The 288,358-nt window shown below is 42.6% G+C and overlaps 5 protein-coding genes across 9 annotated transcripts; 3 read left to right on the forward strand and 2 right to left on the reverse strand.

The window, feature by feature from the left end:
* Positions 1 to 7,975: 7,975 nt before the first annotated feature.
* On the forward strand, positions 7,976 to 22,511 carry CHST1 (carbohydrate sulfotransferase 1). 3 transcript variants are annotated; one of them, XM_041396480.1, is made up of 2 exons: positions 7,976 to 8,057; positions 20,521 to 22,511. In XM_041396480.1, exon 2 carries the CDS (start codon positions 20,565 to 20,567, stop codon positions 21,822 to 21,824), a length of 1,260 nt encoding a protein of 419 aa, XP_041252414.1. In that variant the 5' UTR covers positions 7,976 to 8,057; positions 20,521 to 20,564; the 3' UTR covers positions 21,825 to 22,511. The 3 variants fall into 3 exon arrangements, with proteins under 3 accessions (XP_041252414.1, XP_041252404.1, XP_041252395.1); XM_041396470.1 differs by lacking the exon at positions 7,976 to 8,057 and adding an exon at positions 12,882 to 13,015; XM_041396461.1 differs by lacking the exon at positions 7,976 to 8,057 and adding an exon at positions 13,263 to 13,458 and having other exon boundaries at positions 20,518 to 22,511.
* A 2,540-nt stretch (positions 22,512 to 25,051) lies between these two features.
* Positions 25,052 to 227,310, reverse strand: LOC121334284 (transmembrane protein 263-like). Of its 2 annotated transcripts, XR_005952423.1 has the most exons (4): positions 227,179 to 227,310; positions 213,833 to 213,923; positions 29,333 to 29,893; positions 25,052 to 26,777 (listed from the first exon to the last, which is right to left on the reverse strand). XR_005952423.1 is itself a non-coding variant. In XM_041401261.1 (3 exons), exons 1-3 carry the CDS (start codon positions 227,182 to 227,184, stop codon positions 29,607 to 29,609), a joined length of 384 nt encoding a protein of 127 aa, XP_041257195.1. In that variant the 5' UTR covers positions 227,185 to 227,310; the 3' UTR covers positions 25,052 to 29,606. The 2 variants fall into 2 exon arrangements, 1 of the variants encoding a protein (XP_041257195.1); XM_041401261.1 differs by having other exon boundaries at positions 25,052 to 29,893.
* Positions 227,311 to 241,886: 14,576 nt separating this feature from the next.
* Positions 241,887 to 254,654, forward strand: LOC121333505 (embryonic protein UVS.2-like). The gene is made up of 12 exons (XM_041399900.1): positions 241,887 to 241,955; positions 242,115 to 242,151; positions 242,263 to 242,277; positions 243,036 to 243,176; positions 244,459 to 244,576; positions 245,136 to 245,314; positions 248,893 to 248,974; positions 249,891 to 250,018; positions 251,718 to 251,833; positions 252,237 to 252,462; positions 253,559 to 253,677; positions 254,424 to 254,654. The coding sequence occupies exons 1-12, from the start codon at positions 241,887 to 241,889 to the stop codon at positions 254,652 to 254,654; spliced, it is 1,461 nt and encodes a 486-aa protein (XP_041255834.1).
* A 4,278-nt stretch (positions 254,655 to 258,932) lies between these two features.
* Positions 258,933 to 270,922, forward strand: ZFYVE19 (zinc finger FYVE-type containing 19). Of its 2 annotated transcripts, none has more exons than XM_041399501.1 (11): positions 258,933 to 259,135; positions 259,661 to 259,782; positions 262,215 to 262,268; positions 262,769 to 262,929; positions 264,143 to 264,288; positions 265,183 to 265,297; positions 265,876 to 266,085; positions 266,575 to 266,654; positions 267,354 to 267,464; positions 268,843 to 268,985; positions 270,394 to 270,922. In XM_041399501.1, exons 1-11 carry the CDS (start codon positions 259,082 to 259,084, stop codon positions 270,464 to 270,466), a joined length of 1,269 nt encoding a protein of 422 aa, XP_041255435.1. In that variant the 5' UTR covers positions 258,933 to 259,081; the 3' UTR covers positions 270,467 to 270,922. The 2 variants fall into 2 exon arrangements, with proteins under 2 accessions (XP_041255435.1, XP_041255446.1); XM_041399512.1 differs by having other exon boundaries at positions 258,954 to 259,135; positions 259,661 to 259,750.
* A 4,964-nt stretch (positions 270,923 to 275,886) lies between these two features.
* On the reverse strand, positions 275,887 to 282,562 carry PPP1R14D (protein phosphatase 1 regulatory inhibitor subunit 14D). The gene is made up of 4 exons (XM_041399525.1): positions 282,380 to 282,562; positions 278,181 to 278,276; positions 277,969 to 278,001; positions 275,887 to 275,955 (listed from the first exon to the last, which is right to left on the reverse strand). Exons 1-4 carry the CDS (start codon positions 282,560 to 282,562, stop codon positions 275,887 to 275,889), a joined length of 381 nt encoding a protein of 126 aa, XP_041255459.1.
* Positions 282,563 to 288,358: the final 5,796 nt, after the last annotated feature.

Here is a 288,358-nt window from a genome sequence, read left to right on the forward strand (position 1 = left end):
CTGCTCCCAATTGTTCCTGTAGCCTTTCTCCCATACCTCCAGCCTTCGGGGACCTTGCTGCAACACCGAAGGGCCATAACTCCCACATCAGCATCTCTGCCCAGCTCCAGGGAATGCGCTGCCCCTGCCCTTCAGCCTCCCTCCCGCTCCTCCAGCAAGCAGTGCAATCCATCTCCTCATCTCAGGACTTGCCCTGCCATCCATCACTGACTGCCTGAGCACATTATCCTTCACTTCTCCAGACAGCGGTCAAGGCAGGCAGCTGGGACCAAGCAGTTCCTCTGTTGAATCCCAGACACGCTCACACCTTGGCTCTCTGGGGCTGTGCTGCAGGAGCTCTGCTGGCTCAAACTCTCAAAAGACCAACAAAGTCCATGGAGCTGCCTGGCACTGTGGGCACCACCTGTGATCCTTGGAGATGGAAACTGTGGCAGATGGGATGTTCTGATACCACCACTGTGGACCATAGACAGCTCAACCCATCCTTGTTGCCATGTCCCAGCCTGTCCCCTCAGGGCTGCAGCATGGGTTATGCACTGCCAGGAGGGAGCTCGGTGCCCTCTCTTGAGGAAGGGCACCAGGGAGGCTGGGAGTGCCCAGCAGCCCAGGGCACAGACAGGGACACAGGCATGTGAGAGGACGGGGCCAGTTTTTGCCCAGCACTTGAATGATTTTGCCCAAGACCATAAAATTTCAGAGGCAGAAGCCTATTCCTTACTCTGGTATTTTTCCCTGATGCCACTTCTATTGAGTTGCTCTCCAATTCTTTGACTTTTCCACTCCTCGATGCAGAGGCTTTTGCCTGCAGCACCCCTGCATTCCAGTGCCTGCACTCCACTGTGGCTCTCTTGCAAACCCTCCCGACGATGCAGAGGCTTTTGCCTGCAGCACCCCTGCATTCCAGTGCCTGCACTCCTTGTGCTGCTCCCCTGCAAACCCTCCCGACAGGAGGTTGTACCGAGCCAGGTACAGCCTTCCTACATATGCCACAGCTGCCCTCCTGAGCCCCCACTCACCATCCCTCCTTCCCTCCCTGCCAGGCTCCCCAGAGCAGTTCTAGCCCCTCCGTGTGCTCTGGGGGCAGCAGTGGGCAAACACGTGCTGTCCTGCCACATGACTATGGCAGAGAAACACAACAGCATTTGCCCTGACTGATCCAGCAGAAAAATGACAGCAGGGAAATCCCAGTGCTTCCACCTCTGAGATTTCCACAATAGCACCTCCTGTGGCAGGGATGTCTCCATGGGGGCATTGCTGTTCCAGGGATTTGACCCAATCTGAGCTGGTATCACAGACATGGTAACCAGAGGAGAAAACAATTTGGAAGGCTAAAAAGAATCACAGCTTCTGGTGGTATATTACAGACATCAAAACACCAATTCAGATAAATATGTGGTTTAATGTGAGGCAGTAGTAATAGGTGCTACAAATTTAAACCTCACTGCACACTCAGTACATGAAGCACTTTGGATTAATATGCATTTAGTAGAACGCACCAGTATATAGTTTGTATTGAATTGCTGCACTTCTGTGTGCATGCTAATGTGAAATGGGCAACATTCAAATGCCAGTGCTAATCTAGAGCTTTCAAAGACCCTAATGCAATATTTTGGAGAAGCACCCAATGACCAGAGGTCTAAGTGGAGGTCAGGCCCTGCTGGCTCCTGTTTGTGGGTCCTTCAAGTTTGGAAGAGCAGGAAAGGACAGTATTGGCTCTCAGATAATGGTTTTTGGGGTGACTTGACATGGACACATCCCAAGGGATAGGCTCACCCATGCCCTCTCTGAGCAGCTGCCTCCTGGGACAGCTGTCTCAGCTCCTGCTGCTCAGCCACTGGGCCCTGGCTGCCACTTAGCTCCACGGTGCCAGTGAGTCACAGCGTGACGTGGAGAGTGGAGTCCTCCAGGGATGTCACATTGTCCTTGCTGCCACTCTGCCCCCAGCAGCCTGGGGAGAGGCAGTGCCATGGGCAACCCCCACAGCCTGCAGCTCTCTGGCTGGTGCTTGATTCCCTGAGGACTTCTGTCCAGCCTGTGACAGATTTACACTTCTTTCCCAGGGACCATTCTGCAGCCTTGGACCTGGGAATACCAGGCAGCTTCCCACCCACTTTCACTTCTTTCTCTCTATCTTCATCCCTCTTCTTCCTCCTCCCTTGAGTATTTGCTACCCTGGCTCCATCTCTTAAGCAGATATGAGGCTCCTTTGCTCTCTACATTCCAGCTTTCCAGCCTGTTCTCCTGTATTTAAACAAACTGTCCCAGTCTGTTTAAGCCTCTGGCAGCCACCCTGTGCTGGACATGGTACCCCAGGATGCTGTTGGGGCTCTCTAGAGGCACAAACTGTCCATTGATTGCCTCAGCCATGCCAAAGACATGGCCAACCTCAGATGCTACTCTCAGATTCAACCTGCATTCTGTAGGGGTCAATCATTCTTCCATCCCTGCTCCCTAGCAAGACAATGAAACATGACCATCAAGCTTTCCCTTCTCATGCCTCACCCTACCCTTCCCCTGGCAGGTGGATGCCCAGGTCCCTCACACACTTCACAGTCCTGGAAACTGGGTCTGGTGCCACTATTTAAAGAGGAAAATCCCACAAATATAATGGCATCCTCCATCCTTGGAGTTTTGCAAGGCCTGACAGGATAATGCCATGAGCAGCTCAGTCTGGCCCCATAGCTGATCCTGATTTGAGGAGGAGGTAGGACTTGAAATCCCTGAAGTACCTGTGAGTTTTCCTGTGGCCCTAAGCTCCTGCTGACACAAACTTGAGAGGTGGTCCCAGACCTTTCCCAAGCTGCAAGGGGCTAAACTTTGCTCAGGTTGGTGGCAGCATATTCTTTGAAGCTCTTCCCTCACAGCCAGAAGCTCCCTCCTCCAGGGTTCCCCTGCTTCACAGGCCCCTTCCAACCTTCCCCTGTACTGACTCCCTCTCTTTCTGAGCCCCTCTCTCCCTGGCAGTGCAAGGCTCCCACCATGGTGCTGAGGGAGAGCTGGCTCATCTGACATGGGAGGCACACATTGCCTGCTGGGGGAGCTGAATAAAATGAGCAGAAAATGTGCTGAAGCCTTTTCCACTTTTTTATGGCTGACAAATTAGCTTTACATAAAGTTTTTAATGTGCTTGGCTTGTTGGCTCTGCTTGGAGCATGGTGGGAGCAGGCAGCGCAGGGGAGAGGGGGCAGCAGTGGGGGCAGCAGGGACAGGTGGCATTGTGCTGCAGCAGATGGTGCCTGTGCATGTTGGATGCAGCCCCACTGTCAGCTGGCTCAGGCTGCCCCAGCTCCGGGAGAAAGCAATGAGCCCTCTCACCTGTCCTCCCAGGGCCTTGGGGACTACTGCCTTGGGCCAGGAGGATTCCAGGGGGGACTGGGCAATACACAAACCCACCTAGGTCCACTCAGACACCTGGTTCTGTCCCTTCTCCTGGGAGCCAGGCATGACCCTTTGCAGAGCAGGGCATTGTCCCAGTTCCACCTCTTCCTCTGGCAAAGACGGTGGGTACAGTCCATCCCCAGTGAGTGCCTGAAATCCCTGCTTAGCTCTCCTCTGCCTCTCCAAAGGCTACAGGAAGTCAGAAGAAACCTTGACTCTGCAAGCACCAGGATGGTCTCTGATTCCATCCTCAGGAAGTCACAGGAGGGTTCCCTTGGTCCTGGAATAGCAGCAGGCAGGTGAAAGCCACAATGAAATGAGATGGCATCCAATAAATTCTTGGGAAAGGGCAGTTTCATCAAACCCAAAATATCACCCCTCGGTTTCCATCAAATTGCTGCCAGTTCTGGACCAGTTCCATAGTGGTGGCTCATAGATGAGGCATAGCCAGCTCAGAGGAAGCTGTTTAAACTACAGCAGACCCTGAGCTGCTGTTTACACTGAGGAATAAACCCAAGCCTTTCATCTATGCATCCTCAGGGGTTTTAAGTGTCTCCTTGCTTGCAGGGGTTAGCAAAGTGAGTGTTTTCAAAGGGAAGTGAAGGGATGGCAAAAAACAGCATCCACAGCTGGGAGCAAAGAGCAGCTTTTGTGGAAGTCACGTAAAGAGAGAAATCAATACAGCTCTAAAATAGGCATGACAAAAGAACAAGTGGAAAAATCAAGTGGCCCACCAAATCAAAATGGAAGGTGCAAGCAAGGAGCTTCACAGCTGCCTGGGACAGCAGGAGAAGCCACTGAGGAAGACAAAGATAAAGTAAGAGCTCAAAATATGTGGGGCAACAAAATGTCTCAAGACATCACACTTCCAGTATCAAGCCTCCACGAGTCCTGCTGTGGAGTCCAAGGCACTGCTCTCTGCAGAGATTTCCTGCAAGAAAAGCCAGCAAGGCCCCGTGCCTCAGCTGACCTGTGCTGGTGCCTTCTGCTCCATGTGTGACCCTTCTTTCTGACTTCACTGCATGCTATCTAACCTGATCCTTCCTCAGGGAAGGATCAGGTCCTGAGACAGTCCTGAGATGTGTTGCTGGCTGCTGTGAGAACAGAGCACAAACACAATGTACCCTGTCATTCACTTTTGCAGCCAAGAACCTTTTCCATGAGCATCTCCTGAAGGAGCCAGGCTGCCCCTGTTTAGAGTGGAGGTGTCCCAGCCCAAAGACTCTGCTCATTGCTTTGGCCTGAGAGAACCCAAGACATCTTCTTGCCCTCCTCTGGGGCACCAGGCAGTGTGCCTGTCCTAGACAGTGTCCTTGCCTGCTCCTGTCACTGTGCTGGGTCAGCAGCCTGGGAATTGGTTCCAGAGTTATGCCTGGAGGACAAGCAGCACCAAGATGCAGGCTCAGCAGAAGAGGTGTCCTGTGGGGGAAAAGGCTGCTTCCCTGTCCCCCCTCCAGCACAGCCCAAAGCAAGGGCAAGCCCTGAGCGAGGGCAGGGGAAGCAGGAAGCAGCAGGAGGTCTGAGGGAGCTGGGTGAACTTGGTGAACTCCTGAATTTGTAACAGAGCTAATCCAGGATTTTGATGCTCAGACACAGACAGCAGTAGCCACAGGTACACAAGTCTGAAGTGGAAACTCCTGTGGACCCCAGCCAGCCTGTGCCCCATGCCGTGGTGCTGTGGCCTCTTTGGCTGCCAGGTGCCCAACCTAAGCTCCCACGTGGCCTTCATGGTCCCACGGGACCATCTAGAACTCCCTATTGGCATCTTGACCAAAGCCCTGACCTTCCACCCTCTTCCCCAGCCTGGCTTGCAGGGGAAGCCCAATTATCAAGCAGCCTGCACTGCCAGGAACCAGGAATGGAGAGAACTGACACCAGGCCTGCAGCCCGCTGGCCCCTGGAGCCCCGCTCGCAGCCAGGGCCGCTGCGGCTCCCTGAAAGGGCTCCTTGTGGGCAGGGGCGGAGCAGGGACACGGGCGGCATTGAGGGGTGGGTGCCAGAGCTCTCAGGACTTGCCCTGCCATCCATCACAGCTCTCACAGAGCTCCTGGAGCCGGCCGGCCCGTAACGCTGCCCGCGGCCAGGGGCTGCCACAGCATGAGGCGCCTGGCGTGCGCTTCTGCAGCTCCCGAACGAGAGCAGCCCCGGCTCTGCCCGTCCCACCACCCTGGCACAGCATCAGGTCTCTCTGAGCTCCCCAGACATGACTGTGTTGCCCGTCCCCAGCCCTCCATGTGAAGCTGCAGCGCTGCTAAGCAAGGCACCAGCACTCCAGTGCTCCTCAGGCAGCTGATGGGCTCTCCCCACTCTGTGCTCCCGCTCTCCTTGGGACACGGCTGGGTGGGTCCAGCCTGGCTGGGGAGGGAGCAGTGGCAGCACGCCAGCTCTCCCTGGCCCTTGGAGCTCCTGCAGCCACCAGTACATGCACAAATCAGAGGAAGGAAGGATGCCTGCTTGGGGAAGCTGGCCCCAAGGCTTCCGGCACCTGCAGCCAAGGGAGGCCAGGCTGGGACGTACCTTGCAAGGGGTGGCAGGGTGCCAGAGACACAGCCCCCCAGCCTCTGCCACCTTACTCTCATGAGAGGTGTGCCAAAGGAAAAATTGCTTCCACAGTGACCTGGCTGCATGACCTGTCAGATGTTAAACAGCATTTTCTCTCCGAGCCCTGGAGGCAGGTCCTGTGCCAGGACACGTGGGCAGTGTTTCAGGGATTGGGGTTTCAGGACAGGGTGAAGCAGCAGCTCCCCACCGTTGCCAGCACAGACTCAGTGGAAAGCAGGTTCATCCCCTTCCCTCCCAGGGCAGCCCTGCACACTTAGCAAGGCTGCCAGTGAGGATGACTTTCAGGTTCGTGGATGCTATGGTGTTTTGGGGAGGGGGCATGGGGCTGGTACCCAACACTGCATAGGGATTCAGAGCACAGCCTTCTGCACCCTCTGAGCAGCAGCTGAAGGAGGCAGGGTCTCCTTGGGGACCCATCTGTCCTTAGAGAGACAGGCAGCAGCTTGGGCTAGCCTTGCAGTAGCAATGTCACCGACTCATATGCATCCCAGTTATATGCAGGCTCCCGCAGAGGCTTTGTGAACTTCAGGCAGTTTAGGATGAAATGAGAGACTCCACTGATGCCAAGCTAATTTAAGGTTCTGCAGAAGTGTGACAACCATATGAAAAGACTGGGGAGGCGGAGCAGATGCTGTGCATGCTGGTGGGGTGGGTCACACCCGGCTCTCTAGCAGAGACACAGCTCTGGGATGCTCGAGTACCACTGCCCTGGGCACTCTGCCAGAGACAGTGCTTACCTCTTGGGGTCAGGGCTGGGGGCACAGTGGGTCACATCACCTCCTGCTGCTGCATGGCCAGGCCAGCAGCCCTTCCTGGGCAAGCATCCTGACCCCTTATGGCAGACATGCTCTCACCAGTGCAATTCCTGAGCTGGAATAGAGGCAAAACTATCTCAGGACAGAACTATAGCCTTCCAGTCAGACTCTTCTCTAGTCTCAAGTGCTACAGACAGGATGCAGCAGCCTCCACACCTTCCCTGGGGACTGGCCAGTTCCTCTCAAGATGCCTCTGCTCTGTGGGGATCCCTATCAAATGTGGTAGCCATGGTCATATCAACCTCACAGCAACTAAAAAACCCCCAAAGCATTGTGAGTAACAAACAGCACCACATACAGTCTAAGACCTTGCATACTTTTTTTCCAAAATGGGAAAACAATCTGACCCCAAATGCCTGAGTACTGAGACAGACCTGCTCTAAGATCCAGCAAAGCCTAAACCTTCCTCTCAGGCCAGCATCCCGGCCTTGGCAGTTTGCAAGGAGGGGCTCTCATTTCCCCCTGCGCACAGGACACAGCATCCTGGCCTAGCAGGTGGCAGGCTGTTCCCTGCCTTAGTCCTTGCAGAGTCTTTTAGTGGAAATACTAAGGCTGGTATGGATGCTAGACAAATGCAAGCTCGTGTGTATGAACTGGGGGAAAAGCAGAATGGGGGCTAAAAGAAGGGCTGTATTCATAAGCAAGGATGCATTTCCAGTTAGTGAAGCAGAGCACCAAGCTCTGATAAGCCTCAGGACAAACGCTGTGTTAGCAGAAGACAGCAGCATGTTATTACTTCCTGAGAACCCAGTAGGAACATAGTTGCAAAAGACAACTGTGAACTGACAGACAATATCGGTCCTAAAATCTCGTTCAGGATTTTCTTAGCAAGAGGAATGCAGGAATCACAGGGAGGACCCAGCAACAGCATCCCCTGTCCTCTGGGTCACAGAGATCCTGGAGAAACCTTGGGGACACACGTCTTGGTGTTTGTACATAAGAGAATGTGAATGGGGAAACACATTAGAGATTTTGTATAATAAAGTCACCTTCCCCTCTGTAAGACCTTGCTGTTTTGTACCATGATTGAATGACCCCCACTCTTCAATCCCTGACAGGAATTTTCAGGACATGTGAGTGTGTGAACGTGGAGCACCTTACCCTGGCATGGCATGAGGGCAGCACTCGTGGCTGGCTTTGACAGCTCTGTCATTGGTTCTGGGATCAAAGCAACCCGTGTACCTGATGCCACTAAGGATTACTGAGAGATGGTTTCTGAGGGTTTTTCTACCTGTGTGAGGCAGCTGGGAAGGCTCTGTGGGGCTGGCAGGGAGGCAGCAGCCCAGGACTGGTTAGGAAGAGGTGAGGTTGTCAAAAAGACAAACTGCTCTTTAACCAGGCTTTCAATCTCCAGTCTTCACTGACACTTTCATGAATCCTCCTTTTTCAGTCCAGTGAAATATGGAGTGTCTTAGTAAATTCACACCCAACCCCTCTGCAGATTCATAATATGTGAATGATTTTTATTAAAAACACCAGAAGGAGTGTTAAAGTTACTACTGTATTTCTAACTCCCAAGGAAATGGGACTACAAAAGATACAGGCTGAGTAAAAGTGTTGACTTGGATACAGCATGATTTATGGGGCATATTTAACACCATGAAGGCTGAAGTACACCTTTAAAGAGAAGAAAACAAAAAATACAAAGATATGTGTAAGTCCAATATGGCTTTTGGTACTGGCTTGGGGTCTCCATCAGTAGATGATTTTCCCCTTGACCTCACCTCAAGGGAGGTGGGAACAGGCCTGGGGGTGGAGCAAAGCTGGGGGAGAGCTGCACTGTGTCCCATTTATGTTATTTTCTGTGCTAGGAGTAAGGCAGACCCCAGGAGCCTATAAGGTCTGACCTTTTCCTGGGAGGTTTCTCAGGAGTCAGATGGGATGCTAGGGGGATGAGCAGCCCAGGCTGCTCTGGGTCACGGTGTGCTAAGTGGGTATGCTGAGCCAAGGCAGGATCCTTAGCTGTGCTTGCTCTCACGGTCAGTCCTCAGAGGCTCTCTGTGCTTGTGGGGTGTGTGCTTTTGAACAGACATCAGGCAGGCTGGGGAGACCAGCAAGAATCATTAAAAGCCCAGAAAACTCTGCTTCCGTTTGAGAGATAAAGAAGTTTAGTCTATTTAACTTCTCAGAGAGAAGGTTAAGAGGTGCCTTGATCATGATCTATTAATACCTACACAGGATAAATAGTTCAGATAGTAGAGAGCTCTTTAATCTAATAGGCAAAGGCATAATGTGATCCAGTGGCTGGAAGCCAAAACGCAAGTCTGCGCCTAGAAATAAGGGGAATGTTTCACCATCAGGCACATCAAGCTCTGGAACAACTCACTCACAGCAGCAAAGGCATCTCTCCTGAGACAAAGGTGTGCCCATGCTGACAGCTCTGGTGCAGGAATTACTGGGTACAAGGCTGTAGCCTGTCACCCATGGGGCAGCGCTGAGCAGCCTCAATGACTATTTGGCACCAAAAATCTGGGATTTTACAAATGGGTGGTTAATTGAGTTTATTTTTGTATGGAGGAGGAGAATCTCTCCCACCACGCCTGCCCAGCAATTTAAAACTGATCTGTAGCTACGATTCTGAGTATGTCAAAGTGACTGCATAACATTGAGGCAGTTACTTTTGTCCTCATCCATTTCCTTTACCTTATGTGTTATATTGACTCCTTGTAGCTCTTGGGAGGGCAAACCAAAAAGGAAAGGGGAGTGAAAGGCAGGGGTAAATAAATACATCCTTGGGACATTGCCACTCCTGCACACACAGAATTTATAAGCTACTCAAGAGAAGGGATTGTAGCATGAGCTGTTTATCTCCCCTTCTGAACTACAGAAGCATGATAAGTGTCAAGTATTTTGTTAAAGCTTCTACACGAAGACCAGTGAGAAAGAACATTTTCTGAAAGTCAGGCGCCCCCAAAATATTCCATTCTTTGTCCCTTAAGAGCAAGGTATCAAAAAATCACTCTGCGAGAAATCTCGGCTGGCGCTCCTGCGGGGCTTGGGAACGATTTCGGTAACCCCACGGGGCTCTGGCAGACTTTGGAAGCTCCTCGGCGGGAGGCTTGCACCCTCCAGCCCTTCAAAGGCAGCCCCAGGGCGGGGAGCAGGCGGCGGCAGCCCCGCTGCTCGCAGCCCTCCCTCCCAGCCCGCCGCAGCGCTCTGCCGAGCGGCCGCCAGCGAGCCAACAGCGGCTCTCCCTGGGAGACACACCTCCCCATCCTCCGGGGACGGCAGCAAAGTTTTTACCTTCTCGGCCCTTCCGGAGAGGCGCTTCCTTCCAGCATGGGAAGCCTGATCCAGGCGGGAGGGTTCCCGCATCGCTGCCGGAGCGGTGCCGGCACTGCAGCCCAGGGACAGCCTCCCCTCCTCCGGCAGAAAAAACACGTACACGCAGGTGGGCTTACAAACACTACACTGCCATCTGACACAGACTTGCAAAATGCCGTGCTTAAGCGCACAAATAATGTTTTCTATTAGTTTGCCTTTAAATTTCCATGCCCTAATGAATTGCTCTTTATGTTACCGACGTTTTGCAGGATATACGGGGTATGTAACGTGGCCAGGTTACTGACAGAATCATAACTTTGCTCCTGACTGCATTTGGAGTGATTAGAACAGTAACCTTCATATCACCTTAACAGCCACGTTGATATTTTATTACGTATATTCCCAAACATGTTGTTAAGGTAGGATGTTTAGAGAAGAAAATACAAACCCTTTGCAGAAATCTGTTGCTGAAAAGCATGGAAATTGGACATTATCAAATTGTATTTTGGCTCAGATGAAAATTTACAAGGTGAGTTCACTTGACTCACCAAGTCACCAGCAGACTCTCTGCTCTCCTGCCTGCAGCTGCACAGGGGAAAAATGATGCCTTTTGAACAGAACCAAATTTTCTTGATGAGGGTGAGATACAGCCACAGTAGTCCTTGCCTCTGAAAACAAACTGACCACAAACACACACCACAGAGCCTAATTAATATTTTAATACTCGACAGTCAGAGATAGAGAGCCGTAATATGTACTAACAAACAGCATCTCTCTAGATTAACACTTAAAATACCAGGGCAGCATCAGAAAACATGATCATGCCCAGCTGAAATAATCAGAAGCATCTGTTTCTCCTTCAACCCTGGTTTTATTATTCTTTTTTTTCCCCCCACCATTCTCTCAAATTGCTTTCTTTTGTAGGAGACAGGCTCTACAAAACCTATGGGTATGAGTTCAAGTATCTCTGGGACTGTTCCAATTGTGGGACACCCTGGATTTCTGCAAATGGACTTTAGAGCAGTATCAGTGATGTGTAAAGAGAGGAGCAAACCCTGATTCCTTGGAAAGACTGGGAAGCACCTAGGTCTTGTATTCTTACTGTGAGGCCCTTGATTTCTTCCTGGCACTGGTCCCTGGATTGGTTTATGCCCCCTTTGGCCAAACTCCTTGAAATCCTGCCATTCCTGCACTTCCATTGCCTTGGCCCCCAGTGGGAGTGGAGCACAGCCATGGCTGTGGGCCAGCTGGATGCCTGCTCACAGTTGCTCCCACCACTTGCTGGAGGTGCCAGCTAAGTGGGAGCACAGGTCAGATGCATGCCATGGGCACCTGGGGCTGTCAAAGGCCTGTAAGCCACACAGGGGTGGCACTCAGGGCCATTGCACGGGTACAAGGTGGGCTACACCATGGCAAATGAGTCAGCAGGAAGGGGATGGCCTGAGCCAGCACATCACCTGAGAAGCACCAGCAACAGAAACCCCAGGGCCACCAGCTTGTTTCCAGCAGCAGCTGGTGGCATGGCTCTCTCCCAGCTCCAGGAAGAGGCAGACAGGCAGGAGCCTCAGTCCTTGTCCTTTGCAAGGTGTAGGAAAACAAGCAAGAGAGAGAGTGGCTTCAGGGCTTTCTCATTCAAAGCAGGGATACACCAATGCAACAGCACTGTATAGCGAATGCTACAATGGGGAGCTGTTGCTATGGTGAGGGAAATAATATTTAAGCACCAACTGTTTATAAATATAAAATCCTTACAAAGTTTTCTAAAATTAGATTAAGAGGGCTAGGGCTGTCAGGATATTGTAAAACACTTGAGAAATACCAGTATTTTTGGACACACAAGATCTGATTACTCCTAAAACAGCAAATGTAAGTCCAAAATGCTAAACAACGAACGTGACAATCTGCTGTTGTGCTTCCCAAGTTTTAAAGGCAATCTCATATCTCTGAACTCACTGTTGCAGCCTGGCAGGTCTCTGAGAGTGGAAGGCAAGCCCAGTGTTCCCAGGGATTTATTCTTCTCTTGACAAAAGTGCAGTGCAGAGACCTGAGCCCCACTGCTACTCGTAGCCTGCTCTCTGCCAAGTGTAGTTCCGAGTGGCTGCTGAACATGCTGGTATTGTGATCCCACAATCCTAGAGTCTGAGGTAAAGATTTGGAAATCCCTTGCAGAGCTCAAGATTTTTCAGGAGATGGATGTTGCTCACGTGGATGTAAGAAGAAAACTGCTGTGCCCAGTGCCCAGGCAGCTCCAAACACGCCCCAAATAAAACAGGGATATAAAAAATGAATATCCATTGTTGCATCTCCAGAATCATAACCTATCGTTTGCTGGCAGCTGCCATTTCAGCAGAGCTGCAGTTGTTAAACTGCTAAAAATGCAGTTTAGTTGGCAAGCGCTAGATAAGAGGGAAACATTCAAAAGTTGCCAAAAGTAAATGTCTGACCTGTTTCTAGGGGTCGAAGAGAAGCAGAAGGAGGAATGTGACTGTTAGAGCACAGCCACTTCAGCTGCTCTGACACATTCCCATGCTTCTTTTCCTCTGTCCTATCCCACCTTCCAAGGTGGGATGGATGGTGGGAAGGTGCCATCACCTGCCAGTACTTTTGCACTGGCACTACTGAGGATGGTTTTGGACCCTGCCCGTGGCGGCGAGCCCTGATTTAGGCAGCACAGGGAGGATTCCTGGCACTGGAGAACCAGTCCCCATGACAATATTGTTTTTGATGAGCAAAGGCCACCGGAAAACGAGGGGATGAATGTGCACCATCATCACTACCAAGTCCGGCAGGGCCCGAGGGGCCGCTGGTGCCCCAGCAGCGGGGCGAGAGGAGCGTGTGAGGGACCCGCTGCCCTGCGTGCAGGCGGTCCGCAGGGATCCCCTGTCCCTATGAGCACCCAGCCTGGGGGACACATCTCACGGGGGGAGCCTCACCGGGCCCCCTCCCGCCCCCGCGACGGGAGGGGCTCTGGCCGCTCCGGCCGGGCGCCTCAGGAGGTAAGTAAGGAACGGGGAGTTTCCTGCTCGGCAAAGCCGGGGAGCCCGGCGGCCGGGCAGGGTGAGCGGGCGGCGCGGCGCGGAGGCTCCCCGGAGCCGATGCCGGTGCCTGGCGCTGTGCTGCGTGCTCCCGTGCGCGCTGCCGGGCGGAGGGAGGAAGGGAGGGAAGGAGGGAGGGAGGGAGGGAAGCGGCGCAGCCCCTCGCCGCCCGCCCCTCGGCCGGCGCGGCGCGGAGGGCGTGGAGAGGCGGCCCCGCTCGGCGGGTGCCCGCGCGGGCAGGGCAGGGCAGGGCAGCGCGGGCAGGGATGAGCCCCCGCAGCGCCGCCCGCTGAGCTCCGCCGGCTGCCGCCCCCGGGCCGGGCCGGGCTGGGCCGGGCTCGGCGTCCCCCGCCCCAGGATCCGCGGCCGGGGATGCGGGGGGCAGCCCGTCGGGGCGTTCCNGCGGGGGTGCCCGGGGGTGGCGGGCTGGGGCTCTCTCGTAACCCTTTCCGCGCCACCAACTTTCCGAGGCAGCGAGACGTCGCCCGCAGCGGCGGGAAGGACTTTTCCCGCTGGTGCCCAGCCTGGCTGCGGCGGGACCCCGGCCCGGGCTGCGGGCGCCCAGGGGGAGCCGCCGCCCGGGGCTGCCTTACCGGCGGGGGCACAGCAGCCCTGGCCCCAGACCCCCGGGGGAACGAGCTGCCGCGAAACTTGGGCTGCTGTTGGGCAGGAGCTGCGCCTGGAGCAAATGAGTAAGTCCCCGGTGGCACAGGGAGGCCGGATGCCCTGCCCGGCCACGGAGCCGCGCCAGCCGGCGCAGCAAATGCCCCGGCGTTTGCTGTCAGAGCTCCAGGCGGTCTGGCAAACCTGCCGTGAGGGCGCAGGCTGACGAGGAGACCTCGCAGAGTAGGGTGCAAGCACGCCATGGCATGGAGCAATCCTACGGGAAAGCTGTGCGGTTCGAGATTTGGGCTATTGACGCGGCCGTAGGTTAGGGATGTTACAAAAAGAGTGCTTTGAGGCAGTGAATGAGCGCGTTCATCCCAAAAGAGCCTTCCCAGCTCCTGCCAGGGAGTGCTCTGGGAGTGAGCAGACACCAGCAGGCTGGTGGATGGCTCAGGGGAAGGTGGAGAGCACAAAACCGCCTGTGTTTGGTTTACCGAGGCGTTCACCTCCTCGGGAAGAGGCAGATGCAGTTCAACGGATGAGGGATAAACAGGCACAGGTGGATGTTGCGATAAGAAAACTCTGGGACTGGCTGAGGTTGGCATTGCTTAATAGTGATGAATTAACTGAAAATGTGCATGCTGTGTGCCAGTAGGAAAGAGACTGATTCCCTGTTTAAGTGCTGGTCAAAGTGGGCAGTAGTTTTCTGGTGTTAAAGGATCTGTTGGTGCCTCTGAAATGCAGAGGGAAAGAACAGAGATAGGGTAACAGGGGACATGCCAGGGTGGCTTTGAGCACAAGAGTCCTATGCCTTATCATAAGACAAGTGCTCCAGGAGGTGAGGAATGCAAGAGCAGAATGAGTCTGGGGGCACGAAGCCCCTCCGCTTGGCACACGGTGAGGCACCCAAAGGTGGCGGGCACAAGTCCCGGCTGGCATTTGGAGCTGTGACTGTAGGGAAGCTCTAATCCTGTACGGCTGAAGAGGAGGCAAGGCTGAAAATTCATTTCCACCACGTCAGGATCTCATGTTGGTGGGGCTTGCTGAGGGGGAGGCTTGGGGCCAGAGACCAGCCCTGCTCACGTGTCTGTGGTGGTGCCCAGAGTCAAGCAGGGGATCGGGGACAGCCCAGCGCTGCTTTTTCTCAGTGGTCTCTCTTTCCTCTGGGGAGTGGTGGGGTGCAGCCAGCCAGTGCCCAGGCTGGGTGGCCCACAGACGTGTTTGGTATCTGCCGCCTTTGCAGAGCCAACAGCATGACTAAGCCACTGCGACCAAGTGGGTGCTTGCACCCCACCAGAAGCCTGTCTTCCCTGCCTCAGTGGCCACAACGTTGTTGTACAGGATAAACTCTCTGCTCAGTGGGAGAACGCTGAGATCTGCTAGGGCCTTTGCCAGTGGGTCACTGGCTGAGAGTTGCTTTGCAAACCTGCGACTTAACTTTTGTGCCTGGGTGGTGAGGTGGGGAGGAGTGGGGCTGCAGGAGGCAGCTGCTGGCTGGGCAGGGAGGCACTGCAGGGTGCTGGCTGCCACTTGTCCCCTCCAGCAGCCCTCAACAAGCCGTACTGCCCTGGGCACTGCATGCAGGGGTGCTACATGCTGAGCAGGGGACAGAGGCGCAGGTGCAGGGCTGAGCAGGCGCTGAAGTTGGTGCTATGAATTCTCTGGGTGACTATGCATGCATGAGTCTCTGGGTGGGGGAAGGGAAAGGGGGAAGAGGGGTTGTCTGCCATGAGTCACATTTTGGGATGCGTCCCCTGGTGAGCCTGCTGCAGTCTCACTTGTGTCAGGAGAGGGGTTTTGCCTTACAACTCGCAGCCTTGTGCAGCCTTGTGCCTGTGCCCAGCGTGCGGGCAGGTGGGCAGGCAGCCCTGCCCACTCCCGCAGTCATCCACCCCTCTCCCTGGCAGCGAGACCCCGGCCCGGCGCTTCTCAGGCGATCACTGCTCACAGTTGTGTTTTCCAGCTGGTCCCAAAGTCCTGAGTCACTCTGCCGTTTCCATGGAAACAGCCTTGCTGGCGGGAATCGGTTTTGGGGGTAGAGGGTGCCGGTAGCTGGACTGGCACCAGGCAGGCCTGCGGGAAGAACTGGCAAGGCTCAGGCACTCCTCCAGTGTGCCAGGGCTTTTACAAAAGCTGGAGCAGGCACCTCTGTTGCACAGACTCTCACACCTTCTTCAGCTCCCTTTTCCCTTCCTTCCTTCCATGGGGAAGCGGAGAGGTTTCCCTGACAGTGGAAAGGGAGCTCAGGATGAGCCCAGACAGGCTGAGGGTACAGCTTCTGGGGAGCTGTTGAGAGAGGGTGACAGCCTGGAAGGCAACCAAAAAGAGCAGGGTTTTTTTTGACTGCCCTGTGAGAGAGGCTCCAGAACAGCAGTAATAGTATCAGTAACTACAAGGGCTCCTGCCCAAAGCTGCCATCACCCCTGAGTAGACTGAACACAGCCACCTCCGGGGAGAAAGGGAGCCTGCAGGGAAGGCTTGGGGCAGGAGTCAAGGTAGCAGCCCATGTGGAGATGCTGTGGGAGCCCCCTACGAGGATGAGAGTGCCACAATGCCGTGAGGCACTGCCCTGCATAACACCTAGCTGCTTTTGGGGCGGAGGAGACCTATGAGTGGTACTGACCCCTGCAACTGCCCCATGGACTCCAGCCTGCCTGGCAGTGCCTGAACTCAGCTGCCAGTGCAGCCTTCAGTGCCACAGCCTGGCTGCATGGCTCCAAAAGCAGGTAATTCCCATCAAACCTAGGAAGACCACGCCAGAACAGGAGCCCTCGGTCCCTGCCGCACGATGGCCGGCCGGCTGCATTTACTGCTCCCCACACTGCACCGGTGACTCACAGATGCCATTCAGCTTAATTCATCACCTCCGATCTCCCCAGCAGTCCGGGGCTGTCTTGCTGGCTTCTTGCCTGCTCATCTCCCTCAGAGCAGTGCTGGAGTCAGTGGAGGAGGAGGAGGAGGAAGAGGAAGGCAGGTGATTACGCATCCGCTGCTGTTGGCAGGTGCACAGGGTGGGGGAGGTTGCGCTGCCTGCGCCCATCCTTTCCCTTCCTTTAGGATCAAGGCTGCGGGAAGTGGGGCAGGGGAGAGGAAAGGCTCAGCACCTTCCTCTTCTCACAGACAATGCTCCTGTCCCTGTGCCAGGCACTGGCTGGCCTCCTGCTGCACTCAGAGCCGCTCGCCGGATGCTGTGTATCCCTTGCGGACAGCCTGGTCCCAGTGCGACTGCAGGCAGCTGCACAGAAATGCAGGCAAGGCAGCAGAGTGCACTCTGTCACGCTGCCACCACAAGGGGGTTAGGGCTGGGAAAGGGGCACTGGTGGTCCCAGCACAGTCCCAAAAGAGCCCATGTGCCTTCTGGCAAGCCCCTTGCAGTACCAGCAGTGCCAGGGGCTGGAAGGTGTGAGTGATGTACCCCCACCCCATGCTCCATCTCATAGTCCCAACTGCCTGGAGGGACACATGAACTCAGCTCCCACCCTTGGGCTGCATTTCCTCATCATCTTTGGTGGAGCTGAGCTGGAGGCAGAGCAGAGGGTGACTTCGACTGAGAACACTTCTAGCACAGAAACATCTAGGAGGCCAGTGTATTGGATGACTCCCATGGTCTGGGGCTGAGGAGCCAAAACAATCCATGCCTCACACAGGACTCTCAGATGCAGCTCCACATGGGCATGGCCCTCTCTGAGCTGCTGTCTGAACTGCTGGCCCTGGCTATCAGGGCAATTTAAGAACAAGGTTCCTCGGGTCAGGAATGGGAGTGTGACTGTCCTGCTGTGCCTGTGTGCAGGACACATCCTCCTGGGGCATGTCGGCTGCAGCCACTGCTCAGCCTGCCCACTCTGAGCCATGAGGAGCCCGGCACAGCTCCTCCTTGGCAGGTGCTCCCACCAGCCTGGCTCTGTCTGACAGATGAACAAGGGGCAGTGGGAGTAAAAGTGATCCTCAGTTGTCCTGGCAGCTCCCAGGTGCCACATGCTTTTGCTGCCTCGGGAGCTCCTCTAGAGCACCCAGCTGCCAGTCGCCACTGTCCCTGGAGCCCAGGGCTGGACTGAGCAGGAACTGCAGCCCCTCAGGGACAGGCAGTGATGGGAGGAGGCAGGAGAGCCAGCTGGGAGGTGAGAGGATGCTCTGGCTAGCTTTAAAGGCCACAGATGAGACATCAGGGAGGGAAACCTTCTCCCAAAACCTTCCCCTCCCTGGTTGCAGCTCAGCAGATGGGCAGGTCACATGTCAAGGGGCAGCAAAGACTGAAGCTGGGCTGTGGTTTAGCACTTGCTCAGTGAAGGAGGTGAATCAATGCCCCGTTTTTTCCCCTCTGCCACTTGGGACATTGCCAAGGGGAACGGGTCAGTGTGGGTGGAGAACCTGAAATGCTCACAGCCAGTGAGTGATCTGGTGGGAATTGGGACCAAGAAGGCATCTGGTCTCTGGTTTGCCTTTTTTTGGGGAGCCAGCAGCAGGTTTCTGCTCTAACCAGTCTAATCTGAGTCTCATCTGCTCCAGCATCCATCAGCAATGAAGCAAAGAGTAGGAGTTGAGGTTGTGTGTGAAGGATGCAGTGTGGTTGGCTATCACTAGAGAGCAGGAAAGCATTCCCACTGCAGCTTCCACCTAGGCAGCATGCAGAAGACACTGGAGCCAGGAGATGCCAGCAGGGACTCTCCTGTCCTGTTCTGCCTTAACAGACCTGGAAAAACACTGTCCAAGGGATAGAATATCCCATGTGGACACTGGGACCAGGTTTCCCCTTTTCAGGGTGGGTAACTCCAATCCAGCAGCAGCAATAGCCAAGCATCTCTGACTTTGATCCTTCAGCCATGTGCAACAATCCTTGGCAGGCAGCAGTCCAGGTGAAAGCAACCTGTATTCAAAGCATCATGTGGGTCTAAAGCACAGCTCTTAGTGCATAGACACGGGGAGCGCTGGTGGGGGGCTGCATGCAACAGCAGTGCCAGCCCCCCTGTCCTGGGGTCCTGCTCTAAACCCCTGCTCCTAGTGAGAGGTCTCTGGAGTTGGTAGTTCCTGAAGCTTCCTGCCTCTACAAATCAGCTGGGGCAATCAGTAAACAATAAAAATATTAATTAAAAAAAAAGCAAGGCTTTTTTACTCACCTGCAGGTCTGAGCTGCCCTCCTGGTGTCACTTGCTGCGTGACAGGGTCTCCCCAGGGTGTGGAACATATCGAAGACATGGGAACAACACACCGTGGCAGCTGCTATGGGCTCTGCAGGGACCACACACCAGGAACATTGCACTGTCCCAAGCCCATCAGGGATTTCAATGTGCTCTGGGTTAGAACAGCCCTCACATGCTGAAGTCCATCGCTGGCCCACTGGTCTCCCTCAGGGACCTCATACAAGGAGCAATAGCACTGGCTCTGACAGTCCCACCCACAGTGACCTGGTGCTGGGGCTGAGCAGGGACCAGGCACTCACCAAGAGCTTGGGGCCAGCACATTGTTCTCCCTGGGGACCCACAGAGAGCAGAGAAGAGGAAGCAATGGCAGTGACGATACAGTGGGCTCTGCTGGGTGAGGAGCAGAGATACTTGGGTCTTGTCCCCTTGGTTTGCCTGAGGTGGATGGACAGGTGAATACCACACTGTGAGAGGGGAGACATGGAAGGAAGATGGGCAAGGGAAAATGGGTGCAGGGGAGCTTCAAAACCATTGCTTTGAAAATAAATAAGTTTGAAAATAACACCAAACACAGGTGTTTTAGCTTGTTTGGAGTTTCTGGCATGCGTCCTCTACGTTCTGTCTCCCAGCCCCACTGATCCCCCAAGAGCAATAGTATATGGATGTGAAATGCCTGTGCTTTGGAGAGCAGCAGGCAGTCCTTGAACATTATTTCGTTAGTGAACAGGGGGAATACTGAAGCACCACCACAGTTACACGCCCTCCCAGCAATGTGGCAGCTCTGCAGGCATGACAGGTACTCCCTCCCCCCTGTCATGGTCCCTAAACATCCTATCCAAAGGTCCTCCTCAGTTTCCCCTAGTCTTGCTCATGTGTGGGCAGCAGCAAGGCAAGGCTAGCACCACTGAAGTTGTTCTTTGCAACTACAGCCCCACTCTTCCCTGCACCCATCCCTGGTGCCAAGGGCTACTTCCCTGCTTGGCAATAGAGTATGGAAGATATGCAGTTTCGCATGCTTCCTCCTTTGCAGTATTTTTTTTCCCCTCTGGTGCTCAGGATAGGAGAGCCCTGAATCCCAGAGTGGAGCAGGATCTTACCAGCCCCATGAGCTCATTGCTGAAGGCACAGCTCTGGCTGCACTCGTCCCCAGAGGCTGACAGACCGAGCTGGCTGTTGAACCTCTGTGCAAAGAGGTCTGCAGCTCCAGGAAAGACATTGCCACTCTCCCAGGCAGGAGGTTCCTGGCCTGGATGGGCCATGCCTTATCCTGGCAGCTGGACAGAATGGATGGAGATAAGATAGCACCATCCCCTGACCTTTCCCTGCCACAGCTCCTGCACTGGGGTTCCAAGTGACAAGTGACTCACAAGGCAGCTGGGGAAGAGAGTTTGCAGCAGCTGGATGGAGCCAGACAGTGTCACCTCCAGGTTCTAACATCCCCTGCCTGGGTTGCAGTGCATGGGGTGAGCTATGGGCTACAAGATTTATGTACACTCCCAGCCTGGAAGGAACAGGGCTGAAGTCTTGGCAGGACATGTTTCTCCAGACTTGCCAGCTTCTGCCTGTTATTTTTCTTGTCTGAAATGGGACTCTGCCGTGTGTGACTGGGATTCATATGGTTATGACTGACGGACGTACATTAGGAGGGCGTTTGTTGGTACCTGCATCAGTTGGATGCTTGGCAGTCCATGTTCAATCTGTGAATTCTCTGTTGGGTTGCAGACACCAAGACGACCTGTGAAGAAGATCCATGAAGGTGACCAGCCATGCAATGTTCCTGGAAGGCTGTACTCCTCCTAGCCTTGGCATCCATTGCAATCCAGTACACAGCAATCCGGACCTTCACTGCCAAGTCCTTCCACAGCTGCCCCATCCCTAATCCTGTGAACTGCAGCCTGAGCCAGGACACTGATGTGGCTGACAGGCTGTGCGATGAGAATCCCACTTTCCCGTATAATCTCTCCAGGAAGACTCACGTTCTCATCCTTGCCACCACCCGCAGCGGCTCCTCATTTGTCGGGCAGCTGTTCAACCAGCACTTCGATGTCTTCTATTTATTTGAGCCCCTCTACCACGTCCAGTACACCCTGATCCCAAAGCTGACCCAGAGCAAGAGTACAACAGACAGGCGGGTCATGCTGGGGGCCAGCCGAGACCTGCTGAGGAGCCTGTATGACTGCGACCTCTACTTCCTGGAGAACTACATCAAGCCCCAGCCTGTCAACCACACCACCGACCGCCTCTTCCGCAGGGGAGCCAGCAAGGCCCTGTGCTCGCCACCTGTATGTGAGTCCCTGGGAGCTGTGGATCTCCACTTGGAGGAAGGAGACTGCGTGAAGAAGTGCGGGACCTTGAACCTGACGCTGGCCACTGAGTCCTGCAGAGAGCACGGCCACGTGGCCATCAAAACCGTACGGGTGCCCGAGGTCAGTGACCTCCGGGCCCTGGTGGAGGACCCACGGCTGAACCTGAAGGTCATCCAGCTGGTGAGGGACCCCCGGGGCATCCTGGCATCCCGGAGTGAGACCTTCCGAGACACCTACAGGCTGTGGAGGATCTGGGACGGCACTGGCAGGAAGCCATACAACCTGGACGTGACCCAGCTCACCACAGTGTGTGAGGACTTCTGGAATTCTGTGTCCACTGGCCTCAACCGGCCACCATGGCTCAAGGGCAAGTACATGCTGGTGCGGTACGAAGACCTGGCCAGGAACCCTATGAAAAAGACTGAGGAGATCTACGATTTCCTGGGCATCCCCATGGACAGCAACGTCGAGCGCTGGATACAGAACAACACCCGAGGAGACAGGTCCTCCTCCAAACACAAGTACGGGACGGTGCGCAACTCAGCGGCGACAGCGGAGAAGTGGCGCTTCCGTCTGTCCTACGAGATCGTGGCGTTCACCCAGCACGCCTGCCAACAGGTGCTGGCACAGCTCGGCTACAAAACTGCCGGCTCCGAGGAGGAGCTGAAGAACCTCTCCATCAGCCTGGTGGAGGAGAGAGACTTCCTGCCCTTCTCCTAAGGCAGCGCCAACGGGCCTGGTTTTGATGCGTACTGTTTGTAACTGATGCCTTATTTTATTTTCTTTCCTTTTGTTTCCCCCTTTCTCTCTCTTGTCTTTTTCTCTCCAAAATTTGCACTAAACCTTGAGCGGGAATCTCAAAGGCTGAGTCCAGGGGAAGGGACTGCTGCCCCTCAATACATTTTGGATGCCAGGAGGAGTTGGGTCTCTCCAATCAAGAGCTAGAACTCTGGATGGGTAACAATGTTTACAAAACACACAAAATGTATAAAGCAACCTTCAAGCTTTCCAAACCGAAGGGTATCTGGGGTACTGTACTTTTGCACTGTTTACTTTTACAATGTAAGAGGTAAATATAAATATAATTTATGAATGGTGTCATCCCCTCCAGAATAACTCCCCCTGCCCCCAATGAACACGTTAGACTGGAAGCTGAAAGTGGAACAACCTCCTCATTTTTGATCTCAGTGTGACATGTCTGTCTGTTTAAGTCCTGTTATTGGGCTGGGCAGTTGGTCTGCTGCTCCTACATGGTTGTTTGGTAACACCTGTGATATTTCTTTGTGCCAAAAACCCACTAAAAGGAAAAAAAAGAAGATAAAAAGCGATTGGGTCATTTGGTAAAAGCCCAAAACATTCAATGCTTTATTTCTGTGTTTTCTGTAAATAAAAGTGCAATAAAACTGATCTGGGGGTGAACTTCAACTGAAAGACCTCAGCAAGTATACTAGTGTGGATGCATCACCAGGCAAAAAGCAGCATCTCCTGGTTTGCCCGACTCCTGTGAGGTTTGGAGCGGGTAGGACAAGGCTGGGGGAGGACACACCACAGCCCCCAGGATGGCAGGGAGCTGCAGCCACCTCCAGGCGTGTGCATGTTTGCTTCTAAAGTGTGTCAAAATGCAAGCAGTTAACCCAAAAGCAAGGACCCGTGGTTATTTACTGACCTGAAAACTTGTTGGTATGCATGGGGGCATGGGACTTGCTGGAGTCCCTGACTCCAGAGTGCTAATGGCACCAGCACAGTGAACCCATTCTCATCAGGCTGCCCCCCACCATGTCTGACAGTGCTGATGCCAGTGCTGGCATGGCCTGCCCTGGAGGACGGGGAAGGTGCTCTGGTGCAGGTCATGAAACTGCCAAAATGAAAATGAATGAACAAGATGATCCTGGCAATACACAAGTATTCCTTTATGAGCTGCCTGCTGCCTGCAAGACACCTGGGCCTGTGGGCTGGGCAAGTGTCACGGCTGTAGCTGGCATGCAGCTGCCAGATAAATATGGCCATGTTCTAGGCTGGTCGAGTTTGGAGGTCTGATATGGCCAAATTTATGTGGCAGCTGCATGCCAGCTACAACCGTGACGGGCAGGTCAGAAAGCTGCTGAATGGGGGAGCCAGGCATGCAGGGCAGGAACACTGAAAGCCTTACACAAGACATTGCTGGTCTACTTGAGCCCTGTCTGATGAAACGGCTGGCCAGCTCCTCCAACCCAGCTGGCACAGTCCCAACAGCCGAGCCCTCGAGACACATCCTGCAGACCACAAGCAGCTGCAGATGGGAAACCACTGAGGCCAGTCCCCAGGGTACAGAGGACAGCAGTGGCCCAGCAGTTTTCCAGTTGCTCCTGGAGCCAGGCAGGGCAGCGACCCACAGAGGGATGAGACCACAACTTGTGACATCTACTCCCAGCTGCACACTCCCAGCTTTGGGCCTGCTCCTGGCCCAGAGGTGTCTGAGCCACCCACAGCCCACTTACCTGGGCAGGTCTTCTCTCCCAAGGTCTCTTCCGAGCTCTGCTGCCCACCAGCTTTTGCCCCACTCTTTCCTGAGAGAAGACTGGGTGCTGCAGTTGCATGCAGGGGGATTGGACATGCTGCCTGAGTGAGACACGACAAATCTGTGACTACAGGTGATTTTGCACCATCCTTTCACTCCTTAAAAGACTTCTGGAGGAGCAGCTTGTTAGTGGTGTTTTGCGACTTGGCTTAATGTTGCAAACCAGCTGGGCTGCAGGAAAGGTGAGAAGCTGTGAAGTACCTGAGAGCTTCTCAGGGCTCACAGCTCCAGCACCTGTACTTCACCTCTGCTGTCTGCAAAGCTACATGGATGGTTCCAGCTCTGGGAGGAGGAATGGGGGGACAGCGTGCACTTGCTGCAGGATAGGCACTTTCCTCATCTCCCTCCCCACAGTGGGCATAAGGGCAGCCCCTGGAAGAGACCACATCCCCAGGTGTCTTCACCTACCTGTCATTGCCAAATCTGCTCCTGCCACCAGCTTGGTGCCTCCCAAGCCACACTTGCCTGGCTGAGTCTGCAAGTGAGGACAGAGGAATGGGGCAGGTGGCAGAGGTGGCTGCAGACAGCCTTATTGGTGCACTGTGTGCTGCTCTTCCCAAGCAGCTGGCAGCAAAATGCCAACCAAATAAATGGCTTGATTGCCCTGTTATTAGTTACTAAATTAATCCTTTTGTCAGCACTTAACAAATGCTGAGCTGTTGGCTCCTGGCCTCGACCCAGTAAAAGGAACACCCTGTCTTGTGGCTGATCCAGCACTGCCCAGCCACTGGCCTGCAATCCTCCCTCAGGGCTGTGCAATCCTGGGAGCACTGCGTGGCTCTGCCCTGGGTTAAGTGCCTGTGGAGCAGATGAGGTGCCTGGAGTTGCTGGCTGTGCCCCCCAGCACCAGCACTGCCAGCCAGCCAGCAGAGGGTCAGGCTGCTCCATGGGGGCTCGCTGCAGCCCTGGGGAGCCATGTCAAACTGCCACCTCCTGCAGAAGGAGCAGGCTGCTGTGAGGAGAATTTGCTTCCTCAGCTGGGAAAAGTGGCTATGCAAACCTGCCTGAAGGAACAGCGGCTGTAGAGGCAAAATTTCCCATCTTCAGCTGCTGAGATCCTACTTTCAGGGCTAGGCCAGCTGTCCCCAGCCTGAAAGCCCTCTTATGCACTGGTCTTTAAACCAACACAAAAAATTGAGTTTAGAAGTCTTATCCAAACTGTTCTTACCATTCCAGTCAGGAAAGGCGCCTGCAGCAAAATGGCTTTTGAACCACGCTTGAAAGCTATGTCCTAGTTTAAGCAGGGACAGAGATTCTGCTTTGCTTGGTGCCTCATCTAGAGCCCTTAGGGGAGAGATCTAATTTCCCAAGGAATCTCTAACATCTTCCTTCAATTGTGCTTCCTCTCCTCATTTCCCCCCACTAGGAACAAGAGCCAGCATAATCACGGTTTTTATCCTCAAATTTTACTGTAATTAAAATACAGAGATGCAGAATATTCCCAGAAACACACTGCAAAACAAACCAAGCAAACAAATTCAGTAGGAAACCAATTACAGACAATGAAATGATAAAGAACAAAAGTGTTCTCTGGAGCCCAGCACTGTGCACAGGACTGCGTGGCCGCAGTTTTCGGTTGCCAAAGGCCTCCTCAGCTCCTACAGAAGCAGAGTTGGGCCCTGGCTCTGAGGCTCTCTCTAACCATCTCCATATTCCCAGTCATGCTGTTGTTTTTACAAGGATGACTTTGCAATGGAGACATGGAAATGACCCACCCACAGGGATAAAAGCCAACAAGGGAACCCAGAGAAAAAGAAGTGGGTTAAGATTTTCCACACACAAAACACAAGGGGACAGAGAGGGGTGGAAGACATGCACTTCTTTCCCAGCCAGGGGAGCTGCGGGGGCAATCACCCTCTGCCCTCCCAGACACTGAGTGTGGATGGTTAATGAAGGTCTCAGCAAAAGCTTTGGGGAGCTCTATCCATGGGCAAGACTGAAAGGGAGGGATAAAAAAGTAAAGGATAATGAGACTGAAGTCAGGGAAAAGGGAGGAGAGGATGCACCTATGAGTCTCCTTTCAGCCAGGACATATTTGTCAGGCACAGGGAATGGCCAGGCAAGGTGGGATACAGGGCTGCAAACAGGGTCACATCCCACCTCCACCATGGGGGAGACCCAGCCCCATCATGGGGAGATCATGACAAAAGCCTGAAGGAGATTTGGGAAGGGTGGGTTATAACAAGGGAGCTGATCTGATGCTTCAACCATCCACTGATCTATCTAAATGGAAATTGCTAGCAATCATCATTACTATGGAAGCAGGGCACAAGCCAGGCATGTACCACCACCACACACCAAAACCCACATTGACCCACTCCCCTTTCTGTGCTCTTCCCTAGGACAAACTCCATTGCACTCATCTTCTGATTCAAAGCCTGTCCTAAGAAACAAATTCTTTCCATGCTCCCTGTTTTCTTGTTCCCTCACTTCTCAACTCCTCCTGTCACACCACTCTCTCCTCATCTTCTGTGTATCAACTCCCTTTAATCCTTCCCTCTACCCTGATGCCACCCCCTCCTATTTTGTACCAAGCTACCTCATCCAGTAGCCATGGGATTTATGCACAACAGTTTTTGCCCTTCGTACCATGAATGGGCAGTGAGAGAAGGGCTGCACCGGTGGCCTGGGGGGCTGGAGGAGGAAAGATAGGGCATCTGACAAGAGCCAACAGCTTCCCCATCCAATCCAGATCCCACTGTCCTGCAACTAAAGCTGCCAGAAGGCATCTTTACTTTTAGACTGGGAAGGCTGACCCTGTTTTCCCTCTGCTCTGGCACTGTAAATGCCCAGAAAAGCAGGCTGGGACTGGGTCACCATGGTGAACTGAGCAGGCCTAGCACAGACTTTCTTAAAGCCTTTGAGTCCTGGAGATTTACTTATTCCTGAATGCCTGTTTAGCAGTGTGAGGCCTTGTTTTTGGAGTAGATTTAATCTTCTACCCCTGCCTGCTAATTTGATCTCTTGCTACTCATGGTCCCTGAGCTGTCCTTTACCTGGGCTGTAAGAACAGCGATTTAGACTGTGAGTTCTCCTCTCCAGCTCATCTCTTCTTCTCCAGGCCATCCTGCAAGGAAATGGCAGCTCCAGACAAATGACAGGCTTTACTCTATTTCCTGCAAGGATGCACAGAAGAGAAGAAATAAAAAGATGGGAAACCCTCAGGGTCCCAGTGGCCTTCTTTACATCACCTTTATCCCATTTGCCACACCTGCTGGGTACACATAGCCTGCAGACAACAGCCTGGGCAGGAGGTATTGCCTGCCCCAGCAAGAGCCTGTGTGAGACACTATTTAGCCAAAAGCACAATCAGCCTCCCACCACCCACCCAGGGCTGGCTGCTGAAGGCTCTTAGATTCTATCTTCTCCTGTCCAAGACCTAGGAGAGACATTGAGGAAGAAGACTCTTCTGTCCCAATTGGCCAGAAGCTATCTTTATCAGAGGGTTGGTGACAACACAGCTAGTTACACACAAGCAGCTTTCAGCTTTGGGGCTAGAGCTTGCTTCAGAGGCAGTCTGTGATCTGGAATAAGAGATGAGTTATGCTCAGGGAGAGCAGTGAGCAGAGATCCATGCAGTGCAAACTGTCGTCCAGCTTTACAGGGTGTTTGAGACAAAGGGAGAACAGACAAGACTTCTTCTGGCCTTGACAACTGCCACGAGCATCCCAGCAAAGTACAGGAACACATCAAGGCCTGATCTTTCTGTGAAGCCGCTGCCTTCAGAGACAAAACCGGCATGTCAGGGTCAACTTGGCCTTCACCAGAACAAAGGACACAAAGTGAGGAAATGCACACACCTACCAAATGCTGCTTCCTCTTTAGAAACAAAAATGTAAGTCAAACCTTTCTCATGCTATCAAGAGTAGGAAACTGTGGAGATCAGCAGCTTCTTACCCCTGCAAGCAGCTGGGGCTACCTGGCAAAGGGTATGGAGAGTGATTAACACCAGCATGATTATCAGGGGGACACAGCAACATACATCCCAAAATGTGGATTTAATAAAGGTCAGAACGAAAACTGCATCACAAGCTCAAGAACATTCAGCAAAAATGATGGCGGGGGTGTGTGTGTTGTACTTAAATATTCCCTGATGTCTAAGTCCTAAGCACAAGAGAGCAGTCAGGAAGTGCAACGACCTCCAAGGGGAAATGAAGATCAAGAAAGTTGTCTTCAATGTCCAAAAGATAGGGCTGAGAGAAAACAAACAGCACAGACAGGAGAAAGGGGATTTTTCACATTCCTTTGGTTTCAATAAACTATGCTCTTGGGCAACAGAGGGCAAAACATCCTCTAAAACATGATTTTTCTTTTGACCAGGACCCTATATAAAAACTATACACTGAAAGTGCCAAAGATGACTGTGTGAGCTCCTCTGTGGCAGTGGCACAGGTTTTTTTTCCTGGCTGAAGACATGCCTGTGGACTTACACGTACACACGCACGCTAACACAGATGCATGTTTATAAAATACAGCACAAGCACTGCTTCCCTTGCCTGTGCATCCAACACCTACAGACCAAGGCAAATCACCTGCCAAAGCCAGGAGCAGCAGAGTTAATGGTGGAGCCTGTAGTTTTCCTCATCCCAAGAATTACAGGGGACCTTGAGGGAGTGAGTTTGTGCATGTTTGTGTTTGTATGTGTGGGTACAATGCCACATAGCCCCTGGAGCATCACGGGCCAGGCTGAGGATGGCTGTGACTCCCAGATGGATGCAGGTGTCTGGGTTTCTGCGGCACTACGACTATGGGTGGGCTATTTAGTGCAACATAGTCCTTTACAGGAGCCGGGCTGGGGCCGCAGGAGCAGCGTGCAGAAGAGGAGTTGCTGGTGCCCTGTGCAGGCTAACTGCTGTTGGAGCATGCTCAGCCCCTTGGGAAGTGTTCTCCAACATGGTGCAGCCCACTCACACCTAGGCCCCCACTCCCAGGGTGCTGAGTCGTGGGGAGAGCAAGACTCTCAGCTTCCCCACCATCCCTGCAGCAGAATTTGGATGGCATTTGGGAACACACTTGCTCCTGGTTACTAGTGATGCTTTTGGAGTGTGAGTGTGGCCAAGAGACAAAATGCCCCTGTTACAGTGTGGGATAGTGGACCAGGACTTCAAAAGGCCTGGTCTCTCTGTGGAACATCATTGCCTGTACTGCAATATCACAGAGGCCCGGCAAGTGCTACTGTCAGCTCCTTCCCCAAATGGGAACATACAGCAGCTTTCATATTCCTCCTTCTCACCAAGAAAATCTGTGCAGAAGTTGATGGTCTGGGATGTGTCACGCTCTGGTGTGGCATCACCCCAGAGCTGCTCTGCTGAGCTTGAGGGTTCCCTCTCTGAAGGGTTCAATTCAGCCAGGGAGTAATTGACTGGGAGCAGCTTGTGGGGATGGGCCCTGCAAAGAAAAGGTAAGAGGTGCAGGGCAGGAGGGAGGCTTCCCCCTCTTCACAGTATCTCTCCTTTGTGTCGATGGGACTTCTGTAGTTCTCTGCCAGGCACACCTCCCAAACACACCTTCCAGAGGGAAGGGGTGTTTCAGAGGCTGTCTTCCCAGCTGAAGTTGAATTTGACTACACAACCCACACTTCAAGCCAGGCATAGTTCCCCCCATCCCCTGTTGCTCCCTTCACCTCCAGGCAGATAGATCCTGATGCCTTCTCCCATCCCTCCATGCTTACAAGAACAAGAAGGGAGGACGGAAACTACAAGACAGAGACAGCTGCGCCTTTAAAGTCCTCAGAATAAAGATGGTTTCCAGTAGGTGATGGGAGTGAAAGGCATTGACAGTGGCTCTGTGAGCTCTGAGCTAGGCAGGCGGTGCTGAGCAGTCTGCAGCCAGAGTCTGCTCGGGTGCTCGACCCTTCCTGAAGCAGCTGGTTCCAAATCAAAGAGGTGCTGGGTAGGAGGACAGTATGGGCAGGTTGATCTTTTGGAAGGGAGCTGTGACAGGGATTAGTCAGCCTTGTCCTTCTTCTTTGCAGTGAAAGGGACTTTGCTGGCAACCGCACTGCCCACAGCTCCGACGCCGCCGGTCACTGCTGAGACGCTGCCCTTCACCAGTCCAACGCCAGCAGCGGGGACACTGGTCACAGCTGTTTTGGTGAGCTCCAGACTCTTGCTGCCCACCCAGGCAACTCCTCCCAGTGTGGCCCCCACAGCTCCTCGGGTGATACTGAAAAGACCGCCTGTCACTCTCCAGATGACTCCTGCCTGCTGCTGTGGGTGGTCCTTGCTGGCATCTGTGGGGAGAGAGAGAAAGGGAATGTCAGAAGTGGTCATGCTGGAGACCTCCCTGGGCACCCCTTCCAGCCGAGGATGGTTGTCCTGGCATGCTTTCGTGTGCATAATGCCTTGCCTTGCAGCCCTAGACCTCTTGTGCCTGAAGGAGAAACCAAGGCAAGGCCAGGCCTATGGCATAGCAGGAAAGGACTTTGAGAGGGTAGGAGTGGGAACAGAATTGCCTGTGTGACAGAGAAGGGAGGAAGGCAGGTCAGTTACAGCCCCAAACTTGCAAGTCTTTGTGCTGCAGTGCAAAGCAAATCCCACTTTACAAGAGATGTAATTCCCCTCCCATGCATGTTGGCTAATGCCAGTAAATCACAAAGACTAATGCCAGCACAGGAGGCATGAACTACAGACAGCAACAGCGGATGTTTGTGTGGCCTGCAGGTCCTCAGAAGCATCTGTTTGGAAGCAGGTCTGGGCTCGTGTCAGACGTAAAACTGAGGCACAGCACAGACTTATCTGCGAGAGCTGTAATTGAGTGAGCAGAGATAGCAAACTGCAGTAAAGATACAGTGACAGAAACGTCACCTCGGGTTGTACAAGCCCTCCAGAGATCTCAGCTACGTATTTAATAGTGTTAAGACAGTGCTTAAGTTACTACACTGTGTCACTGCTGGTTTACCTGTGCCAGCTGGATCAAGGCCAGCATGATATACCCACCCAAGCTGCCATCACACCTGCCCACAACACTGCAGATATAATGTTCACAGCTCACCACTTCTTGGGAAAGGGTTGACTCTGAACCGCTTCTCACGGGATTCAAACCTGACAACTCTCCTGCTGGCCTGCACACAACCCTCTCCCTCTGCATCAGCTAACAAAGTGGTGTGCAGGCAGCAAAGCAAAAGCAGCTCTTTTCAAGGGGCAAGGTATTTTGGATACTCTGACTTCTGATTCACTGCCAGTTCTGTCCATGAGATGAGTTACTAATAATTGAAAAACACGATAAAGCAATCCCAGCAGGAAAAAAAAGGAGTGCGTTCACCCTGAAGTCCACGGGGAGCTGGTATGGAAGGTTGGCAGGTCCAGCTATGAGAATTCATTTTCTGCTTTTATTATTCCACTGTAGCTTGTGCTGTGTTCAAACACAAGTGACAACACCCACAAAAGTGGAGGTGGTGGGCAGGTGATATCAAATCCATTGAAGTTTCCATTCTGGGAGGGTGATTCAGTTCAGAAAGTGGCCAGTCCACCCTACCTGTTAATCTTCCTAATTCTCCAGCATGAAATAATGCCTTCTGACCTCAAAGTGTAAGAAAATAGCTTCAGCTGGGGTAAAGAATATTGTATTTCCAGCTCTGTTACAAAGACAGCAAAGTGGTGAATATTTGTGCTTCTGCAACTGCAGACGGCGCTAAGTGGGAATAATTTTTAGATGGACAACAAGTTGTGTCAGAGGATCAGAAAACCTAAATGTTTATAGGCTGTGTTTCCACACCCCCCCACCCCCCCAAATGAATCACAAAGTGAGTATCAGCAAAAAAATGCAGACAAAAAAGGTTAAAAAAAAAGGCAGAACATGAGTTAGGTCTGTAAAGAGCTAAATAGCAGTTACTTGAGAATGATGCTGGCATATATTTGGTTATCCAACAGTTTTGTTAGATCTTTTCCTGAAGGACGGAAGCTCCCATGGCTTTATTCATTACAGCATCTTGTTAGGTGGAGAGGAATACAGAAGGATATTGCTGGCTGTTCAATCACTGCAGTTTAGTTGTATTTGGTAAAGCGAAATCAGACTCCAATTTTTTTTGTGAAAGCATTCAGATCCTGCTTATCACAGCCCAGCAGAAGGGGCTGAAATATTCCCCATTAGCCTAAGAGGAATCCTAATACAATACCAAGGGTCTCCATACCAGAAAAATGTGGGAGTAGCAATGCTGGGGCCCTACTGCAATCACCATGGCAGTGGTGCCAAGCATTTTCAAGCCCCAGTGCTCCTGGAGCTGCAGGCTCTTTGACTCTCTCAACCCTAACCCTTATCCAAATCCAGAATCAGATGGTATGATGATCCTTCCCTAGGTATTTTTGTCCTGGATTCCTCAAAAATTCTTCAGTTTGGAGTTTTTTTGGATTCATACATTTTCCCCCAAGCTACTTCCAGTCTGAACAGAGGTCTCCCTTGGGCAGGGACTCTGATGTTCACTATCTCCGATGAGTTGGAATAAGCCTTACACTGCACATCTATCTGATAACGTGGACTGAAATATGGAGTTGGAGAAGGGTGAGTGCAGAGTTTCCAGTGTACAGTTCTACCCAGTATACAACTTATTCCTTACCTATTCCTCAGCAGTTTCTCAAGGGGTTTTCTTTTTCTCCTCTCCCTCAATGTTACTGAGACCCATTGGCTCCATGTCCAGTTTAGCTGCTAGTCCTCAACTGCTCCACAGTGCTTATCCAGTACAGCCATTTCTGTGTTTTGTCTGCAGTCCAAGGGCAGGAAGAACTGACGGGTCCAGAAATCCATGCAACTGTAAAGCAGGACTAGGTAAAAGCCAGAGTGGTCCTCCAAACAAGGATGGCAGGTCTCATGTTCCTGCTCCCCTGTGTGAGGAAACAGATCCTTTGTGTCCCAGAGGACTGCAATGCAGAAGCTTTGGGCATTAAACACCTACTGGCATGCTCAGCTGCAGAACCAAGACCTATATCAAAGTAGCAATAATCTTTCTGGCTCTCCCCCAGTAAAACTGCATCTCAGGCTACCTGGAACCTATCTGTAGGAAGATTTATGCCTCTGGAGCTGCCCAGCTATCTGAACTACACTAGTGTAAGAATCTCTTACATGGTATGTGAATGCCTGCAGGTGGACAGCCTAGGGACCAGAGAGAAGGTGGCAACAGCAGATGAGACTGAGGGAGGATGTTACTCTGCCAGTAGAGAGTAGAACATACTGGACAAGTTGTCAGGAAACACTAATGAAGACAAGAGAAGGACAAAGGTTCTTTCTGCTTAAGCTTGGCAGAGACAACAAAGCTGCAGTGCACTGGAGCACTAATGCTTGCACACTGCCTGCACCTGGTCTGCAACCATTCTCACAGTCCTTAAAACTCCTCAGGCAGAAGAGATGGGAGATCTGGCCCTGGGAGGTGGGAGGCTATTGCAGAAGCACTCTAACAGCTCCAACACAAAGCAGAAGATGTACCACACCAAAAAAACCCCAAACCTATCAACCAAATGTATGAAAAACCAAACCAAAACCCAAAGATGCTCAAGTTTGAATAGATTTGAACAGAAAAAGATAAATCCCCAGTGACCCCAACCACAAGGGACTACATCCTAACCTGGTGGCAAGCTGAAATGGGTCATATTTGTTCTATATTCCAGATGATGCGTTGAAAGCTTTCAAGCTATCCCTGGTTAGTTTGTCTTCAGGATTGCAATAAACCCCACAGTAAGCTGTCATGTAAGATAAGCATCAGATTTACAGTGCAAATTAGTCTCTCAGACAATGGAGCGAGCTAAGCATTTTGTTGGCACAGAGGGGTCCAGATTAAGAGCGAGACAGACAGCAGAGATGAAATACACAAAATAATCAGAGAGACAGACACACCGCCTAAGCAGGGGAACAGTTCTCTTCCCTGGAGCTGGCTGCAGCCCCTGCTGCTCATGAAAGATCTTCACAATCTGCAGAGCCCTTTTTCCTCTCCATCAATGACCTGCCCTTTTCAAGGGTCCCTTCAGCTTTCCTTCACCCCATGGCAGCTTAGAACAGAAGAGTAAGTAGCAGAAAAGAGTTGATTAAAAGGCTCTCCTGTATCAGCGCCTGCATTCTGGGCTGGGGCTGGCACCCCACACAACAGAGGTGTCTCCTCACACTCTCCTCCTTGGCCACTGCCACCTGCACTCCCCGCTGGCTTCTCTTCCAGAGCAGGGGTCCTGCCCACCGGGGCGGTTCTTCTCACCTGATCCTAACAGCATCTATGAATTGGGCAGAACTGAGATTGTTAATAACATATACAACTTTCTGTGCTGCCATGACACTTTCCAGGGCTTTGCACTGCAGTCATTTGGAGAGACAAAATGTGAGCCTGTGCTGGTGCCCAGTACAAATTGCACAGGCACTACTCTTGCCCTCAGCCCCTGCCAGCAGGTGATATGACAGGCAGGGTGAACTCTTTACTTTAAGAAGGACTTGTGCAAGTTGCTCTTTCCTACTAACTTATAAAAACAGCCCCAAGCCAGGAAAGCAATGTCAGAGAGAGCAGCACTAGTTTTGCATCTTTCCATTCCTGCTGGGCCCCACACAAAGCAGCCAGGCTGCTCAGAGGCCTAATGAAAACAGTCAGTGTCATCAGTCTGTCCCTCAGCAGATGTGAGAGGAAGGGGTGAGGTCACTAGTTCAAACCTGAATTACTCCTCTGACAGCTATTAAGTGGCCACTGGTTGATTTAGGCAGGTTCCCTCACCTAGAAAAATGTTTGGTCTGGAGGAACAAGCAGGGGGTGGAGGGTCAACTACTCACACAGTTTAGTTCCATCTTTTCCCAGCTCTTTTTTAAGCAACACTGAGGAAGTCATTCTGACCTTTACAGCCTCTGCCCCACTGTGACTGAAAATGTGTGATTTTCTGAAAGCCTTGGTTGTTGAGTCATAAACAAGCATATATGGGAGAGAAATTTCCAGTCCTGATGTTTCTTGGAGAAAAAACTGAAAGTTTGATTCAAGTGCACTCTTAATGCTCTGAGAACCCCAAGTGGATTATTGTTATTTTTAACCTTGTGACTTTTTCAAGCCTACCTCAATTTGAAATGCATGGGGCTGGCACTGATGTTTCTCTTCCCTTTCTGTAAAGCAAAACTGAAGTTAATGATCCCTATTTCCTTGTATTGCTGTGCTGTCGTGAAGGTTAATTAGGTACAGTTGGTGCAGTACTTTAAACAAGGAAATTGTACTTGTATCGTCATGACTGGCACTGATATGATTCCTGTTCCCATTCTCAGTGAACACACCAATGACAACTTCCAGTTTATCTCTGGAAAGGTTTACAATTTCCAGACAAATCACAAAGATGAGAAGAAAACTTGTCCCATCCCCATGCATCCAGCCTGCTATAGTGGGGCTACACAAGTTTATCCTGCAGCCGAGACCTTCCTTTGGGGTGATGCACTCCAGGGCTGGCACAAGCAGCTGAAGCAGGCAGAGACCACTCTGACTGCTGGGCACAAATGAAATCTCACTGTCCATCACCTAGCAGGACCCTTCTCCAGGAAATGACCAACGCTGCCTTCTTCCAAGCCCTGTCTGCTGCTGGAGAAAGCTTAGCTGAATCTTGCAGGTCACATCTGTAACAAGCATTTATGTCTGAGAGGAAGGAACTGATGTTCATGTCCTTTTGGTCATTTTTGGATCAAAGATGTAGATCCTGCAGTGTCACAGGCAAAACGTTAAAGGGAGCGCTACAAAGTGTTTGTTCTTCCAACACTCGTGCTTCTCTCCTGCCATCGGTCCCATGCTGCAGCTGTTGGAAAAGGCGTTGCAGGCTCAGCAGCTGGGCTCTACCCAGCCCTGCTCTGCCCAGGACCAAATGCTACAAACCACCACGGCTGCCACCAGCAAAAACCTCGAAATGCCACACGGAGTTCAGTCCTGGAGTTTTAAACTTTAACGCTGCAATCAGCAAGATGTACTCGTCTCTCTGCAACAGGACTGTTCAGGAAGCTGCTGCACACAGCAAAATGGGGCAGCTGTCTCCGCAGCCCAGCTCACCCCAGGGCTCTTCACTGGCACAATGAGCTTTAATTGTTCCTTGCACATGCCTCAGGAGCAGTATGAACTGCTGAAGCATCTACCTTGAAGCACCGAGAGACAGGGTTCAGGAGGGTAAATGAACAGTGATATGGAGTGGCTTGTTTTCCTCAGCTGAGCCCTGGGGGAGAAGCAGCCAAAGCTCTGACTCTGGAAGTGTGAATCTTAGTTGGTTGGGAGCTTCCTGACTGTCTTTGTTGGGAAGCTTCGTGTCACCAAAACAGAAACTCTTTGTAAAAACACGATGATATTCTTCAAACTTTCACTGAAGAAAGAATTCAGGGAGATTGGCCTCAGAGCAGGTAATAACCCAGTGGCCAAGGGATTTGACCAGGCTTGAGTCAGCGCAGGGACACTGCCAGCCACATGCACACACACAAACAGACTAAAGGGCCCAAGCAGCAGCTATTTGCACTTCTTTTCTTTAGCTGATTCACTTTGCAGGAAGAGATCCTAACTGGGGGAAAAACATAGACTTATCCTCTCACTTCTTAAGTGCTTTCAAATACCAGAGCCAAGATCTCCTCTGATATGGGTTTCTGTTTCTTGAAAAATAGTTGTTCCTTTGCTTTGCCATTCCTTTGCAGGAGGTAACTGGGTTTTTTGATCCAGAAATATCTCTTTTATACAGGTATAACATTTTGTCTGGATCAGCCAGAGTCTCCTTCAACCAGGATTTCCTGGGACCCTTTGATTCTTACAAGACTTCAGCTACTCTGGTGCATAAAGGTGGTCTCTAATGAAGCTGAAGACAGGATGTCCCACAGTCCAGAGGTAATGGTCCATGTGCTCCAGAAAAACTCAAGTGAATTGCCAGACAGGTAGTATAATCTACTAGAAAGGACATGGATGAGGCAGGAGCTGGAGACCCAGCTCTGTTCTCAGCATTATTGCTGACAATTATGTCTCTTCTGCTTCCTCTCCACGTTCCTGGCTTGTTTCAGCCATGGACGGTGTGACTGCCCAGACAACATGCTGGAGATCCTGTATGGCCTGCAGTGGAGTGGGCTGGCAGGCAGGAGTTAATCCCAGCTCTTTGAAGTCCAGCAAGTCGGGAAAGGAAGAAGACCACCCTTTGCAGAGAGAAAACTAATGAACACTAACTGGTTGCCCTTGTGGTACTTCTTAGAAAAAAATCTCCCAGCTCCCACTGACAGCCTCTCATCTCAGAAACAAATGCACACCAGGACAAAGTTCTCTGAAGCTTGCCATCCTTCTGATGCAGCTCACAAGGGCCTAAGGATCAGGATTTACCCTTTCCATAGGCAGCTGGTTTAAGACTCCTGTCTCATTTGATGTAAATATAATCTCTTACTATGGTGTATAGGCTCTAAGAAAGATGAGCCAACAGGAGAGAACTAGAGCAAAACTACCAGTGGTGTTGGCCCTTCAGGAAGAAAGAAATCTGGACATTCCCCCCTCTATCTCCATTGCAATATCTCTCTCCATGTGGAATAGATACAGAAATAGGCTTTTGCTGCTGGCCATACAGGTCACTAAAGAGCCTATGGGATGTCACAAGCTGCTGACAGAGTGAAAAGGTAATCTCGAAAGGCAAGAGATTCCAGCTTGCCACAAAGAACTGTGCACAGTGACTGCTTCCTCCCTACCCTTGCCACCCTCTGGGCCCTGTGCTAGAAAATGCACTGGTGCATTATGGCAACTATGATCAGCAAGGGACAGCTATCAGCTTGGGCTCTGCCTCTCCTGTACTTGTGTTAAAAGCATCAAAAGCGGCCAGCAGATTTGACTTGTTTGAACTTTATGTTCCTACCTGTCTTCAATTTCTACTTTTTGCTCCACCTACAAGCACTTGCAGCAGTTAAATGGCTTGCTTAAAAGCTTGGCAAGAAGGAACACATAAAGCTTCACCAATGGCTCCTTTTCCTTTTGGAATCTCATCACTGCTACACTGAGATTTTGGATCACAAGGACAGGAATCACCTCTTGCCATGAATATGGACTCTTGAGCCCACTTGGGGATCTGTGGGTGGAACAGGAGTAATCCAGCAGATTCAACGATTTTCAGTGGCCTCAAGCTTAAAGGCTTGAGGAGAGCTTTCCAACGGAAAAATTTATTCCTTACAAATAACTCTTCCTAGCATTTGTGCCCAGGCTGAAGAGACCATCTTTTTAAGCTTGCTCTTTGACCCATGCTAGCTCAGCTCTTGTCAGGGCACATCACCTCCTCTGTCAGTTCTGTAGCAGTGGTTGCACTGAGCTGCTTTCAGCTGCTTGTGATAGCACCTGGCACAAAAAGACCACAAATGAATCAGAGGATCTTGTTAAACAGTCTTGCTAATTCAGCTCTGATAAAGACACAGGAGAAAAAAAAAATCAATATTTGTAAAGTGAAAAAGGACAAAATCCATAGAGAAATAAAGGTAATTTTCACGGTGCTATGAGGCCCTTACAAACAATGGAGAGCAAATAACATAATCCAAGCTTATGTAAGAAATAACTTTTCTTCCATGCTCCAGTGCTACCCAGTGGATTTTAAACAAAGGCAGACTCTGTTAAGCCTCCTCTGACCAGTGAGGCTAAAAGTCCTTCCCATGACAGTATTGCTAACTCACAATTTATCAAAAAAGCACATGAATTTAGGTCCCAGCAGCAGTTTGGGAGAAGCATAGGAGTGAGACTAACTAACTAGGAACGTGCTCTAGGCTGCCAAGATCAAAAGTCCCCTCTATTTGTTCACTAACTGCCATGAATATTTTGTGTACTGTGCCATTATATTATCAAAGGCTTATTCTCTTAATCTCTGGAAACAAATGATTGTGATTGTAACTTGAGCATTTTACAGCTGAGATATCCAAGAATTTGTTCAAAAATATTCCTAGTAAAGTTGGGAACATATCCTGCCTTGGTAGTAGGGAAGGACCCAGGTCCAGACATTTCCTCTTTCCATTCGTGGAGCAGTTGAGCAATGGATACTGATGCTTTTCAGCGGGATGGCTGGCACCAGTGAAATATTCAGAAATTCTGCATTTATTCTGATTACGTGTTCCCTACTGCTCTCCAAGGCACATGCAGGAATTGAAGAAAAAATGAATGGCAGCTCAAAAAGCAAAGGCACAAACTTTAAAGTGACCTTTGACTGAAAGAAATGACCCGTTCATCCCAGAGGCTATCCAGGGGTCTTTCTGTCAATCCAAAGGATAACAAGGCAGTTAAGCTAAAAGCTGTGTCCTACAGAAGCAGCTGAGTGGGGGATTTACTGGGGAGGTACAGATATGCTTGCCTGCTCATGCTCCAGTATGGCAGGAACAGGCAGGATGGGCCTTTATTATTCTGCTAGAGGAAGGTATTTGATGGCCTAGTCTCAAAATCTCAGTTTCACATCTAGCTGACAAGGGGAGAGCACTGCAGTCATGAGTGGGCAGGTATGCTGCCTCTGGGAGCAAACAGACAGAGCATCCCTCCCCCACAGCCAGGCTGAACAGAGAAGGACGAGACCCATCCGTGTCTCAGACTATTAGATCTATTCTAGTGCAAAAACCATCCTCTAGCTCTGCACCCACACCTCTCAGTGTCCCCTCACCCTGACACTTCAGAGAGAGCCAGCTGGTCCTACCTGTAGTTTCCTCAGTGAGCCCATCACCCAGAAATCTCAGCCTGGAATGCATAAATTAGAGCTAGCACTAACACTGCCCAAAGAGACATCAAACCTCGCCTCTGCACTGCACAGACAAAGAGCTGCTGCTTAGGAACATGAACCTGCAGGTGTGACAGTTCCCTTTGCTTCCCTCCATATTCATGTCCTTTCTCTTTCCAAGGCAGATTTCAATACAGCAGAGCAGGGATGCTATGCACACTTGGTTTTTGGGTGGTTACTGAAGGGCTCTCCCTGGTGCTGCAGGTAAATTGGACTCCTTTGACATTGTGGCAGGACTGCCATGGAGCCCGGGTCCAGTCTGGCTCTCAGAAATGCTAGGATATCTAGGTCTCCCATTATTCATATAGTTGGAGGAATATCTGGAATAAGAGAGACTCCTGCTTGTTGCCACAAATCAGTCCCTACACTCTCAGTCTCTCGTGGGAGGGCCTGATAAACAGGATGTGCTTTACCTGAAAGGGTAGAGCCCCTATTGCTTCTTGGCTTTCTCCTGAGCCAGTCTTGACTCTAGCTTGGGATATCCCCTGTCACTGCCTGGAGAAGACAGTTGACCATAAAGCAGTAGAATTACAGTATGTGAAGTGAGAGAGCCCAATTCCCTCTCTATTCCAGTTTTAGCTCCCCTGAAGAGTTTCTATTCTGCAGTGCATCTCTGTTGCACTGGGAGGGGGAATATCAAACAATCTCCTACCCATTTCAGCAAGACCTTCCCTAACTCAAAGATGTCCCTTCAGCCTGGTGAACCCAGTTCGCAGCAGGAATTTAATGTATGATCAGTTTCAAAAACATTACTAAGACTTCTGCTCTCATTTGCTTTAACAATTGCTGAAAATCTTCCCATATGCCTGACTGTGACAGTGATATGCTGCAGAAGGCTGAAAGGCTGGAGAATCCAAGACCCCTCTGGATCACTGCCCTTTCTCTGGTATCTTCCTGTTGTCAAGCAAAGCCAACTTGGCTGTCAGAACAGGGTTCTGTGAAAAAACAATCAGCAGCACACCTACAGCAGCCTTTCAGGCCTTCAAGTTAAGACATTTACTGTCTTGAGTCTGTGATGCAGCTCAGCCTGGCAATGCTGTCACGCTTCTACTATTGGGAAATTAAGAGCAACATTACCCTCCTCTACTGATTCCCCTAAATTTTCTTCTGCAGTTCTGTACACACAGGGGAGCAACAGGGCAGAACAATTGATTCCTTTAAAAATAAGGGAGCATCCAAGGATGTTTTCAAGTACCACACTGCAGAGCTGCAGGATCTATGTGTCAGGCTCTTCCCATATTTCACATAAGGATTTCCAGCTCAGCTTGTGGTCCACATGCATGCACATGGTACCTTCCTTCTCAACAGAATAAACCTTTTGGAACTCCAGATCCCACCATGGCACACTCTAGCTTGGCTAGTGCAATCATTACAGAAACTCATTTGCACCTTTATTTTCTTCCCTTTGTTTCCAATCAGATGCATACAGGGAGCGACTGGAGTGACATGAACCTAATCAGAGGCTGATGCCACATCAGAAATCCCATCAAGCTATCTTCCAGTCCCAACAAGCTTTCCCCTGAAACAAACCTTCTTGTCATGGCTTGGAGAACCCCTGTGTATATTGTGTTCCCAGCAGGGTTTCTTAATGGGCTCAGTAGTCAGAAACTGAGTTTTATTTTACAAACTACAGACAAAAATCTTCTCTATTTAAATACCCACCTAGCTCTTATTGCTATTTTTCTGGAGCTTTTCCCTACCAAAACCAACTCTGTATTGAGGGATTCCAGGCAAAAGAATCTTAATTTTCCAGCAACACAGAGCCTAAATGGCCTAGAAGCCCCTGCACTAAGCATTTCATGCCTGCTGTGCACAAGCAGGGCTCAGCAGGTGTTGGCTGGAGGGAGCCAGGCAGCCTCTGCAAATCCCCTGCTCTCCTGTCAGCAATACAAGTGGAAACACCTCCTGAGCTGCACCTGAATGATGCCACCAGCAAAAAGAAGGAAGCGTTGGAGGGGCTGGAAGCCTCTGGCCCCAGTGAGCAGCGGGGAGGGGCAGCAGGGTGGGCAAGCCTGCCAGTGCCAGAGAACCAGCCAGCCCTGCCCGGTGCTCCGGAGAAAGAGGCACGCTGCACACCCTTGCACCTCTGGCACAAGAGGAGGCAAATTTGGCCCCTCTCTGTGTGTCAAGCAGGCAACCCAGAGACTCTGGCACAAGAGGAAAATGCAGCCACTCCTCAAGCTGTTGACCAGGAGACACTGACAGAGACCCCAGCACAAGAGGAAATTTCTGCTGCTCCTCAATTTATCGAGCAGGAGTCACAGACCGAGGCCCTGGCACCAGGTGCTGCAGTGAAGCCCTTCTGCAAGTGGTCTCTGAGGAGAGGACTGGGAGGGGCAGTGTACTGGAAGGGCACTGGGTCACAGAGTGGCCACCAGGTGACACATCCCACAGGAGCTCTGACCCATCTGGAGGAGGCAGAGAGAGCCCAGGAGAGCTCCCTGGGCCCATATCAAACATTCCACCACATTCTGGATGGTGTTAGCACAGACAAGGTGCCACTGTTCTGCTGCCCAGGTTGCAGCAGGGGTCTCCACATTCTCCCCATGAGGTAAAAGGCACCCTAGAGCAGGCCAAGAGAGACCTTCAACTTGGAAAATCCAGCTGCCACCACCAAAACTAGCCCAGGCTGCAAAACTTACTACTCCTAAATGCTGACTCCTGTTTCTGGAATGGACTAAAAGACACCATGGCCTCCAACCCCTAACTTCCAGACTGATGTTTAAGAAGTTTTATCAAGCCTCCTGAGGCTGCATTCAAGTATCTTTCCAGCTTGGGGCCATCCTGTGCACGCATAGCTGCATTCTGCCAAGCACTAAAGGCCTCTCTTCCCCTACAGCAACAACCTGGCTGCCCGCTCCCTAGCTGGCTGATGGCAGCACCTGGATGCCATCCAAAGGCAGTAAGTTTCTTGCAGCTGAATATGTTTAGTCCCTCTCCTAGGGCATGCTCTCCATTACATAGCTATTGTTTATGACCCCAATTATCTCCCAGAAACTGGTCCTTGCCTGCAGTTAATAACCAAGGCTAAATGATCAAGTGTTAGGGCTCAGGCAAACTGGTTGTTAACTTCTCTGTCAACCAAGTTCAGAGTCTTTTACTGCTATTAGAAACTCAGATTAATGATGCATAACAGAAATGAACTCTCCAGTGACACAGCTAGGTGAGGTTAGGAGAAGGGGGGAAAATAATCACTCCTTTTACCTGAAGTTTCAGCAGAGAAAGGAGGAGATGAGCCACCCTTTAACTCTCTTTTCATTCCCCCTGATGTCTGGGAGACAAATATCAAAGAGTATCTTATTTTGCAGAGATAAGATACAAAAAGTATGTTAATTTTTTAACTTTCATAGGGTCTGGATCATGTGGGCAGATCTGGAAGTGAAATGGGCTCACTGACCAGAAACTGCTTTCAGAAATGTATTAGATTTGCATGGCAAGCTTTTGGTAGCAGGGGTGCTACAGGGGTGGCTTCTGTAAGAGGCTGCCAGAAGTATCCCTCATGTCTGACAGAGCCAATGCCAGTCCACTACAAGATGGATACACCATTGGACAAGGCTAAGCCCATCAGCAATGGTGGTAATTCCTCCATGATAACACACTTAAGAAGGGAAAAAAATGATTGCTCAGAAGTACTTGTGGCCAGAGAAGTGAGAATATGTGAGGGAAAGAACTGCACAGGGCGAGTGCAGAAGGAGGGGCAGGAGGTGCTCCAGGAAGCAAAGCTCAGATTCCCCTGCAGCCCGTGGTGCAGACCACGGTGGGATAGCTGTGTCCCTGCAGCCCATGGAGGTCAGTGGGTGCAGAGATCCTCCTGCAGCCCCAGAGGACCCCAAGCTGGAGCAGGTGGATGCCCAAAGGAAGCTGTGACCTCCTGGAAGCCCAGGCTGAGACAGGCTCCTGGCAGAACTTGAGGACCCATGGAGTGAGGAGCCCATGCTGGAGCAGGTTTGCTGGTTGGACCTGTGACCCTGTGGCACATCCAGGTTGGACACTGTTCATGAGGACTGCGACTCATGGAAAGGGACCCACACTGGAGCACTTTGTGAAGAACTGTGGTTTGTGGGAAGGACTCATGTTGAAGAAGTTTGTGGAGGACTCTCTCCTGTGGGTGAGGCCTCACACTGGAGCAGGGGAAGGAGTCTTTCCCCTGAGGAGGAAACAGCAGCAGGAACCATGTGATGAACTGACCATAATCCCCATTCCTGTCTCCCTATATCTCTGAGGGGGAGGAGGTAGAAAACTGGGAATAAAGTTAAGCATGGGAAGGAGGGAGGGGTGGGGGGAAGAGTGTTTTAAAGAATTGTTTTACTTCTCATTATCCTACTTTGAGTTTGTTTTGCTTGTGATGGTAATCAGTGAGTGATCTCTCCCCATCCTTATCTAGCTCATGAGTTTTCACTGTATTTTCTCTCCCCTGTCCTGCTGAGAAGGGGAGTGAAAGAGTGGCTTTGGTGGGCACCTGGCATCCAGCAGGGTCAAACCATACAAGGGACCTCTTCCAAACTGTAATCCCTACCCTAATATTTCAGATTTCCAACAGCTAACAAGAGCTGGTGAATTCTGCAAGCCCCTGAAGGGCAGGAAAGAAAGATCTCACTTCAGAAAGAAAAGCTATGTAGAACAAACATGCATAGAAATGAATCTCAGGTTTCAAAGGGAGATCTACACCCAATAACAGATGTATTGTTAGCCTTTCCCAGCCTACTTCTCACTGGTTCATCTGTAAAACAGCCCTCCAACAACTCCTCAGAAAATAGTAGTTTCAGTCCAGAAAATGCTGATGCTGAATCCCTTTCACAGATCTTTCTGAACAGTAATGGGACACCATCACCCTTGTGCTTACAGAGGCCACTAGGTGTCTTACAGGACATAATTTTCTCAAGAGATTCACCAACTTCTACCCATAAAGTGCAAAAGCCTGACTTTGGGGAATTACCACTATGGCCTTGACAGTCAGTTTGACCCAATCCACACAGAGACACTCTGAAAGTACCAGAAAAATAAACCCAGGCAGTGCAGCTGTGCAACCCTGGGGTCTGGGACAAAGGGACAATGACATAGGAAGAGGAAGAGTAGCTAGAACAAGCAGAAGGATTTATGGCTGTATATACATAACAGTAGGACTTGGTGCCTACAAATGACTTTGGGTGTGATGAGCTCACTGCCTGAATCTTGGAGTATGACTATCTCCTCCTGCCACCACACATATGCAGGGAATGGGAAAAGAAAGGCGTTGAAAGGTCTTCTTCAGCCAACCTCTCCTGCTCAGATACCTGCCCCTTCAGCTCTCTTCTGGGACAGATGACACTCTAGACTCCTTCTTTTCAAAATCTGCTGGATACTGTCCAAAAGACATTTATTCTTCTACCACTCCATGCATAAGCTTGGAAAAGGCAGACAAGGAAGGAAGATGGGGAACAGAAGAGGGCACTTTTCCCTGTCTGATAACTGCTGGCTGATAGAAGGCCACAGATGTGTCACCGTGTGTGCCAGCCACGTAAAGATGGATGTGCCTTCTATCAGTAGATGGTGAAGGAAACACACAGGAAGATACAGGAAGAAACAGATTTTCTGGTGGTGTGAGGAGGATGCAAGGATCATCCTGCACGTACAGAGCAGCACTGAAAGCATGCAACTTTTCTTGCAGAAGTTTGTTAGTACTTTTTCTTTCCTGCCCAATCCATTGCCAGCCACAACCTTTATACCCGCGTGAGCACAGTGACACTTACTAATGAAAATGGAGTGCTATTTATTGTGTATGGGCTGCCATCAAGGGAGAGGCTCTGTCAGTAGGCACACCAGCACTCAGCTGCACCACAGAGACATCTGAAGTGCAACTGGATGAAGCACAAACATTTGTTTTGGTGTGAGGCCATGCCTGTAAGACAACAGCCATCAGCTAGGGAGCCTGTGGGCTGGCATGGTCCTGAGGGAAGCTGAGTCCTCAGCTGCCATCCTCCACCAGGGCCTGGCAAAAGCGACCTGGCCACCACTTCTTGAGACAGCTCAGGCAGCTTTAAAAACAGACTCTTTCATCCGGATTTACTTATTCATGTATTCTCAACAGAAGCACCAACAGCCATAATTGGATGCATTACTGGGTTATTAGAGCTCTCAGTCACTGCCTCTGCAGCTTCACATGGTGCTGGGGGAATGCACAGGAAGAACAAACAGGGCAGAGGCATGGCCAGTGGCAGGGGCTTTAAAAATCCATTAAGTTGTTGCTGTGGCAACTAAAACAAAATTTCTGGCAGGAGCTACTCTATGTGGAGAACTGTAAATTTCTCCATTTGTGGAAAACATTGGTCATGTCTCTGAAAGGGAGGTGGAGGAGAGACAGAAAGAATGGCTCTTTTCAGAGATTGCTACAGCAAGAGCCAAAACTGGTCTGCTTACAAATTTATTCTTATGGCAAGCCCTGAGGATGGTTGGATTCTACATACCAGAGCTTCCCAGGAGGCAGTGCACCAAGACAGAGCTGGCATGTTTGGAGGAGCATTTCTAAGTATTCAGTCCAGCTGGTCTTGAATGCCAGGAAAACCACTGAACTACAGCACAGACACAGCACTGCAATCCACTCACTTCTACCTTTACCTGCCTCCTCTGCCCCACAACCTGTCCAGGCTCTCCATGGAAAATTGAAGCTTTTCTGGGAATTAGCTTTCACTAAGATGATAGATTTTGGAACACCAAAGTTTCCATCCATAAACAGTGGGAAATGAAAAGGCAGTTGTTAGGTCTGGAAAAACTAAGATCTGTCTAGAAAGCCTGTTCCTGGTCTCAGAAAACACCACAAGTTTTCAAGAGTGGTCAGCAGGGCAGTAACCACCTGGATGAAATATCATGTATCCCATGTTTGGAAGGTGTCTGCTACTTTAGCATCACAACAGGGGTTGCAAACTTTCAGGCATCTCAAGTTCATGTTTAATTTTAATGTAAGACCTGCAAACACAGAATCAGTGTTGATTTAATGTTGATTGATTTACACTAAACAAGCTGTGCTGTGCCACCTGTTTAATTTCTGGGAGATCTCCCAGATGATGTCTGAGCCTCCTTAGCTAACAGACCAACAGCCCCACAGCCAACCTTTCCTGTTCAGGATCACGGTTCATCAGTTTGTTACTTATGCAGTAACTCAGTTAGGAAATTCAGAACAGCACAGATTCCTGATGTGTAACTCTGAATTCTCTCAAGTTTAGTGTATATAGGTTGGAGCTACCTAATGGGCACTTTGCAGGAAGATTCAAGAGTGGATGCTGCCAGCAGAAAATTTGCCTACTGAGAGATATTGTATAGGCAAAATGACTGATGACAATATCCAGCTTTTCTCTGGAGTCAGCAACTTAAGTACAAAGACTTTATTGCAAGTTAGACTCACTTGTGGGATTGATTTCCACTGTGACAGGAGGAGCAGAGGGAACAGGAGGACAAAGACATGGGGATGGGTGTTGGTCAGCACAGGGGAGTGGCATCCAAGCTGCCCCATTATAATGCTACCAGTCTCCTCTCCTCTGTCCCCTGGTGACATAGAGGCTCACAGCTTCCTGACCCTGGCTCTCATGGCTCACATGACTTCACTGCATTAATGATCTCAGTGAGAATTTTTTAAGCTGATTGACAGAAACCTGGAAAAAAACCACCTAGGAGCTATGGAATTGCACCATTGCCAAAGGGAGCTTAACACAGGGCAGAAAAGAGGCACTGGCTAAAGGCACTGGAGGTCTTTAAATAGACACCCTAGGTCTGGCCTGTACAGCATTAAGGATTGTGGTGAGTCTCTGAGGTCAAGCTGAGAAATTAATACTTACATATCTCAGTGAGGCTTATGCTTACAATAGAGCATTAATTATCCTGTTAATCAAAGCAAAAATCCTTCAGTTTTGCAAATCCAGCCAGCAAAAAGCTGCAGATCCACAGCTCAGACATTTAACCCCCAACTACCCTATATCCTAGAAAGCAAATGTATAGGAAGGTTTGAAAGGCTTCAAAATTTTACTCCACTCTACCTCCTTAAAACCTTCTGCCTTAATTTCTACCTTACACCACTTGGATAAGAAACTGTTAACACGGAGGTTTAGAGAAAAAATATAGGATGCTACCTGCCTGTAGCTTTTAAAATCTTAAATCTATAGTATATGAATGTTGTTTGTCTAGACAAAAATCTTTTGTTGGCATAAACATCCCCCTCAATCCATACTTCTGTCATGCACTGAAGTGTATATCATATATCAAAACCTTACATATTTTATTCTGGTCAATGCAGTTCACTGTGTGGTTACTTCTAGTGAATAACAGAATTTTCTTCACTGAAAACTACTCCTTTTAAAGTAGCTTGCTGCTTTGAGACATACAGACTTTGGTTTAAATTTTACGGTAAGGAAGAAAAAAAATCAGTCTATCAAACAAGAGAAAGGTAGACCACACACATATCACTTCTCAATTTTCAGAGTCACTGATGCAGTAAGGATATATGTTGCTTGAGAACAGGCTTGGCACTGGCTTTGGGTGGTGAAAGATCAGCAGCAGTTAAGGTTGGCTGGGAAATTTTCACTGTGCAAAAATGACAATTTGAGTCTTGATATTATAGCTGTTAACACCTGCATCTAAGCATTTCCCAACATAGAAGCAGTCCTAGGCCTTGGAAAAAAGAGCCCACTCTCATAAATTAGGACCCTATCATAGCTAATTAGGTAAGTACAAGTTTTACTTTAAATTCATAATTTTGAGGACAGACCCTCATTTGTTTAGAACTTCTTTTTAATTATGAAGAATTAAACAGTAGAGGTAGTGGAGGTGCCACAGCTAAGCACATTTTTTTTTTTTTGTTATTATAAAAGTAACCTGATCTTATTTTAGAAACAGTTAGGTTATTTACCCTAGTATTTGTACCTGGATATCTAAATATCATACTGCTTAGAAACTTAATTTGCAGCCTAAATTTATTCATGGGCCATTTATACCCATTTCCTCTTGTGGCAATGTTGTCTTTCAGTTTAAATTGCAGTTCTCCCTCCCTGGTGTTCATAGAGAGCATTCCTATCTCCTCTCAGCCTCTGTTTTGCTGGATTAAACAAGCCAAACACTTCTAGTTCCCATGTATACAATGGATTCTGCACTGTCCCCCTAGAGCCTTTCCCTCTCTCTATATGGCAGTCTAATCTTGATTTCCTTGCATGGGGTGTTTGGTAGTGTTCAGAGAACTGACAAAGCCATGACATTACATTCTCCCTCAAGTGACAGCTTGCCTCATACAATCTAGAATTGCTTTTGGTTTTCAGTATACTGATAGGGTATAGGAATTTCTTTCATTAACTAACATACTCTAACCTCTAACCCTTCTCTTCCCTCAACCCCCTAATGAGCTCTCAGTTTATACCACACTTCTTGTTACCAGTAGTTAGGTTACAGTCTTTTTCTTTCCTGTTACTGTTAACAAATGTTACATTTCTATCACATTTGCCATTAGTCATCAGTTTTTGCTGTCTGACATCCAAGCGTTACTCTTGGTAATGGCAATATTCTAATTGCTTTGTATCAGGCTTTTTCATATATCCATATCCAACTAAAAATCTGTGCTGGAATCTAGAAACTATGCCAGTCATCCCAGGCAAGTACCTGCTCTAGACTAGGAAGAGGATTGGTTTTCCTCCAGCTCCAGCCTCCACCAGCTGAGAAAACCACCATTTTATCAGCGTGTGATCTCCTCCTGGTGTGGGCACAAACTGCATTTTGCTACTCCCTGAGACTCCAAAACCTCTTACAAACATACTGAATCCTGGCTGTATGCTTTGGGAAGAAGCCCAGGTGATGTTTTTGCATCAGTCTGGTTGCAGAGGCAGAAGAGGGAACTGTCCTGTCCCGACAGAGTTTTCTGAGTACCAGCCAACCTTCCTGCTCCAAATCCATGGGTAGAGAGACCTACTCAAAGAAGATCAAGCATAGCTTTCTTGGTTCTCCAAGCTCTTGCAGCTTTTCATTTTGTGAACCTATTGAGCTCTAGGCTTTTCACAATTTTCTCTTCACAGTATCTGTTGTTTGCTTTTTGATGGTGGGAAGAGAAGCTGCTTTCTTCAGGAGCTACCATATCTGAGGCATTTGCAGCCCTTGTGCTACAAAATTACTTTCCTCCCCTAATTACCTCTCATTTCTCCACTTCTACTTGTTTTGTTGAGTTGAAATTCTTGAGGGCAGCATGGCATAGAGACTGCAGGATGCAACTCTAAAAATACAGAAAAGGTAGTAATACTTCTCTCAGATCACTCACAGCCTTGCTACCATAACAAAAGGCATGTGGAAATGCTTATCAATAACATTGATTACAACCCAGATGCTTAGGCTGGCTAAGTATTCTCTAGTGCTCAAGAAAGCTGCATGAGAGTGATAGTCTTGCTCTAGCAGGACTCAAGTTGTTTTAGATGACTTTGGCCCAAAAGCAAATTAGTTTAATTAATACCCTATCCATATGGGCCTGTAAGCTGAAGAGCAGATGAAGCTCTTGTGAGAAAGGAAGAGAACAGAAAAGCCTGGTCCTGAGATGGCTGTTTCCAAACCTGTTTACTTAACTATTAGCGAGGGTGGCTTCTCTTTAATTTATTTACATAGAATGTTTCTGTAACCATCTGCTCTTAAGCTAAACGAAAAATTATCATCTTTCTCCTGCTGCTGTGGAGACTCCCTTGGATGTTCTTAATAATACAAAAAAATCTATCATTTTAATGCAGACAGCTTGGCTAATAAAAATGTACCATTAGTAATTATGCCACAAATACAATGCAAACAAGCAGCCTTTCCCCGAAGAGGCCAAGCATAAAACACCTCTCTCACCACCAGGGGCCAGAGATGATGGTACAGGCACAGGATTTGGCTTCTCAATTCTCCAGCACCAAAGAGCAGAGGGCAGTTTAATGAAGCTACCATTACTGACTTCTTTAAAAAGCTTTAGGTGCTTCAGTCAAACCTGCCCAGGCCCCATTCTCCTAGGGAGTTCTTCTGTTAATACAAAGCCAGATTACTGAAGAGGGCTGTCTTGGTGTCCCAGCTTCTACAGTCCTCACAGTGTCAGAACCCTTTATGGCTCTGATGCATCCACCTTTGCAGTCAAGCAAGCTGATGCAGCTGGTCCCAGTTAACAGATGGGAAACTGAGGCAGAAAGCAACTTAAAGGACAAGCAAAGATGATGAAAGAAAGCAGTTAAGCAAGAAAGTCAATGCAAGCTGTGAAACCATTAACAAGCAATTGAAAGCATCACTCTAAGTGGGGCCTTCTTTAAAAAGCCTCCCCCCCACCACGGGCAGTTTACTAATAAATGGAAGGCCAGCACTATTGGCCCATCTGTTGCCTGATACCCCTTCAGTGTGGCCAGTGCCAGCGTAGCAGGCGTGATACTCAGATGCTGTTTCTCATTGACTGCTGCTTGCTTCTACAAATGGCAGCAAATTATTTAACCTCCACAAGTCAGTTTCGCCCCTCAAAAGAAGAATTAAAATGTTTAGAGATTCAGGGACGAATGAAAGAAAAACAAACCAAAGCAACAGAGTATGAAATACTGTTTTCTTTAAACAAGTGCTAAGGGAAAAGGAGCGAGGTTACACCTCAAATTATATCAATAAAATATGAACATACCTCTTTACTAAATAATTCAATTGATAAAGAAATGTGTTTAAAGAAATATAATCAATGTCTTGGGGATTTCAGACACTCCTGCAGAGAGAGGAACATTCTAAGAACTAAAATGTGAACAAATTGGAAGGCCAGTGCATGCCTTGAATTCTTTAGCCCAGAGGTCTGGCATCTCCCAGGTGCTGCATGAAGACATAGGAGTGGCACTGGTGGCTGGGCAGGGGACTCCTGAAGGGTTGCTCATGGGAGCACACTCAAAGCAAAAGATTTACTCATAACCGTGATCCTAATTTCCTTTGCTTCTGTGTCTCAGTCCATAAAATGGGACTAGGGAAGGTCTGCTGTCGGATTTTGGGATCTGCATTTCATTTCAAAAGCTAAAGATGCACAAAGAAGGGCACTTCTTTGCTAGGCTGGCAGGAAAAGTGAGCTACAATAGATGATACCAGGCAAGCATTAATTGATTCCTCTGTGAAAGTACTATAGAAAAGCATCAAAGCTGGTGCACCACAGGACAGATCCTGCAAAAACATAACCAGCAATTTCCTGAGCTACAGCTGAGGAAGCAATCCATGCAGAGGGAGATGGAGCCGTGGCTGTGAGCCAGTCCAAGAAATGCAGGGAAATATAGGAGCTTTACCCACCAATGTTTTATACTGAGGTTAGAGATGCAGAGACATCATTGACATGGATGGCATCTCACCCATGAAGGGGATCAGAAAGAATAAGCCAAGCTCCTTTTAAAAACAATGCTTTGGATAGCTGAAGAGAGACCTTGGCTTGGTTAGGGCTGCTAGGGAAGATTGACAACTGGTGCATAGGGATCAGTTACTTTAGTTGCACTCATACCTACGCAGAGACTGCAAGCTGCAGAGCTGAAATGGGTTCAGGGAAGCTATCAAATTCCCTAGCCCCATCCCCAAATCTGTCAGGGTTTGTGAGTGATGAGCTGCAAGCAGAAGTAAGGTGAAAGGGAGGCTGTTGTGCTACAACAGATAGCAGTTGCTCAACCCCCACCTCATCACCATTTTTGCCTTGTATTGTTTCAAGGCCTATTAATATTCATAAGAGCAGTTTTATTGTGTTTGCACTTTTCTATCATGCTCACAGGCCTGATCCCTTCTTGCCTTAATAGGATGCAAACCTCATGAAATCAGATCTTATTAGCCAAACTCCATCAGACGCCCTCAGCAGCCCAAGTACCTCAGTCCCCTCTCCTGCTAAAGTGAAAGGGAAGCCTTTCATGGTGTTGACATGTGTAGAACTCTTAATCTAATACGACATTTCAATCTTAAGAGCAGAAATGAATAGGAGTAAAACACAGTGCAGGGAAAGCCACTGAATGCTGCTGAGTCAAGCCCCACAGCATTGCAGCCAAGAGATGCAGAAGCCCTTAGAAAAAAACTTTCTAATTCTGGCTTGCAATAAACTTGATCGAACAAAGGTGCTGGTTCATTAACATCTTTATCTCACTGACAGAAGACTGCTGACTTACCCCCAAATTACCCAAATTAGTTCCTCCAAACTATCTTAGACCACAAATTTCTTGGCTTTCTCCCACATGACAGTGATTCTATTGTGGTATACAGCCTCACTTCTGGGGGCTTTGCACCAAGAAAACTGAATAGAATTAGCAAGAAAAGGCAGCGCTGAGAAGTGGTGATCTTATCCATCATCTCTGCTCCCTGCCCCTCCTAAGCTTTAAACCTACTGACTTGACCAACATGCATAAATTTTCAACTCCTGGTCTTGCAGAGCTGAGAGAGGAGGAGGAGATTGGAACCTGCAGTGCAGCACCAGTGAGGATGCTCTGCACTTCCAGGACATGTGCCTTGAGTCCTGCCTTATGTCTGCTCCACTGTGACAACAATACCATAGATTGATTTTTCCAGATCCCAGGTGAAGTCTGTGCCTCTGGCAGGAAGAAAAATCATTGCTGGAGATGGAAAGTGAACAGATTTTGTAAGTCAGTGAGTGAAAACAAACACAAAATGTAGAGTGTCACACTGCTGCTCAGTCATTTTCCTAAGTAGAACAGCACATTAACAGAATAATTTCAAATGTATTTCCAGCTGCAGTAGCTAACAAGGACTTTGAATAGGAAGCTCTTACTCACTGAATAAGAGCTGCTCAGATCTTGACCCCCAACTGCCCAAATCCTTTCTGCTTAATTCATGACCTTCACACTGGATCAACAATAACTGATAGCAATTTGATGGAAAATTGCTGACCTAATACTCTGGACACTTTGCCATTCAGGTTTGATACAGAATGGTTCTGTGGTGTATATCTCCCACTCACAATACAAGCAAGAATGAGGTCTTGTCCAAGATCAGATCTTATTCAATAGATGTTTAAGAAAATGAGACTAGGCCCATATGGATCCAAATTGCTGACAGCAGAGCTGGGACTCAGTCATAGCCTTTCTTACTGTGGAGGGGTAAAAAGCTCTCTCAAATAACCCACATTATCAAAAGGTCCCAAGTGCAAGAGCTCAGGAGTATCTTTAATAATTTCTAGTTACAGGCTTTAAAACATAATTTTTAAAAATCTGTTATGTGAACATCAAAGGAAGGGAGAAATCTGTTGCCATTATTATCTAATCAAACTTAGAGCAAGGAAATTCAGCCATACTGTACAACCATTATCTCTAACTACAAGCATTCTTCTGAATGAAAGGATTACGGGGAACTGGTACTGTGACCAAAGGACAGCTGTGAAGTTTCGAAAAAACACTCAGATATTTAGATCTTCAACTTATTGTAACAGGTATGTGCTGTAATTTATAGCCAGTTGAAGCTGCAAAAGTTAGCTGGACAAGAGTGGATTATTGTATTAACTAAGGCTTTGTAGAGGGGTACCACCCCAATTCAGCATCCCGATGTATACAGTTGGGAGGGACTGGGAATTCTGATACATAAGACAGTTTAAGGAACACTGTTCATCTCAGCTTAATTGCCACTCTCTCTGAATCAAGATATCTCTGATTAATTTACAGACGTCACAAAAGGTTCCTCTAAAACACGGGAATAGATTCTCCATAGGAATAGGTTCTTGGAGCAGAATTACAGGGTACTGCAGCAGCTGCTACCTCAAGGTTGTACGTGCAGCACACTGAACTCATCCCAGCAGAGTATGATAAAGGATGCCTTCTGGATCCCAGATATCTTAAACAAATGCAAGCTTTCCCAAGCCTTTCAATCAGTGTCACAGATACACAAAACCACCCCTCAATACCGTGTGGCTGTTGTTACTTGTGTAGTGCCTGGAGAAAAAGATGCGTTGTGCTTTCCCTGTTGCATTCAACTAAAACTTCAAGAAACCTGTTCCTCAAGCTGTGCCAACATCATTTAGGCTGTTGGTGTGCAAACAAGGAGGTAAATAACAACAACCACCAAAAAATCGTGTTAATTTCAAGCTCCATTAGAAATGTAGCGGTTTGCAGCAAGAAAAATCAATGTTTGTCCACTGGAAAAAAAATAAACCACCAGCACTGATAGGGACAAAGGGCTGTTTTTAAGAGGATGTAAAAATCTTGGTACTCAATATCCTCTGAGCTGAGGAAAAAATATTTTCTTATCATAGAAATTATTTGATTCTGACACAAGGAGTATTTTCATGTGAATTATCCAGTCCCAGATACTGCTGGCAATGTTTTCCTTCTTTATACATCTGATCATCCTCCCTGGCCTCATTTAGGGAAGCAGCATTTTAATTTCTGAGAAATAGTAGGTCTCTATTAGACCCACAGTTTGTTCATCTTTAGGAAAAATCACAGTCATTTGCTGCCATGACTATGTTAATTTGTTTAAATGCAGCAAAACTCTAAAGCTCTGGGCCCTCCCAAAGCACCAGTGTGCATTAGGCTAAACTGCAGTCTACCTCATGTTGAATTCACCAAACATCAGGGCTGCTGTCTGATGGGAAAATCCCAAGACTTGCACTCCCCAGCAGCCTACTTGTGTGCTTGGGGCCAGACCCTGCCCTTGGCTATGCAAACACAGGAAGCTTCTCCCCCTTTTAATGGGCTCTGCATGACCAGGAGCCTGCCCCTATGGCAGAACTCAGCTCTGCTGAGTCGGAGCATGGTGACCAGTTCACCCCCTGCAGTTGCCATCTTGAGCACTTATTTTTCTTTATAGAAGCACTAAAATAACCTCCTGGGGAAAAAAAAAAAAAAAAAATCTGTTCAAAATAAAACAGATATCATCATTTTTGTACCCTTTGCTGAACATTATTAGTTCCCTGCTGACACAGTCCAGCATGGACAAAGTGACAACTATGTATTATTACATGAGGAGGCTGCAGCTAGAGAAAGTATATGATATCAGCTGTGTTCTCCTGTCACTGGCTGGAAGTTAAACACTCCTTGCCTGCAGGTATTCCCTACAGGAGTGTGAAGACTAAAGTTCATCCAGAGATGAAATCTAGCTGTTCTGTTCAGCAGTCCTAAACCAAAGAGAGACTTCACTGCCAAAAACCAAGAAATAATTCCCCTTTGTTTTCAACAGATTGTCTGTCCTCACTGTCAAGAATGAAAAATATCCCAGAGAAGATGCATTTAACAGAGATGCCACATTAAATGACCCATGCCAGGGAGGGCTGATATCATCCTCTGGCAAGTGCACCTTAATTTTCTATGAGAAGTATCACATCACGTGTCAGCTCTCAACAACTCAAGAACCTCAGAGTAAAGTGGAACTTGTGGAAATCAGAGAACCAAGATCAAAATGAAATGCACCCAACACTTAAAGCCTGTCTCTAAGTGTTGGAGGGTTTCTCACCTCATATCTCAGTTAAGAGGAGGAATCCTGCTACTACTGAAAAGACCAGCACCTGACAGTGAAATGTGTAACCCAAATCAGAAGCAGATTTAATGTACAGCACTGGCACGTGTAAGCTTCCCCCTCCTCTTGCAAAGTTAACTAGCTGCTTTGCAGTTTGACTTCCTGCATGTTTTTAAATGAGCTATAGCAAAAGTGAAGATGCTTAGTCTCCAGTGTAGACAAATCCTACTGGGATATCAAGGAGAAAGCATATGCTAACATGTGCCAGGGATCCACTGAAGTCTCAGATTGTATCAGGAAGTAAACAGACAGTTTTGCAACTTTTACCAGCAGATAAGAATGATGTACACTTCAACAGCAATGCAGCATCTGTTATGCACTATCAACTAAAGAAAAGGCTAGGCAGCTCTGGTGAGGGAGGGTAAGGTCAGTAGCTGAAGAGATTCAACAGCTCTTGCTTCAGAGAACAAGCACAGCCATGTGTCAATTCATTCACGAATTCAGACACCAATTTAGGCTAAGTCTGTCTTTAATTTATAACTTTCTGCATTTTGACAGCCCTCTGGGACTGTTAATTCATTTGGTTTCTGTAGAGTATGTATCAAAGGATGGAAAAAAACCCAGCCCAAATGTATTATCCAGGCAGCAAGGCGGAGGGAAGACACCTCTGGTAGGAAGGCTTTTTTTCTCAATGAAAGGACTTACTTCTTTTTAACCCAAAATACTTAGATGTAAGGTTCAAAGGTGATTTTTCATTATAAAGCTCTATTTCTAACCCAACAATTCCTCAAAAGATTAACCTCTCATATTCAAATTTCACAGTCCTGCACCCTTTTCAAAGACACTCATTTCTTGGCACACTTGATCAAATTCCTTCTGACCTTTTCCAGTATGCTGAGAAAAAGTGAGGAAAGCAAGAAGGAGAAGGATGGTAGGGAGGGATATGGAGAACAGGAAAAATTCTCATAGAAGAAGAATTCTTGTTAGCCTATTCTTGAACAGCTCCACAATCAAAAGGTTTTGAAGTATAAATTGGCATGGAAATATTTCTGCCTGAAGGATTTCAAAGAATAATCCTGGAAGGGTTCCTTGGGCATGGCTGGACTCCAGTGGGAATTAGTTTTCATTTGACCCAATTATACATGTTTAAAAAGCACATGCTGAGTATGCCTATGGGGTTTTCTGCTAAGCTCATTAAAGAGTTGATTTTGTCCTGCACCAAGTGTTCTACCTCAGTCCTGAAAAATGCTTCCTAAAACCATGAGAGACTCATAAAAGTCCATAGGACATTGCATATCACTTAAAATTAAGCAGGTGTCTTTGTGCCTTGCTGAACTAGGGACTAGACTTGACCCGTGATTTTCCATGAATTCAACCTTTGGTCCCAGAATGGCTTTCTAACAGAGATCCTGATCTCTTTGAAATTTTGCAAATGTGGCATTTTGCAAATGTTTGCAAATATTAAGTTATCTAAACAAACTTTGCAGACCCATTCAAAATAATCCATAGCTGGTCCCAAGCTATATACTACTACTAATGATGATGATGATGATAACAATAATACCACTCCAAGTATGCTGAAACAGACATATTATGAAAAAAAAAATAAATGAGAGAAAGATCTGCTTCAACTCAAGTTCAGTACAAAATCCTTCAGCATAGAGAAGACAGAACCAGAAACCATTGCCTTGCTCAACAGGAAACACTCTAGTTTATCCAGAAAACAACATGCCCTTTATAGTGCTTTTTAGAAGGCAAAAAAATATGAAAATGAATGGCTGGATTCACAAAACTGGCAGTGCATTAAATTTTATGTAACAGCTCCGAGGTGAGAGCATTCACCAAAGATAGAAGAAAACTGGGCTTAATGACTCTAAAGATTCAAATTTTTATCTCCAAACTGCTTGTAGAGTACTATATACTTAGATTACTCTGTTTTTTTTAATGGACTTCTTTTAGCATTTTTTCTAGGCAGAAACAATTAAAAATGCAATGGAGGAATAAGTGGAATTAAAGCATTCTCCCTGCCAACTCAGGATTCTCACCACCAGTACCTCCACAAGACTGCAAGAAGCATGACTAAGGGCAGTGGCCTCAAAACACTCTCTAACTTGCTAGGAAAGAAACTTTCTTAAAGAATGGAAAGCCCTCTGACCCGAAAGGATGGACTTGCTTCTGCCTCTCCTGTTTTGTGCATGAGCACTTAAACTAGAAGTCTTCCACAGGCAAGACAGGATTCAGATAGTTATTTCTTGCCTCCCCTTTGCTGTTTCCTCATCCAACATTACTAGAAAATAGAGGTTTACATGAGAAAATGGTTAAGTAATTACCTCCCATCCCTTTCCTCAAACATACTTATGTTATAAATAATGTTGCCAAGCTCAACTAAATATGAAAAATAATTGCAGTTAAAATAATGTAATTTAAATTTTAGTATAAGCAGACTGATCTTAACAGACCAGAGATGGACTTTATTTCCCTGGGGGAAAAAGGAAGTTGAATCACGTGTAGGGTTAATGCAAGACTGCAGATAATTTAGATCCCTATTTATTTACCTTATTCCCTAAATTACAGCTGAGGAGTACTGCCTTCAGTGTATGTATGAATAGTCAAATCAGGTACATCATTAGCTGCCTCAGCTTCAGGAAAGAACATGTCTAATAAGGTTACTAGCAAAATTATTAGTGCAAATTATTTACTGAGAATGTCTGTAAGAGGTCCAATTCAGACACCCCATGACAATGAAAACAGGGAAACATAGCACAAGAAAATTAAAATCCTACAAATGTTTCTAAACTTGCATACAAATTACCATATTCCATTATAATGTTTTATTTGAGAACTATTGTAATAGTATTATTAGATATTATATTGTAATGCAAATGCAGCAAAATGCAGAGACAGGATTTCTATGCAAAAACTGATGATATGTAATTTCAGAATTTTGTATAGTTTCTCTTGCCTCCTTAGTGTTCTCCTGCTTTCTCCAGAATCCTGTACTCTCTATTGAGCCATAGTAGGGCACAGACTATGGAGTTCAGGCTCAGTATAAACTGCTCACACTGGAACCCTACAACTCTTGGAATCCACAATGAATACAGAAACTGCTACTGCACCCCAAACTGCTGCAACAGTAAGAGTTTACAAGCCATCTACTGAGGATAGTTTCTAATGTATTTTCACATTTTCATCTGGAGATGAGGGAGGCAGGGGGAGAAAGCCATGGCTGCATGAATGAAGAACTAGTGGCCACACAAACTACTCCTCTGCTGGCAACAGCTGCCACTAAAGGAGAAGCTGGAGGAAGAACAGACCCATTGGGTAAATCCACTTACTGCAAGCACCAAAAAGTCCAAATCTTCTGTGAACCATGAAACAAATGTTTGATAGCAATATAATTCGAGAAAATAAAAGCTCCGCTCAGCTTAGCAATGAAATATACTGGTTATTTGACCTGTTGGAGGAATAAATCTGCAGCATGCACCAATTACATCCAGACTGTGATGTGAAAAATCTCCCAAAATGGTTCCTGAGGAAGGAGCATAACCTTTAACATGAAAAAATTTACTGTATACTGGGACATTGCATTTCAGGGGTCACTGTTGTTGCAGTTTAATTGCTTGCCCTGTACGTACTGCCCAGACATTGTCTTACACTGATGTACTATTCTACTCCATGAACTGAGGTCCTGCCAAGCTTACAGCAATCTTTTAGAAGTCAGCCATTAGATTTCTTTGTCAGGATGCCTTTGAAAGGAATGATGTAAGACCAAACACAAAAACTGGGCATTAAGGAGTGGGAGCACTCTGGAAAATGCACTGCAACATGAATCCACTCATACAGAATTTTAGATAGACTTTTGTAAAAAATGGGATTTTGTCTGGTTATTTCTTTGTAAAGGAGTAGAAGAAAGTGCATGAAATGTGAATGAAAAATGAAGGTTCTTTAATGACATTTGGAAATCAGTGGACAGCAGGCAAACATTCTACCTCTCACATCAGCTAAATGGCCCATCAAGGTCTGCAAAGTCCTGCCATTATTCTCTAGTTGTGTGAGCTCAGGGAAATGATGGAGATCTGGGAAGCAAACAAACAAACCCACATACTGAAGCCTTGCTAATGCCATTACAATCTTCAGCATTTTTCTAGTGGTCACTCTGAAGTTTTTCTCTCTCTTTGCTCTACCTCCTGCTTCATTTCACCTGTTCCCACTCCAGGAAGACCTGCTTCCATGGGTACCATGAGCAAATCCTTCCCAATACATCAGCTAAAGGCAGGCAAACAAGAAGCCCTCTAGCCAGTGCAACCATGCAATGCATCACCTTGCACAGCATTTCTCTTCCTCTGGACTTGTGTAAACTTTCTGGAGAAGAGATCTTCATTTATTTGTCATGTCCAATAGTGAAAGAGAGAATGACATGATCTGAAGAGGCGACTTCCATCCAGCTTCCTGACAGTCACAGAAATAGTGAACAGTAGTAAAGCTGATTCATGGCAGGAGATGCAGAGCAGAGGCTCATACAATTATTGTGTAAGCCTAAGTCTGAAGACAAAAATGCAGAACTGTGTCTGCAAAGCACAGGAGGAACCCTGAGATGAAACTGTTCACTGTTCTGAAACATGTCCACAGAGGTATTGTTTTGCTCTCAGAAGTTATAAAGGAGAAGGAAGCAGGGAAGAAACAGAAACCACATAAAGAAAATTCCCCATAGATGTTTCCTCAGGATTTTTGCAGCTATCATCTGGTTTGGCATGAAGGGTTTAATTCCATAAGTTCACAAGTACAACACATTTTATAAGTAGGAACAGGAAGGGGAGGTGGTTCGGCATCAGGGTAAGAATTTAGGCAAGTATGCTGTTAGTCTGTGATCCAGACAGAATTAACATCTCATGAATGAATCATGCCATACAGACTGACAATCTGACAAAGCTAACCTGAGCTACACCAAGAAATCAAACCTCTAGAACTCCCAAGTCCTTTGCCTTAATCTGTGTCTGGCACTTCACCCCTGACACAGTTTGTTTGTGCAGTTATGGTCTCCAGGCCCACACTGGTGTAGCACAGGTGACACTCATTTTGAAACGAGCAAAAATCCTGCAGAGCATGGGCTGTCTGAACACATTTGGTTGGTGTCTGTGTCAGAGATGGTTCTGCTCTGATAGGAAAGATCTAAAAAGGCACTGGAGAGTGAAGTATCTGAGTAAGAGACAGAGCCAGACAGACGAGCAAAGTCCTTGCATTAATGTTTGTCCCTGAATTAAGCCTAGCCAGAGAAGAGGAGTTGTGTACTAGGGATTAGATTCACTAGAAATAAGAACCATTACAGTTTGTGCATTAAAGGGATCAGGCAGCACCTGTGACCAGCACTCGGAGCATATCAATTCTGCATTTCCACGCCTGTGGCACCAGAGGAAAAACAACGTTATGGCTACAACTGAATCATACTCTTTTGATGATTCATTCACAACAACCCTAGGGCACAATAAAATATTGTGGCTTCCACAGTCTGCTGTCTCTCATAAGGGCTGAATTTTCAGACAGCCATGACTTGAGTTCAGATGCATTGCTAATGCATCACTTGTGCATTGCTGTCAGCATGGAGAGGGGAGGGAGGGAGGGAGGGAGGAAGGAAGGAAGGAAGGAAGGAAGGAAGGAAGGAAGGAAGAAGGTTTTCACATTTGGGCTTTGTGAGGTGAAGGCAGAGGAGATATTCTAATGTGCATCACAGAGCTACACTAAATGACAGCACATACAGGTCCTTGGGAAAAACACTTCCCCAAACACCTGGAAAAAATGTTGCTCTAAGAACCTTAGCAGAGATGAAGGCTCAGAGGGGAAGAGAGCTAGGATAAGCACAATATTCAGGTGTATCTTTACACAGCCAGAGAGGTTTTCTTTCATCACTGCAAGTGACATTACACCACTGGGGACAAAGCCACCCTGCAGATTCACTGTTGTGATCCCCAGTCAGGCATCAAGCTTTTGCACTGGACAACAATAAATCTTAAGCAGACCTATACAAGGAACTTTCAGCCCATAATGTGATGTGGTTTTCCTGCTTTTTTTTCTCCAAGCAGAACTTGTCAGGAGGTTGGCTGCAAAAATCTTGATCTACTTTAAAGCAGTTGTAAATGCTTTCCACAGCCTGTTGTTCTATATGCAAGCACTGTGCTAACGTGGTGGGTTTCAAACTACACCCTATAAAGGGGTGGGTCATTTGTATTGTGACTGTCCATCTTCAGAGTCACTGGCAGCAAAAGGGTGATACTGAAGAGAAAAAGGAATTTGTGGCTTCCAAGAGTAGTAGAGCTGGGCCACAACTTCCTGCAAGAGTTCCAGGACAAGACTCAGTCGTAATAACAATTGTCTAAGATACAGCACCTTGCTTTTACTCTTCTGGAAAGCTTTACTTTCTTTTTGCTGAGTTCACCTTTCTGTTAGCTGGAGTTTCTTAGGCAGATTCAACTGTGTAGTCCTTGAGCTGCCCATGACACAGCCACTTCCTCCCAACCACATCTCTCCCACTTCTCCTGCACTTCTACAGCAGGTTCCCAAAAACTTCTTCTTGAGAAGATATTTCCCAAGATCATGTTTTCGTAAGTTCAGAACAGTAGCACAAGAGATTATCAAGCAGTTTAGTAGGATGTAGAGTTTAGAGTGGGGGAATGAAGTGACAGACGAAAGAAAAGGTTTGGGATGTGGATGCAATTTCCAGTATGAAAACAAGTTACAATCTGAACTTAGCAATTCATCCTCCCTTGAACATTCAACTCAAAGATTACCTTTTGTGGGTAAGGGCTAGCAAAGCTTAAGCACAGTGAAACCCACCAAATGCCAATGGGAATGACAAAATCACTCTTAAATTAATATCTGCACTCATGCAATGTGGCTCATGTCACAAAATAACTGAGGAATATAATTGTTCTCATACTCCCTGATTGGTACCTCTTAAAATATGAGGAAAGTGGTCTTTGCTGAAGAGATGGGGGTTGCACTAAGTTCATACAATAAAACAAATTTTAGGCACTCAGCCTTCTGTGTTAGAGCAACTTGCTATTATTAAGCAATAACTAGAGCGCCTTGGTATTATTAAGCAATAACTCCTTCAAAATACAGCATCCAAAGTGAAAACAAATAGCTCAGAAATGCAAGGCATCCAGGAGTTAATTTTTCTAAGTAACAGAGAAGCAGAATCCACCTACATTCCTGACATCTTCCATTAGTAAGTTTTCTAGATGAGCAATTCATGACACTGAAGAAACGAGATCATTAGAATGTGAAATGAAGGGTGATGGATGGAGACCACAGCAAAGAAAATGATAAATCATGATCTGAGCTACAGATGTGCAGTTCTGGAGGATGTGGCTTTTTCTGACTCGGCCAGATTGTGTTAGACCACAGCTTTCCAATTACATCCCTCTGCACTCTTCTGCTGTGAAATTAATTCAGGGATGTAGCCCTCATGAATGAACAATAACCAAGAAGGAATGAAGAAGTTCTAAATATGTTACTGTATAAATCAACATGGAGTACACATATACAATACTATGCACAATTGTGATTTTTTTCCACCTTCAAAAGAACATAATAGAACTAGATAAAATAATGTTGCAATTCTGTTGGTTGAGAGTTACAAAGCAGCTTCCAGATGAGAACGAAATAAATAGTTTAGATCTCTGAAGCTTGGAAAAGATATGACTGAGGATGAATAGGATAGAAAGCTTTAAAACCATGGATGGTATACAGAAATTGATAGGGGATGATTATTCATTATTTTTTATACCACCTGAACTAGGAGACAGCCACTAAAATGATCAAGCATCAGGTTTAAAATAAACGAAAAAGGATTTTTTAAAAATAACACACACTTGAATTGGGGAATTAGACCATGGATTTCTCTGGAGGTCAAAAGTATAAATGGCTCCAAATGTAGTCAGATAAATTCATTGAGGACAGTCTATCAGTGATTATCAGACATGATGGCTGAGATGGAGTATTTGGCTCAGAAAATGCCTAAAATGTAGATTGCTATAAATTAGAAAGATACATTGGAGAATATTCACCCCAAACCTCCTCTATCAGTGGAGTGAAAAACACACAATAACACTTAAAAGTCTCAAAAGCATCTCACTTTGAAGGCAAGTCTGATCACTGACCCAGGCAGATTGACTGTGCCTGTGGAGTGGCATGCCTACTTTCACAGATCACCTTGGGAGTGCCAGCTGGAAAGAGATTTAAGAATAGGATTAATCAATTGCACTGGATTACAGAGCAAAGGCAATTATTTGGATTATGCAATTGAGAGGAAAAACAGGTGGAGTAATTCTGAAGGAGCTCTGCCATAGATTTTCATTGCCTCCTTGGATCTTGGGAAGTGTCTGTTTTGTGCAGTCTTCTGGGGAAAGGAGGAAAACAACAAAGCACATTAATATCTACTTGAAACTTAATTCTGATTTTCTGCTCTGGATTCTGTCCAGTGCTTCCTCCCACATGAAGGTGTAGAGGACAAACCCAGCAACACTTCACTACTGAGTATTATTTCAGAGAACTAAGCTGGAGATGCTTCCTAAGCACTGGCACAGAGGGCTTGAATTCACAATGCAATATGGTGTCTCACGCATTCAAAGCATGACTTAGAAGTACAGTCTCACTGAACATCTAGAATTTTTTTTTCTTAAGGCATCTGATACTGCCTTTCTTATCCCTCACCTACTCTTTAATACAGGTAAGTACACTATCCTACAGCCACAGTTTAATGACATATAGGAGGAAGGCAAAGGAAACAACCCTAAATGCATCTGGGGCAAGTTCACTTTTGGTTGTTGGGGAAGACTTTTTAGATGCAGTGATTTCTTATGATTTACTACATGCTTGGATTATCACAGATTAGGATGCTTCCCTAGACAACAAAATCCTCTTTCTGATCTCACAGTGTCATACGAATCACCAAGCATAAAACATATTCATGGTATGATGATTTTCTGATAATCTCATGACCTCTAACAGAGTGCACGATGCAGCTAGATATGGTACACATCACATTAATATTGCTGACAACTCACTTGACAACAGGGTTTACACATCATCACCTTTTTCCTACAATACAAGCAAAACATCCCAGGCTCATCTCAAGTTTTTCTCAGCTGTTCAAAGCAACTTGGGGTTAACTACATTACACTTAAGTGTTCCAACACTACTATCACAGAATCCGAGAAAAATTTGTATACCATTGCACTTGTGTTTTTCAACTTGTCTTTGGCAGCACACAGAGACCAAACATCATACACACACCAGACAGGTGTGTGCAGGGTTCCATGCAGAACCCTGCTTGCCCAGTGGAGGGACAACCCTGTAAAAAGTCATCTATGTAAAGCATCAGAGTAACAGCTCAATTATTTGAGCAGTATGTGGAACCTATACTGTTACTTAATATACATGTGCATCATTTTCGTGATGCAACTTGCTATTGAGCTTTGTTTTTCTCATTTCACTTCCTACATTCAAAATGTCACCAGCCATCACTTCCCAATAGGCATGTCACACTGAAAAAGGCCAGTGACTCCCAGACACTAATTTTTTTTTCCGGCACATTAGGTGTGTATGAAATCCTTTCAGGCCCAGTGTCTCCGAAGACAATGTTGGTCAGGTCTCCATGGCCTCCCTGAAAGGTCCCTAGGACTGTCTGTGACATATCACGGTTCTCAGTCTCTGCAAGATAGGGTTGTTGCCATTTAGAACTTCATCTCTTCAAGGCCAGTATCTCTTTCCTACCCTTCAGTCTTCAGCACTTTGACTTCTTAAGGTGTTTGTGAATTCTTGACTAAGCCTCCAGCCCAAGCTCTGAAGTGACAGGGGTCCAGCACAGCCTCACTAGGGGTCAGGCAGTTCAGCAGCCTGAAGAGCCAGTGCCAGGAGCCCTTAATATTGGTATGGCCTCAGAATTCATTTGGTGCTTTTGCTTTCTATTTCATCCTAAACTTGGATAAACAATAACTAGGGTGCCAACCTGGGATCTTTGTTCTCTCACACACTTTCTTTCTTACAGCATTCTCACTGGATTTGCTTAGGGTACATGCTCTAGTGGGACACAAACAATATCTCTCATATTCTGGGGAAAATCAAATTCATATTGCCAACAACAATAGGTTTCAGTGAAAATTCTGCACACGCAAGAATTATGGAATTAGGTACAACCTGACAGTATTTGGTCATAATGTCGGTGACATTTTTCAGAATAATCTGGTTTGGAAGAGCTACCAGCAAAGCAAAGATACAGCACCCACACAGTGTGATTCCATGGACTCACATCTGCCTTCACTCACAAGCTTCTTGCAGTCATTGTGAAAATCCTGAAACACATCTTGCCAAGATCTCTCGCCAGGGAACCGATCCTGTGAATGGCATGGACAATGCTGGGTGTGAGTTAACTAGAGTAGAGGCTCAGGAGACTTGGGCTGCAGCACCATGAAGGAGACAACTACCAGGGCAAACACGAATCTGAAGCCAAGTGTCAGTTCTTTTCCTCCCAGAACTGCTCAGCTTTGTGTTCTGCCAGTCAGGAAGTCAGAGTGCACACAGAAAAGCAAACATCTAGTGCTTATAAAAAAAATGTTACCTTTCAGACACATCAATTTGCAAGCATCCTTCCTGTGAACAACTTCTGCTACTTATATTTTTCTTTTAAATGTAATGAAAATAAAACTTTGCACATTAAACCAGAAGAAGATGCTGTGTTATCTTATTTTCTTCATTGTTGTCCCTGAAGTATCAGTCTCATCATAAGCAATCCTTTTGTCCTCCAGGTACACCACAAACAAATATCTGCAGACAAAACCATTTCCAGCTCTTTTTTCATGAGTTCTTTGCACCCTGTAGTGCATTATCTCTAAAACGTCTTCCAAAGATCAAATCCATCCCACGGTTCCTATAAAAGGTCACGTTTTGCAATGTAGCCTACAGAACAATGACATTTCAAGGATCAAAGAAAAGGTTAAAATATTCCTATAAATCTATTCTTGGGACTTTTAAGTATTTTCTACGCAGAGGGAAATGTCATTTTTCTTCAGGAGCAACTGAGCGCTCTGTGATGGGTAATGGGTCTTTTACGTTTTATATGGTGAAAGAAAGATGCACTTCACTCCCCAACTCATGCAAATGAAACCTAATTTAATTTTAAACTTCATTAATTTATTTAGATTTAATCTAAAACTCCCACATCAAAGCAAACAGAAAAACAACAAATACTATTGGGGCCTTAATAAAAAGAAATTGCGGCAAGCCAAAATAAAACTCAGAGGAGCAGCTTCTGCATAACGTTATAAATTATGGCCTTGTAGAGCACCCCAGCCCGTGAAATCCTTTACTCAGTAGTCAGGCTGACGCCAAGCGAATGCTAAGGATTTAATTCAGTCGCTTAATGCGCTGTAAATCTGAGCTGGCATTGAATTTTGAGATCTGGAGCTTGGTGGTTAGAATAACGGCAGCGAGGTGGAGAAGCTTTTGTGGCGAGAAAGCAGACGGTACCCTCTCCGGGCTCCCAGGAGGCCATTTCCAGGTTCTAAATGAAATGAGCTTATGGCTCCCACTCACTTCTTAATTAGCACTAAATTACACTCACACAGACGGCAGATACTGTACACAGGGGAAAGAAAGTGGCAGGCTAGAAAAGCCTGGGAGATGGTGAGAAGCCACACTTGCCATTCCCCCTGTTCACTGTAGCATGACTGCCTCACCCCTGCTGCTCGGGTCCCTCTGGCTCACGTCACATTGCTAATTTCACATGTTCTTTACTTGAAAATACTTGTAAAAGGGAAACTGAATGGCTCAGGAATCAGAAGGAAGATATGAAACTTCATTGTTTTAGCTGGAATTGGATTTATTCACACCAGTTCCTAGTCAGGCAAACCTCTCCACAACAAAAATCTAAATACTGCAGAATCTAATGCACTGCCTCACTCTTGGCAGCCTCACCAGCGCCACACGGAGGACCAAACAATCAAACCAGTCCTCAATTCCTGCACACCAAGGATAAAACCCATTGGCAAGAAAAGCACTGTATTTTAGCCCGTTTTGATGTTCACAGTTACAAAGCAGAACTATTTAACTTTACAGTGCTGGCATGAAAATCTTTAGGAGTAAGGTATTAAGGGCAAAAACCTGATAATGGCCAGAAGAGAAGCTTGCCTCATACTTGACCAAAGAGAATTCGTCAGAAAGGAAAACAATGTTCCCCCAGTTTCCCTTACGAGTCTGAGATCCCTCTCTTTCATATTTCTGGCTACAGCTTACGTAACTGGCCTCTGCTCCTTCTTGTAAACATCAATGTTGGGCTGACATCAGTGCCAACAGTGGCTTTACGGGGCACCTTAGCAGAGTCAGGCTAAAGCCAGGACACCAGGAACCACATTTGACAGCATTTTGATCACCCACAGAACCTTGCAGACCTATTTGGAGGCATCCAGCACACAGACCACAAATACTCCTGTTCAGCCCAGACACAACCTCCACATGAATCTGCAGATGCTTTCGTGTCACACAGACTGTTTCTGTGAATTCCAGATGCTGCATAAAGCCATGCTCAGAATAGCTGAGACCGCTGTGACCATGTTCTAATTGTAGTTCTAATCATCCATGTTCTAATCCTCTTCAAACCCAGTTATAGGTTACATCAGAGGTTTCTGACTCTAGATGGACAATCCCCAGCCCAGGCATCTGGGTCTATCCCTATACTCTTCTGCACAGCCATATAATTTTCATAATTTATTGAACTCAGTCACTGTTGTTTGCTGTTGCTTTTGGTTGGGTTGGGGTTTTTTTTGGTTTGTTTTTTTTTTTTTTTTCATATTTCCTTTCTTTTTCTGGATCTTCCTTGCTTATTAATTACCAGTCACTGAATCATGCCAGAAGGCTTTCCAGACTGAACTGCTGAAAGGTTTATTTTTGTACTTCCTCCTCTTTTCTCATGTCCATTTATCCTCACCACACTAATTGTGTAAATTCTGGACATGCTCAAAGTTGCACCAGACTTTCTATTTGTGTCTTTTCCAAATGTTGAAGCATCCAATTCTGCCCTGTGTTCTCCTTACGCAGATAGTTTACATCCACTTTATAATCTAGACAGAACCCCTGCAATTCTTAAAAGTCTTGGTCCCATGTCAGATCTTTGTAATCATAATCTACAGACAGAACTTAACTGAGCTGTGACTAGGAGACAAAGGATTTTTAGCTCTAAAAGCCTCTTTGATATACAGAAATAGTTGTACAATAGAGAATGTGCTTGTGCAAAATAAGTCATTGGACCTACAAGGACCTGTAAGAGCAGGACTCACTTGTCTTTTGTGCTGTCTAGTGCTTACAAAACACGAGGACATGAACAAAAGATTCCTACTTCAGCACAGTCCTAATAAAGACTTATAGCTATTAGAAAAATCAACAAAAACAAAACAATAAAACCCCCACACCTTCCCCCCCAAAAACCCCAAACCAAACCAAAAAACCCCTAAAGTTCAGAAAACTATGTTATTTCAGAATTTCCTTCATTACTTCTGCTAGATGAGTTTGCTCTGTAATGCAACAATGTATTCTGTTCCATTTTCTTAAAATAAACAATTGGTCTGTAGCTCGTCAACAAAGCTCCATTTTCAATCACCCAGAGAGACAAGGCAAAGCACATCTTGCAGCACTCCTATCGCTATAAGAAGGGTTTGGGGGCACTTCAAGCTGAGAATTTCTTTTGCTTTGCCTTAGAGTGATTTGCTGCCTAAGATGACAGATTTGTGTTGACAACTGGACCTTACGAGTTTAAGGAAATCCTAAAGCAAGAAGGGAATATTTATTGACAAGCTTATGTCTTGCTCTGGATCCAAAATTCTCCTCCTTCTAAACCAGAGCACCCATTAAAACAATGAAAACTGAAGATGATAACACAGTGGCTAACAGGAGAGTGGATGGTGTAAGGGCAGATCACCTTGCACAGCTTGATTCAGAATACTACACATCTGTCACAGAAAGAGTAATGACAGTTTTCTGCTTTCAACAGGACTTGTGGCATTTACTTTTTGTATTGAATGTTATACCTTCACCTTCAGAAGGTATAACAGCAGAGTCAGGCTGAGCAGAGAAAAAAAACCACCAACTAGGATTTCAGCAAAGAAAAAACTACCAGGAATGCAATGGGGAAAAAAAAAATTCAATCTTTCCCTTCTACTAACGAATAACCCATAATCCTACCTGCACATAATGTAGAACATCTTGGAACTTTACAGTGCTGCCAGGATTAAAGGAGATTAATTTTTTAAAAATTGGAAAGATATTAAGATTCTTCAACTTGTATAAGGCACAGGCAGCAGCTGAGCTATCTAGTTAGAGCTGAGAAGCAATTTGCATTATGTGTGTGAGGGAAGTAGGCAGTTGCTCACCTGTGCTGCCTCACGATCTTCATATTCAACAGCCATAGAAAAGACATTCTGACAGAGGCAAAAATTTGCAGGGGAATTCAGAAGACAGGCTGCCCTGTCCTCTTCTTTTAGAAAACTCCAAGAATAAATCAAAGAAAGGATGAAGAGAGAGCAAGCGCTGGGAGCTGTCAGCACACTGCAGTTTTCAGCTGCTCAGTTTCCACACCAGGGAATCAGAGATCCATTTCATGGGCTGACCTGACCAAGGAAAACGACAATGAAGGACAGGGACACGTAGGAGGGTTGCTAGCTTAGAGTTAGTAGTCCAAAGGTCTCGGAACGGGTCTGAATAAATCAGCACAATTAGACCCCACTTACAGTCTTTATGTGCTACCACAATATAAATATTTAATAAGAAGCATGATGACTGCAAGATCATTATTAATCTGCAGCTAAGCAGTATTAGTGAAAGCAGAGCTTTTAGACAAGACAAGCTATTCTGAGAAGTTACACAGGAACATAAGACCATACTTTTAGAACAAAGACACCTGGAAAATTTGGCACTATAACTGCACAAGGTTAGGAGGTAGAGGTTGCAGGAAAGAGGCAGAAGAAACTCAGACAATGTGAAAAACAAGCCTCCAGCTGAGACCCTCTTCTCCTTTTCGCTCAGATGCTGAAGAGATCATGGCATGGGGTGCACAGCAAGAGCTCCCTGGAGAGCATAGGTGAGACAGGAAGGTCCAGACCTACAGGCAGGAGTGACAGAGCTGGGAAGGTCTTCAGAAATGAGACCTAGTAGGAAACCCTTCAAATGCTTTCATTCCAAGAGTTACAGGGAAGATGTAGACTTTAGCAAGATGAGTGCTTTTGGTTCAAATGTGAAATACAGCCCTTATAAGAGACACTATAAGAAATATAAGGCTTTAAAAAGTTTTTTTAAAAGGCTTTACAGAGAAAAGCAGATTCCAGCTAAAGCAATGTCCTTAAAGTGGCTAATGAAATTCTTTAAAATTCTGAGACATGAGATAAAAGCCACAGGAGGACGTTGGAAACGAGAAGTTAAATTACAGAACTTCCTCAAAGCAGAGGAAATTGTTCTCTGTAGTTCAAAAGATAAAAAGCATATGGAAACTAAAATAGAGGCTTAGAAAAAGCCTTTTAAGTTGCAGTCTGTGCTTTCAGCAAGGTACATCTTTCTCACATTTTTACTGTATGTTTGTATAGAAGTAAGATTTCCTAATAAAAAAGGTCCATTAGAAAACAAACTTACAAGATGAATTTATTAGAAGAAGAGTTTATAAGGAATTCTGGGCCATTAGAAGTGTTAGTAGCATGGCAAAAGACCAGACCAAACAGCCAGATGAGGATGGCCATGTTCTCCCCTACCAGGTAACATTCCAGTCTGATAAGAAGAGAGTCAAGACAGCAGGCATGCTGCATGACAGGACAGCAGCAATTCAACAAAGCACCGAGCACAGAAGCCAGCATGAGCTGTTGAACACAAGCACGACACTGCCTGCCTTCAGGCCACGCAGATGAGGGAGCATCGGGGACACAGCACACTCAGAGGGTGCACAGATGGCACACGCAGTAACGTCTGTTAAAGGGGTTCCAAATGTACACACAAGTGTCAATGAAGGCACCCTCTGCTCTCATTTACAAACCTGGGAGCTGGGCTGGGAGGTGCTGTGCAGTACCTTGCCATATTGAAGCTGCATTTGTAGGACTGCACCTCAGCTCTAAGCAGGATGGTGCAGGAAATGTACTGTTCTTTCAGGGAAACAGCAGAAGAGACAGCTCAGGTTTCCACCCTGGACCAGCTCACTGTCTTACACTGCCAGGTTCCTGAAGACACACAAATTTTTAAATAAAGGCATAGGTTGTCTGGAGATTAAAGACAAATTGTCATAAAGCTTTAAAGAAGTTCACTTCCCTCCTAATTTTGCTAGTCTCTTCAATGTGGTGGAGATGAGGCACTGTCTCCTGGGCTGGGGATGTTACAGTCAGACAGAGAAGCACAGCTGCACCATCCTTCTTCACCAGAGCTCTGGCTGTGTAGCTGACAACCAGAGAAGCCAGACTGAAAAGCTGCTTGCAGAGACAGTAGACACCTGACAAAAAGTCACCCTGGCTTGGCTGATAAGGCACTGTTGCAGCACACAGCATTCTACTCAGTTGTCAGAAGAGGTCCTTCCTGAAAAGCTTCTTGCATAAGGGAAGGCATGCAGACTGTCCTTGTTTCAGGAGGACAGAGAAAATGAAAAGCTGAAGAAATGCATTATGGAAAACCAAGGAAATATATTATTGTGACAACATCTATAGAATGATAGAATTTTAGAATGGTTTGGGTTGGAAGGGACCTTGAAGAGCATCCAGATCCAGAGCATCTCTGATGTGGGGAGGGACACCTTCCACTAGACCAGATGCTCAAATGCCCCATTCAGTCTTGCCTTGAACACTTCCAGCGATGGGGCATCCACAACTTCACTTGGTGGCCTGTTCCAGTGCTTCACCACCCTCACAGAAAAGAACTTCTTCCTAACATCTAATCTAAACCTACTCTCTTTCAGTTTGAAGCCATTCTGTCACTACTGGAAGGTTGTGTGACAAATTTTCCTGCAGCCTTCTCTTCTCCAGGCTGAACAGCTCCACCTCTTTCACCTTGTCTACATAGGAGAAGTGCTCCAACCCTCTGATCATCTTCCTCACTTTCCCCCGGACTTGATCCAGCAAGTCCATGTTCTTCTTATATTGGAGACTGCAGAGCTGGACTCAGTACTTCAGGCTGGGGTCTCATGAAAACGGAGTAGAGGGGCAGAATTATCTCCCTCAACCTGCTGCTCACGCTGCTTTTGGTGCAGCCCAGCACATGGTTGGCTTTCTGGGCTGCAGGAGCATGGGCTGGGTCTTGTTGAGCTTCTCATCCACAAACACCCCACAGTCCTTTTCCTCAGGGTTGTTCTCAATCCATTCTTTGCCCAACCTTTATTTGCACATGGGACTGCCCCAAGCCAGGTGCAGAACCTTGCACTTGGCTGTGTTGGACTTCATGAGGTTCACACAGACCCATCTCTGAAGCCTGCTAAGGTCCCTCTGGATGCTGTCCCTTCCCTCCAGGGTGTCAGTCACAGCACAGAGCCTGGTGCTGTCAGAGCCTTGCTGAGGCTGTGCTCAGTCCCACTGTCCTTGTCACCAGCAAAGGTGTTAAACAGTGCTGGTCCCAGTACCCACCCCTGGGGAACAGCACTGGTCTCCACCTGGACATAGAGCTGTTGACTGCAGCTCTTTGAGTGTGACTATCAATTCCCCACCCACCAAGTGACCCAAGTAAGTTGTATCTCCACGCATACTACTGACTGAGCTTGTGTTTTGGTGCTTCCACAACACAAGCACTTTTACAGAAATGCCAGGTCTCCCAGAGTTAGCATTCTTCTTTCCAGAAGCAGGCTGGGCTCTTTTGAAGTACTCTGCAGAACATTTCATAGATGTCTCTATATGATGAACTAGAAAAAGCCATGACCCAAGATGGATTAAGTTGGAAAAAGATATTGTCTGTGACTCCACAAACAGAGATCTCTTGGCAGTTATATTACAGTACTGGGGAGACACCAGGATGTGCTATGGGACCCTGGCAAAGTTGTGTAACCTGCCTCTAATAGCTCATGTTACACACATGTAGGACTGGATACAAAGTAGAGATTGTTAAAATCAGACACTAAAGATGAATGGAACTTTTCTAAAGAAAAGATATTGTACAACAGGATGAGAATTTGTTCACTGGGTAAACTTGTCCTGAAACTAAAGTAAGGATGCCTAACCCATCACAGGAAGTTAAGGGTCAATAACAAGTTAATGGGATCAGTGGCCCCATTAGTCTTCCCATAATGAGCACCAGCTCAAATCAAACCTTCTTCCCGAAATACTTGAAGACATTTTATATTGGCAACAAATTTACCTTATTGAACCTAAAATCATATAAAAGTGATTTAAATGTACTGAACTCAAGACACTCCCTGAAACACAGAAGGCGCTTCGAAACAGTACCACAGCAGAAGCTAGACTGATACCATAAATTAGTGCATTAACCTTCAACTCTTGGAGAGCTGAGTGAGGTACAGGGTAATAAATTTTGGTGTTGCCCCACAGGCTTTGGTGGTTATTTGCCTGTTGCAGAAGTTACACAGTATGGCAGCATGCTGCAAATGGCATCATCCGCTCAGAAATAGCACACAGCTGGGACAGATGGGGATAGCACAAGCAAAGCTATTCTGAGTTTGCAGCCTTGGAGAAAAGGATGGATAAACAGAAATAGAATATGAAGTTTACAACAATGGAGGATTAAGAAGTGCTGGCAAATTATGGGACATGACATGCCCATTTCCTGCTCTGACTTCCTTTCCTTTTCTGGTTTGCAGTCACAATTCCAGCTTTTATCTGATCTCTTTCACAAGCAGTAATGAAACCATGCTTAACTGTTCATATTACCAAACTGAAATGGCACTTTCATTAAGTCCAGCGAGCTAAAAAGACTGGCTAGAAAACTACCAGCTGCATTCCTACCTCTCCTGATTTTAGTGATTTCTGCAGTTAAGGCACAAAATAAGATGCCTGAACAGCAGCTTCGGAGTTATATGTTCAGCCTGCTCATCAAGCACAGACCGGAGGTAGATTTTGAAAATATTTTATTTCCCATGGAGGCACTTAAAAAAATAGCCAGATTCTAGTGGGAGCTGGATGTTGCCCTCATGTTAACAACTTTTGAAAAAACTGGTGAAAAAACCAGACTTTAGGGCAAATGTAATACTTTTGGAAGTCAGGTTGCCATTACCAAGATATGACTATTGTCCAGTGTGACAAAACATCTCAAGCACACTTAAGAGCAATAAGGATATATTTTCAATCTCAGAAAGACTCATCTCTGTGAAGACCTAAGACTGCCTGTGTCTTAGTAAGAAAAGGAAGCATGAATTACAGCCAGATTGTTGCTTAGGGACTGCTTTAAACTAAACCTATGTTCTCCAGAAACCAAGCACTGAGGGAATTAAACTATAAACCCAAGCAGTATTTTCTCACTTATTATTGATTTATTCCCTTGTGTTTCAGGTAAGAAAAGGAAAAAAAGGAAAAGAGGAAAAGTAAGAAATCCTGGGAAGCAAATACTCCTCCACAGCTCATGTGCACTCCTCATATCAGCACACAGGACAATACCAGCAGTCAGCACCTTGCCACAGCTGTGGTTTTAAGAACAAAAGGAAAGCATGCAGATCACCTGGAGGTTTGGGATCATGTGAGAAAAGTCTCTCTGTACCACTCAATCTCCCGCCAGAGCATGTTCCTGCAGTGGGACCCTGGCATGTTTTATAGCAGAAGAGACAATCTATTCCATTGCACATGTGCACATACCTGTACTGCTGTCAGGACTTCAGCATGTTTTCCCTAGAGTGCCCTTGGTTCTGAACACAGCTTGAATCTGGCAAAGCCACAGAAAGCAGTGCAACTGGTCCTCCCTCTCCACCAAAAATGACACCAAGTGTGGCATTGTTGTGTTGCCTTTATGGAAAAAATAACTTTTAAGCTACTCACAACACAATACCTTGCTCATTAGCTCTGGCTAACAGCTGAGCTCATCTCAGCTGTGTTTGTCTGGACATTCTCAATTCTGTGTATTTTACACTGTGAATTTACTTCAATTACTGAATGGGGAACTCAGGTGCCGAATGTAAAACTAAAATCATTATTCTTCCACAAAGCAATGTGGAGGAGACTGTTGAAGGATGCTGCTATAGAAAGACCTAGAATTGAACACAGACTCATGTCCCACAGAGACCTGTATGCTAATTCAAATGAGATCTTCAGAATTTTTTACTGAGAATTTCCATTTTCCATTAAAATACATTGTGAGTCTACGTTCTTTGCCAGTGAAATTGCTAAAAATGGCATGAAATTGAATGCCCTTCCAGCATACACCACTTCACAAGACTGATAAAGCAAATGCTGATATTGAGACTAGACAAGATTAAATTCTATTATTTAGAGTGTAACAGTTTGTAATTAGGGCAGTACTGGTCTTTGTTGGAAATGTGAAATGTTTTTGTATCAAATGCACTAGAAGGATCATCAAAGTCTATCACTTTTTCATAGCTTTGAATAAAGATTTTATCATATACTATGGAACTTTCTTTAATAAACACTTAAACTAAACCTATTAATATTGAATAACTATTATTCAATATTATAATACAAAATATAAAATAAACCTATTAATATTGAATAACTCCCTACTAATCTGCAGATGCCATACAACAGCAACCCAAGATGCTGAAAAGGACAGAATGGTTCACTGAAAGTTTCTGCTCAAATACAACTCTTTGTTACAAAGAAACTGAACTAGAGACCAGTGCAGCTTCCTAACCGGCTACCAAAGCTGCTGCTCGTGCATTTGCTGTGTGCACCTCACACAGCAACAAAAACGAAAGAGACTATAGTGCTATTTGCTTTGTGATTTGCATTTCACAGTGGCAACAGGACAGGCCAAACAAAGCATTTCCTGAATAACAATTATTTACTCCCCAACAATTTTAAATCACTTTGGTTTAGCTTGTATTTGTATCAGGATGGGAAGCAATATGCTGTAACTGTTCAAGAACATGGATCCTTACATGGTTCTTTCTGTTTTATGATCAACCAGAAACCTATTTAACTAATACCTGTTCAAGTAATTAACCTATTATAAAGAAAAAGTAAGTCAATGCACCAAGGTTATGCATATGAAAGAACTTTGTTTCTTTCATTTAAATTTCAAAGTTGATGTCAATGTTGTTTCATATCTACAAAGACAATTATTTCATGCACTGTCAGGTTACTTGCAAATCATCACAAATGCACTAGGGTCTACAAGGATACTGATTTCAAAGTTGCATTGATATTCCACAGTCTTCTCTCTCTGTAGTATCTGGATGGATTGGATTCCCTAGTCTATCTTTCAGTTATTAAACTTTTCCTTCTTCCAGATGAAGAGAATGAATACACAATGTAGATATGTTATGTGATCCTTGGCTTTTCAAGGTTTGATCCCTGTAACTGCAGACTGTCTCTGAACTGTGTTGCTCATTTTTGTATGGACTGACTTTTGCAGTCTCACAGCTCTCTGTGAATAGATGCTCCTGTGCAGGACTGACACACTACAGTAAAAAGCTGATGGTCTGAGGAATAGCACACTCTTGTGCACTATTACTCTTCTCCTCTTTTCATACTGTATTGCTTCACAGGTGTTGCTTCAGGTGAAGATAAGCTGTCCCATGTTTACATCAACCTTCATGCTGGTACAAACAAAACTGCTTAAAATTTTCCTAGTTGAGTATTGTGCTTCAGTAAGATCTTGTTGTTTGGCTCCTTCTGATTCTTTTGAAAATAATTAGCCACAATAACAACCCTTACAGTGCTCAAAACCTGTTCTTTGTAGCTTCAACCTCTAGAAAATGAAGTTGCTTCCCAACGTAATTTCAAAAACAGTACTTGTTTTAAAATGTTTACATGCATCTCTTGTGTTATGCAGTATTATTCCATAGATTAAGACTACTTTGTCCTCTGTACAGAGAAAGTGACAGAGGTTCTTTTTATTCAGAGTGAAGAATCTTATCATAAATAATTCTGATACTTGATCCTTTGCTTAAATTGAATCTCCATTAGATCACCCTAAACAATTATCCATATCCCTGTGACTTTCAAACTCCAGATACAGCTACAGCATGTCTTATAAATTGCCTTATAGCCAAGTTACACCTATGTAAGCTTTTCAATGTCTGTTCTCCTAAGTCACTCCCACACCTTCTTTAGTCATCACTGCTGCTTCTCTGCATGGGGTTTTCACTATGAATGTATAAGCAGATACAGATAACAAAGACATTTTGTGTTGTCTTGTAAAGTGCAACAATTGAGCTCACTTATGGGGATGCAGTACTGAAAAAGACCTAGCAAAATTATTTATTTACAGGCCATGACTGCACCACTATGGATAGCTCTGGTATACAAGAATAAACATCTGAGGCTGGTGAGCAGAAGGGGAGTGCACTGACAGCCAAGCTCTGAAATAAGGGCTTGCAGCAAAGTCAAAAGCCTGGTGGTTTGTGTAAAGAGTTACGATTCTGACCATCTTTCTATTCCCCAGGCAACAGTGCACACCTGCTATCTTCAAAAAGCAATGTACTTGTTGCATAAGCAGTTGCTGTACTGGTTCCCTACTTTCTTAGTGACCAACCTTAGAGATAAGCTTTCCATTTCAAATACCACAGTGAGGCTGTTACAGGCAAAATCTTGAGGCACACATAAAAACTGCTGTAAAAGTCACGTCACGCCTTCCTGAACCAACAGCTCAGCACATGCTCTTTCTTTCTGATGCACACATTTCGTTCACAAAGATACCTCATGGACCCAATGACATTAAGAAAATTACTTTGGTTTACGGTTGCCACAGATCAGACCCTATTGGGCAACCTTTAGAAATGAAAGCAAGAGAGCTCTTCCTGAAGCCCTGCATCCAATCCCACATGCCAGCAGCTGCCCCTCCCCGCAAGCGGATGGAGTGGGAACATGCACATCACAATGAGCTACAGAGCAAATCCTGCTATCTGATGAGCCTTTCCCGTGCAATTCTTTCCGCCAGAAAAGTAGTGCAGACAGTTCGAAGGGAGCCCTTTTTCAGTCTAAAGAGAGCCCTTCCTCAAGCACTGCTTCTTAAAAGGTGGACAACTCCCAAAATTCAACAGTAGGAAACACTTTACCTTTAACAAGCTCCAGCCACTCTAACCAGATTGCCAATAAACAGAGCATATTGCACAGATGGACTAATAACGCAGTCCTAATTCAATTGCCTACAACCATCCTCTGTGCACACTCTATTAAAAGCAGCCATTCGGCTTGCAGCAGCTCAGAAACGAGGACAGGGTCCCCTTCTGAAGGAGAGCAGGGAGGAGCACTGCCTTTGATCAGCTGGCAGCTGTGAGGCAGCTCCCTCAGCACCACACTGACAAGTTACCTGCAAACCTCACCCCAAAGTGTGGTAGCCTGCAGCCACCGCAGTGGGGAAAGCAGCTTGCTCTTTGTCCTTGGCTAACTTTTCAGCTGTGTGGCTTTTAAGTGACTCAACTACTGAACAAGAATTCTGACAGCCTCATCCAGCATCCTGCATCAATATCTGTGTCTGAAGAGATAATTCAACAGCAAACACTCAAGCCCTGTTAACCTGCATTCTCCTCCTTGCCCTGATGTCCGAGTAGCCCACACAGATTGAAGCTCCCGAAGAAGTTGGTGCCCCAGAATTTTGGTCAGGTCATGATGTGACTCACTGTTCTTTAGCTTATATTCAACTTCTGCATTGATTTCCATATGCTTGCTTTCTCTCAACACGAACTAGGCAGCAGTATGAGCAAGGTTTAGGTATAGGAAGGAGTGACAGGAACTAAAACCCGCTGGTATTATTTTCAAAGTTTGTTCTACCTCTTTTAAAGTCAGACTGCCAGAAGCCACAGGCTGATGCATAACATTCATCGCTATCTTTTGCAGACAGTACCTTTGAAGTGCACAAGATTCAAATCAGTTGCAAATAGGGGACCTGAGGCCCATTGACAGCCATGCTGCTCGGGGCCAGGAAAGTCCGAAGAGCTGGCTCACGCTTCCATCTGCACTCCAGACTGAAGGGATGTAACACAGGCCACGAGGAGTCTGGCTTTCTTTCCAAATGCCACTTCCCTGTCTGCTCTGGATTCAAAGTCAGAGCTACACAGTACCTGACACAAAGTACACCACCACAGCATACATGCACAGTGAGGACTGATTGGAAGAGTTTGAGAAGAGCTTTTCATGTCATTTGCTGTTTGTGCTTCCTGCCTTGCCTGTGAGAGCCTCCCAGAACCTCCATGCTTCTTCAGAGAGGAATGCATTTATACAGAGCCATGACAATTTTTACTTCTCTCTTGATCTCCTTTCAGGAACTGTCACGTGGCCTTTGCAGTCTGCCCCCTTTGAGCATCCTCTCCTCCTCTTTCTGCTCCTGGATGGTGTTAGTATCCCTAGGAGAACTCATAGCTGCTGAGCACCCCTTTGAAGTTAATACGACTGGATGGTCTGCTGTGGCCAGCTGGGATCTATCCACTCCATGCTCATGGCCAAAAGCTCTCTCTAGCCCACGGCTTAGAGGGATTAGCTACTTCTTTGCTACTTTCCCTACCTCATTTTTAGTATGTAATTTACTTTTACATTACCCTGGGGCAAAAATTACTGAACATTGCTATGGATGTCATCCAGGGTAACGGCTTGGATTTTTGCTGCAGCTGTCTTCTCCTCTGACATCTTGACAAGCTGTTGGACAGAACTGGCTGAGGACTAGCAGCACTGTTTGCACTTCCAAGAGCTCTTTTACAACAGCCACCCACAAGAGAAAAGGCCAGTGGATGAGTAACTGAGCAAGAAGAGATTTTTATGCTAATACAGCTATGTCCATGTGTTTTTTAAACAGTATGTTCAGGGAAAAAAAAAGGCTGTGCATTTACGACCAGTTCTTTTGAAAAAGCAGCTGCAATAGCAATGGAAAACTCAATTTAGTCAAAGAATTCATTGTGATAATAAAAAAAATTACTTGAATCCAGTGCCTGTGAAAGCCTCAATAAACTGAGCTAGAACTAAGCATTATGTACATAGAGAGTTCTCTCAAGTTCTCTCAGTTCCTTCTGAAGGGGGGACTGGGTACTAAACACTCTGTTTTAAAGGATTAGGGCTGTCCAGATACTACCCCACTGCTGACCTAACCTGAAGCAGTGCTCCCTTTTTTAGCATAAAAAAAACAAGGAAAAAGTGTCATTTCAAAACAGGTAGCATGGAAGGAGAAAGCATTTAACATGTTCATGGCATGGAAGGAGAAAGCATTGAGCATGTTCCAGCTCATTTCACCTGTGATCAATTTAAAATCTGAGATTCAGTGCAGTAATTCACTGCAACACTTATGGACCTCAAACTGGTTAAAAATGAGCAAAGATAGAGATGTCTGACAGACAGGAATTTAGCTGACTGATCTTGTATGCGGATAATGAGCTAAAAAAAAAAAAAGTTGTTGCGAAAAGGAAAAACGTCTATCAAAGTCCAAGTATGCCAATTATCAAGAATTTAATGGAAACTCACTTCCTGACAAATTGCATGTTAGCAAATGAGACAGACAGCTGAATATCTTAATATCAGGTCTCTCTGGGGGGAAAATAAAATTAAAAAATAAAAAGATTGTTTTCTTCACTAAAAAAAGAAATCTTACTGGAAAAATTAGCTGGGGCTAGATGAGCTCCTGGGAAATAAGGCAATGCACTGCTCATTTCAAGAATGGATGATGATGCTTCTAACAGAAACCTGCAGCCAGGTCCATCCTCCCATAATAACCCAATTAAAGAGTTATCAATCATGCAAGGGAAACAGACTAGTTGAAGAGACACAACAGATAACATGACAAGTGAGCTAGCCCAGCTGACAAGTACTCCAGTGAGTCAAGTTCTAAGAGAAAAGGGAAGTTCTAAACACCAGTGAAGCAATTAGAGAGAGCCAACCTCTCCTGCTCCACAACGCTGACAGCACAGGTTACGCTGCCTGAACTGACTGCCAGAGAACATGCAAGACTTGCTCTCCTTTCATTAATTTCTTCTTTTGCTTCACCAAGTCCTAAATAAAGGGCATTTGGTTCTGTGCAGACACTTAGGAATGGGTTCTTCAGAAAGTGTGACTGACCAGGCTTCTACACTCACAGCTATGGATAACCTTGGAGTTTTGCAAGAAGAGCAAACAGCTCAATGAAAATTCCATTGCTCAAGGAAGTAGCTGTACTCATACCAATAGTTCTGAATACACTAACACTTGGCTAAGTCTACAAAGCTTTTCAAAGGCACAGTCAGAAAAGGCTCACTAAGTTTTAAACAGAGATTAACTTGGAAAGAAAGGAATTTAAAAAATCACCCCCACTTGCTAATTTATCATTTGCTCACTGCAAAGTTTTACAATTCATAAACTTATGGTATTAGAGACTCACAAGGTACTGTGGTTTGGGTAGTGATTCAGAAATGATCAAGTTCTGCTTTGTGGGTGGTGGTTATCAGTGGGAAAAGTAAAGTAAGGCAACACAAATCCAGTAATCCACTTTCATGAGAAAGTGAAATCAACCAAATTACCTCCAGTTGGATAAGAACACACATACTACAAGAAGCTATTCCAGTTTGGTGGACACAGATGGGCTAGGTCATAAATCAGAGCCCTCAGTTTGAATTCAATATTGTTCCCTGATTACTAGCCTTCGTTCACCTCCACCTGTAGCAAGAAGCAGGAAAGATGCTGCTGCACCAAAAAATTTGCATTAAATGAAGAAAGCCATAAAGTAGTAGCTCTTCCCACCCTATCACTGGCCAAAGACTTCCTAAAAGCTCAACGAGACTGACAAAGCTGATAAAGGGCAGATCCCAGAACAGGAATTGCTTCAGAACTTCTGGGGACCAGCAAGCTTTACAAGAAGCATTAGACAACATCTATAAATTTTGACCAACAAACAACTTCCCTGCTACCTCCACACACCAAATACGATTTGCTAGAAGGAACTGTAATCCTCTAACAACCAACATTAAGTTTTTGTTCAGCTGGGCAGTTTTAAACCAATTCTTAACTGTTCACTTTCATATATAAGGATGAGACCTCCCTGGGTTTGAAATTTAGACAACTGAATACAGTTTTCCATCTGAGATCAAAGACAGGGGTTGAACAAGGAGGCTGTGAACATGGGGGATTAGAATGTGCTAACGTCCTCAGAAGCAGCTGTCCTGAATGTAAGGCACCAGAGAGAGGGAAAACACCACCAGCAACTCAGATTAAGATGAGTACATCTAAAGTCTCAGTCACAAACATCTCCAGCTGGCTCACAGAGTTAAATGGGGGATTTAATTGGCACTATAGAAGAAACTGCATTAATTCTTATTTTCAAGGACAGTGATAAACCTTCAATTTCACATACAGCAAGGATATTAACCAGAATATCTCACTGTCTTTAAAAGGGAGCCAGGACAGTGACTGCAGAATAAGTGAAATCCCATACGTGCCAAGGGAAAAGGAAAAACTCCTATTCTAAAACTGATCACTCCTTCCTCTGAGCTCAGGAAGATTCCATTCTCTGTTTATCAGTCACTATTAGTCTGTATTTACATGATCCACTCCTCCTCTCCTAATCCTGCTCTGCTCTGTTGGATGCCAGCAATCTCTTTTGCAGGTCAGTGTCAGGGCTGGCCTGGGATCATGCTGTGAGGTGCCAACACTTGGCATTGCAGCTAAACTGCTGGGACATGTATGGTGGGATGGATATAACAGAGCTGGTTTACTCTGCCTAAGGCTGCAGGAAATCTTTGGGACATCTGTACATTCCGTAACTTATGGTAACAGTAGCGAAGTTACTAAGAACTAACTACAAAAGCCTCCAAAAACCCAGCACAAATCTAATGGCCTTCTAAGGCACTAAAATGACAGTCAGTATTTGATTTAAAAATAAAAAAGAAGGCAATTTATGGGTTTATAAACCCTAAATTCCAGTGTTCTCTGATGTGTGATAGAACAAACATAACACCATTATAAAAACTTTTAAGAAGGAAACAAACATGAGAGAATGCAGTTGAAACTGCAGAGAGATGCACATTGCCTTAGCCACATTTGCTGAAATCCAGCTAGAGCACCAGGTTTCAACAGTTCAGCTGTTTTGGAAAAGGGACCAGAACATCTAAGAAGAACTCAGGATCCAACCAGATTAAGAACGATGCTTTGGATGGAGAAGCATGAGGAATTCTGAATAGTAATATTAAAGTTTTGGCAATCCTTAAATCTAAAGTCAGTTACAAATCCCTCTCCAGTACTCAAGTTCCTGGTAGCAGATGAGTACTGGAGAGGTAAAACCATCCCTACCACACGCAGGTACTTTGCAACATCAGTGAGACACTAACCGTAGTTCAGTCCCTTCCATCACAGCCCAGCCTTAATGCCTGGATGAGGGGATCCAGTGCACCTTCAGTAAACTCATGGATGGCACCAAATTGTGTGGGAATGTTGATCTGCTGGAGGGTAGGAAGGCTGTGCAGAGGGATCTGGACAGGCTGGATTGGTGGGCTGTATGACCTTCAACAAAGTGAAGTGCTGGGTCCTGCACTTGGGTCACAAGAACCCCATGCAGCACTATGGGCTGGAGGAAGAGTGGCTGGAAAGCTGCCCAGCAGAAAAGGACCTGGGAGTGCTGGCTGACAGCAGCTGAACGTGATCCAGTGTGTGTGTCCAGGTGGCCAAGAAGGCCAATGGTATCCTGGCCTGTAGCAGCAACAGTGTGGCCAGCAGGACCACACAAGTGATGATACCCATGTACTCAGCACTGGTGAGGCCACTCTTTGAGTGCTGTGTCCAGTTTTGAGCCCCTCACTTCAAGAAGGACATGGAAGTTGTGGTGCAGGTCCAGAGAAGGGCAATGAAGCTGGTGAAGGGTCTGGAGCACAAGTCCTTTGAGGAGCAGTTGAAGGAGCTGGGGTTGTTTAATCTGGACAAGAGCAGGCTCAGGGGAGACCTTAATGCTCTCTACAACTCCCTGAAGAAGGGTGAAGCCAGGTGGGAGTCAGCCTCTTCTCCCAGCCAAGCAGCAAGAGGATAAGAGGACATAGCCTCCAGCTGTGCCAGGGGAGATTATATCAGGCCAGATATTGGGAGGAATTTCTTCACAGAAAGGTCTGTTAAACACTGAAATGAACTGCCCATGAAGGCGGTGGAGTCACCATCCCTGAAGGTGTTCAAGGAACAACATGATGTGGCACTTAGTGCCATGGTCTAGTTGACAAGGTGGTGATCAGTCAAAGGTTGGACTCCATGATCTCAGAGGTCTTTTCCAAGTGAAACAATTCTGTGTTTCTGTGATGTATTTAAATATGAAGGGAAAAGTTTTCAAAACAGTGAATATAAAAAGAAGGTAGAAAACAAACAAACAAAAAGAGCAAGGGTGCACGGCCAAATGTCAAAGGTCACATTAGAAATTGTATTTCTTAACAAGTTCTTCATCAACACAGCTATTGCTCAGGGTGGCAGGGATGGTGACACATGTGAGGGGACACACAAATCCTATTTCAGATCAGAGGTAAACAACTCTCCATTCTAAATCTTGCTGATGTGCAAAGTTGCTGGAAAGACCAACATTTCATGAGACCACAGCTTCCCTTGCAGTTTCCCAGCACTACCCTCAGGCAGCTAAAGTACTTGTTGATTCTTCCAGGGACCCTCACACCAAATGCCAACATCATCCTGCTCCCAAAGCCCCTCCTCCTCTTTGAGTGCTTTTGAAGGAGTCTCTGCCATGGAAAGGAGACTCTGGAAGGAAAGGCTGAATCTAAATAGTGCACGCAGTGAAAATCCAGGCGCTGATATTTGTGTGTGCTGGCCTTCCCAGGAAAGACTAGCTAGCAGGCAGGACAGTCTTGTGGTCAGTGGAGACTTGCAGGAGCAGGAAACACAAATTTGTGTTCTTATCTATGGCTGAGGCTGGCGTGTTGCCTAGTAAAATAAAGCGCCAGACTGGGTCACAGATGCATTCAAGTGACTGGAGGCTTGGATAAGCAAGATAAGTGTTCTTTCAGTAAGTAAACCTCCCAGAGCCCACAAGAAGGTAGACTACACTCTAGACAGAGAAACAGATGGCTTCTCTCCACCCAAATACTCACCTCTTCATCCCCAGTGTGATCTCTGTGTCTCCATGGGCCGTGCACATGTCAGAATAAACCTTCTGCCTTTTTAGTAGCCAAGAAAGATGGGTTTGCTTTCATCTTTCAGCGCAAATTCCAAAGGGAGACAGGCAAAAGGGAGGTGTAGGGAGAGACAACATTTTGACAGTATACAATAATAAAAAAAATGACAGAAGCCATAGACAGAGGAGCAAAGAGCCTCCCTGCTTCCCATGCACAATCACAGATGAAAGGGAATGGATGACAGATCAGGCAGCAACAGGCTGCATGCAGAACAGACAATGCACTGCCTCATTCCACTGGGACCACCAAGTATTAAAGAGTATGCATGCAGTTGCTACACCAATTCCAGGGTTCTCCTGAATTCTTAGCTAGCATGGATAAGGACAGTTGGACTTTTTCTGATGTTACTGTAAAGGGTAATAATCTAGCTTTAAATTACCCATGCTGTGACCACATTTGGACTAGCTGACACTCTGGAAAAAGCTGTCCCCCTGCCTCGATCACAAAGTGGGTCATTAATTAAGGATCTTCCACTCTCCAGACTGTACCTGCAAAGTGGACAAGTGATTTTGCTGCAGGGCAATATTCAGGACAGTGACCCATTCAACCTTCTTAGCCAGAACAGACTAAGCAGCAGTTGGAATTTACAAATGGAGCAAGACCTTCAAGGACTTTGTGGGTGGCACAGGAAAATCCTAGCATCCATCAGCTGAGATCCACTGCTTCATTTACATTTCACATCTGCCCAGTAATTTCTAGCATGGAAAACATGAAATAGCTGTTGAAAGATCCAGTCCAGTTCTCAGGAGATATAACATCTGCACCACATTACTCAGTAGAGAGGGCAAGGATGAAACTTCCACTTAAGGACATCTTCATTATGCAGGAAAAGTAGAAGAGCACGAGGCAGGTACCAGTACATGCAGCTACATTCATTTCTACTGGAAAGGCAGAAGAGTGTGGGGCAGGTGCAAGTACACGCACCTGCTGGGTACACTGCTGCTGTCAGTTGGTGCTTGGTGCGCTGGTTCCTTCTTTCTCAAAACAGCTTTGAGCTGCTTTGGAAAAAGGAGATGGAAAGAAGGTTTTAGGACTGGCAAGGATGAGGGTTAGTTATCCCACCAGGAATTGCTCATTCCTTTTTAACCCAGTTAACTGTCCCCACTTGAAGCATCTTTCAAGTGCCCCAGCTCAAGGGCTGTGGTGTCCCTTGAGTCCTTCCCCTTTTTCTGCCTCCCACTCTGCTTTTGTGAGCATTATCACCGTTCTCCTCTGCAATTCTTGTGACTTCAAACTTCGCTAGCTTTTCTCATCCTCTTCTTCTACTCCAAATCCAAACTTTTATCAGCCCTTTTCCTCTTCCTCATGGAAACATTACCCTGGCCAGAGGTACTGTCACAATAAGTGCTGTTTTCTGAAGCCCTGTGGGAAAGATGGGATCATTACATGCCAGGACGTGTGCTCAGTCCATCATTATGCAAGTCAGTGCTGGAGCCATTTTGTTTCAATTTGCTTCTCTTCAGGGCCGAAGGATCTGCTCACTCATTATACTAAATGAGGTGGTTTCCCAGCTTGAAAGTGCATTTTTTAAAATCCTACTCTGCTTAATGATTCTTTTTGTTAATTTTAAATAGATTTTTAGAATCATTCTTTCTGCTGGTAAAGGACCCACAGCAGTGGAAACTGTGTGTGGAGCTTCAGCTCCATGTAATGCATCCTTAATGACTTGAACATTTATTTGAAGAAACTTCTCTGTAAAATGTACAGGTGAGATGTATTTCACACTCCTGATTCACACAGACTATCATCCAGCACAGGAACTGTGAAAACTTTTCATTACAGGACGCGACGAATTAGAGATGTTGCATAGAGCACTGGAACCTGAAATTCAAACTCATGCTGTCACAGCATTGCAACAGGTATTGCAGGTGACAGGTCTTTTGCTCAGGATCTGTCTGTGAGGGAAATACAACCTCAGAGATCACTTCTTAAAGGTTGTCAGCTGTGAGTCTGATCAGTCTGCTGATGTGCACTGGTAAGGTGCAGGTATTCAGGGAGAGTCCAGATGTCAACACAGGCCAAATGGCTCCCCCACACCTGGCTCCTTCCAGAAGAAGGTCATGGATGTGCCAGCTCATGTCTTTCCTTAGACATGTCTTCAGTGAGAGCAGGGACTGTTATGCCCCTGTGAGGGGCTGTTCCAATAGATGCTCCTGCTGTTCAGCCACTCCCCACTGTGGCTGTGGGGCCAGGGAGATGTGCTGACACAACCACAGCTCAGCAGAGAGGAGCCCAGATGGCCTCAGAGGAGCTGCTTCCTCAGACCTGCATTTTGGAATGAAGCTAGGTTAACATGAAAGCTGATAAATTGCAGGAGCAATGGAGGTATCTTTACCTTACCTCAGAAGAGCTTGTCCTGTGCTCTCCATGCTCGAGGGACAAGCCACAGATTGCAGAGCATTAACTGCTGTGACGTTAATTATTGCACATACAGAAGGAGGCATTGGAGACACTCTCCTCTTTGCTAACAGAGTTGAATGCTATTAATAGTTAAGCTATATAAAAAATGGATTTTGAACTGGCAAAAGATGCAGGAAGACAATCCATATAATGAGGTGTTTGTGTCACAATTTTACTCCTCTGCTTCCCTGTTGCATTCACCTGATGGGTTTCATCTTAGAACACAAACAAGTCCTTTGGCCCAGAAACTGTCTTGTCCTAAGCATGTAAAGCACACAACACAACACTCACCTGAACTTGGTGGCACCAGGTCCTACCTGATACAAGCCATAAAATCTTGAAACATGAACAAATCTGAAATAATATCACACCTAGTCAGCATCTAGCATATATCCAGACAAAAAGACCTGAGAACCAAGCACGTTTAGGCTCCCTATGGGGGATAAAAAATTGGGAACTCCGCGAGAATCAATACATGACAAATGCTTAAGAGCCCAGAAAATGCTAAAGTCGAAGTGAAGTAGTGAGAGAGAGGGGACTACTAAGTGACATTCAAACTGTATGCGACGCTGTGTGCTGCACACACCATATTCCATTAATATGCAATAATACAGTGAATACTTGTCACCAGTTGAGTAACCATACGTTCAAACGTAACAGCAAAAAATACTTGTACCTCTTCAGGTTTTAATGGGAGGTTTGTAGGGTGATAATTCTCTCTTGGCCAGCTAATTTAATCCTTGGACTAACAAGTGTTCAGCTCACCTTCCAAGACTTGTATTTCCTACAAGCACTCTCTGCTTTTACACATGAAACTGGAGCAATAGTTGAAATTATTTACTCTACCTTTCAAAAGGATCTGTGTTTTAAAAAGGGTTGAAGTACAGGAGTGCAATCAGGATCACTGTGACAAGTTACTTTGTTAAAGTGCATGGCTCACAATATTCCTGGGCAGCTGTTCTTCACTTCAAAGTGGAACCTACAGTTTGTACCTCAAAGCTATACCCTATAAAGCTAGATTTGCTATTGATTGCTTCTGATAGCAATGGTAAGCACTAGAGCTAGTGCTAACATTAACCAAGCTGCAGCAGTTGGCTAATTTTATTAAGTTTGGGTACTGAAAAGCCCCGAAGACTTATAGAGTGGACTTCAATATTTCTGTTTAACAATTTGAATTGCCTACTGTCTCTCCTAATGTGTTTGTGCCTGTTTAATCTTCTGTAAACTCTTATCTCTGCCCTTCTGATGTATTCAAAGTACATTTGAAGATGGCAGCAAACAGAAATGAAAATTCATGGTAAACAGGATTCAACACAGCCCTCAAAGGAGATGTTTGCTGCCCACAGTCTGCACTGAGTGCAAAACGTCACATTGTGCAATTGGGGGTTCACAGACACCAAGCCAGAGGGGGTTCACAGACACCAAGCCAGACTACAGCAAAAGCCCCACATTAAAGCCTGCCTCAGGCAACCATTTATTATTTCAAGATACACCTCTGAAAAACACTGATGCAAAAGATATTATCAGTTTTGCCACGCATTCAGTTTTTCAAAGTCAATTCCATTGTCTAAGCAAAACTGGGCATGTTTCTGGTTGTTGTCTTGTGAATTTTCAATTCATAGAGTAAGGGGAAAGAAAATAATTTTGTTGCTTTGATGAAGATGCCTTGCACATTTTGACAAACTGAAGTCCCTCCAGGGTGCTTACTGGCCATGAAGCTCTTTCATATCTCATTCATTATCAGAGAGAGACAGGAAAACACTTCCTCATTTCTCTTGCGAATGAGTAAATTAGTGAAAACCACAGAGACTCAGATTCATTAAAAGTGATGGAGTGAGACTGGCTGCAGCCGCTGCACAGTGGGGACCGCACTGAGCTGACTCAGTGCAGTCTGCCTGGCAAATGCAGGTAAAAAGATTAACTGGAAATTTCTCTACTGAAGCACTAACTGCCTACTGCAGCCAAATTCCAAGACAGCTTGATGCTGTAAAACCTGAACTCAGAGCCCTCAACTCAAAAGCTAGTTGAATGTGTCGTGTTCCTCAGCACCATCACTGCACAGATTTTAGATGCCCATATGCTAGACCTGCATTTCCCTGCTAGTTTCAAGCCAATGCTATTACCATCACCAACTGTTATAGTTTCTACTAAGTGACAGCCGATGGCTAATATTTCTGAAGCATCTTCCCTCTCAAGTTTGCCAGGAGAAGAAAAAGCCTCAAAACCCTGGGGATTAACTTCAAGACCAGCTGTCTCACATTACAAAGCAAGGAAATGCTTGAGATGCAAGTGAAGTGGGACAAGCCATTTAAAACAAGCTAAGCCAAACTTCTATCATTCCACTGAAAATTTGTTAAAATCTGCTTTTCCTGAGATTTTCACTATTGCTGTGTACCTCCATGATCAACAGCATCACAAGAAACAAGAAGGAAAAGGCTGATGGCAGTTCAAACTCCTGCCAGTGTGGTGCCTGGGCTTGCATGAACAGAGTGGCAGGAGTGCCACTGCCTGATAAGGTTTTGTGTAGATTATGGGTCATATCTCCTAGTTTTCACTGGTGATGCTCACAGGATCAGGATAATGGCTGATAAAACCTTATGTTACAATTATATGTGAATACCCTGAAATCCACAGGGAGAAGAATCAGAGTGAACTGTGGGTTACAGCAGCAGCCTTTAATTTCAGAAGCAGGACTGCAAAGGAGGAGGAGTAATTGGAATCACTCTACGCCATAAAGTCTTCACACCAGTGGACAGCGTGAGGCATACCAGCCTCATAACTATGTTCAGCCCTCAAGTCAGGCTCTAAGCTCTCTGCCAGCAATAACTGATTATCTGGCAGTAGTTTCAAGAGAAGCCTAAACCTGGCAGTAGAGGGACTGCTGTGGTCTGTGACTTAGGCATACCCTGATTTCTAAATGTGGCACGCTAACTATGTTATGTTTGACTCAATCTACTGCTCCAAGTCTTTCAGTTTTATACCTTTTTCTTCATAGCCCCTGCTGACCTCAAAGATGGCAAAAATCAAGGCACTGGCATGTTATTTATTCAAGTGTAAGTTTTGATTCCCATGATGAGTTTAAAAAAATCCACATGGATTAGATTGTCATAAGAGCCCCAACCAGGTGGCATAACCCTGTTTGGATGACTTAACACAACTGACTTCCAGCTCTACTTAGCTCAAATTTCCAGAAAATCTGTCTTCCTACTGAGTGTGATAATATATTGCACATGCTCCTTTTCCAGTGCTTTCTCTCAGAGAAGACTCTGATCCTTTTGTAAGATGTTCTCTGGGGAACCCTATGACCTCATGAAGCTCACATCTCACAACCCCAGGAGTCAGGGGCATATCACAAATTACTGGATCAGATACGTGAAAACGTGAGATTTTGGAACATCCAGCATACAACGCAGCCACCTAGCTCCTGTTACTGGAGTATCCATTATTCTGCTGTGCTAACCTCCATGGAAACCAGGAAACAACATCCATGCTGAGCCTTGTGCCAAGTCAATCCTCAGAAAAACACAGTCAGAGGAGAATGAGGTAGAAACATGGTAATCACCTTGTCTTTTTACACCTTTCAGCAAAACAGTCAGCCTCTGAGGTGGAAGTGTAAGAAAATATAACCCCAAGGGTCTTGCCACTACTGGGCATCACAAGGGATGAGGCAGTACTTTCTTCTATTTTTGAGCTAATTAGAAACCTTTTTCTCATGGAAAACTAGTAGGCACAATGCTTCTGGTGAAAATAATTCAAACCACCCCTTCTCCAAGATGACTGATAAGACAACAGTACAGTGAAGCTGACATGCAAGTGGGTTGGGATATAATGGGGAAGGAAGAGATGAACAGCTGCTCTCTGACAAGATGCCTGATGTATGCTGCCAACAAAACAACGCCAACTACAGATAAGTCATCTCAAATAAGCAGATAGCAAAGCCATGAAGGCTAAAATAGCTTATATTCAGGTGGGAAGACAGAACACTGCATGATGTAGAAGGTATGATGCTGCCCACAATGTGACCATGAATATACCTCAGGTGCATGTAATGCTGTGCAACTCCCAGACACACTACATATCCTATTACGAAATACATTACTTTGAGCTGCACAACCCCAAAACCACCTTTATTTCACAGACCATTGCCAGTGTTCTTCTGTGCAGAAAGTTAGTCTATTCTCTCACCAGTACTCAAAGAGATATATGAGCTGCACTTCCCTTCGATGTTTGGAAAGAAAAACTAATTCTAAATAACATATAATTTCTAAATAAATGCTATGCTGAAAAGCAACGTTTCACCATTAGCAGAAGTAGTTTGTAGTTTTCTCAAGCAAGGTTGTCGTAAAAGAGCTGCTGTGTTCCTTTTGAGAGGCAGCTATACTTCAGCAGTGGGAAACTTGACTCTCACATTGTCAGCAAAATCGTGGCCTTGCTCCAAAGTGTGGTGGTGTCCTTATTAGGTAGATCTAGGGCAGTATGGAGCTGCTCTGCTGATTCAAGGCAATGTCCCCAAGGGAAAAATCATGTATTTCTGGCAGAAATGTCAGATTAATACCCCTCTCTTGGAGCTTGCTGACTGACAGAAATGGGTGTGTAGATCTGGGCCACAGGTTTCCTTTTGTCCAACCAAATCCACCTCAGCTCTACAGAAAGATGCCAATAGACACATTGTTTCCTCCCAATGTGTGACTGGCACTGTGTCTCTGCACATCAAATATGATGGCAGAAGTGAAAGATAGGCAAGAGGATTAAATGAGAGCAATGTTTGAAACTTTCAGACATAAAAGAGTTAGTAAAATATGAGGGTTTTTTTCTCTTTTTGCTTCTGTTACAAAAAAAGCAAATAACACCAAACTTGTTTAGAACCAGTTGGATTCAGTAACTATATCCCACCTCCAGTATAATCCACCAGGATTATGGAGATGGCAAAGGGCCCTGAGCTACTACTGGAAAGCTGCTGTTTAACCTCCCAGCAAGGACTCAGCCCTTCATGTCTTTGCTTTTGCAGGCTTGTGTTAGATGCTTGTGTAGCATCATTCTCTGCTTCACAAATAACGTCTGTACTTGAAACTTCTGCTTATTTACTTACTTGAAGGGCTTAGCCTCTGAGAAAGCCCTCATACACCACACAGACCAAACATTTCATCTTTCTTTGTTGTTGCAGAGCGTTTAACAGAGAAGCATAGTGTGTGAAAGAGGGAATCTTGTGTTTGCCAATTCATACAACTGACCCATTCAATCTTGTCTGTTTCCAACCCTCCAGCACTTGGGCTTATACATAAAAAACAGAAGAAAAAGATAATTCTAAATCCAGCATTAAAACCCCAAATATATACACTTTGGCCAATTTACTCAAGATTCACTTCTGAGGGATCCTCACAGACATGGACAATGCTATTTTTTTTTAATTCTCTGGTCAGTAATGAAAACCAGGACTGCCAAGAGATACATAATTCAGCCTTAACCCAAACTCAGTGACTTCATGCTAAGCTTTTATAAAGAAATCAGCCAAACAATTACAGAGTAATATTTAAGAACTAAATCTATGTGTAATCTGTTCCTGGCTAGCCACCTTTCAAAAGGGAAAAAAATACACTCCAATTAAAACTCCTCTCAGTGCACAACAGTAACCATGACACTGCTACCACAAGGCATCTGGCTTCAGCAAGTTTCCCAGCTGCTGGCTTGCTCTGCATCAACTACGATGCAAGGAGTTTCCCCTCAGTCCCTTGCATTGCATCACATGCTGTCAGGGTTATATGAAAAACAAAAAAAAGCTGATTCCAGCTATTTGTTTTCATCATAGTTTCAATTCTTTCACTCTAAGAACTGAAAACATAAATTCAGTTGTGGAAAAATAAAGCACAGAAAACCTGCAGTGCAGACTCAGGCAGACTTTGGATGGAGGTAGATGAACACGAAAGGATGCAAAGCCTCCAATTTAACAAGCCAAATCCTTCCACTGTGAGCAGTGAAGGCAGAACAAAGTGGTTACTGTATGACCAAGACTATACAAGATTGCTTTATTCCTGTTTGTGTTGAGATAGTCACTTGTTTAAAACCACTACCTCAAATATTTCGAAAGCCCAGTGACCTCACCTCGCCAGTCAGTCTATGGAAAACTCATTCGCAACTCTGCCAAGAGCCCTCCAAAGACAAACCATGCTGGGATGAACAAAGGGAACACTGATCCTTCCTCCCCTTTTTATGCACATGACACTGCTTCTCCATATTTCATATCAATACTTTTTCAATCTCAGTTAGTCCTCTACAAGAGCCTCTGTACTGATGCACAAATCTTAACCGATGCAAAGTCAGAAGTACACCAGCAAAGCCAGTGACTTCCCTGCAGGATACAGACAATATCAGCTACTGTCTACCTGTTTGTTCACTGGCTTCCTTGCAGTGGTTTGTTTACAGTCACTCCTCAAGTGCCAGTGAGCCAAAGAAAAGATCTTTAATGCAGTTCTGCTGCAATATCAACCATTTGCCTGTGGCTGACACAATTATTATGACCACAGTTATTTTTCTGTTACAGCTGAGATGAAGCATGCTGGTGTCATCCGAGCTCAAAGACACAGAAACTCACTCGGAGAGTCTTTCACATGTGCCTCACCCACTACTTTGAGACCATAAACAAACTTGCACTGAAGTAAAAGCTGTAATAATTAAAACTGGTTACTTCTGTTCAAGCTCACAAAGACATTTTCCAATCAAAGTATCTAAAATCAACAGGTACTTATACAGTGTGGCCTTACACAATGTTTTTCCAAATAAAACTATTGGATGAAAAATCTCTCTAGACGTTCTAATGTAATCATAAAAGTATTTTGTATCCGACCTAAGTATTACATGTGCCTTGATGTATGAATAAAAAAGAAGAAAGCTGAGGGATAAAGAATTGACCATGTGCAAGAAGCTGGGGAGAAGATGAAGGGGGACAACCTATTTGGACAACACAAGTCAGCATATGGAGATCAATTATACCTCCCACTGTTATACAGGAAGGTCCCAGGCTATGCTAGGAACAGCAATGCAGAAATCTGCACATATGTATTTACTCCCCATGGCTGGGAGAGGATGTCAAGGGGGTTGTGAATGAAGCAATAAGAAATCTGGAAAGCTCAGTCCTGGCTTGGATGACTTTGTTAAAAGAAAGAGACCAGGACATGAATGGTCATGCCCAGCTGTAAGGATCAATGTCTGCAACTTTGGATGCAGAAAAAAGACAGGAACTGAACTAGAAAGCAAGATTAAAGTCAGAATATAAGATGAGGGAAAGGACAGATACAACACAGAACAACAGCCAGAAGGTCAGCTGTTAGGCTGAGAAGCCATCTTTAATTCAGCTTTCATTAATCACCAAAACCAGTAACTCAACATGCTCCACATCTACCACTGCTCAACTGCAAGGCCAGCTTACCTTGTGACTGCTTCACATCTCAGCTGAGGGGAAACTGGCTTTTAGGCCAAGGATCACTCTGTCATTGTTTAGAGAGAAAATAATTCACTTGTTGTAAGGGAAATGAAGGTGAGTGGTTTGACTGGCATGGCATATTACTCTTCGCTTTATAAGAAACTAATTGCAGTTTAATCCTGTTTATTTTTCTGTCGGGTGATGGCTACAGATGGAAATTTTTCAAACCTCTAGAGAGTGGGTGCAGCTAGGAAAGAACAATACGTTACTTAATTTACCAGTGCATTCCACATGGGCAATTTATGGGTAAGTTTGGAAAAATATAACAGGGAAGAATATAGCATTTTATATATTAATTTTCATAAGAGAGAGGTGGAGGGGGTAGCAATAGATTTGGAAGACACACATGGTCTTCAGGGAAGCAAGAAGACTCAGCTGTCAACAGGCACGAATTCTGGGGGCTGCAAGCAGAAAATGGGTGCACCCACAAAGTGTGAGGGCGCGAAAAGGAGGCGGCTGACTCAGCCTCTCTGCAAGTATCTTCCATAACTGCCACAAAAATCCTCATTCCTGGAGGATGACACGTTCTCCTGGTGTGGTAGCTCTCTGAAAACCCAATTACTCCATCCAGTTTGATCCATATTAGGTATGCCTCAGTGACGGATAAGCTTGGCAATAACTCTATCTGCATGAACTCTCATCGGAAGAGTGAACCCCCAGCAGCAAAAACAATCAAAAAGCAGGCAGGAGCACGGCTAATCCATTTAAGCGAGACTAAAACAGCTTTTATTATTAATAATAATAAAAAATAGGCTTAACTAGTGATGCTAGAAATTATCTGTGTCGGTCAAGCAAAGCACAGATCATGCAGCTACTAAGTGTAACCAGATCCGTGGGTAAGGAAGGAAGAAAAACAGAACGGGAACTGAGGATACTTGGAAAAAGACAATATACTATCAGCTCTCTGAGTCTCTCACAGCATTTCATTGGCTTCACCCCATCAACTCAGAAATCAAAGAGCTTCAAGCATCAGACATTTGCGTCTGCTCCATCTTCATCACAGCCAGACAGAGCGCTGCGATTAGAAGAATGGAGAAATAAGGAGCTTACAGATTCACTTTCCTCAGCTGATACGGTGACTCACAGCACCGAGGTATCGATCCACAGGTCTGGCCTCTGCCGATAACTACAACGCCACGGGGGTTAATTTAACTCCCCACCACCTGGCACTGCCTCAGACACTTTGCAGAGAACAGCTATAAATTATATAGCACTCCAAAGGTGCAGAGCAGGAGAGCATTTTTTCAGCACATTTCTTTTGTTACCCATCCTCCTGCAAACAGATCTGCTTTGCCGCTTCCAAGTCTCGTTTGTTTTCTTCCTGAACTTATATTGCAGTCATCTACTCAAGCAAAAACTGCTCACAGGACACTGTAAATTAGAGTCACAGAAAGGAAAAAAGGAAAAAAAAAAAGAGTACCCCTCCAAAACAGCCACTCATTTTTGTCTAATATACCATTGTACAGACAGGCATACACATGCATGCATATACACCAAGGAAAACAATTTCTGCAAGGAAGCTTACGTAAACATACAACTCATCTTCATCTTACAAATATGCTGGTGATTTTAGAAACAGCAGTACCTTGAAAGAGTATAACAGTGAAAAGTGAAAGGGCACAGGCAGAATTTCTTATAGTGACAGCTCCTCCACTTCAATATGGCAGTGTTGTACAGCAAAGGGCACTTTGGGAAAAAAAAGATCAAAGCCTCCTCATTTTAAAACTTCCTTCATCCAGTCCTAACTTGTACCTGGTTTACCAATAATAAACCCTTTAAGGTCTGGGATGAAATTTAGTCCAGTTCAATCCTTGCAAACTTTTTGTTTGCATGAAATTGATGTCTGAGTTTTACAGATGATCACCATGGTATCTCCCAGCAAAATTTCTGGTTAATATAATCTCATGGCAGAACTGAACATCTGACTACCCATTAAACACTATGCTCCTAAAATGTTAACCATCAGATTTATGCTCATGATCTTTCCTAAAATCCCATTTCTTCCATTCAGCCTACATACAAGCTACTGCACAAATCTCACTGATATCACTGTACATTTCTGAATCTAGGTAAACATTCCCCTTGGATATTACATGGTAGAGCAGCTGTTATCATGTGCTTTCCGTTGTGGCACCTGTGAAATGTTAAATTGATACATGGCCAAAAACCTTTTCTCTTGGAGGGTGGAAGATATTCCATCCTTAATTAGAGTCCAAGGAAATAGAACTTTGTGTTTGGTTGCTTCTTTGTTTGTTTGGTGGGGTTTTTTTTGTTTGTTTGTTTTTTAAAACACAACTTAGCCCATGTGTTTTCTCTATACTTGTAGTGATCACCAGATCCTTAACCAAGTTATTGTACTTTCAGACATTTTTGCAGTTTAAGACATCCTCTTCCTCCCATTTCCCTGGTGCTCAGGTATGAACTCCAGCTTAAAATCTGAAAATTACAAGAGAAATTGCCAGATACGAGTATTTTACATTGGCATTTCAGCTTTTTAAATGCTCGGGTTAGAAATATTTAAAAATTAAATTCTCTTTTATGCAGTCTGTTAGCCCTGCCTGCAGCCCTGCCAGAGAGGCTTAGCTCAGAGTATAAAAATTCCCATGTTCCTGAATCAGTGAGAGACTGTCAAGCCTGCTCCTCTATCTCTGACAGTAGTCAATACCAGAAAATTTAGATAAGAGTGCAAAACCACACTGGAGCAGACTATTACAGAATATTCTGCACACAGTACAACTTCTCCTTTCCCCTTACTCCTTTAATTTCAAGTGCTGTGCAGTTTTCTTAAGGATATAAAATTCTTTCTTTACCATCAGTGATGATTGTTTCACGAGCAGAAGGAACTAACCATGCCTGCCTGAAAGGGGGAACAGGACTTCTGTCTGATAGAGAGTGACTACTGCACTCCAGACTCTCCTGAGCTAATATGGCTTATCTCACCTAGGGTATGTCTGCAATTAAGGGAAACTTAGGCAAGGTAAGCCAAATTAAGTACAGGTGTAAGTTTAAGGTGCATTAACTAAGGAACTCCCATACAGATGTTTTCAGTCAGAAGTCAAAATGAGTCTGAGCAAGCTAATGAGAACTCAGAGCAATTTCTTTCTTCAGAGTGTTGAAGGGGTTTAGTGACTTCTAATATGTCTGAAATTCAACTCTTTTCATTAACTTGGTTTCACTTAACCAAGTACTCCTGGGTAGACAGGCCTGTGAAATCTGTATGTGACAGTCCTTGCTGAACCTTTACAAGTCCCTCACGCACTTGTGATTCTCCTGAACGTGGCATGTGAACAAATGGAGGAAAAGACTAATTCATCTTTGTACGTAATTTTGTCAGATCCTGTGCAGGCATTTGCTTGCTCAGGGCTGAGATTTGTTAGTAGCAGACAGAAAAAGGAGATACATACCTCAGCTTGAGATTTTGGCAATCTTCTGCATATAAGCATGTGTAAAATGTAGCATAACAGCCTTTTCATTTCATCTCATTCTTATCTGTGATGCTTTTAGAAACCAAAGTATGACATTTGTGCATTTCGTGATTATAATTTTATTGACAGAAGAAGATATAATAGTTACATCTAATGTATCCCTAAGGGTTGATAATTGGATGTAGATTGTATTCTGGGACGGGAGATCTGACATAAATGCATCTAAATCTCTGAAATAGACTGGAATGTGATGGGCCGGAAGGTAAAGGCAGGAGAATGATGCATTAGGTATGAATATAATATGCACTTTCATTTCATCATTTCCAGCAAAATTTAATAGTTACATTCACTCACTGTCCCCCTACAGTCTCCTCTCAAAACTATATAGCAAACAAACAAAAAGAGGGAATGAAGACTGTGAAAAAATATGAGTAGTGATAGGGCTCTGTAATTTCTACAAGAAGACAAAAAGTTAACATTAGGTTATGAACTCAGTCTCTTTCACAACCACCATTTTCTGAGCGTGGACTACAAATCAGAACATTATCCCTTTGGCTTGAAGCATTTCATTAGGCAACAGCAGCAGCTGGAAATATCACCAGTCAGTCATGCTGCTGCCTCTTCCTGGCCAGCAGAAAGCTGCAGAGTGAACAGGCAGAAGGGCAAGAGAGACACATCTCCCACCTGGTGCTTTGATTCTCCGCCTAACGCGAAACGGCTTTTGCAGGGACACACCAAACTCCTGGGAGACGCAGCGCTGGTCTTTTTTAAGTGACTGCAGGGTGAAGTGAGGATGTGTAACAATGGGGGTGAAAGGAGCATCGTGAGACCCAAAGGGATAGTAAAGTATCACTGGAGACTCGAGAAAAGACCCAACCCCCTGGAATAAGAAGCACTACCCCCTCAGCTATACAAGAAGGGTTAGATTTAATTTTTCAATGCTGTAAGTGGTTCTATACAGAGATGACAGCTCAACTAGTTTTAACCAGTTATCCTGCATATTAAAAGCTGTGCAGCTGCATTTCGCACCGAAGTCCTTACGTGGAAATTCACTTATACACTGTACAGTGGAAATTCACTTATACACTGTACAGTGGAAATTCACTTATACACTGTACAGAACGAGCGCATGGCTCACCTGCCAGAATACTGAAGGAAAGCCTACAGAAGTCAACAGGTGTTCAGACGCAAAACAGGCTGTGTCTACAGGTGAGTGGCAATTCATCCCCTGCCACTCCAGAATTCCATACATTCTCCTGAATGAAACCCAGAGGCTTTTCAGATTTTGCTCCAGAGCAAACAAGAAAGCTCCTAAGAGATGCCAAGTCATTTAATAGCCAGGGCTCTCACCTAGTCTCAAAAAGTGAAGTCCAAGCCCTGGTTTTAATTCAGGGAGAGGAAGAAACTGAATTGTGTTCTCTTACATTGCAAGTGACTACTGAACAAAGAAAGGAGTCTCTTGAATTTTACTTGAAACTCCTCCCTGGAAACAGGATACTATTCCTATGAAAGCTTCCATAGTGCAAACCATTTTTGTTTGTCAAACCATCAGTTCCTAAGTATTTTATTTTCTCAAAATGCCTTCAGGTAGCTTCAGGAATGAGATTTCTGAAATGTCCTGTTGCAATCCCTGTTTCACTGTCTGTGCCACCCTGCCCACCAGACTGAGAAGCACATGAAAGATCAGTTGTGAAGACAGGTGCAAAGTTTTGATCTAGCAAATAAAACTACAAGTTAATTTAGTTTTCAATTCAAGGGATTTAAGAGAGATGCATGTTTCTTCTATTTCAGTAGAATGTCTATCACCACATTTGCTGCAGCTCTTACCAATATATTGCTTTTGCTGCAACTCAAACCAATATATTACAGCACTGTTAAGAGAAGTGCTTGGGCTTCACTTTCAAAAATGTTTTTGTCTGTTGCATTAACACTGACAGCTTTAAAGGTGATTTTTAAGTGCACAGATTTGTTTTTCCTTACAGAATATTACTCAGTATTTTTCAGCCTTTGCAATTTACAGACCCCTGAAGGCATTTTCCAGGATAGGTGCAGAGCCTTATAAGCAAGCCTGAGTCCACAGTCAATTGATTTTTCTTAGTTGCTTTTAACAGACTCCCACTGCTCCCCCGCAATTAGCACATGGGTCCCCAAGGGCCCACTGATGGCAGCTTGAAGGCTGCTGCTCTGCCACAGCAAGCCAGTTCAAGGGTTGTTTACACAGAACACAGTACCAGCCTGGTACTGCGGGTGGTGGAGGAAGCTGTACACCTCTACCAAGTTCCAGAAAACCTGTGGCAGCACAGCAGGGAAGGTAGTCAGAAATAAGACGAATTCAGAAATCTTTTTAAAACACTCTACTTCTGGAAATACATATAAGTTACAAATTAATAAGTACCAAGGATCGTGATAATCAGAGCATATCCTGTTCTGCTGATAAAGAAATCCTTCGAGTAGAAATGACTTGTGGAGCCAGCTAGGTTTTTTCCTACAAAAGCTTATGCTAAAAAAGCCTCAGCTAAACAACGAAGAATGGGAGCTGAGATCCAAGTGAAGCATCATCTCCACTCTAGAGAAACCCAAGCACATGCACATACAACAGCATTAGAAAGCTGCTACCACCTATAGTTAACCACTGGCTTTATGCACCCGGATCCTGGTTACGAGAGGGAGGGACACAGCTGCTTAATTGGCTCATACAATATTCAAAGGTGAGCCAAAAACATTTTCCCAATTGATACACACCCACTTCTTATTATCAAAGCAGCTTGTCAACATGCCTGCAAAATAATGCCATGGGAAAAGAGCAGAGGTTAATCTGTAAAAGGGGCATGACAACTGATGAAGATCCACAGCTGCTGCCTCTGGCAGCCAGTCCATGCAAAGCAGGTCAGCAGCTCCACTGGGAAGACGATGCTCAGGCTGGCTGAGAGGTCATAAAACAGACTCTCCTGTCTCAAAATCACTGTAATCAACTCTGAATATGGAAAAAGCAACTCTGGAGCTGTTCAGGCACTCAGGAACAACAGGAGCATGGCAGTACAAGAAAAAAGTAGAAGCAGGCAGCACACTAAGTATGCCTAGAGTCCCAGCTAAGAGCCTCAATCTGTGCTTCTGAAGACAAAGTAACACAAAATAAAAGTCACCAAAAAGCCCAATCGCTTTAATTTGTCCTTAAGGGCTGCAAGTGTCATAAAAAGGAAATTCAGGTAAAGTATGGAAATTGCCAAGCTTCGAAACACTGTATTGTATTGAGAGAGAGACATTTCAGAGGGAATCTGGTAAAGGAAACACAATTGGAAGAGAACCACTCAGGCAGGAATTACTTACTCTGTTTCAAGCTGCTTCTGGCAGAATTCTGCCCTGTCCCAACTCCTTTTGCAATTTTATTGTGAAATACCGAAGAAAAAAGGGCAATTCTTAAGTATGACATGCAGAAAAAGATTATTTTAAAACATGAAAAGACCAAGAAGAGGGGAGGCAAGAGGAGTTCAGGAGAACCCAGGGCTGCCAAAGAATCTGCTGCTTGCTCACCCTCTCATCACATCTCCCTGGATAGACTGTTTGCTGCAGGTAACAGGTACCCAGCACCACCTACACACAAAAGCAGAAGCATGAGGAGCTACATTTGAACAAGAACAGACAATGAGGAAAGCTGCCCAAAAGCTTCAGTTGCACCAGCCTGGTGTTTCCCAGTGATTTCCACTGCCAAGGGAAGAAAGATGTGATCTTCTGCATGCACCATTTGTCTACTCAATTGTTACTGCTCCTTCAACCTTTGTCTTTCATACGCTACCCCATATTTCACCTGTCAGAGTGGGGGAGGAATCTGATTAGCTTCTAGAAGCTGTTTAAGCAATAAGGGCATGGTAGACTGCATTTCTGGGCAGCAAAAGGCCACCTTGGGTACTATGACAAGGTATTCACTATCTGATTGCGCAGATTAAGGAGGAACCTGGCTCTTTTGTCTCTTCAGAGTGTGTGCAGCCCCCATTAGCATTAATGCAAGCTGCGTACAGGCACTGAGAGCTTGCCAAACGAGTGACAAACAGCAGCTTTTCATTCAGCATACATGAGCAAAAAGGGGGCACATGACACTCAGCCATCTATTGCAAGCACCTGACAGCTATTTAAACATTGAGTCAAATCCAAGAGTTTTATATTAAAAAATGATGTCTAAAACATTCACTGGGAAAGCAACAAGAATACGATACATATCCTGCCGCATGTTTCTGCATGGAGAGGATAGTTCCAAAATGATGTATAAATAACAAAAACACCAAAACTATGGCTTTTTTTTTTCCCCAAAGATTGACCAGGGCATAAATCCTGAGACTTAAACTAAGCCAAGTTCTTATGAGACTAATATAAATGATACATTTTATTCTTCAAATAGAATATTCAATTTTTTGGCCTACACATTAGGTGTAAATTTGGAATAAAGGTAACCATTAAAAAAAAAAAACAAACCAAAACAACAAACAAACAAAAAAAACCACCCCAAAACCAGCAACCAGCCAACTACAAAAAAAAGCAAAAATTACTCCCCATCTTTGACTTGACATTGAGACAGATGTTACAAAAGGAAAGAACTTCTCAGTCTCTACAATGTGGAAAAAGAAGTACCATATTTCCTAGAGCAGCCTTTCCTAGGAAACGCCGCTCCTCTACTGGGAAGGTTTGAGGAAGCGTCCACAGCACAACCTGCCATCAGTAGAAATTTGTCAGGGCTGTCAGCGAGACAATCAGCATCAAGGACTATCATCTAGAACCTGAAAACCAGGAGCAGCCAAACCAGCATTTTGTTCATTTCATGCCTTGCAGGTGGCCTAGGCTGCACTTAATGATTTTTATGCACAATTTCCACCCCTGTTCCCCAGCCTGGGGCTGGGAGAGAATGTTACCAATTAAAGGAGCAAATATCAATGGTTCTATGCTGTAAAAAGAGACATTACTACTAACATCTGCAGTTTTATGCTGTACAGAAAAATATTTCCTCAGATTATAATAATAGTAGAAATAATAATACAATCCTGTGTAAGTTTATTGAATACAATACATTCTACAAAGCCCCAGATATGTTGTTAAATATTTAACAAACACAAATATTTAGTATTTAATAAGAACTAGATATTAATGGAAATAAAAAATAATAGGCATTTCTCTGATGCTTCCAAAATTAATTCCAGTAAAATGATGCCCATCCATAAGAGATATCAGAAACACTGCTCAAAACTGGGGCATCCAAGATGTTCAAAACTGTTGTAAGGCAAATGCTGGTAATTTTTTCATCAATTCATAGTTATTTTAACAGTGGCTAAAGGTAACTGAAATAAATTCATAATAAATAGTAATAGATTTATCTTCCCACCCTCAGGGACTGTTGGAAGGATTAGTTGATATTTGCTCATGGGTTTCAAGTTGGAAATACGGTATGAATGCAATTATAATATTCTTACAGAACACTTCTTTAGCAGCTTACTCTTGTCTGTAATTAGATGCAGTGATCAGATTATATTTTATATTACAGTAGTATTTTCCTTTATCAACATTCAACAAGTGGCTCCAGAGGGCACCTATGGCCCTTTAATGACTTCACTGTTTTTCAGTTAGCAACCATCAAACAGAGTAATCACATCCACAAAGAAAATGAAGCAACCTGCAGGTATACACACAGCAAAAAGCAGAATGCTCCCCTTCTTAAACTGACTGGGCTTTGAGAAATCAGCTAACGATAATGTTTAATAATGAAACAGATGCTCAACATCCTTGGCTGCTTTATCCACAAACAGCCCTGTAGGAAACCTCCCACCCTTGTTCAGTCCACAAGTGAAGCTGGTGGCAGACTGCAGAGCAACCTTCCCTTTTATTTCTCACCTCCTGGAAGTGACAGGCTGTGTTTCACAAGTTCTTGCCATATATTTTCTCTACACAGTCCTCCCTCAAACGGAGTTGAGGAGGCTTATTTCTAATGGAGACTGGCAATCTCCTACCAGTACTATAGTAACAGGAAAGAAACAAACAGCAAAAAAGACAATCAGACCGGTTCTCACTGTGTACTGAAGGATACAGTGTCAGAAATCATATTCTCTATGCCTGCTCTATGTCCCTGACTGAAACAATCTAAGTAGGAGAGGAAAGGTTCGTGAGAAATACATCAGCAGCAAAATTACATGAGGTTGGTGTCTTTGGAGAAGATGGGCTCAGTGCTGATTGCTCTTGTGGGATGAAGACAGTACAGCTGCTCTTGTATTAGCTGCTCAGGGTCATACGCTTCCACCTACAGAATCACTGCTCACAGATACACACGGCACAGAATCTCTGGCCATGACAGACCAGTGGGAGCCTGAAACGGCATTCCATCGCTAGCCTGGACACGACTGACTGTCCTTGCATGGCCTGCATTTCTCAGTGTCCTGCTCTACCTGGCTGTGGAGGCTTTAACCAACCATGCACTAAATATACCAGGGGAAGATAAAAAAGATGCACTTGTCTCACTTCTTTTTTTTCCCTTCCCTTTCCTCCCTCCCAGGCTCTGAAACATGTATACTCTGTATCACATGAAAAGAAAGGCCAATCTTCAATATGTAAAAATAGGATGGAGCTTCTTATTCTGTTGTATACAAATCCCTGAAGATCATGTGTGTGGGTACAAATAAAACCGGTGTCATTTTTAGCAAAATCCAACTGCCAATGTTTTAACACAACAACAAAAAATTAAACATTTCTGAGACAGCTCAAATAATAGCCTTGCAGACTGAATGTGATAGATCTTCTATTCCAAATCTACACCTCTCCTCTCTCGGTCATGCTACGAATGCAAGAGGGAGGCTGCAGGGTATTTGTTTGCAACCATCAATAAATAAGTGAAGTCTGTTTCAATTCCTCTAAACCAATCAGCTAAAAAAGATTAAAACCAGCTACCGTTTGATGCTACTGTGACAGGTCCAGGAGAGGAACTGAACATGGCTGAAATATTTATCTTTCTGGAAGGCTTTCACTGATTCAGAGAAGCAACATCACCAAAATATGCAACCATGACAGTCCAGGGCAGAACCAGGTTTCAGACCTGCTACAGAGCAGTCCACAACAGACATGTTTCTCTAGTTTTAGGATTAAAGACTCACTGCAAAGCTGGCGCTACTAATTTCCAGATTTCCTGCTAATCCACCAACTAAGACTAGAAGAACACTGAACCATCACTGTTTCAAGCCAAAGCACAGTTTGAAATGTATCACTTCTGCAGCCATTTTTAGTCCCAGGCCAAATGGCATGGTCACAATTTACATTCACTCTCACTAATGGAGAGATTTAAATAGGGGTTTTCCAGCCTTAAATCAGTGTCAGCCCATGACTAAGGGAGCATATAGCAGTCAGGAACTTAATGGATTTAAAGGGTGGATGTATTGATGGCTGTGAAGTGGAAACTATTTATCCTGTAAATACTGTAGCAGCTAAGACAGCTCATTATAATTTATTTGTATCAAAAGCTAGTCTAGGGAAGGGCTGGCAGCTGCAGGTTCTGTTACTGGAAGAGATGTGGAACAGAGGTGCCACAGGGCTTGCTGCTGCAGGCATGGCTGCTGGGGGTGACCTCCAGCTGGGAACATGTACTGGCACCTTTCACCCCGCTAACCAGGAGTCCTTCTGTGAGTAAGGCAGGCACACAAACATGCTTTCAGGTCTGTCTCCAAGCAGTGCTACCTGGCTTTCTCCACGCACTGCCATGTGTGACTTGGAAGTGCGGCATGTGTCAGGCTAAACTGTGGGGATTCCCAGGACAGGACAGAGATAGTCAGCAAGCCACTGTTCCATCTGAAAAGCACTACATTGGAAATATGCAGTTTAAATTGAAAGTCACCACAGCCATTTTCAGTACTCTCAGACAGGCTGAGATGTCAGAAAGCTGGGATGCTTGCTTCCCCTTCCTGCCCTTGCCAAACCTCAGAAAATGACCTGGGTAAAAATTTTTAAAAGTAGGAAAGATGGATTTTTCAGCCAACTAGTAGCACATCCAATAACTATTGAACTGTTCTGGCTGGATAGAAGCCTGAGAACATCTTAAAGCCCCTAGCTTAGTGATTCCCAGTCTCCAAATTGTTCAGTTCTATATAACCTTTCAACTGAATTATCTGAGAAAAAATTGGGAGATAATCCCAATGATTTCCACATAAACCCCTGCTAGGCCCTGTGAGCATTAGAAGACAGGAGTGGGAATAAGAGGGAGGGAAATAGACAGTAAATACAGCACACTTTATTTTCCTTCAAGGAGCACAAAATTTATAGTTCTCTTTTAGTTTTTTTTTGCTAAGATTTGTTTACTCTGCTTTATCATCAAGCCAACTAGGATGAGAACCTACCTCCTGCCTGCACAAAAAGATGTCCGCAGGCAAGAGGCAGACCTGCTGTTTCTCATTCCATGCAAAGGATGCTGCAAGTCAGCATTCTCTATTAGATGCTCTATCAGCAATAACCCCAGTACTGGCTTTCCCTGAAGCTGCAATTTTATGCTTTTTGACCACAGAAACAGTTTGTTTTTACATGAAAATATTTTGTAGTTATCTAGTGATCAATACTTACATATTTAGGCAAATGCCTCACCTCTCAGGAAGAAAGGGATGCTAATTTTGAGAACTCTTGAGCATGTGGCATCCAGAACACGTCTCCAAGGCCTGCCTTGGCTCTCGGTCAGCAGTCTCCCTGAAGCCACTGAAGCTGCCACTGAGACTCTCTCCAATTGCAAGACACATGTCAGGTTAAAAATCTAAATTTAGAGGTGTGTGTGGACATACTGTGATACCCAGGTCAGTTCAATGCACTTCAAAGCACCAAAATTCATCAACACTACCTCTCATTTTATTGCTAGCATACAAGAAGTTGTTCTAGAAGGAACTTGATACAAAAATACAGGGATGCTTTAAAGCTGCTACAAGAGGTACCAAGACTTCAATTCCCACATGTTACTAAAAAAAAGAAGCCCTTCCACTTTCCCATTCTTGGCTGTTAACTTTCATTTGTTTAGATGCCAGCACACTACACTTCATAAAAATTAACACTTTTTTTTTCTTTAAACACTTACAAGCTTATTTTCCTCTTGCCTGTACCAGCTGTTTATCTCCTGACTTGATGATTCTCTTTGGAAATGTGAGTTGACATCTGGGTATGAGCGGATGCTGTAAATTGCCTGCATTTCTGTCTACTTATGCAAGCAAAGATTAGTTCCTCCAACTAGAGTAGCATCTCTCCCAAGAATGCTAACATTATGATACATAACAACCCTCTTCTTTCACTGCTATTACCCCTTTCTTTTCATTCAAGTACCTTTTTCTTTTGCTGAAGGCAAAGCAATGCATTAAGGTACTAGGCAATACAAATAAACATAGTTTAAAGAGAAAGCTTTCCAGAAAGTTCTTTTTATCACTTTCAATAGGCAGTAAGGAGTAGGTGTGAATGAAGTACAGATCCCTTCTCAAAGGACACAAGGTGAAATGAATCCATGGGCTCTGCCTAGCTGAGCACAACAGCTGAGGAATCCTCTGGTCTGAATCCAATTCTTTCCCAGGATAGAAAAAATAGGAAAGGGAAAGGCAGCTCCACAAAACACCAGGTACTTCAATGTGACCCTGGCTTGCTCATTTTACCTGTCAGAGGAAAATACTCCATATTTGTTTCCCCTCATGCTCACTTTTAGCAATTTTTCACACCTGTTACAATTTGAGGTATCCCATGCTTGGATAACAACAAGGGACATACACACAATGCATATTCTCATACCTCATGCATTCCCACAGAACTTTATAGAGTATAGGACTGCTCCTGTGTCTTCCAACACCCAACACACAGGAGAATCCACCTCCTCCATCCTCTTAAAGGATGACATATTGAGACATTGGCAAGACAACACATGAAAGGTACCACAGTGCCAAAGGCTTCCAGTTAAACTGTTCCTCCTTAAGCCAACTGCTGTTAGCAGGATGGGAAAATCAACAGATGCACCTGAGCTATACGACACACTACTCATCCTATTTCAAGCTTTAAAGGTTAAAGTCAACACCTTAAATTATATGAGGAATGCAAGGCAGGCATGGAACTGAAGTGACACAAGCTCCCTTGAGAGAAATGTCTCAGACAAGGAACAACACTGTCAGAAGCAGTTTTACACGTAATCCTTGCAGACAGAAAATCAACACTTTGAGGTTTATTCCATGAGTCTTGGATTTGGGAGAATCAATGGGTAACACAGTGGTCTCCCAAATACAAAATAGTAACTGTTTTTCATAAGCTGAGAGGAGATTTTTTGGTGTACTAAATTGTACACAAAAAAAAAAAAAAAAAAAATTATACTAATTTTGTGTACTGTCAAAACTCTTTTTAAGCTTCCACACCCAAAGCAGGGAAAACTCTGGCATTTCTTTGTAGTTGGAAAAGCTTTCTGAGTTCTAACTTATAAATAATAACCCTTAAAAAAAATCCCACCATGATGAACAGAAAAGAAAGCACAGAGCAGAATGGAATAAGCTGTGCAATTGTGGTTTCTACTGAAGTTATTTACCTGCCATTGGATATGGAATATAGGGAGGAATAGAAATGAAGAAAAGGAGGAGGAAAGGGAGTTGGGTCTCTGCCCAGAGAAGGAGGATGCTGTTTAGTTGAACAAGAATCAGCTCCACAGAAACGCTGATGGACGGTTGGGAAATAATGTGCCGTTACGAAGGGGGAAAAATACCATACATAACTTTTATAGGCTGTTATATAGGAATGATCCTTTAGCCTCTGCTTAAAGGCAGCTTACCATTGTGGTGTTAACACTGGTCAGAAAAGGAGCTGATGCAACCAGGCCTTCTACCCGTTATGAGTATTCATTGCCATTTTGATAACTTTAGAGTGGCAGGAGCTCTAGCTGATCCCTCTGCTACAGAAAGGACTGCTCCAAATGCTCAAAGCTCAAGGCCATCACATTTTAGAGTCTCCTTACAACCTTGTTTCTACACTTCAGGAGGAAAGCCAACACAGACATCTGGAGACACTATGGGAAGCAAAAATCATGACCACTTAGGATTAAATGTATGTAGGTTACGTTACATCGTAGTAGAATAAAATAGTTTTGATGTAAGGAAAAGGAAAGCAAGAGGCACACTTTGCTATTAAATTACATAAACATTGCTTTGATTGAACTGAGACTCCCCTATCAACAGATCAACTTGCTTGCTCACTTATCTCCTCCTGCTTCACACTGTTCCCCCACACACTCTCTCTTCCAAAACAGCCTCCCTCCCTTACTCATTTAGCTTGTTCAACCATACGGGAAAACGTATCTGAAAATAAACCAGTTCTGACATTATTCTGACATCTTAAGTTCTTGCTTTACCCGACAGCCCAAGTTACTCCAAAGCAGAGTATTCAGATATGTTCAGAAGTCTAGGCAGATCTGTTTGCATGACATGTTATTTGAAGAAGGGCTAAATTATTTGTGATTCCCAAAGCTCAGGAGACAGTAATCAAAGGAAGCATCACAGACACAAACTATTCATGGAGCCTCTTAAATTTATTATGCTTATCCATTGCAACCTTGTTGGTAACATGGATATTTTTCCATTTTGTTTTTGTATTACTTACCTAGAGATGAGTATGGTTCCAAGCAGAGATCAATAAATGTCTCCAGGAATGCACATAACACAGAAAGAATCAGGAATTTTAGAGCTTTCCCTATTTTTTCAGTGTCCTTCCTACCTTGCTTGTGGTCACACTTTCTGACAGCAGCAGTTTTCCATAGAAGTAGTGTGACCAGGGACTTGATGCAACATAGATCTGGGATTTGCTAATGCACTGAACCATTTGGAGAAGTGAGAGGCAAAAATCCATTTTGAGCACAGGCAGCTCTGGCTCTCTTCTCACAGGACACAGAGCAAAATGAAGGCTAGTAAAAGAGACCGGGGGAAAAGAAAGGCATGAAAGTAATGAAACTGCAATGCCACTGATATTCACCTCACTCTTCTGCTTATGCCAAATAAAGAGAGATAGAAGAACAATCCTGACCCAAGAACCATATTAGTTGTCATGAAGTTGATAAAAAAAAGAGCCAGAGACCACATACACCTCTGAACAGAGTCCAGCAACTAACTACTTGTCCTACCACAAGACATGTACACAAACCAGATGGAAACTCCTTGCTGAACACACAAGTGGTGATCTTCTCTAGGTTTTCACTATAGCTGTAGGTGTCTCTTCTGTGCCTATGTAGTCCCCACTGCAATAGGGTGCTGACCTTCGGCAGGTGACTCTGCAGCCAGACCTCCTGTAGGTGGGCTGTGCCACAGCCCGCCCTAGAGCAATCTCATCCAGAACAGAGCTTGCAGCTCATGCTGGCTGCCATTGCCTCAGCCAGTAAGGTGATCACCAAATGCACAAAGACTGCTCCTCTGCCAAGAAACACCCCCATTTCCTGCAAAGCACTTGGTATGTCAAAGAAGTGTAATTAAAAAGTATAAGCACCACTGCCTCCTGTTTAGTATTATTTGGATTGAGGGGCAACGAAGAAGCTCTCCATTACTAATAGGAAAAATAACTAAAATCTCTGAAAAGGCCTGACAGCTCACCAACACAGGGCAACGCTCTGCAGGAACAACTGTCCCCATGGGAACTAGCAAGTACAGTGCACAGAAAAATGAGAACTGTTTGAATTAACAGGGAACATTTGCTCTAAATAAAAGCTATTTTGAGGAATTAAAGCAAACAAATGTCAGCTCCATGTAGCGGCATGTTGGGATGTGATGCGCTGTAATGTGTTGTGACACTTCACTTCATAAATTAAAGCTCATTTTTCTCCCCCAGGGAAAGAGAATTCAAGTGCAGTCAAACACTTGCACTTGGAAGGTCTGCAGGCTTGACACTTACCCGTTTGTGACTCCACTGATGCCCCTGAGAGGGGACACCTTCGTGCCTGCCCTGTTGGCTCCTCTGTCCTCCCTTGGCCCCAGGACACAGCCGAACAAAAGCCTGGAGCTCACAAGCAGACAGCAATGCCATCGCCTCACCGCGGCTGCCAAGCTCCAGATAGCACTCATCAGTGGACAAGGTGAAGCCAGCTGATGTCACAGCCAAAACTCTTGGTCTGAGCTTACACTTATTTTATATCCTACTTATCCATCCAACATTCATTTGAGATATTTACTGTATATGAAGCTACCAGACTCACAAGACTAACTGTGGAATGAAAGGCCAAAACCCACCCACTTAGAATATCATCCCACTTCAGCTGGCATGATTCAGAGTGTGGGCTTAAGCAAGTGTCATCACTCAATTCTCTGGCACTGAAAGCTGAACTGCACAACGGTAACCTTATTGCTAAACTAAACCAGTTCAACACAAGGGCTGCAATGCTCCGTGAAGAAAGAAGACAATTCTGCTTCCCTCATGCCCAGCACAGAGGGGCACACATACCATTCATGGTTCTTTGTCATACATAGGTCTTTGGGAAGACCTTCAAAAATAAAGAAGGAAACAAAATGAGAAAAAGGCATAAGAAATAAGACAGTCTAGATGACATTTTTTGTAAAAAAAGGGGAAAAAAAGAAAACAACCAAGCACTACCACTTTCTTCAGAGCATTCTGCATTTTCCAGTCACTGCCTGGAAGGTGCCAATAATGAGCTCAGAGCTGTACAACCTACAGAGATGCCAAGGCAGTTCATTAATTAGATATGAAACGCACAAAGCCAAAAGACACCATGAAATTACAACAGTAGTCAACTTTAGCTCTTCTATCCCCTTATTTTCTGCATACAAAATCCAGAGAAAAAAAGTCTTAAATTTGAGTATTTACTCAAAAAGGAGCCCAAGAGAGTTTTTGTGACTGTGCCCTGCAAAACCAGAGGTATAGGCTACAGTAAGATGTAACGAAGCTGAGTAAGATGTAGTCACAAATCCCTTTTTAAGATCCTTGATAAGCCGTTACTCTTTTGCAGTAACAAAGGCATGGCTATAACTGCAGCATAGCATGCACCTCCTACTAATGCCCTGAACATTTAAGGGTAAATGTAACACAAGCCAAAGCTTGCTCCAAGTGTGCCATTGCATCCTTCCAGTGCAGCCATGGCAAATGATGCTTATGTGAGGAGAGGTAAGGCTGCCTCCCTGTGTGGTGTGCACAGCAGGGACACAGTTACCTGCCAGAAGCTGAGGCCTGGCAAAAGATGCTCAGAAAGCAGCCTCTGCACCTTAGCACGTCCACAATAGAATTTTGCCAGGCATGAGGACGCAACTGTGTTCTGGCTTGGGCAGACAGTTTTATAGGCAGAACAGTCCCAACACAGCACCCTGGATGAGACCTCAGCCCTCACTGCTCCCCTTCTGGGTGCTTGTCCCACTGCTGGTACTGCCACAACTGCAGGCTAGCACCGCCCATGGTGCCAAAGTCCCACAGAAATAAGATAAGGAATCTGAGCCAATGAGTATGGCAATGACCGCTTACATTTCCTCCTTCCCCTCATAATTGCCAGCCAGATGCAGCGCAATGCCAGATGGAAATTCCAGCATACGTCCTAAAAACAGCACAGCCATGTCACTGAAGATGTGTCCCTTATTTCATGAGCCTCGTATCTCACCCACCCCTGTAGACCAATTGCTTCCAGTTTTGGAGCAAACCTGCCCACAACTACCTCACTACCTCAGTTTCCATATCATAAGGTGTGGATGTGCTTTTAAATATTTGGGGAAGCCTCACCCAATACACCACCTCTGATGCAAAGAAAGAGCCTGTACCTGCAGATCTCCACAACATATCTTCTTTCTGTAGCTAGGCTGTTGGAACAATGAGAAAAAGCCTTCTGCCGAAAGCTGCCAGGTCTTTCTTATTCTGTGAAATGGTTTGTTAGCTTAAGACAACAAACTCTTTCTAAAAAAGTCAACAGCAGTATTCTGCCTAAGTTTGGCTGTAGCAGGACTATCCTTTTCAGTTGGAGCTCTGTGACTACCCACACAGACAGGCTCACCAAAGAAAAAGGGCTGCTTAAACCTGAAGTCTTTGATCTATTGCCTAAATTCTCGAGCAGTAAGGGACACTTTGCTCCCACTTGTAAGCTCAGACCACTACTAGGCTCAGATAGATGCATCCTCAGAGTTCTCAAGGGAATATTTCAAAGTTTTAATGGCAGTGGCAGCTGCTCTTTATAAGCTGAAGGCAACAACACTTCATTTTTTAAATGGAGGCAGATTCTGATTTATAAATATAAAAATTGAATGTATGCAAAAGCACAACCCTTCTTCTCTTTGCGCATACACAATTCAGATAACTGATCAGTCACCAAACTGAGCTGAAAGTCATTACACCGAAGAAAAGACCTTGCTTGCCTAACCTCAATCCAGAATGAATCTAAACCTCTACTTTCCAACCCTCTGAATATGAATAGGGACAGCATGAATACGCTGACAGGTCTTTTATTATAGCTGGAGGGTGTAGCAATAATTAAAAACCAAATCTTGTACGTACGCAGCTAAGACACTTCCCAAAGAAATACACTTGACTTCATCTTTTTTGCAAGATTAGGTTGTCAAAATGGTATTTTCTTTAAGTCAGTAAGATAGCACAACACCTGGGATTTCCACATAAAGGAAGCTTAGAAAAATTGCAAAAGGGACAGATGCCTACTGCTGTTCTCCAAACTTCCCTGTAGTAGTCTGCACATGTAACTGTGTGCAAAACACAAGAGCTCAGTGTTGCAGCTGAAATGTGACACACAGAGATAGGCAATTTCCAATTCACAGTTTCTTCAGCAACAAGTCACTTCTACAAAGCCTGCATCCATGCTTTCTGGAGAAAACAGCCAGCAATACACTGGCATTTTGACCAAGTTGCTGTAGGAGCCCTAACACTTGTAGGTTTACTACTTCAATTAGGAGGTGAAACATAACCCTCCACCTACATCATTTGAACTAATTTCTCAGCTGATCTTTTGAGCTCTGCAAAGAGCACATTTCTCACTGAGCACTACAGGTAGCACAAGCAAGTGTGGGAAGTCAAAAGGGATATGAATTATTAAAACGTCTGAACAACGGAGGTTGAAGGGAAAAAACAGAGAGAAGAAAAGCTCTTTTTTAACTAAGGAATGACAACATAGTTATTTTAAAGCATTCAAAAAGGTCTTTTCAAGGTTGCAACAAATGGTGAAAGAGAGAAAGCCTGCACATTGAGGGTTCTGGTAGACTTCAGATAAGGGCAAGGGCACATGGAGATCATTAGCTTTGGGATGGGGCTCAGCTCCTGTGTCCAGAGGGGCTTTTCCCCATGAATTTCACAACTTTGCTGCTGCCTGGTCACAGATCTGGAGAAAGAATATAAAAATAAAGCAAATTTATGTCCGACTATTTCAATTCCAAATGTGAACATCAAGCAGCAGCCATACAGACTTATGTCTCAGACAGTGATCCAGAAAAATCAGCTACTCCTAAGGTCTCTCTTAGCCAAACTGATTTTCATTGTGCTTGGGAGCTGCTTTCACATGTGTCACCCTAGAAGACTTCACAGCTTTGTCTATAAACTGCTTTCAGCATATTTCTGACCAATAATAACAACAACAACTTTTCCTAGCATAATAGCTTGCATACCAATTTAGAAATGGCAGTGGACTAATACCTGCTGCTCCAGCAGTAGCTCTAGGCAGTATCTCAGAATGGCTCCTCAGGTGTTATTTGCACAGACACCTGCACTCAGCAGGTCACTCTGCCCTGACCTAGCAGGTAACAAAGGTTTTGACACAGAACTCATCATCTACATCTCACTTTCAAACCACAACCTCGTATCTGCTGCTAAATGCAATACTTTTAAAAAAAATAACTGAATAGCCCATGTTAATATCCAGCTCTCCCTTTTGTTAGGCTCCTGAGGGATTGCAGGCACCTGCTTAATGCTTTCCTTCTCTAGGAATTTATATTTTCCCATATGCTACTCAGCTGCAAGTTGAACAGTTGTGTTGTACCACACATGCCTGGCAGAAGAACAAAACGTGATGGAAACTTGAATTATTGGCTCTTAGTCTTTAAGACTTCAGTTTTTCCTCATTTTCAGAACACGTTTTTCCCCATCTGTCCTGCTCCTTTTCATAAGGATACTGTTGCCTGAGTCAAGAGAGAAGCAAAGACAACCTATATTAGGTCAAGCAAATTGCAGCAGTGGGCAGCCCAGCTGGGGTCCTCATCATGGACAAGCAGTTGTGTGCTGCAGGCAGCTTTACCTGGGATTGCAGAGTGCCCCTGCCAGGCTCCTATCAAGGCACAGGGGACAAAAAAGGATCTCTAATAAGCTCCATTTTCCTGAATTGTTGAGGAGGAGGAGAAAGAAAATCATTCCTGTAACACCTCTGGAAAACTTGAAGAGGTTATTGCTATGGAAACTGCTCCAGCAAAGCAGGTGCAGAAAAGGGGAGCAACAGAGAGATGCATGGTGCCCAGAATAGAAATTCTTAACACCTGAAATTAAACCCTGCACACCTCTGGCAATGCAATCTATTTTGGATAACATCAACAACCTGCCCTTGGTTTTGTATCAACAAAACCACAGGTAAGTGACAATGAAATGAACACATTAGGCTGTGCAGGAGCGCACTGGCTGCAGAACCGTATTAAAAAAGAGTACACACCAGTATATATGGCAGCAGAGAAAATCTGGTATAGAATAGGACTATGTGTTTTTAACTCCAGCTGAACTAATGCAAACCTTACAGTGGAGCTTGTCAAATACAAGCAGGGAAGCAATAGGGTTGCTTTTCATCAGCCTTTGATGGTAAAATAAAGCTAGGCTGGAGGAAGCCTTTAGCACAAGAATGGAACAGAGGAGCTCTGACTGTGCCACACCAATGGCTGTGCCACAGAAAGAAAATACCCTACTGAAATGGGAACTGAAAAAGGAATTGTTCAGCAAAGAAAGAGAAATCAGTTAAAAATGAGGTGACAAACAAGAAGCTCTTTGAAAGAGACTTTACCCTACAAAAAACCCCTGTGAATCCACATCAATGGCTTTGTATCAGTTTTAGAACTGGATATGAAATCTCTCCCTTCGAGCATACATGCCTATGTGTATACTTACATTTTTTCCTCTACAAGAGTGTGGCCCCAAGTGTTCCCAAGGATACTGTAAGTGACAAACACATCGGTTGATTGGTAAGGAAATGGCTCACGGGTTGAGCACAAAGGGTGATATTGAATGGGTTTACATCAGGCAACTGGTCACTAATGGGTTGGATATTAGGAAAAGGTTTTTCACCCAGAAGGTGGTTTGGGCACTGGGACAGGCTCCCCAATAAAGTGGTCACAGCACCAGCCTGACAGAGTTCAAGAGGTATTTGGACAATATTCTTGGGCACATGGTGTGACTTCTGGGGATGATCCTGTGCAGGGCCAGGAGCTGGACAAAGTGATTCCTGTTAATCCCTTCCAAATGAGCACATTCTGTGATTCTAAATGTAATATTCAATCACTACAGGAGAGTTTTTATATGTGTTTAAATGTTCTGCTAAATTGAGGCTTGTGCCTGTAGAAACCATCCACAGTAAACTGGAGGTTTTGCATGGAAAGATGGAGTCTTTTCTGGTGCAACGATGTCATTTTGGTGAACTGAAAATCTTTAGATGAACGCTTTCCTGATGGAGGATATATTACCAAGAAATGGGGGGAATGAAGAACTACAACACTAAGAAATCTTTTGAGGTCTTCATATCTTCAGGAAAATAAAAGCCAAGCCTCTGGGGCAGATTTAACAATTTGCCTTTAACTTGGCTTGTTTCCTTTTTGGCTGCATGAACATCTGTAATCCCCAAATTCCTGTCACTGTTCCCACCAGCTGGTGAAACTGAAACTGATCCAGCAGAGGAAGTCCGAGCCCCGCCAGCACACTGAAAAATATAACCCTATTGGGCATGACACAGCTCCACCACAATATAAAACCATGCAGTGCCTTTCCAAACTTAAATAAATGCAAACCATAAACCAAAACATTTCAGAGACACAACTGTAAGGCATGGATGGGATGAACAGTTAGCCTTTCCTTACCAAAAAATCATGCAAAGGTAACAGTAAAGGTGTCCCCAGGAAAGCATAGGTGATGTAGACTACTCTGGGCTGCTAAGGGTTAACCTCAGCACCGGCAGCATGTTTTCAGTCAAGTGTCTAAGCTTCTGCTAGAGGGGAATTTTACAAATAAACTTACAGGCTTTGCAGATCAATTTTCTACTTGGTTTTATCACTCTTTACTCCTGAACAGACCCACTGTATCTCAGTTTCTTTTTCAGATGCATTTAAAATTTTAGTGCCATTTTTTAAACAGTACAGGCCCCCCAGTACTTAAACCACATATGGAGCTTTGGTAGTATTTGTATTTCCATCAAGAGTATTTAGTAATAAACAGCTATGAAAAACATTACCCTCAGGCTCCAGCACTGTGGAGCATGCAGTACAGACCTTCACTGACTGAATACTCAGCAAGCATTTAAATGATAATATTACATTAGAGTGGTGGCTGTAGCTGTGTAAATAATTGTGCATTGTCCCTGCTCATTGATTTATTTTCATATGTGCACACGTACACGTCTGAAAAAGCACTTAAAAAAATTCAAAACCCAGACAGCGATAATCTAATAAACTCCAAAGTGAATCAATAGACTACTTAACAGCAGAGAGATAAACTGCATTTAATAAGAGTTAGAAGGGATGGAGAGAAGGCTGTGCAAGATTCAGCCAGCAATACCAGAAGCACAGAGACTCAGAGTGAGAGAGAGAAGCCTGAGGTAGGTGGGGAGGGAGACCAGAGAGGCAGCACAGGGAGCAGAGCACTTTTGAAAAAAACCTTCCAGTTTTCAAAGTGCTGTTTACAGAGCAATAGGAGTCAGGAGATTTCCTGACAGACAAAAAAATGTAACAGAACCCAGAAAATATTCAGGACAGGATGACCTTCAAAGGAGCTCTCAGCAGCTGATAAATTTAGTTTCTGCTAATGCAGGAGCTCTCATACAGCTGTGCATCAGTCATCTAAAAACTGGATCTTCTACAGTTGTGACACGGAGGTTCCCTTGTGAGAAAGCACTGAACATTTTTATTCCAAAGTTATTTCTAGGGACTCATGGCATTTAAAGGTATTGAAACTGAGGCACAAAAATTAAGTGATGTGCCAAAATTTACAAAGCATCAATAGCAGAGCTGAAAATGGGTTTATTTCACTTGACTACCATCCTGTGCTCTGTTCACGGACTATTTTTTTCTGTTTGCACTGTGCCCTACAATCTTTAAGATAAAGAATTGACTGCAGAAGGTTACAGATTCCTGCATGCAATGCAAGCAGCACACCAAACGAGAAAGTAATGTACAGCAGAACCACCTCTTCAATACATATGAGGACATTGTAGCACAATCCCTTCATAGTGTGTCTTTGACTTACAATTTATGCAGTTTCAGCAACAATTCATAACTACCCTCCTCTTAGCTGTGTCAGCAAAAAGGCCAAAATTGGAACAGACATGGGATCCAACTGTTTCACTCCCTCCTCCCATGTGAAGTACTTCAAACAAATATGAAGAAGTTGGAGAAAAAATTCTCTCCTTTGTTTATTTCTTCTTACAAATGGACTTCTATGCACATCTAGTATAGAGACAACGCTGTAGCATTTCAGGAATTGTGATACATGACATTTCTTTATTAGTACTAAACAAAACCTTGCAAGGCACAGTCATTGTGATTCTGTGTCACAAGCTCTCCCTGACAGCAAGAGCCTGAAAGAAACTAAAATGTTTACAGAACAACTGAGTGGATTCATCTCTAAAACGATTCCTTCTCAGTCAGCAGAAGAAACAGATGAGACACCACCTGAACCACCCTGTTTCTCTCATGTCTGGCACTCATGCTCTGATTTTCCCCTTAGCTGCACAGTCTATAAAAAAGATTAGACAAACATAGTTCAAATATCTTATCCTGAACCTACAGTCTGAGTCTCAGACAATCTGGTTGCACCCAGAGCTAGGCTAAGTCTTATTTTCAGTCTCACATTTATTAAACTACCTCAGACCAAACAACTCCAACCTCACCAGTTTGACAGAACAAATTTTCAGGGCTAATATCCACACTCAAGGCCCATTATCTGTGGCTGTAGCACTAAGATGTTCTTCTTCTGCAGGGAAGGTATGCAAAACACAGAGAGAAGATTTAGCAAAGCCTTCTGTAAAGTCTTAAACATATGTAGCCAACATATTTTAAGAATAAACTTTCTGAGTGTAATACTCCTCACTGTACCACATCCTTTTCTTCCAAACCTTAGCAGAAGGAAGAAGAAATGGGATGTGTCTTAGCTGCAGTAAGAAAAATTAGGTTTGCCACTGTCTCAAAGACCAGCTTCAGGAGTTCTTATAATCTTAGCCTAGTGAAAATTGTTATATAAACCATCTTCTAGTGTCTTATAATGTTTGGGAATTTCCTGGGACTGAAAAAAAAGTATCACATGGCACCAACCACACTGAAATGCTAGATCAACTATTTTCAGTAGAGGAGTTTCCTTAAATTCTAGTCTACCTCAACACTGGTTACCTTCAGTAACCAGTGAGGAACTGTCAAACTACACAGCTGTGAGTCTCTCCTTTACCTTCCATCTCTCCCTTCCAAATAATATCTTACATTTTCTTATTCTCTTTCCAGTGATTTTTCTAGTCTGCTCATCAAAGGAGCAGAATGAATGTCATCACCATTGACACAATAAATGTGAGGTGTGGATGCACCTCACAAGAACGTGGTGATGAGCTGGCAAGCAGGACCACTTACCATGCCAGGCAGCACAGACTGTGCTCTCACACCACATTCTCTCCTCCATCTTCAAGTCACATTTTCTGCTGCAATGGTACCTGGATAGTGAGCAGGTGTATTGACACTCACATCCATGGGTGAGCTACAGATCATGCTGCCTTTCAGCAGAGGTTATCCTGTCCAGGCTACTTCCAGACACAGCAGCCAGCACTTCTGTCAACAGACCTACCACTCCTTCCAGGTGTCTCTGAGCATTCACAGCTGATTAACACTACAGATAAAGCCTTCATCAAAGACAGGCTTTGAAGGAAGTCACAATGTTGCGTCAGGAAGAGTAGGAAGGGGAGGAACAGGGCAGACCACAAATCTGCTGATGCTGGCAGAGTGGTGCTTCATTCTTCAAAACCACAGTTTTTCTTCCTTCAGTCCCAGCTGCTGGCAGTGTGCACTAGAAGTGGCATTTTGGAGCTACAGCTAGCTACTTAAGAGCAAGAAATAAAAGGCTGTGGCATATGAAAACAAAATACCAAAAAAAAAAGAGAGAGAAAAGGAGGAAAGAAAGTTTTAGGTTAGTTCCTCTGGTTTTACACTGATAAAAAAAATTGGAAGTAACTTCTGTTTTCAAGCTGAGAGGAAAAAAAAACCACACCATGAACAAATCAGCATGGATTTGCAATCATACTTTTCCTCCTGTCTCACTGAGCAATCCAAAGTCCCAGCTACTTCTTTTCTCCCTGAGTCATACATATGAAGCATTCTGCCAAAAAAAGCAAGTGAAGAGTCATTTGTTCTAGGGATTACTGGATTAAAATCTCCATACCCAGCACTACCATCAGATCCTTTCCTTAAGAGCGTATTAAGCACATTTAAACAGTATCATTTTATTGCTGGGAAAGTCTATGGCTTCCCTTGCCCTGCCTCCATTCTCTTTTCCTTTCTTTTGGGGAACAGCAGTTGGTAAGAGAACAGAACAGTGTTAGTAGCTGCACAGCCCTGCTGCTTTTCACTACACTGAAACGTAAGTGAATGTTGTATACACCGAATAGAAACAGAAAATCAGGATTGCTTCAAAGCAATGTAGAACCCAGCATCTTGTGTCGAGGAGTTGATTGCACATACGCCTGCCCTGAGAACAAAAAGCAAATAGGCTATCCTACCTGTTGTGCCGTGGATTGAAAAAGGAAGGGGAAAAAAAAGCAGGCCCAAATATACAGCTTTTTGGCACAGCAGAAAACAACAACTGAATGCAGTGATTCAGTTGAAAGAGCAGCTCAGATTTACACAGGTAATTACAGCATCCAAGCAGGAACACAACCCTATCTCACACCGAATCTCTTCTGTATCCCAACACACCCAGATAGGAGATGAAAAAAACAGAGAAAGGAGAAAGACATTCTGTAGTCTGTCAGTCAGCAAATTCACAGAAAGGAGACAGAACCATGCAGTTCATGCAAAGCAAAGGAGCTATGGTGACGCTGGTGACTGTGCAGTTGGGCACAGAGATCCCTTCTCAGAGTTAGCATGTCGTCCATCTGCGAGGAATAGTCACAGACTATTTAACAAGGTGCCAGCCAAGTCTCTCTAAGCCAAGGAAAACTAAGCAACATGCATACTTATGACTCCAGACAGCACAGGCTAGTAATAAGCATACTTGAAAGGAAAGCTAAAAAATCAGTAAGTAGAGAAAAGGAGAGGCAGAAGATGCCCAGATGATAGAAGAAATGCATATAAGATGTTATATAGGAAAGAATTAGGGAAAAGGACTGAAAATGACAGGCAAGTATTGATAAAGAAAAGCACAGTGACAAGCTAATCACTTGCCACTGGAGCAACCCTCACCCTCCCAAATTCAACTAAAGCAGACAAAGAAAAAGGAAAGATAAGGCAATGAACTATTTTCCTTTTACCAGGTGCTAAGAATTTTAAAGGTACAGTCTAGAAAACAGAGAATTAATTGAACCCAAATTACTTTTGTTAGGTGCACTGAAATTAAAGATTACCTCAATTCCAGATGCTTAAATTCATTAGTTCCATGTATTTTGTCCACAGAATTCTCTCCATTCTAATTAAGTAATTCAATAAAATTAATTGCATTTGTATTTGATTAATGAAAATACACATTTTGTTAAAGCAACCATATAACAAAAGCCTGGATTCAGATTGCTCTCTAGCTGCTTACATTATTTCACTTGAAAACAGGAAAGACTTTAAAAATCGTTCCCAGTGAAGAAGAGTTAAGGCAGGTCAGCACAGTCCTCAGGTCAGTCAGGGACACTCATCCATAGATTTTGCTTCAGGCTTCCCTGGTAGCACTGGAATTCCAGTCCACCTTATTTCCTCATCTCAAACGAAGGTGACAGCATGAATAGGGGTTGTGAAGAAACTGGAGGACATCTGTGGCTGCTACCTTTTTCTGCTATATTCACTGGTTTTGGTGATCACATTCATGACTGTATTGACATCTCACAATGAATGAAGTTAATTTGGTTTCCTAAGGCTTTCCTCAGTTCAAAAGCAACGAACAAGCAAACTGTGCATGCTCTACTGGTGGGCAGCATTAAAGGGCATCTAGATTAGCTGTGGAAAAAGGGCAGAGAACAATGAAACAACATGCTTATTTCTGCTTGAAAACTTATGTAATTTATTGGCCCTGAAGGTCGCTGCCAGTTTAAAAGAAGGCTATGTTTTTTTAGCTTATCTAGACTAAGATAAAGCAATGAAATGCAGGAAAGAAGCTTTTCTGTACAGTGAGTTGTATCAATTAGCTTAGTTGATAGGAAATACAAACACATTTGATCATACATCATTCAAGGGGACTTTTTACTTAATAAAAATGCAAAGTATGTTTTTGGAAGGATTTACAGCTCCTTTCTGCTCACTAATCAGCCATTTACTGGCCTTTATAAACCAGAAAGCTCCCTGATGTCCCAAGAGGGCAAAACACACTTGAAAGAAGGCAAGACTGTCAGTGCTCATTTCCAGCTCCGCTATGTTGCTTATCACTTACTTCCAGCTGCAGTCCAGCATCTTTACAATAAAAGTGGAAGAAGGTCTCTCTCTGTCATCTTATGTACATTCTACCCTTTTGAACATAATCATTATCCTCATAAAATGCAAGTGCCAGAACATGGCACTCAGTTCTGTCTAGACTGGTTACCTGGCAGATGACTAGTGAATCTGGAGGCTCTCTGTGAGCAAAAGACTTGATATTCTTCAGACCCAGAATGGAATTACAGCTGTGTCATGCCCATGGTTGACATGATTCAGAGCAGAACTAAGGAGCCTGAAACCAGCTAAGTTTATAATCTCTTGGTGTTGAAGCAGGCGCACGCACACATTGAAGGCAAATGTGCACAGGGCAATTTAAAAGGTCAAACATATACTTCATCCATCCAGAGTATTATCAAGGGGAAACTGGTTTCTTGGATTTGGATAGATTTTTTTATCCAACACACAACACATCTAGTCTATAGTGGTTTGCAAAAATCAGTTTCAGGAAATGACTGATGCTTCCTTTCTGAAAAACCCCAGTGCCTCTGGCTGCAGTATCACTAATAGGCAAAGCTGCCATAAGCTAACATTGCTGCTCAAAGCAGTCCTTCCTCCCTACCCCAGCCTCTTCTTAATACCCTTAGGCTTACCCTTGGCCCTGACCAAAAACCCCATGTCAGCTTCTCGATTTGATTTACCACAAAGTTGCAGAAACTTTTACACCAACAAAAGAGATGAACTAAAGAATGAATGGTTGGGGGAGAAATTACTCCTGTCAGAGGCAAAGTTGACTGAAAACATTATCTTAACAGAGTCAAATCACAGCTAAAATACCCAGTGAAATTTAGAAATTGCTTTATCACAGGAAGTGGAAACTCTTCTGAAACCAGTTCTGTCAGCAAGTGTTTCCTCATATGACCACTGTTCTGCTTACAAACAGCTATGTGCATACACAACTGTATACATGTAATTACATACCACACGGTACACCTAACCAGGATGATTCCAGTAGAGCCCAAAGCTAAGCTTCATCTCCTGAAAACAAGGAATGTGCTTCACAGTTTCAGTGTATTTAACATAAAAGCTTAGAACACATGGCACTATAGCCGTCCTTAATAAGAAGACGCTCTAAACCCTGTTTGGCATCAGTAGGATGTGTTTACTTAAAACAAAGCCACAAACAAAAATGCCTAAGTCCCAAACCCAGCAACAACAACAAATAAAACCTGTTCCATTTCATACAGACTACATCATCTCCTGAGTTTGTGACAAGCATCGACAGATAGAGCAGTGACCTTATGTAAATTGAGTCAAGCCTACACACAGTAGTATGAAATTACTTTCAATCAGGAATTGGCTGCTTTCCCACACTATAATCTGCACTTTTGAGAACAATTATATTTCATCCCAACATGGAAGCTTTACATTTTACACTACAGAAATTTTCTTGCAAACCAGCAACCAAAAAGCGCCACAAAATGTATGCAAGAGCAAAGCTAGTTGGCCTGAAGAACTGTTACGATTGTAACTTCCAAACCCAGAAATAATCATCATAACGTTTATGAAGTCTCAGGCAAAGGAGAACTTTTGCATGACAGACAAATTGACATCATTTTGGAAATGGTCACTGCCCTGAACACTAAATTCATACTAAGAAAATACCTCGTGACTTACTTCACAGACAGCATTTCCAAACGACTCTGGCTGGTGCCCCCAGCTAACACAAGCAAGTCAACACTGCTGACAAAGCTGCTGACTGCAAAGAGAGACACGGCTGCAGCTGAACTGGCAGCCTGCAGTATGGAACCACAGAACCAGGGAATTGGTCAGCTTGGAGGAGGCCTCCTCAAACCTCAACCCTTCTCCTCAAAGTACAATTAATCAAAGTAGTGGTTGGCTATATACATAAATGAGATTGATCATCTTCCATAGAATCATCAGGATTAGGAAAAAAATAGGCCCTGTCAACATAAAGACAATCTAAAACCAGCAGGCCAGTGTAAATGTGCCATGTTCAACCTTTTGCAGAGTTCAAACAGTGTTCCTGAGAACTCTGTACGGCCCCACAGGCTCTTGACCTGACAAGCACTTAATAAAACATCCACCTAATTTAGTGATTATTTTTGTGGAAAGTATTATTTTGCTCCATCAAAACTACCACACCTTCCTCTGCAGTTTCCAGCCAGGACTTGTTTTCTTGCCCTCTTCCCTCCGACTCCCACCACCCTCCCCCTGTGCTGCCCCACACAGGTGGGCAGCACAAAGGGGCTGAGGGAGCTGAACAGCTGCTGACTTGGCAGAAAGATAAATGGCTGGAACAACTCTTCCATATCCTGGGACTCTTCAAATGCAAGGGCCTTAAATGGCCCTTCAAGCTGAGACCTTGGAATATGAGCCAGGTCACACAGATAAGGGAAATTAAGGCTATTCACAAATATAATTGACACATGAAAAAATGACGAGCATTTTACCACTAACTATTTTCAGCAGTGACTACCTGCATCTGCTTGCATAGAGTGGTACCTCTTATATAACAACAACCTAAATTAACACTGCTGCATCTTTCAGAAGGTTGAGAAGATCTCTTCAGCTCCTCTGTGCCATCCAGTACATGTGACTCTGCTGCAGATGCATCAGCAGGGGAGTCTCACATTTTTATCATCATCTTTTTGAAACAAGCTTTTATGCTGCTCATAGTGGCTCCTCATACAAAGGCAGAGTAGATAACCTTTGATGAGAATTGATAGGCATGCCCAGGATTGAACTAAATCAGGTATTAGATCACTGGTCCAAGGCTGACATTCTGCCTCAATGGTGGCAAGTCCAGAATACACATATTTATTTGATTCTCCTGCCTTCAAGGAAGCATGGTGATGGGTAGCAGGGAACTGAACCACCAAGGCTGTCCATCAGACCAGCAGAGTGACTGTCCTCAGCATCTTTCCTATGCCCTTAAAAGTTAGGAGAATTATCAATTACTCAAAAGCTATCTTTGCCTTTTGGTATTCTGCATTAACAAAAAATAAACCAAAGTTCACAAAAACTGCATTTGCAAAATAGCTCCAAAACCAGTAACCTACACTGATCCCATGAAAAAGGTAAGAGCTGCAGTCCTACAGCCCCAATATATAAAATGCATTTCTAATACAGATAACATGAAGCAAAAAACCATTAAAAATACTACAAGAATATTTTAGTACAACAACAAAGATATTATACTCCTGTGAGTGTCTGTGTGGAAGAGTATCAGTTCAAAGTCATACAGGCACCATGAAATTCCAGTGGCTTCCGAGAAGGGGCTGACATAGCATTTTTTGTGAGCACTCATTCCAGTTTGACATGGACCTGGTCAACAGGAGGGCAACATGCTGTTAAACAATATAATAAAGCTGGCCAGCTCAGCATATTAGCAATGGAAATTTCACTTTCTAATTTACCAATCTGAATATTATTTAGACTGGAATCCAGCCAAACATTAACAGGGCTACATGCAGACTGGGCTCTAGACCCACTTTCTGACCAAAGTTTTCTCACCAAAGCTAGCCAACCAGATTGTAATTCCAGGATTGAATTGGATTGAAAGGTTAATATTACCTATATTTCACCTATATTAGACTGTGAGGGACCAAGTCAGATGATTTAAAAAGGGAGATTTCCCTCATTTAGCCAAACTTATCTCTTCTGGGAATAATTATGTGAAGTGAATTTGAAACTCAAAATCTCTCGCAAGCTCCAAACATACAAAATCCCTTTATAAATCCACCTTGACCATGTAATCTACTAACAAACCTGTCACAGTCATATAGAAAACTGCTTCTGGGATCCCTGCAGTTCATTAGCATGAAAGCTGTAGGGGAAGAAAGGTTGAATGCAAGAGCTTCTCAAAAACATTTGTTTTTATTTAGTTAGAAAGTGAAAATACAATGAGCATATTTCAAAAAATAAGAATTCTTGTTTAAGAAGACTCCTTAATAAAAATAAAAATTGTCTCCTTTTAAGATTTTCTTTCTTTGACTCAGTGCATTGACAAGCACTTAGTAGTACTGAGTATTTCTTTATTTTAATTTCTTTCCTCAGCTCTGACATCCAGGCAGTCACCAAATGTGTGTTCAGGCTCCACACTGCAAACAGACCTGCTGCTGAACCATATTTTCTGGGCCTTGTTTCCTGAGACAGACCTCTTGAACCCTCAGCACGATGGATGCTCCCACCTATCGAGGACAGCCTGATAGTACAGGTGGGAATCCTGGACCTGATCAGTCCATAAAAAAACCATAATGCTGTTTATGAGTGAGCAAAATAAGGGAAAGATTAAAGAACACTTTAAACTTCAAAATTAACGGTGAGCTTGCCATTTAAGTCTGACAGAACTCAAGGCTTTGCTAAGTGATATATATAACAGTGATGAAAAACTCCCTTCTGGGCCATTCTACATGCTGTTTGCTCTCAGATGATTTTCATACACCTTCAAAAAACCAGAACAACAAAAGATTTCTTGAAAGTCATCACAGGTCTTGAAAATTCATTACGTTTGTAATCTGAAGCAACTTAGCCTTCTTCTCATAGCACTGTCAGTATTTTGGGTTTTGTCACAAAGCCTGCAATATTAGCATTCTGTATAAAGCTTAAACTCCGAGAGATGCATGATGAGAGGAGAATCTCATCTGGAGTATGAAAAAAAAAAAAAAAAGCTTGAGTGTGTGATCATTAAGAACAAAAATATAAATGATGTGCATTTTTATTTTTTATATAAGATCTGCAACTGCAGCATCTCATTATTATGGCAAGCTCAGAACTTGGGTTCAAAGGCTACAAACAGATTTCATTCTCATCCATGTCTGGGGTCTGAAATTCCTGAATCTCATTTCTTTTCATGGTAAGACTTTGTCCTGTCCACAGACCACAAGCGAAGGTCTCAAATGCCTAACTGCAATTCATTTAGGTGTGGATATATATTTTAACTACTATTACAGAACTAACATCTTTTGCCTCAAGCCTTCACTCTCACTTAAGGATCAAGAAGTGCATCATCAGCCAGCTGAAGTGCAGAATTTATTCTTGTCATAAGTCTATCTCAAAGTGTGCACTACAGACACTAGGAGTTATGATGTGATAAGAGTATAAATGTCTTATTTAATTTCTCCATATCTGTACTCCAATACTCTGAGCTTTTATATTCTGCTCAACAAGTATAGAGCAACAAGTCACAGCACAAGAAAATCTGGAAGTCCCAACTTACACTATATCATGGTTTGGAAAATCTGACAATGTAAAGAGATAAAGAATCATCCTCAACACTGAGGATGTGTGAGGCTAAAACTTCCATTTTTAAATGTACAGCTTGTTTAGTCCCTGCTTCAGGTGGCACTTCTCATGTTCAGAATCTTCCCATGACCATCCCTTACTAGATGATCTGTGTAGCTGTGTAGCCCAGTTGTTCTGGATGATAATGTAGCTCTTTAACTGATGTGCATTCCTCCAAAGAGACAGTTACTGAAACTTAAAAACCTTCAGTTAATTGACCACCAATAAATATAAGAACACCCCTCTAGGACTCTCCCTGATTCAGAAGAGAAACCATAAGCACAAGATGACTTTGGACTCCCTCACTGGCACACTAACTTAAGGGAGACACGGCAGTTCAACCACCTGAGTGTCCAGGTAATCAGTATTACTTGCAGGGCCAAGCAGCTCAGGTGTCACATGTCAGTTCTCTGATAAATTGCAGACCTGCACCTCAAACACTTGTCTAAATGCAAAGAGAGAGCACATACCTGAACTGCCCTTTGACTTGAAAATATTAAAATTACATGAGTAAAATAAAAAGGCTCTCAAAAGAAAAAAAAAAATCAAGTTTATAAACGACAAAAGAATCAAATTACATATTTAAAATTTCAGAAGTAAAAAAAAAAAAAAACAAACCCAGAAGATTTACATATGTCATGAATCTGAATGTGTCAAATCCCAAGCAAAGAGAAGTCATTGCTTTTATATGAAAAGTAAAATTGCATGTAAAATCTATTAAAAACTGTGTTATGAGTTTCTTGGCTGGGAAGCAGTGTTTCTCAATTAACAAGAGAATTATTTGGGGAACTATCAGCCATGGCTGTTACTCTGCTGTTGTTAGATCACACCAGAAACCACATAAGGAAAGAAACAGAAAGGTCAGAGCTCTTTTAATGATCGTTTAACAGCTGAACAGAAGCAGGGTACACTGTGTGACACACAGTTTATCTCTTAGGTCACTAAAAAGTGCACAGCTTTGCAAGATGGATGGTGCCAGCAAAGCCATCACACAGGCAGAGCAGGGAGACAGACACCTTCTTGTCCCTGCATTTTTCATTTAACGGCAAAATGCGATCTTTCCAATGTTCAGCCACAGAGTCAAGCAAGACAGTAGAATAATTTATCAGGCCAGCCCTTTAAGCATCTCTCAGACATCAGTAAATATGAATGTCTCATTGGAGCACAACCAATTTTTGGTCCCTGCCTCGTTCCCAAATCTAAGTTTCCTCAGAGAACTGTGTGCTCTCTATTGGACACAGATGTTAAATGTCAATGATCAGCATCTTCTTAATAGGAAACAGGCTTATCTAAAGAAAATGTGCAAACCTTTGCCACCTGAAAGACAGTAAATAAACACTAGTGTTTTGGGGTTTTTTTAGAATCCTTCAGAATAATATGGAAATTAGACCACTGCTTAACCAATCAATCAATCAATCACAAGGCTCTCACAAAATACACAGAAGCATTATGCGCTTTCAGAAACCCCGTGATAACTGTGCATTTTATTTTTAAAATATAGCTAAGATTTGGTCAGTGAATTGATCCCTATCTCACTGGCAGCATAGGCACCTTCCCCTGTGGTCCACATGCAACGTCTTATTCTAACCATGTTCTCCATTAGGCTAACCAGAAAACATTTTCCCTCTGTTGTTTACTGCTGTCTTTTTAGCCTCTCACCTTTGGCATTTCATTATTCTCACTAAATAACATGGAACTGTATTTTTAAAATCAGTTTGCAAGGGAAGAAAAAGGACCTGTGCAGTTCCTTTTGGAGCAGATGAAAGTTCTTTGCTCTCCTGGGTCACCAGCTAGCAGAGATCCATCCACACAGGTTAAAACAGCCACTTAAAGAAAAACCTGTCTTTGTTGAAACAGCAGCAGAATGAAACATGGAATCTTTATCACAGCTGCTCTGCAGAGTTAATCCATTAACTCTCCTTTCCCTTCTGCCTCTTTTCTTTCAATTCTAGGTCAAGCTATGAAGTTTCATTCTGCTAACCAAAACAGGGGACTTAACACAGCTTCCAAGCAATCATGTGCTATAAATCAACCACAGCTTTTACAAAACCTACCATACAGAAAGGCATGTTCAAAAGGTGAAGCAAGGAAGCACTGCAAGATGGTAAACTAAGTCATGCCGGAGCTTCAAGGCAGAAGGGCAAGATCTCATGGGAGAACAAAACCTGCTCTGCTGCTGGCTGAATTCTCAGCAGGACCTGGTGTGGGAGCGCCTGCAAACAGCCACAAACACCAAAGAGTGTGATGGTGCTCAGGGACCCACTGCAACAGCCCTGGGAGAGCTCTGATGGGGCTAACAACAAAAGGCTTTCTGTAGTCTGTTTCTTTAGGCTCTTTATTTAGACTACACACATTTGGAACTAACTATCAGCCAGTTTTCAAATGGTAAAACCATGCCTTTACCATTTACTTTTTACAATGTAGGGCAAAGTGTAGGATGGGTACATTTCCAGCACTTTCTGGAAACTCCTTCTGACAATATTTTATGATTTCTCCAACCTTGTATTCTGGCCACCACTGACTCTTCCCTTTTGCCTGTGTTTCTTCCCTTTTTTACTTCAAAGTCTGTCAGGAGACTAAAAGGTGAAAAACATCCTCATTACCATTCCAGACACAAAGTTGTCTTTTATGTCACCACCTAGACAATATTATCTTTATTTCAACACCTCTGAATACTCTCATTAGGCTGTTTTCTCTCAGGTCTGTGATCTGTTTTCTGCTGTAGCTAAATGTCATAAAAAGCCAGCATTACCAGACAGACAATCTTTCCCAGCCACCCCTCCAGTTGTCTTTGATGTAGCACACTGGGTTTCTGGGAAATCCACTAGAAACAGATTGGCAATTGGTAGACACTCCTCCCAAAAAAAAAAAAAACCCACCAAAATAAACCCACCCAAACAAACAAAAAAAACCCCACAAACAAACAAACAAAAAACCCCAAACAAAACAAAACAAACACAACAACAACAACAAAACACCCCAGCTATAGCCCCTCTCTCCCCATACACATTTCTAAGCTGAATGACAATTAGGTTTTCCCTGTTATTTTCATGAAGTGCAAGGGCACCAGTAAGGTTATCAGTTACACTTTAAAATTCTGCATTTTAATCCAATTTGTCACCTTTAACACTTGCTTACTTTAGTTAATGTAAGAGCAGCCCTGTTTGCCAATCTGATTCATGATATTGGACTAAAATGCTGAGACTTCCAGATTTGCAGGAAAAGTTGCCTTAAATTCTCTCTCTTCTCAGGATAACAAGCACAGTAAATAGGAGTTTTTGTGTTCCTGAGAAAACTGGTCTAACTGAGGTAAGTGGCCTCTTCAATTTCATCTTCTCCAGCTGACTAAACCATCTACATAACACCTGAGTTAAAGAGAACAAAACCAAATGTGTCCTTAGCAGTCTCACACATCCTTTTCTAACCTTATTCAGGACATTTCTGATGGTGCACCTCCATGGGACAGACTGCCCCAGCAGATGGGCTCTGCAAGTTAAATTCAACTATTCGGTTACGTAAAAGCCTGCACGTGTCCCTTCCACATGTTCATATTCCAATTTGAAATCCCACTACTACTGGAAATTAGTTTAGTTAGTGCCTCAACTGTGAGATGCAAACCTGGCTGTTGGAGCTGTGGTCAGAGAAAAGCTGTAACCTCCCACCTGCACGTCTGCCTACATTCACTGATGCAAAAGGGAGCTTCAGGGGTCCCTGGTCAGCTTGACTTTTCTCCCACTGCAGCTGAGCCTGTTAGATGATGTCAATATGGGAGTTAAAACCTGCCACCTTCCACTTCCCCTGCATTTTTTGTTGGAGACAGGAATGAAAAATCACACAAGGAAACATCACCTTTATTTTTTAAATTGGTTGAATTTTAGGTCACGTTTGGCACTAGCATAATTTTCCTTCACCATCAATATTAAATATAATTTGAACTATGTCCAGATGTTCCCTTTTTCATAAACAAAACACAAGCTCAGCATCAGGGCCTACCCTTCACTGGAGGGACTGAAGTTTCAGCTATTGCACTACATATCTGTTAGAAGTGCCGATCAAACTGCTGGCTGTCCTGTCATGTCACATATCTGCAACAGGGCTCTGTGTCACCATTACTTGCATTATTCCAATTCAGGCACAACTGCTGTCTAACTAAACTGAATAACCCAGGAGACAGTCACTAAAGGTAGGTATCTTGTCAGGATGTGATGTCTCAAAGAGTTTCACCTGAAAGCATGGCTCCCCAGAATAAAGAGTTCTAACTGCCCAGCTGCCTCTCCTCTGCCTTAGCTGAACACAAAAGAGATTTAACAAATTGCACTGTGGAGCCCTGGGTGTAATCAGAGAACAGTTTGGATTGGAAGGGACCTTTGAAGACCATCTAGGTTATCCCTGCTGTCATGAGTATGGACACCTTTCACCGGATCAGGTTACTGAAACCTCTGTGTAACCTGACTCTGAACACTTCCAAGGATTAACTTTTCTAGGCAACCTGTTCCAGTGCCTCACCATCCTTTGAGTAAAGAATTTCTGCCTAAAATCTAATCTAAGCCTACCCTCTTGGGGTCTTGTCATGGGCTTGGTAAAATGTCTTTCTACTCCTTTCTTACAAGAACCTTTAATTATACGGAAAGGCTGTAGTGACAGCTCCTCAGTGCCTTCCCCACGCTGAACAACTCCAACTCTTCAGTCTGCCTTCACAGCAGAGGTGCTCCAGCCCTGATCAACCTTTGTGGCCAACCTCTGGACTTGTTCCAACAGGTCCATCCTTCCTGTTCCGAAGACTCAAGCTGGCTGCAACACTCATGAGAGCAGAATTGAGAGGGAGAACCACCTCCCCTGACCTGCTGACCATGATTTTTTTAGGCAGACTGGGATTTGACTGACTTTCTGGGCTGTAAGCACATGTTGCTAGATCATCTCTTATTTTTTTATCTCCCAGTATCCCCAGGTCCTTCTCAGCTGAGTTGCTCTAAATCCATTCATCACCCATAATCTCGCTTCACTATGCAGTGCTTGCATTCCAGCCAGGAATTTCTAACGGTTTTGAGTGGAAAAAAAAATACAAGGTAGCACAGTGTGATGAAGAGATTTAAAGAGGTGGCAAACAAATCATTCTGGTCCTCTTGAAACGGAATAGAAATACCCTTTTTATTCCATCCACCATGCTGCTCTATTTCAGGCTATTTTAAAGAGTTCTGTGGTATTCTATTGGTACTATTTTCCATATGGCCTATGGAAAAAAAGTCACCTTAATACTCTAAATCCAACTGTATATGCGCTAGCTGCAAAAGAAAATTTTAAGCGCTATGTTTTAAAACCTGTAACATCCCTACAATAGTTGTTAAACATATAAGAATGAACTTTTACTCCAGATACCCAGATATGTAGGCACTTTCCAAGATTAGAGGTAAATACATGTGTGCTGGCAACATTCTTTTTCCAATAAAAGTGCTTTTTTGTGGCCCTTGTAATTCTGGAAATCACCCAATGCAGGCAAGGCTCTTATTTGGAAAAGATGTGTAAAACTCAAGCTTATGATCTGTAGCCCCAACCTTACAGAGCTGTAACCACTTCGACAAATACTTGCTCCTCTGAAGAATCACATGCACTTCATTACTACTCTCTACACGCCATATAATGCATATAATGAATTTTCCATATAATGAATTTGATGATAAAGGGGAAAAAAAATAAAAAGATTCTAAACCATAGGAATAGTGAGAGAAGCAGAAAACCAAAAAGATTGGAGAAATGTAAAAGGTACTTTCCAAGGGATTTATGGATTGCACAAAAACGCACACGTCTGGGAGGCACTATGCAACCAGGCATTTAGATTACAGGATGCACAAAAATATTCACATAAAGAAAAAGCAACAAGGCTGTGCATGCAGTGCAAATGCTGCTATTATCTGAATTTTGAGCATAAAAATATGTGAAGGACAATATTCTCAGGCTTTTTTTCACATTGCATGCTCAGATGGTAGAAAGGAATGCTAGAAAGAAAACTCCATATATAACACCAAGATCCAGAGGGCTTGTCTTCTATTGAACTATAAGGACTACAAATCAAGAGTATTTGTCTTCATGTTTTTTTCTGAGCTGGACACCTTTTCTTACCAAGGTCATACAATAAATCAGGTAAAAGGTCTTCAAGGAGTCATACTGGAAGCCAGTCTTCACTGGAAGATGCAAAATCACTTCTTGTCACATGGAAGCACTTGCATGATAAATTTTAGCTTCTTACTGAAAGTGCTATTTTACTGATGTAACACAGCTCTGAAAAACCCTACGCGCTGTCTTCAGACATTTTATTCTCCCTCTTGTGCTCAGAGAAGCCCCCTTAAAATTTCTCAAACGTATTTACCTTTGAGGAAAAGCAAGCCCAAAAATTTCATGCCTAGGCTGACAAGGAAAGCAAAATTAAGTGACTGAAAGCAGGTTATTAAACTGGGAATACTGAGGTAACTGTAGATCCTGGAAGCAGAAATGTGCGCCATTCTCACAGGCAGCAATCTACCTCAGTTCCACCCGGCTGAGGTTTGCTATGCACCACAAATTTCACTATGGTAAAGGATTCAGTGGCTGTTATGGGTAACATAGATGTTAAACATGAAAGTACAAGTACTAAAACAACATATTCTGCTGTACATTTAAACATAAGCATTATAAAGTGAACTTATTCCAGATTTGCTACGCACTTCCTTTCTATTATTTCGGAACAGAGTTTTGACTTCACAGAGGAAGGCTGAAATATGAAATTGGATTGTGGGTTGGAATCACGAAGACAAGTTCAATATGATGGAAAAGCACTCATCTAGCTTTCCTTGTGAAGTCTGAAATGAGACAGGCTAATTATATGTGGGAAATGTGTCCTATCCCTGAAGACAATGACTTTTAAGGGGTTTATCAGAAAGAACATGTCAGAAACAGATTTTCCAGCAACCGCACTGTAACTACATTGAAATGAACATGTGTAAAAATGTGCACGTGTTTCTTATCTAAAGCATCACCAAAAAGCCAGCATCTGTCCAAAAGTAATTGTCCACTGACATATGATTTGAAGAGCACATAAACATGACATAAAACAAACCGTTCTCCTCCTACTCCTAATATATAGGTTTATAAATGGGCTGGTCACTTCTTAGAAAGAAAAAAAAGAAAATGGCCAATTTCTAGAGTCTACTTTCAGAACACCTCCAGCTTGTGCAATCCTAATGAAGATTCACTATTTGGCATGGAAAACAAGAGATGGGCAATGCACTGGATTGTTTTTCTGAGTGTTTCAGGTACACACAGTCCCAAACTCCAACTGTCACATAATCCTTGCCATCAGTTGAAAGGGACAGGCAGAGTTGTACTTCTGCAGTTTTCGAAAATAACAAGTCCCTTGGAAATTCCTGGCTAAATGTCTGTTTAACCAGGGTCAAACTTCTCACTCTAAGTTTCAGGCTATCTTTACAGCTGCCACAGCTAGATGCCAAAAGCTGAACTCCAAGCTGTATATTTGGACACCAGAAATTACCAACTCCTCATAGACACAGAACAGAGCCCACTAAAACCAATATGAGAAACAGATGCCTAGTGCTCCTGAAAATAGCGGGTATAATGTTAGTGGACCAACAATAACTTAAACCCAGCTATCAGAGGAGGAATAAGGTTGCTTTGCTCTTTGTGGAAAACAGTCAAAAGGCACAGTGAAATCAGCACAGATTTATGTGAAAAATGCATGTTATAACTTAAAAATAGCATTACTGCTGCATAAAATGACTACTGCCAATAAAAGCCTCATTTTTCTGAATAGCAGTGTATTAGTCAGCCTCTGATACCTAACAAAGAGAAGACTGGACAAGCTGCAAGAAAGACCAACTGTGATGGATACGGAAGAGATGCTAACAAAACGGTTTGAGACTTTATACTTACTGTGTCAGTGCTTTAATTCCACCTGCTTTCAAAGACTCTCCTATCATTTGTCTTGCATACAATTATATCTCAGAAGGTGGGTGCATTTCCTCTACCTTTCATCAACTGCTCTGGCTAGGGATTTATGTAGGTCTATCAAGGACCAAACAAAATGAATTGCTATAAATGGCAGCTATACTCAAGTGATTAAAAAAAGAAAAAAAGTCACTAATTCAAGATTCAGAGAGGTATAAGGACAAAATTTCTCTAACAATTTCAGGATTGCACAAATCACAAAAGGAGAGATTTTTAAAGGAAAGTAAAAAGAGTCAGGTACTGAAATACTATCAGAAGTCAATACAGGTGGGAAGCCAGCATCTTTAGTGTCTCCAGAGAATTTAAGCCTTGAGGGAACAGCAAACTCTGCTTTCCTTCGATGCATTGAATACAGCTACTGGAGCCCATCTATTGCTTCGCATTCGGTTCCATGCAGTGTATCGCAAGTTATTTTGCAGGGCAGGATGATCATTAGGAACAGGCATTGTTATTAACTAACATCAGCAAATACCTGCAGGAATGGCAAACTATTGTGAAATAATGGAGGTGAAGCCCTTTAAAAAAAAAACTTGGTATTTGCATATCTTTATTAATAGTAAAACAAATTAATGAGCAAAAACTGGTGCAGCAAGGAACTTCTCAGAGGCTCTCAGGGGATTAATTAAGATAGAATTATTTTAAATAAAACTTGAACTTTTGTTTAAAAGGACACATGAAATGTAATCCAGGGCAAGGGAAATTCCCTGTTTAAAGAAATGGCTGTTTCTCATACCAATGATGAGTTTTCTACACTTGTTTTGTAAACACAAAATTACAATGATTCCAAAAGACATGGAAGGCCTGAGTCATAGTTTTTCCATCTGTTGCTTATTGCCATATAATGAAGGAACATGTCAACCTAAGACAGTACCCTGCATCATTCAGCAAAATATGAAGTTCACCTAGGAAGTGGTAACAATAATTTTGCCATCCAACAATGGTTTGCCTAAATCTGCCTCTCATAAGGTTCACGTTTACCTCAGATCAGAGACCATCTTTGCTGAACATTACTGGACAAATGGTTTATGCTACCAGCAATAAAATTTTGAAACTGGGGTGAATCAGGACATGACAGAAATATTAAAGACTTAATCTAAATACCCATCTTGGAAAGGTTTTTACTTGAGGAACATCCCCAAAGATCCTAAATAAAATATGTTCTCTTGCCATCAAGTGTTGTGCAAACTGTCTAATTAGGAGATGCTCTCAGCTGCCAGACACAGGCTGCTTCACAACCCAGCATTTCTGCCAAATCACTGTAAAAAAGATATGTCCCAATCTTTGTAAAATGCCCACTGCAGTTTCCCTTGTTGAAATGTTAGACATTTTTTTCCACAAACCCACCTAGGCAGTATTTGAGTTTATCTTCTAATTAATTCACATGGCAATGTCATTAATTAAAGGCAGATTCATCCCTGCTTATTACAAGACCCCAAATTTCCACTCCCTTCACGCGATTTAATTAATACTGGAGTTGGTTGAAGCTCCTGCCTCTTCTATCCTACAAAGAGTGATGTTACTTTCGCCATGAACTGCTTTAGCAGCCAACTAGGACACGTTCACTGGCATTTCATAGTATGGGGAGCTGAAGGAGGGAGAGCTCTCAAGTCAAAGAGATCTCTCACAGTTTAGTGTGGAAGCCAAGCTGGAAGAAGCATAAAGAAAGAGATTATGCTCTTTGGTGGCACATAACCGTCTTGCATGAAATTTACAACTGGTTTCCCATAATGCCTCCCCTTTTATAGCATAATTATCACAGAGTAATTTACAATCAGCCTCACCAGTTGCATTAACAGTCTCCTGCAAGTTTATAAAAAGAAGATTGTAGCAAGAAATGTCAATTAAAAACACATTAAAACAGATGCACTGTGAGAGACATCAAGGTTCCAGTCCCAGCTTGCAGGAGGAACAGGTGGCACGTGCAGCCTCCACAACTTGCTCAGCACCCTTCAGGGCTGAGCAAAGAGAGAACCCAAAGGACTCCAGAGGGAACTTCTTACTGGGTTGAAAGGTGATCTCTAGTATGCAAAAAGAACAGAGGAGTATAATCAAAAGAAGATAGTAAATTGTTTTGAAGATTCAAAAAAAGCAGTAGACATCTCAGCTATTAGACACTGCAAGAGTAATACAAATTTCTCTGTTTAGGTACAGCAACTTCCTAATTATGTGAAGGTTGGGATCAGAAATTTCCTTCTGAGCTCAGAAAGTATACTAGCAGCTACACATATCCTCCAGGTTACTGTAAATGTCAACAAAAAATCCACCATTACTGTGTTAATTTGCACAAAATTAATTCATGTAAATATAACTAACGCAGGATTGGGACTGTGAGTCAGAGAATCAGGCTAACCTTCTTTCACTCTGCCTGATTAAAGCAGAGATCTGAAGAAAGCAAAACACAGGTAGCAAATTGTTTGTAGCAACAGTTAACCTCAAGTGGATGTTATCCTCAGAGCAGGGAAGCAAAAGAGGAGTGGAGAAAGGGCTTGTGCTGACAGTGCTGATGGTCCATTAACTACAGCAGTTCTGCTGCCCAAATGATCAAACTCAGGTTTAGCAGCAGTACATCTTCTCTCTCTACAAGGAAGGAACAGAAGGGGCTTGATCCAGCTTATCAGTTTTGAGCTTTTAGTCCAACTGACAAGAATCTACTCATTAACAGAGACCCAAGATCTGAAAGAATTCATATTACTGACTTACCATATCACCCAAACATAACCTCCAGATTCCCTAATTGCTCTTGTGTTTCTCTTCACATCACTCGAGCAAGGGAATCAAGGATATTAAGACCACTTTCACTCACTTGATTAGAAGAATACAAACTACACTAGCTGAAAGCCTTTAAAAGCCCTATAGGCTTATGAAAAAAGGTGAGGTCATTATGCTCTGGTATTCTTCTCAGCTGCCCTCAGTGGGTATCAGTCATCATTACAGCACTTGGAATCATAATGGACTCCAACAGTTTAATAATGATTGCAACACCCTTCCTAATGAGGTTGGTGCTGCCCTCTGATGTGAATATTCATAAAACTGGGCTGGTAATGGGTTCTGTCTTGATTAGCAGACTGTGGTTCTGTATCATGTTTGAGAGACATCTTTTGATGCAAAAAAAAAAAAAAAAATCAAATTAAATTCTTGTTTCAAGCTGAGTAAATGAATTTGACTTTAGGTGATCAAGAGGGGAAAAACTTCTAATTAGAGACGCAAGCAATCATCTTGTTCAGTGTTCTTTCAGAGAAGGGCTATAGGGACACAGAATCCTAATAAACCTCCCCTCAATCACATTTTAGATAAATGTTAAGGATTAAAATTAAGTGTAATTAAAGTTTGTTAATCTGATATGGTTTCCACTGATAGTCCTTCATTTTTTTTTCTTTGCCCTGTTATCCTTTGCTTAGTCCTGAGTCCTTCTCCTCTATTACCACCAGTATCATCTCATCCACTAAGGCAGAAATCCCAAGCAGCAGTTTGCCTATCAGACCCCAGCTGTAATTAAATCAATGGTTTGGCACTCGCTCACACCACACTGCCCCCACACTGCATATGGCAGTCACTGTTGCATCTGCTTTGAACACAGGGGTTTTCAGTTTCCATCACTGCAGAATCAGAAGTATGTTCCAAGTAATTAACACACCAACACTTCTGTTTCCTTTTTTTGGAGGCAGAGGTGAGCACCTAGTCCTCTCTGCAGTTGTTGACAATTTCACCTCATCACTAGAAAAGTATATGAAATTAGCCTCCAAATACTAGGATTTAAGCTTCTGACCATTAAGTTAATAGAAAGACTTCCATTTTTCCCTACATCCAGAATGAGGCCATTACACCCTCTGGGATGCCCTTGAAGCCAGCCGACCCATGGAGCTGGAATTCATGGGATTGCCCTTACAAGTAAGGAGTTTCCTGTCAAATAAAACAAAAATCGCAGCTATCCTGCTGTTAATCTAGCCGGGCGGAAAGAGACTGATTTGAGCTAAGCTGCTGCTCGCTTTTGCAAAGAAAAGAAACCAAACATTTATCCCTCTCTGTTCACACAAGATGCTCATTGCACAACAGGAAAAAGAAGAGGAAGACAGGCTCTTTGTTCACCAGTAAGAACTGGACTAGACTGGAGGAATAATAATGATAACAATATTAATATTAATAATAACAATAATGGTTTTGCACTCCAACATCAGAGTCACAGCAGAAAGAAGTCTGCAGCAGGGAAGGAATTTCTAACCAAATCCCTCTAATGGGCAAGAGGAGAAACAAAAGGAAGAACTGGAAGTGACTCTGAACGAAGGAAGGTCTTTCATTCACAGTACAAAACCTGAAACTGATGCCTAGTGTCTCTAAACCGCTAATAAGGTGTTAATTTGAGCTATCTATCCCATTGCAGCTTCATGTAGTGCTGATCTGAATAAAGGGGACAAGACCGCCAAAACACAGAGCAAACAACTTCTAAGAGCCAGGTTTTTCCCTGCTCTCCTCCATTTATAACCAGCCAGAATTAACTTGGGCAAAACATGCCTTCCCATCTCTGCCTGGATGCTCCAGAGCAATAACGAATTCGTCCCGGCACTGAGGGGGCCGCCCTCGCTGCCCGATTCCCGTGCTCAGCGCACGCTCGGGCGCTGCGGGCAGCGCTGCGGGGGGCGCGCACGCAGGGGCGGCGCGCCGGAGCTGCCGTGCCGCTGCCCGGCCCTCCTGCCGCAGCCCTGCCACCGGCCCCGGCAGCTCCGTGCCCTGCCCGCACACCACCGGGGGCCAGCGAGCACATGGCTTATCTCAAAGGCTAATTATCGGTGCAGACTGAAAAGCCTGCAGCCGAGAGCAGCGTGGGGCAGCACTCTGCAGGGTTGCTGTTTAGGGGAAACGGTGGCAAAATAGGATGGGTTAAGGATGGATGACAGATTTTCCTGCCGGGCTTCCAGTGCACCGCAAGGTGTTAGGAAAAGCAGGGCTATGTTCTGGTCTGGGTTCTGCTGACATCTGGCTTGTTGTGAACAACACCCTAGGAAACATGAAATGGCTTTTACAAAAACAGAAACAACATCAAAATCCTCCTACCATTCTTTCCAGGTTTTGCAGAAAATGGTGCAGCAGGAATTAACTATACTTCCTTCTCTTTTGTCTGCAGTAAACACTGCATGCTGCACTGAGTTGCACAGACCAGAACAGCTCAGAATAGATTCCATCCATACCTTTTTTCTTCTTTGCAATGAAAAGACACCAAATAAGTGAGCTAGCAACTCAATTTTAACCACACGTGTTTAATTCACTATAAGAACAGCAACATAAGCAGCCATATTTGAAAAACTAACCAAGATGTTCTGGGTTTTGTTTTTAAATCTAGGCAAATTTAGAGCTAACTCTCAGCTCAAATTAAGAAGATAGTTAGGCTGACCCAAGGTGAAATCAACCCAGCATGCCAATGCCCCTCTGTGCTTGTCAAACAACCACCTCAACATGCTTGGGCTGGCTTAGGACATGCCTGTTCTGCACTGGACCTTGTCTGTGGCACTGCCTGCTCTCCAGTAGCAATAGGTACTGAATCTTGTCCTAGATGCCACTGATCCCATACTTGCTCCTCCATCTGCAAAAGCTCTAGGTTTCATCATCTAGAAGAGTGTGGATCAGGCCAGGAGTCAAAGAACTCATTTGAGTTTGGAAAAAAACAGACTGTCCTTTCCCTTTTCAGACAAATGACAAGTTGAATACTATCTTATCAGCAACACTGTGCCCCAAACTGTGGTGAAAACCATCAGTTTTCTTTCAATTGTGTTAGTTACCCTTCTGTATGTGAAAATGCTAATAACTGCTTTATTCCTGTCTAGCAACTATGACAATAAGAAATTCTCCAATGACGGAACAAAAGCCTGATTGTGGCAAGACCTATAAAGGAATGAGAAGTCACAAAAGCAAGGAGAACTACATTATAAGAGATGGCCTTAGTGAGACAAACACTAATGAAACTATTAAAATGAAAATGTGAGGAAAGGATGACATATCTGAAAGTCAAGCAAAATATTCCTTAATTCTGGAAATTAATTGTAGTATTAATGAAGACAAAAAGGGCCATATGCTGTTACATGAAAAGGGCCATGTGCTGTTACATGACAACCACATGGCTGAGGACATCCCAAGGCTTTTTAAAGAGGAGAGCATTTGTATTGACATAATGAATTAACATTTGTATGTATTGCCTTCTACAGCCTCGAAGCAACCAACATTTGCTTTGCAACTCAGTATGTCACCAATTCTGTGTACTTCCCACTAACCTGCCTTTTTGCACTCGTGTGCAAAACAGGCTGTGACAGGCATTTAGAAACTCCATTCAACACAGCCAGATATCAGACTAGAGGAGTACAGCAGCAGGAGATTGCTCACCCCATCTTCAAGGTTAGGGGGACGCATGTAACTGGACACAGAAGGGGAAAGCAGAAGAATACCCTCTAGCTGAGTATCTGCCTACCTATAATTTTGTAAAACGCATTACGCTCATTAAAAAGAGACCATAAATGTTAGTATGACTTGACAAATAAGCTGCTAATTCCATTGTACAGCTTATTCTAAGTGCGCCCCACAGTAAGTTGGAGCAACCTGAGCATGACGTAAATCAGCAGGCTGGCAGCGCTCTCCAACAGGCTGCTTCCCAGTCGGGGGCTGGAAATGCTACAGTGAGAGAGCTCTGCAGGACACAGCACAGATCTGCTCAGGCCATCTGAGGGGACATCTTTGAGCAGCCACTTTGAGAGTAAGACGTCCAGAGCTGCTGCAGGCCAAAGGAGGTTTGCACCTGCCACATTAACAATACACCGCTGCTGCTGCTTCAATGACCTTTGGAAGTGCTCCCATGCTCGGGTCTATTCAGTGCTTCATTTGTTTCTCCTGAGCAGTACAAACAGACCAAACATGGGGCAAGGACTGGCACTTCAACACAAGGCATTAAGTAGGATTATGTAACATTTGTAGCTGTAGATTTCAATTTTGCAATAAAGGTGTCAATAAAAAAATCGAGGAGGAGTTTAAGCACTGTCATTAAAGCACTCCGAATTACGTATCACCTGTGTCCCTAAGAGCCTGTTTGACTTGAGAGTTCACAGTATCTTTTTAATAATTCCAGCACTTCCCACAATTGCACGAAATAGCATAGGCATAGAAGTATTCTATATTTTAAAAAAGGGAAACTGATACTGGAATGCATAGGCACAGTGAGATACAAAGCACTGGCTGAAAAGGACAAGGGGTAGGACTCAGCAGACTGCTTTCCACAGCAATCATTGTCAGATGATTACAAGCAGATTCTGAAAAGCACATACAGGAATTAACTAGCCTAAAGGAAACATCAGTTATGTCCTAAAGCAAGAACCTTGGATTTTTATTTTTAAGTGAGAATGATTGACAAATGGATCAGATCAAAACCCACCTTGCCCAGTATCTCTCTTGCTTTGTAAGACCTGGGCACAAATGAAGGGACAAACAAGGCAAGTTTATAGTGAATGATACTTCTTCTGTATGCTCTCCTAGTTTCTAGGTATTTCCAGGTAAGGCATTTGAACTAAGCTACAGCTGGTAACCTTGTGTTTAATAGGTCCTGATATATTTTTCTTTCTCAAATTCTTCTTTTCACTTTTCAGATCTATGTGAATTTCTGCATCAAAATAACCCATAGCACTAAGATCCCAGTCTGCAGATGCTATGAAGAAAAATAAACATTGCCTTTCATTTGTTCAAGAACTTCATTAACCATCTCCAGTTCTTGTATGAGGAGACATAGTGAACAACTGTTCTGTTTTGATATCTACAATATAAGAACCCTGCATCCCAGATTTCCTCCACGTAGTTTCTTTTCCACAATATAGAGACTCAGTCTACTTGAATACAGAAACTGTGGCAAATCTTGAATTATATTTGCCACTTCACATCTTTCCCAGTCCTTTTTTCTTTTTTTCCCTGAGATGGAGGGACTGATGATAGAAGGGACAAAGGAACACAAGCCACACAAAAAACTGGAGATGAGGATGCTCCATGAATTTATTCAGTGCTATAATTATGTTTTGAGTTTTATTCTGTGTTCCTCTCCTAACAGTCACTAACATTCCTAACACGAAGTTTGGCTTTTGAAGCCTATTTGGTAGTGATTTTGAATTCTATTTATATTCATAAAAAACTGAATGCCCCGTCTCAAATCTTATTACAATGCTCTGAGTCTCAGCAAACCTCTTTCTGCCCCATTCTTCCTAAGGTCAGTTTGGATGGTCATTAAGTCCAGTCAGGATTCTCTTCATTTCACCAGTGAGTCTAACTTATTAACTTATATTCAAAGGTAATACCTAAGAGCAATATATTAGTATTTATCCTTTTTCTACCTCAAAAAATCTTGTCCTAAATTTCCTTGGGAGAAAAGGGGAGGGAGACTGGATTAATCTGCTGCTTATATTCTCCTCAAAGCTTGACAGATGTTCTAGATGCAACTAGAAGAGTGTCAGAATAATGGTAGTTCTGTCACAGCTAGACATAAGTAAGCACTTCCATAAATTACACAGGCTACTAGTGGCCTTTGAAGACACATCCAAAAATGAAGGAATGCCTCTGCTCCAAAGCCACCAACACTGTTCAGCCTGTGTACCAAGTCCTGCTTACGTGTATCTCATGTTGCATAGTCAGGACACCTCAGGCTCTTTCTTCTAAAACCACAGCACTTTTAAAGCAGGTCTTCATAAGTAGTTCCTAGTTTTAAGCAGCAGAGCTACTAGAGAGCTCCACTCAGGTGTTCAGTGGTCACTATTCTCACTACTGAATAGCAAGGGTCAGGGGAAAGTGACCTCTAAGGCTTACAGGGAGATAAGCAGGGTCCGAAAGGCAGCAGAAAGGGCCTTCTAAGGCCCAGTCATCGTGACTTGGCATTGCCTAGCTCAGGCTTCTACCCGCCAAGGAGGTCTTGCAGGCCCTGGGCCTGCTACACACTGCCAGCAGCTGACACTGCCAGTGCACCTGACACTTCATGGTTTCCCAGCTACCCAGTTACCTCCACAGAGCTCCAGTAGAAGCAATATTGTGAAGTGTTTGAACTCATCTAGTTTTTCCTCCCTATCAGTCTCAGGTTGAGACTGAGACAACACACGTGCCATTAAGCATCCCTTGCTATGTCACCTACTTCGCTTACTTTGCTGCTAGAAAGAATAAGAATTTTTCATCTTCCTTCAAAACACAGAACAGGTGCTTTGAACTCTCACATTACCAAGCCTTTGACTTTTACCTATGGAAAACTTGACTGTTTAGAGGTCTAGCCACTTTTTTATAGTTTCTTTCATAGATCTCTAGGCTTGTAGAGACAGACCTGAAATCTTGTGAAGCACTCTTGTCACAAGATTAGCATTAATATTCCTACAACAAAGAAAGATTATTAAACTAGGTGCAGAAGACTGTTGTGGACACACCTAAGCATAATTCCAGAATTTCTTACTATAAAAATACAGCTAAATATTCTCACAGAGAAACTTTAGGAAAGACAAGTATTCCTCCCTCCTTCCCTTACCCTACTATTCAGCAGGTAAGAAGGTAAGGTAAGGGAATAGTAAGGTAAGAACGTCTGCAGGTTCAAAGCAGCATCTCATGAACTGAAGTACTCTGAGAGGAACATTGTACAACATGCTACATCCTGACAGGCACCTGTGATTAAAGATGACTGATCAAAATATTTCATGGTAGATTCTTGATTGCCTCACACTTGGTCTCTAACACAGGAGACAAATGAAATCAATACTGCAGTATATAGTTCCAACTCAGTAAGGCAGAATAGTCACATTCTACTTGCTTACATGAATATAAATTAATATAATCAATAAATGAGTATAAATTGAAACATATTTTTCCAGAAGCATCAGGCATAGACATCTACTGCCTATCTACTCACAAGGAGATATTACGATTAAAAAAATCCATTAGTAAAGTGAGAATATTATGTTTATACTTTTACTGGTAATAGATGTATTTCTTCTACTTTATTCCTTCACTTCCTCTCACTTTTGGCTTCTCCTTCTAGTAGCTAGGAATTTCAGAAGAATCAGCAAGTTTAATCACTGAATAGGCCATTAGTTGGTTAATATAAATCCCTTTTTTCAGTGTCTTTCAGTGTCAGAAAATGGTCTTGCTCTACTAGGGACCAACCTGCAGAGAAGAGTGTAAAATACTCAACCAAGAAGATACCCCATACACATTAGAAATAGATAATTACATGGCAAAATACTCTCATATTTAAAATGCAGTTAGGGAGAGATGCATTGACTTACTTTGAATGTGTGTATTGCTTTGAACGTTGGCTAAATGGTACAATTTCCCAAGCACACTACCCATTACCAACAAATCCAAAATATTTCAAGCAGACACGATACACCATCATGTATTTCAGCCACTCTACCTTTTTTTTTTGCATCCATAATGTAATGGAAAAGATATCTGTGCTAAGATTTTGACCTGTCATAGCAAGCTGGATGCCTTGTTCAGTAACAATTACCATGCACTTCTCCCAGCAACAATAAATCAGTCTCTTGTTTTGTCACTATTCATGGCATCCTACAGCTTTTTCATAGTTTAAGAAGACTATCCCAGTTTTTAGACACATGGAAATGAAACCTGTCTTTTGCAAAATCCAGTAAGTCATGTGGTAAACTGGAATGCAGTTGTTACTGCCAGGAGCAGCTGGGCCACAAGCACAAGAACAGTTTCTTCACTGAAGTCTCAGAATACTCACAGGGTGTCAGTAACAGCCAGCATACACAAGGTGACAAACACACACCTTTCTGAAGAGTTAGGGCCTTTGCTATCAAATTCCATGGCCTGGAATTTTGTGCAGCATCTCTGGACAGGAGAGGTCCTGGGAAAGGTTTGGGTCCAGAGTCTCTCAGGGAGGGCTAGGACTTTCAAAATTAAATTTATTTGAATCAAGGAGCTAGTCTGTATAACTTGATTTGGATGGAAATCTACGTGTTGAAATTAAATGGAAGCATGCCTAACTTAGAGAATTAAATTCTTGCACTGCAGAGCAAATGCATACAAAGCCTGTCTGTGTAGGGCATGTTTGCTACAGGAAACCAACCACAACCGTTTCTAAGTTAATTAATGTTTGGTGTTAACAGATGCTTCATAACTGAGCTGCCATTTCCAAAATTCCTGTTCTTGTGCTGTTGAGTCATTTGAACAAAGCGGACGAGGCTACAGCTCAGCAATGGATTCACTACAGGACAATCACAGTCCTGTAGCTGTTCGCCATTTCCAAAATTCCTGTTCTTGTGCTGTTGAGTCATTTGAACAAAGCGGACGAGGCTACAGCTCAGCAATGGATTCACTGACAATCACAGTCCTGTAGCTGTTTGTCAGCTTTCATACACTGCACTTATGGGATATCAAACTTCTGGGGGTTCTTGAGACAAAGACTTACTCCTAATGCTGAAAACAGTGGTTAGTTGTTTCTTTACATGACTTTACATGACCCATGACTACACCTGTGCAATACTCTGAGGGACTTCAGGCTGTAAGCTTAGAAATTAAGAAATTAATCAAAAATCCAGTTAACTGTTTTTTCCTGTTTTCTCTAAGATGTTTCTCTGAGCAAAGGTCTTAATTTCCTTTTAGCACAGCCTGAAAAATGACAGTAGAGAGAAATATGTATGACCCTTTTTATTCTGTTCAAGTTCTGAATAAAGCTTTGGATCCTTTTCTTTACTACAGATTTTCAAAGCTGTGAAGATTTTATTGTTTGATTTGGTGTGTGTGTTTTGTTTTGTTTTTTTTTAAATTATGCTACCTATGAAGGGGATAAAGAGAAAAAACAAATCATATCTGCAGATAGGCAGTTAGCCAAGCAAAATGGTGAGCAAGAAAATCCAGTGGGGTCCTCTTCCTCACCCCACTTGATTTAATAAAATCCAGACTACACCCAGTCAAGGATAATCATGGGGGCAGGAGGGGACACTGAAGTGCAAAGCATATTAATTTTTTGTCTTTGCTAGGACAGGTTGTTGGGAAAAGGCAGATTAGGAGTGCTACCCAATGTAGGGTGACTCACAAGCTCATTGTTCCAATTCCCCAAGAATAAACAAACTTTTCTCTGGTGAAATCAGAGTACAGAGAAAATTTACATGACTGATGAATAGGTAACACAAGAATATTCTACTCATTTCTCTTCTAAATAGGCAACTAAACCAAGATAACTTATCTATTCTTTTTGTGCAACTTACATTATAAAAAATAATTGAAGGTTCCCAATTTTTAAGTAACATAAAATATGACTATTAAAACATATTCCAGTCAATAAGTTACTCAAAAATTATTCTAATAGTCATTATTGCTGAACTTGAATATTGTGATTCGTCACCTTAATTCTGAAGACTTTCTCTGTTCGCTGACTAGGCTTTGTAACCACTCCACTGAAAATACACAAAAGGCTTTCTGTAACTGCTTCCTTCAATTACACTTCAGAACGATGAAAATACTTCCAATCAGTCTTGAATTATGAAATCCAGGACAGACTTTCCAGAATAAAAATGCTGGCTTTACCATCTGCACAGTGGCTTTGATTTCCCTGGTTATGAAGGGCTACATTTTAACACCTTCTTACAGGAAAGTAAAACCTGGAGCAAAACTCAGAAGAGGTTCCTAATACAAGCAATGGCAGCTCCAGAGGAGCTCCCAGCATTAAATTACCCAGAGCTCACTTGCTGCCTCGGCTGTCACCAGTATTCTCTGACTGCAGTCAACTCAAGTGAGCTGAAGATGACAAGGGCAACAGAAATACTGGTTTTTAATTTTTGAAAGTAAATCCAAACATCTTGTACAAGAAATTGCCCAATAAATCATGACACAGAAGCTAGGTATCTTTGTTTCAATAGACTGGCTGAAATATCCCATCTCCACCTTGAGCAGGAAGGGACAGCAATCATCTAATCTTTGTGCTTTGCAAGGCCACTGGCTCTGCTTAAGGAGAACTCCCAGTGGAGAACTACAGAAGTTCCATGGTACACATCCACCTTAAAAGACTGACCACCTTAAAACAAACCCAAATTCTTTCTCTTTTAAAATACTGTTGAGGAAAAGCTATAGCTCACAAGAATGCTATAGCTCACAAAAGCAAATTTCAGTGACAAGTAAATACCATATAATGAGGAAGAAAGGGAAGAGAGAAAACAAAGTTCTTGGCAGTAAGAAAAAGGAAGAGAGCCTACATAGGAGGTAGGGCAATTCCACTGGGAATATGAAATGGAAAGGGCATTTTAAGGAAAGAAAGATGAGAAACACATGTGAAGGGAGAGAAAGTGTAAAGCAGAACAAAGGCTGCATTTAGGTGAGAACAGAACTGTGTAGGTGATTTCTTTTAGATGCCAGGACACCAGATACCAGCTAAGTAGATCACTACTGTTTTTCTAAGTGTCTCAGGTTTCTAACATCATTCATTGCTTTTTCATTAATGTGGTCTTTCCTTTACTGTTTTGCTTCACTGCAGCCATGTAGTTCAGTGCCTATGAAGGTTACACCTGAACTGGACGAGCAAGAGATTTATTCACAGAACATTTTAGATTATTATAGTGAACTCAGTGTCCAGTGGCTGCCTATTCCCCATCTCATCCATTATCAACAGCTATCAAATCCTCTAAAATACAGCAGTTCCTCAGAAAGAGGGTATTTTCCATACAGAAAGAATACATCAGACTTGAGTCCTGCACACAGATACTCAGCCACATGATCAGTGTTAATCATGTCTCAGCAAATTTCCATCACTCAATATGGTTTTACATCTGCTTTACACAGTATAATACAGTTAACTAATATGTTGATCAGAATCATGCAGGAGTAAATGACACTACAAACCACTTGTCCATATTGACATTTATTCTGTTCTAAGCATGCCAACAAGTCATTAATCTAGACTATTTATTATTCACAGAACATTTTAGATTATTATAGTGAACTCAGTGTCCAGTGGCTGCCTATTCCCCATCTCATCCATTATCAACAGCTATCAAATCCTCTAAAATACAGCAGTTCCTCAGAAACAGGGATGTTTTCCATACTGAAAGAACACATCAGACTTGAGTACTGCACACAGATACTGAGCCACATAATCATGTCTCAGCAAATTTCCATCACTCAATATGGTTTTACATCTGCTTTACACAGTATAATACAGTTAACTAATATGTTGATCAGAATCATGCAGGAGTAAATGACACTACAAACCACTTGTCCATATTGACATTTATTCTGTTCTAAGCATGCCAACAAGTCATTAATCTAGACTATTTATTTTTAAGTAAACAGCTACATTACCTGAACTTTAAATTAAACCAAAGTTTGATCCTGTATATAGCAATATTTCTTTAAAAAGCTCAATCATCAATTCCGTATGTTATGCAATGCTAGCAGATCACATTACTGTATACCCATATCTTTCATAACTTATTTTTCTAAATATTACATCTGAAAGTCCTAATATAGTCTGCATATAAATCTTCTCTTGTCTGCTCTACTGGATAGTCATCCCTGATATTTTGGAATATCTTTATCTGAGTAATGCTCCATTCAACTGCTTTTCTAGGTTAATTTTTATTTTTAAATACATTTAGCATACAAAAAATGCCAAAAAAGGTTAACTTAAAGAAAGTGTTCGTTGTTTCTTTACATGTGTTAGCATATTGAGATGTTGAATGGCATGCATCATACTGAAAGCCCCCTCCAATAATAGCGCAGGAGGTACATAAAGGTTTGCTATTTCTTAATATCTTTCATAGGATGCACTACAGGAACAAAAAGGAATAAATATTATGAAAGGCCACAAAACTAATGAGTAGCTAGTGCTGGGAGGCAATACCGAAAGAGCAAAGAAATTCAAAATCTTGCACCTATCAGATCTAGATGCATCTCATATATATACATATATAGGTATAATATGTGCATGCATATATATTTTACAGATGCTTCAAAACAAAACTTGAATGGAGGAGCTAGAAACAAATTTTTAAATTAGAAAATTTCTTCTTTCAGGGGAAACCCCAAGCCATTAGATGAATATGCTTACAGTTGTTTTCACTGTTAAAATCAGATAAGGTTTTGCTTCAGGGAACTAATGTATAGGAACTTCTTCAAATAAAGGAGCGTGGAGAATGCAGGCAAGATAAACTGGGCAGGCTCAGTCTCAGAAATAAATTAAAGTGCTGACCTCACCTACATTCCTTTGTGGCAAGACAGACAATCTTTTTTTTTCCCCTTGTTATGTCAAGCTAACTAATTTTCCTTACAATTAAATGGACTTTTCTTTTTCATATTTAAATCAGACATTGAAACCAACATAAAGTTATTTTGTGATACTGTCTACATATAAGCTCCCTGTTCCAGAGGAAATTAGCTGTCCTCTTAATAGAATCTCTCATGAAAACTTCCCAAATTTTCCCCACTTTCTTGCTGTGCTCCCCAAGAATTCCGGTTTTCTTTTTGTCTCTTTTAACTATGACGAAACCTAAGAAACTCAGATACAGTCATTCAAACCTTCCTACTTCCTTTTTCATTCTTATTTTGTCTCTGATAACTCACTCTGATTCCACTGCTGTCCCTTCTTCTAATCCATCCAGATATCAGCAGCTTCAGGCTATCCATTCCCCTTGTTTCCAGTCTTCACTGCACAGCCTCAGACTCCTTCACTGCTGCCAGCAATGACATTTCACCATTCTCTTTGCTTGCCCTCTTACCTTCAACTCCCAGTTGCTTGCCCACTTACACTTTTCACTTCTATTTCTTAGATTCCACCTATCCCTGACAGGTTTTATAGGACATCCATTTCACTGAAAACATATGAAAACTTTGGTACAGCTAACTCCTGGAACTTCATGCAATACCCCCAGCTCCTGGTTTCACCTGTCAGAACACACCTAAAAGAGGTACATTTAGGGATAGTTGAAAAGGTCTGTATTTTTCTTTAATTATGGCAGAATTTACAGGAACTTAATCAGAAGTAAAACAGAAGTTAAAGTACAGGAAGTAAACAGGAGAGCAGTGCAATGCCAGATCATTATTGACCAGAGAAGGCCTTGAGAAGCTTGGAAGGTGGTAATAAGCTAGAGCCCTATGGACAATGAAGGATGTACTTAGGGGTAGCCACACTGTATTGACTGTCATATTTTATTCAGGAGGTCTTTGTGCAAAAACTTGTAGTTTGTGAATACTGGGCCATATGGACCTGACTGGGCAAACACCATCTGGGCAGATTAAAGGGATCTGAAAGCAACTGGGTAAATAAAATCGTAAGAAGAGATACTAAGAGTAATAGTTTTTGTTTGCCTTAGACTGATAAATATTAAAAATGCTTGACCTAGTTGTGGATGGACATGTTATGCCCTTGTAGGAAAAACTGTCTAATTAATTTTAATTTTATTCAGACCACATATTTATGGCTTCTTCTAGTCCCATGCAGTGATGGTCATTTTCTGTAAATAGCACAGAAAGAACACTCTATTCAGTGAGGATAACCCAAAACCACATACAATAGAAAAACACACTCATTTTCGAGGAGGCAGACATCAGGTATGTGTTTCTCTAGGAAGAATATTACTTAAAGCTGAAGCTCTTAAAGTATGGCTATTCCTACAAGGCAAAGAAAACTTCAGATAGACTATAGCTGAGCTCTTAATGATCGCTTCTTTTTCGTTAGCTAGGGGTAGAGAGAGTAAGTAAAGGACTGCAAACGTATTCATGACTGTCATTAGCAAAAATGGCACTGTGCAAATCAATTTCCATGGATCCTGCTAGCATGGGCTTTCTAATTAGCCCATCATTAGACAGCTAACTTCTCACCACTTCTCAGACATCAAATAGTCCATCACCAACACATCACCCGAGTTAACAAGGAGAATTTTAATGAAAGCAAATCAAATTGGCTTCTACCACAGAAAACAGACAATAGGCTTTGTTACTAATCTTTCCCTATCCTCATTTCTATTTGTTATTTTAGTTTCTGTTCTTATAAACCTTTTAGTTTGCATCAATAATTTTTTAAGCTCCTTTTACTAAAGAATAGAGCAGCTGTAGGATGGAGGGGGTGGGGGAAAATGCTCAGATAAAGCCAAATAAGGTACAAGCTGAGATTGCTTCTGGGTATTTCAGAGCTTTCCATCTTATGATGCTGAAGAGAAATGTCAGCTTGCTGCTTGTGGTTTTAAATGGAAACAGCCTGTGAAAAACATTTGAGTGATTGGCTCGGCAGTGTGGTTTAGATGAGCTTCCACCATGGTCATCCTGCTTCACACGGGGCAGGTGCTCCATTCCAAATGGTGGGGTTGGGCTTGAAAAATCCTATCAGCAGGCACAAAAATGGCAACTCCCCTAAGATTAGAAGTACCTTGACAAACAGATACACAAAGGAATAAAAGAATGCTTAACAAAGATGAAAAATCTCTCCCTGAAACGTGTAGGCATCTCACTATTTGAGTAACAACATCAGTATTTGTAAGTTTTTTTTAATTGAGGGGAAAACACTTAAAAGCCTAAATTCAACATGGACATGTCCTTAATTTAAAATAGCTGTTCCTGCCTGAAGGAAAATCTGCTGCCCTACTGTTCACACACAAGTCTGCCCATACCAATTTTCTGGTTTTCCGTATTTCACCTCCCTTTCTTCTTTATTACCAAGGACATTTACATGAAACAGCATTTTTGCTTTTAAGAGTTCATCTGTTCCTGCTGCTTATCCCCCCCACCTGAAGTCATAATCCTCCATTTGTGATGACATAATAATTTCCACTGCAACCAATTGTGATGCCACAAACGGAGGATTATGACTTTAGGTTGGAAATAAACAGCAGGAACAGATGAACACTTAAGAAACAAAGATCCTGTTTTCATGCAAATGCCTTTTGTCATCAAGAACAAGGTTAGAGAAATTCAGAAAATATATGATAAGAGCAAGCCAGCAAAATGGGTACTAAAGAGAAACTCTCCAAGTTTTCCAGGAGGCATTCAGCTGCTCTTTCAAATTAACTTCCTACATAACTAGGAATTTTAAATGTTTCTGAAACATAGGTAACTTTCTGTTTGATTGAATTGCCAGCATATTGTGATCTGAATTATTGACATCTTCTCACCAGCAGGACTCAGGCACTTTGCCAATGGGGTCATGACTGGATGAAAACCCCCCCAGATAATGGGAACAGAGGGAAATCATCGGAAATAGGGCCACGAGAATTTGGCCCTATTGGTTTCTGATGTCAAAGCTTAGCTGGGCTATTTTTCTCCCACTTCAAAACTAAAAATTCTCCAATTTCAGAAGAAGAAGAAATACGAGAAATACTCAGGTGATCCAAACAGCATGAGCAGCAGAAGCAATTTGTGTTTTAATTTAGTTGGATCAGCTTTGAGGTTACTGCAGTTATAATTACAGGGCTGCAACAAATGGTGAAGCTCCCTCTAAATTTAGTCTGATCACAGCCTATAAGATGCAGTCCAAAAGGACACACCTAACAAAGCAGAGCAAGTATTTTTGCTGTGGTTAATGAATGGATAGGAAAAAATGAATCCATGAAGAATAACATCTGAATTTATCTTTCCTCTTGGAACAAAACCAACTCCTAAGCAAAACACTTGAAAAACTATCGACATTTTCACAATGAAATTTTTGCTTTAAAATGGCAGGTATTCTAGAAATAAATATTCAAAATACAGGCTCAGAAACATTTTCTGTGTTCAAAAATAAAAGTGGTTTAGGTTAATTACATTTGTTTTCAGCTCAGATGCGCTCATAACATCACCACAGTGGTAGTCAGAACTGCTCTCCTACTTCATGAGAAGAACTGGGATGGATGGAATGGGTATGACCATACTCCTCTCTCAAAAAAAAGATTCCAGAAATGGGGGGAGAGTGGGTGTTACAGGAGCAAGGACTGGCTGTTGAATGTGTGAGTATACATTTATTTATTTTACTGTAGTAAGTATACTTACATACCACTGAGCATTCACCAGCTGTAAGTTTCCCATCTGGGACTTTTGCCCACGTGAACCGTGGTGCTCTCAAATGCAAACTGCTGTGCCACTCTAAAGCCAGGAACGTGGCCTGCCAACACACCCCCAGAGCACACACAAAATGGGACAGGCTCACACTCTGGTATCTTGTGTTGAAGTGTCCTGAAGTGGATCTAACAGACTGAGAAATCATAATGTGATTTCTCATTTGTTCTTTAGTTTTTTACTTTTCAAGATGCAGGGACCTTGGCTTAGATCTATCCAGCCTAGTTTTAAGCAGCTGACTGAATCCCTAAATGAAAGGCACAATTTTCCTTATCTTCCTACACAAGCAGGACCTGCAGAAGATGATTCACACCAAGGTCTGAATCACCCTTGTGAATTGCCTCACTGCCCGCAGAAGGAAGGGAGTGATGAACATTTACAAAGGGCAATGTCTACATGTACACAGCACTCAGCTCTCCAGTTCCTGAGCAATCTAATTCCATCCCACAAAACGTCTTGCCCAGTCAGACATACAACAGATGATCCATGGTCTTCCAGTGCTAGCAGCAAACTTTCCAGCCTGCCACTCACAGCACTATGTTCAGACAACCATTCTGTGGAGTCTCTGCTGAGAAGCAAAGGAAAAAAAATTAACCTGCTATTAAACTGTCACATTTCATGAACATCCTAAGGTCTAATTTCCGAGAGTATTTTGAATAAATTTTAGGCCAAGTACACCTTTATCTTCTGATTTTTTTATTGTATAGGTTTGCTTATTTTGGTTTTGAAGTAGTATTTTACCAACTTAATTGAAATTGAGAAAGAAAAGGGGGAAAAACAAATGTAAAACCAAAGGTGCAATTTTTAAAGAATTTCTTTAAAATGTATTCTTCCATACAGCTGTTCCTTTAAGCCAACAACAGTGCTCAAAGGAGCATAGAAATCAAATCTCTAAAAACTAGTGTTGAATAATTAAGTGACATAAATTGAACATAATTAAGTTATACCAGCTGGGCACGTGCTATGTGTGTTTGAATGATGAAGTCAGCAGTAAAACGCAAAACAGAATAGATAAGAAATTTCTATACAATATTCCACTTACATTAAATGTGCCAAGATATTCAGACTCTAAAACAGCCTTAAGTAGGTCCAGGAAGGTAGTTTATATCTAAAATTAATTTAATAGATCAAACTAAAAAGTGAAATATGCAAAATTAAAACATCTCTCCATTATTGCCAGTTTGATAAAATGCAAAGGAAGAGGGACAAATGAAACAATTTCAGTATCAAATTTGCTTGCAGTTTTTGATGTGACCCCAAGCCATAATTCTCAAATCATCACAGAAGAAAAATTACCCATTCTTGATAGTGTGTAAAAAATGTTTTTATTAAGAAAACTGACTTTACTTTTACTGCTAGGTCTCGTAGAGATTTGTTCAGAGAAATTTGGACCCAGCAGGCTAAATCATAGTATTTTATACCCTTGAAAAGTCATATACAGTGTCCAACATGTCTCATCCATAAAAGCACTTGAGACAAATCTGCAAACATGAAATGCCAAAAAGAAAAAAAATCTAACAAAATGCAAAATGGAAGTAATCCAAACCCTATCCCAAAAAAAAAAAAAAAAAGAGCAGACCATAAATAAAAAGGTTATAAGAAATTATAAAGAGTCATCTAGTCTATCCATTGTCCACAGAAGAATCAAGGTTTATGGTTTTCCTGAGAAAAACCCAACAGCAGATGAGAAAGAAATCCAACAATCAAGACTCCATGATATCCCAAATCTACTTCACAATTTGACAGAATTCGGTTAGAAGTATTTTCCAACCTTGCATCAATCTTACTAGAGCAGTTTAGAGTTCTTTACCACTTCTCCTACACACCCTGTACACAAAGGATTGTAAAATGTCTTTTCAGCAGACTTTTAGTTGTTTGAAGATTATTTTTAAAATCCCCTTTCCCATCTTTTCTTCTTTAGATTAACCAGCCTCGATATTTCAGTTCTCTTCCAGACACCAAGTTATCTAAGGCTGATCACCCTGACTGTTCTCCTCTGCACTCCCACTGCTTCACCTCCTCCCTGGAGGATGCCCAGAACAAAACACCACACTTCAGTTTAGGCCTTAGGGATTACTTCATGAGGCTTCTTGTGGGCACCCCGATATCCTTTTCACAAGTTTAACCCTTCAGTCTTGGTGGACCACAGACTAAAAATTATCATCAGATCTTTTTTCTACAGAACTGCCCACTAGCCAGTTATTCTTAACTCTGAATTCAAGCATTTTATGCCCCTTGTTACTCTAAAAGTCTAAATTGATGCTTTTCTTTACATGGTGTCATCCCACTTTCCTCTCAAACCACTTCTCCAGCCTGCTAAGATTATGCTCAATTCTCACTGTGTCCTTCAACATCTTTGCAGTCCCTCCCAAGTGCACTTAGTAACTGTAATCCAAATGCAAATTTAGTAACTGTAATCCAGATGACAGAATGAAAAGCACTAATGAATGTGCTGAGTATTACTGGTCCAGAATATCTCCCTCCTTTCAAGAGTGACCTAATGGGTACAGCAAGAAGCCTGACTTGACACTCTTCACACTGGAGATTCAGCTGTTTTCCAGGTACAAATACTGTATCAGGAATCTTCTACCGTATTTCCAAACATAGATCTTTGGCAGACACTCACTGCCCAGAAAATGATACCCAGATACTATTAAACATGTTATTGAAATTTATATTGGGGGAGACACAGAGCAATCTACTATCTCCTCACCAGAGGACCTCTGTCTCAAGCTTTATCTGAGAATGTACATTTATGTATGAGCTGATGTATGTTCACATACAAGGCAGTTAAAATGAACACACTAGTAACAAATTCAAGTGTTGACTGTTTTGATAGGCATCAAAAAAACCCAGTGTTTTAGTCTTTTTATAACCAAAAAACCAGGGATTCTGAACACAATTGCACATTGTACATTAAATGTGCAATGTAATGTGTACATGTGTTCATTGTACACTAATTAATTTTTCTATTCCTGATAAAGATGAGGACAGACTTGGCTTTGGCTTCTCTGCACCTCAAGTGAATCCAGGCATTCGATTACATCCACAGAAAGAAAATACTTTGACAGGCTTCATCAAGGAGATGTTAAATGCATATTATATATGCATCCATCCTTACTACAGCTCTTGTTTTGATATTATCTGACTTTAGAGAAATTGAAAAAAGGCATCACTTCTTCAGAAGATTAAGTATATTAACTAATGACAGTGTTTACTGAGACTTTTTTTTATAAAGTCTGCTAAAGTACATGTTCAGTGACCACCTATGGCAGGATCAAACACTGAACCAGCCACTGTCAAAGTGGTTATAAAGGAAATAAGTAAATGTATTTGTCCTGGAATTCAAAAACTTATCACTAGGTTTTTTTTAAACTCAGGAATGCATCTAGCTCATTAGGATTACTATATATGCCACATATTTTTTAGTATGGTGTCAGGAAAAGAAAAGACATCTGCTAAAACAAAATGGCAATAAAAATATTAGGTGGCCATCTATCTGACTACCTTAGAAACTCGATGCAGTATTGTTGTAATTTACTCTCAATAAATGATCATCAATTAATCTTTTTACATGAGAAGTTTATAGTGATAAACGCCTGATTTTAAAGTTATATTCTTAACTGGAAAATAAGTACATACAGAATGCCTTCCAAAAGTGTAGCACAAGGAAGATGTTTTGCTTCCCATGTTAATCTCTGCAAAATTACGTAGTGAGAAAAGAAAGTCCTTGCTCAACTCCCAACAATGTAAGCATTGCAGTAAACTGCAGTAACTGCAGAAAAAGCTGGCCCTGCTGATGCACTGGGAGCTCTTCGTCTTAAAGAGGATTTCACACATTCTAAGCTTCTTCAATCGAAGAGGAAATCAATGTCTACCACCCAGAGCAATACACGGAATTAGTTCTCATCCAACCTCTGAAAAGTCATTTATTTTCTATTCTTGAAAGAGCTCTACATCTCAGAAAGTCAGACTACACTGAGTAAGGTCTCTACAAATAATCTTTAATCCTCCATTTCAAAGTCTTGACTCTACCTCCACAAGTTACATTTGGGTGAATAATAACTTTTCACATTGTGTATTCTAAAAGCTTGTTTTTAACCAACTGATAAAACTGGAACCATTAATAAGGGGCCTTTGCTTTCAAGGGCAAACCCATTGCAAATACTACTTCCCCCTGAAGCACTTGCTAGAAATTGTTTCACAATTTATAATCAAAGTACCAAATCAGATAAAAGTCACAAGCTAAATTTCTTGTCAATGATAACCGAAATATTGGAGAGATATGCCATATCAGCTATCACAAATATGAGAGAGAAGCTTACATGTTAATAAAGCTGACATTGCAAATCCCTTTGCATTTAGGCCTCTATCCACGTTATATTGCTGTTGTCGTTTATGAACTTGTGATCCATTACAAATGTACAAGTCAACAGAGCATGCCAGCTGAATTTAGATACAAATGACAGAGATCACAAATGTCTACTGACCTTTCTGCCAGAGGGCAGGAACAGGAAGAGGGGCAGGGATTCTACTTCTCGATTTTAACTGCATACTATAAAAGCAGAAATTGGAAAACAATGCCTTTATTATCTTCCAAACTATTAAAATACTTTAATTCTGGAAGACTTTTTCCAGTACTACTGATAAACATTCCAGGATTAAACAAACATCAGGTTCATACACCTGAGGAGTCAGTGAAACATATTCCCTCTCCATTACTATTATTCTTTGCTGCTCTGCTTACACACAATATACAGGAGGGATGATGCTTGATGATTGTCTATATTTGAAGTTGATTAATTACAAAGAAAATGTTACCAAGACTAACACACCATCTGATAAACCACAGGCTTGCAGCTTTCAGGCTGGCTGGATAAACTTGTTCAAATCTGAAGCTCAGCCCATGTCCTGTGAGATCACCCCCATTTCATCAGCCTCTCATTGCCATAAGCAAGGCAAGGAGCACACGAGCCAACAGCCTGAGAGCTTTGACTGTGCCAAGAACTCAGAGCTTCTGCTCCTCAGCATAACTTTAATGTAAAATTTTGACATAATTAGCTACATTTAAAATCTCTTCTGCAGAATGTTAGCAAATTTTTAGCCCGCTTTTTAAAATCCAGATGGGAATCCCACATCTTGACAAGTTTTAACTTTTTCTCTCTTGAATGAAGAGTTCTGGAAATGGAAAGAATAAATAGTCAAAAAAATTTCTCCATGTCTGCTTTAATGAACTAGATCACAATTCCTGTGAAAACTGATGTTCAATTTAGCATGATCAGATTTATTTTTACAAATTTAGCTCTACATCTCCAAATCATCTTTAGAGGGAACAAAATAGCATGGCAGCATTATTGGGGAATGCTGCATTTATTAAAACTATAAATCCCTCCAAAATGAAGATAAGTAATTTTACTTTTTTTCCAATGTTGAGAAGAGTAAAAATGGTTTCCCAGAATTTCAGAAGACAATTTAACACCTTATTCAACTAAAGTGTTTTGGTTTTAACACTTTATTCAAATAAAGCAAGTGTCACGTTGCCTTTGTTGTTTCTCTGAGGAATAATAGATGCTCTCTAAAGACATACAGGTTTGTAAAACCCATGCTCAAAGCAGTCAAATTCATATTTTAAAACCAACATGTGCTCGAGGTACCCACACTTTAACTGGATTTAACTGGTGTCTGAAACACCCAATTACCAAGTCTGCTTTCCTGAATCACCACTGAAGTGACCCAACAATTAAAAGGTGATCATATATCACATCAGAAAATGAGTTTACAATTTAAGTAGCTTACTAAATTAGAAGTTAAATTGTCCACAGATCAGTATGGATTAAGGGCATTTTTCTGTTTGGGGTGTTGTTTGGTTTGTTAATTGCACTAAAAAGGAAGTCTTTTTACTACTGAGTTAATTTAGGGCATAATTTTCAGAGACATGCATCCACAGCGTGTGTGCGTTACAGCATCTAATTAAAACACAATCAATCAACTGCTGCTCTTGCTCAGAAAAGTTACAGCAAAATTCTGAACTCTAATTTCCATCAGGAAAAAAAGTACATCATCCCAGCCCCTCCTCCACACCCCCAGTTCTTTCAAGGCAGTCTTTCAGTCTTCCCTTCCTCCAGCTGCACATGAAAATTACTCCTTTTCCTTTCTTCTTACATATATACCTATACATATTAAAACCCCCTTACCCTCCCTGTATATCTATGTTTTATACATAGTCTTTCACCTGTTATTTAGTTTTCTGACATGCCTAGGCTTTACCATTGGTTTCATTTAAATTCTACAGCCTGAGAAGAGTGTATGTGTTAGCAAGACATGGAACCATTTGTTTCAGCCTTGCCTGAGAACTCGAGCTGTGGGGCTGACCTAGCAGGGTGCACCTGCCCTGCTGAGAAACCCCACTGCACAGCAGGTCACACACCACATGGGAACAGGCCACAGCTTCAAGGAAGTCACAGCAAATGCCTCCATCCTACCAAAGGGAATAGGACTAAATATTTATATGTTAGCTGTCTTGTCTAAGAGGAGATCTACAGCGCACACACACAATTTTTTCAGTGTTAAATGGACACTCATTTGCAAAGTGAATGCTTTAAAAAATGCTTTAGTACATACCAAGGTTAGAATCTGTTGTGTGCACTTCAGCGCTCTTGTGTGACCACAGCAAGCTTGCCTGTGCCTCCAGTGATAAGCTCCAAACAGATTTTAAGCTTTCTTTCAGGACTGCTTTCAGTGTTTACATCCCACTTCTGTGACTGCTGGTACAGTCCCCCTGTGTGCTGGTGCAGTCTCACCTCTGCTGGGCACCTTTTCCTTTCCCTTTACCATGTTCCCTTCCTCTTACTGCTTAGTCATGGTCTTTCTTTCTCAGGTTTCCCACCTCCAAAGGCAGTCGGAACCTTTGTTTTCTCCTAACTTCCCTACCCTTCCAGCAGCAAAAAGAGAGCAGAGAAACAGAAGCAATAATGTATCATAATTTAGCAATGGTGTGCCGGTTTAAGAGTCCCTATCTGTCAGACTTGCGAGACAAAGATGAAGAAAAAAATCTTTTTGGTCACTTTTTCATCCAGTAGGCAAAAAATACCAATACAGGAGAAGTTCAAAAGGAATGAGAAAATAAAAATCAATTTCAAAAGGCAGCAAATATCTGTAACACTGTCCCAAGTACTGTCATAAGGGATTTTGCAGCATGAAGAAATATACACACATCTGCTAACTTTATATTTGAGAAACCAGGAAACAGATTTGTTTCCATTTCATCTCCATATGATTTGGGTGCTCAGTAGACATCTGTGTGTGTTTCAGGACAGATTTACAAATGAGCAGTATTTTGACCTTGGTAGCACCTATGCAGAGCCCAAGCAAAAACTACTCTGTATTTACTCCAGTGTTTGAGAGCACTTGATTTGCTGTCATCACAAGCCTCCCACTCCATACTTTCATTCTCTCCTTGACAGAGACTATACACTGATTGCTCAAGCAAGGAGATGTGAAGGTAAGCCTGATTTTGGGATGGATATGAAGTACAAAAGCAGCAAAAGATATGAGCAAATCAGGTGGGAAAGCTTAGCAAAACAGTGGCAGAGAGAGAGACCAGGCAGCTGTAAGAGCTCAGAAATTGTGGGAGCAGGGAACAGAGGACTCCACAGTCTAGACTAACCTGAGCTCAGGAAAAACCACTGCCAAACACTTTTCCCAACCTCATCTCTTGTTTTTTAGTTGTGAGACAAAATTTCCTTTCATGTTCTCCTCTGCTGGGGTAGGAGGGTGGGGGTCTGGACACATGCATAGAATAACACTGCAGAAGGCAAACAAAGCTTCAAGATGCCAGGGAATGGACCACTCCATGTGCTGCTGTTCTTACTGCAATGGCAGTGTTCTTACTGCAAGCGCTGTGACCTGCTCATGTTTGACATTACATCAGTGACAAGAATTTGGAGAGGAAGGAAACTCTGTACTGTGCCACTGCCTCACAGTCCAGTCACAATGCCAGGAGGTGTTTTTGCCATTCTCTATAATGAGATATACAGTCTAATTCCTAGAACAATCTACAGATTTTGGCTAATAAATGCTATGCAAATACACTGGCCTAACACCCTAGTGATATCCTCAAACCTTCCAGCTCTGCTTCATGGCACATTTTAGTTGCAATATCTGATCTTTTATTACAGGTTATCAGTTCATACTAGATTGATAAGAAGCATATTATCACCCATAATATGTGGAGTTCATTTTCTGAGACTATTTCTGAGTTTAACACAGTTGTTGCTGCTACGGAGGAGCACACTCAATGACCCAGCAGTCTGTCCTATCTGTACACTCATGTGCTCATATACAATAAGTGATAATGCTGTGCAAGTTGAGAATCCCTTGCTAACACTTACTGTAATGTCAACTCTTCTTTTTCTGAGCATGTGCTATTTGGAGGTGTTAAAACAATGCAATTCAAGTGCTAGTATGCATTTAATAAGATAAAAACAAGCAGCGAATACTACCCCTCTACATGCACCACTGGAGTTTTCAAACACTTTTCATTATCCAGCATATTTCACTTATTTTTACTTAGATGGTTTTAGAACTGCCTTAAAAATCACATCCCCCTCTATTAGAGATACTCATGTTAAAGGCTGCAGAGCACTGAGACACATGGATGCAATCAGCTTGGTGATGGGCATGACTCACAGAAAGCTACACTCCCAGGGCATTCTCACCAGTTTTACTTGAGAGTTAACAGCCAGATACTGCATGTGTGAAGTGAGATCTTCCAGCCACATCTGTGCACTCTGCAGGGAAGGCTGGTACTTCTGTTAGCAGATGGCAGCTGACCACTTCCCTCTGTTGTCCAAATGGGAACTGAATATCCACAACAACGACTGAAACTGGGAGCATTGGAGAATTATGTTAACGAATAGCTAAAGAAATAACGTTTAACTTGCTATTCATGTCTCTTCCCAGTTTTCACTTACACATAGTGAACAGCTTTTAACAGGCCATGGGTCATTATGCTGCACAGCAGACCTCTGAAGAAGAGTTCTGGATCATTGTCCCTCTCTCGTCTACTTTCAGCACTTCTTTACCAGAGCTCTGGCTGAGGGGGTCTTACACTCTTCCTCTGGGAATGGAACTGGTTTTTGTACAGTTGTCTGAGCAACTCCCAGGACCACTCCTTTCTGCAGATAGCTAGAAGACATCTCTGTCCTTCCACATCAATGGCAGGTAAGGTCTTTGGCTGAGATCAGTAACTCAGGAGAAAACCTGGGCTCCTTTACAAACACAGTACTTGAGTAAGGAGAGCATGCCAATCCCTTTCTTAGGACAGAAGCTGCACTAGCTGATATTTCTTTCCAAAGGCTTCAGAGAAACATGATCCATGTAAATGATCAAAGCCAATCTTTGTCAAGAAAAGAAAAGAACATGCTGCGAAGTTAAAAATAATAACACTTGTTGCAACTTACTAACATTTATTAAGCATGGGAAAACTCTATAATGTCCCATGGGGACTAGGCAGCTAGAATGGGTTTGGATTTTGTTGGGGGTAGTTATTTAATTGCCTTCAATTTTTAAACTGAAAAGTTGAACAGCAGAGATGAGGGATATATATGGACATAAAGTTGTCCTAAGGACAGAAAAAGGTTTTGAGAACGAGTCCCCAAACCTCACTGTGCTGCTCAAATCACAGCTATCCCACTGGAGACACGAACATTTCTGTACTCCGCTTGTAGTCAAGCACCAAATCCACTGGCTTTACATGGTCTGCACAAGGAAAAGGAACAAGGTGATGGTACCAGCCACTTGCATGGCAATGCTTGGTTAGCATGAAAATGTAAAAGAAAAACAAAACCACCAAATCACAGACTAACAAACTGTGTCTAAATTTCATCAATCTACTCAAAGTATAAATGGCACCCCTGAGATCTCTCCAGGTGGAAATCAATTTTGTTAGTCCACTGAAGGGGGGGCGAGGGAGGAATCACTGCAAGCATACAGGCCCCCTAAATTGTTCCATTAATTCATTTGCTGACTCAGTATGCAGTGGGCTAAACAAGCTTTTCCCCAAAGTCATGAGACTTCAGATGAAAAGAAGCAAAATAAAAAGAGGCAGCCATGAGTAACATTTAAAAAAAGAAAAAAAAAAACACACAGAAGCAGACAAATGAAGACAGAAAAATATTTACTGTTTTGAAGTTAAAGAACGAGATGGCAAGACCTGTCAATCAACACCTGCTAAGTGTCTTGGGAAAGGCAGTAAAATATACTGTTCAAGATGTTAGCAAGAACATAATTCTGGAGAGAACAGAGTCTTGGTATGATGAAAAGCTTCCAGAGTTAGAAGAATGAGAACATGGTATACTCTTCAAGGCAAGAGTGCAAGCACCCACTCCTGGATAAATATTCAGAAATAAAAAAAAGATAAGTCTTCATAAATATTCAGCAGAGATAATCTCACACTCCACAAGGACTCAGGAGAGAGTAGTTGACCAGACATGTCTTCAGTACCTCTTATATCTGGCATTAAATTAGTCTGTAAAATCTAATCAGAGCTGAAGTAGGGCCATCTATAAAATAATTTCAGCACCAATACAAAAGAAGCCTCCCATGGAACTGTAAGAGATCATTTTAGCTGAACTGCAGGCTGGATCGCTCTAAAACACATCCTCAGTTTATCTACAGAGGAGATGCAATAGGGACAAGAGCCTCAGGAAAGCAAACAAAGGTAGCAAACAAAGAACAGTAGTTCAGGACTAAAATTCAGCTTACTGGCTCATAAAGCCCTGTTGCAGGTGGCAGTGCTAACAAGATGGATGAGTAATACTGTGTGACTCTGGTAACTGGTAAGCAGATCTGGGAAAGGATAGTTCAGCAGTTAAATCACTCTCAGGAGCACGAAAAACTTTGATTTCAGATCTTGCTCTCCATATATTACCCCAGAGGCACTAGACAAGCCACGTGTTACCAATTTAAACAGCATTCAGAGCCAGATACTCAATCTGATCATGAACTTTGACCATTCATTTAATCATTAGGTTATGTCTGAGTTTTTCTTTAGTCCTACCATCAAGAGCCTTTCAAACCCCACTTTTCATACTCATTTATACCCCACATCCCTCCAAAGCATCTGGGCATTGCTTCAGAGATTCCAATGTAGCATTAATATTGTTCTACAGAAGTGACCATAGCTCTCTTGTTCCTTGGTGGGATCCACCTTCTTCTAGAGGAGGATTACATACAGATTTGAGCTCTAATGAAGCATAACAAAACTGAAAAGGAGGAACAGTTTCTCAGAGATCCTCTTCAGCCTTAAACTGGCAGAGGCACATAGGACAAAGGATTCTTGGAGGTGCATGCACTGCTGAAGTCAGAGCTGTGAACAGCTGGCTCCAGCTATGGGTTTGGAGTGGAGACAAAGCCACTTTAAAGCACTGCAGATGCTTAGGGCACAAGGGCTCCCAATGCCTTTCACAACATTTCACACTGATCCTGCTCAGTTGACCTGAAGCTCTCTGCTCAGTAACATTCAGCATTGCTCCAGCTCGAGTACTTTTCATGCCTATTCTTGCCTACCTGCCTGGTGTTCCTAAGACCTTGATTTCCCAGTTCAAGCAAAACCCCAGGTACAACTCTACAGCTTGGCAAGTAAACTCACACATCCTGTGCTTCTGCACACAACAGCTGCAGATTTATAAGCTGATTCTCCTGCTATAAGCAAGGCTCCATGCTTTGTGGACTCAGCCTTACGGAGCATGCCATAAAGACAGCTAAGCAACTCCCAGCTGACTTCATGTGCTTTCCTGGCTCCTACTGAATGGGAAGTGAGGATTCTCCAGGTGCCATTTGTTTATGCAGTTCTCATACACTCTTGGACAGTTTGATGCCCATACTTCTATGCTTGCCCACATTGCACAGATTTTTAAAGTTAGAATTACCTGACTGCCTACATCAGAGTACCTTTATGATTGTTTTTATTAGATATATTTTTATTTAGATATATATTTTTAATGATCTCAGGAGTTTATTTAAACTCTATTGGGAACCAGTGACACCAGAGGTTAAACACAGAAAATAAGGGGGTTTTGTTTGGGTTTTTTTTTTTTTGTTGCAGATGTAGTACAGATATCAATTTTATTTGGCACAAAAGCTACTCTAGCACATCAGAAGATGGATTTTAACTCCTTACAACAATTTTATCCAAGATAGGAAGTCAAACCTTTTCCATTACTTCAAAGAAAAAATATTTTAATCTGAGGATAAAGTGTTTCACACTACACATTACAATTGCTACACGTGATGCAACACAGAAAATATCAGTGCAATAACTTGCCTTGTAGAAAAGGAACAAAACCAAGAATAACACTGGCTACAAAGGAATTACTTCATTACACATTATATTGGTCAATGAAAACAAAAAAGAAAACCCTGCAAAAGCGATTTATCATTACCTCCCACAGAACATTGATTTTATTAAGAAATGTTTGTATATGTTCTCTTAACAACTTCAATTGGTCCTGTGTTTTCTGTGGGCTCAGAAATACTCACAGCAGTGTCACCGAGGCAGACTCTCTATGAAGTTCTGAAACAGAAGCACACTTGTGTGAGGAAAAAATAATTCCCACATGTTACCAGGGGAGATACTCAAAACTTCTGCAATTTGGTCTCCAGTTGTTTTGTACTGAGACCAGATAGAACTGCAAGGTTTTGGGTGGCAGGTGGAATTAGAAAAGTACGGTGTGAAGGATTCACAGAGAGACGTTTGTCTGCTAACAATTAATTATCACGGGCTGTCAACACAAGAGTGACTTTACATGGAGATACAATCAAAGGCCAATCACCACTCATTAGCTTTTAAAGATTATGAGTGAGCTGGAGGCAAAACACGTGACAACTACACAACACTTGTGAACCCTGACTTTCCCACTCTAAAAAAATCTAAAACACCGTGGATTTCTTTGTTTACAAGCTTTTGAAAAAAATCCATTTTACACATCTCAGCAGGCAAGAAGATCACAGCCTCCCTTTCCACCTGCCTCAGCTGCCCGGAGTGGAGCCTTCGCAGCTGTAGCGCTACATTGGATCAAGGCACTGGAGCAGGGAGAGGAGGAGCTCTGCTCCCGCCCCACCCTCCTGCCGACACAAGGACACTTCCCAGCTACCCGCTGTGATGCTGAACACAAAGTCCAGCACAACAGAATCACAGATCCCCCACCCTTATGCTGCAGTTTCTGTCACGATGGAAATACTTTGTTTCACTACTACAAATGCAACTGGACCCACACTTGTCATTGGTATCACAGCAGTACTACAGAACCACTCCTGAGAAGAAATTATTTCTGACTCTACTGTAAGGTTTGCCCTATGTGCAGTACCTAAGATGGTGTCACAGAAAAAAATAAAAGCCAATGCACCAAGGCAGCTGTTCTGTGAGAAATTACAGCAGTATGTGAACATGTTACTAATCAGTATCATAATACAGAACAGAGCCAGTGGCTAAAGGTTTAACTAAAGCAGTTTTAAAACAAGTGCAACACTTCACATCCTTTTAACATAGTCTAGGTATATCCATAAATTCTAACATTTGTTAGAATTCCAAAATTCTAAATTTTGGTATCAGTGGACCAAAATAATAGCCATCTTAGAATACAAAAATATTGGCTGGCATAGCTAAGTGCATGATTTTTTTTTTTTTTCATGTATTGTAGGAAAACAAAAGAACGATAAAAGGGAGAGGAGAAAGATGAGAAGGTAGCATAGGTTCTACAATCAAACCTTTCCACTCTTTGTACAGAGATTTCAGTAGAAAAATATTTTAAAAATATATAAATAACCAGATGATAAAACTGTGAGCAAAGAGCAGCACTGAGTTCACAAGCATTAGGTGTCACAGTCTCGCCCACTTTCTTTTGGTAAGATTACTGCACTAAGCGAATGAAAGGGCTCTGACAGATGCAGTTTTCAACAACTGCAGGTCAAATGCATCTAATACTCTGAATTAGCAATGTCTGAAGTACATGTTTTTGTCCCTCATCCCTCACAGATATTACATTCTCATTTGTCTGCCTTGTGTCAGGACACATCTTTTCAGCAAAAATAGCAGAGACCAACACTGAAAACCACATGAGAATATGGGTGCTGCACTCAACTGGCTGGCATTTAGACTTACAAGTATTTTGCCCCAGAGGAGCATATCTAATTTCTGTCCTATGGAACACTGCTGTCTTTCACATAAAAGCAATACTCAGAGGCAACACACAGATGTTCCAATACTATTTAATTTACCTGAGAGATGAAGAGCTTAAAAAAATCTCAATCAGAGACAGGGCCAGGACTGCAAAACATGATAGATCTAAAATAAATTCAAGGCTGTGCACTATAAGCTTTTCTTCTTGTGAATTGGCTTATTAAGAATACAGTGGGGCTGTCAGCAACATATTCATCTAGTATGTGCCCTTTTTAAAACATTCTTTTCTCAGTGTTTTTGCTCTATCTTTTGAGCATGTTTGCCTTTCAAGGAAAACATCAGAACTGACAAAGCTGTCATCTACAAACAAACACTGCATAAAGAGTCTATATCGTTCTCACTTCTTCTCTTGTGAAATCCATAGAAAACCCTTACACATAGTATATGATAGATATTTTTATACAAGCATATTTTAGCACTCACAAAGGCAAGCTCATACACTGAAAGTCCAGCAGAGAGAAGGCAGATGCTGTTAAAACCTTCAGACAGAGCCCTGATGACATGCCTCAGCTGTGACCTGCAGTCCAGACAGCCACTGCAGCTCTGACCCCTTGTGTTAAATTTATCTCTGTCAGTTTCTCTTATTCCTGGACTAGAAGAAGCTGTTGAAGGCCAATTCTAGTCCACTTCTCCACCACTTCTCTGACACTGTACATCACACCTAATTTGCAAGCTCCCCAATTCTGTTATTTCTCTCCTGAGACTCATTTCAGCAGACTGATGTTGTGCTGCACTATGTACTACCTAGCAACACAGGGTATCTTGTGAACCAAAAGCAATTAAGATCTCATCTAGAACCACCAATCTCACTTCAGCTAAAAAAAAGAAAAAGGCATTTCATATTGGATGCTGCACTTCCAAAACATCACTAAGAAAACAGCTATGAGAAACTGAAAGTTTGAGGGTGGGATTAAAGCATGCATTAACTGAACCTAAATTCAGAGTTTGGGTTTTGCATTTCTCCTGTTACTACAGGAACACAGCTTCAGGAAAACTGTGAAGAAACACTGTAGGTGTGAATTTTTCAGACGACACTATTCTTACTGCCACTAAATCCATGGCCAGCTGCAGTGATCTTGCAGTTTAGTGTAAAATGTGTTGTATTTTTTTTTTAGCTACCACAGATCATGCAGGCTTTGAGTAACGGATACTTTTCATATCACAAGACCATTTTCTGCCCCAAACAAACTAAAATGAGACAATGATTCATTCCAGCAGCTTTTCTGCAAGATCAAATATTGGACACGAAGACTGTATTACCCCTGGTTTCCACAAAGCAGCAGCCTCTCTTGCCTCACAAGAGGCCTGATCCCTATCTGAATACTCACAATTCAACTCTGTATTTTATTACTATTATTATTTAAACACTAAAACACAGGAGTTTTTCTGCAAAGAAATTTCAAATTGACAACGGCTATGAGTCACTATGGTGGGTTGACCAGCCACAACTTTTCCCTTTAAGCTTGGAAATAGCCACTGAAAGCTTATGAGTATTTCAAAAATATCACGAATAGTCATTAATGCAGAGATCCTTTTCTTCTGACTGTCATTAGAAATTCAAATTCCAACAACTGCCAACCTCACTGCAGTCTCATCTTAAGGGAAAGCAGAGACAGAATTGACTGTCCCCAAAGAGTTATCCAAACAGCTCACCTTTAAAAGGTTGTGACATGAAAGTGACAAAGACAGAATAGTTCCTAATAAAAGGAACAGAAGGCTGAAATAATAAAATATACTCAGTGTTTGGCACAATCATTTCTGAGGTAGAGGAAAACAATAGGATTTTGATTGCTGTATAATTCCGCTAGTCATGGAAGAAAAAGACAAGAAGCATATGCAAATAAAACACAGTGTTTTAATTTTTAGCACCTAAACCAGGGATTGTGTTCATCAAAAAGGTCAGTTCTGAAGCTTCCTGAGAAGGAAGTTGTGACTAATCTTTTTGCAGTCTCAAGGATCCAAATTGCTGACATGCTCTACTGCCCTTCTACACAAGAAGTTAAGAGATTCTAACTGCAAGAGGAGATACTTAGTACAAGGACCAATAATTTAACTAGCCTCAGGAGGACTTCTCATCATTTCAAACAGAAGGTTATATGGCCCTGCCTGATAAAAACAAGGTACAGACTTGCACATTATGACATAGGATGAAAATACAAAAAGCAAACTCATCCATACACATTTTTAGGAAAAGCTAGAAGAAGCTATGTTTCTTCTGAAGGCTGTTCACAGGTTTCAGACCATAAAAATACCAAGTCATTGATCAATTTTATAATTTTACAATGGAAATATTACAGCTGAGTTAAAACAAAATGTCTGTATCAAACATTAGAACTACTCAAGTGAATGTTCACAGATACAGGAGGCCAGCATCACTGCTTTCAACATTCTCATTCCTGTTGCTTCCCTAAGGCAGAGAGGGAATTAATCTGGAAGGCGAAAGCACACATTATCAGCTTTTCAAGTTTTAGGGAAAACAAAAAAAAAATAATCACCTGAGTCCTGGACACTCATCAGTAGTCTACATCTGTGTGCTTGGTTAGAATCTCAAAATACTGCCAAATTCATCTACAGTCCAGATGTTTGACAGAGCTTGTCAGCATTTAGCAGCTGACAAGGTCCCACGGCTGAACCTTTATTATCAGCTATTAAAAATACTAGGCAGTGCCTAAGCTGTAATGTTCATCTTCAGAAGAAAAAGCTAAAAGTGCTTTTTGTAAGTTTGGACTTAAAGTCAGGTCTGGAAAAAGCCTTCCAGAGTCCACAGAGTACAGGCTCCTTACAAAGCAGTCTATTACCTACTCTTGACAGCTCAGGAGGCTATTTATGCAACTGAGGTGCAGAAACAAGCCCACAAAGTTGATTCTGACGCAAAAGAAATTAAAATGTAGAGACCTGAAGTCCTGATTGATACAGTGAATTGAAAACAGCAGCCAAGTTAGCTGACTCTGCGAGACACTCTGCTTAAACAACACTTCAAGTCAGTTTAATAAACATTTTAAGGCATCACCACCACCAGTGAGCAGCAGGAGCCTTGCAAGTGATACAGAATCCGTTAAAACTCTATTTATATCCTACCTGCAGAGTGACAATATAATCACATTCTAGCTTTGTATTGTTCATTACAGAGACAGCATTACGTGACCAAAGATAAGGCTGACAGTGGACACCTGCATGCAGCTGGAATCATAGAAACGGTAAATAAGATTTGTTGCCCTCAAAACCTTTGCTTTTATTTTAAACTAGGTTATTTAAATCTTGCTTCTGCAAGAGTCCAGATTCTGCTCAATTCTGACAGAAATGCACCACCACTGGTGGCAAGATTGATTTTCAGATTAGGGCATAACTTGAATGTGTTTAGAAACTGAGCATACAATAACTGAACATCAAGAGATCCTATGCAATAGAGACTCACAGAACCCAGGAACACAGGGAAAATATATACCCTGGAAAAAAAAAAATGCCCATAAAGCTCTTAGGAACTTCAGCCTATAACAAGAGACTGAAACCTCACATGTGTAGAATGTGACCTTTGAGCAATAGAAGACAATACCAAAACTACTTCTGGTGTTATCAACATCATGAAAAGTAAATCACTCATGTCACCATTTTGTTAAAAAGTGGCATCATTATGAAACCAACATTCTACAACTTTATTACCAAAAACCACTTCTATGAACCTTGGTTGAAAATACTGGGAGCTGTTTATGAAGCATAATAGAAGCTTGCAGATCTGCAGCTGTACAACATCCCCATACAGTCAATACAAGGAGATGAAGAATCTTCTAGGAGAGAATACGAAACAGTTAAATCAAGCTCTTGCTTTGTTGTCCCCCTTGGGAAAACTTTCCTCTTTCCTTCCACTGATTGTGGAGAGTCAAGGGAAATAAAGCAGCACAAAGATGGAAAAAAAAATTTGTTACTTAAAGACTAAAGTTTTACCTTAAAGTCTCTTCCTTGCCAAATACCAAAACATCAGGACATGAACACACTGGTAGCAACACACAAATTAGAGATGGCCACAGCTTGACAAGAAGTCTTTGTTTTCCCCTCTTGGCCTGATTTGTTCGTTTTTACCTGCATCACAGGTGCTCAGAACACATGGACTTTCCCTGGCAGGGATGATAACCCTGCATTTTGGCAGACAGAGACAATGCTGTCATGACAAGTCCCCAGACAACAGCATGGGCACAGCACATGGTAACATTTAGCAGCTGTGAAAAGTCTGTATTGGCTGGCTTCTCAGGGTTCAGTGACTTGCTAGTTACAAACAAGCTGTGACTTTCAGGATTAAAGTTTATAATTGCATCTGGTATTTTATGATGGGAGAGACTTGGAGGATCTCTTGGATGGGAGGTCTTTCATGTCTGACTGCCAAGACGCTATTCCTTTTTGTGGTTTGGCTGCCAGGAGCAGTAACTTGAATTTGACTGGCGAACCAATGCTCAGAATTTGTAATTGGTGGATACCTATTTTTGGGGCTAATTTAAAATTAATGAGCAATTCTCTGCATGGCAGTCAGGAGGAATATCATCCAGCAGCTGATTAGAATGGTTTTTCTTTCTCATTTCTAATAGCTCTCCCAACATGTCTCCCAAATGTCTTTCATAATGTCTTTCAGTCCATCTACTCCAAGGAAAAAAATCCAATATTCACATGACCACAGACTAGATAAGCAAAGTAGGACACACTTCACATTTCAGCAGAATGCAGACAGAAGCACAGTGACGTTTGCTAAAGCTTGTCTCCACTATCAGTGAGGGAAAGAAGAATAATAGCAAGCAAGGAACAAATTACAAGTTCTTAAAAAAGAAAAACCAACATAAAACCAATCAAACTTTTACTGTTGATTTCTAGCAATACATCAAAGCAGATCTAAGACTATCTGCAGGACAAAAGCCAGTCCCACCTACTGTGCTTAGCTATTGGTACAACTCATCTTCAGGACAACTGCAGAGAGTGTTGCTGTAGGTACTCACAGGCACATGATCACTAGAACCCATCTATATAAACAGTTTATAATAGATCCCTGTCAGGTGACTGCAGCCTTGTGCCTGTGGAGCTGGGACACAGGAAGCTAATCTGCTCTAGTTCAGCTCACAGGAGCTTTTGCATCGAGGGAATTTTTTAAAGGGATGCAAATTAAAATTTATGTCTGCTCATCATTCAATCAGACTTCTGCACCAATATGTGCCAGAGACCCCAAGAGACCCAAAAAGGCTCATTAGCAGAAGCATCAAAATCACATATTCTTGACTTTGAGGAACAGGACTTATTTTTACAGAAGTAAAAAGAAAAAAATAGAAAGGAAAAAAACAAAACTACTTTGTGAACAGTCTAAAAAACTGTCACACAAAAAAATGCAGTAGGTTTGAATGCAGTGTGTATTGTGTGATTTAAGTGTCACCTGAAGCTCTTCAGTGCTTCATGCACAAGCCAGCAGTCATATGATGTCACCTGTGAACCACCTTTACTTGTGGGTAAGAATTGTGAATAGGTGTGAGGCAGAATACTGCCTCCAGTGTATAGATTTCTTTTTTAACATGAGCCATACAGCTCTCAGCAACAATGATCTGGTTGCCTCATGAATGCAGATAGTTCTATAAAAGAAACAGAGCTGCAGATTAAGGGAGAAGAAAAGACTGCAAACTTTCCTTTGAAATCTGTCCCTAATTTGCTTGCTTATGAAGGATGAAAAATTAAAATTCAGTACATTAAGTCAAAATCAAATCCTGCAGGTTACTTTTCCTAGAGCATTTTGAATTTGAAACAATTTGTTTCTTTTCTCCCTCTCTGCACCCTCCCCAGCGTTCAACAGTACCACCTCTGATTATACTGTATCCTTTAACTTCTTTACTTCAGATCTCTTTCAGCTTTTGGTAGTTTCCCCCTATTTGTCATGGCAACAAGCATGAGATGCAGGCTCCAGTCAGTTATACAATTGCTCAAGTCACTTCAATTATCTGGTCCTACAGAGACCTGGAAAGCCAGCGCTGGATCCCTTGGTCAGCACACACAAAGCTGTGCCATGCAGTAACTACATCTTGAGAGCAGATGCATCCTGAGTGACGCTCGAGCACCAGAAGCCACAGGATCTCAGGCTAATGGAATCTCGGTTTCCACACACGCTGTGTCTTTATCGCGGTCCTCCTTCATCTTCCTATTAAAATGCAATAGCAAACAGGGGCCTATTGTAATTCATAAAGTAAGTCAATCTTCAAATTCTTGATTCATTTGTGTAGACTTCACAGGTTTCAACTCCTGTCTCTGCAGGGAACTAAAGACCTTCACTCAATTCTGTATTATTAAACACAAATATATAAATGCTGCCATTTGGTCTGAAAGTGATAATAGCACAGAAACTCAGTTATTTGTGCTGCTGCGTAGCAAAGAGTTGTCTTAACATGGAGACACAAGAGGTTTAGACAAAGACTGTGGAAGTCTAAAGCTTCCATTTCCTTCTTTATAGATTTAAATACTTTGGAAAATAGTTTGTTTCATGCTGTAATACATCTCCATCTCCCAGATGGAAGATTTCAGGTTAGACAAGTAAGATGATTGCCTCAAGCATCTGCCAAGGCTTCTGTATACCCAGGCCTCCCGTAGTTCTCCAAATACCCATCCAAACAGCCGACTGCACAGTGGCTGGTTGCTGAGTAGGTCATTAGATAGGAAATAGCTAGACAGACATTCAGTGACCAACTGCTTATAGGAAAACATTTTGAAGAGCATTAAACAAGGCATAGGACAACTACTGTCTAGAGGCAAGTGAGTAAGAACAACAGCCTGAAGAAATCATGGGGGCTAAGATGTGTCATGAGGACATACATATTGAAAAGATAAAGACAACTCAAATGACATCCCAAGATCAAATCAAAATCATATTTTTCCATTTTTATATCTGCTGGAACTAAACCAGAAGAATACAGAGAAAGGGGAACAGGGCAGAAACGAAAGCAAAAAATGTACCCATCCAATTTATGCAGATCATAAGTTTTCTTCTTTGGTCAAACTACTATAAAACACATTCCAACAATCTGGTTGCACCCTACAAGTACAGGAGCATTAACAGCAAAGGCTTTTGTTTTCCTGAACCAAACTGGCATAATCATGTCAAGTATAAACAAGAGAGCCCATCCTCAATGTGATAGGTTTCTTAGTACAAATGCAAAGCAAAGCTTGACTTTATTTTGCCTTCCTGAAATCTACACCTACGTATGTAACCCATTTAAAGAAGGCTTTGAAAGCAGGTGCTGGGAAGCTCTAAAGCACTGTATTCCCTGCTTACAGTGACATATAATTAGGTAATTTGTTACAAAATCTTGACATTTAATTTATTAAGGCTACTTTTAGAAAACCAGATCAAGAGATTGGCTCAATTATTCAAGAGCCATACAAGCACATTTGAAAAATCAGAGACTTACCACCACAACGATCTCTGGGAACAATAAGATGATCTCAGATGGAAGAAACACAAAAACTAAACTCCTCTTTAAGGACTCTTATTCTTAAAACAGGCTGGAAGTTGTGACACTAGACTCTTGTTTTCCTAGCTCTGCAATCATGACCTTCTGTATACCACTCCACTCTTCTGTTTTCATATGTATGAAATTGATCTACTTATCCTTGGTATCAAGCCACTGATTTGACAGAAGTGCTGCAAGTATTACTTTAGTGTTTGCAAAAGTACTTAAACACTTTCATGTGAAAACTGCTGAAGGCAGACAGAGGATTACATGACATTCTCTGCAGCTAACCTGCTTTTAAGGGAATATTGGGGTGGGGATTGCTTCTAGGCAGAGAACTTCTACATTTAGTTTCAGCCTGAAAGCACTTCAAACATCTAAGCTTGAGGATAAGCCACTCACTAGGGAGATCTATAATGGAAAGGCTGAGCTGAAAGTACTGTATAGAAGTCCTGCTGGTTGATACTACCATCTTCAGACAAAGTCTTCTATGAAGACTGTGAAGAAAAGACACAGTAAATTACATTGCAGATATACCTGTAACTATACACGGTTCAGCTTTCTCTCAAAAGCAACACATGGGAGGAACAGCTTAGCTTGCAAAGATCATTACTAAAATTTAGAGAGAAAGCACAACGCCCACAGTAAAGTCTTAAGAGAAAAAGTATTTTCACCACAGCCAGAGTCACTTGAGAGCTTTAAATACCCTGCATTACTTTGCCTCTTAATAAAGAGTTCCCTTTCATCAGATGAAACAGCTACTTCTGTGTCCTTGCAGAAACAGAAAAAACATTAAACAGCCCATTTCACAACAACAATCTTCTAAAAAAAACCCTGATTTTCAACAGTAAATCAGATATCCTGTTTATTCTTAACAGCAGTGGCAAAGTGCAATTTGGAATACCTATGATAAATCTGAAAATACAAATCCCACCATGACTGCACTGTGTTCCTCTCAAAGGAGTGATTTTCTCCACCGTTCCAAACCTTCTTCAAAGTTTCACTATGAGATAAAGGCTGCTCTGAGCAGAAGGCAGAGTGGCGTAATTCAGCTTGAGCACCCAACTCAGAGCGTACTGGAACTACACAAGTGACATGATGGCTCACTGGGAAATAACCAAGTCCACAAACAACAATGCGTGACAACCCTTGTTTGGTCTAATCTCGGGAGCTTACCCCTTCATGCAGGAACAGAATGCATGCTTCTGGAACACTTCAGACTGCATCACAATTTTAAGGATATAAATGCTGCTTTGGCCAGTCAGAAAAGGGATAGAATATTAAGGATTCCCTGCCTTCATCACTTTCTTGCTGTGTAGTTGCAGGCAATTCAGTGAGCTTCTTTTTTATTCAGTCTTCTCATCCATGAAGTAGATTACCTGTGTTTCCTTACTTAGAAGTCATGGGAATCAACGCTTAGAGAAGACTTGCAACAATGCTGTAAGCAAAGCACTCATAGAAAAGGCCAGATCTTTCATCTTCTAAAGACACTACTGCTGCAGTCTGTGTGCTTTGAACTAGGCAGAAAGGGGGGTGGGACATGAAGGGCTGTGACAGCCACACTCTGCCTAGCTCTGCTGCACACAGGAAGAAGCAGACACCTCAGTCTCTCTTTCCACCTGAAGTGTCAGCTTTACCACGCACAGAGCATTTACAGACATCTCCCCAGGAAGTTTACTACCAGGGGAAAACATGAATTTAACTCTACCCTTAAGAGTTTGTAAATTGAGAGTTTATTAAAAACAAACCATTAATATGCAAATACCAAGGCAACTTTGTTCCCAATCTGCTGCGGCTGAAAAGACAATCTACAGGGCACCTTGCCACTAACACAGGTTCACCTTTATCCTGTGAACATTTCCTTTGTATCAGTCTTAAGACCTCTCTGCAGTCTGGTAAATTCAGAGAAGATGCCAAAGGAAGGAAAATCAGACAATTGCATGAGAATTAGTCAACCAACTAGTCCTGCCTCCACTTTGCTGTTCTAAACATCTTTAGCCAAACTAAGGCAGCTTCTCTGCCTATATGCAATTCATTATCTACTACACATTTCTATTTCTATATTAATACTGGTTATGTATTCAAATGTTACTTTTGAAAGATTAACAAAAAGAAATCCAGTAGAATCCTTCAGTGACAATGACACAATCCATGGAGGTGACTGACATATCAGAAGTTTTTTCAGGTTAGAAAAGGAGATGAATGATGGGTTTTGAAGGACATGCCCTTTTTTAGGCAGTGTATGCTTGAAGAGATTAAGTTACCTGACACAAGGAAGAACCACAATAATTTTATCCAAGTAAAGATTTTACAAGTTTCTCTCACTTAGGTGAAGTTCATCCTTCACATGACTAATAGCAAGTAATCAGTCTTACTTGTAGGAGAAAAATATAGCTATCTTTCACTGAGGAGGAAAGAGCATCATGAAGGAGAGTGATAATATAATAGTATAGCTATGAAAGAAAACAGTCTGCTAATCCTGATGAACAGTGGATTCTCTTTAAGAGAATCCAACACAATTATGCTGGATTGGCTGCCACTGTTCTGCCTGAGCCCACTTTGAAACACAATAAACCAAACTCTATCACATACAGTATCAGTGAGATATGTTGTATCCTGAGTTATGCAGATTTAATGTCCACCAAGTAGGCAAAATTAATACACTCCCCATAGCCCTGTTTTGTCTGAACAGGCACACAGTGCTATCTTCTTCTGATGGCACAGCCTTACACACTCACATGAGTTTTGCTGCTCTGTTATTCTGGGTTGAGGGGTCATTCCAAGCATGAGCATACATTTAAGATTGCCCTAGAGCCCAGCTACTCAAAATTAATTTCTACATGTAAGAGGTCTGAAGAACTGGAAACAAGCATCAATTCACTTGGAAAACTTGCCATATTGGGCAAGATGTGATTTAGTTTAAAACTGATCTAAGATTGGGAAGCAAGATAAAAGATAACTAATACAAGAGACTTCTTCAACTTCAATGTCTGTTTTCTGGACTATTTAAAGACAGTCTTCCGAGGCCTTTGTTTATTTTCTCCTAGTGGTAAAAGTCATTCAATGCCCAAAGGCATAATCAGATCATTTGAAGAAGTAAAAAAAAGGGAGAACCCTGTCTTTGGGCAAGGATCTCTTATTTCTCATATTGGGAACACATACATGATCATAAACACACATTCATTTCAAGGTGGAAAAAATCCATCTGTGTGTGTATTCATCAAGCTTTGTTATTCTAATGAACATATTCATGCCACTTTGCCAAGATGGGGCACCCACTGTAAGACATTTTCATTCTTTCACTGAAAAGCAACAATTTAAATGATTGTGCTCCTTACGCCTGTGGCTCAAGGACCAGAGCCAGCAGCTCAAAGGAGACAGAATATTAGCACAACACAGTGAAAAAACTTGTTCTCTCATCTTGAGCTTTTTTTTTTGATCTAACACCTTGTGCAAAGTAGTAAGAGTGAATTTATTAAAGACAATAAAGTAGTTCATGGGATAACGGCAATGCTTTAGTGCTACAACTCAATAATGAAGGCAACAATCAGCAAGCAGATCTGATTTTCCACACAGCACTAGTTAACAGGAGAAAGGAAGGAAAGAAAACCTACACACAAAATGCAAAACAAACATCTGAGACACTGCCCCATCTCTGAAATGATATTTCGGTCATGGCTTACTCTAACAAGGTCTATACAAAAGAAACATGAGACAAAGGAGGAATTTCACACAGCTCTCCCCAGATCCATTCCTGTTTGTACAGGGTATCAACAAACAGGGAAGCTCTCAAGAGGGAGGAAGCAACCTCTCTCCTCGTTTGCAGGCACATTTTTATTTCACTTTTTCTTCCTAAGAAGCACTCAAAAAGCCTCTAAATGTCGACCAAAATAGCCACGTTTCCCATCTCAAAGAACTCAGAAAACATTTACAGATATGATACAACAAAAAAGCAATAAAGGCACAGACAAAGACGACCAAGAGCAGCAGCAATACCTGCTGAATTTTCACCAAAGGGTAATATATAGAGTGCCAGAGTACTTTTCTTTTTGTTTTCTTAAGCAATAAGCGGAGTGAATAAATACCAACCACAAAATTAAGTGGCTGTGTTCTGGTAGCCATCCTGAAGGAGATTTATGAATAGCTCAGCTTCCCCACTTCACTATTCCTACAACTCCCCAAATCTACCAGATCTGTCATAACGGATGCATTGCAATAGCTGAACACGGCACATTGTGTGACAGGAAATAGTACAGATCAAATCACCTTGAACAAATCTGTAAATTCAAGATTTCCTATGAGAAAAGGCCTGGCCCCACAAAAGCTACTCATCTATTTCTATGCATTAGACAGCCTGGCATAGCATCTGCACTCTGCTTCATCTCCCCCTTTTTCTCCCTCCCTAATACTTCACTGCACACAGAAATGAGTCAGTATGATATTGCAGCCTATGGCTATGACAAACATCTTTAGACTATTTTTGTTCTTTGATGCTATGAATGTATTCGATATCCACAACCAAAGCTGTAATTGAATTTGAGGGGGGAGGAAAAGGCCTATTTTCTTTGCCTGCTGCAATGATAGTTGAAACCAACAACAATAATCTGCCAGCACAAAACACAAGAATGACAATCTTATCTGACACCATTTTCCAAGCCAAGATGATGATGGGTGGATGAACAAATCAGTCTGGACAATCTCATGCTGCTGCATTAACAAACACCACAAGAGTCTAATGTTTCGTGACCCAAGCATCAGCTGAGGGATAGACAGGATGACTTCTAAGTCTTTTCCACCTTTAACCCCATTTCATTAAAATTACAAAATCAAACATCTGCTGTGGACTTGCAGACTAACTCTGTGAGGCTACCACTTGCATTAAATCTGCCAGAAAGTTACGCAGTCCTTTCACACAGGGACTGTTTGCCTTAAAAAGCATATACTCAGTCACAGAGAGTAAGTGCCCCAGGAAGAAAATGTCGTGAGGTAGCAAGGAAACTATGTTGATTGTGCTTCATTAGTATAAAACCAGATTTAATAATTCCTCTCCAAAAATTAAAACACTGAGAACTCATCTGAATCATACCACTGCAACTCTGCTCAAGTCAAATTTGACATCCTAAAGTTCTTGAAGTGTCATGTGCACCCACCAAAAGACAATTAGAAATGGATTTCTAGCAAAGCAATATGGGAAGCATCAATCTGAAAACTGGTAGAGCCAGTCTTTATTGAAGAAACATTGGATAATTTTAAGATTCAGAAGTTAGCAAAGTTTGTCTGGAAGATGTACAGTGACTTCCCACTGTGCAGTGTGACATCTTGTACTAGGGCCAGGATTTCACTTAGTTCAAAACTGGAATTGCACAATTTCACTTTTTTCCTTGATCTGAGACCACCAACGTTCATATTGCTACTGAACACAATACAACCAAACAATATCCAAAACATTAGGAATCAATACTAATACACTCTCACAATATTCATGTTTTCTGCCCTTCTTTGCAGCCTACTAGCCTTGTACATTGGCCCTTATACAGCCTATCTACTCCAGCACCAACTGATGTCAAGTTCTTCCTCAAAAAATGTCAGATCAAAGCAGTTACTTGCTGAGGTTTTGGTTTGTTTGGGGGGGTGAGGGAAGGGGGAGTGACAATATCTGTTGATACTGAAAATGCATGAAAGAATCACACCAATATAATGGGTTTCCCTGCCTTCAGAAGATAAGATTCAGGGAAAGGGTCCCACCACCACTTGGTGCTGCTGCTTCCAGCCTAGGCTAAAGTACCCCAAAGAGAGTTTCTGGTTCCCAGATCGATCATAATTTGTGGAGAGCTGGATAATTAATGAAGTGGAAACAAAATTCTCTCCCTCCCACACAGGCTACAACCACTGCCTTCCTGCACTACTATTCTCCTAGAACTTGATCTTATAATAACCTGAATGAACAAGAGTACAACCAGCCTCCATTACTGATCAACGTTTTCAACAGCCAAGATTATTTGCAGCTGCTCACATTTTAAGTCTCCTACTTTACCTGCAACTTCGACTCCTGTTTAAATGATCCTAAGCTTAATTACTACATGTGTGCTACCAGAATATGCTCTAATTTTCTTACATTTGTTTTTATGGTGTGGGCAATATTACACTTCTCCAGAGACAAGGGGAGCTCATAAAAGTAGAAAAATACCTCACCTATTTCTCCACCCACACCTGCATAGCTGCCTACAAGTAAAAGGCTTAACATCACAGACATACTGTTTCTGTATCTGTAACAATTTGAGAAAGTACCAATATCTTTAGTATTAGCATAAAAAAGAGCAAAAATAAATAACTTTGTAAAATTATATGCTGCTGATGGTACCTAACAACACAGCCTAGAGGAAAATTAATAGAGACCAGGGTCATTTACAGTTATTGAACTCCAAGAAGTTGTTTATCCTGCAAGTACTCATAGCATTTCACTGGCATTATAAATGATCCCCAGAATAAAGACCCAAATACACCAATGCTCCTTGCTGTAGTAAAAGCTGCCAACCCTTTGGAGGTCTTCTGTCTAGCTGTGTTCACTGACACTAGTGAACAGAACAGCATGGCCCGCCTTTGTGCATGGGAGAGCTACAGCATATCTATCTCATCAGCACTAAAGATAACTAAGAAGTATGAAGAAATAGGCTATTCTGGCTCACAATTTCTCAGAAATGGAGGGGGAATTGAGACTAGGGAAATAAAAAAAAAATTGCCATTACAGACCTGATGTTAGAGGCAGAGACGAGACAGACGAGGCACTCATTTCTTCATGCAGAACAGCCTAACCCTGTCTGTCCCCCACACAACCTCCTCACAACTGACCTCCCTTTTCAACCACCTAACTCACCCTTTTATAACACCCATCCTTATTGGACATAGCTGTGACCTATTAGGGGTAAGGCTGGTTTTGGTAATTAGTACAGCTGCAACTCATCAGGGGCTAGGTTGCTTACAATCCACCCTCCTACAGAATGTCACCCCACAAAGCATGGAGCACAGACTCAGACACTGCACTGCTGAATCAGCACGAGCTAGGATAAAGTACTCTTATCAGAGTGAAGACTTCAGCATGGCTGCCTTGTAATACAGAAAAACAGCCCAAGCCTCTGCTCTCACTGCAGGGCAAGATTACATTATCCACAGGGTTCTCAGCAAAAGCCACAGAGTACTGTGTCAAGAAGCACTACTCTAGCCTATATAGTCAAACTAAATACAATACAACAAGGTCTAGATTCAACTTAGGAAAACTTTAGAATCACAGAAACTGCCAGGTGACACAGGTTAGGAAGAAACTGAATGACAGGAGCATCAGAGCTCTCACACTGCTTTGTTACAAGTGCCTCTGCACTGTTTGGACTTAAATGCAGGATTGGCAGGTTGGATTTATTTTCATGTTATTTGCAGTTAAAAATTTAGTACAGCTGTCAAAGTAGCAGAGCCCTAGCACAACAGCTGGCTGAGGACAAAGCTACAAACAGAACTGAAGCAAGAGAATTTGACTGTATAATTTATATAAATAAATATGATTTACAAGTAATGTTCGTTATCTTCTACCTTCAAGAAATGTAAAGAAAGAGGGTGCCAAACTACAGTGTAATGTACAACTCCGTGACCACATGGTAATGTTCTGAGAACTGCAAAGATGAACATTCTGGACATGGCAAAGCATTTCACACTGTCCCACATGACATCCTTGTCTCAGATTGGAGAGGCATAGGCTGATTTGACAGATGGATGACTCGGTGGACAAGCAACTGGTGGGATGGTCACATTCAAAGAGTTTGTGACCCATGGCTCAGTGTCCTGGTGGAGACCAGTGCCGAGTGCTGCTCCCCAGGGGTGGGTACTGGGACCAGCACTGTTTAACACCTTTGCTGGTGACAAGGACAGTGGGACTGAGCACAGCCTCAGCAAGGCTCTGACAGCACCAGGCTCTGTGCTGTGACTGACACCCTGGAGGGAAGGGACAGCATCCAGAGGGACCTTAGCAGGCTTCAGAGATGGGTCTGTGTGAACCTCATGAAGTCCAGCATGACCAGTGGAAAGACTTGCATATTGGTTGAGGCAATCCCAAGTACAAATACATGCTAGGCGGAAAACGGATTGCTAACAGCCCTGAGGAGAAGAACTGGGGGGGACTGGTGGATGAGAAGCTCAACATGACCTAGCCAATGCTCCTGCAGCCCAGAAAGCCAACCATGTGCTGGGCTGCACTAAAAGCAGTGTGAACAGCAGGTTGAGGGAGATGACTCTGCTTCTCTACTCCACTTTGGTGAGACCTCTCCTGAAGCGCTGCATCCAGCTTTGGGGTCTCCAGCATGAGAAGGGCATAGACCTGTTGGAGCAAGTCCAGAGGAGGGCAAGAAAGATGATCAAAAGGCTGGAGCACTTCTTCTGTGAAGACTTGATGAAGACAGTTGGGGTTATTCAGCCTGGAGGACAGAAGGCTCTGAGGGATCTTACAGCAACCTTCCAGTACCTTAAAAGGGGTCTTGAAGAAAGCTGAAGAGGAACTTCTACAAAGGCATGTTATAAGGACAAAGGGAATGTATTTAAACTGGAAGAGGGTAGGCTTATTTTAGATATAAAGAAAAAAATTTTCACTATGTAGGTGGTGAGGCACTGAGACATCCCAGACAAGTTGTGGATGCCCCATCCTTGGAAGTGTTCAGTGCCAGGCTGGATGGAGCTTTAACCAGCCTAGTCTAGTGGAAGAACCATCACACATATGACAGCTTACTGGGGCCAAGTAGTTAATGATCCTCCTTATCTACATAAATAGAAGCCTTACCACTAAAGAATGACATCATCTGAAAGGTTTCAAATGTGTTAACAGTGATGAAAAGCAAGGGGTTTGATATGCCACATTCCCTCCGCTACACATCTTCAAGAGTATTATTTTGACAACATACCAGAGTGCCAACATCCTTCTGTCTTCAGGCTACTAACACTGACAATTTGGCTCTATGACCTAAAACCACACTACAAATGAGGTGACTTCTGAAAGCAATGCTGTACCTTCAAAAAAAATCACCAGGAAAATACACATGGGAATGTTATCACTTTCAGAGGTCACAACCTCCATTACAAAGCCCAGCCAGTGTGTGTGTGCGTGTACCTTATATCACAATCCAGCTCAAACTCACCTTTTTCAGCAGCTTAAGACAGTGAAGTGGACTGGTCTAAAGCAGCTAAAACAAGGGATGCACTTTCCATTATTTTCTACCATAGTGATAGTCATAGCAAAACAAAATGGCGGTAGCTGTTGTTCCTAAATGCATCAGATCTTAAACTTTACTTAAGATCTAAGCACACTGCTTAAGATCTCAGTTTAACAGTTGTCCATTTTGATTTTAAAAAGAATTGCTCTACAAGCAGAACTGGGAAAGCTAATGGGAAGGAAGAAGTTAAAGTTATATATTTAAAACGTATTTATATACACTAAGCAAAATAACTTCAGATGACTTTTAGAAGAACACCATTATAGCATTCCCTGCCAAAGTTATCCTCAGACACATCTGAGACATGGTGAGGTTTTACTTTTAAATTAAGAGAAGCTTTCTCAGATGTCCAAGGTACACTATGGCCTGTTGCAATAGCATATTGGTTTATTATTCTGAAATAAAAATTATATGTTATTACATACAGACACTGTAAGATGAATCCTCTTATTACATGGAGTGACCAAAGGAGCTATCAAACAAGCTCTCCAAAAGGAAATTTAATTCAGCCAACAATACAAGTGGGGGAAATGTACCAATTTGGAACCATGTGGATTCACTTTTGGAACCTGGCAACAGAGTCATTCACACAAAAGAATCATTGTTCTGGATTGTTATTGTGTTAGAGAAAGAAAAGGTTTTCCCTTTTCCTTTCTGCCAATCACACATAATACAGTTTTATGCAATGGAATAATTTGCTTCCTTTTGCCTGTGCAATGGTCACTACCCTTTATTTTTGTGCCAATTCAATATAATGTTTGCTCTAAGATAATTTTTTCTTTTACCTAACAAAGTGTTTATTTGCCCCATTCTGTATGTGCATTTTTAACATATATGTATTTGTAGTTAGAAGTGCATACAGAGTGTTGTTTTACAACCTCTACACACTACCAGTAAAGCAGAAAGGAAGTCACCAGTAGACAAGAGACTTATTCACAAATGACACTTCCTTACTGCTGCTCTCAATACCATCTTTCATAACAACCAAATTCATAAAAGTAAAGGAGAGATACTTATCATAGCAAGAGAGTTCACAAGTTAGTTACATGTCTCTATGATTATCAATTCAGAGTTGTCCTGACTGTGTCCAGCTTCTGCAGTTTAGAGGCTCTCTTTCTGCTTTAAGAGACAGAAATGCATTTACTTTGTTCATGACACCAGAATTCCAGGGTTTTTTGAACCACTGGTTAGTTTACCCTACACAGAGAGTACCAGCACCAGAATTCAGCTGCAAGGCAACAACACTCACCACCTCTGCTGTGACTAGTGTTTAATTTCTTTTCGGCATTTTATTTACCAGGGAGTTTCTGCTTTGTTTTTTCCCTTCTACCAATTTTTGTAAGTTTCAGCAAACAGGGGAGGTAGACATTCTGTACAGGACAAATTAGGAACCCGATGACCAGTTACTGAGAATTTACCTTGAAGTTCAGTGGGCATGGTTGCTGGAGTTAGGCAGGCAAACACACCTGATGAACAAACAAAAGAGTTTCTCACCCTCTTCTCCCATACAAAAGCAAGGGGCAAGGTACACTAGTAGATTCAAGACATATAAATGTTGTATCTTGTTTGATAAGTATGTGCTGTTTCAATATTCCCTAGATGTCAATTTATCCAAGCTCATTATGACAAACTCAAAATCCAAATGGAAGTACGAACATTCTGCACATTTATTTCCTGTAAGAAGACACTAGTTGTCTAAAACTGCCTGAGGAACTCAGAGGAACTATGTGGCATTCTCCAAGTATGCAAAAAATACCTAAAATTCGAGAGTGCTGTTCCTAAGTACCACTAGCATTTTAAAAGAGACAGCCAAAAGAGCCAGAGTGGTTGTCAGTGACAAGTAGGTATCATCCCCTTTGCTGCAATACAGGAATTGGAATTTTTTTTCCTCCAAGAAGTCCTTGGGAAGCTAAGGAGAAATTACAGATACTCTGCACTCTTGGGTGTGCTACTCTTCATGCAGGGGATGGAAAGGTGTTGAGTGATAAAGGGCTTCAGAAAAAAATCCCTGTTCCATATCAAGGGAAAGCAGATGAGCCCCATGCCAGAAAAGCCAGATTGTAAGAGACAGAGCTGCACTCTGGGACCACTTGCAAACAAACCTTGTAGCAACTGTGATTCACACTAGCACATATGCTTGTTTTGCTGTTGAAATCTCAGTCAAGGATAAAGAAGGAACTCTAAAAGAAGGAATAAGACAAACAATAAAATAAAAATACCATTTTCATCTGTAAAAAACAAAATATTGCATGTGTTAAAGGGTTACATAAACAGGCATCATCTAACAGAATGGTGAGCAACCAAGCAGGAAAACTAACTTCTGTACCTGGTGCATCAAATGTTTGTAAAGACCTTGAAAGACCTCTTTTCTACATTCAGGATGTTAGCTTCAGAGATGAAACCCTAACTCATGTTTTCAGAAAAAAAAAAGTTTAAGACATTTTTGAGCTATAGGATTAAATTATTTAAACATGTTTCATCATATTTCTCATTGCAAGATAAATTGAAATCTGTTTAAAAAAAAAGTATTCTCTACAACCTATGTTGAAAACAACAGGTCACCAGTGATAAAAAACATAAGCAAAAACCAACTTTCTCTAAACATTACTGTTCTTGTATTTCTTGCAATCTGTAACATAACAAGGTGAATTAAGGACAAAGTAGCAGTTCCTCTGTTCCACTCATGGGAAACATAACTTCAAACCATCATTTTAAATGCAGTTTTCAAATATATATTATTTAATACAGCAGCAACACACTGCACCTTACAACAGTGCTGCTCTTATTAATGAAGTTTGCAATGCTTTAAGAAAAATGTGAAGAGAAGTGCTTTCAGCAGAATCATTACACATTAAAAATTAAGGAATCAAAAAGGAAGCACAGCTCAGCACACTTGTGATAAACATATTTCTCATTTAAACAGATCCAAACCAGCATCCTACCCTTAAAGCTGGTAACAGATGACTAAAATGTGTGAACAGCATTGCTCGTCAGTGTTTAGCCACTTCTCTTTTTGCATTCATGATGTTAAAAAAAACAGCATGGGAGGAGGGGAATAGGGAAAGAAGGTAAGCACTAACAATTTATGGATCAGCCACAACTGATTTAATCCAAAAGGCTTTTGAACAGAGATGGCACTAGAAAATCCAAAAATTCGAATAACTTATTAAAGAAAGCTTTTTCCTTCCCTTCCCTAACAAACTACTGTCATCTCTTTACCTCTCTCCAGCTGGACTGCAGACCTCATGAGGAGCCATAACAAATTAGTTCATGGCTGTGTAAGCTTCTGCTTCATTACACAGCATAATGATAATTCAGGGAAGAAACTCCAGCCCTGCTCTCTTCACATCCCTTCTAACTCCCTATAGGAAGCACTGTCTTCTAGTGATTTTGTTAATGGGTAGCAAGTTTATCTGACGTTCAGTCTTTTATTAAAACTTCCTAATTGCTTTTAATTTTTAAAATCAATTGAAAAAGATTGATGACTAAAAGGGGAAAAAAGTCAGGGAAGAAAGTCTGTCTTGTTCCAAGGGCAACATAAGCAGTCAGGAACACTGCCTCAAAAAGAGCCCTGCATCTGTGAGCATTCAGAGAGGACACAGCCCCCATGATGGCAAGCAGAGCTCCTAATGTGTCACTGAAGGGAAGCCTAGATACTGAACAAAACCACAATTTTGTTGCAGAGTTAAGACTGCAATTGCAGCCTACACCTTAGAGATCTAAGAACGGCCATGAGTGTATCTCTCAGGCTGGTATAAGTGTATGCTATCATCTTTCAGCACCAGTTGGTATCATTGCCTGCCAGGCTGTAATTAAGTTCTGGCCCAAAACTGTGCTTTAAAAAGGACAGATTTCAAACCATTGCCCCCTGAAATGTAACAAGGTGCAGAAGCCACCACCAAGTTATTGACAGTCAGGCTGCTACTGGTGTCTCAAATGCTGCACCATCTCAGAAGGACCTGCAATGGCAGGAGAGGCAGCTAACACACTATGCACGTATTCAGGATTTTTGAATCAGTGATAAACACACACCATTCCCCAAGGAGCACTGCAAATGTATATAGCATGTGGCTAAACATCTGCAACAGAGATTGCAACTCTTCAGCTGAGCAATATCAAGAGTTTCACAGTCAGAAGGAGATCTCACACAACTTCATCCTTGTTTGCTAAGTAACACTCTTGGTCCTCAGCTGCTGTGACAGAGAGCTGTTTCCCAAGCTTTCCTTTTCAATATCTCTACAGGGAATTACCTTAGTTTGAGAGCTAATATTTTTATCAGCTTCCTCATTTTTAAAGAATCACAGCCATTGCTCTGCAAATCTATTTGGACTACATGCAAAGCTGCCTTAAAATGCATGTATTAGACCCTCTAAGTTGCTCTGGCCTCAGTTTCTTTCTCAACTGGAGGAAGAAAGAGACCTGCAGCCAACATGACCATCTTTAAGTTTCCTCAAAAATCTGCTGCTCACCCAACATTTTCTAATGTATCTCTTTATTTCCACTTGTAGATAGTTGAGTTTACAGTTCTCAGTCCCACTAATGAGAAAACAATTTCAGTTGTTCATACACACAACAGAATTTGCAAAACACTCCCCATCTGACTTGAGTCAAACAAAAATCCCAGAGCTCTCACAGATGTTTGACTAGTCATGCCAGAAAATATTTTCTCATTTCCGAATATGACCTAAAACTTCCTTTTTGCAATATTCCATATTCAGTGGCTGTGGATGCCTGTTAGCTTACAGCCCTTTGAGAAACACATCAAGGTGGTCAATTTTTTGCAACTTTCAGACCATGTGACGTTGCATCAAAAAGCAGCTTTAGAACAGACAGGGGTTTGGTCACTTTACAGTCACATAGTTACGTACCAGCTACACTGCTCTGCGTTGCCTCTGCCGGGAAGGAAAACAGGGAATAGAGAGGAGGCAGGATGGTAAGTGCAACATGTCTTTTATCTAGTACTTTTCAAAGGTTCTCAATTTAGATAATAAATAATTAATAAATTTAATTTATTAAAGCAGTATTTATTTAAGTAATAATGAGCTTAAAATCTCTTCAGATCTTTATTAGTACAACACACTACTTTCCCCATATAGATGGAAATTGTGGAACCACTTTTGGTACAACATATTTAAATATCACAGTTTCTGTTTGCTTTAATTTCTAAACTAGAGCAACCATATCTACCTTACTTTTCAACCAAGAAGTGGACAAATTAACACAGCCACTTACTGTATCAATTTTAGGGGCTAAACCTGCAACATGGGATCTTAAATTACTCTAATAAAATCAGAAAACATGACACAAACCAGGAAAACTGAAGAAACAAGAACATCCTGTTTTCTTTGGTAAAACAATGTTCAGTGTCCCTCTGAGTTCTCTGACCCTTATTCATGCATAGAGACTTCATTCTTTCCCAGTAATTGCTCTTTGAGATTACACGAAAAGTCCATGAAGCCAGAGAAAAAGTGATAGGACACCAGTAAATGAAGCATGAGTCATTATTGTCTGCCATCACTCAAGCACATGAATGTGAATGCTGGCACAAGCCTAGACATTAAATGCACTGATGACACTGACTCATAGGGTGCAGCAGTTAACTATCAATGTAGTCATCATCCTCTCTGTACTTCAAGCTTCAAGTGCACTCTGTAATAATGAGATTCTTCATGCTCTAGACAAATTCAGCAGAGGAAGGCCTGAGGCTTCACATCAATTCGGTTTGTGTCAATGGCTTAAAGAAAAAAAAAGGAGACCTACCAAGCTTCAAATCCTTTAAGTGTGAAAGAATAAACTGCAAATTTTTTTTTTCTATCTTTTACCCTTCCAAACCCACTATGGAAGTAGAACCAAATGAAGCAAGGAGAGGAGGAGGGAGGAGAGGAAATGTTAAAAACAGCTCCTTCTCCTCTGGGAAACAGCCAGTAAAACACACAAACAAACAAAACCAAAACAACCACCTCTTCCTTAATATTACCTCATCCTGTAATGAAGCACAGGAAAGATTCAATTCTAAAACAGATCAAGACAAGTGAAGTTATAATAATAAACAGAAGTGAGGTTGTGGGAAATCATCATGGGTATATGGCTGCATGTATGTAATGAATGTACAGTAATCTCAGAAACACACTTTTCCCTGATGCAATAGCTAAAGGGAAAATAATATTTTTCTAAGATGGGAAAGAGGAAATGAAGGGTAAAATACTGATGCTTTTCAAGTCAGCAGAATTTTTGAAATCAACTTCAAATAGATTGACTATTTAACCTGAAGAGAAGCTAAAATTAATATTTAAACTCATCAGCATGAAAAACGCTGTAACTGTTTCTTTGGAAAACTGTGGTAAAAAATTCTGGCTCAATGAAAATTGTTACAATCTCCTCTATCACAACTCATTAAAGATCGAAGTGTCTGTAACTGAACCATAAATCTCCTTTGTTCTTGGAGAGACTAACTGAATAAAACAAAACTGTAGATATTTACAGTGATATACTTAGCAGTAGCAAAACAAAATATTATTTCAAAGTAATATTATAATGATCTCTTATTAAAATCCACATCACAAAAAAAAAATGGAAACAAAGCATGAAGAACAAAGAGGAATGGCTCTAAAACTTGGAGTCCCTGTGTCCCAGACACAAGTTCTTGAGGATAACATTGATACAATTAATAATCAATGAATTAATAACCTTTGGGAAAGAGGGATTATAGTGTCTACTTGGACAGTACCCAAGACATTCTGAAGACTACTTTAATCTAAATTAGCACCAGCTTCTCAAGAAACTCTCTGAAGATCATCTTCTAATTTTGAGTCACTGAGGTTACCCAATGAATCAGAACTAAAACAAGAAGACAGAAAGATGAGTTCTATGGAGCAACACACAACAGCAACAGCTGGGGAGGGCTCTGGGACACTGTCTCTGACTAAACATTTTTACAAAACTGAGTGAAGTTCCTGGTAACTCTTGGAAAATAATAATACAAAATTTCTCATCTCTCTCTACGCTTGGAATCAAGTTCCTAATCTTCGGCCTTGCAACAGTAAGCACAAGTTACTCTTTGCTTTCTGAATTTGTCATGTAACAAGCAGGAGGTTTCAAATCAATGGAAGGCACATGGCACTGCATGCTTCAAACATGAGTTCATTAATACTGACAAGCAAATTTCCTTCCACCTCAAGCTGAGGAGTATTTGAAGGATCTACTCATGCTTAGCAACGTGTGTCAGGTAGGGGAGCAGCTCAGGCAACAGCCAGAAGAAAAACCTTTCCAAGGCAAATGCAACACATTATGCATTTGTCAAGAGCATGCAAGTGGAGGACAGTGGGACACGGAAGTGCACAAGATGACATGGACTGGGGAAAGCAACAATTACTTTACAAATGGGCAGACTTTAGCATAATTTCATAGCACTGAGCATCCTCATGAGACCAAGAAACACCAACTGAAGCACCATAGCATTGATAACTTCTGCTCTTTGCTTGAACAAGCAGTAAGCACAATGAGAAAACTTCTCATGCCACTCACCATTATAAAGACCTGCTGACAGGCCAGACAGGCCAGAGTAGGCAGAGCTGTTCTCAAGCAGCTCCGCTTTTGGTTTTCTGATTAAACTCAAAGGGCTGTTGTGCCAATTGTTCCTTTGCCCTGAAACATGACTCCTGAACATAGAGAAGGGTTTTACTGTGATTGAGTACTGTTGGGAAAGTTCATGAAGAGCCTGGGGTCGTGGCATGATCAGCATGCTGATGTCCTCAAGCTCTGTACTGCCACTTCCAAAAGGATTGAAATTCAGGAACAGAGTTGTCTTGTCTGGTAGGACATGGAACTTAAAGGACTAACTAGTGGCACTAGATGAGCTAGATGAAGGTGCTAGAAGGGTAGATGTAGCATACTGTTGATCAAAGGCTGACTGCTTTACATAACATAGGCAAACATTTTGGGGAAGTGAAGTCTTGAACAAAGGCCATGTTTATCTTACATCACAAAGTTTTATACGCAAGGTTAGTCCCCCAAAAAGAATTAGCTCTGTGCTTTAGGTTTCAAACATTCTCACCTCTGACATGTAAAACAAAGATTTCATTTCTTGTATCCAACAACTCCAACACAACACATATAGTGAAACAAATTAAAGGTACAACTCAAGTAAGTTGCTACATGTCAATGGCCCCCAACTTTACAGCAGTATTTCTGATAGGCAAAATATTGATTTCCTCCTGTCAACACAGATAGGCAAAAAGCCCTTCCACAGATATTCCCTATTATTTCTGTAAAGACTATCTTTGCTCTCCTTATAGTGAGAGGGTCATAGCCTCCCTGTGGAGATGTCTTTATGTTCTGTGTAAAATTGAAACAGGGAGCCTAATGGGTCTTGTTAGAGATTAAACAGGTACACTGATACCTAGTTGAAATTGAACTTAACACCTCAGGTTGCTCATGTCAATTTTCTGAAACATGGTGAAAAAAGGTAATTGTCAATTAATGAACCATTGACTTGGGGTTGGTAGAAATCAATAACATGAAACAGCATGAAACTATACAATCTTAATCAGTATTCTATAATGAAAAGGCTTTTAGACAGACACAGTGTAATTGGCTGTTCCTTTGTGGCCCATCCTCTAAGCTGTACAATTGTCCAATTAAAATATAACATCAGTAGCAACACATTTGTTTGTTTTGTGGTTTGGGGTTTTTTTTAATACGCACTAGGTTACATTTGTTAAATCGAAAGTTGCAGACACTGAAAGAGCATGAACAGAAGGGTAAAACATGAATCAAATCCAAGGGATCAAATTCAGGTCAGATACCACAGTTATGAATCTTAGCCTCCCAATTCACTATCCTTCTAATTATATGTAGAGGCTTGATGATAGAATTCACATCTCTTGGGTTCCACCAGAAACATAACATTGCTCAGGTAGAAATTTCTGTTGTAAAATCCTCTCAGGACAACTTCACATTTTTCACAGAAGAAACAAGATCTGTTTCAGATTAAACTCATTTCCACCAAACAGTAAGTATCCACAGAGCCTTACAAAACCAAGAAAAATACCAAGAGTTCTTGAAGAGGATCAGAAAGGTTAGATGTGCACTAGAGAAAGTATGCTCAGGAAAACTTCTCCAGTCCTTTTCCCCTCCTCACGATTTATGGTAAAATGAAAGGATTGTAACAAAATGGTCCCACTATGTTGCAAGAGCAACAGAAGTTATGGAATGGAAGTTAAAAACCTGCTGCAGTGTGCCCAGAGGTGTCAGAATAAAGGTCAACATTTCCTTACCTAGGCCTACCCTTTTGAGTTCATTATTGAATAATGTGTTCTTAGACTAGATTTGCCTACTTGAAAATTTTATAATATAAGGTAAGATAAAAAATTTGTTACATACTTGCACTGCATACTGGCCTCTAATGACAGAGCAAATTATAGGGGTGTTGGTTGGGTTTTAAATGATAAATGATGACACTGCTATCTCTAGGACTGGGCAGGATGCACATGATAGAAATAATTAATGTTAGAAAAGACCTCCATGATCATCAAGTCTAGATTTTGACTGAACACTACCATGTCAACCAAATCATAGCACTAAATGCCACATTTCTGGTACACTTCCAGGGATGGTGACTCCAGCATGTCTCCAGCCCATTCCAATACTTAAAACCCTTTACAGTGAAGAAAAGTTTCCTGATGTTCAACCTGAACCTCTCTTGGCACAGCTTGAAGCTATTTTCTCTCCTCCCATCACTAGTTGCCTGGGAGAAAAGGCTGACCCTTCCCATAAAATATGCTCTTTTAGATCATAATCCATCCAAACATGCACCTGTTTTAACAGCTTGAGGGGAAACAATGAGTCATTTAAAACCATAAAGAAGTAATTGATTTCTTTGACAAGTTAAAAATTAAGCTAGATGGTTCTTTTTTAGCATATGTCATTTGAGACCGTCAGGCACAGTATCATAAGGAGGTAGTCATTCAGACCCAAAGAGGTAGCTTGGTACTTGAAGAATTAATGGCAGAACTGAAAATTAAGCTCTGTCCCGTGACACGAGAGACCCCAAAAACTGCAGTTGTAACCCAGTCCAATATATTCCAGTAAAAATTCTGACTGATCAGCTGCAAGAAGGAATCCTTCACTTCATGGAGACTGCTCTTCTGCAGTCCTTTGTGCTTTATAAGTGTTACACAATAGAATGTATTTCAGATTTCCTTAAATATGGTGGGTAGGTTGGAAACTAGTAACACATGGTAAAGCAGTCCTTACAAGGCTACATTTTTAGCCAATCTTACACAAATAACCCATAAAACATTTAGGCTACAGATTACGGCCAACTAAGCACATTCATTTTAAGAGAAGAAAAAAAAAAAATCAGAAAAATTCTTTTTAGCTATCTTTGGGAGCTGGATCCTGCATGTAAATTTGGACAGTGCCAAGCCAGTGCTAAGGGGTTTTTTGGTAGAAACCCACAGACAGGATTTTCTTTTCTCCTTTAGTGAGAAACAACACCAGGTTATCACTTTCAGGCATCTAGATGTTATTATCTCTGATGCAGCACTTGCAAGGAAATACAGTACGGTTAGCAGAAAGAGGCAAACCAAAGGAAAAAATGTTGTACTTAGTAATGATTTAAATTCCCAAGGTTATTTCAAAGCTTATTTAAGCCCTCTGAGAAGGAAAAGCATGGAAGAGGTGTCAGCATTCCATTAACAATGCACTTATTATCCACCATCATCTGGAAATACTAGAGAACTTGGCATCCTGTTAACACCAGAATCACTCATTTGATTAGGCATAGATTCTCACCCTCCAAAATGAAATGAATCCTAAGCCTTGAGAACATCACAGCACACTGGACACTGTCACTCAGGCCATTATGGTTTTAATGCATGGCTACATTTTACAGAGAAACTGGAAAGCTGTATTTGAACAGCAGCATGAAATTGTTTAATTAAGGACTTTTTTTGAAGAATTATTGAACTTGTTAAATCTAACGTCAGGCTTGAAATTAAATACCCAAACATATTAAACACTAAAAAAAACCCCAAGTGTGCTACCATAGTGTCTCACAGTATGTCTCAGCTTTATCATGAGATCCATACAGACAAAAATAAGGAAAAGGTGAAGAGTTTGGGGAGACAATCAACACAAACTGTATCCAGGGTTCTGGTCTGGGGGCTAAAGCTGGTGGAAATGATTCAGAATACCACAGTTGTTCTAGTGTCAACACTTTATGGAGAAAAGGGGAAATGCAAAGTAGAACTGGTATTACAGAGAAACTCTATTAAAAAGGTAACAGCTCTTTGGGAAAGGACATTTCTGTAATGGTTATTCTTTTTGTCCTTTTAGAGCCATTCTTTTTGGGATCTACACACAATTAAAAAAGCTTCACTGCTATTGGAACATTGACCAGCTCTGTAACTTCCTTATTTGTTAAAAAGTGTACGAATCCTACAGCCTGGCTGAAAGCTTACACGGCTTGTTAAAGGTCAGCAAACAGCCATGAAAGCAAAGAGGCAGTGGTAGATTATCTTTTCAAAGTGAAAGAGGGAAAGAATCACTAAAGGTAAAAGGGGAAAAAAAGTCAGATGTCCAGTAGCAGCAAAGAGTGTGAAGAAATTAAATCATCCTATCCTGGCAAGCATCATCATTCTTCTGCAAATACCAAGGCTTTTATCATGCAGCTGTCAAATACCAAGGCACTGTTTATCATGTAATAGGCAAGTGCAAAATTCAGTGGTACAATTTTCATATTCTGCAAAGGCTTATTTAGACAGATAAAAGGAAGCTCCCTTATAATTACAGATGTATTACAAAAAAAAAGAAAAAAATCACACATGACCTCCATTAATTTCAGTATGAAGTCCAGTGTGCTTGATGGCCTTTCTATATTAATTTCCTAGTACGGAAAAGTTTTCTATTTTTAATAATAGCACAGCAGACATTGATAAGGAGCAGTCAGCCTCAGAAGATGCAGCTGAGACTTAAAGGGTCCTGTGAAATTAACATACTACAAGCTTTGATTTTCTGAGATAAAGAGAATAAGATCAGTCTTTTTCAGAGACTACTAGTGTTACATTCAATGCATGTGTCATTAGAGAAAAATCCCTAGAAGCAAGGAAGGTAACATGAAGAATTTGTTTCAAGCTGACTGTTTGACCTGTTTGCCCCTACTGTGACTTAAGTTAGTTCATTGAAGTGTCCTCTGCAACCAGTCAGACCAGAGTAAGTCTGAAAAAAGATTAAGGGGAAAAAATATCAACCTATTATTAATTTCAATTTCTTAAATCACTATAAACATGCCTCTACTTCAAGAACCTTCCAGAAAAAGCAGGCTTACTTACTCAGATACCACAGGTTTTGTGCAACAGTTTTACACCTGCCTTACATTTCATTCAGAAGTTTTAAAGACTTCTGAATGAAGAAGCTGAGATCCCAAGCAAGTCCCAAATCAGCCAGCAACAGAACTCCAAACATATCAGAGAAACAATGACTTGCTGCCCAGCTGTGCAAACCTTTTTAAAAATCCCCAAGTCCTGCAGGTTTCTGCCCCACAGTATTCTCTCTGTCTGAAATGACATGCTGGCTGGGCTCCTGAATATATTTTACTGCCTCTCCAAAGACACTTAGCAGGTATTGATTGACAGGTTATTATCTTGCCATCTCATTTCTTGTATTTCCCACTCTTGCCCCAATTCGACCCACAAGAAAAAGCAGTGAAGAATGATCTGCCTGCAGTATTTTGAAACAAAAGATATAACTGGCCCTTCTAAAGGGCTGACCACTAGTACTTTCAATGATATCCACATGACAAGACAGTCCTACAAAGAAAATTTAGGATATGGAGATCACAGTGATTAAAGAATCAGACACAAGGAGAAGCATATTTGCAAGCAAAGATTCATAAAATTATGTTACAGGAGAAAGAGCATGAGTTGGATTGGGGGTGTGTGTGAAATTTTCTTCACTGATTTTTTTCAGTGAAGAAAATTTGAATTCTTTCAAGTAAAGCCACAGATACTCCTTTTCCTTGTGATCTGAGAAGATCTCAGATAGCAGAGGAAATTCATGACTCAACTTTCATACAATTCAGTAGCCTTTCCCCCATCCTACCATTACACATATATTAGGCACATGTTAACTGTGCAAGACTGAAAAGGAAAATATTTCTTAAGCCAACTCTGTGGCTGATGGCATTCTGCCCCTGTCAGTGTGGCAAATGGAGTCTACCACAGTGTACTCTTCTGTATTGAGAGAGAAATTACTCCTGCCCATCAGTCACAGAGTAGATGAGGTACAAAATCCATTCCCATGATGAATAAATCAGAGTTAAAAAAGGTCAGGATGTCTTCAATGTCTGCTGGGGACAAATCTCTTTTAAGATTATTATGTTCTCATCAAGACCTTCACCAGAGTCAGTTTACTTTCCTCCTTCTTCCCTTCCTGTACTTCCTCCCTCCTTGTCCTAAAGTCACTCAGCTGTGCACATATTTATTGCTTTAGTTTTTAACATCACATTGTTTTCTCTAGCAAAGTAGGATATCTTGCCTCGCCTGTAACAATAAAGACAATAAAGCTTTAAGTTCAAATAGTGTCCATTCCAAACTCAGGACTCAGAAATGGAAAAACACATGGGGTGAGGCTTACAGCCCTCAAACCCACCCTATAAAGGCCATGAAACTCCTAGTTGCCCCACAAGATATGGATTTCAAAATCTGAAGGGCTGGACATCTGAAAGAAAAATTCTGACAAGTTTTAGCAACAAGAGCTAAATCTGCAGTTAAAAGTTGCTGTGCAATTCAAAGACTACCCTTTCCCTATTTGTCAGTTGTAGTGGCCCAAAAATATCCTAGGTACTCCAAGAAAGGTTGAAGATTTGCTTTGCTGTCAACTCATTACTCACAGTTCCATTTTCCAGTGTGGCAGAGAGAGGCAATGTAGCTCAAGTGATCATCTGAGAACAAGAGCTTGTTCAGGACAAAGTGAGGGCAGGGGATGGTTGGCTTCTCTGAACTAAAAGCTTTCTCATGATCTCAAATCAAACCTATGACTACTAATGGACTCCAACTATGTCCTTCTGAGAGGCTGTCAGAATATTTTTTCCAAGCTGTCCTTGCAAAACCTCCATCTGAAGTCCGCAATTTTTTTGTGCTGCAGGAAGAAGTCAGGTAAAAAACCACTCTGCTTTAGTACTCTGAAAATAGTTTTTAGCCAGAAGCTACTATAAATTCACAGGACATTTAAAAGAACTGCTGGTGTGTCATGGAGACTCCAACTATTTGGAAAGACTCTTATTTGCTCCACACTAAGTGTCTTTACAGATTTCTGGTCTTGGCTGAAATTCATGACAGCAGCAGGAAAGTGTGTGTGTGTGTGTGTGTGTGTGTGTGTGTCCTCTCCCAGCAGTTCAGTTGCTGCTGCTGTTTTCCCTCTAATCTAGTCAGTCCTTGATCTGCAAGCATAAAATTTGTTCCTCTGGGGAAAAAAAATCATTATACACAAAACGATTAAAATCTCAACTTGGGAATTAGCAGGTACATTTAAAGGTATTTTTTCCCCTGGTATTTACCTCAAATGAAAAGGAAGCAGATACTGATATTGCAGAAGATAGCTTTATACAAGGTCTGCTTAGTCCTTCACCAAAATACTTTCTAACAGAGTCAATAATCAATTAAGGAACTACTCTACTTCAGGAACAATTCTACACACAACCTGGAAGAAAAGCTTTCAGCAGACAAGAACAGCGCTGCCACAGCCACAGGAGCCATGTGCTGAAGCAACCACAGCCCCGCACCCCGGCAGGGGAAGGAGCGCCCTCCTTCCCGCACCTCTCCCAGCGCGGTCCCTTCCAGGAGGCGCTAAGAGGGGCCCTCCCAGGCCACCCGATACCACAAAATCCTAGGTCAGCTCTTCCACTCAAGAGGATTTGTGAGTTTTCACAAGCACTGCACATCTGTGCACAGGTCAGAGGGCACATTTTGCTTTAAGGGGAATTGAAAGTGCCCACTGAATCAGCAAAAGGTTTCTCATTAACACTGTGAAAGCACATTTCAGGTCTGAAAATAAAGCTAAAGGTTAGCAAGACTTCAGCAGCTACTGTGCGTGCCATGGCTTTCACTCCTTTGGACGCTTAGCGCCCACAAACCCAGCTCCCTGTCTGGGTAACACTACCTTGAAAAACACCCTGCTGCTGCCTGAGAAAAAAAATTGTTTCCACAGCAAGGACCCTAACAAGGCGAGGAGGTTAAAAATCTTGTAATAAAAAAGGCAACGACAAGGGGAAATAAGCTTTGTTAACTCTCCAATATTTATTTTTTAAATTCTCAGTTAATTATAAAATAAGCTCAGACCCATTCTTTCTGTGCCGGAATTTAAGCTGAGGAAAACCGCAAGCGCAATCCTGCGACGGGAAAAAAGCGGCAGCGCCGCGGCTGCCGCCGGTCCCGGGGCGGGCGGGCGGCCCTCGGCAGCCCCCTGCTCCGCGGCACAGCCCGGGGAGCGCCCGAGCCCGCGGCACAGCCCGGGGAGCGCCGGAGCCCGCAGGCACAGCCCGGGGAGCGCCCGAGGCCGCGGCCGCAGGGCATTCCCGCTCCGCGCCGAGCGACACCGCGCTGCCCGCAAACACAGCGGCCGTCACCGAGGGCGGGCTGCTTGAGCAACGCGGCTCTAAGTTGCCATTTGCCGTTCCCACATTTCGTCGGGAGTGTTTAACTGCGCAGGACAGCTGAATTAAATGTTTTAGAACAAGCATCGGCAATACAGCAGTGACCCGGGAAGGTGCCGACGCAAGCTCAGGAGAGCAGCGGTGAAGCCTGTCCCAGGGGAGCCGCGCAGGGCAGGCTGCGCCAGCCCCTCCCTGCGGCACGCTTGGCAGCCGACTCCTCAGTTTAGTTTTAAGTGTTTGTTTTTAATCGCACATGTCGGCATGCCGGGTGGTTAACTTACAATGTGTCACACAAAACAAGAACAAGCCTCCCAGTTAATCAAATACCAACAAAACGTCTCATGTCATATTAGTGCTACTTGGATCAGACCCAGGAGGAGTAAAAGCCAAGATCCCTCTGCTTTCCTCACTATCTTAATCACTGTGCTATACACTCAAGTTGCTAGAAACACAAACATCAAGAGCTGACCTCTTGTATGCTATCGCAAACGAGGTTTTAAGCGATGCCTGCAGCTGCATCTCTTCCTCGCTAGAACAACAGGGAAGCCAGGCGAGCTCTGCAGCACACACAGGAGCCCAAGCCTGTCCTTGCGTTCCATACAAGTTCACAGGCACACAACAGGTACTACTCAGCTGGCCAAGCCATCCTTCAGTCTCTGATCGTGGGAATGATGTGAAGGTTCACTCACTCCAGTTACACCCACTCCAGACAGAGGCATTATGTCTCCATGGGCACTCAGCAGCTTTTGTGCTGGCACGCAAGCACACGCGGCCGTGCCGTGGGGTGAAACTGGTAACCCGCAGCCAGAGCTGAATGCAGAATATCTCTTTCAGGAGCTGTGTGAGCACATGTTAAGCTTAAACCACCAACCAAACTGTTTTTTAATTAGAGCTGGGTTCAGGTAGTCACAATCTTTTAAAAATTTCCAGTTATCACAGAAAACAGATTTCTCTATATAATGTAAAGTAGTTTCTTAGACAAAAGCCAAACTTAGTAAATGTGGTTTTTAATCCTTTTTCAATGTACAAGATCCATAGACTGGAAGAATTTACCCACTTCCCTGATCAATTAAGTCTAATATTTAGAGAAAAAAACCCCAACTCTCAAGATGCTAGGAACAAAATACTGCAACAACAGTAACATTCTCAAGCTATAAAAACACTAAACCAAACTGGGAGTCTCAATTTGCATTTCCCAAAGTGAGCCCTAACTTTAACATATTGTACTAGCAATTAAATCTTGGAGGTTTATTCTTTGGCTTTTGTAGGGGTGAGTGGGAGGCACTGGGTCTTTTACAAAAGCACACTTTCCAGTACTAGATACACACAAACAGCTGGCTCAGCCAAAGAGGATGAGTTCATGTAACCAACTAGAATTATCCCACTTCTGTATCTAAGAGGTACAGGGGAAATCTTTCCCCTTTTTAGGGGAAAATGAACTAATATAAAAAAAAAAAAAACTAACCCACCCAAAAAACCCAGAACACATCACTACCACACACAAATCTCCAGAGAATTTGGGAGGATGGGGAAAGGCGAAGGAAACAAACAACAGTTTTGGCTTTGAACTTCTGCACAGGACAGAACCTTTATTATTTTGATTATACCTTTACAGTAAAATTTGAGTTTTGGAAAGGTAAAGACAGTAGAGGTCAATAACATTACCCATTCCTTAGAATCTTACGTGGATGAACTGGTATTCATTAGGTGAATGCCTAACTCCAAAAATGAGGTCTCATTTGCTAAGAAATAAAGTCATAGTTCAATACTATAAATCTGTTCTTTAACTGTAACAATATTCCAGTACTCTCATTTAACAATCCCATATGCTAAGACCCTCTCACAACTCACAGAAATATCATGGCCAAATTTTTAGCATTATTTGCAAAATAGATGTAATATTTTATATAAAGAATACTTACTTCCTTTTGGATGCCAAATAAAAAAAATACATTCATTTTTCATAATACAAGATCCAAAAATATAAAGCTACCTAAACTTTTTAGAGCAGGTATATCCTACTAAATATTACATACTTTGGGCAAAACTTGAAACCAGTAATATATGTTACTGATAGACAGCAGGCATAACAAAGGAGACAAAATGTAGTCTTAGATAAATTCTCTCACCACACAAGTATCAGATAGAAAGAGGACAGATTCCCCATAATATAACAAAGAAATGTATCACAACAGTTTAATAATCCAAAACATTAATAAGGAACATGCATTGGTCTTCAGTGTGTTGAGAAAATAAAGAAGAGATAGAATTACACATGCCCATACTAGTGCAAGACCATGTTCTGTAACACAATTGCTCTAGAATTCCACCCAGTTTCAAATTACATTATTTTCTCCTAGAATATTATCCTAGAGGGTGAGCAAATGGACACAAAACCCTTCACTTTATGTCTCATTCATAAATTCATAAACAGCCTTGAAAAAAAACTATTTCTCGGAATCAGATTGGTTTTTGTGATCCAAAATGATCAGTCCAGAAGAGGCCAGATTGATGCAATTGTACAATCATACTGGTAATCAAAGTAGTGGTTCAAATTGTTCACAAACAGCTCAAACCAAGGCAGGCAGCCAGGCTGAGACTACAGATGTTTATGAAATGTTAACTGGGCATTTCACTCGGTTCTGAGGCAGAATTAACAGCCTCATGTAGCGACCTTATGATTTAATTGCCTGCTATAATACTCTGATAGTTTAGCAGTTCAAGATATCATCATTGTTAACACACTGATATATTGATTCAATTTCACTCCTGACCTGGATTTACTGCATTGCTCATTCTTATTTAGTACTTCAGACTGTAGCTATATGTAAAAGCGAGACTTACTTGACTCTTTTTTTAGTCCATTAGGAACAAGCAGGAACTGCTTCCTTTTTCATCTTTCAAACAGGACTGATAACTACAAGCCTGAAAGATTGATTGTGCTGCTTTTGGCTGGGGTAGAGTTAATTTTCTTCACAGCAGCTGATATGGGGCTATGTTCTGGATTTGTGCTGAACACAGTGATGATAATATAGACATGCTTTTGTTATTGCTGAGCAGGGCTTACACAGAAAAGCCAAAGTATTTTCTGGTTTTCATACTGCCACAGTGGTGAGGGAACTGGGGGTGCATGGGAGGTTGAGAGGACACAGCCAGGACAGATGACCCCAGTGGACCAAAGGGATGTTCCAGACCACATGGCATCATGCTCAGCATATAAAATGTGGGGAAGAAGAAGGAAGTGGGGGATGTTTGGAGTGATGAAGTTTGTCTTCCCAAGGCCCTCCTCTCCTAGGGATGGGTGAGCGTCTGTCTGCCCACGGGAAGCAGTAAATTAATTCCTTTTTTTGCTTTGCTAGCATGCACAGCTTTTGTTTTCCCTATTGAACTGTCTTTATCTCAACACATGAGCTTTCTAACTTTTATCCTTCTGATTCCCTCTGCAAGCCCACTGATGGATGACTGAGTGAGTGAGTGAGCGAGCGAGCAGCTGTGTGGGCCTTGGTTGCTGACTCAGGTAAAACCACATTTATTTAAGAACAATTGTCTGCATCTTTATGTTAATGTATTTGCCCCCCTAAATAAAAAATACATAGTAAAAGAACATATATTCTTTTACATCATTTCATATATCTCTAACTAGTATAAAAACAGTGACAAATGTCTGCCACTTCAGCCAGGTAATAAGATACACAGTACAAACCTCTATTGCTAGAAAAAACCACATTCACTTGTAATTGACCAAGATGTATCTTCTGACAGAGGCTTCCCACTGACCTTTCACACTGAAGTATCTTTTCATTTGGATCTCACACTTTTCTGACAGCTCCTGTCCCCAGGCAAATGGTAAAACTACAGTTGCCCCATGCTATGGGCAAAGACCCTCAGGGAAAACCAGATGGCTACTCACACACTTCATGTCATCATTGTATTAACAAGATCCACTGATAAGAGGTTTCCCACACTGAAATTATGAGAACCTTTCTTCTGCAATCCACCAGGCACTTGGAAGCTATTTATGCTGCCCTTAACAGCATATGCTGTGCACACATACAACACTTAGTGACAGAATGATTTGCAGGGCATGGAGTAGGCTACAAAAAAGGGATGCTGAGCTGTCAAAGGAACCTCTCATTAAATCATATGAAAATAGTGGAGAGGAAAGAATAGGACATAGGGAGAAGTGGAACAAAAACAAATCTAAATAGCTTTCATGCTGTTTCTAGAAGGCAATATAACATAGCTACTGAATGGAAGATGCCTGTTGTCAGCAACAAGCATACAACAACAGGGATACAGATGGGTGGGGGCTGAGAGAGGGAGAAAAGGGTACACACAGACACTGTTTATTAATCACTTTCAGATTGTCAATTTCCCCCAGAGAACTAAATTAAATAAAGCATGAGTAAGCCAATATAGCCAATGGAGAACTTAAAGAAGAGCCCTAGTTTTACTAAAACAATTATGATAAATTTAATAGAAAAACATTAGAACTTTTGATGGATATGAAAATGTTTTATAATCTAACAGAAATACTAAGCCAGACTTTGTGCACAAGACTGAGCTGACACTACAGGTAATTTCTTTTGCAGAAACAAGAACTGGTTTGGCCAACAGAAGAGCAGGGCTGCAAGGAATCGTGCCTTAGAGACAGATGATACTGAAACATTCCTCTTCAGCCTCAGGGCATTTACAAAAGTAACTCAGGAAATGCTTTTACAGATGAGAGGACATGCCAGGTACATAAAGTCCCAGTTCCAAAGAACAGACAGCCTCACTGCTAATTTCTTTTTCTGCTTTTTAAGAAACCTACCTTTCTATTTAAGGTTATCTGACAAGTCCAATCGCCTTTTTGAGGACTCAAAAAGACCAAAAAAAAAAAGAGAAAAATGGATAAGTTATGTATCAGGCAAAGTGTTGTATTATTTATACACAATTTCTGATTCAATTTTCAAGTATCTTCCACCTATAAGAGCCGAAAAATTTCAGTTTGCTTTTTCACCATCCTCATTTATAAATGTTATTTCTGTTTCATACACAAATAATACTGTGCTTTAAGGAAGGCCAAACTACTTGACTAGAGCTACAGACTAAGTCAACAGTAGAGTTAAGAATCATTGGCTATCTTGAGTTGGAAGGGACACAAAGGATCATCAAAGTCCAACTCCTGGCCCTGCACAGGACAACCCCAAGAATCACACCATGTGCCTGAGAGCACTGTTCAGACATTTCTTGAACTCTGTCAGGCTTGGTGCTGGGACCAGTTCTCTGGGGAGCCCGTTCCAGTGCTCAGCCACACTCTGGGGGAAGCACCTTTTCCATACCCAACGCAAACTTCCCCTGACTCAGTATCTGCCCCTCCTCTTCCCCTCACAATGAAGTTGCAGCCTGTGATCATGTCTCCCCTCAGTCTTCTCTTCTCCAGGCTGAAGGAACCAAGTGATCTCAGCCTCTCCTCATATGGCTTCCCTCCAGGCCCCTCACCATTCTCATGGCCCTCCTTTGGATGGCTGTCTAATAGTTAAATGTCTTTCTTATATTGTGGTGCCCAGAACTGCACACAGGACTTGGGTTGTGCCAGAGCAGAGTGGGACAATCCCCTCCCTTGCCTGGTTGGTGACACTGTCCCTGATGCACCCCAGGGCACTGCTGGCCCTCCTGGCTGCCAGGCCACACTGCTGGATAGATTATAGCTGTCCCTTTACCCAGTCTCTTGCTTTTGTTACATGACCACAGATCTGCAGAGGTCAATCCAGGCTGACCAACAATTAGACAAAGAAAAGCAGATCATTTAAAGAGGTCCTCTGTAGAAGGATTTAACTGTGGGACATTATGAAGCAGCACACTGTGAAGAGAGTGGTTTGAATCAGGAAAGTAGAGGAGGGCTTAGTAGATACCACAGCTTTGCATCTGCCAGCTTCACAGAACTTCGAGATCCTGGTCTGGTAGACTGCATACACACATACTTACCTAAGCATGTAGTACACAACACTAAGTACCACAGGCAACTTTGTTAAGTTACTTTACACCAGAAAAGATAACAATTTAGCAGAAAGCTTGATCCTGAAAGGAAACTGAACTGCTATTAACTGCCTCATTTTCCAAGGTCATTTCTTTGAGGTTCTTTGGATATGGGCAGTTGGGAGACATACCAAATATTACTTGCAATAAGAAAATGCAAAACAATGCAGATAAAGTTTGCATCACTTAAATCTTGTATGACAATGTTGCAGCAGACATTTGGCCCAACAATAATTGGAAAAGTGCGACCCATTCATCAAAACTGTATCTGTTTATAGACATATACCTTTTTAAATTAAACACTTGTATCATAGACTTCAACTGAAGGTCTCATCACAGATGAGATGCCTCAAAAAGGCATGTTCCTCTGGCATCTGCTGATTTCAATAAACTGTCATATTCTTACAAGTGAATACACCAACATGAAGTTAACAGTTTAATTAATTTCAGACATTTCAAATGGATGGTAGTACCTCAACAGAAACACAACTGTAATCTATTTTAGTTAGATCCACACAGATCTAGGTAAAATGCTGGCATCAAAACTCAATCCTGAATGAGCAATACACAAAACTTCCAAATTCTTTGGATTGGAGATTCTCAAACTGTGGATAAGGAGTCCTAAAGCTTCGTACAGAAGCATGCAATATAGATTTATCCTGCAGAAGACATAAAACAGCAAAAGCTACATGCCTCCATGGAGGCAGATTATAAGGCTCACACAAGATACTATGTTCTAAACTCCTGCAAATCATCTGATTTACAGTAACTATCACTGTGTATTCTTTACACACAGCAAGTGTAAAACAATTTGAATTAAGAACACCACAGTTATTTGGAAAGGAAGTTTCCCAAGATCTGTTATATACTGCGGAGCTGCTAAGACCCATTGCTTTTAATAAAACTTTACTCCACAAGGCCCAATCTGTCTGCAACAAAAAAGGAACATCTCTGCTGGGCCTGAAAACTACAGAAGAGGTAGCAGACGGATCAGACACAAGACTCAGGCTTATTGCCAAACTGATCATAGTAGATTGGCTGATAAAACCTTCATGCTTAGTACTTAAAGGCCATGGAAGAAAGCACTGGTTTGTAAACTCCCAAGAGGGACTACCACTGTTAACCAGTGGCACAGCTTTGCAACTAGACCATACTGCCTTGAAATGAGCTTTAGTATACTCAGTACTACTTAGTCACACAAGGCCAAAGCAAACTACAGCCATGCTCCAGTATCAACAAAGTAGACACTCCTGAAATGCATAGTTTTTAGCAGTTTGACAGAGTAAAACTACTTTCCCCACAAAAATTAGTGTAATAAATGGGAGATATATGCAGCAAAGAAGGTACTGACATTTCCTAATGGAGAACATCATAGAAGATTTAATCACCACCAGATTTCATTGCTATCACTTTTCTTGATTAATTCAATGGAAAAGGACAGAAAAGTGATCATATCAATTAACACTGCACTGTATTAAATGATCAGCAACAGAACTCTGAAGTGGAGAATAAAGAAGCAACAGACACAGCACGGTGTTGCTGTACTTGAGTAACTAAATCTGGTTCTCTCACTGCAATCACACTTCCATTTAACATTCAAGATCACACAAAATCTACATGAAAGCTCAGACGTGTGGCAGCACAGATAAGCCACACTGAATTTCTTGCAAAGAAGGAAGCGCTTCATAGCATTTAGAGCAGTGCACTCCTCTGCAGAGCCCACTGCCCTTCACCGGCTGCTGATGGTAAACCTGCCCTGCACAGCCTGCTCCGTCAAGTGCTAAGCACACCAGCACTCCAGATGCTAATTGCTACTGCTCCTCTGTGCCTGCCTTTCAAATGAGGGGATAAAAAAAAAGTATGTCACAAGGATCACAGAGATACTAAAGATGAAGGGAGAATTTAAAAAACCCGTGAATTTGGAAGATGAGATCACGATGTCAAGAGGTAAAGTATCCTTAGGGCATAAACAGCCTTCTTGTGGCAGAGAGTGGGAGCTTCCCTTGTGACACCACAGAGCAGCTTAGGCGAGAGGAGTTAACAGCTTTGAACGCTCTCTCCGGCCGCCGCGGCCCCGCCGCCGCCCCTCACGGCGGGCGCCGCGCAGCAGCGCCGCCCTGGGAACGCAACCTCGTCACCGAGCAAAAAGCCCCTTGGCGTATCTCATACCATGCACGGGATCCGGCAGGAGCTGTGCTTTCAACTCATTTACTCTGCTGACTTAGTTAAATACAAAAAAGTAAATTTAACAGCAGATAAAACAATCAGATTCAGGTGACACACAGATACCAGCCTCTGTTGTGGCATTTCTCTTGCCTCAAATGCCGCCAGGCTGCCACACTGCACTTGGGACCAACGTTTGCTATTCCATACCATTGTTACCCACATATACACTGACTCCATTTAGTTATGCATATGATGGACATGTGAGATTGTCCCATTATTTGTAGAAGGCCATTGTGCAGCACTGTTTAGAAAGACAACAATCCATGAAGGGAAAACTTATTTTATTGCAATATGTACATAGAACAGACCTTCTAATTCCTCTCCTTTCCGAAGGGCAGTAGATATGCTGTGCGAGATGGGAAACAAAGTTACTACGATGCAATCTGGGGGAAAAATGTTTTAGTGCTAGACAGAGAGACTCTGGAGAACCCTCCATCCCTCCTGCACTCATTACCAGAAGGCAAGCAGACATGGTCTCCAATTCATAGATCCCAGGAAACAAGACTGCAGTAGTCACAACAACATTGTTTACATATGGCAAAGTATCTGATTTAACTAGGAAAGTGCTGCCAGAAGAAACAAGAAATCTGAAGAGCAGCAAAGATAAGATAGTACTCTGAATGGTATTCAAGTCAAAGAACTTCAGAGTTCTTTTTTTTTTCATGAGGTATTCGCAATGATTCCTGAAACGACATGTTCTTTGCAGCGATTCTGGTAGATCTCTGTTGGTAGACAGCAGCTTCTAAGGAACGCTTCTATTACTCAACTCCACCAATATCCAAAGTCAGCGATAAATTCAGCATAATCCTGACTGCTCTCCTTCAGGACAAATTTTCCACTTTTTCTGCCAACCAGACTCTAGCTTCAGTTGTGCTCTCAACATCCCTCCTACTTTGCTACTCTTGAAGTAATTGTAAATTCAAAAGATACACACTGAGCTCAGACTTTATGTACTGTATCACTACTTAATCAAATCAGCTCAACTGCTACAGTTCTTTGTCCTCACACCAGCCAAGTGGCTATATCCCACTTACAGACCACATACTTCTCCCAGACCATATTCTACTTCTGTGACCAATACGTCACAGAAGTAGAATATTAACACTGACATATTTCATTGTCACTCAAACCAGCGGGGTTGCAGGCAGAAGAACTTCCTTTCATTTTTAAAAGTTAGTTTGCAAAAATACTGAGCAACATTGAATCAACTCTTTTGATTATACAAGTCAAAGCCATAGTCCAATATCTAAGCCTATTCCTGAAAAACTGATGAGACAAGATGGGTTTTACATTCCAGGATATAGTCTCCAGGCTCGTGTAATCATCAGCTTCATCTAATGACCAGAATTCTTACTTCAATGAACCGTCATTACATGCTGACTTGGCATTACTTACAAAGAAAGGAGGGGAAGGGAATATTAATACTATATCCTCCATGTATTTATAGAATAATAATCACAACATCCTCCACATTTATTTCCTTCTGGCTTTATAAGAGTTGCAAAAGAAACCTACCTTTCACTTACCTCTATATACTGTAATTATCAACACAAAGCATATGAAATGGCAGAACAAGAAATTACAACTTAATAAGAAAACTTTAACAGAATGCTCAACAAGAAGAGATGGGAGCAGCAACTTCCTAAAACCATCCACTTGGCTCATATTCCCTCTAAGAGTGGCTGTCAGTATAAATGCTGTATCAGCATCTTTTTCTCTTAAAGGAAAAATATAAAACACATTTATGTTTCCCAGAGACATGTCATGGTATTTTAAGAGTAAGTTGCTAATAAGGATCTCAGCACTCTCTGAGTTGCTTAAGCCATCCACAGTGATTATGAGTGATTGTGTTTTAGAAGCCAATGAACTGAAGACAAAGCTCAGGATGTATTATCACTTGCAGCAATGTTAGCAGCTTCTATTCAAAAGAAAGCAACACCTATTTTGCTGCATATATTCAATGCCTGTGACTTTTGCACAGTGGGGAAAAATCTGTTCCCTGTATAAATCCAGGGCATGTCATTGCAAACAAGGTTTTTAATTAAAATTGGCATCTTTGAGCCTCCTGCTGACGGACAGCATCTCATTGCCTCCTCCTCAGATGGCTAAACTGGCTTCCAAGAGAGACAGCGAAAAGAAACAAAATCACTAGAATACCTAACTTTGACAAGTCTCTGCTGGGGACAATTTCAATAGCAGGATGCTGCAGAGAGAGGTAAAGAGAGAAAAGAGGACTGCTTAGAAAAGTCTCCCCTAATGAAGATTCAAAACATCACAAACAAGACAGTAGAGGAAGCATTTTATTCCTAAGCCTGAAGACAGGATGATCAAGCAGGACAATTTTAATCAGAAGCCATATTGTTAAAAAGAATGCAGAACTGTGTCTGCACCTCAGTGGGTAAAGCCTTCCTTTGAATGCAAAAGAAGGCTTAGGGGCTGGCTAGACCTCTGGCTGGGAGGTTGGCTAAACTGTCAGCTCTGACAAAGCTTTATCCCTCTCAGAAAACAGGCAGATCCAGGTTCAAGTCAGACAGATAAATCAGACTTCTTGGCCAGAACATTTTCTTCAATTGATTGCAAAGAGTTTATATCGACTGCCAGCACTGTACCTTCGGGAGGTTCTTCCCGCAGATGAGGAGGCAATTCTTCACTTGCAGTCTCAGTTTCATCATCCACCATCTGTGTTTCTAAGCTAGGGCCCTGCAGAACAGAATAGCAAGAGGAGGTAAATTGCAGAAAGTTCAGACAGGAACCACAAAAATGGTTACAGGACAGAGAATATGCCAGCCAGTAAAGACACAAGGAGCTCACTTTAGCTGATGAGAAAGAAATAGCTGGGAGATTTGTTTGCAGTCAAATTATAGAAAGAGGAAAGTTAAAAAAAAATACTTTTCAACACAGCACACAAAGTTACAAGGGTCTTAATTTCTTAATTGACTGAAAACCAGTGAAGCACAATTTCTAAATCACTATTTCCAAAACACATAATGCAGTAATACATTAAAATTTCCATTTATCAAGGATAACAGCATACCCACCATCAACTCGAATTTTCGGAGAAAAAACCTTATCTTTGTCTTATCAAGACTAGATTCTGAAATGCCACTCATTTCAAAGGAAAACAAAGCAAACTGGTTTACAATCTCCTAATCTATGCAGGTCCATTGACCATGGAGTTTTCCCCTACAAGCCCAATACATCCATTTATGCCTCCAAGTGTAATATGCCAAACTAACCATTCCTGAAAAACTACTGAGCTACCCTCCCAGGTTTCGCATTTCCATGTTCCAGCCTTCCTGATCCTGTAAAGGGCCTGCAATATTACTGCTGGAAGAACGTGAGCAGAGTTAAAAGATTTGCAGCTGAACTCACTTTACACACACAATATTTTCATTACATGTGGAGCTATAAAAGTGTAGTTGCTTTTTCAGTTTCAAACTATCACAGGAAAAATCCCCACCATCTTCTTCCACTCAACAGAAGCAACAGAAGAGTAAACATTAGGCATAGCTAGAGGGCTCCCTTTAAAAAAAACAAACCTAATTTTCTTTGCAATGTTAGTACAGTGAAGAGTAAAATGAAAAACTTAGCAGACATTAGGAAATGAAGCTTTTGTGCACTTGGAAAACACGACTGAGTTTGTAGTCTGAACTATCTGAAAATGTGTACTAACATACACAGCTGGAATGTTACAGAAGTACAGCTGGTACATCAACAGCTTGCAGAATGTTATTATTTGAACTCAGGAAGAAAAGGGGCTCATGGCCCTAAAGCTGCAGTATTTAGCTTCATTCTTTCCAATCCCTATGACTGAGAGGTTACCCTCAGCAGCACTGGCTACTTTCTCTCTTTCTTGAATTTGCACATTATGAAAAGTTACACTTGTCAAATTCCATCCTTTGCACAAGTAGCTCACATTTTCATCCATTCCCATTTTTTTTTTCAACAAAATGGACATGAAAACAAAAAGTACCACCATACTTTCCAGATGTTTTACAGCAGGAAAAAAGAGACCAGCCAGGTGAAGTGCACAGGTCTACTGTGATGGTGCCAGGGTCAGAACCTGATTTCTGCCATCCATGACTATGCAAGTTTTACCTAGGCTATTTACCTATTTCTCCTTGCTTAAAAACACACAGTATCAACATTGCCCAGCTTTGTTCAGTGAAGAGTTCAAACATTAAGTCATGCCTTGTAGTAGCCATCACAGAAAGGGAAGAAAGTGTTTACCACATGGTACAGATGGGAAAGTAGTAAATTGCCTTAGTCCAATAAAAAAAAAAATAATAATCCCAGGAGCCAGTAATCAACATCAAGATCTAACCATCTCCTCACTTCAAGTAAATAAGGACATGTAAATAATTCTGGGTAAGAGCAACAAGTTGAATCTAAAGTATATATTTGAATAAGTTTCTACATCAACCTGCAATATGTGAATTGACACTTCCTTCCTACCCATCAGTGCCACAGAGAGAAAAGGGGAAGATGAGGCTACTGCAGTATACCAGATCAGAAGATTTATTTTTCATATAAAACATGTGGACACATAAGATATATGTGCCTTGGAACCATTCTGAACCACAATTATGGAGCTCCTAAACTAGAAGGAGTCTTGAATGTGTGAATCCTGTGCCTGTACTTTCTCGTTTACAACAGCAAAATTACTTCAATTTCTTAAAACAAGTAACAGCCATCTGCACATACTAGCTATATGCTGCTCAAGGAGGCAATCCAACATCCAGGGACTATGGAAAAACCAGCAAGAAAAGCCTTGTCTTCCCTTCTTCAGAATGGTCAGTATTCTGAATTTCCTAAGAGACAAAGCTGGTCGGTAGCTTCTCCCAAGGACAGCCCATGATAAGTGCTGCTCCTTTGGGTTACAGTTGTTGTCATCTATATAAATACAAAGAGGATGCAAAATGCTACCCAAAGTGAGTGGTGGCATTATGGTTTTTTCTTCCTCACACATGAACTACTACTGCTTGGTGTTTACTAGCAATACAATGCTCCAGCATCACTGGATATCACTGACAACACTTACTCCAAAACAAAGATTTATCTTAGTTGAAGGTCAGCTTTGTACCTAAGCTAGCATTAACAAATCCAGCTGTGAGAAAAACAGAGCCCATTACAGACCACCATCAAGTCCATGGCTGAGATGCTGTCTGCCATCACCAATTTCCCTCCCATTCAAAACTTTTAACACTTGCTTCTGGAATGCTACAGAAGAAAAATGCTCAATCCAAGACTACTGCTTCTACAGAACATGCTGAATGTGCAACAGAAATGACCAGAATTTTTGAGGATTTTTTTTTCACTACTCAGAACCACTTAATCATAACACTGCATATTTTAACTGTATTTGGCTTACATTTCTTGTATGGTTTTGAGAATTCTTCCCCAAAAAAGTATTTACAATTTTTTTTCTCAATTTAATGTTAAAAAGGAAAACAGTCTAAACTGAAGCATGGACATGTCAAGTAATCCCCAATTTTAAGATTTTCAAGAATTGTTTTGCAAGAAACTTAGCAATCTTGAGATTTCCTAGTTCCTAAAATACAGTTTGAAATGTTTTCTACTAACTCCTGTTCTCAGCTCACTGATATCTTATCACAATATATATTCACCTATGATACAGGGAGCTTCTAAAAGTAATCTTGTAAACATCAGTTTATCAGACTTCAGCATGTCTGTCTAATCACTGAGGCCAGTGAGTAAGTGTGCATAGAGATTCACTAATGAAAATCTGAAACAGTTAACAGTAGATGAAACTCTAGGTTCTCATATATATATATATATATATATATATCCAGAAGTAATATTTAAGGCTCAAACGCTGATAGGTGTCATTAACAAGATTACAGAGTCTCTTTACAACAGCTTTTTTTCCTTGTGTTAGCATGTCCATTGCTTTTTTAGTTACATCTGCTGAGTTCAATTCAATGAACCTGCTGCAAACTTGGTAATGAACATTTACCACACCTACAGTTCTGGCAGCACAGCCATCTATAGCAATCAAAAAAAAAAATCCAGGAAATTATTTTCTGAGAAGGTTTGTAACTGTGCTAAGGTTGAATCCAACAATTTTGTTTCAACCTGTCTTTTTACACTATCATTTCAAGAATGAGGCATCAGTTACATCTTCTTTTTTCATTCTTAAGGATCCATGACAGACAGACATGGGATGCACACAACTGTGTAAGTTATTGGCTTGCAGGTTCAATAATAATCCTCTTGAGCTGCAGTGGTGGCAGAAGGAATGTACACAGATTGCTTCTGCTTTGACACTCCCTCAGGAGCACCTGGGATGCAGAAAGGTGTATCAACAGTTCAGAAACATCAGCAGATATTACTGTACAATATTCTTTCAATTATTTAGGGTTTGTATAGCCTCTTAAAGTGGGAATGAGTTTCCATTCCTCACTAGAACCACTGGAGAAGTATAAACTTAAATAGGTATTGTTACAGAAAGTTAGGTTATGGCACAGAGCCTAAAAATATGTTACTAAGAAAAACCTCTTAGCTCTTCAGAGACAGTCCCTGCCCTCAACAAGCAAACACTTCACACAATTCCTTGATGAGTACTTGACTATGAGCACCATTAAGACTTAGTGGCATTTTTTTCTCTCATATTTTAACACACTCTCCAAGCTGAACAAGTAAACTCAAGCAGAGGCAACGCCCACCCTTCCAAAATGAAGTTACAGATGTGAGATTTCAAGGTAGCTCACTCTGTCCCTGCCAACAGTTCAATGAACTCTTAAGGAAGCTGAAAAGCTTTGTATGAACTCAGCAAATGCTAAAGATCAAGAGCAAAATCCTATAGTAATTCTCACAGAAACTGGGAAACATACAATCCCTTGTTCTGTTCACACTGTATGACTGCTGACCTTACAATGCAGTTTAACCCAAAGGCTATGGACTGCTGTAACCTGGCAAATTAGTGTTTGTGGATTTATAAGGTGTTCCATAGAAGGCTGTGTATTTATGGATAGAGAGAGCTGCCAGTACTGAACTAAACAAGTGTGACAAACTGCATACAAGCATTTCAGAGTACACCTCATGCTATTCCACAGGATACAATATTTTGAGAATAATCCTGACCAGAAGTTCAGCTATATGCTCAGATTTTCAGTATATTTAAAGGCTGTACATTTTACAAGTGCTGTAGTAAATATATGCATGACAGAAAGCAAGTTCCTATCCAGTCAGGGTCAGCATTTTCCACGAGGTACAGAGTTATGTTTATGACACTGAAACCAAGAGCTCCATTTATCACATTTGTACTATTAACAAGTGATACCAGCATGCTCAGTCACAAAAAGAGCCATACTACCTTAATCTCAGCAGAGTAATAAATACTCAAAATACCCACACACTACAGGAGCAATCCCAACACCAAGCGATCAGTGTCAGCTCATTTTGCTCGTAAGTCAATACCAACATGAGACTGTCACTGCAAATGCCCCAATATGGCTCATCTTTCTGAAGAATCCATTCAAAGCAACCAAAAAAATCCTACCTGCACCACCTCCACTTTTAGGCCTTTTAGACTCTACTTTTGTATTTAGCATTATATTAACTATGGTATATAATCTTAAACTGGTCTGTCAATCGACTGTTCACTGAGTCAGGAATTCACTTTGTTAATGAGCAGCAAAATACAAAACTCCAAAACAAAGTCCAAGAAGGGCAACTGTGAGGGAGGGCAATCAAAATTTTAAATATATATACACCTTGTGAAAAATTATTAATGAAATTGAACAAGTTTGGGACAAGTAACTTCAAATTTCCTTCAGAGAATGATGTATCTTACAATTCTGCTCCTTTTCGCCATTCCTACTCTACTCACAAAAGACAAAAAAAATTTTTTAAATCCCCTACCATAAGCAGAACCAGAAGGAAATACACCATGTAAATACTCTTCTCCATTATACTCAAACTTATAAGTAATCTTTTCCCCCTTTCAGAACAGAAGCTGGTGAAATCTGAAGCTCATAGTTATGGACTCAGCAGCAGTTTACTGTCTCAGTTTTGAGACTACACTTTGGAAATAATGCTAAAATCTGTAGCTTTAGCTACTACTTTCCCTGTGCATTTTCAAGTGAAAATGGTATTTATTTCCTGATCAAAACCTTCATATTCCCATTCTTGCTTCTAAACACTTTATTCCAGTTTCTCCTTTCCGACATTATTCTTCATTCATTCGCATTCTGGACTTGAGCCTAGAATCTTACTTCTTCCACTGTAAGAAACTGCCTCATTCCTCCTAAAGCCTCTCCTTAAGAGCCCAGAAGGTCAGATTTGCTTCTTTCTATGCAAATCCTCAACTGCCAGCATAAATCACATGTCCTCTGTCCTGGCTAACGGTGACTTTCAGACCTGGTATTCTATGTAGGCACAATTCCAATAAAGCAATTAAGCAGAGGAAAATTTGTGGCAGCCCAGGCTTCATACCTCCACATCTGTGATTTCACTTGTAAGCTTCCCAGCACAGGTCCAATGCCTTTTTTACAGAGTATCAAATACATGTCAAGTGATAATCATGAAGATTGGATGCACCCCTAAAGAATGACAAGACTCAGTGGGTCCTTGTGAAGAAACAAGTGAAGTAATCCCCAAACACAGGACGGTTTGTTAAGTGCTTTGGAATGCTAAAGCATCCCAGTGAAAGCATTGGCTATTTATGTATCAGGTTTAAAGAATACTTATTTCAAATCTACAAGACTAAAACCCACAGTTTCCTGCACATTAGCAGACTTTGCCCCTTCCTAACACCACAAAATCAAAACCCCAGCTCTTTTCATCCCAACTTCTCTTTCTCCAAATGAGTGAGAGATGATATATGTTATGCTGGGCTGAATGTTTGCAGATGCCAAAGGGCTTGTCAGATCCATTAACAATGAAGCTGACCTTCATCAGGCTTTCCTAAAGTGACATCATTAATGACACTGTTAATTTCGGATCTCTCCTCTATCCAATCACTGTTACAAAGTTTCTCAGAACTTACCTTGGATATTTCATGCTTAAACAAATTAGATTGTTCCATCTTCCATATCTGAAAATGGCTTGTGGCTCACAATGCCCTTTCTGCTTTTTACAAAATTACATAAGGTCTCAATTCCTACAGAAAAAAAGGGGACTGTTCTTTAAAGAAAAATAAAAATTAAACAACCAACCACTAGGTAGGTAGTTCAAGATGATGACAACCTTTTCCAGGGAGCTGAGGACCTACAGGTCCACTTCAGCTGAAGCACATAACCACCCAACCACCTCCTTATTCTAAGCTGCTCAGATAATCATGCTCAGACACTGGGAGTGAGTTTAAAACTATTACTGTACTTTTGTTAGGCAGTTTGCAGCTGCAGCTTTTACTTCAGCAATGAAATTTCAGCACTTTAAGGAATTAAGACTTAAAGTTTTCTAAATGCAATAGGACCATTCAATTGCATTTGCCATCACTATTGATTGCACACCCACACCTTTGGGATTTCCAGTGTCAGTTGGATTTTTCCTGCAGTGGGAATAAAATTAATGAGCAACTTTTTTTTTTTTTTTTTTTGCTTTCCTCTATGTTTAAGAAAGCCTCTTGATGGATGCTTTGCTTTTAATTTTGTAAAACAAAGTTCACTTATAATGAGAGCTTCTGTGCCAGGTTTCAGCCCAAGGGGAATTTGAGTTGCAGTTATAAATGCCCTGGAACACTAAAGGAAAGTACAGAAATAGAAGTGCTGAGGATGACAGTAGTGTTAAATTGTAGCACTTTGTTGGAAGTACACTGTAACAAAGTAACAAAGAATAGAAAAGTTGCTTAGATTACTTGCTGTTTTCTGAGTTTGGACAAACACAATAAGGAGGCTACAATTCTAACACTTAATTTTGTCTTGACAACAGGACTGGTGGAGAGAGGCAATGAGAACAAGATTTAGTGTTGCAAATGCCAAGTCAAGATTGAGTTCTATTCTCAGCAGAACAGTCAAATCCTATTTTTACAGCAATAAAACAACTTGGTACTGTCAGTAATCCAAATTAGGGTTTATTTGGCATAAATAAATTTTCAAGAGTACTAATGACACCATGGTCTATTCTCCATTCAGCAAGCCAGCAAACTGATGGCTTACACTTTCCATGTTCATGTTTGTATGGGATAGATAGCACCATTTATACAACAAACAGCCAATACAGTCTGCTCAGTGCTAGACCAGAGACTTCTGGATTTGGAATTAATTATTGTATTGAATTTTGTCTTGATCAACCATTTTCCATCTGGATTTTACCTACTAAATCAGTATTAGCCCAGAAAGAATGTAAGAGTGGTTTTCAAAATCCAAACCAAGCAAATCACATTTGATCATGTACTGACCTGGCTCAAAGAGAATAACTAACATACTACACTGTACTATACTATATTGTAACTATACTGTAACATACTATAAATGTACTTTTCCAGCTTGGTCCTTGACAGATGGATTTAGTGATTAATGCCAGTCTTAATCTGCCTGAATAAATGAGATAATGCACTCTACAGAGAGAATATTCTCCATTTTCCTAACAAGAGGTGGAAGTATCACTCTAGGGAGCTGCAGGCAGCATGAGAAATTTGTCTGAAAAATGAGAAGTCCTTTGCCTAATAATCTAGGCATATATGACAGAGGTCATTAAGATTTGCTCAACCATGCCAGAGATCTATAATCTCTTATAGGGGATCTATAGATCCCTTTTCACTATCCTCAGTAGGGTCACAATAAAAAACAAACAACCCCCCCAAAAAACTAATGGAAAGAGGTATTAAGCAGAGTTCTATAACTATGGTTTCATGACCCAATTTCCATGCATTTATTTCCTTAAAAGTGCACTAGTACCATTTTGGCTTTAACAATCTGAAATTAAATAATTTTTGAGGGCTTTTACAGCTAGAACATCAGAATTTTTACTGTAAGACTTGAATTCAAAGTACATAAGCATACATACAGCTTGAAAAGCATGAGCATTCTCCCCCAAAACAGTCACAAGAGACATCACTGCAAAAGTTTGAAATACAAGTCATCTTATCAAAAATCTTAATTCCTTTTAAAAAATTTGACTTAAAAAAAGCTGAAAATCCATTTCAAGTTAAAAAGTTGTTTAAAAACCTGCAAAAGTAATTTTATATGCCAGAAATGGAGGATAAATATCAAATATTTTATTCAGGACAGAATTTATTCCTGTGTCGTTATTCTATTAGGTATTTTAAAATGCATTTTCTGCATTTGGCAATTAGCTAGGAGATTGCATTATGATTTATTTATCACACAACTTTTAAATTTATTTTGTTGATGGCTAGGTAGTTAAATATTTCCTTCCTTACAAATGAGTTTTGAACTCACATCAGAGCTTTTCAAGATCAGTATTGCTTGTCATTCTATGCACTTATTGTAGTGCTTTAAAGAAGAAACATTTCAGGTAAAATATTTACTAACTCTACAGAATAAAAGCTACATCTTCTGGTACTGTTAAGCCCTGCAATTGCACACCTAGCCTGCACAGTCAAAACTTGACTGCCAGAAGCACTGGCAGCAGTAGCACCCCAGGCTTTATTTCAGGCTCCATTGAGAGCTCTTTTTCTCCCAAACTCACTCCAAGAAGTAGTAACAAAAGTCACAACTTGCTGCATAGAAGATTCCAACCAGAGTTACTACACTCAACAACCAAACAGCCATCAGACAGAAAAAAACACTTGATCCCTGTGAACACAAGCAACACACTAGTAAGAACTCATTCAGGAAGCAATAGCTTTTGGTAACTGTGCCTTCTACTTTGAAGATATGTGAGGTGCGAAAGTTCTGCCTCCAAAATGTTTTTAGAATGAATCAAAGCCCAAGAATTGCAGTAGACCTTGAGCAGCTCTGCAGACGTATTAAGACTAAAATTTACCAGCACCAGCACAAGCCACTTCTGTGATGCCTGCTAAGTTCAGTCAGAACATTCTTTTGAAGAAACTCAGGAGCTCTACTATTTGTCCCACCTTTGTAACAATACACCTTTGCCCAGAACTTCAAAAGTACGTAACCCTTTCCCATCTTTCTGAAATGCAGCTGAAATATTGGAAAAGAAAACCACTACAAGGTTTGTAAGGCAGTTCAGCAATAAAGAAAAACAGATGTGACCAATCACAGGCACATATTTCAATCAAAATTATCTACAGAATATGTACTCCGTGGTCCCTTTTACTCTATCACTTACATTCATGCTCCTCCTCATTCCTAGATCACATTTAGGACTACATGCTAGGAAAACAAAATATTACTATATACTCCATAGAAAGCAGTAACTCTTGTCTCTTATTTTTATAAGCTGTTCCTTTCCCAAGTACTTTTCACTTCAACTATAAAGAGGCCTGCTAAACAGATTTGGAAACATGTAAAAAAAAAAAAAAAAAGATTACGTATACATCATTTTGACAGGACAACCCATGACATCTTTAAGGAACAGAGCTGTCTGTAAACACAAGAAAGAAAAATATTTACTTGAGCTTTCCATAAATTTGATACTGCACCTTCAAAATATCATCTTGCCTTATTCTGATCTCTAAAATTTATCTGTCAACACTCACTATCACAGGCAAAAGAGAACTATCTCAGAAAAAGAGAACTATAGGCAGTAAGTTCACATTCTTTCTCTTAAATATAGTTTAAGTTTCTCAAAGTAAAATGTCACATTTATGACACTTGTCATATCCCAAACTATATAACTTAACTGCGAGCACATGCCAAAGCACCACAAGCTCTTATTCTACTTTGAAGAATCCTTTCAATAAAGAGGAGACCAGCTACTTAAATCACATTTTGAGATTGCTTTTACAAATAAGAACTTTGACATGACCTGCCACTCTCAATGCCTTTCATTTGTCTGATTTTGGGTTTAGGTTAGCCCAGTGACAGCAGCAGTGCTAGAAGCAGTCACCACAGCAGAACCACACTCAGAACTCATCCCAATGCCTCAACTCATTCACAGATTGAAGATACAGCATGAAGAGGTTCTGTTAGCAAGGGCAGCACAAGAACCTTCTCCAGTGCTGCCTAAGACTTGAGAAATCCAGCATTTAGCCACAAGAGATTAATACTGGAAAGATATTATGTTGTGGGACAGTAATTAGCAGCTGACTGATAACCAAATCCCTGCCTACCTCCCCACTGCTCTAATAAATGGAACTGCCCTCCCCACAGGACAGACACGTTACCCAGGCTCCTAATGCAGCCCAAAAAGGTGCACTTCCTTGCCAGCAGGATGATCTGCTCTTGAAGGAAAGCAAATTTTATTAACATATTCAAAAGGTATCACTTATTACTACACACAGAAAAGGTCCACTTCCTGACACTATCTGAGCTGCTTGCCTCTCACTCCTGTCCTATAAAGAAGGAAAAGGGACTTTAACCAGTTTTGTATTTTGCATAGCCTGGAAGAGCCCAGAGATACCATCCTTCAGCACAGACACAGCTCAAAAGACATAGGAACAGAAATAAAGTACACATAAAGACTATCCTGCATCCAGTCCAGCTTCAACACCAAGTTTTAAAGCATTGCTTTGCCATACAACTTTACCTCAACTCTACCTTTTCAACAGCGTACTTGTTATGTGATTGTCTTAAAAATAAACTGTATCAGGCTTCAGTTTCCTCAGCAATGATCAGCATTAGTAATAGATCCTGAAAGGATCACGTCCACAGCAGAAAAACATCCCCTGATGTTACCACTTACTTCCCTTTGCCTGCTTCTTCCCTTCCCTAAGTAGGCAGACCATTTGGATACACACTAGCATTCACCTGTTTTCTTTTGGCTGCTCTGCCTTCTCAGCAACATGCTAACCAGCATCAATGAGTTGTGCATCAAAAGCCATGCTGCCAGAAACACGCAAACTCAAAGGTATTCCCCAAGATATAACAATAACTAGGGGAGAAACTGACACAATGACTTTTGAAAAGCTTAGTTTTGATGTCTTCCTTACAATGATCAAAAACTTAAACTTATTTGTTTTAAAGTTTAAGTTGAACTACTTACAAGCAGGCCCATAAAAGGGATTCAGATCCATCTCACACCACACAGACACCTCTTCCTTCCATTCCCTTCTCCTGTCCTCACCCTTTTAAAGGGGTGAAAATACTGCACATTTCAATGGATTCCACTTGTTAAATGAAAAGATAATTATTCCCACCCTCAGCTTAAGAATTTAAATCATGCATCTGCAGTGATCTCACCTAGAAGAAAGTTGAAGCAACTCCTACAGCAAAAGGTGGCACACATGGAAAGAAATGTGCCCTGAATCAAATTACCCACTCTGAGAAAAAAAAAAAGTGAACCCTTTTATACTGAAAAGTTCTACACAGTGCTTATACCTGAAAAATGATTGGTTAAAAACAAACAAATAGACAACATTCCCCCCAAACACAATCATTTTTCTTGCAGTCAGAACATGATTCCACTCACATCTTGTATTTTGAATGAGCTCATCTTAAATAGCCATGAGCTTTCCCCACTCTAGTGGGGCAAAAAAGGAACTCAGCAGAAGTAATGGTCTTAGCAAGAACAAGCAGCTGTTTACTCTGTGTGCAATAAGACAGAAGTTGAAGGAAATCTTTTCAGTTTTGACCTCAAACTGGATGTACTGCTCAGGCAGCACTCTGAGGTTTGTTTTTTTTTACAGTGTAAGTCAACAAATCACCCAAAGCCATAGTGCTGTTTATCAATAACGTTCTCAATACATACTTTTTATCATCCTACACTATTGGAACTAACAAACACTCCGAGAGAAAGAAAAAAAATATACATTTTACTATCAGGCTTTGTACAAATGCACAACAAAATATACACTGCATAGAAGGACACACTCTTTTTACATATATTTATTGCATGCATGCAGAGGCTGCCCCTTTTCTTTCACCCACCAGCTGTGCAGATGTGATGGTTACGAGCCCCTAGTGCCCAGAGACAACAGTTAAGCCCAGTGGCTGCCACACCTGCACTTCCCAGAACCCAACACCTGCACAAGCTGGTGAACTTCTAATGCACACTTACTTGACTCAGAGGCTTGGAGGAAGGCCTGAGCCAAATTTCTCCATCAGGAGTGGTACAGACCTATACAGTTTCTGCTTACAATATAGCTAATACATTTTTTATTTTACTGCTAGACAAAGTCAGGAGAGAGGGAATGCCCAGTGTGCCTCAAGTTACAGACTGATTAATGAGAGAAAATCCCTTTAAAAGTCATACATCTGAAAATTAAAGAGATATGACAATATAAAGTGAAGAAAGAGCAGTACAACAGCATTACTGAGTCCTAACCAACACAACTGAAGATGCAACCTCACATCTGAGTGTTGTGTATTACTACTTCTAGTCCAGCCAGCCTCAGCACCCACACCAATAGCCGGCTCGCGTTAGACATTCTCTATCCTAACAGTTTTCCACAACAAACTACGGAGAAAGGCGAGGATCTGCCGCGGGCTTAGGGCAGGGCCTGCGGGAGCAGCAGCCCCGGTGAGCCCCGGAGCAGCCCGGCCGCACAGCAAGGCACGAACGGCAGCGAAACGGCCCGCGAGATGCTGGGCGTGAGGGAAGATGCCCGGGGAACGAGGGCAAGTTCTCCCTGGAGACACCAGCCCAGCAGGGCAGCGGGGGCAGGCAGCCTCCCCCGGCTCCCTCGCCACCCCCTTCCCGTCTCAGCGCCGCAGGAAACGAGCCGGGTTTTTCACGGAGAGAAGGGGGAATTCTTTGCAGGGAGACGGACCCAAGAATCGACACCACATCCCCCGCGAAGTTGGAAGCTTCTGGAAGTTGTGTACTTGGTTACGAGCGCGCACGGCCGCCGCCACCTCCCGCCACCGGTTACCGCCGGGCCCGGCCCCCGCCCCTCGGCCCCCCGCAGCCGCCGGGAGCCGCCGCGGCCCAGCCGAACCCCGGGGACAGCCGCCAGCATCACCTTCATGCCGCGTCTCCCGGAGCACCGCCCGGCGGGGATGGAGGGAGGGCGGGCGGCCGGCGGCTGCGTGCCCGTCTCCCCCGGCGCTGGGGCTCCGGCTCCTCCTGCCCGATGTAAACACACACCGGCGGGCGGGGGGAGGCTGGGCCGGGGGGCAGCGCCATGGCAACCCGGCCGGAAGAGGAAGCGCGGGGGTCAGGGGCGCCATGTTGGCGGGGGGCGCGGAGCTCGCTGTGGTGCTGAGGGGGCTCGGAGCCGGCAGCTCCGAACGGAGCCGGGGCTCCGCGCAGCCCGCACCGAGACACCCTGCCAGGCAACACCGCTGCCAGACACGGCCGGTGAAGTGCTTCACCTGTGGGACATGCTGGCCTCTTCCAATTTCCAGTGTAAACTGCTGGGAATGCAGCGAAGGGAGATGAATTGACTCAGCCTTAAGTCAAGCGGTGTTGGTTTGTTCAAGATGAGGAGCCAGTTCTCCGAGCTCTGCCCTCGCTGCAGGCTTGCTGGCTTTCACAGAATCAAACAGAATCAATTAGGTTGGAAAAGATCTATGAGACCACAGAGTCTAACATAAGCGCCCCCATGTCAGCTAGACCATGCCATTAAATGCCACATCCACGCTTAGCTCCAAGGACAGTGACTCCACCATATCCCTGGTCAAACCATTCCAGTGTTTAACCACCCTTATTGTGAAGAAATTCCTCTTAACGTCCAACCTAAACCTCCCCCAGAGTGCAGCCTGAGGCTATGTCCTCTCTTTTTGTCAGTTGTTACCTGTGAGAAGGGGCTGACCCCCAGCTGACCACAACCTCTGGTCAGGGAGTTGCAGAGAAAGGTCACCCTGAGCCTCCTTTTCTCCAGGCCAAACATCCCTACGTCCCTCAGCCACTCCTCACAGGACACCCACTGCAGACCCCTCACCAGCTGGACAAGGATCCCGGTCACAAGCTGAGTGACCAGGAGGGCATGGGGCTTTCGAGCCCTCTCCTGCTATCCTCAGGCAATGGAGCATGGCTCCAGCCCGCAGGATGGGGGCTGTGCCCATGCTGCTGCTTCACGCGAGGGAGTACAGTTTGGTGGCAAAGGTAAAAGAGCCTGGACAGCATCTTTGACTTCTAAAGTTTTGTTTCACATGTATTGATTTAAAATGATCTCTGAGCACCACCACACACATGGGCAGAAGCATGTTCTGCTAGTCGATGGTTTGAGCAAAACAAAAAGAAGAGTGGTTTGAAGTAATGATTCCTGAAATAGGGAGAGAAATCAAAATTCAGTGCATGATGTTGATTAAGAGTCCCTTTTTCTCTGATTTAATATTATTCTACATATGAGGCTGAGTTAATATGTAGAGAACATAACTAACTCAACAAGTGGTTGAATCCAAAAGAGGAAAGGCTGCTTTTGTTCCATTTTTTAACTTCTTGACTAAGAAATGTTGCAATTTCTCTCTGAAAAAGTACCATAGGCACCTATATATGTCTTTTAAGGCATTCTGGAATAGTGTACCCTATTTAGTCAGAAACCATAAAAGGAACAATTACATCGCTTAAAGTCTAGGAATTCCTTCTCTCAGTGCACAGTTAATTTTTTGTTTGTCCCATACTGTCATTTCTAATTGCAGAACTTCCTTGGAGTGGTACCATAAGACTGGTTTCCATTTTTCAATTAAAAAGGAAACTCTTGAAAGACACCAAACAAAGTAATTCCCTCACTTCACATGGGCTGACAATTAAAAAGATTAGTTTCCTTTGCTTTTCACAACACATCCATGCCTTACATAATTATCTGCATCATTTCTTAGAGGAAGTATTCTGCAGCCTTTCCTGGCACAGACTCTCATAGCAGAATTTATAATTTCTTATGCAAATATAAAGATACTTCACAAGCATGTGAATCTTCTCAAAAGAGCAGTAGTGGAAGCCAGCGAATTCAGTGAAGGTTTCAAATACCACACTAATTTCTACAGATCTGTACATCTATTGTGTGCATCCATATTAGAGATATAAAACTAAATGTAACAATATAACTGAAATGTAAGTCCTTCCTTCAAAACAAATACAATTTATATCAAATAATCTTGTCAATAGTATTAGTAGAATTATATTAAAATTTTAATTGTATAATGCAAATCCATATTTTGGTGGGTAGAAAGAAGATCATATAAATTTTGTGTTGAGTTTAACATGTAAACTATAGCCTGATTAAAAATAAAATAATATTGCCTAAAGTTCAAAGGCTTAAAGAGAAAAATATATTTCCCTCATCCAGGTTAAATGATTCATTCTAGTTCAAAATGCAGCTTTCTCCATTTAAAATCGTGAATTTCAGATGAACCTAAATTTTTTCTCAGCAACTTCCTAAGCCCATAAAATAAAATAGATTGAAGTGCAATCTTTTACATAAATTAACTTCAGGTTGTAATGTTTGCAATGTCTGCAAGACAAGAATGTTCCAGCTGAAAAATCAGAATATTCTGGATTATAGACAAATAGGGGATGAGGAGAGAGGGCAAAGAATGAGAAGGAAATTTGTTTACTTTGCGCTAAGCATAGGAAGAACTTTATTTGTGAAACTATTTCAGCAGCACCAAAATTATTACTTATTTTCATCCAAAAGGATTTAGTCCATTTAATGCACTCCAGTCCTGGTCTGGTGAGATTCACCTCAAAAGTGTGTCTCTACTGAAGCAAAATGGCTAATGTATATGCTTCCATAAACTCCACTTTGTGTAAATTAAAAGTGATGTCTTTTCATGGACCCAGAGTTCACGAAGTATGGACCAACTGGGGAGATTTGCCTACCTAGAATTTTCAGTGAAGGTTGGGGTCTCAAACATCTTAACTAAAGCATTGATCATTTATAATTTTGTTCAAGGTGTTGAAGTCAGTGGGCCAAAAAAAAAGTTACCTTCAGATTTGGTAACAGTACATTCCCAAACTACTTATTAGAAAAAGAAAGACAGTTTTATAGAAGTCACCATGTTTTGTGTAGGGGTGAGTATGTGAAAGAGTGATGTTCAGGTATATTTTTTTCTGTGTAGACTAGAAAGTCCACTCCTCAGGTGCAAAACGACTAAAAGCTTCTCCCTGTCACATTTACTAACTTTAGGAGAGGAGATTTCAGCACTTTTTGCCTATGCTGATAACCATACACAGGCTCAGAGATAGGAACCATATCAACAACTGAAGTCCCAAATCACACCTCTACGATGACAGAGCTTTCCCTTAGATGTATTTGAAAAGACTGAGAGAACTAATGATTGTTTTACAGTACTCAGGTGGACAGAAACATTAAAACAGAGATAATTGATACTAGATTAGACTGCTGCAAGGTTCAATTTCACCTGAGTGCAGGTGGCTGCCATCATCAAGCAGAATGGCCCTGCTTCATTACCCCTGTTTACCTCCTTTTTTCATCCCTAGGTTCTTAAGTCATATTCTTGTCCTGTGTGACATTTGAGCAGCCTTATCACTGCCTGCTGTTAAAAAGCATAATGCAGCAAAAAGAAATGCAAGTGCCAGGTGGTGTAAGGCAGGAAAATAACACACAGTAATAATTCATTGAAACAGGTGATCACAGTATGGTGGGATTAATTGGCTCATGTGTTAAAGGGTCCTGCTAGAAAGGAAAATATTTCCAGACAATGACGCTGCTGGTTAGTAATGACTGGAGCTTTTACAACTCCTCCAGACATCTTTGTTCCAGATGAAAAAATTTCCCTTACCTTGAAATCTCATCTCCTAAAGTTAGTAAATGTGACAGGGAGATAATAAATTTGCCATTGGCCTTTTCAAGAATCCCAAGAACACCCAACAGATTAGCCACAACTTTGCAAACACGTAAGTTTTAGTTTTGCTCATGCTACATCTTGGTGAAGGACTTGTGTATTGAGACCTACCCTTACTTTGTATGCTTTACAGGCCTCTGTAGCTGTCAGTACAGCAACATTTGCTTCTCTCTTGCCTAACTTCACCTCTACAACATCCCTGCAATGTAGGGAGGTACTTGCTGCACTGGGTAGCTGGATATTGGAGAATATTCCGACTCCATCAGAGAATTAATAAAATTCTCTCTGGCTCAAAGTTCAGCTGAAGGCACAAAGGTAACTAAATCAAGGGAAGCTATACACCTACAGCAGTCAGTTGCATAAACACCGCTCTACTGGAATCTGAATGAGGTATCAGCTGCCACAGAAGATGTTTGTTTTGTGGCAGAGCAAGGGGCATCACTTAGCCTCCTACACCCTGGACTGGTAACAGCCCAATTCAGGAACTGACTCCTTTTAAGGAGTTCCTATTCATTTTCAAACACCCTTAAATCCTAATGGTATAACAAGAAAGGCATAGACAGTCCAGTGTTTTGGCTGCATCATTGGATTCAGAGTTGTAGAAAGCACCATTGAGAGGTCCACAGGTTTCCACCTGCCCTCTCCTATGAAGGGCCCATGGTACTCAAGCTGAGGAATTTGGCACGCCAAAAGCTCATATGCAGCAGGGCTTTTTTCCTCTGTGCAAATTTCGGTATTTCACACAGTATTTTCGCATTAGGTGCAAAGTGTACAGGTGTGTTTAAATGTAAAATAATGGCTCAGTGTTGCATGAAATAAAGATAAGCTACAGTTCCCCCTGGGCAGTGGGAAGTCTTTTTATCAGGAAATAGGAGAGGTATCAAGAAAAGGAATGGAATCAAGTGTAGACAAGTAGTCAGCATATTCCTGAATACCTTGTTAGGGGATGGTAACAATAGGAGATTTATTAATAGTTTCTGAAATTAGTTATAACTGGATTTGACATATTGCTTTGTGCATATAACATCTGGGTCTTGCCCATGGAAGGAAGAGATTTTGATGTTTCTGTGATAAAAATGAGTTACACTCCTCATGTATCAGGCACATTTTGTGACCATATATCCCTCTTATTGGGAAAGTTCTTATCTAAAATCCATTTCAAATCTCTATTAAAGATCCTTTGCTCAGAGATAGAGCACTTAACCGTTACCTTGTAGAGCTGTAATCAGTCTGCCCAGTTCTCTGAATGCAAATGCTTTTCGCTCAGTTGTGTAAAATCCTGAGCTCCCAACATCAGCTTGGCTTATTATTTTTTGTTCTTTGTTGTGTTTCTTTATAGTTCTTTGAAAGAGTGTTATTAAATGAGGCAAGCTGTTTTATGCCTGTGACAGAGCCTCTCCCAACCTGTTACATGACAAGAAAATAAATACACTGAAGATGGTATGAGGAGTCACTGACTATCAACATGGTCTGCTTGTTCTCAGAGCACCAAGAAAGAATGGGTTTCTATTTCATTATGGCAAGAGGTGTTTCATGAGGCTTCTATTAAATGGACAAGCACTTCCACCAACAGATGATGGCATCTTCTACTGAAATTTTGCACAAAATGGGTTGTATAAAAAATGGCACATTTTTGGCAACCAAGGATTCTAACAGCCTGATTTCTCACTTACATCTTCTATCATGCTCATCTCTGCAAACAACAGGTAGAAAATGCTAGAACCTACAAGGATGGCATAAATGATAAAGTAAGAGCCATTACAGAAGCATAACTATAACGGATGCACCTTCTGCTCATGAGATAACAGTTATAGGAGCATTCAGATATTAAATTTAGGACTTCATTATTGAGGTCATACAAAATTCTCACTAATTTCCATAGGATTTTTCTTTTGTTTCAGTAGAATAGAAATACATCAGATACCACAACTATTTAACTCTCAAATTGGTCAAGAATTTTATTTTTTCTGAAGACAGAATTATTTTTAATTATAACTAATGGTTTTTTTGAGAATGAAGAAGATACTAATTTTAGTTTAGCTTTAATATATAATAAAGGTAGACAGCTTGTTTATGTAGTATATGGTTAACTTTGCATCACTGAGAAAAATAAACTAGCAAGATTTGAAATCACTTCATACCAAATAAGCTGTGAAAGCATCTATATTTATTTATACATTTCCAAAATTAAAATTCAAATGAGATTAATTCCAAAATCCAGCCTAAAAAGTGACTGAAAGCTTCATTTCATCAAAAGCCATGTGTTTGGCAAAAAAAGCAGGTTTTGATAATTTTAATGAGGGGAAAAAAACTGAAGTAAGCAAGTTTGAACTTTTGGCTTCACTTAACCAAAGCTGCTATATTTAATATGCCTTTAGTAACAGAGCACAAAGGCAATTTAATTTTTATGTAGGCTTCAAAGTCTTGCAATAGAAAACTGTTTCTGCCAAAATGCCAGGATACATAACTGGATTCACATATGGGCTTCCCAGATTTCAGGAATTTTCAGATTCATTTTTACTTTGAACTCATGCCAAAGACTTGGAACTGTACAGACACAAAAGCCCTGTTAGTAGATCGTGCTGATATTTGGAATCACCAGTGATTTTTTCTCAGGATGTCAGAACAAGGCTCCTGATAATAATTCACCCCTATCATGCACAATAAAATTCATATGATGGTTCCTCTCTTTACAGGGTATTTTTGACCTGTTTAAGTATTTTTTTCCACCTATACAGACAGTAAATTCTTTTACAGAAAGGAGGCACTGACATGATAATGCTTGCAGAGTTATGGTGTTTCCTATTATCTGTGCTTCTGGCCAACATCCTCTAATGAATTTGTCATCCATTGTGTGATCTCCCTCTCCAGGGTAAAGTTTCTTCTCAACGTTGACAACAGGGATGAAAAATCAACTAGCTTCATTCAAGTCTAGAATCTGTTGTCCAGAAAGAATACTAGTGGCTCTGAACTGAGATACACTTTTATTCCAACATAAATTGTACCTCACAGTGTTAAGATGTAATGAAATACTGACTTGGTTACCCTTCTGCTGAGTTTCTGTGCTCCTTTTAAGTGGAGTTTTCCTTTCCCCTGTTCTTTTAGAGATGAGAGATTAACATCAGTGGCTTGTTTCTCTGCTGGGCACTGTGTGAACTTTCCTGAGATCTACAGGTGTACTTTGAGGTGTAGCTAAGTCCAGATCTGCTTGTCCACTGTAGCTTTAGCCAACTCACTCTGTCCTGCTCTCTTACTCCCTCTCCCAGGTCATCTTTCCAACCTGAGCACTGATCCTCTGCTTTGCATTAGATCCATATTAATGTTCCAAGAAAGACACCCTCTGGAACAGTGACAGTGTTGTTGAACTACAACACTAGGAAACAGGCAGATACAATCTACCTGGGAACCTATAGCAAAAAGAAAAATGACAGTCAGTGTCACCACGTGGACACAGTAACTGCCAGAGGTGCACTTCTCACACAGAAACACTTTGTGTAGCTTTTAAAACTACCCACATTCAACAGCTTCTGCTCAAAACAAGTTTCCACCAAGAGCAGCTGACAATACACTTTAATATTGATGGGAAAGTCCAATCACTAGGCAAAAAAAATTCTAAAAAATCCCCCAGACAGCATCCACAGAGGTAAGTCTGTGTTCAAGCTTCTTATCATGTCAGGCTAGGGCAGATGTCAGCACCTGGAATGGTGCCTAGAGTGTTGATCACTTCAAACCAGCTATATGTAATCCCAGAATGACTAGTATTAAACACAGAATAGGGCTCCCTTATTTGGTGTAATATGCAAGCCATGTGTAGGTTTTGCAGTTTACAGTCAACACAGATATTGCAAGCTGCCACAGGTGACTGACTCTCTTCTTACAGATTAGGGTTAGAGCAAGTCCCAGTCCTCAGATGATAAATGAACTCCAGAGGACTGTCTGTCATTCTGTAGGCACTGGTCTCACTTTAGTAAGAACAGAGACTCTCAGATAATTACTTGAAGCAACAGCTGCATGAAAGAGGGAGTAATTTACCATGAATTAAACCGTGCACTGGGGATGCTGTAGGAACAGGAATGATGGGGGCACACATATAAAAAAAAAATTCCTGGCAGTACATTAGTCAAAGGATCCACTCTCATGTATTTCTGAATATTTAATTGGAGTTGCACACAAAGTGGGTGACAACAATGCTTCAGAGCTGATGATGTAATACATAACCATGATTTTGACAGGAATCCAGTTCCATCTCAGACCCAACTCACAGCAGTGGATTGGAGGGGGTGGGGAGGGAGATTCATACCCTGGCTTCACCACAAAACCACACAAGAAGTATTTTGCACAGACTGTTTAAATGCTTGTTACAGATTTCTTACACTCTTAAAAAACCCCTTGCAGAGCAAATATTTGTTAGTGTTTGTTTGCTCAGGTTCTTGCAAGAGACACTGCCCCTATGCAAAACTCTGTGCTTCTGTCTTTATGCATTTGTGCTTTTATGCCTGCATATGGGGATTAGCACATACAGTTAATCCTTTTTCTGAGCCTGCTGAAATGTGGTGGGACCATTACTGCCATGAAAGGAACTTTCATCTCCTTCATGCTATTCTCCACTAATGGGCTGTGCCTTGATAATTATAGCTCTAAAAGGAAAAAAATTGACCTCAGTTTGCCTATTGTAGAGCTACCATGGAGATAGGATACCAGCATTGCCCTGGAGATAAAAGCACAGGCAAGTTATATGGATTCTAGTAACTGTTGAAAAATATATGAGCTATTTAAAAAGCAAAATGCTAAAGGTGTCAGTTCTCCACTGCAGCAGGGAAGGTGCTACGTTTGCACAGAAGAACTGCATAAAATGCTGTGGCAATCCCACAGCTGTCAGAAAGCACAGGTTCAGATATAACAGACTCAGATTCTGTCACCATATTTTTCTTTTCCTTCTCTCCTTGGTTTAATTTTACTGTTCATGAGGTATCTGGTTCTTCAGCTGACAGAGAAAGCAATGTACCCTTATATAGTAGTTTTAACTCTTTTTAATCTCCAGGAGAAAGACAGTGACCAGCTGAATTTTAATTTTTTTTCCTAGCAGAACATGGGCATCTAAAATATTTGACTTAAATATCAGCCAGCACTAAGATTCTACAGCAGGTTCTCAGATTTCTCTCTTTCAGATTTGACCTTAATTTCTGTGTAGAAATGAGATAATAGCACCCAGATGATTTGTAAGCACTTACAAGAGAATGCTTAAAAACTGGAGGCTCTGTTCCTTTGCCAAATACTGCTGGTCAGGAAGGTGTAGAAATCCACAGAGACAGTGAGGACATGGGACTCAGTTCTCATTCTACTACTGAGAGAGTTAGCATCTGAATTTCTTTATTGATGAAACACAGCTACTCACCCCACTTTTCAGTGTAATATTTTAATATAGTTTCGTAATAATTTGAATGAAACATGCTAAGAAACTTCTGACCTTTATTATTATCCACTTGTACTCTTTCTTTTATCTTTTTTTGTTTTGCAGTATAGTCCCAAAACATGTGCTGTCCCTACAAATATTCAGAGAAACTGAACCTATTTGATTTCTGAAGTATCACCCTGACAGATTTATGAAAGAAATGTTTGCTTTCTCCCAGGTGCTCACTGCTTACCTAGTAAGAAATGTCATCTGAAAATAATCTCTTCTGTATGAAACCATTTTTCTTTCTTGCCCTGAAAGCTGCTGTGGAAATGTACATGTGTATATGTTTCTGTGTTTTTATAAAGTCCAAATTCTGGTTGCAGAAAAATACTTGAAAAATGCACACTTGTAATATGAACCTTGAAAAATATTCCCAAAAAGCAAAGAAGTTAGACAAAAGGAGCAACTAAAAGAATAAAAACTTGAAAATTGCCAGAAAATATAATTATCTGAAATGGAAATAAGATGTGTACTAGGCATAGTAAAAATGCAACAATCATGCTTAGACATAGGAAGCAGCAGAAATAAAGAATGGAAGTTCTGAATAGTGAAAATAAAAAGCAGTGTAAATTCTGACAAATGGCATCATATAACACGGGTTAAATGAGAATTTTGAAAAATAAACCAACAACAATCAAACTTGATGGAATCAGTAGATACGCAAGTAGTAAAGGAGAAGGTAAGGTTACTACAGCAAAGCTGTGCATCCCTTAGGTTGATGTGCTACAGAACAGAACAGGGATGTTCATGGTAAAACATCCCTTACAGGAGTTGATCTGAAGAAATCTCACATTTTGGAAGAATGTCTCAGAGAAAATCTCACTGCTGGCAAGAAAGGGTTTTAGCACAAATCAGTGCAGTAAATAGTAACAACTTACTAGGAGCAGACAATGCTCACCCAGGAGCTCAGAGGCAGCTCACATATGAAGCTGCTTGGCTGCTGAGTGAGCTCAGTAAGTGCTGCTTAAATCACCTCAGGCCAGAGCTACAGGAAAGTGCAATCAAACTTTAAAAAGGATCCAGGATGAGCAACTGCATTTCTTCCATACTGTGTCTTTGGCCTAGTCTTGGTCTCCTTCCTGGACCTTGGATCTCTGCTGTGTCCTTGTCTTTAGTCTTGTCTCTGCCTTTGTCTTCTGGATGCAATTCACATCAAACAGGCTGTGCTCCCCTCGGGAGCCCCCCTACAGAGTCACCCTTTTCAGGCTGTTCCCTTCTGGCCCATTTGTCTTGGCTCTCTTTCAAGGCAAATCAGGACAGGGGGAATGACCTATGCTGTGTAGTTAAAGTGGAGCTAGAACAGAGTAGGAGGATTATTTGGGTTCCACAGTAAAAGCTCCTAGGAGGACTCATCAATAAAACAAATCTTGAAATTTGAGAATCTTAGATAAAATGGCGCAGTTAAATGGCCCATTTTCCTAATAGGCCATCAAAGCACTTCAGGAACACCTTGTGGTTTTTGTATGTATAATGGAGGAGGTGTGTACTGCAGCCACAAGCTGCAGAAGCTAAACCAAAGTTTTGAGGTGGTTCAGGCTAAAACTGATGCATCATTTTTCAGCACAGCTTACAGGACATACTCTTCATACCTGTAAGCATTTTCTGCAGAAAGCAGTTAGTGATCCCAGCTGAGACAGGGATCAAAGGAGCAAACAGGCTGTGGGTGGTGATGCGGCATTCCTGACTGTTTCTGGAAATGTATCCCACTTGCACACATGGCAAACCACTAGAGAGCAGCATTAAATCAAGACTTCTGCTACGTGTCTGAACATAAAACAATGCTTTAGTGTGATGTTTGCAGTTGGACACTGGTTTCAGACCAGATTTTACCAGAATCAGGGAAGCTATAGACCAGCCAATCTCATCTGGCTCAGTCCTTTGGTACCTAATACTCAAATACTGAAAACAACCTTTGTAGCTTGTCTCCAGGAAACCAAATTTCCCCATGCATCAAGTTCAAAAGCTACAGTAAAGTTCTCTTCAGCCTACAGCTACTGCAAATCAGAGAAAACCAACTGTGCTGGAAATGCTTCAGCTGATTCCTGTCTCAAGGCATTATCTGCGGTTAAGGCTCACTGACCCCTGGAGTTATCTCCAGTGCAAAGTCTTTGGACTTGTGCCTCTCCTTTCTGGCATGATGGTATCATTCTGACACTGGAAAGGTAAAGGATAAATGGTGGTAAAATAGCAGAGATCACACTGCTGCAGGAACAGAGTCTGCACACATGATGGTTTCAAACTGATTTCTACATAGCTCAGTACTGACACTGGTGATTTTTTTCTTTTAAAGAATAAATATTTCTGTTAAATTAAAACATACCCAAAATGTGGAAATATGTCAATATATGCAGTGGAATAAAATGCTGTAACATACACCTCAACGGACTGATTATAGTAAAACTCGCATTCAAAGGTTTTTTGTATCAAGTGTATGCTTTGCTCAAAACCTTTGCAATGAAAGGCTGGCTTTTACTGCCTGGTAACCAGGACAAAGTAAGGACCAGGGACCAGAGTTCAATCTTATTTTTGTGATTTTGACCTTTTCTGCAAAAGCCAAAACATTTTTGCATTTGATCAAGGTCAATGATTTAATTATTCTAAACTGATTAACTGACTCACAACTCAAAAGTAGGAAAGCTCATTTTCTTCTCTCAATCAGTTAATGAGGCATGAATTGCATGCTTTCACTAATCCTAGCATCCTGAAAGACAAAATATTGTAAACAGTTAAGTCTTAAATATCATAATTTTAAACACAAAGGATTTTTTGTGTATGTTTTTATTGTTTAACTCTTTTCAATCTGTTATAGTGTGGTATAATAGCTTCATTTAATGGCTACAAAGTTATTTTAAAATGCTCTTCCGCAGAACCTGACTTCTCCTTAAATGCAGAGTTGCTCAAAACAGCCTTAAAAAGGATTGTCATGTAGGAAGTACAATGCTTTCTATAACTGTTACTTTAAAATTTGGGATTTTTAATGTAGTAAGGACAGTTGGCCTCTTTAAACATGTAGAGATATCTGTGATTCCTCCTCAAAGGTAATAAGCTTCCTAAGGTGAACACACCATTGAGTTATGCCAACTGTTTGTTCACTAGAAATTGCCTGCATAAACTTTGAGTGAATAGCTGAGGAACTGAGCTTTTATGTGATATTCCACTGGCTGCTTAGACAATCACATGGCCATTCACCCTCCTGAATTTTGTTTCCCTTCACAGGAAGGGAATCCTTCATAGGTTCGTTCACTCTAATGCTTTAGCCAGGGAAAATGCCTCTGTACTTTGTAATTATGGAAAAAAACATGGGACATACTATACTTAATGCTTGTGAGGATACCTGTTACTGATACAGAACTAGGGGAAAAACTTCTACTTAAACACCTTCAGGTGTTTGGTTTTCCTAACTTTGTCATTTAATATTTTGCCAAGAGCGATTTGGATTACATGGTAAAAGAAATGCCCATTCTGTGTCATGGAATAAAGGTGAAACTAAGTAAGCATCCCAAAAATGTGATAAACATAATATTAAAATTTCTAACAAATAGCAGTGATAAAATATGTGGCAGATCAAGGACAGTGTGGCTAAGAATGAGAACTGTCAAATGCAATGTAAGAAAAGGCATGTGGGAGAAGTAAAGTAAATTAGAGCTGTGTAGTCAAATTATTTGGATAGATAATAAAACCAAGACCTGAAGAGTATTCTAATGGAATATCAAAGCAGATAATGTAGACAAGCAGCATCAAAAAGGAAATTTGCATCTATGAGACAACTCCTGATAACGTGTTATCAGGTGATACAAGACTTTGGTCTATAAATTAGCCTTGAAAAATACCCAGTTGTTTCTGGCAGTCAGGAAAACTAATTAAACCATGGGATAAATCTCTTGATTCGAGGGTTTGTGTTTTGGCTTTTTTTCCCCATGGAATGAATATGCAAAACCGTATGGCAGAACTTCAAAGGGCCCTCCCATCCCTGCTTGCTGCACACCTGGAGTGACCCAGCTGCAGGCTCTCCACAGTGATCTGGACTTGTTCTCTTGCTTTTATTGCCTAATAACTTCTGCTGTCTCCTCTGCCATTTTGTGATACGTAGCAGCAGAAATATGCTCCTTTGACTCCTTCTGTTTCTCTTTTGGGCCTGATCTTGAATAGACACAGAAGTTGCTTGGAACTGTACTGGAGGACCTCTGGTTAATGATGTAACAAACTAATGAGGACTTCTGTACTTCATCCTCTGATCAGCCAAACAAAAAAGGGCCCTTTTTATCTGCACCTCATTATTTTTCTACATGGAAATGATAAATGAAGATAAATTGTGGAAGTCACAGAAATGTGGACTGTTTTAGGAAGTTGAGGAGCAAACTCTTATTAGAAGGGTAAAATGAAAATACTAGTAGCAAAGCTTTACATAATATTAGCGAAAATTTTCCTAGCAAAGTACTCTTTAAAAACAAAGGACCAGCCTATATATCTGTCTGGAAAGGCACTTGCCATCTTGATTTGCTGTGAAGCATATAGGTTCCTCAAAATATTGTCTTTGCAGGAAATGTCAAAGGTTTTTTTGCTTGTTTCTTAAAGATCTGATACAGTAAATCTTTAAGATTTTCTACAGCTCCTCAGTATTTGTGCAGGGACTGACGCTGGGAGAGGAAAACAGGATCTGCCTGCCTATAGTGATTTTCATGTGGCTTTAGCATGAATATTCTAATTCTTTGCCTTACTCTTACAGTGTGAGTTTTCTAGGATTCGGCCTGGTATTCTAGTCTTGTTTCTGTTCATGGACATCAAAGGGAGGAGGGCTTCCCAGAAGCTGGGAAGCCAAAACTCTGTGACCTGGTGGTTTTATGTATTTGTAGACTTTAGAAAGACACACAATTTCTGTCAGCAATGATTATATTGCAAGATACCATGCTGAAAAAACAATTTCTGTCAACAATCAGATTCATCTCTGCCTCCAACAGATTTTTAGTGCTTCTGGCCAGAAATGCTGGGCTGAGAGGTGTGCACAGAGGGGACAGGCTGTGCAGAGCAGGGTGTCTCCTGGCAGCAAGCTAAGGAGTTACTATTACAGGTACTCAGTGGGGATGGATCAAAGGGTTCCTTGAGATGGAGTTTGGCTGTAAACAGACTGCAGCCGGATATCCTGTCCCTTGGTCAGCAGTGAGGGGACCTGCAGCAGCTCATGGCTTCTTCTTAGAATTAAAGATGAGTCACTTAAAGGTTACTGGATTTTCTTTCCTATTGCTCCACTTCCTCTGTTTTCTAAAGATAAATAAGAAATGAGAGCCTGGAAATTCTCTTGAGAGGTCCTGCAGCTTGTTTGTTTTGTGGAAATACTTCTTGTTATCTAATTTTGTTACGCTTGTTAACAACAGCAGCAGCTTTCCCATAAAACTTGCCCCAAGTAAACTAACCACAATTTTGAGAACTGAGCTGCAGAGCAGAGAAGTTCATCTTGGAAATTTGAAGATGAAGTACTTTCTTCTGCCAACTCATTTAGCATTTCTCTGTAGCTTTGCACTAAGTAAACCTGTCCAGGTGTGTCCCTGCCCTGAGATGTTGAGAATTTACATTGCTGCTGCTGAGTTGATCTATCTTAAAATTAATTAGAAACTCTTACTGCTGTGAATCTACTTGATAGAAATTTTCTGCTATGGAGATAAGCATGTACTAAAATATATGTACTTTTTTTTCCAGATAGCTACAAGAAAGAATGACTTAGGTGAGTCTGATTGTAATTATTATATAAATAACTACAGGTTTTGGTGGAGCTACATCAGTATCATGATTTGGTACATTTTTCTCGTTGAAAATGTTTTGGGGTTTTTTCCCACCATCAGTGGAGGCAATTCACAGAATTCAAATGTATTTTAAAGTCACGTTCATTGTGATTTTTTATGCTGTTGTGATAAAGAAATTATGAAGAATTATTGAACAATTGCTAGAAGATATGTTCTTTTCCATATGTTGCTCTAGCAAACGAGTATTTTCACTTTGTTTTCTATCTTATGTGATATATGGTACTTTCCTGTCTGCTATACCCAAGACTTCTGTAATTTTTTTGCTTAATAACAGACAGCTTTTGTCTGTGAGAAATGTATTCCCAGCATTTTAGAGTCAGAACAGAGGAGCACATCACAATGTCTTATGTCAAATTCACAGTTAACCTGGCCATTAATAGCTTGCATACATTCAGTATGCATGATAAAAATAGTCCTTTATTTAATAGTAATGTATTATTAATCCTATTTTTACAGAAGTCAGTTATGATTTTTCTTTAATTCCACAAGCTCTAATGAAGAGGACAATGACTTATAACACTTAGCATTCCCCTCTGAAAGCTCCCAAAGCTTCTTAAGCTAAAGTTTATTTAGTCACAACATTGATTACAGCTGCACTATGACATTTATATTAATACTAAACTTTTCTATCCAGGAAGCAAGGCAGACCTAATCAGTCATAGCATACTAATCCTTCCTCACATTATTAGAAAATGAACTTGAGTGAAAGAAATTTCCAAGGATGCAAAATCTTGGTTAGCGTGTACGTCCTGTCTCCCTTTCTGCACATGTATTTGCCTTCCCAGTGCCTTGTATGTTCTTTATTTTCTGCACCTGCCAGGTAGTGAAATAGCTGTGTATGAAGGAGACATCCTTCTGAGAAGAGGGCGACGCAGTGCAATTAACTGTGAGAGCTGTTTGTGGCCCAAGTCACAGGATGGACTGGTCAAGGTTCCAGTTAACATCTCTTCTGATTTCTGTGAGTGTATGCAAACAGATGCTCTAAAATTTGCCTTGATTTTCCAGTCCCTAATCCCCTGTTATTTTATGTTTCACTGGCATGCACCAAAAGCAATCTTTGCACAAGTGAGAACTTATTGACACGTCTCTTTTTCTATCCTGTTAGCCCTATGGAAGTTTGGCTAAGATTCCAAACAGATCACACTAAAATATGTGGTTACTTGGGCCAATAGTCAGGTAATTAATTGTAATTTCAAATATTAGCTTGCTCCTGTTAGCTACAATGTACTTTGATATTTAGCAAGTACATTAGAAGAGGCATAATTTGTTCCCATTATGAATGTATTTTTGTCATAATTACCACAAGGAACATGTTTTTTAATGCTATAATTTTCTTTTAAATCTCTCGTAGAAATATTCCCACACTAGAACCCTGTAGAGGCAAAAATGGAGCAAAGATCCTTGGAGATATTTTTCCTTTTTTGATTCCCTCTAGTCAGTCAATAGTTCTGTCCTATGCAAAAGCTGCAGGAGTGAATTCCATACAGACCCTTCTTCAAAGATCTTCCCTTGAGAGAAAATGCCATGGAAGTAAAATACAGCCTGAACCTGATCCCTGTTCCTCAGGGAAAGGAACTGAGAAAAGCTCAATCTCTGTGTTATCTAGGCTGCTTCTCTGCCCCTGTGCCTCCAGAACTGCAGTATATACTTTTGTGGATGGGTGAGGGTTATTTCCTCTAACTCCCCCTCTCCAAAGTTTAAATATTAGGAAACTGAGATACACATCAGCTGCAGATGATTCATAACTGAGGAAGCCAAATTAAGCCAAAATGTTCCAAAGTAGATAAACACTCTGATCTTTATTTGGTACCTGAGCCTTGGCTGTCTCAAGTGATTCAAAGGGGGCTGTGGCAGGCATTTGCTCTTTCTGATAAACAAAACAGGGTTTTGGTACTTAGCTACAATCAGCTGGCTTATTTGGGATACTTTACTCCAACTATTTGTATCTGAAACTGCCTCATTTCTTCTGTTCTGCCTAATGGAAGGAACAATGCCAATCTTTTGCTTTCCATCTGCTATCTCCTAAATAATGTGTGTATGGGATAGCTGTAATTGCTAAACTTCCCCATAAAAGTCCAATCAGTTTGAAGATCTCTGAATGTTTGGTGCCCTTTTTTTACTATACTTGTATAATAAAGAGCTAATGAGTGCTGTGAAGTTTCAAAGGAATGCACCCCATCAAAGCACCTTGCTTTTTGATCAACCAAGAAAGATTTCTCCTGTCCCCCTTCTCTTTCTAGCAATAACAGAGAGGTCTTGGATTGCTGATGCTTTGCAAGAGATCTCCACGCTGACCTGTGTGCAATTTGTAAATCGCACTACAGAAACAGACTATGTTTATGTTGAACGAGGGCAGAGGTAAGCTCCCCGTCTCCTGAGTGGCAGCACTCAAAAGGTCTTTCGATTTTTTTCTGGTTTGTTTTGGATTTAAGTGATTGTTTTGTTGGGTTTTTTTTCATGCTAGCAGTAAAGATTTGGAAATAAGGTGCAATTTTTAATTTTTCTTTAGATAAACTGGTAGTTACATCAGCTAATAGGCTGCAGGAATAAATGTGTGTGTAGATTTAAAGATAATGGGGTATAATTCAAAATAAGAAATTTTCCTCAATTGCTGTAAAAATTTAAATAAGTGTAATTGTTTCAGGTTTTGCTTAACACTTTATACTGCTTCGCCTTAGTTTGATATAGCCAATTTACTGGTTTAAAATTTGTCATCCTCAGCACAAAGGCTTTATTTCCCTCCCACCGTGTCATTTGGCAGCTTTCAGAAGTCTAGATATCTCATGCCAGTGATTATTTGCACGTCCCCTGCTGTGGCTGCATATCTAGAGAACCTCGGTGACATAATCAATACATCTATATATTTGTATTTGCTAAATGTGATTCTTTTGGTTGCTTATTGATTGCTTATTCTTAGCTGCTGGTCTTACTTTGGAAAGATTGGAGGACGCCAAGCAGTAGGCCTGGTGAAAAATGGTTGCATGGATAAAGGAGCAATTCAGCATGAAATGAACCACGCACTGGGTTTCATCCATGAACAGGCACGGAGTGATCGGGACAGGTTTGTCAAGATTATGTGGGAACACATAGTGGCAGGTATGTCCACTAAATCTTAAGAGAAAATATATACTTACAGTTAAAGGAGAACGTTTCTCCTGTGAACAGCAATGCAAATAAGAACCGTGATTAAATGCAGGCTGAATTGCAGCAGCAGCAGCACATTCAGTGTGATGGAATTTCTTGTTCAGTGTTTGTACTAAGGGAATTTCTGTGGCTACATCTATGGCACTGTGAAAGATGCAGCCTGAAAGTAGCTCTATATTCTTATTTTGATTGCCATCTTGATCCCAGACCCCAAAATACCAGGATCATCAGGATTACAGAATGTTGTTGCAAAGACTTGGCCAGGAGAAAAGACTATGGTATCCTTAACTGAGGGGGGTGAAGTGTGACATTGAAGATCATGTTGGGGAATCACACAACAGTTCTATCACAGGAAAGCCGTGGAAATAAGGGAAGGCAGCCAGTAGGCATCTTGGCACTGAGTGAAATGCACATATCCTAAAATGTATATGAACCAGGGGCTCAATGTGGAGGCATTGGAAACACATGCAACCATTAGCATTTCCAAAATTCTGGGACCTGGCATGATGTGAGAGGAAAGACTGCAATTATTTCCTCCTCATGGACAGGATCATAGACACATGAAAAGAAGGAGCCATGGAAAGCAATCAGGAGTGGTAATTCTGTAGAGAAAAAACAAGTGGATACTATTTATGGAAAGGAATGCAGAATTAATTGTTTGGGCACGTGCCCATGATCTGTGTGCTGGGAACATAGGCTCATCATATACAAGAGCTCCAGGCTCTGGGGAGGAAAGGGTAGAGAGAATGGCAAGAGGTCCAAGGGAAAGTGAGAAAGTGGTACATAGAAGAAAAATACCAGAAGAAAGTATGCAGGGCATCAGTTGTCTGACAGCTGTTTAGAGAGCTGAGTAACCCAAAACAATTGTAAAAATACAATAGTCTATTGAGTTAATTGGAGAAAATAATAGTAAATGAGGCCAGAGAATTGAATACCAAATTCTATTAACTCTCTTCAACAAATTAGATACTCAACTACACAATATCATGCACAGCTAAAAATATATCCATCTTTTTCTCCAGATGGAACTTGATTGTTTTCATTGCAAATTCCTAACACACTGCTCTCCAAACTTTCTTCAGCAATTCCCATGATATCCTAAGTAAATTCCATTTGTGTTGTTCTTTATTGAGGTTTCAGCTCCAGTGTTAAAGTGTAATTTTGCTGTGAGTTGTTTGCCATTGTACAACAAGAGTGTGCCATGTTTGAAATGTCAGCAAAGGATGTGCTAGGAAAGAGAAGTTGAAATCATGAAGTTATATACACTAAACACACATAGTCTTATAGTAGTTTTGCAAAGGGAACTCCACAGGTTCAGATGTCATAATTCCTGAAGGATACAGATGTAACTAAGCTGTGATTCAGGCACAGTGTCATGAAATGATAAATGAGGGGGAAGAGGTAAAGAAGACAAGGCTATGCCAAAGGAGATTAGGTATATCATCAGTGTTTTGAGTGTTTGCCATGGCTGGAGAATGAGATGATTTGTGTGGCAAGGGAGTTGGAATGTGCATTGTAGGGAAAAAATGCAAAGATATTCAGGGAAAAGGAAATGGAGAGTTATGTTCATGAGGACTGTAATGTTACAACTTGCTGCTGTTAACACTGCTGATGGCAGAGCTCCTGCTGACCTTGGTGGTGCAGAACTAGACCTCAAGACCTTTTCCAGTGTCTCAGCTCTCTCACACAAGCTGTTTTTCTCCTCACAGGACTTTCATATTGTTAATGTTTTCTGGGTTTTGTTTTTATCCAGTAATTTACCTTGGAAGCCATCCTACTTCTTTGTTTTGACAAAATGAAGCCTGATCGGCTGCTGTCCACTTAGTTACTTGAAACTCAGCTTGTTTTTCCTACATTTTTGGGAAAAAAATATTCAGAGTTTTCAGCCATAGTTTCCTTTTCAGCTCTTCTGAGTCACTGCACTTACATTCTGGCAGAGGTAGATTTTTTTTTTTTCTGAGAGTGGAAAAGATTGGGTAAGTCCCCAAACATGTGCAGGTCTAGACAGCCAGATCTCTTTGGCACGTGATGAGGTAGGTAACAGTTTGCTGGCAGCACCTCAGTCCAGCTAGGATGCTGTCACTTTTTCTTTATTTAGCAAACTAATTCAGCAAAGCAATTATGTGCCAAACAGTAGCCATATGCTTCAGTGTTTCACCACGTTTGAACTGTGTTCTCTGTTCATCACCTCAAAAAATGTTGCACACTTGCTGATAATTCTTTCTGAAGTTAGTATAGCAGATAAGAAGGAGTGAGATTAAAACAGAGTCAGGAAGGCCAATGCTGTTGAGAAACAGTTTAAGCCTTAACTGAGTTTTAGAGCTATGAAAAGCTCCAAATCCATGTTTATCCCCAAATTTCTATTAGTTGGGATTTCAAATCTTTCTGCATCTCTTAGCCCTCAGCCCAGGACCAGTGCTGAAGGACATTACTGGCTGAGATTTGCTCTAGTTGGAAGCCTGCCAGCTGAGTTGTGTAGATGTCAAGGATGTCCAGCTCCAAACTCTTGTCCAGATGGTCTGTGGTTTACAAACCACATTTGTAGTTACAATAATGAAGGTACAGAACTGGAAAGGAGTGCTCAGTGGCTAGGGCTTTACTCTTAATGCCAGGCTGGCTGCATTCAGCTCCCTGCTCTGACAGTGCTTGTTTGCCTGTCTCACCATGGAGAAGAGACCCAGCATGTAATTCATACTCATGATCTCCAGTCAGTGAGAAAAATAAATATGAAACTCCTTCCAACTGTGTCTCTCTTTCTTTCCCTCTCCTCTGACTATCCTGGAAGCCTTGAGGAATAGTTTCAGTGCCTAACTTGAAGAAATAAAGCTAGGTGACATGAAATTCAGTCTCTATCCCTGGGCCCCAGCCCTGTATCAGTGTAACACCTTATCTCATATTGGCTTTTATGGCTGATGAAAAGTGATGAGATGCTCAGCAGCTGTTCTGACAGAATTTGTTTTTCTGCTTCATGTGAATCATATCACTTCACTCTAGTCACTGCTGATGGGTTTGACTAGAGACAAAGCCAGAACATGTCTGGTAGCATGGGCTCTGGGGCAAGTAACAGGGAAAATATGTTCCTTTTTTTTGTGGCACTAGGACTCAGCATGACATCACCCATGCATAGCTCCTAATTTTTCATCTAGGTGGTCAGCCAGATTTCCCCCTTAAGGTATGAATGCAACTTTGGGGACATAGGTTGGATGCTTATAGTATTCAAGATAATGCACTGAAATGTATTTGGAGACACCCTAACGAAGATGGACAGATGAATACTTTTGTTTGAAGAGTAGAATGTATTCATTGATTATATCAAAACTTATTTGATTAACTTTATATTCTGAAACCTACTAGACTGTAAAAATGGGTTCCCATGGATTTCAAAAATCTCTGGTGGTTTTCATAGGTCCAAGATCTCGTTAGAACACATATTAGTGTCCTATGTTACTCTCTGGATTATGACAGCAGGCAGTGTACTATTAGAGCAGTAATAATTGTTCTGACTGAAATGCTAGTTTCCTACCTTACAGGGGAACAAGGGAACTTTGGAAAAATGAATTCCAAAAACCTGGGCCTTCCCTATGACTACTCTTCAGTGATGCACTATGGCGCGTAAGTTGTTTGCGGAAATATCCTTTCCAAGGAGCAAACAGCTTTCAGACCTTCTGCTCAGATCTAGGAAGAAGAAGCTGCTCTGTGCAGGGAGTGACTTTTGCTGTTCATTTGAGTGCATGGACATAATTAAGGGTGAGCATACTTTCTCTGTCAGCAGGATTCCTGGAAAACGAGTTGATTTGGCTAGCAACAAAACATAGGACAACATTTTTCTTCCAGTGTACTCTTGCCTCTTGCTAAAGGCCTTTGACAGGCCTCTGGCCCAAAGTCTAATTCTACTGAACCACTGATCTAAACCAGTTCTGGAGTTTAAATTATTTCATAAACGTAGTAACAGCTAATCATAGACAACAACATTCAAGTGTAGCGGCAAGAAAGATGGATTCTTTTTATATTATTGAGATGTTGCATGCTGCCTTCTGTTAATCTAATCTGGGAACACTGTCTAAGGCTGCATTTTAGTCCATAATGTACAAACTTGTATCATGTACCTTCTCCTTTATTTCCACAAGCAAGTAATAATTTCTGAAAAAAACCATGAAACAAAACTGGACTAGCAGAAGGTAGGAAATTGCAGATAGCAAACAGGCAATTAGTCACTGAGACAGAACTATTTCTGCTCCTCTGCCTCAGGAACCAAGAAGGTGGGATTTAGTCCATTTTGCTGGACATTACTGAAAGGCCTTTTCACTCAGGACAGAGCAGCTTTTTCTGCTTCCTTGCTTTCATCTGCTGAACATCAAGTATCTGCCATGCTGGTCCTCTTCAGGGAAGGCTACCAGGTCTCTGAGAAGCTTCTTGTCTATTTCCATTAAAATTCTGTTTACATGGTACATGAGAAATTATAATGCAGTTAGAAAACATCCCTGTCTATGAAAAGCAATCTAGAAATGTGATTTTCTTATTTCTACAGGTATGATTTCTCCAGCACTCCAGGAAAACCAACTATTGTACCAGTTCCTGACCCCTCTATACCTATTGGGCAGAGAGATGGGCTGAGTAACTTGGATGTAGCTAAAATCAACAAGCTCTACAAGTGCAGTAAGTGCTGTAGATAAAAGGCATATGAATACAGCTGATGTCTGAAGGCACTGACAGACATTTCCCAAAGGAATGCGGCTCACAGTGCCTTCACTACACCTCTCTCACCCTACAAAAGGAAACAGAACTGTCCCTGTGCCAAACTGCTGCCTTCTTGGAAAGGACAATTTACTTTCAATAATTCACTCTCATTCTGAGTTATCCTCATCTAATCCCTGCTCTTGGAGATAAGCAAAATCCATCAGAGAACCCATGGTTGCTACCTCTGTCAAATTCTCATTTCAGGAAAGCTCTGAAGGTTGCAAAGCCTGTAAGCTCTCCTCAGCCATGAGTATAGCTTAGAGTCATGTGCATCAGTAGTGCCAGCAGATTTGTGATTTCTCTTAGTTACAAAATGTCTGCAGGGCTGTAAACATGGGTGCTATTCAGCCAGATCAGAACCCCTTGGAGGAGAAAACCATTGGCATTTTGAATAGATATCTACTTTCTTGCCACATCCATTTCTTAACTCATCCCTGTGGTATCTTAAGGTCTAGCAACAGCTAACATTCCTCTGTAAACAGGAACTCTTCAGCCAAGATGCACAAAACAGGTATAACATCATGCTTCTGCACTGCATGGGTTTTGCTTTAACTCCCAGGACAAAGGCTAATTGATTTATGTGGTATTTGACTAGTTTCCACCAAAACAGCAAGAAGCATTAACAAGACCTAAATATTAGTGTACTAAATTCTACTCTTGTGTTAGAATGTAGTTAAATAATTAGAATTTAGAAGGAATCAGCATTCCTTCAGTTGGATTGTTAGCTACAGAAATCATTGCTGAGAGTGGTTCCACCAAATTTACAACTGCAGATGAGACAACTTTACAATTTATGTGCCTCAAAGATAGTGATAACAAGTATTTAGTGATATTTATTCTTGACAGTTGGGCTGGGAATGAATCACATTTCAGTACCATTACTATGCAATTTCATAATTAGATCTGTATTTTTTGGAAGAAAAGCACTGAATTTAAAAAAGAGAGACAAACTTGGGGACTAAAAAAATCCATAAAAAATCTGGTTGTCTCAGGAAAAGTAGGAAGTGAGAGAAAAATGTCAAAAATTCCTATGAGCAGATGTCATACATTCATATTTTGGAATTTGAGGAGTTACATAAAATGCAAAAAATGAAGATGTGGAAAAACAAAAGACAGATGAGATCAGATGTTGTATACCAGTCACTAGGTCTGTAGGTCAACTTTAGTGCTCTCTGTTACCATTTTCCCTCAGTGACTACCTCTCCTTGCTTTGACAAAATCTTGTTTTCAAACTTGATTTTTGCACACACTTATGAATACACACAGTTGCTAATAGAAATTTATGTACTGTTGTCATTGAAAGTGCTTCTGTGATTGAAGTTAAGGAAGTCCATTGAAAGATCCAGGCCTTTTTTAGTAAACTAATATGTGTGAATGAAGCCCTATTGTCTTTAAAAAAATATTAGTAGCTGAAATGGGCAAGTACTTCAACTATCTTTATTTCACTTGCAGGTTTTCAATAATTTTTAGACCAGGAACAGCAATTTAAGCAGTAAGCAGTATAATTAATTTATACAAGCTTGACTGCTGCAAATGGTTGGAGAGACTTCTCAGGCATTATGGGAATATTTTTGTGCAGTTTTCATTCTCTTCAATGCTGTTTGGTTCTTCCCCTCAGATTGCTGTAGCTCTGTGTTGCCTAAACCCAAAGGCTCATTCTCCTCTGCCAATTACCCATCCCCGTACCCGAACAACAGCAACTGCCTGTGGTTGATCCGCATCCGCCGAAGTAAGGTAATTTTTATCAGGAAGAAAAAGGTTTGAAGCACAGTATCCAGGCTACACAGCATTATTTCATTACCATGAATAACCCCTGGGAGTCAGTTCATGCATCAAGACATTTATTTTGTTATGCAGTAAATGAAAGTCTCAACAATTTTCATAAGAACTAAGACTATTAGAGGGATTATTTCACTTGATTTTTATCCAGTTCAGATAGAATGGCTTTTCAAAGACAAGCAGTAGTGAAACATCAGTCTCTGGGATCTCAGTAATAGGACAGCTAGATGAAATTCTGTACTCTTTTTATATAGAAAGTAAAGTTTCAGTAATACATGGATAATAAAATGAATATGAAGGTTTAAAACGTTCCCTGTGTATAACATTAAATCCAGCTTTTGCTTTTTTGTTTCTCCAGATCTTCCTGCAGTTTGAGACTTTTGATCTCCAACGCTCCTCAGACTGTTCTTCTGACTATATAAAAATTTACAATGGGAACAGCAAGAGCTCCCCTGTCTTGCTGGACAAGTACTGTGGGAAGGGGCCACTGCCCTCCTTAGTGGCATCTGGATCCACAATGCTGGTAGAGTTTGCAAGCGATGAGAGCATTACAGCCAGAGGATTCAGAGCCTCCTACACCAGGGGTATGAACACTCCTTTACAAAGCTTGGAGAACAGCATTAGCAGTATTTGTACAGAAGAAATGAAAACTTATACTATACACTACAGAGTAGGTCTTTTTGCTGTCATTCTTCACACTTTCACAGCAATTGGAAATGCAGTAGGCCAGGCAATGGTATGTCTAAAGGTTCACAGGAAACAGAAAGTGGGATGTTAGTTAGTTAGTCTCATGTTAGTTATCCTGAGATCCTACTCACATTCTTCTGAGAGCCTCTGTTAGGCTTCTTCATATCTCCAGAACAATGTCTTAAAAAAACCCAATGCAATGGCTGAAATTAATAGGAGCAGTGCAGCCAAAGAGCACAAAGACTGCAGAATCAACAAGAGACCTCAACCAATGAGATCCAAAGCCAGTATCTGGGCAAGACATTATTCAAGCTTTTGTGGGATTTTATGCAGTAGCAGAGGTACTGACCTTGGGTACCTTACACCTTCTGAATTAAGAACTTTATTGAAAGTTATATACACAAAACACTGTGCTTTCTGTAATCATGTGAGGGGTGTCTTTTTTGCAAATACACAAATGCATTCTGGACTGCCAGACCAAATTCTGTTATGCTGTGTCGTGCTTTCAGCAAGAAGGCAGTAGCCCAAAGCTGCCTGATTTCAACTAAAAAACCAAGCTTCTTTGGAGCATAAATTGAAGTCTTAGAAAAGTGTCATTTTTACTCTTTTTGCTTTATTCAATTGAGTAATTTCTAGAAAGCACCAGATATAATTTGATAATGCAATCTTGAGTACTTGAGCTGATTCTTTTCTGAAGGGCAGTCAGTGCCATCAGAATGCTATGCTAATATGGTAACAGCTGATTGGAAAGTCAGCTTTAGATGTAGCTGTTCCCTATCCTCCAAAGATTATTTATCAGATGTGTTTCTAGTTTCTTCAGTACAGCTGCTGATACAAGTACTAAGTGAAGAAATAAAGTACTTCAGCAGTAGGTTTTCATGGTAGCATATTTTTTCTTGGTTTGAAGAAATAATAAAATAGGCTGTAAGCAAGCTCATTTCTACTGAGAATATGCTCTTGTTAATATATCTGGTTTTCTCCTTTACTCCTCAGTGAATTGTGGAGCCACTTTCACAGATTCAAAGGGAGTCATCACCTCTCCAAACTATCCCAATAAATACCCCAAAAACCGAGCATGTTTCTGGGTCATCACTTCTCCAGTAGGATACAAGGTAAGGCACATATTAATTCATTTGTGGGTTTCATCACTGTTCTCTGATGAAACCTCTGTTTCCCATCAAGAATAAGAGCTGTTATGTCACTTTTTCAGCAGATATCTCTCCAAACTATCCCAATAAATACCCCAAAAACCGAGCATGTTTCTGGGTCATCACTTCTCCAGTAGGATACAAGGTAAGGCACATATTAATTCATTTGTGGGTTTCATCACTGTTCTCTGATGAAACTCTGTTTCCTGTCAAGAATAAGAGCTGTTACGTCACTTTTTCAGCAGATATCCTCAGAGTAAAAATCTGAAAGCACAAATTCATTTTAAGAATTTATGCTGGATCTTGGTATCTGAGGTGCTCAGCAAGGGAAAACCTTTACACATGAAACTGAACACATGAATCTAGCCTGTACCACGAGGCTTTGTTCAAAATAATCCCTAGGTAAGAGCTCCCACTAGAAAACAGAAACATCACACAGGTGCTGTTTTTATATTTCTCTAGAGGAAAGAATGTGAAGCATAGAAGATCAATCCTGTCCCTTGCTTCTCCTTCCAATCCAAATACTGATGAACTAAGCAAATAATTTGCTATTAATTTGCATTGCCATATGGAATCAGGATGTGGTGCACACACAGAATAAAAAAATGGTGCCGGCACACAAGGAGTTTAGAGTATTTGTTGTTATTAAAAAATGGGTAAGAGAAAAGGCTGCAACCTGGAAACAAAGTGCTTTGGTTGTATTTCTGCAGATATCTCTCAAAATGTTATCCTTTGAGCTGGAATATAGTGACAGATGTGTCTATGACTACTTGCTCATACATGATGGAAGCCGCCCTATGTCACCTGCAGTTGGCCCTTATTGTGGGACAGAGAAGGTTGCAGACTTTACTTCCACTGGGAACTTTGTGCTGGTTGAATTCCACAGCGATTTAGTGTGGGAGTTGCCTGGATTTGTGATGAGTTATACATTTGCTAGGTAAGTAAAATACAGACGGGGTTTGAAAAACACAGAGTGATAGTAAGAGTCCAGCTAGCCTCAGGTAAAAGCCACCAATTTCAGAAAAAAAAATATATAGCCTGATACCTTTAACAAGCATGAAGTTTGACCTCTTAGTCAAACATCTACAGTGGTGTAATTTCCATGGTGAATCAAGGACAGAAATGTTCCTGCCCATGGGATGCTTCTGTCTGAGACTGTATGCTTTTTGTTACAGTATTCTCATTGCTGGTGTTGCATGGCCAAACACAATAGCAGAGCTGAAACTATGTAAGCAGATTTTCAAGGACTTCTAGTGGTAGAAACTGTGTCCATAAAAAAATTCAGAACACAACTGTGTAGCAACTTTAACGTGTATTCTAGCAAATGCTATTACCCAACCTAAATATGCATTCCAGCATGCATACAGAAAAATCTTCAGACACACTTATTTACATTTTGAAGCCAAGATCATATAGGCACCAGAGTTTAGCCTGTAAAATCACCACCTGACACCAAACAAGTGGTGTCATAGTACGGTATGACACACAGTACCTCAACTCAAAGATTTGCACTACTCCTCTGTGAGATGGACCAGGTCAGGGAACAGATTTAACTAAAAAAACTAAAGTTAAGAGTAGCAGGAACAAGCACTGAGGCAACCAAGAAAATTTTGAATTATGATGACTTTGAAGCAGCGGGGGGGCGAAGGGTTTAAGATCTGTAATGTTTTGCTTTTTAAGCACTGGTTAATTTTCACCCACAGAAGAATGATAATTGATAAGTTGGGGACATCAAGGTTTAGAGCTTTCTTGCATCATGGTGGGAAAGTGCATGCACAGCAGGCAACAAATATTTGTATTTCTTACAAGCTCCAATCTTCTGGCTATAAAAAGCATTCCTTCATTTAATTTGACTCACTATTTAGATTGGCATATTTTTGGAGAATGTAACCATTTCATCAGCATGTCAGAAAATTAAACTCTACTTCTATTTTTAAGCTCAGCTTCTGACTGTAAAAATGCTAATTCTTCTCCTTGAGTCTGAGGACTTTGATGGAGGTGCAAAAGTAACAACCCCATGACAACTGTGATTATATAACGAAGTTGAACAGGTCTCTGTTTTAAACAGACACTGCTGAACAGCTTTGTAACTTGAGTATGACTTTAGACTCCCTTCCCTTGCTCTGATGTGGAGCTCTACAGACTGCAATGTTATAGATGTTTACCCATACTTGGTAAAAGAGCATGAATAGCATATTCCAAAAGCAATATACCACATACAGGAATATTGGTCTTGCACTTTGTCCCTAGAAATACAGTTTTAAGTAGGACATTACCCATGTATAAATACACTCACATTCTGAACTATATGAAGGAAGAGTAACCAGCTAGTAGACACAAGGGACAGTATAGTCAAAAGTTTAGGGTTCAAATACCACAATAGGAGGATTTTCAGAAGTTCTAACTAAAGTTCAGCACTCACTTAACACACTATTGAAATCCAAAATGTAAGGATTTAACCATAAAACACAGAGGTATCTAGCAGTGAGGAATATAGGCATTCCAATAGATGTGCATAACTCATGACACAAACAGGTATTACCTTAACTGCATACAAAACCAGATGTTTTTAAAGAGAGACTCACTTCCAGAAGCCTGTGTTGTGTAAGAAATAAGAGTGTTTGTGCCCACATATTCCTTTTTTACCTGCTCTGCAACTGTCCTGGTTCCTGCCTGGGAGGCAAATCAGAGCTCTTGAGTGCTATGCTTTTGTAGTCTGTAAGAACCAGAACAGAGATCTGTCAATTATTGCTGCAGGAGAAAAACAGCCTGGAATAAAGCATTACAGAAGCACACAAAAACCTACTACTCCTAGGTCTATTTTTGTGTTTAATTTAAAATACATTTTCCTTACATACACAAATAACTGTGGTTGAGATGACGCTTGCTTGCATGACTACAACCCCGGTTATTGAATCATAGAACAGTTTGGGTTGAAAGGGCCACGTAAAGGTCATCTAGTCCAAAACCCTGCAATAAGCAGTCATCTTCAACTAGACCAATTTGCTCAGAGCCCCATCCAACCTGACTTTGAATATTTCCAGAGGTGGGGCATCCACCATGTCTCTGGGCAGCGTGTTACAGTGTCTCACCACCCACACATAAAAACATTTTTCCTTATCTAGTCTAAATCAACCCTCTTTTAGTTTAAAACCATTGTCCTATCACAACAGGCCCTGCTAAAACTCTTGTTCCATCTCATATAAGCCCCCTGTAAGTACTGAAAGGCTGCAATAAGGTCTCCCCAGAGCCTTCTCATCTCTTGACTCAACTCGACCCGACTCCCTCAGTATGTCCTCATAGGAAAGGCGCTGCAACCATCTTTGTGGTCCTCTTCTGGATGTGCTCCAACAGGTCCTTGTCTTTTCTGTGCAGACCCAGATGCAGGACTCCAGGTGGGAGCTGCCCAGAGCACAGTAGCTATAACTTTGTAGGACAGAGAACGTACAACTTACTGTGCAACAACTGAGTTTGGCAGGAAGACACACAAACCAAAGCCCATTTAATCTCTCCAGCACTTCAAATAGAAATTGAAAACCTTATAGGCTAAGTCGTCACCTAGGATTTTATAATCGAGTTCGCTTTACCATGGGAAACAGCAGCGGGCAAAAAAGAGAAATAAAGGAAAGCTGCTGCTGCTCTGCTGCCAAACGGCCTTCGCCTCAGGAGCCGGAGAACCGCGGGGGCTGGGCCCCCTCTGGCGGACACCTGCAGGGAGCGGGAGCGGGAATGGGAATGGGAACGGGAACGGGAACGAGAAAGAGAATGGGAACGGGAATGGGAGCGTGTAGCGCCGCCTCCGCAGACAGGTGAGAGGGAGAGAGAGCCCGGCCTGTGCCGTCCCGCCCGGGCTCCCAGCTCCGCGCCGCAGCCCAGCCGCCTCTCTCGGGGCCGCTCCGTCTCCTTTGCGGGATCCCCCCGCTCCTCTGCCGGCGCCGCTCCAGGGGTGGGAAGGGTCCCTTGGATTGCTGCTTGTCTTTTCTCTTCAAGAGCTGCACTCCAAATTCTACCTGTCAGTCGGTAGGTTGCACTGTAACATCAGGATTGAAGTCTCCTGATCCTGTTTTCCCACTGAGCAGCTCAATAGCAAAACCAATGAAGCCTTTCATGTGGGTTTGTTTATATTTGCCTCGATTCCCTGCTTTATGCCTACAATACCTGGAATGTCCGGGTGGTTTCTAACACAATTGCTGGACAGGTACGAAGTTTAGCTTCCAGTTGTCTTTCTAATGTTTTTTACCATTAAAAAAACTAACCAACAAGCAAACACATGCCAGAAATGAAAGATTGAGAGAGAAACCCCCCCCCCATTTTTTCCCTTTAAATTTTGCTTTATTCAGATATTAATGCGTTTTACTTCCTTGAAAAAATCAGTGAGTTTCCTAATTTAATTGTGTGGGTCTTTACAACGCGGGGTTATATATTAAACTGGAGAGAATGCCCAAGCACCTGCGAGCCCCCGCGGTTAACGGGATGACTCATTTGCACTCCGTGACTCTTTTTGCAAACACTGCAGGGCGCTTACTCCTGAGGGCAGGCGGCTCAGCGCTGGCAAAAGCTGGGGATAACTGGAGTTTTTTGACACTGTCCTGGTTCCTGCCTGGGAAGTAAATCAGAGCTCTTGAGTGCTATGCTTTTGTAGTCTGTAAGAACCAGAACAGAGATCTGTCAATTATTGCTGCAGGAGAAAAACAGCCTGGAATAAAGCATTACAGAAGCACAGAAAAACCTACTACTCCTAGGTCTATTTTTGTGTTTAATTTAAAATACATTTTCCTTACATAAACAAATAACTGTGGTTGTGATAACGTTTGTGGTTGAGATGACACTGAACTGCAGTTCAGCTGATTCTTGCTATTCTGAGCCAGGATCTCACCACAGGTTTAGGACAAAAAACCCCACCCAGAGTAGCTTCAGCACTACTGAAGGACTGCCAGCCTTAGAGAATACACTTTCATGTTTTATTAACACCCAAGAACAGCTAATGCCCTCTGGGCCAGGGACCCTCCGGCGGGGGCGGGCAGGGGCACCGGACTGCACGTACCACAATGCATCGCGCGGCGATGGTAGCCAGCCGGCCGGCCCCTGGGATCGTGTGGAACCCTGGGCAGTGTAGTTTACTTCCGGAGAGCTGCCTGGCCTCTGAAGGCGGGGAGGGAGGCGCAAGGGACTACAACTCCCATAGGGCCGTGCGTCGCCAGCTCTGTGTTGAGGGGACGGGAGGGTGGTGTCCGCGGCTCCCAGCTTGTGACAGCCCCGCTCGCCGCCGATCCCTGGGCCTGAGGCAGCCGCAGCACCGGGCAGACCATGGAGCCTGGGATAGCGGGGGTGCAGCGCCGTGCCTGAGGGCGGGCTGGGGCGTACCGCTATGGATAACCGGTGCTATGGATGCGCGTCCAAGTTCTCTGTCTTCAAGAAAGAGGCAAGTCCGGCTGCGGGGGTCAGGAACGGGCCGGTCCCGCGGGAGCCTCCCCCGCCGTGCCCGGTCTGAGAAGCGAACCGGGAGCTGCCTCGCCCGGCGCCGAGACACGCTTCCCGGCCAGCATCCTGCCGTTGTTGTCCTTGCTTACTGAGCTCCTATGGTGCCTAATTCCGATACGTCTTCAAATATGAGAAATTACCGACCAAAGAAACAAAAAGTCATTGAATGCCATCCCTCTAATCCAGGGTTCTGTCATGGTCTCAGACAGTTCACACACACACTTGGCTATACTCTGGGGTGAAGTGGTGACTCTGCTCCCGGCAGGAGTTATCTGCTGGTGCTCCAAGGTTCTTGAGTCACTGTATCTTCAGCAGCAGCTGGTGAAACAGTTCTATCACCAAAAAATCAGCATAACCCCAGCATTATTTTGTGCGTGCCTCGGCACGGGCACTGTGCCCGCAAGCGGCACCAGTGTGGTGGCGAGGTGCTGAAGCCCTGTCCTGCCCCTCTCTCCTGTCTCTGCAGTGTGGCTGCAAGAACTGCGGACGGTCCTTCTGCTCGGGCTGCCGGAGCTTCAGCGCCGTTGTTCCCCGCTGTGGAAACACCCAGCAGAAGGTGTGCAAGCAGTGCCATGAAAAACTAACTGGGTAAGACGGGAGTGTTTCTTCACCCAAAGACAGTTTGCTGATTTTTTTCCTTCAGTTTACATTCAGTGTGGTGTTGCAGATTTCTGCAGGAGAGCTCTGCCTTCCATATGTGCATGGATGCTGCCTGCACCCCAGAATTTCAAGACAGGACATCTCTGAACTTGTTGTTATATGAGCTGTGCAGTCCTAAAATAGGAATCAGGATTTGTGCCTGTTCTCTATGATTTGAAAGCATCAGGTTTAAATCTTCACGGATGGACACTGAATTCCTGTGGACAGCTTAACTAGATGGGCTGAGGTTAAGCCACGCTGTGTTTTTGCCCAGAAATCTACACTGCTTTAACAGTTCTGGCAGTCTTCTCAGCTGTGTATTAGTTGGGTAGCCTGACAATAAGATGTTCAAAGTGTCAGTAATTCTGTGGGCAAGCAATGACATAAATCCTCCTTATTGAGAGATCTCTGCTATATGTAGCCTGAAGATGTAAAGTTTTGTAGCCAAAAATCTATAAAACTTTTGCTTTTAAAAGAAAACTTTAAAAATTATTTGCAAACATAACCAGTAGTCTTCCTGTTGAAAACAAAACATGTAATTCAGTAGCAGCAGGATTATACACTTGAACAAGCAACATAAGAACACAGGCGTACAACAGAGTTCCTCTGTCAACCAATTCTTCTGTGTCCTCCTTTTTCTCTTGCATTTCTCTTGTTCCTTTTCCTCACTTTTCTCCTATAGCAAGGAATTTTCACCAGCAAGGGGGGAATTTTCTGGCTCTGCAGATGTTGGAAGGAGAAGAGCCTCATTAGTGAAGGTCTTCATCTTCATGGGCTGTTGAAAACAGTGAAGGACAGTATTCAGTCTTTTCAGTTTTGAAATTATCATTTCCCTTCACAACTTCAAAGCCATAAAGAAAACAGAGCCACCTGTCTTGACGTTTCCTCTGGGTGTTTTTTTCTCATAATTTTAATATCAGCACTAGAGAGCTACAGCAGAAAAACAATCTTCCCTGACTGGATAGCAGGTAGATTATAGAATCATAGAGTGGTCTGGGTTGGAAGGGACCTTAAAAGTCATCTATTTCCAGCCCCTGTGCTGTAGGCAGGGACACCTTCCACTAGACCAGGTTGCTAAGAGCTGCATCCCACCTGACCTCGAACACTTCCAGGGATGGGGCACCCACAACTTCTTTGGGCAACCTGTTCCAGTGTTTCACCACTCTCCAAGTAAAGAATTTTTTTCTAGTATCTAATCTAAACCTGTGCTCTTTCAGTTTAAAACCATTTCCCCTTGTGCTGTCGCTACGTGTTCTTCTAAAAAAAATCCTTCTCCGTCTTTCCTGGAAGTTTCTGGGAAGACCCCAGAGCTGAATGCAGCACTGCTGGTGGGGTCTCTTGAGAGAGGAAGAGATGGGTAGAATCCCCTCCCTTGCCCTTCTGCTTTGGATACAGCCCAGTACACAGTTGGCTTTCTGGGCTGTGAGCACACATTGCTGGGTCATGTCCAGCCTCCTATTCAGCAGCACTCCCAGGTCCTTTTTGGCAGAGCTGCTCTTGGTCTGTTTGTTCCCAGCCTGTGTTGATACCAGGAGTTGCCCCAACCCAAGTGCAGCACCTTGCACTTTGTCTCATTTAACCTCCTGAGAGTCCCAAGGCCCACTTCCTGAGCTTGTGCAGATCCCTCTGGATGGCATCCTGTCCTGCAGGTAATACACATAGGCTGCAGTTCTGTAAGCTGCATATGTTGTTGTTCTGCATGCAAACAGCTTTCAGAATTGAAGCCTTAGAACTGTGTCAAGCATTCCAACAATGCTGCATTTAGTCATTACTATATGGGCCATAGCTGTGATTTCTAAGAATGAATAAAAATGCTGACTAACTTACATGAGTGTCTAGTTTCATCCCTCAGCAAAGTAGAAGAGTTAGACCTGTTTTAGGCGTGTAGTGTTCTAGTGTTTTGTAAGATGTTATATAATAACTTTTGTAACGCTTTGTTTTACTTGCATGTTATATAATTCTGTGTTTGTTGCATGCCCCAGCTCCTTCCAGAGTGTCCTGCTGCATGGAAGCTAATTACACTGGGAGTCTTACCTAAGTACTCCCTAGCTGCCCCCTGACCTGGGAGGTGCAGGCTGTGGGAGGCAGGGGTGTTTCAGCCTTTGGATCACTGGTGACCCTATTAAGTCACATTCTGTCCAGGTGCAAAACAACTGGACCAAAGGACAGAGATGAAGGCTCCTGCTGTCCTGGGCAGCGATATTGTCTTAATCCCTTGCATAAGCTGATTCCTGTCAGTATTAATGAGTTTAAGAAAGGGGCTGTACCAAGAGGTCAAGAAACACCTACTGATTCCACTTGAGATGAGAGACTAGATGATTGTCAGTATTGTCAAGTATTGTCAGTATCTTGAGTTCAGAGAAATCATTTTTGTCTTTCAGAGAAGGATCTCAAAGCAGTTCAGCAAAATGGTCACCACCAGAAAACTACAAAAAGTGAGTTGCACTTGCCAAGCAGTTCTTTCTGCTGCAGATGAGCCTTTTAGGGCCTCCTCTTCCCCTATGGATAGCAGTAAAAGTGAGGCTTGTGGTGTGGGTATTTGCTTGTTTAGAGTTAGATTAAGGATGGACTTTTTGTTTTGCTGTTTAGGCTGTTTGTTTGGAGGGGTGGGGGATATGCTTTTTGAATAGACTCCTGAACAGCCACCTGCCTGCAATTATCTGTGGCTGACCAGAGTTGGCTCGGAAACAGGAGCCTTGTGCTGAAATGTTCCTTGTATGCTGGGAAGTGCTGCCAGATGTGTTGTTCTTGTGAGCTAAGGTTTTCCTTGCTCTTAGAAGTACTTTATTATGCTGATATTGGAGAGAGTGATTTCATTTGTCTTCTGCACTGGCATTCTTCAGATAGCCTGTTGGTTTCACAGAGGATGTTTTCTTATCTCCAGGTTAAAATCCCTGTTCTCATTGACATGTATTTTTTTCCATCCTTGTCACAGGCGTGTAGCAGCTTTTGAGGCTAAACAAAACCAGCTGAAAGACCAACAGAAGGCAGCTGCAAAACCCCCAGGTCGAGCAGGCTGCAGATACCAGGGGCTCTCAAAAGAGGATAGAGCTATTGCAGAGAGACTGGAGAGGCTCAGGGAGGAAAGGAAACCAAGTGAGTTTTAGAGAACACCATAAATACCTTGGGTGGGAACACTACTATTTGGGAAACAAGGAGCCTGGAGCAAGAGGAAAGTGCTGGGCTTTAAGTGGCTGTGATATTAGTGGGATGGAAGCTTAAAATAGGACAGAGCATCCGAGGTCTGCTGCCACAATGGCTATCTTCTACAATGATTTTAGATCAATGTTCCAGTTTCATTTTGCTTCTTGGCGTTCTCTTGAAACTACTACTCAGTTTTGGAGTAGTGTCTTACCTGTAAAATCACTTCATTTTCTGTTTTTTGAGGTAAAAACATGTGTCTAACCCACTTGGAGTAGAATGAAATGAAAGTCTTTGGCCAAACTATTTTGAAGAAGGTTTCCTTTGAGTCATTGTCTTGGGCATCAGCACTTCCAGTCTCTGTGGGACTATGTTCTGACCAGCCTTGTCTCACAGAGGGAAAAGGATTTTCATCCCAGTCCACAACTGTCAGGTTCTGGGACTGCTTTGAGGTGCTTGCATGAGAATAAACTATTTTAAATGTTATGTATGGTCTCTAAAAGGAAAAGAACACTCTTCAGAATGGTCACCTGGTTATTGCCGAATCACCGAGTCCAGCTGTTAACCCAGCACTGCCAAGTCCACCACTAAGCCATATCCCAGAGTGCCACATGTACACATCGTCTGGGTACCTTCAAGGATGGTAACTCAGCCACTTCCCTGGGCAGCCTTTTGCAATGCTTGACAACCCTTTCTGTGGAGCAATTTTTTCTAATATCCAATCTAAACCTCCCCTGGAATAATTTGCAGCTATTGCCTCTCATCTGTTATGTGGCAGGGGAGAGTTTCAGTCTGATAAGGCTGGGATTGCATTAGGAGATGTGGGACCAATGGACTGGACTGCCTAAATTACACTCATTTCTCTGCCTGTCCCTAGAATCCCAAGTCAGCTGATTTCCAGATGACATCAGCCTAATACTTGTGTTATGGCTAGGAAATGAACTCTGAAGAAGTCAAGGACTTGGAAGGAAGGGATAGCAGTTAGCATCAGGGTAGTCTCTGAGTCACCGCAGTATGACCCTTCATTCACGTCAGGGCTGGGCGAGGTTTTTACTCAGGCGTTCAGAGTCTGATTGCAGAAAGAAATACAATTTTAAGGAAAAAAACATGTAGCTTTTAATTTTCAATAACAAAATAATCTCCTCCCTTGGGTTATTGTGAATTGCAGAGTCCATCCCTACTCAGGCTGAGATTGAAGCTAGGCTGGCAGCCCTGAAGGAGGATGGCCGAGGACCTGTTCCATCCACACAGGAAATGGAGGACCGGTTGGCTGTCCTGCAGGGTAGAGATCCTCCTTCCCAAGCTCCCAGACCTGTAAGCTCCCTCATCTCTTTAATCAGCAATTTATTCTGAGCTGACACAGTAACTGGTGTCACAGCATGCTAACCATTCTTCCTTCTTCAGCCTTTTTGTGTCCAGGTAGCTTTGTTCAGAAATCTCTGTTTCCTGATTGTGTCATTGCTCCCGAAGCAATTCACCAGCCTTTACCCATTCAAAGCTTCAATTTGAATGCAGAACGTGCCTTAATGCCAAATGTAGTTTGTGTGTGTATTTTTAACAATAGATGCTAAGGTTTTTTACTCTCAACTCATTTATGTACATGAGTGGTCATAGTTTTTCACAGCTGTTTGTATTGCGGACTTATCAGCCCTACCTCCTAATTACATCTTCTAGCTGTTACTGCATACCAGCTGGGCAGAATCCTGTTAATTTTTCCAGAAATGGAAGCCCAGTGTGATTTGTCTGAGTTTGCAGAGGAACTAGTTGAATATATGCCTTGAAAGACTATAGGAATAATCTTGTCCCCCAGGATACCATTTCCTTATGGTTCTTTCAGCTACATGCCCAGCTGTTGTCGTAGATCTCTGTGGGGCTTGCTGGCTGGCACTGTTGAGAATGGCACTTTATTTACCCTGGAGATAGTGGCAGAGCTGGAGTTGGGACCCAGCAGCATGTATTTTTACACATTCAGCACCCCTTTGCCTTGTTTGGGTGACTGCACTTAGAGCTGTGTGCATTCAGCACCTCTGAAAATGAAACCCTTACAAATCTTACACCACATAACTGTAAACTGAGATTCTCCATGTCAGTGGAGGCATCTTTGTATACTGCTCCCATCTAGGGTGATCTTGGTTGCCAAGATTCTCCTTTGATTGAGTACACCACTTTGCTCTCATTTGCCTTTTCCCACACTCCCTGGCTTCTTAGGTGCACCAACCCCCGGATACCCGAAGTCTGGTCCAGCAGACAGATGACCTGTTAACTCAACTGTCTGAGGAGGTTGCCATTGATGAGCATTACAGACCAAGTGTTCAGCCTCAAGGTATCTGTTTTGGCTTCTAAAGACCTGTTTATGTCTAATAATGTATGTGCTATGCTGAGAAGGGGGTTTGTGCCTCCCTATGTAACTTACAGGTGAGCTCGGTGTCCAGTTTGTCCATATCTTCCCCTTATAATCCCTTGCACTGGGCAAGAGCAGCCATCTGGCTCCACCCTGGGACCCGGTGTCTTTGCTTGGAGATAGTTCCTTCTTGTCAGGATTGCATTATTCAGATTCTCTGTTTCTCTAAAGTGTTTCTCTAAATTGTTCCTCTCCTGCCTGGAGAGGAGCTGTTGCTACTCCTAATGCACCTGTGCACTGTTGCAAAATATCAGCATGAGAATCTGGCATACCATTATCTTCCTGGCTGCATTGCTTTCTCTGTAAACTCATTCTAGGCCACAGACTAGCTCAATTTCTTCTCTTATGTACAGAGAAGATCCCACTGGCATGCCTTTTCCTCTCGTTATCCAGTTTTATGGAGAGCAACAAGCTGCTCTCCTAGCATTATTTGTCATGTTTTCTGTGCCCAAGGAACATTGCTGCTGAGTCACCAGTGTGTTCTGTGTGTCTGTCTGCAGCTGTTAGTAGCCAGAGTTTGAATGATCTCAACCGGGGAAGTGAAGATTGTGTTTGCCCTGCAAATCTGGACCCAAAACAGCTAGAGGAAGAGAAGAACAAACTTCTGGCAGAAGCTGCTGCTGAGCTGCGGGAAGAGAACACTAGGCAGGAAAAGATCCTACAGGTTGCCAAGAGATTGGCAGCACTCAAAGGCGAGGACCCAGAGAAAGGTGGGTAGCAGATGAAAATACAGTGCCAAGAGAGGAATCAAATTGCTATGACAGAGTAAATTCTTTATTAGTGTTTATCCATTTAATTCTTCTGTTCTGCAAGAAACAGACTGAAATTTGATTCTGTCTGCAAGGGTGTACAGGCTGGGTTGTCATTAAATCATTATGAAAGATCTAAGTTGAGGGTAAAGGCTGGGACTGTAAGGTCAGACTGCTTTGTCTTGCATCCTTCTTTGGGATAATTTTAGCATGCTTTGATGAGGTTAACAAAACTTTTAAAAGCAAAACTATGGTTTTGGTGGAGATCTTTTCCATCTCTCTTTATTTAAAAATAAACAGTAATGTCCTTTATGAGGAACCTGCACCTTAAAAGGTCAGAGCCAGAATGCCACAGCCAGCTCACACCACAGAGAATTGTCTGTGGTACATTAGTGTGCACAAGGCTTGAGGCAGGTGTGAGTTACAGTCTCACATTTCCTACTCCTACAGTTACACTGGAAACCTATAAGCTCCCTGACAGTGATGAGGAAGTGGCTGAGGAGGAGGCCATTCGCCAAGTGCTGAAACAGGTCAGAAGTGGCAGCTGTGGCCTTGTTTTTCTTCCTCTTGGTTATGCCTCGTGAGTGTGTTACCTGGTGAATGTACAAAGGTTTGTGTTTCCTGAGAAGAGTTTCTCCTTCCTTACTTTCCTGGTGGTTTTCCAATACTAGCTCCCATGGGCCATTCAGCTATTTGACAGGCAATTGAAAACAATACTTCTAGTCTGTCCCACTGTCTTTCTCATTCATGCTTAGAGTCTCTTGTGGTCTGCATGTGTCTCCTGCATCACCACACTTTGCTGGTACTTCCTCTCTTCTTGTTCTGTGTTTCCCTCCAGCCAGTTAGAGCGTGGATGATGAGATGTGTGCTGTGTGGCTCAGCTTACGCCTACATTTCTCCCCAAAATGTCTCTGAATTGTCTTGCAGGCAGACCTGAGCTTCAGTTTGTCTGATATATCACATGTGTGTGATTAGCATGATGCTGAGGGCCTGCTAGCTGCACTGCAAAGCAGAGTGTGTGAGCTGCAGGCCCCTGCTGCTGCAGACTGTGCACAATGGACACACAGTGTTCCGAGTGCAGAGTGGGCTTGCATCTGTCTGGGTAACACCAGCTGCATTCAGACTTGTCATCTCCTGTTACTGCATGAGAGCAACAAGCACAGGAGGCTTAGGGCCTAGAATGAGGCTGTGTTTGAAACAAGAGACTTCTTCCTTTGTGTTGTTACCAGCTCACAGAGGAAGCAGCCCTGGATGAAGCAAGTGGATTCAACATTCCCCCAGATCAGACCACCCAACCAGGACCTTCACAACAGAACCTGTGTAAGCAAGCAAAGCAAAAGGTCAGTGAAATGGTCAGGATCTCTTGAATTGACATCTGGAATGTTCCAGAGTGTCAGGAGAGTACAGTTCTGCAGCAAAAGTTTGTTGTATCCTAGGCTTGATGCAGAAAAAAAAAAATTAAATAACCAGTTTCTCCAGAGCTAACAAGCCAAGCAGCTTCTGCAAGGCTGACCAGCTCTGAGCTCAGCTGTGAATCATCCTTGTACTTATTAAAGGAATTGTTCCCTGGAATACAGTTCCTTCCAGGCTGGCTTTGAGTTGAATGTTACAGAGTTGTGTAAACCAAGAGAAGGTGGTAGACACCTCACAATATATATGTATAATAAGGTCAACAAGGCCATGGTCTAGTACCATACAATCTGAGCCAGAGTAAATGGGAGGTTTACCAGTGCTTTCAGCAGAATAGAACCTCTAGATAGCATTCTACTGTTCATGTTCTCATATAATGTCAGAAGAAGGAATTAGTAGCAGGATACCCTATGCTGAGAGTGGATTCTAGCCTACTATGGAAATATATACATAATCTCTAATGTGTATTACAAGAATTGAATGCACCTGTGACTCACAGGCACCTGTTAGGCCTGCTCCCAGTGGAAGAAATTATATAATTGTAAACATTATCAAAAACATCCATCTCAGGTATGACACCTTGCATTTCTGGGATTACTGATGCAAAAGATAGTGTTAGGAAAAGATTGTGTCAGGAAGCTGCCTTTGCCAGTGTCCAGGCACTATGTCTCAGTGTGTTTTAAGTTCCACAAGAGTTCTCTGTAAGGGAGAAGGAGGCCATAGTTGGCTGTATGGATATATTTAGATTATGATTTCAGAAAATCTTTTTGTCCCAGCCTCAGGTATGAATGAATAGTAGGGGCCTTTTGGCAAAGCACTTCCTTTCTCCCATAGTTTTCTTCCCACAACAGGGAGAAAACAATGCCCCCACCTCCACATTCCCTTCCCACATAGGATCAGCAAAACTGTTTGATCTGTAGCTTTTGCAGCAGGAATTGTCTGTCACATGGTATTGTTGTGGTGTCTGCCAGAATATCTGAGCTTTATGCCCTTAACACAGCACATGCAATGTGGGTGTACGTCACTGTAGACACTAAACGAGGCTGAATACCTGTTTACATTCCAAGCAACATAGATTTAAACCCAAATTCTAGAAACACAATACCCCGGGTTTTTATTTGACAACTAGATGTATAGGGAGCCTGTTCCTGCACTCTGGGCAAGTTCATCTCACAGATTTAGGAACAAAAGAGAGGAAACTGTGGACTATGGGACAGGGCACTGTGGCCATCGTGTGTTACAGTTAAGGTCCTTTATTGTCCATGCTGGGGTTTGAACTCTCTGTCTCTTGTTTTCTGTGTGAATTAGAGCCACGCTCCAGCCACCACAGCTCTTGCAAGGGCAGATGATAGTGATGAGGATGAGTTACCCTGGTGCTGCATCTGCAACGAAGATGCCACTTTGCGCTGCCATGGCTGTGACGGGGATCTCTACTGTCAGCGTTGTTTTTGGTGAGTCTTGCAATTCCTCTGGGTCTGAGCGGTGGGTCAAAGGTAAGCTTGGCCCCCTTTGTATGTTTGTCTCATTAGACAGAAAAACAGGCAGTAGGAGGCAAGATGTGAGGAATCCAGATTTGAGCTGAATGCTAGTTGTTAGAGAAATACTTTGTGAGATCGGTAGTTGTTCCAGGCTTCAGGAACTAAACTAGTACTAGGCAGAAATGCTTCAGTGCATGTTTGGGCACATTGTCTGAGTGTTCTCTGGAGCAGCTGATATGCTGCATTACGTGGGATGGGATAAATGAGACCATTGTTCAGTGACTCCTATGGCTTGTTAATGCCATTGATGGATGACCTAGGCTGGATTCCCTTAAAGGGGGAGATCAGATAGTATGAATTCCTGAGGGTTTTCTTAGGTTGAGACTTTGCAATCCTAAACCATATTAAAAAATTCTTTGTTGAAATATGTATGTGTGAGCCTTTTTTCACCAGTCAGGCTGGTGAAAGACTTGCAGCAGCTGTAGTCTTTGTTCTTAAACACGTGTAGCTTGATTTTTGACAAAATTTTCATGCCTCAGATTTGGAGGGTTAATTCATTTGAATACAAAGTTATTCCTAACACGTTGTGTGACTTCTCTTTTTTCATGCCTCAGAAGGATTGGGTACTTAGCTGGGTTCTCAGATTTGTGCTGGATGACATTAAGACAGCAGGTTGCTAAAGATGTGGTTGGGATAATAAGAGATGCTTTTTGTGCATATTCTCTCATTTCCTGCAAATGTATTTTAGGGAAATGCACGTGTGGTGGGGGAAATCCATATGAAAATGTTCAGAAAACATATGACAGGCAATGTTAGATTGTTAATATAAAGCATATGGACAAAAGTATCTGATAGCAAACATCAGTAAAAGGAGATTTAGCAGTCTGGCAGGTGAGTGTATGATCCACACACTGCAGATGCAGGCTTGTATCTTACTCAACACTGCCTGCTTCTGAGCATGGTTAAGACAGCTGCCAGTACACTGCATTATTTTCAGTTATTTTCCAGAGTTTTCTGGAGGAGACTGTCACTTCCTCTGTTGTCACAGTTGCTAATGTCACTGGAATCACAGACACAGTGCTGAAAATGAGCCATGAGTTACATGAATCTCTTCAAGAGGGAAAGAAACAGAAGGACGTGTTGTCATTTCCAAATACAGTGACAAGGATGAGCAGACCTTCCCATAAAGCATCTCAGAAATTTCTGTTAAAAGCAAATATCTTAAGTAGTTAGTCCACATGGCTGCCAGTCATGTCTTCACAGCCAGCCCTTGGGATATGTTTCTGGTTAAGGGCTGCTGGGAGATATCTTGTGCAGTGGCTGAGGGTGAGTTCCTGGCCTGGGTATTTGCTTCTGACTGCACTTTGTATTTGCTTCTTAGGGAAGGCCATGAGGAGTTTGACCTGAAGGACCACCACACCTCCCGCTATCATCTTCCTTGCAAACAGAAGTGACCACGATTATGGGCAGAAGAGGAGCTGGAGAATGGGAAAATAGAGAACCCAGCCAGATGGGAAGAATCTAAGTGGATTTGCAGCCAAAACGGGTGATGTTTTGGACAGTTAAAGGATGTGCTGTAATTTGAGAGAGGCTTGGAGGGTGTGTGACTTGGTATTCACAAATACACCTGAGAAGTGCAGGGTTTGCTGTGCATGCTTGGGGATAAATGAGAACTCTATATGAGGAGGTGGATACAAGTCTATAAATACAGATGGTAAAACAATGTAGGTAGCAGTAAAGATGTGTGTTTAAGGCAGTACTGACTGGCTGATAAATAACTTCCTGCTTTTACTAACAGCTTATACACTGGTTCAACAGGCAGCAAAGCACTTTGCACTGAGAAAAATGTCTGCATTGTGATCACGTGTGTGATGGGAACTTGCAAAGCATAATAAAAATTATTTACAGAGGCCTGTGGTTAAAGTCTCTCCTGAAAATGCCTGATAGCCCTTATCAAAGTGTTGCTTTCTTATAATGGTATGTTATTCCTAGTGTCAAGCGGCTTAGGGAAAGAAATGAAGAATAGTGAAGTCATCAAAAATGTTTCTGTGGCACGTCTGGAAAAGATGCAGGGCGGTGTTGCTCACTGACATGAAAGGAAGGATCCTTTGAAAAGGTAATCTGCTACTGATACAGTGTTGTGGCCTGCAGTGGCTGTGCCAAGGTCATGTCATCTCTATGAGCAACCTGTTAGTCTGAAAGAGCTATGTGTAAATCTGAAAGCAGAATTTCACTTTGTTTATTATTTGGTCACCTGGTGGGATAAAAATGGTACCTGTGTGATGCTCTTCATCTGGTTAGGAGCAAATCTCAGTTGCATATGTCCATATCCCTCCTGGGAGACAATCCAGATGCAAGTGGCACTTGCCAGTGCCCAGAACACCCAGAATTGCTTCAAATACCCAAGTAAATTGGCTGTAAACATACTCTATTATTCCATCAGGATGAGATCTTTCCAAATAATGTGCCTTCTGAGAGAGCTCTCTAAGGCTGACAATTCCAATTGCAACAAAATAAAGGATTTGTCCTTGACAGGGAATTTCCAATGAATCTTGCCTGTCTGGTTTGACACTGCCACTCCCAGATGTCTGCCTTGCCCCGGTGCTTAAGGTCAGTGCCTCCAAGCTGAAGTGATGAAACAGTGTTTACCTGCACCTCTGGTCAGAGGACAGCAAATGAATGAAACCACTGTTGAAGGTGGGTTTCTGCTAATGTGTTGCTCTGGATCAGTCTCTTCAACAAAAACCTGGTTCAAACAATGTAGAATAGTAATACTTTAGGTCAACACACTAAAAATGGCAAGTGTATCCAGCAGTGCCATCAAAACCTTTTCTTAGGAAGGGGTGGCAAAACCCGACTTGTGAGGAGGATCTTCTTTCTCCTGGCAGCCCTTGCTTCACCAGTGCCTGTCTCCTTGGGACAGGTAGATGGGAAAACTATTTGAGTTGTTCTGATGCAAGAGCTCACAATTAACCCTGTGACACACAAAATTTAAATAAGCTATTTAAGTAAGCCCTGAGGAGCTTGCAGTCTTAAAAATCAAAACAAAATGCTGTTCTTTATTTATGTTATCATAGGAGTGAACACTTTTTCATTGCTATTTGACATGGATAATTAGTCTGGTAGTAAGACAGCCCTGTTCTATCTGAGGTTAAAGCCTTCATCTTTTACATATACAAGGGAAGGTGCAACTATCTGTTCTTATTTCTTTCCTAAATTGATCCACTGCTTTGGGTTTCAGCCTGTGTCTTCCCCAAGCAGTTAGTAGTAATTTTGTTTCTTGATTTCCAGCTGCTGGGTTTTTTTTCAATATCTTAGTATAAGCTGGTATGATACTTGCAACATTTTTGAATGCTTCATCAGGCACAACAAAACTTTGAGCTCCCTTGCAGTTAGGCAGCCTCTGTCTTGTAAGCCCTGCCCTGTTCACATCAGTATTAATGGAGCAGGTTGCAGCCGGAAGCAGTTTATTTAGAGTCCCAGATTGGTTTCTGTGGGGTCATCCCAAGGAATCCAGAAATGCACCCAACCCATTACCTGAAATAGAACTTAGTCATACATGGAAGACTCTCTTCAAGTCATGCAGACACAAGCTGCTGCTTTCCCTGCACCACTAATGGACATTTTTGTGGCTGCTGCACTTTCTGCATGCAATGGGGCATTTTAGTAGTAGCCCAGTCACTTTCCCCTGAAAAGCCATTCCCACTGTAGCTGATGCCTCAGTGAACTCCACGGAGGAGGGGCAGAGGGGTATCCAGATGGGCTGTCTGCAGGAAGCACACCTAGCAGAATCTGTGTTGTGAAAGAGGAATGCTGCATGACCTTTAAGTGGGCAGTGCACTGTTAGCTCTGTAACTTACTCCCTATCCTTGTATTTGAAAAGGTGCTGGTAAACAAAGATTCTGGTAATCAGTCAATTCCTGACAGGCCAGATCAACTTCAGTCATAGCTGTTCAAGGACAGAAGACAGCTTGGCATCTTCCAGAAAGAGATTCAACTTCTTTGCTCTTGTCTTTGTAGCAAGTCGTGAGGGATTTTCTTTCCCTTTCAAAATGTTATATATGTGAATTATCAAATGTGGACTCCACTCCAATAAGAATTCAAATTAGAAAAGTTCATGAACTTTCATACATTGGGTTATCTTGGTATAATCTGGAGGGCAAAGTTCCTTTCAAGCAACATTCATAGATAGTATCTACATACTTATGCTAGTGGTGATGCTGAGAAACAGCAAAGTTAACTGGAAGATGTTTGTAACAAAAATTTTTCAAGCATTGATTTTAATCTATCCTTGTGGTCTAGTGGGAGAACAGCCAAAACGTAAATCAAACCAAGTGTGCTTTACTACTGTTTAAGAATGAAACAAAAAAGAAGTTACTCTGATTGTATTACATTGCTTTTTCTTTTACACCAGTGAACTGAGAAATCATCTACCACTGGCCACATGTTGCCTTGCTCCCCTGATCTCAGTGTGCTCAGTTGAAGTGCTCTCGGGTATCATTATCTATCAGAATTCCTTATGCATCAAACATGATAGGGTCTGCAGCTTACTCTCATGTTGCCTTGCTCCCCTGATCTCAGTGTGCTCAGTTGAAGTGCTCTCAGGTATCATTATATATCAGAATTCCTTATGTATCAAACCAGCTGCACATGATAGGGTCTGCAGCTTACTCATTTCCTGCTGCTTGCAGAATAAGCATAAAGACAACTTTGGTCAAACAGAGTTTTCAGAACATGCTTTGTCTTTGATTCTAACAATGTCTACCTTAAAGCACAGACAAAAATTCTTTTTGCATCACTCCATATTGAGGAAATACTGTTCTGCAGAACAGTTCCCAGGGGAAAGAAGCTATTTCTCTTGGGCCAGAGGAGAGGCATGTCATGTCTTTGTGCTGTTGCAGCTCAGCAGAATAAAACAAAGTCTGTTAGTGGAGTATGTAAGTAATCTGAACTCCTATACTGCTGTGCTGTAGCTAATTGCATCTCTAGTTTAGGACACTCTCCTCATGTCCTGTCCACCTAGCTCTTCCACCTGAACTTCTGCTTGATCCTAGTCTTTTTTTACCAGTGCTCAGAGCTTTTTGTCAATATGCTGCTCTCCTTTCCCAAGGGGTGTGTTACATGAGTGTTAGCAGGTGTCATCCGTAAGCCAGATCTGCAGCCATTGCAGGTCTGGATTGAAGTTTTTGTTATGTTACTGATTAAGTTGAGATTTCATGAGGGTAGGCATGTCCCACTAGCTCCTTATTAAGCCAAAATTGGCATGTTCCCAGGGCTACCAAAGACATATATTGGACCTGATAGAGAAAGACCATTTCTCCAGCCTAGTGGGTGAGCTTTAGAACACCTTGGAGCAGTCTTGGAACAAGACATGAGGTCCATGGCTTGCCAACTTCCAGTCAGATACAAGAAAAGCATGTGAAAGGAAGCAGACCCTTACATCACAGTTGTTACTGCAGCTTGGATTTTGTCTTCTTAGAGGACACAACCTACTGTGTTTGTCAGTTTGTTCACTGACAGCTGGAAAATAGGAGGGAAGAACAAGATAATAGTCATCACTCTGCTGCTGATAAAGATGGAAAGACTAATGCGTTTAAGATATTACTGGTTCAGCCCAAGAATCCTTGTTCGTCTTTGTTAGCTAACCTGCATGTCCCTCTGGTTCCATAGTTGGTCCCTTCTGCCTGGCTCACCAAACAGACAAAAGATGTACTCAAAAGCTGGCCTTGAATGTTCTGCTCTGTAGGAGCTCCTCTGGATGTGACCCACACTCATCTCTTGTGTTTGCATGGCAGCTATCAATGTAGGGACAGGGCATAATGTGAGAGCGCTCTGCCTAAGCAATCAGCCTCCATTTGCTGTCTTGTTTCCTAGTCCATGTGTCAAATTACTGACTTGCTGAGAGGCTGGATGTAGTTTCCTCCGTATTTTTCCAGGCAAATATTAGTTGTAGCCAGAAGAGTTTGTGCAGCAAGGTACTGTGTCCTACTTCCCTGCTCGTTTGTGAGACCTACCTGTCTGCAAAAGTCTCGCTCCGAGATGCTCCCTGAAATAAAGTTGGGAGCAGGTATTTTTTTACTTCAGTTTTTCTTTAGAATCTAAAGAGAGAGCAAAATCAAGTAGTGCATGGCTGGTTTTTTTCTGTTTTAATATAAAATAAGTATTTCCCAACATCTTTTTAAACTAGGAGAAAAATCATTCCCAGAATCGTTCCTTTAGAAAAGGCTTCTAAGTTTTAAATTCCACAAAATGGAAAAAAATCTAGCCATTAGCTATAGCAGCTGTTTCACAAACTTCTTAGGTAAACCAGGTGCATCCAAACTATCATATATTTTCTATCCAACCTTCATAAATAAGAGAGGCTTAGTAAGACTTACAAAGTATGTGCAATGCTGTAGAGTCAGGTACAGCAGTAACAGGCAGGAGATCACAGTTGGGTTTAAGCCAGACTGAAATGAGGTGTAGCTTAACAGTGGCTGATTTTCCATGTTGATGAATGAGTGATAACCAATGCCTTGTTTTCCTTGCAGTGGATGAAAAAAAGAAGTCTTGATGGGCTCCTGAGAATTGTATTCAGTGCTCCTTGGCCAGCATGGAGATTCCTAGAAGAATCTAAAGGAGAGAAATCTTTTCCTCTTCCTCAGGTTAACACACGCTTTAAGAATCAGGAAAATGTACAGTCTAGCTCCCTGCTGTGTGTGTAGATCTGGAAGGAGTGGAGACTTCAAACCACTGGTACAGAGTTCACAAACTTGGTGAAGTTTGTCAATAATAAGTCCTAAACATAATCAGAAGTTCTGTTGCTGATCCTGGTTTTTGTCAGGAAGATACACATTTCCTTTTAACCAGAGCTGGGTTTTCCATGTGAGCAAGGTCATTTCTTCTGAGGATTGGTGACTCTTCGGAGACCTCTCAATCGACTAAGCAGTTCCGTAATGAAGTCCTGCAATAAGAGTTGTTTGCAGAAGGATATCGTATTAATTCCAGCACTCACCAGCCCAAAGTGTTTTGTGGCATTGCCATCATTCCCACATTCACCCTCACATTGAGCAGAAACCAGAATTTTGACATACATTGAGCAAATCTATCTTTTAGCTTAGGAAAGGAGACCTTGTGATGGATGAGAAGGGTCTAAAAGCTCCTTCCCTTTCCCTGTCTCCCTTTGGAACAGCCATGCTTACTTTCTCCTCAGGAGCTAGCCTGACCCTCTTTATCCCAGATACCTGCTTTTCCCACCATGAGATGACCTCAGGATGCTGTTGTTCTCTTTTAGGTTCCACTGCTTCCTGTTGCCACCATAACCTCCTGCCCACTTCTGCTGCCCTCCCAATCTAGGGCAAAGCAAGCTGTCCCTCTTGTTGAACCAGTAGAGCTCCATGTTGTGAATTGCAAACCATCCTGGAGCTGTGCCAGTTCTACAAGGAAGTGGCTGGCAGAGAAGAGGTGGAGCAAAACATGTAGGACTAATGATAATGTTGAGCAGAGTTTGAGGACAGGCAGAGCAGATAGATGAGCAGTTAATGGAGACAAACCCTGACTACTTTGCTGACACAGCCAAGGACTATGAACTGAACTGGCCTATCTGGTTATTCCAAGCAGAAGGCAATGTGACTGGTGCAAACTTTACCCCCTGCATGGCAAGTAACATCACCATAAAGAGGTGTGCAGCCTTTCTTACCCAAAGACATCGCTACCTGTTCCTGTAATTAGGCAGGGTCACTGGAAGTATTGCAGCTTGTTACCATTTGTGCTGTGTGGAAGCCCAGCGTCCTCACTTGGGTGATCAGAGGTTGCCACAACATGCTCTGGAAGTAAATGCCTAGGATCATACCCTTCTTTTCAGTCAGTCCTTTCAGTTTCTTGTCTGCCTTCTGCAGTTAAACTGCTCTTTCAAGGAGATTGGATTCAAGATCCCCAGGGTGAAAGTATGTGTTTTTGCCAATGGGGCAGCAGTATCTGTATTCAGCAGGTAGTGTGCTGCCCACAAGACACTTTCATGGCTTCTGACTTAACAGAACAAACTCTCTTCAGTTACTGCTCTGGGAATGTGAGATTCTTGCCTCAGATCTGACATTCAGACACTCTGAAAACTATTTCATATTGCCAGCTTTGCTGAAACCCCCACTAGGAGAGCATCTGTGATGATTACTACAGGCCAGTTTAATTTCAGTGATACTAATATTGATTCAATGATTGAATTTCAGTCATGCATTGATCTCATTTTCTGTATGTTCAGCACTGCACAGCCACATTGGCTCAACAACACGTGTGGTCTGTTGGATGATGTGCAAGCAGAATGTTCACATGCAGTGCATGTGGCTGAAGCAGTGATGGGGACCACATTTTGCACAGGTGTGCAGTGCAGCAAAGGCAATCCCTGTGTGGTGCATGCACACAGTATTGCCTCCAATTGTGGGGACATTGTGGGATTTAACTGTCTAATTCAAATAAAAACTTGCAAAGTTTTGTGGGGGAAAAAAATCCATGTGTAAAACTAACCTACATGGCTACTGCTCAGCAGTTATCAGCCCAGTCCAACCTAAGGACCATTCTACATCCTTGTCACTCATAACCCTAGAGTGTGTTAAGCTAAGAATGCCTTCAGTTAAGAGTGTAAAAAATGGTTATGTGAGCTGTGTCATTGTCAATGGCTTTTCTACACTGAGGATCAAATAGCAGCTCAGACTGATCATCTTAGGATGTTCAAAACATGGAAAGAACTTCTCTGATTGTAAAGCATAATTTCTTACTTGCTCTAGTGCTCTGCCTTCAGCTCATTCATCTGCATTCATGTGTAATTTTACAATCACAGAATAAAGTGGCAAACGCTTCCCATTATGATTAAACAAATCTGCAGCATGGTAGTGTCTTGGCTACTCAGCCAAGCAGCAGCAAAGACACTATAACAGAATAGTGTAACGTGTATACATGTAAATTTATATGGTCCTTCACTCACCTCTGTGGGGCTGGAGCACTCATGGAGGATTTCCTAAAAAAACAAGGAGTCATCATTTTAGTATTTTATGAGTTGATCTAAGTCTCCCCTCCCTTCAGAAAGGAAGGCACAAGAAAGCATCTTGCAACACTACAAACACCTCTACCCCACATGCCACTAGTATTTATGAAGAGAATTTCACTAGCATAAATCACCAAGACCCTCTATCTGACCTGTAGTTTTATTTTCTGTTCTTCATTAGGGACCTCCAGGAGATCTTCAAGATCAATTTGTGGTTCAGGAGCTGCTGCCTCTGTTTCCTCCCTTAGCTAAAAAGGAAAAATCCACCAGAGTTAATTAACCTTCAAGAACTCTAGAGGCCATCTTTAAAGAACTAAGCAGCTGAGTACAATAAAACCATGCTGCAAAGTTGAGGTCAAGATATAAATCATCTCAAAAAAGGGAGGTTCTTGTAATGAGGGCATGGATTCCAGCCCCTTTGTAGTGTCTGCTACAGCCACACATCCTGATGTACCCATTCTTCATCTTTTCCAACCACTACACTGCTCAGGGATCATCACCCGTCATTGGAAGACCATTTCAAGGATATCAAACTGCAGTGCCACATATAATACCCTGTGACACCCTTCCTCTATGAAGAGTTCACCAAACAGAACTCCAATAGGCTTAATCTTAGAGATGCATAAATAATAGGAGGAGATTTTAGGTTTTATGATAATTACACTCACCTACTTTGTATTTATACTAAGGCTTTTGGCAGCAATGGAGAGAAAATGATTCTGTTGAAAAACCTAACAAGATTTTGCCAGCTTTCCCTAATAGATATGAGAGGGATATAATAGTCTCCTTTAATGTAAGAGGGACTCCAAGTTTTGGTGACTGGAGTGATAATCTTGTACTGCATGGGGCTGTTAGTTGGAAACATTTGTTCACTGGATCACAAACACATTTTAGCTTCACAAATCTCTCTAAGCCTGTGTTTTTCCAGTGTATTTGCAAAATTAATCTTTCACTACAAAACACTAGTGATATTTTGGCATAGTAATCAGTAGAATAAGGATACTTGGTGAACAGCACAGTTCCTGATTGCCAGGTTGTGGCATTTATGGATGTGTATGTAAAACATTAAACAATAATGGCAATACTTACAGGAATAAAAGAAACTTTTCCTGGGTACTGATACCAAGTCAGTCACTGATACCAAGCCAGAGAGAAAGTAGAAAGCCCTCGTTTAGCTTTGATATGCAGCTCACTTAAGAATAAATAATAAACCAGAATGAAATATATTGCACTGTGACTCACACAGTATTTCTTTTTAAAAGTAATAGTTTTCATGTGACCTTTTAGAAAACAGGTGTTGATCCAGTCTGACTTTGGTTAAGAAGCTAGTAGGCTGGGAGGGTGCGATAGGGTAGGAAGTTCCTGTGGTTTTAGTCCTAGTGTGGATGCTCTTCTGAATTCCATATGCAAGGAATCATCTTGAAAATCAGTCTTAGTTTTGCTGCTAAAAAACCTTGTGACAGTAAACATCATAGCATTCCCTGTATCAAGGGAATGTATCAAGAGGTGATGTTTGAGCTAACCTTGCTGTCATTTGAATCTCTGGAAGACACCCAGGAACTTTGCACTGCCAAGGGCAGGTGGAGCAAAGTAAGAGGTAACAAGACAATTGTAATGGAAGTTGATGGATACAAGGAAGCCCAAAGAAGTAGGACAACTAAATAGTCTTGTCACCATGCGCAGAGGAGAGCAGGATGACCTGCTGGACATCTCTGTGATTACAAATAATTTACTGTGGCACATGTGTGTATATGCAGAGATCCTGCTAACAGTCTCTGACCTTGCACAGCATTATGTTATGTAGTTCCTTGTAGCAAATCTCTTATGCTGGCCTGAATACATCAGGAAGCAGGGAAATCTGTTGTGCTGAAAAGATACTAGCAAGGGCAATCCACTGGCAATCTGTTCCTGTAAGGGCATGGTTGGGTTTCTCACTTGTGCCTGCTGGGATTTTGCAGTAGGAAAAAGAAACCCTTTTGGACAGCTACTCTGGTGGCAGTAAACGGCTCTTAATTCTCTGGAAAACAGAAGTGATAACATAAACTGACTTGTTTTTCTGACACCTTTGCAGGTGTAAAGGTCTATCTCTGTACACTTCAGCAAGTAAGAGTAGCACATGGACAACCCCATCTTGGGTCATGTTACTGGTCATACCAAGTGCTTCTTGTCTGTCTCAGAAAAAAAAGTGACAAAAATTTAACTCTTTAAAACTGCAGTAATTCTCCAAAGGGCAAGATATTCTGTTACTCAAAGCAGCAGCCATTCTCCTTGCTCATCTCAACAGCCAGGAAAAGGACTCTGAATTGAGCTACCAACTCCAGGGACAGTCCCTTAAATGCCAGTGCTGGCATGGTTGGGAAGCAATAGTGTCGCTGCCACTCTTTTGAACAGCCTTCACTCACCAGGACTACCACGCTAGCACTTTGCAGACACACTGAATTTTGCCTTTCTGACTGGGTCTGCTGATAACTTCTGCTCCCATGTGCACTGTATAATGTTTCACAATGCATTATCAAGAGGCCTAAGATACAGCTGGGAAATTCTTATTATTATATTATTATTATTCTTATGATAGTAAGAAATTCTATCATTTCAATAAGCCATAGAAAACAACTGGAAATTCACAACTAACTTGAAGAGATTAGCAATTTTTACTGAGCAAGCTATGTTTGGGAAATCTAAACCAGTTAGTTAACAGAACAGAAGCAGTAATATTTTCAGAGAAACCATGCATTTGCAGCAGAAGGAAGGACCTTTTTCTCATTATTTGTTTTCTGCCTGTTCTTTGCATAGGGGCATGAATTAAAACAGAAATGAACTATTTTTATCTCCCAACATGGCATGAGAATCTGGCACATTCTCACAGAAATATCAGATACACAGTCACACAGGAAGTCACACAGAAAATTATTATAATAATGATTATAATAATAAAAACAACAGCAACAACAATAATAAGGAGAGACTTAGAAGCAGTTCCTGAGGTCTGGGTCTTCAGCTGTGAAGGTGACATAATTCTGTAGCTCTCGGGCCCAGAAAATCAGCCTGGGCAGTCAAAAATTTCTGTGTACCATCATGGCAAGTAGCACGAAACCCACCATTCATGACCTGTTCTGACATATCCACTTCAGTGTTGATTGCAATTTGAAACTGCTGATGCTCAGAGCGGAAGACTCTAAACAATCATCAGCTCTTATTTCCTTGTATCACAAAAGTGTGCTTAACACTGCACTGGAGTGCAAATACAGAATAGAGAACAGAAAGGGCCTGGCAGTTCATTTAGTCCATCCCCATCCAGGACATAAATAAGCAGTTTTACACAATTTGTTAAACCCATCTGTGTCATCTGTTGAAAATGGAGATTCTCTGTGAGTCAAGAAAGCTGTGTTCTCTTACTGTATCAGCCACTGCCCTAGAGAGAAAAGCAAAATCCTTAATCAAGCCATTTAAATGTGTTTAAGATCATGATGTACAATGGGGGAAAGCCTTTCATCTTTTACTGTACCACACTCCAAAGGATTATCTCAAACACAGAAGAACACTATTGCTTCTGAAAGCACCCAGTATAACTGTCATGCGTCTAAGGACAATATATGAATAGAAGCGATAGTAGAGGGTTAAAATTTCAATGTCACTAACCCAGTGAAAAAATGCAGCAGCTGAAGCAAAATCCTGTACCATTCAAATGCTATAGGCACTCCTGGATCTTTCCTACTGGAACAGCTCTTAGGCAGGCAGGAAGAATTTGGGAGGGACTGTTCCTGGTGCAAAGGGAAGCTCAGCAAGGAAGACAGCTCTGGGGATTGGTGAAGATGGAGGCGTAAGACCTCTACATTTGAGCAAAGAGTTTTTTCCCAATCTTCCCTGTTGCCAGTACTGTGTCCAGACTCTGCAGTTATGGATACAGCACATTCCGAAGTGTATTATTCAAACAGCAGGTAGAGCCTCACTGTTGTGTCCAGAAGGAACAGGGCTACACTGGCCACTCTAACCCAGCTAGCTTGGATAGTGCTCACTGCAAAGCCACTCACCACATGGAATTCAGCAAGAAGAATCACCCTGGGTTTATACATCTCCCTAGGTTGTGCTACTCATGCTGAGCGATAGTTACACCCCCCCAGTGGGTGCAACTCCAAGCAGTTCAAAGCCAGTTGGATTGCATCAGTGCAAGCTTCCCTGCCTGCCAACACACCAGTCAGATGCTGCCGAGGGAGCATAGAGATACCTGCTGGAAGTTGAAGACAAGGAACTATTTCCAGTGAAGCAGAGCAAGCAAACCTCTGTGCCAGCACACAGGGCTCTAGACCCATTCACCTGACAAGCAAGCGGTTCCTGTGCCCCAGCTACTCACCCGGCACTGGTACAGCTCCTGCAGCTGGGCGTTGATCCATTCCTCCAGGTCTAGCCAGCGCTGTAGGTCTTTGCGGTTGTACTTTATGGTCAGCTTGCCCAGTTTCCTGTGTGATGATTCCTCCCCAGGTTTCTCTGGTGTCTGGAAAGTCACCCGGGGCAATGCACTGGAGTTGCTGGCCATCCTCACCGCCTCCTCCTCTGACAGCAGGAACCCACCTTCCTCTGGGCTCCCTCACACCTTTTCTCTGTCTCCTTTAACCAAAGCCTCTCTGCAGGCAGTGCCTCCCAGCACAAGCTAGTTACAGGCACCACAGGTGGGAGGCATTGGTGATCCTAGGGAGAGAGTTAGGGGTGGCCACAGGGCTGGGGCAGCAGCTGGGCTCTGCAGGCTGAGTTACTGCCGCAGACTCTTGGGTTTCACCATCAGATGTGCTGACAGGAGCAGGGAGGTAGGCAGAGTTGTTGTAATAACATCTGTTGTTAAAAGAAGCCAAGTGAACCAGGGAATTGATGAACCATGTTTGTTAATATTTAACACAAGTCAGGTCCAAGAGGTGGGGAAGAAGGAGGTTTTAAATTACTGTTTTCCTACAGGCATAACTTACATGCATGTGCAATTCCAGAGGGTTGATCCATACATAATGTATTGAATCCTACTGCAGTTCATACTCAGTAAACTGTCTGCAGCTACAGGGTTTGGCTCCCTTTGAGATGGTATATTTGGCATTTTCCAGCCAAAGCACTGGACCCAGCACAGATAAGAAGTGGTCTGGAATCAGGCAGCTCATTCATTATTTTACAGTAGTAGGTCAGGAAATGACACTGCAACCCAAAGCTGGGCTCAGAAGTTCCATTTTTTGTTCTATCAGTTCTCTCAGAAATTTCTGTAGAAATCCCAGTGACATGAATTTGAAATTATTTGAGCATGGAAATTCTGGGATAAAAGAAAATATCTGTACTCAAAAAAGTACAGTAGTTGATCTGATGTCACTGCAGGAGAAGACCTCACTAGGGGTATAGCACCATCTCCTTCCCACAGAAGAGTATTCATGGTAAGCAGGTTCACCTGCTGAAGCATCATAAATGGCTATCAGACTGTATATTATCAATGCTTGGTTTACAGTTCCTCCCCACCTGGTTAAAGGTCTGCATCATTATTGCCCTATAACATTGAGAAGAATATGTGTGAGAAGTGCACACAGCTGTTCCGTTCAGAGGAACAGGAATCAGGCTGGCTGTGATTACAGGGTGCCAGGACCCTGTCCCTCCCAATGCTGTCACATCTCTTTATCCAGCTGTTCCCAGAGCCCTCCAGCAGCCTGCCCAGGGAGTTGCCCCACCACATGGACAAACCAAGTGAGACCCTCCATCCTGTTTCATGACTGGAGACACCTCCAGTCCCATGATTCATGTGGGAAAAGCAAGTAAGCCTCTGCTATCAGGAGCCAAAGTATTTCCAGTTTGGAGGCCATGAGCTAGATAAGCCAAAGGAAAAGCAACCAACCCCTCTCCCCACTGAAGGTGCTGCATGAGACAGTCTGCAGAGGAGCTGGTCTATCAAAAGCTTGCCAAGTCCCCTGGAATAGTTCTGTCCCCAGAGGGATGGTGGTGCAGCCAGCCAGCAAAATCTTGTACACAGGGTAGTAGAAAAAAAAGCAGGGCCATTACAGCCCTTTTCATGCTTAATGTGAGGAAAAAAAGTAAAATAAAAATAAAAATATTTTTTTAAAAACCCTTTTCAGATGGGAAATTCTGCAATTTGCTTTCACGTACATGAAGAATAAAGTGTTAAAGTATACCTGAAACTGATATTATCTCCACTGTTTCTCTGACAGCCTAAAACTTCTCTTCAGAAGACAACTGTAAGCTTTCATTTTAGCAGCTTTAACCATTTTCCCTCACTGCTTGGCTGTTTCCCTGCTCTAATTCCACTCCTAAAGCTTCCTTATTTAGATCAAAGTTACACAGAAAAATCTGTGTTGAGAGGCTTGTAGCACACTTAGTGAGTGCAGATTCTTCAGAGATTCTTAACTAGTGAAAACCTTGTAAAACCCATTGAACAACTTACAATGCCTTTACAACTATTGGCTTTTCAAAGGTTAATATGGCCTAAAATGGGCAGATATTCACAAGGTAAGTCTGGACCAAAGGACACACATTCAGGTGATAAATTCCTGTCCCCAAATAGAAGAGCTCTGTTTTGGTGTTCAATGACTGACATATTTGAAGGGGGAAAAGAGGGGGGAAACTGTGCCTCTTTGATCCCAAGAATCTCCAGAGAGGCTGGCAGAAAGCAGAGAAAGAGGGTCAGACTTAAAAGAGAAGCTACTTGCTCTCTCTGAGTCACTCCAAATGTCTGCAGTGGCTGAAGGGCTGGCAGGGAAGCCCCTTTCTTCCATCCCCTGTGCTGACTCTGGTGCTCTTCAGCAGTTTAGTTAATCTCTACATGAAAGGTGGGGCTGCCCTGTTAATATTCTGCCAGCATGGTTGAATTTATGAAGCAGAGGATCCAGAAGTCACAGAGCGCTGTGAAAATGAGGAAAAATGGAACATAATGTCCTCTAGTGGCTCTTCAGATAGCTTGAACCATGGTTAAGTTGTAACCTCACTTGAGCTGAGGTGCCACATCTGAAAAGGTCCGCAGGGCTGTTCTCTGAGTAACAGACTCAGCCCAGACTCCAACAGACTCCACCAACAAAGTAACAAACAAGGGGCACAAGCCCTCGTGCTGCTCCTTCAGTGCCACCCTGCAGCTGAACAAGACATTCCGAGGATGATGTCAGAGGTCCTCTCAGGAAAGCTGCAAGCCAAAATGAGCCAGATTACAGGATGTTCATCATACTGCTTTGGCTTATTTCAGCTTAGTCATGAATTTGTTGTAATAAGAAGGTGGCAATATAGAAACAAAGGTTTACTGATAAAGTAGGCCTCGTCCAGTAATAAAATGTTTTAATCTATGATTAAAGCAAGAAGAAGCAAAACCAGTGCAAGATCAGTGGGTGTGGCAGAAGTTCCTGCAGGAACAGGACTGGGTGCCTCATTCAAGGTAAGGGATATTGTCCCCTTGAATGAGGCAGCATCTCCTATGGGTGCCCAGCCACCTGCCAGTGCTGGTAAATGCCAGCTGCCACCAAAAAAAAAAAAAAAAAAAAAAAAGCAGCTTCAAGATTTCCTTTACAGTGCCACACCCCATACTGTCCTTTGGTTGCATCACAGCAGATTCACATGGCCAAAGGGACAAAAAGACATCACCATTTTGTTTGGACAGAATCTCAGAGATCTCAGGCATGACTGGGAGATGGAATCTTATTTTCAGCCTAGTTATCTCTCCCTACAGCCTCAGGCATACAACCTGGGGCAAAATTTCTGGAGTCAACACACATACTTGGGCAACTGAGTCATCTAATCAGACAATCTGTTTTTTCACAAGAGCTGTGCACATGTAAGCTCCAATGGACCTCCTGCTGCAGCTGCTTGTGATCATCTTCTCTGCAAACCTGCATATCATTTATGTTGGTGAATAAAGGGAGTTTAAACATGACCAACACATTCGAATTGTTAGACTGAAAGAAGCGCTATGCTTCAATTTCCGTGTGTGTGACCTGGGGTTGCTGATCCTCCAAGCCTACCCTAAAAGTGAGGTGCCTCTGAAGGGAGGGGAGGATTCAGCACTGTGGAGTTGGACTTTTATGGCTGTCTATGGTGCCAGAGAGGGCCACCAAACTAAGCTGCGCATAGGCATCATAGTACCAAACAGCTGTGACATTGATCCAGCAGAGCATCCAAGGGCATGAGTCAGATCCAGTTACACTCCTCTGTTCCTGAAGCTAGTAATCTCCATCCCACACCTGTGACCTAAGCTGGTGCTTCTCTTTCTTCCTGAGCTGATGACTCTGGTGTGTGCTTAATAATTCAGCAGGGCCCCGACTCATCTTTCCACAGAACCAGGTTGGCCCCTTTCCCTTGAGTCCCAGCCTAGTGAGGAACAATTCCCTTCAATACAGCAGAAGCCACTCTCCACCTGCTTTAGAAAATAATCACTTTCCCTGTGGTTGCAAGTGTGGTGGTTAACACAAATTAAACCAGAGAAGCCAGCAGAGGTGACTGCATCAATACTACAGTGACACCACAAGGTAAAGAGGTTCTGTTCCTTCCTGGGAACAGGAATAGGCAGAGAAGAAATGCTGTGCAAAAAGACAATGTAGCCAGGACTGGAGATTTAAAAAAAAACAGAGCCCTAGGTGAGCAACTCCAGTACACCCAGCATGTTGATGTCCATCATCCACTTCCTTTATTTTTCAGTGTCTCCATGGGAGCATGAAAACCAAAAAGCCTGCATCATTGCATAGAGTTCCAGTGGAGTAGGGGGAGAATGCATCATCTCTCACCCTCCACTTCTGGAGATGTAGGGAAGCAGAAAGGAATATCCAGCTCATATAGTCCCCAGCTTCACCTGAGAAGTACTACCACCTTCCCATCAGCACAGGCTGAGAAGCCTTTACATTCTTCAGCCAGGTGTCAGTAATCAGCCTTATTCCTTTCTCCTGACTGGCTCACCTTTCATAAGGCACTGAAAGGGCACTGGGAAGGAATAATGACAAGTGCTAGAGGAAAACATTTACCAATTTGACTGATTGACCCAAATTGCATTATTTGGCACTCTTTCAGAGAACAGAGAGGTCTCAGCAATAAAGAGGTCAAGTGAGCTGGCCTGCCCACCTGCCCTTCCTCTGGCCTCAGTTACTGGCAGCCAAGTGAAGCATAAAGGCTAATGTCTCATTAGCAGCTCAGAAGGGTAAATGAGAAATAGCTGTACCTACTCCTTTGGTACACCAGTTTTCCTTGTCTGTGTCCATTCACAGACTGGCTGGAGGTAGCAGGTTGAGTAAGCATCTCCACTGAGGAAGAAGACCCCCTTCCCCTTGAATACTTGGGTGAAGCTGACAATATGAATTAGATGCCAAAATAATTGCTTGGAGAGCTTTGAAAACCTGCCCATGCTGCTTGTTTCCATCCCTCTTGTTTGTTGCTCTCCCTCATTACACTGCTGCTTCCCTAGAGGAAGAGGTCTGAGACACTGATAGCATGATCCATGTTTTCATGTAACACAGAAGTTTCAGCAAGTCTTTGAATGGTGGAGTTGGAGACAAGAAAAACACTGGCTGAATAGTTGAAGGGGATCTTCCTTGTTTTCCAGCCTGCTTTTAAGCTTTTCCAGCCAACATTTTAGGCTTGTAGAGGCTGTAGAGCTCTTGCACCAATAAGTTGATTATGAGCCAATCCCCTTGAAAGGGTACCATTCCATTTTCAGGGACTGTACTGCTCACACCTGCAGGGAAATCACCATCTACAAGCAGAGGGGAGAGCAGACTTTCCCAGGAGGCACTGGCAGCTGGCCTGAAGGTGTGCCATGAAGATTTCTGGGGATGTGGTTGCTGTAGGAAGTAATGGAAGAGAGTCTATAGGGAACCCTATGGCAAATCCTGTTCCACCCACAGATGCAATGAAGAATAGATCAAGTTGTCTGTGAGAACTTCAGTGGGAAATGTAAGTTTCTTCTAGTTCCTACAAATTGAAGGCTCTTTACTTCACATTTCCATACCTATCTCCCTGTAAAAACCTAGCATAGACGGGACAAAAATGCAAATACTTTCTTGGTGTAACTAGTCTAGACACTGTTTCCACTTCTTCCTTTCCCATTGCTCCTGCCTTTAAGGGTTTACCTTGACCGGCAACATTAAAATAAAAACCAGTGCCATAAAACTGTAGACAAGAACACCCCCAAAGAAACAATATACACTCATTGTAACTCCCTTCCCCAAAGCTACCTCGGTGCAATGGGAATGGCTCTCAGGAGGACTCAGCAGGCCGTCATCCTTTCTCCTGCTTTGCTCCACAGGACCAGGGGTTAGTCATAGCCTGACGAGATCCCTTCCTGTCTCCTTCCTTTGCCACATCTTTGTGCCATCCCTTGCAT

This window comes from Onychostruthus taczanowskii, unplaced genomic scaffold (assembly GCF_017590055.1).
Source record: "Onychostruthus taczanowskii isolate IOZ18803 unplaced genomic scaffold, ASM1759005v1 scaffold1, whole genome shotgun sequence".
NCBI classification, from domain to species: Eukaryota; Metazoa; Chordata; class Aves; order Passeriformes; family Passeridae; genus Onychostruthus; species Onychostruthus taczanowskii.

Bases quoted from the DNA above. Each gene is read 5' to 3' on its own strand.
- LOC121334284 (XM_041401261.1), bottom strand. The intron at 29,894-213,832 runs GTACAGTGCTGG...CTCTCCCCACAG, and splicing joins GCGGGAAGAACCTCCCGAAG to ATGCCAGCAAGGACCACCCA.
- LOC121333505 (XM_041399900.1), top strand. From the start codon at position 241,887: ATGAAGTACTTTCTTCTGCCAACTCATTTAGCATTTCTCTGTAGCTTT. The intron at 252,463-253,558 runs GTATGAACACTC...TTTACTCCTCAG, and splicing joins CAGAGCCTCCTACACCAGGG to TGAATTGTGGAGCCACTTTC. The intron at 253,678-254,423 runs GTAAGGCACATA...GTATTTCTGCAG, and splicing joins CTTCTCCAGTAGGATACAAG to ATATCTCTCAAAATGTTATC.
- PPP1R14D (XM_041399525.1), bottom strand. From the start codon at position 282,562: ATGGCCAGCAACTCCAGTGCATTGCCCCGGGTGACTTTCCAGACACCA. The intron at 278,277-282,379 runs GTGAGTAGCTGG...TTTCCTTTTTAG, and splicing joins AGGAGCTGTACCAGTGCCGG to CTAAGGGAGGAAACAGAGGC. The intron at 278,002-278,180 runs GTCAGATAGAGG...TTGTTTTTTTAG, and splicing joins AACAGAAAATAAAACTACAG to GAAATCCTCCATGAGTGCTC.
- CHST1 (XM_041396480.1), top strand. From the start codon at position 20,565: ATGCAATGTTCCTGGAAGGCTGTACTCCTCCTAGCCTTGGCATCCATT.
- ZFYVE19 (XM_041399501.1), top strand. From the start codon at position 259,082: ATGGATAACCGGTGCTATGGATGCGCGTCCAAGTTCTCTGTCTTCAAG. The intron at 262,269-262,768 runs GTGAGTTGCACT...TCCTTGTCACAG, and splicing joins CCACCAGAAAACTACAAAAA to GCGTGTAGCAGCTTTTGAGG. The intron at 267,465-268,842 runs GTCAGTGAAATG...TGTGTGAATTAG, and splicing joins GTAAGCAAGCAAAGCAAAAG to AGCCACGCTCCAGCCACCAC.